Source organism: Panthera pardus, unplaced genomic scaffold, assembly GCF_024362965.1.
Source record: "Panthera pardus isolate Hobbes unplaced genomic scaffold, ASM2436296v1 HiC_scaffold_25, whole genome shotgun sequence".
NCBI lineage: Eukaryota > Metazoa > Chordata > Mammalia > Carnivora > Felidae > Panthera > Panthera pardus.
The window spans coordinates 38,477,767-38,766,124 of record NW_026526821.1 but is presented as its reverse complement, the minus strand read 5'-3'; the positions used below and the strand labels follow the sequence as shown (position 1 = coordinate 38,766,124).

Here is a 288,358-nt window from a genome sequence, read left to right as displayed (position 1 = left end):
GCCGAGGGGCAGTAAGGGCTCCCCACTGCTCTGTACAGCCCCGTATATCCCCTTCTTGGTTTCCATTCTACCCTGCTCACACCTTTGCAAACAGACCCTCATCAAATGCTCCTCAATTATCTGTTCAGTGTGCCATGTTTGTTCGTGCCCAGAACCTGACTGATGCCCAGTCCTACTTGTCTCTGTGAGTCCTCAGTCATACCTCAGGTGTGACTTTGTGCAACAGGACCCATCCTCCCAACAAAGCAAGCAGCTGCCTGTCTGTAGGGTGTGCAATATGGAGAGACCCGAGAAGCTCTCTGCCCCGCAAAGACAATCTTTGTTGCTCTACTATTTTATGTAAATGTCCCACATTTAGTCTTTAATTTTGGTGTCGGGGGAGTCAAATGCATAGTGTTTGCAGAAGGCTCCTGCGAAAGGTAGCTTGTGTGTGTGTGAAAGACTGAGGTGGAACCCCCGGGTGACACAGAATTTCCACACTGCCTCCAGTTTGGCTGAGGAGACAGGGCAAAAGTGAAGAGGCTAAGAAAGACTTTCTGGGTGACACGAAGAAGTGTGACAGAAGGAGTCTTATCTTTCTGCAATAAAGAATTGCACCCCAAAGCACGTGAAGCTATTTTTAAAAAGGAAGCTTTCACCTCACACCTGAGTAGTCACTTTTTTTAAAAAATTTTTTTAACATTTATTTATTTTTGAGACAGAGCATGAATGGGGGAGGGTCAGAGAGAGAGGGAGACACAGAATCTGAAACAGGCTCTAGGCTCTGAGCAGTCAGCACAGAGCCCGACGCGGGGCTCGAACTCACGGACCGCAAGATCATGACCTGAGCCGAAGTCAGCTGCTTAACCGACTGAGCCACCCAGGTGCCCCCTGAGTAGTCACTTTTAATTTTCTCTGGTTCGTGCTTATTGTGTTTGGTCTAGCACTTTCTGGCAGATGAGGAGCAGGGTATGCCGAAAGTTTACAAAAAAATTGATGAGGTAGAGACAGGCAGGTATAATGCCGAGGAAGTTCCCTTTTTCTCTCCGTCCCTCCTTTTGCTGCAGAACTGAGATCAGCATTTCCTGACTTCTTGGGGACACTCAGTGAGGCCTATGAGAAGAGACCCCATGCAGCCTGAGGCCCTACTGAGGCTGACTCTGTGCTTAGGGAGAGCAGTCCTGTCCCACTTCTTGCCACGGAAGCTGTGTAGCAAGCAAGGCAGACCCAGCTGGCTGCTCTGCTCAGGCTGGTCTGGGAGGCCCAGGACTGCTCTCTCCTGCTCGGACTGTATTCGGGTAGCAAGAAATATGCTGGGAGAATTGGACCCCATAAGAGGAAAACAAAACACTTAAATGGATCCCGGGATGGGACGGCACTGCAAAAGCAAAAGGAATCACCAAAACATTAAATCAATATTTGAATAAAAAAACAAAAGGGGCGGGGGAGAAAACTCTCCTTACCAACTTCAAACAGCTTGGTGGCGTTAAACTCCTCGCTTCCCGCAAGCAGACTCACTTCGGTGGCAGCTGTCCTGAAGGTGTCTTCGATTCCTAGACACAGACAGGAGCTCATTTTTCCCTAGTTTTATGGAAAAAGTTACCCTCCCCCCCCCCCCCAGCAAATACAGAAACAAATACACCTGAACAAAGCTTTTTTGTATTCATTACCACTCCTGGGTAGGAACTTGCCAGTGGAGGAAACAGTAAAAAGCAGGTAGTAGAGCATAAAATATATTAAAACCCCAGATACCATTTGCAGCATGAAATCAGATCCAAATGTGCCTGAATTAGCCTTTTTTTTTTTTTACCATATTTTTATTTTTTTAGAGAGAGTGCAGTGTAAGTGGGGGAGAGGGGCAGAGGGAGAGATAGAATCTTTTTTTTTTTTTTTTTTTTTTGAGAGAGAGAGAGAGAGAGAGAGAGCCAGGGGCAGAGAGAGAATTCCAGGAGAGGCAGAGGGAGATAGAGGCAGAGGGGGAGAGAGAGAGATAGAGAGAGAGAGAGAGAAGCGGGGCTTACCCCAAGCAGGATTTGTGTTTACCTAAAGCGAGGCTCGAGCTCACCTGATGTAGGACTTGAACTCACGAACCATGAGACCATGACCCAAGCCAAATTCATATGCTTAATGACTGAGCCACCCAGGTGCCCCTGAATGAGTCTTAAGGAACTCATTCACTAGGCCCAGGAATGGGGTTTGGGGCAGTGGGGGACACATGTCTGCAAGGCTGTCTGTCTGCTGGTGTCAGGGTGACAAACTGAACTAGAGGCAATGGTTAATATTTTGTCTAGTGGCCAATACCAGTTTTAAGGACTGACTGGGTTAAAATTATAACTAGTCTGGTGACGTTGGGGAAGACTCTTTACCTTTGTATGCCTCAGCTTTTGCATCTGTAAAATGGAGAGAAATAAGTGCCCCACCTCATAGAGCTGAATGCATTCAACAAACTATGTGTAAAGAAAGCACTGTAGTTAAGCGGTAACTGTTGGTTGAGAGTTTTCCCTGGTTGAGAAAACCAGTTTTCCCTGGTTGGTTGAGAGTAGCTCATTTTGAGGATGTCGCAGTCCACAACTAAAGACCAGATACCTCAAATTCTAAGACTTTCAGCATTGACAACGATGCTTCAGAGAGAATACACCGACCTTGTCATTACTTGCTCTGAGGGACTGAACTCAGCTTGCCTCATACTTCTTGGTTCCTCTTTCATCCCCAAACTACCATTCCCATCCAGGCTTCCCTTATGGACAGGAATCCTGTGCTAGCTGAGGCATCCAAGGAGGCTGGAATGGTGGAGAGCATTGGCTGCCTGCTAGGTGTGACTTGATTTCCTTTAAGGGGCTCTCTCTGACTTTATGTGAGGCCCCTTGAACTTATTTGTAGGGTTGACTTAGGGGACAAACTTTTACTGGGTAATCACTGCCAGGCTGGGGATATTGCCTGCCCCACGACTCCTTCCAGTAAGGCTGAGAATCAACAAACCAAATAAAGAAAAAGATCCTGTAAAAAAAAAAAAAATCCTTCATGAAGCCCTGAAAACCTGGAAGGCCGAGGAACAGAGAGGCAGAAAGGATGGAAGGAGGGCAAGATCAGATGAGAAGAAAATGTATGAACAGTGCTGCTTGGCATGCTGCTCTTGGTGGTGAGAGAAAATGAGAAGGAAACATTAAAAATGGTGGCAGAGAAACATTCACAATGGTGGTCACCAGGTGGTAGACTTGGATCCGGATGCCAGCCTGGGAAAAGAAATAACAGGCAAGCCCCCAAGCCCTGACAGTAAATGCCATCTGTATCCATTACTGGCTGAGCCCCATATCCTTCCTCCTGGTGGCAGTGGAATAGTTTAATGGTTAAGAACATGAACTCTGGAACCAGACTGCCTGGATTCACATTCAAGATTGATCACTTGCTGCTTGTATGACTCGTACAAGTTAATCCCACGCCTGTTTCCATAGCTGTCAAGTGGGTACAATAGTAAATACTTATTTCATGAGGCTATTGCAAGGATTAAATGAAATAATGCCCCCAAAGACCTGAGAAATTGGCTTGATACTTAAGTCCTCAAACAATCCTATTCTTCATGATCTTCATTACATTTTGTTTTCCTTCTTCACCATCTTCGCTTTCTTTATCTTCATCTTCGCCTTTGTTTTCTTGTTTTATCTCATCTCCATCATCATCATCTTCTTCATACCGTCCTTCTCTCCCTTCTTCCTTTTCTTCATGTATTTCTCCTCTTCCCCCTTCTCATGTTATTATTTATTGGTATATTTTGTACCCACCTAAATCCCATCACACCAGACTTCCAACTCAGCTTCATTACGGTGAGCATAGGAAAGATCGGGAAGAGCATCTTGATGGTTGCTCCATTTTCTGAAATCCACCTGCATGGCTGACATGGAGCCCAAGCTGCCGCTTGTTAAATGTCAGCCCCATTTTCTACACATGCCCCTTTGCTAACAGACACATGTCCAGTCTGATCCTTCCTCTCTCCCCTCAGAAACCCCTTTGCTCTTTCACTTCTTTTCTGTTTCAGATCTCAGCCTTATGGTCTGACAACCAAGTTTCTAGGAGTAGGAAAAGGAAGTCTGGGGGTGCAGGGATCTAGTTTTCTGCCTCTGATATTCATCTTTCAGATGAAGCCATTTGGAATGTACAGTTTCTTGGAAGAACCTGAGATATTATTTGAAGCTGGCATTCTACCTGGCAACGGGACACAAAAGTAAATGTAAAACTGCAGATCAGGAGCTGGTAAATTTTTTTTGTAAAGGGGCAGAGAGTAAATGTTTTAGGCTTTGTGAGTCCCATGTAGTCTTGGTTGCATATTTCTTCTCCCACCCCTACTCACCCTCCTCTCCCTCCATTTCCTCCTCCTCTTCCTTCTGCTCCTTCTCCCCTTCCTTCTTCTTGACCCTTTAAAAATGTGTAGGCCATATAAAAACAGGCCACATTTTGACACCCAACTGCCACAGACAGTCACAATTATTCTTTTACCCCCAATGGCCTCTCTCCAATTGCAATTAGTTTAGTTTTTAAAACACTGACAATGCAGTTTAAAGGGATAATTAACTGCCAGGTTTCCTCTGTCTCCTCCCTTGGAGGCTTCAGCAACTCTCACACATCACCGACAGGGCTACCTGCATGGTTCTCCTGTATGTGGCTGTCAATCCACTCATCCTGGCTTCCTTATCAGACCACAAATGTCTGTCTGCGTCTCTTCAAGGCACAACAAATCCCACATCAAAGTCTCAAGTTAAACAGAATCCCCCCTTTAAATTAAACAAGTACACTGTGGCATTGCATTCTAGGTCATGGCTATAGGGATTGTGCATAAGGCTCAGAAAACCCATCTTTTCATCCATTCAGCTCATTATGCTTGTGTTAGCTCTTGTTGTTTCAGCCTGGTCAGAATTCTTACTAGGGAAATGGTTGTCTTTTAGAAAGTCACTTTCTCTAAGGCTTAAAAATAAGTTAAAAACTTCCCCCCGAACTTGGAGCCACTCCCCTGTGTATACCAACCTGGGCAGTTTGGACGATCACATGTCCTAGATTCTGTCGCGGTACATGCGTAGCCACAAGACCTAGTCCGTTTCTGGTTGCCGTTCCCACAGGTGACACTGCAGACAGACCAGAGACTCCAGTCGCCCTCACCATCTGTGGAATCTGGAAGGGAGCCAGGGATACGGTCACCAGCCTCGCCCAAGGAGTCCCCAAATCCCTCTTGTCAAGCAGTCTGCCAGTTGTCTTCTTCCATCGTTCTCACTGTTGGAGAGGACTAGATGCCAGCTGGAGGCAAAAGGCTTATGGCTCCAGGGTTCATTCTAGGGATTAGCTTCATGAGACCAGGACTCTGTCTGAGGTTTTGAGCACTGTGATGGTCAGCACACAGCCAGGGCCTGACTCCTAGAAGGTGCCCGGTCAGTGCTTATTGAGAATGCCTGCATTTGTAGAGTATGGGCTCATGGAATACTATGGTAGGTAGTTTTCAAAGATGGCCACCATCAGTTCTTTCCCTCCTATTACATACGAGAGAGAGAGAGAGAGAGAGAGAGAGATTGAGAGAGAGTGTTTATTTCCCCTTCTTTAAAATCTGAGCTGACTTTGGCCTTAAGAGGGCCTGGCAGCTTCTGACTTTGCTCTAGGCAATCTGGTCACTGTGAAAGAAACTGAGGCTAAACTTGTGAATTGTGGGACACCGCATGGAGATGGAGGAGGCACATGAGGGGCTGCAAGGCACACGCACATGAGTGAAGCCTTGTTGAACCTTCCAGCCCTTCCCAGTGGACAGATGAACACAGTGGATGCTTAGGAGCACACCAACTGCCTAGTGGGGCCCTGCATGAACTCCTGAGCCACAGAATCATGATAAATAATAAACTGCTGTTTTTTTTGTTTGTGTTTTGTTTAAAATTTTTATTTTAGAGAGAGTGAGAGTGCAAGTTGGGGAGAGGGGCAGAGGGAGAGAGAGAGAGAAAGAGGGGGAAAATCTTAAGCAGGCTCCATGCTCAGCTCAGAGTCTGATACGGGGCTTGATCTCATTACCCTGGGATCATGACCTGAGTCAAAATCAAGAGTTGGATGATCAACTGACTGAGCCACCCAGGCACCCCTAAAACCATTGTTGTTTTGGGATGGTTTGTTATACAGCAGTAGATAACTGTTACATAAAGGTAGAGCTAGAAATGATCCTTTGAGGTCATCACTCAATATCTATCCAATGAATATTTATTGAGCCCCTATTATATGCCAGGCATAATTCTAGTTATGTGGGAAATATCATTAAATAAAACTTTCAAAGACTTTTTTCCTGGTGGAACTAATATTTTAGTAAGAAGAGTCAGACAATAATCAATAAAAAATGAGTAAGTTATACAGTGTATTAGAAGTCAATAAATGATAAGGAAAAAAGGAGTGGACCAAACTGGGGGGTGGGGGTGCTGAGAATGTGAGTGGTGTGAGGAAGGTTGGTATATTATCAAGATGAAGTTCCTCTTTTAAAAGTAAAGAAACCAAGTTCTGGAGGGACTGGGGAACTTACCCAACGTCATAAGGGTAACGGAGAGGAAAGCTTGGGCCCTAGTGCTAAGCCCTCGGTCTGCACAGCATGATCCCCTCTGAAGCATCTGCACTCTGTAATACTTTCTCCTGGTTTGTCCAGATCTTCCTACAGCCTTGGGGCTGCCGCCAATGCCAAACTTGGAGCTACAGGCATGTGCTTTGCAGGGAAGGGGCCCTCTCTGTTCATAACAGGTCGCGGTGATTGTTATGATGTAGGCCCATCAGGAATGTAGTCCACACATGTTTCTACCTGCAGGGTGGGCCCTGTGCCAGCCTCCCAGGCTGCTGTTTGCATGGCATCCACTCTGAACACTCCTCAGGCAAACACAGGGCCGCCGAGTCTCCTCAGCCCATTAAACGGAGTTGGGGAGGGGGGTGTCGTTCATGGTTGTGTCCTCTTCCCTAACCGAGAGCAGAGAGTTTGCCCACACCTTGCCTGCCCCAAGGGCCCCCATCCATTTCTTCTCTCTCCCCAAAAAGGAATCTTTTTGTATTTTGATTATCTTCTAAGAAATGGTTTTCCAGCAACACGGCCGAGCAGGTGTTTGAAACTACTGTCTCGTGTGAAGGAGTTGGGCCCATTTCCCCAGTGTCAGCCTCTCCATCTCTCTTATCTCTTACTAGGCATCAACAGTAGAATTAGAGAGACAAGTTGCTTCCAGAGGGCGAAACCACCTCAGTAAGGGTGGTTGCTGCTCCCTCCAAGACCTCTGTGGTCTGGTATCTCTTGGTAATCTCCCCCCGAGAACACCAGAGCAATCATGAGATCACACTCTGGTCAGTGGGAACATCCAGGTGCAGTGGGTTATAGGCACACACTAACACACTGAACCACATCCGACACGTACCACCAAGACCAGATTTGTTGAAGGGAACAACGACAACAAAAGTCACAAGTAAATGTCGTAATGTCATTAGACTCATAAAGGGGACGGTGGGCAAGTCAGAGAAAGCTTACTAAATCAGATAAGTAGAGTTTATGTCATGGATATGCTAGGTACATAATCCAGTGATGCCAAGTGGTGTAGCTGTTTTGCTCAGCCGAAGCAATGGGACCTCAACCATCTAGATCTCCTACAGCCTTTCCTTCCTGTTGCAGTAAAATGGAGAGACATTTTGGAAAATATCTTTGACCTTTAAGATTCTAACATTAAACCCGCCATGAGGCTTATATTGGAATCTTTGCACAAGGTAATTTCTGGTCTTGGTTTCTTGGATCTAAATTATTGAATGTTAATACTGTGTTGGATATGTGAAAAATGACTTCCATCATTCCTTTCCCCATATCTGCCCTTCGGTTACTCTCTTCTCCTGCCCACCCCAGCCTGGGCCATGTGACTTGCTTTGGCCAATGGGAAAATAGCAAACATGATGCAAACAGAGGCAGGAAAAGTGTTCGTGAATTAGGGTTTGCTCTCTTGACACAGAGAACTCTTCCATCACTATGTGAAGAGCCTGGGCTGGCAACCTGGGGGGTGAGGGACCAGTTAGAGAGAGGCCCCAGCCACCCCAGCATGCCCAGCTATTCAGCTGGGGCCCCACCATTGAGTAAAGCCATCCTAGACTATCCAGCCCCAGCCAAGCCAGCCCAGAGCTGAATGACAGTTCAGGCAAAGTTCAGACTCTTTTCTTTTTTTCTTTTTTTAAAATGTTTATTTTTGAGAGACACAGAGAGGCAGAGAGAGAGCATGAGCAGAGGAGGGGCAGAGAGAGAGGGAGATAGAGAATCCCAAGTAGGTCCCATGCTGTCAGCACTGAGCTGGATATGGGGCTTTGAACTCATGACCTGAACCCAAACCAAGAGTTGGACGCTTAACCGACTGAGCCACCCAGACACCCCAAAACTGTAGATTCTTAAGAAAGAACCCATTTGTTCTTTTAAGACACTAAACTTAGGGGGTGGTTTCTTAAGCAGCAAAAGTTACCTGTTACAAATACACCATAAAATTCTCCCTAAAATATGCTCTCTAGATGGCTAGCAGAGTCTGGAACAATGAAGGGTTTATTATCCCAATAAGTGGCTCTCTTCACGTTATTATTATTTTTTTTGTTTTTTTAAAAGCATAAAGAGAAAGAGAGAGAAAAAATGAGCAGGGGAGGGCCAGAGAGAAAGGGGGACAGAGGATCTGACACAGGCTCTGTGCTGACAGCAAAGAGCCTGAAGTGGGTCTCGAACTCAGGAGCTGAGTTCAGATCATGACCTGATCTGAAGTCAGACAACCAACTGAGCCACAAAAGCGCCTCTTCATGTTTTTATTTTAAATGCTCACAAAGCCACTGATTTTTCCAATTTTTCAAAACATGGTCCCCCAAATCAGAAACAGAAAAGCTCCATACCCATGTGGCTAATCATTTCTATTAGGTTAGCAATGAAATGAAGCCACCTCCTAGGACAAAGCGTGTATGTCCACTCACAACCCTGCAGGCTCCATAGCATACTGTCCCAGATAAATGTCCCAGCAAAGACCCTCCTCTTGGGTAATCTCTATTTGTTTAATGCATGCAAAGGACAGAAAGCTTTGAGGGCAGTATTCCTTTCTGTTATAGCAAAACAAGCCTGTTGTCATGTGCTCACCTGCCAGGGAGCATCGCTCAGAGCAGAAAATGAATATGAACAACAGTAACCACTAAGATGACAACAATGACAGTAAAAGACAGTCCCTGTGACATCAAAGAGCTCAATGAAGGAAGAAAACAATCCACAGGGTACTGGGCTGAGAGCTGGGTCTCAATCATGTCATTTGAAATTTTAAAGTAGTGATTAAGCAGTTTCAGGTCACTAGAGTTCTGTGGGACAGTTATAGTGTCTGGGCAACCGGAGTGATTTGGGTCTTGGTCACTGGCAAGCTTCCACCACTAATCCTAGATGAGAGTGGCTACCAATTATTGAGGGCCTGCTTTAACCAGCTTCTCTGTCTAAATACACTGATTAAACTCCTATAATAATCCTGTAAGGTAGGTAGAAACTTCCTCCTTTTATGGATAAGGAAACTGAGGCTCAGAGAGGTTAAGGGTCTTGCCTAAGGACACACAGCTCAAGCCTGGCAGATCTGGGATTAGATGTGAGGTCTCTGTGGCAGCATGCTGTTCTATATCCTGGTACTCCTGCAGCTTTAATTCTGGCCCATGTTGGCCTCTCTTTTTTAAGACACCCACTTATGTGGCCATAATTCAACATTACAAAGAAAAAGCCTCGACAAAAATCACTGTGAAATCTATTAAAATAGGACCATGACCAGTCAGAGAATTGCAAAGAACTGAGTCCCAACCCAGGTTTACAGTAAGCGATGCCTATCTGATTTCATTATATGGTTGATTCAGAACAATTTTGGCAATGGTATTCTACTATTTGACAGAAAAATATTTACTCGGATTCTTTCTTGGTCCTTGATGATACCTTAAGTGTCTACACAGAAGGTATTTAAAATGCAGCATCTCAAATTGAGTCCAAAATTGAGCCAACCCGTGGTCACATCATATGTTTCCACAATCGCAACTTAGGTGTAACTAACTCCCATTGTGTATTTTAGAATTTATTCTAAAGATGCCATTAAATTCTATTTTTTTTACACCAACATTTTTTTTTGAAGAACTCTTTGGCCACAAACATTTAAATTCTTACGAAAGATCCTCCCTTCAAAAATCCGAGATCAACTCCCACCACAAAGGCCAGTTCCTGTGGTGATTTTCACACATACTTAGGCACAGTGAGTCTCGCTGCTTTGCCACCGCAGGAACCTCGCCATCCTGGGCCATGTGTTCATTCCCTCTGTCCTCACCACACACATCATAGGGATAAATACTTAGACATTGTTTAGTAGTTTCTTATTGATTGAAATAAAGGGCATTCAGCTCATCCGATGCTGTGTGGAATTCTGGAAATCACACATTCCTTGTGAGCCCGTCAGGGAAGTAAGTAATCATTCATTCATTCTGCCTGCTACTGAGCATTTACAACATGCTCAGAGTCTTGCTAGTCAAAGTGTGGTCTGAGCACTGTCAGCTTCATCTATGGCATCAGATGCTGCATTTTAAAAGACCCCAGGTTAGGGGCGCCTGAGTGGCTCAGTCAGTTAAGTGTCCAACTTCAGCTGAGGTCATGATCTCATGGTTAGTGGGTTCAAGCCCCATATCGGGCTCTGTGTTGACAGCTCAGGGCCTGGAGCCTGCTTTGGATTCCGTTATCTCCCTCTCTCTCTGCCCCTCCCCTGCTTGTGTTCGTTCTCTCTCTCTCTCTTTCTCTCAAAAACAAACAAACAAACAAACATTAAAAAAAAAGACCTCCAGGCTATTTGTGTGCACACTGAAACCCAAGAAGCACTCCCTTAGGGATATTTTAAGGGACGAGATTTTCTTTATAAAGTAGCAATCCTGATATCTGCTCTAAGGATGAGGAAGTTACCAAGAGATAGTCCAAACCCATGAAAGATGGGGGTTTCCCATGGCCCAGGGATGCTGTGAGATCCAGATGTGGGATACTGCACAGGTATTCTAGGCCTAGAGAGCTGGGGTGAAGGTGACAGAGGCAACCACAGGAACTGTCCTAGTAGAAGCAAATTCTATACTCAAGATTGAAATGGACGATGTTCTTAATGTTCATGAATTTGGGAGAGTGTATTCTGTAAGAGCTTTAGATGCAAAAGTTGTTTCTAGTGGTGGTCTTCAACTTCGATGAGCATGAGAATCACCTGCTGACCTTGGCTGAGAAAAGAAAGAAACAAAAAAGCAAAGAAAGGCCAACTCCAGGTCTCACTCCTGGACACTCTACTTCAGCAGAAGGACAGCAGCATCTCTCAAACTAGGCTGCACACCGGAGTCACTCATGGAGCTTTGAAAAACTAATGCTTGGGCCTCAACCCGAGAGATCCCAATATAACTGGTCTGAAGACAAGTCTCGGCATTGACTTTAAAAAATTGCTGGGGTGAGTATAATGAGCAACCAAGGCTGAGAACCATTGCTCTGGGATAGTGGTGCTCAGTGTACCAGAACCTCCGGAAGGCCTGTTCAAACACAGATTTTGGGGACCCCACCCCAGAGTGTCTTATTCAATAGGCCTGGGGTTGGGGCCTGAAGATCTGCATTCCCATCACAGTCTCAGGTGATGTTGATGCAGCGGATTTGGGGTTTACACTTTGAGGAATGTTGGTATAGAGAGAGACGGGGCTGGGACCAGGATTGGCATTTTATTTTCATTTTTTTTTATGTGTATTTTTGAGAGAGACAGAGTGTGAGCAGGGAAGGGGCAGAGAGAGAGGGGAAGACACAGAATCTGAAACAGGTCCCAGGCTCCTAGCTGTCAGCACAGAGCCCAACATGGGGCTTGAACTCTGAAAGGCGAGATCATGACCTGAGACAAAGTCAGGCACCAAACTGACTGAGCCACCCAGGTGCCCCAAGGATTGGCATTTTCAAACATGCAACCAAGGGATTCTGATGTGGAGGGTCTGAGCTCCATTCTTTGAAACAATGTTCTGTATGTGCTGAGCAAACAGCTTAACCCAAAAACCAGTGGTGACATGTCAGACTGGCACACAGGGATCCTCTGTGTTTCTCTTGCTCAACACCATGGGACTTTTCCCCTCATTTCTATCTTCTAATCTAAGCATCCATTTCTATTGTCCTAAAGGATGTGCTATGTTTTATTCCCTAGAGAGGTAGAATAACACAATGGTTAAGAGAACAGATGCTGGACTCGGACCGCCTGAGATGAATCCTAGGTCTTGACCCTTCAAGTCAAATTATTTAACTTCTCTAGCCTTCAGTTTTTCCATCTGTAAAATGGGGTATCTGCCTCAAATTGCTGATTAAATAAGCTAATATATGTGAGATTCCATGAAGTGGGACTGGTGCATGGGGAGTGCTATATAAACGTTGATGATTATTCCCAGTCCTTTCTCTTAGAAACAGATAAATTGGACTTCTTCCAGAAAAGGGGAAAGGTTTGAGAAGCCTCCTGGCTGGAAAGAATATGGGAGTTCTCTTTCTGCTACCCTAGTATTTGATGTGTATCTTTGCCGTGGCACTGTTTTCCTCTCTCACTTAAGTTTTCTCCCTTATCCACAGACGGTGAGATCCTCATTAGGGAAGACCCATGTCTTTCTAACTTTTGGATTCCCGGAGCCTAGCATGGTGGCAGACACAATGCATGATCTTCAGAAAAGGTCTTCCTGCTTTGGAAGTTGCCTGCTATCATCTATTAGCAGCAGAAACGACTCTCCAATATACAACTGGTCTTACTACTGAGAAATGGAGGTAAGGGTGAGAAGGCAATGGTGTGAGACAAATCATCTCCATTGTATAGCATTTATTCCTAAGGCTGCAGATGGTGAAGCCACAAGAACACTGTCACGATGGGTGAATTTGTAAGATATCAGATATTCTCATAACATGAGGCAGATTGCCTGATTCCCCACAAAGCCTTGCCAGGTCTGTTTCATTTCCTCTTTTTGCACACATGAGATGTGTTTCCCAGCTTTCCTTGCATCTATGTGGGCCATATGACTACGTGTCACCAACAGAATGTGGTGTGGTGGTGTGCTAAGCAGATGTGATGTGTATCATCTCCAGGCTGAGGGGTTAAGATCATGAGTGCCTTTTCTAGGCTCCCCCTGTCCCCTTGGCTGCCAGCCAAGGAGCATAACTCAGGTCCTGATGGTTTGCCGAGCTCCAACATGGAAGAAGCCTGGATCCCTGAATGACTGAGCGGAGCTGAGTTTCCCCCACTGTCTCCCACTCCGACTCAAGTGAACCATGATTTTTATTATTTAAATCACTGAATTTGTAAGTTGTTACCTCACTTCTCCTACTCTAAAAACATGAGAAACTAGAAATCCCAACTTGGGGTCTTCACATTTATTCGTGGGGGAGACTTACTTTGACAACCTGTGAAGCACATGTTCATGTGGATTCCCAAGGGCTGCTCCACTGCCAATGTCAAACATAACATGGTTGCCTGGTCAACAGAGGCAACTGGACACATCTCTTTTTACTAAATTGATTTTTAGTATGAATTTTTCAGTAAAATATGCAAGGAAGTTAATTTGGTGCTATCTTCACTTTTAGAAATAAAACTTTTTTGGGAAAAAAAGCAGAATGTCAAAGATCCGTTTCTCTCCTAGGATAATTGGTATGATTTAAAAATTATAGGCTTTCCAGAAAAATGTGGCTGCTGGTGCCTCCTTGGGGCTTCTGTGGAACAAAGTCTTTATGAAGACCAAAAACCACATACTGTAAACTGGGTTTTGCTTGGCTCTGTGTCCATTAGGCCTCATCATCCTCATTTATTCTCCCCATCAATTTTAGATCGCTGGGTGGTAAACTCACCATATTCTGGCTGGTCTTTGGTTTCAAAAGCCCGGTGGCCTGGGGCTGGACGGTCCCACCCCCTGGGGGGGTTGAGGAAGTTGCTGTCGTCTGAGGTACTGTCGTACTTATAGTCTTGGTCCCCGCTGTTGGCCCTTGTCAGGGACAAGGACCTCTGCCACCAGGCCCTCCAGTCAGGGGACGGGACTGACCAGCTGGGCTTATTCTCTGGATGTTGATCTTTATCTGCTTCAGAGTCAGGACCATCCACCACCTCTATGGTGACCTGAAGAATTCAGAACAGGGCAGAGTCAATGAGGAGTTGACAGTCTCCAAACTAGGTACCCTCAGAAGAAAGTCTAAGAGAGTAGAGGGAAATGATGGCTGTGTCCCTCATGGAGGAAAGCTGAGACCACATGGCGATACGGAATGGAAAACACCCAGGAATGGCCCAAATGAACCACATGACCAGACAGAACTGATGTACATGGGCCTCAGGTTGTGAGGAGACAGTTCATCACTAGGGTTCCTGATTTTCTGATGACTACATTGCTGGGAAGTCTTTAATTCAAGAAGTAAACATGTACTATATGTGTTTTTAAGGTGACACAAGAATAATTATAATAAAACCAAACACTTCTTGAGTACTAAATCTGTAACCAGGCACTGTTTTACGTGTTCTACATATATTAATTTATTTAATCCTCATAATAACCGAATAAAGTTGGTACTACTGATTGGCCCCTATGGTTGACTATCTGAAAAGATGGCCTCAGCAATTCATCCCATCTTTGTATTAAGAAGTGGAGGTTATTTCCTCTCCCTTTTATTCTGGCCCAGTCTTGTGACTCACTTTGTTCAGTAGAATATGATAGGAGTGACGCTGTGACAAGCCTCATGAGGTCTTGCAGCTTCCATTTTCATTCTCTTGGAATGTTCCTACCACAAGGTAAGGAAGCCTTACACATAGTGAAGAGAGAGGCCACTTAGCAGAGAGCTGAGGTACTTCAGCCAATGGCCAGCTCCAGGGCCCCAGTCATGTGAGTAAGGCCATCTTGGATGCTCCAGCCCAGTTGGGTTACCACAGTCAATACCATGTGGACCAGAGACAAGCTCTTTTGGCTGAGCCCTGTTCAAATGCCTAACCCACAGGACTGTGGGCAATCCAGGATCATCGCTTCAAGCTGTTAAATTTTGGTTGCTAGACAGCAACAGGTTAGCTTTTTGCAGAGAAGTTAACAACTTGCCGAAGGTCACACAGAGAGTGAGTGGCAGATGCAAACTGTCTAGCCCTAAAGCCCATGCTCTCAACAACTTTGTGACACTGACTCTCAAAAGGTAATAGAAGTACTGTCCCCTCATGCAAATAGGGGGGCAAGAAGGCCACAGAGGCTGGTGGGGACTGGCCGCCACAGGTTGTGTAGAGGTGTGAGCACACAGTCCTCAAGAGCCGCAATTGTGACTTTCACCCATCCCACATCCAGACTCTGCGTGCACTCCTCAACTGACCCTGAGGGTCAGAGCAGATAATCCCAGAGCCAAGGTTAGAACTTGCTCTTGGATGTACAGAGCCTAGTTTTGAAGTCACGGGGCTGGAAGAATGGAGTTTCTTGGCTCTGAGAGACAATCAATGTAGAGAAACTTGTTTAAAAAAATATAATAAAAGACTCATTGGGTTCCTTTGGCCATCACATAGCCCTTGCAACACCCCCTGGATGAGTTGTGTGCAAATGAATCAGAAACATGTGCTCCGAGTAATCAGCGCAAGATGTACTGGGCAGATGCGTTTCCAGTTTTGCCCTAACTCGACATCTGAGAGAGTTGCTGGGATGCTCTGCCAAATTGCACCAGGGTGTGCCCATCTCTGAGACAAACAGCCCCTTCCTTGTGTACTAGGAATGGGGAGGTTTGAATTCTACTCACTTTGACATTCCAAGGAGGTTGCCCAGCCTATGGTAGGCCTGGGCTATGGCCTTGTGTGGTCCAGACACAAGGTCAAGGGTATGACCATCAGTCCCAGAGTATCCTCGGGCTACAGGAAGCCAAGTGAATCTTTTTCTGGTGTGGGATACCTAGAAGGGCATCATTGGCTTTATTCCATGCCACCATCATCTCCAGCCTGGTAAGCATCTCTTGCATATTAATAAATATGGAATGTTTAGTAGTCTTCCAGAAAGGAAAAAAGGGAAGAGAAGAACAGGAATACCTCATACATCTTATATCACTGCTGTTTGTTACAAAGGCTGGTTGCTGGAGAGTGACTGGGACCCACATGCAGCCCTGGGAGGACAGGTGCCCCTGGAATGCACAGCTGGGTGGTGCAGAACTGAGCCAGGTAGTGACAGGGCAATGCTGAGCCTTCAGAGACATAACCTTTCTCTTCTGCAGTCTCGTTCCCCTCTGCCTACAGACTGAACGACTGAGCCGCAACAATCATCTGTAAGGCTATTAAGGGTCTCAGAGGGGAGAAGCTGCCAAGAGCCAGGCAAGCCTGCAATTATGGTAATGAAATCAGTCTCTGGGTAGAAGATAAGGGGGAACGTGCCCAACGGTTTTGGTATTCCATTTGTATTCAGACTGGAGTCGAAGGGATTGCCTAAGCAGACGTGCCCTGCAATTTCTCCAAGCTGGGAATAAAAACAATTTCATGTTTTAAGCTATTACCGTCAATACGATTTTCCCCCGAAACTGTTGCTCAGGTCCAAACAAAATAGATTTGTTGCCTGGCCAGGCAATAAGTAGCAAAATGCGAATTTACTCCAAAAACCATATCGATGACTGAATCTTAACAGCTTAGAGGTTTCTTTTTCCCCTTTAGTTTCTGGCCACAGCCCCAACTGAATTAAAAACAAAACAAAACAAACAAAAAAACAAAAACACACATAAATCTTAAACCCACCCTTCCCTGCAGTTAATAATGTGGAAATCTCATACTGATATCAGAAGAAGAAATCTAATCTTGAACCTGAAATTTTATAGGCATCCAATTAAAGAAACTTAATGAGCATGATCAGTGGCTTCTTGGATGGCAGAGATTAGTTTTATATTTCCTGTTGCTCTCATTCTTATTTACATGTTCTTCAGCATCAAAGAATGTGTGGATAAAGATGCCTTAAACAATAATCAATGTGACAGGCTGAAGATGTGGGAGTATAGCAGATTTCCAAGCCAAAAAAGATGCTAGACCTTACTATCTTTTCTGTTCCTTAATATGCATAATTGATGTGCTTTAGTATATTTATTTTTTCTGGACTTTTCCACACCATGAATCAAGACAGTACAAGAAAGAGAACTCTTTTAAAAGACCCAAGTCCAACTTCTGGCAGGAACTTGTCAGCTCCAAAAAAAAAAAAAGTCCGAAATAAGTGTCGATTTGGGGAATTCTGACCAAAATTGGGAAGTGAGGATAAGATCCTATGAAGTGCTACCAGCTTCTTTCCTTCTCTTGATAGTTATTTGTTAGAAACAAACTCTTTACATTAACTTGCTCTGAAAAGCACTTTTCATAGAGAAACTAACACATTTCTCAGTCTATTGGTTAATAAACTAATGACTCTGCGAATACATAAGCTTTGACCTCTCAACTCGGGAGAATCTTCTAGAATCTTTTAACTCAGTCCTCTAGGCCTGGAGACCTCTGGTGATTAGGCAGGTGTGGGTTGGTATTTCCCAGACAGGAAAATGAACCCTGTATGGTGAAGTGATTTCCTCAAGAGCACAGAGCATCCAGACAAGGAAATAATCTCCAGTGAAGAGTTAGGTCCCAGATTACACTCTCCCTCCTTCCATGACAAATGCAGCAGAAAGAACACAAAATGGACTAAGGAAGTATATAATCTCTGCCTCTCAGACTCACCGATGCTCCAAAACACAACTACAGTAACCCAGCGGTTACCAGTAACTGTGGTTAGTACTTTGAGGTTTGCAGTGTGCTTGCCCAAACATTATTGCTTGTTCTTCACTAGTTAGATCTGAATTTCAGGCACAGAAACTGGATTGGAGAATTCAAGTTCCTGAGGGGAACAGCAACGTGCAGAGCTGGTCTCAAAACTAGTTCTTGTGATTCCCAGTTATTTTTTTTTAAGTTTATCTATTTATTTTCAGAGAGAGAGAGAGAGAGAGAGAGAAAGAAAGAGAGAAAATGCAAGTGGGGGAGGGGAAGAAAGAGAGGGAGAGAGAGAAACCCAAGCAGAATCTGTGATGTCAGTGCAGAGCCCTATGTGGGGCTCGATCTCACAAACTGTGAAATCATGACCTGGGCTGAAATCAAGAGCCAGACTTAACCAACAGAGCCACCCAGATGCCCCTGATTCCCAGTTATTTTATACATGTTTCCTCTGTCATCTTAATCCACTATCATCACCAACCTGAATCTACCCATTTGGGGACACTTACCATATACCTGTCTCTGTGTTAAGTGCTTCACGTGGATGATCTCATTTAATTCCCACAACAAACCTTCTTTTGTTCAGTATTGTACTACAGAGGTACTCATGGGTAATATTATCACGCTCATTTTATAGATAAGGACACTGAGGCATAGAGAGGTCAAGTCACCTGCAGGAAAACATAGAGACCAAGCCTGGTAGATTCAATGGTGATGCCTGATCCAATGCAGCTCAGTGTTCTGGACAACATGCTCCCATGAGAATCTTAACAATATAGGCTTGTCCACATAGCTGTGTGGGCCCATGTCTTGGGCACAGAATTTCTTGTTTCTTCCTCAGTCAGACCTGCCATTCCAAAAGTATTTTAGAGAAAAAGGAGGAGGGGAAATCAAAAGTAGTAGCCCTGCCCAACTCATCTGGTTGTATCTTAAGGCACTCAAGAGGCCTATGACCATGTAAATAAGTCTGCAAGTAAAAAAAAAAAAAAAGAATTGGGTGACTATTTTAAGTCTCCCTCAATTGGAAAAAAGAAATAAGTATATTGGTTGAAACGAATACTAATTTCGGCTTGATCCAGAAAAGAGAAGTATTTGTTTGTGAATAGCTACTATGGTAATGAAGTGATGCAGTAAGACTAGTAATGAGTTTATTTTAGAGACTTTTGTCTTTGCTATCTGACCATCAGCTGCAGACCAAAAAACCCAGCCAACAATACTAAAGTTCAAGTCTAACTTGTCCTGGGGGAATTTCCTTTCTTTCTGAATGATTTATTTATTTATTTTTAACAAAACCCAACTTCTAGAATTGTTTCAAATTTAATATGGACATTGTGTTCAGGAGTTTGAGGCTCTTTCTTTCTAATTTGTACATTGTTGTCTTTTCTTTTTCCCACTCACTTCCACAGCCCTAAACCAGTCCCACCTGGCTTGGAGGGGTGGGGTGGAGGTGGGGTGAAAAAAGCTCCAAAAATCCAGGCTTTTTAAAGGATTTCCCTTCCTAAAAGTTAAGAGGTCCAAGAGGGATGTGACAGGCTTGCACAGGCTCAGCAATATCACTTTGCAAAGGTGTGGGCTATTTGGCAAGAGGGACAGCAGACCCCAGTCCTGGAGCGTGGGAAACTCTTCCAGACACTGGATGGATTGGGTGGGGGGGCTGTTCAGAGAGAGGGTATCAAATTCCTGTTCAGCTCCCCGGCTTCAGAGCAGGACAACTAGGTGTGGGGGTGAAGGGCAGGTTGCCAGGGGAGGGGGGAAGACAAGGCCAGGGGCCCTAGCAGCGGAAGCTGACCCACTGATGCGCCCTTCACCTTCTTCACTCTCCTCCCCAGAGAGACAAAATGCTTTGACGGCCTGGGTGATCAGTGGGCCTGGATGTCTGCTTGGCTGAACCGCCTCGTGTCAAACCAGTGCATTTCAACAAAAGGGCAGTGCTCTTAAGGAAGGGGCAAGGGCTGCCAGCACAGAAACCATCACCCCCTTTTAGAAAGCACCTCATTTTTAAAGGACCACCAGGGCACTGGTTTACTCAAGTGCAGTGGTGCATGGGGCTGCAGGGGATGGCACTGTGTGTGTCTGTGTGTGTGAGAGTGTGTGTGAGCATGTGTGCTAGTGTACTCACACGCAGACCTAGGATGGGGCGCTCAGGGATGGCAGCTGCTTCGTTCTTTCTTTGAAATCTTTCTGAGTGACCCTTGTGGTCTTCCAGAAAGAAGAGGCCAGAAACACGGCTCAATTTTCTTTTCTGTCAGGCCAACATGTCATCAGATCAACAAAACATAGGCTGCTCACCCCTTTCTACTGCCTGAGGAAGGCTAACAGACACAGGGATTGCACAAAGCAGAAGTGGAGTGGCCCATTCAGGCAGTGGACAGAAAAGTGGTAGTAGCTTAATCTTCATGGGCTTTGGACTCTACAAGTATCTGGGCTAGAGTACCATTAAATTTTTAATTCATTCTGCCCTGATATTTGCAGCTTTGGGGAGACCTATGTTCTTGGGAGTTACGGTGATCTTTGCTGTCCAAAGGGCAACTCAGAAAGGTATGAGGTCCTGAAAGAGCAGCCCTGGCCTCTTTCCACCCTGTGCTCTAAAGCATTCCTTTCAGAAGCAGCACCTGAAGGAGAACTTTTTGTTCTTGAGTTGGGGTGGTGGTAAGACAGAGTGAAAACAAAGCACTGATTGTTTCTTTCCACCTGTTGTAAGTCTATGTAAACAGGTGGCTTGGGGTCTGAGAGGACACAAGAACAAATAATTTCCATCTCTGCTGTCATTCCTTTCTGACAGTACACAGGGAAGCTGCATTTTATGAAAGTGCCAGAAGCTTTGCCAGAATCTGGTGTTTGGCCTTTTCATAACTCACCTCCATTTATTCTTTGCTCCTTGGTTCATTCTAGTTCTCTCCACATCCACCAACTCCAGCAGCCCCTCACCTCAGGAAGCTAAGTGGAACTGTTCCAGAGCATTCTCTCCTTCCTATCCAGCCAAACAACACAGTTGAGGATGATTTAAAATGAATTGTAACCTTGGGTGTTCTATTGACCTCATGCACAGATCCATCATGCACTTCGCGGTTGCCCTGTCCTTCTTTTTGAAAAAGTAATCTGGGTTTCCCAGGTCTAAGGATCTCAACCACTATTCTTCCCTGACATTTAGGTTCATGTTTTAAAAAGGCCCAAGTGAGGTCTGGGGATTTCCAGACTGATGGATTTATCTGGGAGAGAAGGAGGGGGGAACTTGAAAGTGTTGCCCCAAATTTGGTTCTTAGGTAGAGCCCCATGCACTTAGTAACCTTCCAGTGAGAGGACGCTTTCCCTGTAGCCTTCAGTTCGCCTGCATCTGGGTCTTTTCTTGTAGGCTTACCTAAGAAACTCTTAAATCTATTACATTAATAGCTCAATCCTCAGCATTAAGCCCTATAGTACATTTCCCACTCTGGGGGAATAAAAAGGTGAGCCACAACAAACCTAAAATTGTTTGGAGCATGGCCTAACCTCCCCTGGAGTGAAGGTAGTCTGGTCCTGAAACCATAAATTCTATAAAAAAGGAAGAAATCACTTCCTGTAGAGAAAGGCCTGATGGGGAGCACTGTTGAGCAACAGTAAGGAGATGTCTGCACCTTTTTTGCCAATCTGCACCTCCCTCAAGAAGATCCTCTGTTCTTTAGCAGAGAGCCATGCAGCCACTTCCTGGAGAGAGAGGAGTGGAGCAAAAGGCCTGTTTTTCTAATTAATCAATTAGAACAATACAAGACTCATTGGAAATGTTAAGAGGTGCATGATGTGATTTCTGTGTATGAGTTGTCAAAGAATTACCTCCAAAGCACTGTTCACTTCTAGACCCTCAACATTATCCTGCCCTATTTCTTCCCATCTATGCAGACCTGTTCACAATGGAACATAGCATTTTTTTTTTCTCTCGCCTCTGTCTCCATGATCCCTTTGGCACTGTCTTAAGTGGTAGCTGCGACCTTCATATGCATGTCATTTCCTGGAGGGAGAAGGTCTTACATTTCTTAATTTCCCATAACCTAACACAGCACTTTATACACAGTAGGGGCTGGTCAACATTCTAATGGAGGTGTATTCTCCGTGACATTTCTTAGCCACTATGACACTGGTATGATGAGCAAAACAACTCTGACCAAGGAAATCTGATCTAAAGTGGTGTCATGCACAGAATGGTAGTTAATTAAGGATCAATAGCTATGAGGTCAAGTTCAGGAACTTGCTGCCATGTAAGCTAATTGGAATTTGAAGCAGATAGGAAGAATACAAGATTGCTGCCCTTCCCCCAAATGAAAAGAATTGAGAACAAAGCTTGAAAGTATGGAAGCAGGCAAATGAGGACAGGAGCTACAACAGGCATTAGGTTGCCAGGGGTGGGTGAGCCTTCCTTGGTTATCATGGCTACCATCTTTGGGAAGACACAGAAGGAATTACAAGCAAAATTCAAAATTAGGAGTTTGTCTATGAAACATGGATTTGTAGGGTGAGTACTTCTGGGAGCCCAAGAGTCTACATTTGAGCTGCAACCACTGTTTACTAGACATATGACCTTGGGCAAACCAAATAGGAACTTACTGAGTACCTGTTGCATTATTGATAATGGAAAATGATGTGTGCTTCAGCTCCTTCATGAGAGTGTTGGAAGAGTCAAATCATATCAACATTTGCTTTGTAAAGCATTCTATTTCAGTGTAGATGAGTTATTTTTAATCCCAGGTACCCTTTTCCCTAACCTGCCATTCTCTTCAGCTTCTTCCCATCCCATCTTAGTGGTACTGATTCATCTCTCTCCCAGGAACTTCTGTTCTCCCCTCCTTTTCTTTTATCCATTTTAAAAAATCAGTCATTTACATTTTAGAGCAACTGAAGTGTTGTCACCTCCTGAGGGGGTTGCTGGTGTCCAAGGCAAGCCAAGAGGCATTTGTGAGAGGGCCTTCCTGAGTACTTTTGAAATCCTACTATAATTTATCTAGTGCAACCACGTGTTAGATGGGCCCTTTTCTAGAGCTACCATATTTCATCAATTTCAGGGCATCTTATTTTGTTTTGTTTTTACAATTCAACAGCTCTGAAATCAGGATGTATTGTAGTCATTGGTGTTTTCTTTTTTTAGTGGTTCATGAAATAATGGTTCCTCTCACAATCAAGGGTGTTACGTAGATGAAATACAACACTGTTCTCATAGAGATAAAATGATCATAAATAGGATTCGTTAGGGGCTAAGGAGGAAAATGAGGTAAGGCAGTGGTTGCTTTGGAATCAGGTCAAGACACAAAGAGACAGATTGTTTCATTTTCTTCCACCTTTCAACCCTCTAGCATTACCTGGATATTTGGATTCTGCCCATTTATATCAGCTTTGGAAAGATCTGGAAAGTTTGGTAGATCAAGGAGAAAGGACCTGGGGCCATCTCTTTGTAGGGAAGGGTGCCCAGCGTCTTGCCGGAATCGCTGTCTGGGGAAGGGTTGGTGTGCAGCCTGGTGGTCCAGATGCTCCCCTGGTGCTTCTTTGGAGAGAGAAAAGCTGGTTTCTGATGCAGGGTCAGTTTCCACGTGGAGGTTATTCTAAAACAAACAGACAAGCAAATGAATAAATGAATATGAGGCACATGATTTAAAAATACCAGCCTTAACAGTCCATTAAGTTCCGGAGCAAAGACAATTCCAGTGGCTGGAATTAAACCAGGATGGCATTTCCAACTCATTTTCATTCCCCCTGGTTTATTTACTCCATCTTCAAAACGCCAAATCATCAAGAAACATTTCCCAGGCTGCTACCTGGGAATTTTCTGAGGGCTAATGAGGGCTATATATTCTGAGGGCTATATATTCCATTGAAGCACATCAACACAAAAGTGCTATTTTGAAGGAGAGGAGGTGTTCATTCAGAACTGCAATCAAATTATGGTTTCTTTCTCACAGCTTCAATTAATTAACCACTCTGGCATTAGTTATAGCCCCAGTGTCCAGAGCTCATTTCGTCTGTGCAGGCCATGGAACAAAAGATCTGACCAAACTGGATAAAATACTTGAGTCAAATCATTGAATATATCCATCCATTGATCCATCCATCGATCCATCTCTCCACCCATCCACCTATGCGTTTCCCCATCCTATCCATCCATGCAACCATGTATCCATCCATCCAGTCAACAAGTGTCAACCACATGCTAGGCACAGGAGATAGGGCCATGAACAAGACATAGGCCCTATTCTTTTAATATGTACAACTACTATGACAGATCAGATCAGAGGGTGGTGACTGGTAAGAAGGAAGGAGAACATGATAGTGGCCAGGGACAACATTCGATGGGTTTCTGGAGAAAACCTCCTTGGGAAGGTGAGACTTGAACACCTGCAACAATCTGGGGAAGGAACATTCTCAAAGAGGAAACAGTAAGTAAGACAGTCCTGAGCTGGGGATGAACTTGGCCCATGTGAGAGACAGAAAGAAGGCCAATGAGGCTGGTATGGAGTGAGGGAGGGAAGATGGCATGCGATGAGGAGGAAGAGACAGGGATAGAAAAAGAAAAGTGACAAGAAGGCACTTTGAAATTTAATGTCTTTATTCTGCAAAGAAAAGTGCAAGTCTGTTGTTTCTCTCAGCTAGTAAAAAAATGTCTCTATTTTGTTGTCTTTTGGGGGAAATTTTTCTAGTGATTGAAGGGTGTAGAAGTTGTTGGACTTCTTTCCTAAACCAGCCCTTCTTCTCCTCTCATTCTCCCTGGACTTCTCACCGGAGGTTTCCTCCATCCCGTCAGGGATGGCATTTTCATGTTTACTGGTGAAGGGAGATGTAGAGATAGAATTTCACCAGCGTTTGGGTCAGTGGTTAATGCTTTTGTTATTCTTGGGCATGTTCTGGGGTTTTGGAGTGTATATTCCAGCACACTGTCTCCACACGCACTCCCTGCCCCCACCGCAGTGCCTTTGACCCAGCCAAAGGGTTACATCTGGTATCAAAACACTCCTGACTCTGAGTACCAAAGGTCAAGAATGGCCAGGGGATGGAACACATGCAGCAGATAAATATCTTCTTAGAGAGCTAACCTGAGGGAATGGATTTTTCCTGTATCTCTTTAAACAGGAATGGGTATGAGGAATAAACTTGTTGGTGCAGGGACCACCTTTGTGAATGTTCCAAGAGGCCAAGCGCAATTCTGAGACAGCCTGTCTTCTGTCTCCTTAAAACCTGCAGTTATAGAGTTACAGAGCGGGGAAGCTGGCTGCTCCTCATCATGTTTTTGCTTGCCCTCCCTTTTTGCTCAAGAAATGTGGCCAAGGGCTGTGTCTTTGTTCACCTTTCCAGCCACCTCTCTGCCATGGTTTTTGTCTCCTGGCACATCCTTGCAAAGGGAGTTGCCCTGGCATACCCAAGCATTGCTCAGTGCAATGAGGGCCAAATGTATTATGCTGAGACTGAGCCCAGCACATGGAGAGGGGGGTGGGGGAGGGGAGGGGAAGGGAGGGAAGGGGGGGAGAGAGAGAGAGAGAGACAGAAAGAGAGAGAGAGAGAGAGAAGCATGCTAAGTCTTCCCTCAATATGAGTTCTTTATCATTGTTCCCTTGCTCTTCTTCCGGGATCCCCAACCCTAAAACTTCTGCAACAGTGTTAGGGAACACAGTTGGATTCTCATGGAGAATTTCTTGCAGCGGATTTGTGAGTATAAGTCTCAGAGGGGACCAAGATTTGCTTGCCAATTGCTTCCAGAATCACTTGCGAATCCAGCCCTAACTTCGTTGTAGTCACTGGGACATAACTGCTTAACTGGGTTAAAAATGGAGCTCTCTTTCCTTTACCCTGTGATGAAGTACACTTTATACTCCTAAAACTCACATTTTAGAGGAAGAGATAGGAAAGGCTGTTTGGCATTTTGCTTAGATGGCTGAAAAACCAAGGACTGAATCTGAATGGTTTCTTGCTCTGAGTCTGGAATTTTCTTGGTAGGAGATACACCACCACAGAGTGATCCTGATTTAGCCACGAACCAAGAAACCCATTAAACATTCCATGGCTCAATGATCCTCCATGTAAAACAGTCCCATGCTGTCCCAGCAGGATGGTTAAGACAACTCAGTTGGGTTGTTGTCTACACATGAGAAAAAAAGAGAAGTTTAGAGTTAGGGCAATCGGCTGGCCAGCTCAGGCCACAAGCTCCTCTGCCGGGAATAGATTGGGGCTAGAGTATGTTTTGGCTTGAGTTCTGCACACAATTGTGGCATTTCTCCATCTTTTCCCGATCCCCCTGCCCACCCCCCAAACAAGTTCAGTGTTTGTAAAGCATTTGGAAGATTGTAAGTAATAAAGAAACACCAATCACAATCTCTGAATATCTGAATTATCCTTGTGTCTTTATCAAAACATATTTAACTGGAAACCTTGGCTCCCTGCAATGGGCAAGCTCCCAAATTTCCAGAAACTGGAAGCCCTGGGGAAGGTTGTCTTACAACACCTCCTATAAAATGAAACTCCACTCTATTCAATCAATAACAAGATTTGGGAGTGGCCATTATTTTGGAAATCTAGATTTTTGCATCTGGGGTGGGAGGCAGCAGACAGGATCTGCCAGCAGTGCAGGAGAAAGCCTTTTCTTCCTCTTGTCTTAGGAGCACACTGCACATCTTCCTTGCAGAGGCTCCACCAGAGGTCTGGGTTGATGGCCATCACTCCAACTATAACAATGAGCTCACCCACTGAGTGTCCCCTTAAGTTATTCTAGCAAAGTGAAGATTCTCAGAAAGGGTGGATCTCAAAATAAAGATGTTAAATAGTTTGTTTTACTCAGAAAAGCAAACAACTTTTTGTGAAGGTATTAGCTTGGGAAAGTCCAGGAACTGAGAAAGGAAAATGTCACCATACTTTCCAAGGTGCTGCGGGATTCATTTTGCCTAAACTCACATGACATGAAGAGGTCTGCTTAGTTTGAGAAAATATTTCTTTACCCACAATGTGTCTTTGAGCTGATCTTCAATCAGTGTTGCTGCTCCAATAGCATTGTTCTCTCTGAAACTGTAATTTAAGAGCTGGGATTACCAATAAAAAGAGGAACAGAAGAACTAATGCTATTATATGGTTCATACACATTCACTGTTCAACAGCTGAGGCAGGTGATCTATAGCGGCCAAATTATATAGCTTCTGCTTGACATTCCTCATCTTTGTGCATAGCTCCTGTCCCTCTGTTATTTTATAACGATTCTTACCTAAAATAGAAAACAAAGTAATCATAAAATGTTAACACTGATAAAATAATAAAATGGGAGCCATATATTTTGCCTCAGAGAGCAGTATTGTGGCAAATATTGCAATTTGCCTAATTCTACCTACCTATATCTATATCATCTATATCTATATCTATATCTATATCTATATCTATATCTATATCTATATGTCTATATCTGTATCTATATCTATAAATATATGGGTTTTTTCAGTATTTGTTTCAGGCGGCAATGTTCCTGGATAAAACTACATTTCCCAGCATCCGCTAGAAGTAACTGTGTGATACAGTTCTACCCAATGAGGTGTAAGTGGAAGGTGCTGGATGAGACTGCTGAGTGGGAGGCAGTCAGTTTACCATTTGCTTTTCTGTCTTCTCCTTTCTCTTGCCTAGAATGTGGACACAAGTGCTTTGAGTAAAATGAGGCTGCTGGCAGGCATGAAGTCGAAGGCTAGTCTCTAAAGGTGGCTGAATGGGCTTTCAACAATAGCCAAGTTACGAAAAGAGCCTAAATGTCCATCAACTGATGAATGGATAAAGAAGATGTGGTTTATATATACAATGGAACACTACTTGGCAATGAGAAAGAATGAGATCATGCCATTTGCAGCAATGTGGATGGAACTGGAAGGTAGTATGCTAAGTGAAATAAGTCGGTCGGAGAAGACAGATATCATATGTTTTCACTCACATGTGGAACTTGAGAAACTTAACAGAAGACCATGGTGGAAGGGAAGGGGAAAAAATAGTTATGAACAGAGAAGGAGGAAGGCAAACCACAAGAGATTCTTGGATACAGAGAACAAACTGAGGGTTGATAGGAGGTGGGGGAGAGGGGAAAGTGGGTGATGGGCATTGATGAGGGCACTCGTTGGGATGAGCACTGGGTGTTATATGTGAGCGATGAACCATAGGAATCTACCCCCCAAAACCAAGACTACACTGTATACACTGTATGCTAGGCAATTTGACAATAAATTATATTAAAAAAAATAATAAAGGTGGCTGAATGGAAAGATAGGGGAGCCTGGGTCCCTGAAGTCATGGTAGAGCCATCATACCAGTCCTGGATTGGTGGCCTCTGAACTTCTTTTACCACTACCACAAGCATTAATGTTGACATTGACAATGCTGCAGCACCGGTAACAACGTTCCCTGTTGTGACTCTAATTTTAGAGCTGTGACTACCAATGAGAAGGGAACAGCCCAGTTCAGTTAAGTGACTCGAAGTTGGGCACTCTGTTCTGTGCAACTGAACACCATCCCCAGCTGATAGAGGTACCGACAGGGCATTTAGTGAGTCATCATGGTGAACTTCACAGTGGCAGCCAGGCTACTGATACCAGCTAACTTTCCTAATAGCCTATTCCAAATCTGCCATCTGTACCCTTCTCCACACATTTATAGAATCTGCTCATTGTCTCAGCATCTATATATTAAATTTCTCAAACGTATTACTCACTGTGTAATGTAATATTTCCTTCAATTTGTCCTAAAGTCCTATCATTAAATTTTAAGGAGTTTGTCCTCAATAAAAGAAACCAGAGCTCCTTGGGCAAATGGCTGATTCCAGAGTTTGGGCCAGGAAGTATAGGTGAGTTTGGGATACTTTGATGTGGCAGAAAATGAGGAAGCTTTTAGTGGTTAATAGTGTCCTCTGTGGGGCGCCTGGGTGGCTCAGTCGGTTGATCATCTGACTTCGGCTCAGGTCATGTTGTGACTTTTCCAACAGGCCACTGCTTCCCTGGTGGCATTTTCTGGGTCATTTGGAGGCTTCTAAAGCTATGTGGTTCTAGTATCTCCTCCCTCCTCCCTGCTCTTAGCAGATGATCCTCAGTGCCCCTGGGAAAGATGAACAGAGAAGAAAAAAGTCTCTCATTGGTAGATTGGGGACAGTTTCTAAGATGCTAAGCCCAGACACTTTCTCAATTGTGTCCTTTCTTCCCAGGACATCACTGGCCCAACCACTGTTTCCAGCCACTGCCTGGCCAGAGCTGCTCATTCTGGCCATCCTTGTGACCAAGGTGGGTTGCCACAGCCACATCAAGGTCAAAGTGGTCACAATGTTTAGAGTTTCCAGCTGGACATTTGGCACAGGTAGAGGGAGAGGTTCTTTGGAGAGGATAGGGTGGTAAGCTCAAGGGGAGGCAATCAAGGTGTGGAAATGAGTGGTGGGTCCACCTTTGGAAAAAGCATGCTAAGCATCATTGTCCCAATCTGCAAATAGCCACCTGCCCTATTCTGCAAACATCCACCAAAGGCTGGTATGTGAATAAAAGGGTTTATCTGACCATTTCCAGAACCTCCAGAAGAGGCACAAACTGGTGGCTGGCTAAAAGAGTTTTAGTGCCTTATTTATTTATTATTTATTTATTTATTTTTTAAAAGGCTGTGGTAACTATTCCCAGATTAACACAACCAGGCAGACTTCTTGGAGGCAGACGGGATGGCAAATTTCTGGAGGGCAATGAACAAGTATATCTGCAATCGCGAAGCCCACACCCTCCAATTCCACGAGCTCAGGGGCACCCAATAAGTACTAGTTGATGATAATGATGGCTACGGGCCTAGTTAGATTTCATTTTAATTAGGCTCAGGCTACAGGCCTCATTACCCCTAATGGGGCTTTTATGTGGGATTCTAAAGAAAAAAAAAACAATCTAGGAATCTTCTATTGAAGATATTAAAGAAGATATTATTAGCAATGCTTTTGGTCTCATAGACTTTGAACAACAAACAACAGAGATTATAATTAATGTCACTGCAGCCTCTCTCCTTAAAACATACTAACAATATAGCTAATTAGCAATATGTCCTCATTTGGGGCTGGACATCTGCATATTATTATCGACAATGCTTGTTTCCTTTTTCCAGATTAAAGGAAGCCATGCTGCACCCAGGCATATGGCCATTCTCCTTTCACATTAAAACACTCCGTTTTTCTTCTACCCACGATAAACACACTCAGAGCTTTATCTGTGCTAGGCATCGATTTTTGTCTGGAACACTTCCACGCATCTAAAAATAAGTTCAAGAATGCCATTGGTGGTATTTCAAAGGGAAGAGCAAAATTTCCCTGTTTGGGGAGATGAAAGAATGAAAGGGCACCCTGATTATCTTTACACATGATCGGAGAGCAGGCGCTTCTAGGAAGAGAAAACCAGAATAAACAAAATGAGTTTCAGGCAGTAAAATCGGCTATCTCAGGGGGGTGCACTTGCTCGTAGGGCTCAGGAAGATAAGCACAGAGACCACTATAGCCATGGAAGCAGGGGGTGATGGAGGCTTGTCCTGTGAACTACTGGAAAGAAGTAACCAGGACCCATGGGGAGAACCCTGCACTGGTGAATATATGGAGGACAGGGCTGGCCACCCTCTGTTCTCTCTTTGTTCAGTGTGTGATGGCAATCACGCACCTTCAGCCAGCAGGAACAGAGAGAATATCAACAGCTTTATTTTACAGCAAGCAGAAAATGCCAATTCCTGGCAGAGGGGAAATGGCTAGAGATATGCTTCCATCTTTGCTGTGGAAGCTTGAAGACAACCCTGGGAACTAGTGACATGGGCACATCATGTTTCAAGAACCCAGGAGTGTTGCATCTTGGTTGGGAATGGAGGCTTCTGTTGAAAGCCTGACTAATAGCTGAGGAATCTTTTGTTACAGTGGCAGAATGTATCACAAGAATGTTTATTTTAGGGCTTGGGAATGACCCTGCTTATGATCCCAGGCGAGGCTTTAGAAGACATGAAGAATGGTCAACTGGCTGCACTTGAGCAGGGAGCTGGCTCCATGGGGAAGGGGCCACTACTGTGGGCCACCCACCCCTGTGATTCTTTCTTAATTGAAGGCTCTGGGGGCTGGCTGACAAAATGGAAGTCAACACCCCACTGGCTTGTCTCAGATACTTCTGTAAACAGCTTTGATCTTGAAAATGTGCATGTTATTGGTGATTTTTCAAGTTGTGCTTTCTCCACTGCTGGCAAAGAAAACAGAGTGGGAACTATCCAGGGCCCATTTCCTTTATGTCCTGTTAAGCTAAAGAATGAACAGAAATGAAATACAAATTTTTCTTTCAAGTCTAAGAAAACATGTAAGAAGCAAGGGGAGGAAGCCAATTTGGCCAAAAAAACAAAACAAAACAAAAAACAAAACAAAACAAAACAAAACAAAAAAAAACCTTCACCCATCATCTAAAACATCTCTGCAAATGTAGGGGATGGAGAAATTGTATTTTCCAAAACCATTCTCAGGGGGAATGGTGGACCTGCCTAGAAGGCACACTTTGGTAAGTCCCTTTTGGTGTGAGACAAACCCTCCTCAAGAGTAAGCTCAGGGGAGGTTTTTGTCTGCTGAGAGGGCTGTCTGAATCTCAAGGCTGTAAAGAACAGGCCAGTGGTGGCCACCAGGGGGCCCTTGGGCCACTTGGAACTTAGCCTCCCCTCCATGTCAAATTTTGAGCAAAATACTTAATGAGTCTGGATTACTGAGGGTTTTTCAAGTTGTGCTTTCTCCATCTGTAGTAAAGAAAGAGTGGCAACTATCCAAGACCCATCTTCCAGGACCCAATTTGAAGAAGCACCAAATTGTTAATGTACCTAAATGGCCCAACTATCTAAGCCAGCCCTTGACAAGAGAGGGCTGGTGTCAAACAGGACAAGGAGTCCCAGGAAGCTAACATCGCTGCAGGGATTCAGTGTCTCCCCACATGAAATGGGGGGAGGCTCCCAAGGCCCAGGTCAAGGCTGGTGTTCTGCTGTTGACAGAACTAAAGAGCATTGGAGGACAGAGTTCAGCGGCTGACCTGGGGGTGGGGGTGACCCTGGAGACCCTTGCCCAGTTTATTATTTTAATCACGAAGATGGACTTCTGTCAACACTCAAAGTCAAGATCCTTCCTTGAAACCTACCACAAATCTCTGCTCCAAGTACCTCTAAAATAGATTTTATTAATTAAAAAAATTTTTTTAATGTTTATTTATTTTTGAGAGACAGAGAGAGATAGAGCATGAGTGGGGGAGGAGCAGAGAGAGAGGGAGACACAGAATCTGAAGCAGGCTCCAGGCTCTGAGCTGTCAGCAATGAGCCCGATGCAGGGCTCAAACCCACAGACCGTGAGATCATGACCTGAGCTGAAGTCAGATGCTTAACCGACTGAGCCACCCAGGCAACCCCTCTAAAATAGGTTTTAAAGGAATTTAAATTTATTTAATTTAATAAATTTATAAATAATATAAATAAAATATAAGAAGTATAAATAAAATATAAAAATATAAATAAATTTATATATAAATAAATTTAATATTTAATTTATTTAAAGGAATAGGTTTTAAAGGAATTGGACCTTGGCCTGGAAATCCTGGAAAAGGGCTCATGGTATCGTGGAAGGTGCCTGGGCCAGGAGGTATAAGGCCTGGTTTTATGTCCTACCATTGTCCCTACCTAGTTTTGTAAACTTAGGCAGGTTTCTGTACCTGTTTGTCTGTGGTTTGCAAAAATGTCTACAAATACTCTAAACATCCATGCCTTGGGTAGTGGCTTCCAACACTGTCATTCTGTTTGGCCACGTGATTTACTTTGGCCAATGAATGGCCAAAGCAGAGAAAAGTACTTATGTATTGGGGCTTGTCTATTTTTGTTGTGCTTTGTAATCCCAAGACCACTGTGTGGAAGAGGCCTGGGCTAATCTGTTGGATGATGAGAGGCATGTGGAACACAGATAATTCACCCCAGACAAGTAGCCAGCCAATGACTAGCCACTCAAATGGAGACCATCCTAAGACCATCCAGCCCTAGCTGAGTCAACCCAGAGTAGAAAAGCCACTAAGACGACCCATAGAATTGTGAAAAATAATCAGTGTTTGTCAGTTTAAGCTAATGAATTCAGAGTGATTTGTTATATAGCAAAAGCTAACAGATTCAGGGCCTCAGTGATTTCTTCTGTAAAATGGGCATGGTGAAGTGGGGTGGGAACTGCAAAGAACTTCTCCATCTATCCAGTTCTGACATCCTAGCAATGGAGTCCTTGAGAGACACTTGTCCTGGAGAAAATATTTTCCAACAATGCAAAAAGAATATTATATCAAATGCTTCAAATTAAAGGTGGGAAGATTGAACAAAAAATCCAATGGTTCTAAATACATAAAAATATAACTACGATTTCAATTATTAGAACACCTTCGCCTTCTCCACCTGCTAACTCAAAGCTGGGTAAAATCTGTCGGAAAACCACCCTCTGCCTACTGCTTCCGTCAATTACATGTGCTGCTTTGTTAACAGCTCTATTGCCAGTTTTTCAAAGATTCAACTTGAGATTTAACAATTCTCCCCTTGCACTTTCATGATGCACCTGTACAGCTCCGTAGGCTGCCAGAAACTAGCAATGCCCATTTACTAGGGAACCCCTACTGACACTATAAAACAATTATAGAGCTATCATAGACCAAATGCAGCCTGAGGTGAAGAGAAAGCTGTGCACCACCAGGAGTGGCTCCCTTGCCCACCTGCCTATACAGATTGTTCTTATTTGGACTGCTGTTCTGTTCTCCAGGGAAACTGTTTGATCCCTATTTGGAAAGCTGGCAGAACATGTGATTGTGATCCCTTGGCTTAGTCTGGCTAACCCTTCTCTATAAATGGTTGGGGTGTTTGTTCTTTTCGTGGATTCACTCAACAAACACCCTCCTGGGCACGCACTTTGTGCCAGGTGCTCTGCTGCGGGTGAGACAGGTCAATAGCACATCGCTTGTTAAAGACAAATTATCCCAAACTTGGAAATAAAGGAAGAGGATGTCTGCGAGTCAATCAGTTCATTCCAGGGCACAGTGTGACAGGCCTGTAAAGATTATTTAACTCTAGGAGAAGGTAACTTTGTTTCACTTATTATTGACTATTGATGAGAGCCCAGACTAAAAGTTACACAGTAACTTGTACATTTTGATCTTGTAGAAATCCAATTTGTTTTTTGGCCTGGTAGAATATTAACTCATTAAAAATTGTCATCATAAGAAAAAAAAATTGTAACTCTGTGAGGTGATGGCTATTAACCAAACACTGTGGTGATCATTTCATAATATATACATCCATCAAATGATTGTTGTATACTTTAAACTTATACAATGCTATATGTCAACTGTATATCAATAAAACTAGCAAAAAAAGAGAGAGAGAGACAATAACTGAAAGTTTACTGTTTTATTGCCTTATAGGACATTAACCAGTTTTATTTCTAACTTACAAGTTTACATCCTCATGATTTTCTTAAGAAATGTTTTGGGTTTTTTTAATGTTATTTATTTTTGAGAGAGAGAGAGAGAGAGAGAGAGAGAAAGCAGGGGAGGGGCAGAGAAAGAGGGAAACACAGAATCTGAAGCAGGCTCCAGGCTCTGAGCTGTCAGCACAGAGTCTGACGTGGGGCTTGAATCTACAAACCATGAGATCATGACCTGAGCCGAAGTCGTACGCTAAACCGACAGAGCCACCCAGGTGCCCCTTAAGTAATGTTTTAAATATGTGTTGCTCAAATCCTCTGTTCTGGCATTAACATCTTAGTTCTCTCATTAATTAGTTAATGTTAACAGTAGGTCATGTGCCAGATCGGGTGGGCACCCTCATTACTTTCAACCATTTTATTACCTCCCTGTACCCATACCGTTTCCTACTCTGACCCTAGAGAAACAAAGCAACCCCCAGCGTTGTTCTCCGCAAAGATAATTCTCCCGCTAGAAATCATTCAGTTCGTTAAGGTTCAAGAAAAGAGAACAACAGGTTTTCAGAGGCTGTCTTTCTGCGAGTGGTCATCAAGTGAGGGTTTGCAGCCAAGAACATGCTTATAGGTTTACTACTCTCCCCAGCATAAACACCATGGTATTAGGATGTATTGGTTTGATTCTGGGCAGGAAATGGATGGCACTGAGGTCCTAGATGAGCAAGGAAAGCTTAATAAAGGAACAATTAACACATGTCTGAGCAAAGAGGCTGGAAACCACTGAAGACACTGCAGTGCCCAGGGCCACTAAAGCCAGGGAAATCTTATTCCCCCAGGCCTGAAGAGACAAGGAAAGAGGGAGGTCTCCATTGCCAAAAGTGAGAGAGAGAGTTGTGTGTGGGGGGACATACGGGGCTTACTCAATATTGCAACTTCCCTCTCCTCTTCCTCTCACCTGCTGCCTGAGAGCAAGGGAGGCTGTCGAAGTAATACACACAGATCAAGCACCCAAGAGATAAGCTAGGATGGAGAAGGGCAAAGGTTGGGTCTAGACAGAGAAACAGAAGATATAGGGCACATAGCTCATGTCTGGGAAAACCACATGAGCACTCGTGCCAGGCACTGGATATTAAATCTAATCTTTACAACGTCCATTTGACGTAGCCATGAGTACCCCTATTCCATGGATGGGAAAGTGGAGTCAGAGAAGCCCCTAGCTAGTAAGTAGGCTCCACAGCCCTGTTCCTCCCGCTGTGCCCCATGGTCCTAACTTCTCCCCTGGACTAAGAGGGTACTTACTCTTTAGAGTAAGAGGGTCTGCAGCCCCTTGAAGCCCCGTCCTCCCCCAACTGCAGCTCCTGCCCAGGGGTAATGAGGGGTAGCTGTTCCAAGAGGACTGGCTTGCAAACACTGCCCTGAAGCACACTGTTGATTTATTCTTCCACTCTTTTCCCCCATTTTGTTTGGTGGGGAAGTCCTGGACCCATTTTCTTAGGAAGACTCATTCTAGTCCAATGAATGCTTCTTGACTTGTGCAGTCTGACTGTATACATTAATATACATATAATATATATTTATAAATATATTTATATTTATAATAGCATTTTATTATTTATTATATTATAATTATAATATATTATAAATTATAAAATTAGTATTATTAAATTATTATTATTTATTATAAATTATAAAATTATTAAAATTATAATATTTATTATTTATTATATTTTATATAATATAATATATATTTACCTACATATTATATATAATTTGTGTTTATAAATATATTTTACATATTATTTATATAGTGTATATTTATATGCGATATATATTTATAAACATATTTATAAATATATATCGCATATAAATATAGTCACACTGTACAAGTTGAGAAAGATTGGGCTAGTATGAGTTTTCCTAGGAAAATGAATCTAGGACTCCCCTCTGCTAAAAAAAAGTATATACTTAAATATATATATTTATAAATGTAAATTCTACCTATCTATTGAGAGAGGAGATGAAATAAGAATGAATGGCACATAGTACTTCATTCAAGCATTGTGACCGCTATTCAGGGGACCAGATGAGGCAAAGAACAGACAAAACAGGTCACAAAGAGCCAGTCCTCAAACATGTGTTGCTTTCGATATTAGCATTTGGTGCCATCACATTCATCCTCACGCCTGCTAAATTTGGGGTGAGCTTTGGAAGTGGCAGCGGCCCAAATGGCCAGACATCCACAGTAAAATGTTTAAGTAAGATGCCTGCATAAAATAGTCACAGAATGAAACCCTATAGAGCAATGAGCAAACTACAACCACACCCAAGAACATCGAAGAATCTCACAAACATGATAGTGAACAAAGCAAGCAGATACCAAAGAACATAAAGCATATGATTCTATTTATACAAAGTTTAAAAGCCAGCAAAACTAACAGTGCTGTTAGAAGTTAGGACAGTGGTGTCCGGGGCATGCTAGTGACCTGCAGGGAGTTCTTGACTGGGCTCTGGGGCACTGACCATGCTCTTTTCCTGGTCTGGGAGCTGGTCACACAGTGCATTCACTTTGTGAAAATTGATTGAGCTGTGTGTTTATGATCTGTGCTCCCTTTGGTATGCATGTTACTTAGATGAGAACTTACCCAACTACCAAAAACACAAGAGAAAACAGAAAAGGAATCCTAGAGAAATGGCAATTGGCAAGATCACAGATATTACTTAAAGATGCCAAGCTTCTCTACTACTGCTATTTTCTGAACAATAAAGGGCAGAGGGAAACACACCTTTGAAAAAAGAGGGGCTCCACCTGTAGAATGGGGAGCATCTCTGTGGTAAACACACATCTTTTTTATTATTCCCTTTTCTCATTAGTCTTTCTAGTACTCACGGGTATATTGTTAACCTTTGATATTGAACGTTTCCCTGCCCCCTCAGGCTCAGCTCCTATCTTCCCTAGTTGTAACCACACCTCCGTCTCCACCACCTTTTCAGAAATGCCTTCTCTGTACTAGCCTTGTCCCAACACTCATCGTGCATCAACTCAGTGCCTCCCCAAGTTCCCCACTGGGTGGGTACAATTACATCATCTCCACCATACAGATGACAATGCTGAATTGAGAATGTTATGAAAGTCACTCAGCTCATAAAGAGTCTAGCTGGGGCTGACTGTGACTGTGAATCCGGCTGATGGGCAGGGGCTGTAGGTGTTAATGCTGGACAGTGGAGACAAGAGATGGCAGCCTGTGTTGGCCAAAGCCACCGGGAAGAATGTTAACCACCCCAGTGTAAAGGGAAGGATCAGGACAGAGAGAGAGAACCAACCTAGATGACCAATGGGCAGCCCTTCCAAAGATGCCTACCCTTCAGGACAGAGGGAGTGGTCAGTGCTTTAGTCTTTTGAATTTTAAAGCCATTTTCATCTCCACGATCCCCTATTAAGACATAGCTAGTCCTGAGAATAGTCACAACAGACCTGTCTGGCAAGAGCAGGGCACAAAGTGGGGATCCGGCTCCTCATGTTGATGGAACATGATCCCGGAGATCTTTGGGAGGAGGTGGCACATGGAGAGAGTTTCTGGGCTGGGGCCCAGAATGCAGGATTCCCGACTCCCAGCCTGATGTTCTTCCTACCGAATTGTGTGCTTCACAACTGGGTGCTAAATACCCTCTAAATAAATAGATGGAAGGACAGATGGGTGAATGAATGAATAGGATTTCAAAGCTCCAGAGGCATAGGCACAGCTGAATCACCCTGCCTCCCTGATGTTAGGATCCTGGGATGTGGGGAGATGAACAGAGGCTCTGGCAGAGGTGGGGAAAGTCCTCCCTGCCTCAGTTTCTGGCCTGGTCTCCACTGGTGAGGTGACCCCAATTTCTGTCCAACAAGACATGGCACCCGCCTCCCAGTGATGTCATGAGTAGTGCCCGGCTTTACTCCACCCAGAGAGAGAATGTAGAGACAGCATTGGAGGCTCCAATGCAGACAGCCACCTGTGTGTGACTCATTCACCATTCAACACTGAGTAAGTGCACCAAGCAGAAGCCTTGGTGGGGCAACATGGGGCAGCAGGCACTTGGGAAGCAAGGACAGAAGGGAGACTCTGAAGGAGATGAGGGGTAGGAGCCCAGGTATTTTGTTCTCTTACATTCAGTTTAGATTCTAAACATTTTCTGAATCTACTTGCTTCTCTTCAGTGTCAAATAAGAATCCAAATATATTCTATATGTATGTCTACATACATATTTCTTTACATATACACATTTATAAGTGTGGATACATAAGTGTATACATGTGTTCACCAAGCTCATGGAAAGTGTTAATAAGCTGAAGTATCACCTGAACCTACTTGTTCTCAAAGTGTGGCCGCCAGTCCAGCAGCATCAGCATCACCTGTTAACTTGAAAAATCCTGACTCTCAGGCCCTGTCCTGCAGAATCAGTCTCTGGGGTGGGGCCTGGCAGCTTGTGTTTTAACCAGACCTTCCAGGAAGTCGGAGGCAGGCTAACATCTGAGATCCTTGGCTTTACCCAGGAGAATATGAGGAACAGGTGGCTGAGTAGTAGCTAAGGAGCTATTATTCTGAGGGTCACTTTAGCAAAGGGAAAGATTTTCAGGAAATGAAGGGCTCTCAAATGGTAAACTGAGGGAAATGTAACCAGGTAAATAGCAAATGAGCCCCAAGGCATCCAGTCCAGCACGGGGAGACCCTCTGAGCAGTCACCCACTCCTCAGGGACTCCCCCCTTCCCCGCAATGAGGACACCAAGGGCAGAGCTCCTCAACTCTTGGGTCCCTGGGTGAAGGAAGGTGCCGCTGAGTCAGGTGACATTAGGAACTAGGTGAAAAGGTAGAACCTCAAAGATGGAGGCTATACTATAAGACTTGGCTCGCTTCCCACTTATCCCCAGCATCAATGTCTTCTAGCCTCGTCCTGCTCATTTAGGTAGCTAGTGTCCCAAATGGAACAGCAACGGGTTTCTAACTGACATCCCCTTCACAGTGTATCTGTCTCCGAATAAGCCACTCTGGGCCATGGGGAGGGACAGGCTTGGGCCCTGACTGGCTACGGGATAAACTTTCCTAGCTCAGAGGGCTGGCAAATTAAACAAGGCCCATGAGGAGGGCCTCAGGAAGGCCAGAGAGAAATTATCCATCAGTATATGAGAGACAAGGGAAGAAAGAAGGCAGGAGACAGAGGAGACAATTGGACCAAGAGTTTCCTTCAGGCACCCCAAATGCCAAGTGCCTATTACCATGGTTTGGAGATGGCTCCTCTTCAAGCCTGAGAGCTCCCTACAAACCCATCACAAGGAAAAACCCCAAAGTGTCCGCCATCAAAGCTGCAGCTTTCCAGGAGATGAAAGAATGACACAGGTATGAAGTTGGAGAAGCAATATCAATCTGTTCCCAGCATATCTACAGACCTTACCATCAGAACCAAATGTGCCCCATTCCACAGGGAAACACCCCTGAGGAGGAGTCCTTCAACAGCTCCCCTTCACACTTGCTCCTTAACCTTCCAGGGAGGCCTTCTGGGAACAGAAGCCTGATGGATGAGTCCAACCTGAGACAACCCACACAGGCCCTGACTGGATAGGGCTCATGTAGCAACCAGAGCTCCACTCTCCTCCAGCAAATTTATACCTCATTCTGTGAAAATGACATTTATTTGCTTCAGCTCAAACTCCCCCATTCACTCCCCAAGTCTGCAGATGGAAAGACTGGCTTGGAGTTAAAGAAAAATCCATTTTTAACCAAATGCTGGGTAGTCAGCCACTGAGAGGTCCAAATGCTCACCTTCCCCAGTGGTCTAGAGAAAGGCACAGAGTTTGCAGAAACTTCTCCAACAAGGTACATGACACAAACTTACAAATGTCTTTCAACATACTGACTTTTGAAAGCAGGCTCTATAAGGTCAGAATGTAGTTTGTTACAAGTGGATCTGCTCATTCCCTGACCAAAGGAAGTAAGTTTCTTGCCTTTCCAAAGACAAAAAAAAAAGCATTTCATGATCCCTCCCTCCCACACACCACTTCTGGTTCTCTCCCCTCCCTCCCTGGCCAGGATCTCAGGCCTGGATCCCAACTAATAGAAGATCACGTTCCCCGGAATTCTGCCCTCCCCAAGGGAATTTCTCCCATCCCAGGTCTTTAACAAAGATTCCACGATGCATGTTTGATCTCTTCACGCTCCATTTTCATTAGTCCTTCACACTCGCCATCACTTGGAAAAATACAAACAGCATGGTTCAGTTTTAAGGTTAAGAACTGACAGTCTCCATAAACATTTTTACAATGGAAGCTGACTTATCTACTGCCAGGATTTGGTGTCTGTAGGAGGGGGTGAGGTGGGATGAAGGCAAGGAGTGAGTAGTAGAAGCCTTCAGCGTCAGAATGAGAGAACAAGTACTGGGCATTAAGTACAGGTGAAAGACGCCCCTGTGGCATTGCTGGCAAAGAACTGGATTGACCCATCTCTGGATAATTAAGGCATCGCAGGGAGAGACAGGGAAACCTGAGATGCAGCATACCCCAGGTATGCATTCCTGACTTATGGAAAATACAAAGTGATCAGTAGTCCTAAGCTGGAAGGTTGCATGTCATGAATATTAAAAGTGACCTAGGAAGAGGTTATAAAATCATCTCATTCTCAGGAAGAGACAGTGGGTAAATTGGATGCATAGTAGACCCAGAACTTAACCCACACTCCACCCTAAATCACCTCAAATATTTAAGAGCTGAACTTATCTGGGATTCATTTTGAATGGTGTGTGGGCAGATGAGCTTCAGGACCTTTATTCATTTACTCAACATGTAATTACTGAGAGGCAATTACTCTATTCCAAGGACTGGGAATGTGATGGTGAGAAGACATACCATTCTTGCCTTCATGGAGTTTCTAGTTTCTACTAGGGGTTCCCATGTTTTGCTGTGCCTCCTGATGCCCAGGTCACACCCCAAACCATTTAAATCAGGGTGTTTGGAATAGGACACGGATATTTTTCAAAGATCTCTAGGGGATTCCATTGTGCTGCTAAGTTTGGGAATCACTTAGGATTCTTTTTTTTTTTTTTTTTTTTTTCTCAAGTTAGTTAACATACAGTGTAGTCTTGGCTTTGGGAATAGAACCCAGTGATTCATCTCTTACATATGACACCCAGTGCTCATCCCCAAAAGTGCCCTTCTTAATGCCCACCACCCATTTAACCTCCCCCAACTCCCCCACACTTAGGTTCTTGACTGCGTTGCACTGATTTGTCCCATCAATGAGCACCAAAGCTTGCCAATCACTTACCCTAGCAGCTCTTGCTCTGCCTTCTGAAGCTCCATGTGTCCACAAGGACTTCATCCTAATGTCTTCAGGACAAATGCAAAATTCTATGTAGCTCCCAAAGGAGTTCCCTAACTACAAGTACTAGCCACATTCTTAAACGCTGGTAGGAGTACCTCCTTATTCCAAACCCTAAATCGCAACACATTAGCCAGCACCTAATCTGATAATGGTATAAAATATTTGAGACCCAAGCCATCCCAGAAACTCTAAGCCTCCTGCTGCCATAGCTACAAGGTTATTTCATGGCATAAATCCTGGAAGCAGACTCCCAGGGGGTTTAAATCACCCGAAGTCTTTGTTAAGATAGAAAAAGAGAACTTGCTTGATAAGCCCTCTCCCTCTGTTCTCTCTGAGCTTTTATATCCCGTGTTCCCCTTCAAGCAATCAATGGAAAGCCATTATAGATTTTCTTGGACCCACTCCTGGATTTTCATCAATTTAGAAAGGAAACATTACATTAAGTCTTTTTCTGGAAGGCCCCAGGAATTTTCAAAAAATGAGAATAAAAGAAAAGAGAGAGAAAAAGGAGTTTGCTTTGAAGTTGCAATGAACGTGCCAGAGGAAACAAAACAAAACAAACAAACAAAAAAACCCAAAACCAAAACGATGGATCCTGAGAAAAATGTTGCAGAAGAAGGACTTCCCCTGCTTCCCATTGTGCGTTCTTAAGGCTGAAGTGGTCCCCACTCAAACGGCCAGCGCCTGCCAGTTGGCCAGCCCAGCAACATTCCACTATAGAGATTAAAACCAACTTTATGATTGTGGTGCAAATAATAAAGAGCCTGGCAGGGTTTCCTTCCAAAATGAAAGCTCATTTATTTTCCGAGGTGTATAATTTGGTTGTAAATGTTTCCTTTGGGCCAAAACATCCCAGATTGGGTTCTTGCCTGGAACACATCACTGCTTTGCTGGAGAAGAATGGCCTCCGTGTGGTCCTGCCGCATCCATCCACTCAGCATGGAGGGGTTCAAGTTGGCCTGCTCTTCTTCCCATCTGGAGGCAGCAGCCAGTCTGCTGGGCAGAACCAGACATGAGGAGGCAGGAGGCGCTGGGCCTGGACTGGCTGCACCAGCTCCCAAGCCCTGGTCCACCTATGAAACGGGCAGGCTCAACACTCACCCTCACTCATACCTGTTATGGTAACTCTTGATGGTGGGGAGAGTGGAAGATCATTAGAAGCCCCGTCCCCTGTAAGACCTGGCTTTTCTTCTAGGTCTTTGTGTCCTTATTTTGTTTATCTTTTCAAAAATCATCCTAAAAAAATCCACCCAGCAATGACTAATATTTGGATAAAGGCAAAGTCAGATTCTTTCCAGGGCTCATGGGCTGACCACATGTACTTAGGGCCAGAATTTGGACCGTGGTGTGTAGTCAATCTCACCCAAGTATAAACAGCTCTCTCTCCTATATAAGCAGCTTCAGAAATAGCAGCCCTTTCTACCAATTTCATGTTTATAAACTCTCTTCCTTATATCATATACTTTCACCCTATCTTCCACTTGTACCTTCATGGTAAATTCAAAGCCAGAGCTATGCTTTGTGGATAAATATATATTTATTGCACTTTTTCCCCCTCCTAAACAGCTGGTAACACAGAACAGGGAAACATCTTGTGGGATCAGAGGAATGGCATCAAAGTCATCCCTTCAGGATATCTGAAGTTGTTACTCTAACACTGGGATCAGCGCACAGAAAGGGGAGAGAGGTGAGCTGAAAGGAGAAACAAAATTAGTGCAGTTCACTGTAGGGAACATGAGAGGAACACTGGTAGAAATTAGTGTTATGGGACCTGGCTCAAGGGGTGAAGTTCAATGGTCTCACGTACTATGAAGTCACCTGCTGGGAAATGATGAAGCGTGCTTTGGCTAAACCTAAGACCCTTCTGAGATTGACCTCAAAGCAGTATGTCAGGCACAATGTTACATAAAATAAAGTTGCTTTCTACAGAGTGTAGACACCTCACTGCTAAGATGAATGGCCCACCAGCTTGTCAAAATTATATCAAATTTTCCAGCTGATCATGGCTTCTCTGAGTCAGTTCCCCCACCAGCTATGGGCAGTTCCCCCTCAGCTTTTTGGATAATCACCTGCTGCTGGACGTTAGACTGCTAATTCAAGTGGAGAAACAAGAAATGTTCTTAAAGTAGAACCAAGGAATTAAATGCTAGAGAATAAAGGTTTCTGACAATTCACGCACAAAGAAATTACTAATATGAATAGGGCACCATAGCCTTAGTCTCAAGTAGCGAATTCCTTCAACACTTTTTGCTGCTGCCATCAACTACATGGCCCACCTGAAACTTGGAAATTCAGGTTCATACAGTATTTGGAAACCACAATACTGATGCAGGATGAAGAAGTCATAGAGGAAATTCTGACTTTCATCAGTATCAGACCCACCAAAGCAAAGGATTCAGACAATGCCTGTTGCATGAAAGTCATTTCTGCACTGTGGTTAGAGAGTTTTATTCTAGGACACACACATTATACTGAGATAAAAGAGAAACCAAGATCTGACTTTTTGAAAAACCATAATTCTTTCCTACTTCACTACCTTATGTCAATACATCTGAGCCTCTGGGGCTGTAAGTCACTTCCTGTCATGGTCAAGTTACATCTCCTTTATGAAGCTTTCAATATTTTTCACAGTTCCCAGGTGCAAACATGACTTGGCTGAAAGTCATTTTGAATTCAGAATATTGCCTACAGAGGTCTGGATAGTGGGTTTTGAGAAATAATTACCCTTCATGCCTGAGTCTCTCTTTTAAGTTGCTCCTCCTCCTCCTCCACACACACACACACACACACACACACACACACACACACACACACATCGCATATACCACTTTTCCCGACAGAAATGCCTGTGGTTCCAGCCAAGGCATCTGGCAAAAGTCTCTCGGGTCACTGGAACCCTCTTGACCTGTGCAAACTACAAGTTGCATGATAACTTACTTCATCACATAGTCAGAAGTGAATCAGGGGACAGCAACACACACACACACACACACACACACACACACACACACATCGCATATACCACTTTTCCCGACAGAAATGCCTGTGGTTCCAGCCAAGGCATCTGGCAAAAGTCTCTCGGGTCACTGGAACCCTCTTGACCTGTGCAAACTACAAGTTGCATGATAACTTACTTCATCACATAGTCAGAAGTGAATCAGGGGACAGCAACACACACACACACACACACACACACACACATACACAGTGACATTTAAAAGCACAGTGTTTCCTGATGCTGCTTTTTGGGGTAAGTTGGAAAGGTTAATTCATGGAGGAACAAGAAATTGCAGATTCAGGGCCCCCTCCTACTCCTGATGGTCTTTTATTTATTTATTTAAAAAATCTCTGTTCTACTTCCTCCTTTGCCCTGGGATGGTTAAAAAAACTCAAAAGAATAAAACATTTATTACAATCCAGGGGTTGTTGAGTGACTGTGAATCATCTCACTAAAAAAATCAGGTCAAGCTAAGTAGTTTTACATTTAAAAGAAAAAAATCAGATCTGAATGGAGAAGCCCGAATTAGTCATTTCCTTCTTATAGGTCAGGGCATTGGAACTTGGGAACTTAATTGGGGCTCTGCCATTGTCATCAAGTAGGTCAATTTTCTGGGTGTCAGTTTCCTCATCTATGAAATGAAAATAAAAACACCCACTTTGTCTTCCCAAATACAGTGAAGGAATTTCGGAAAGCACATACTAATGGACAGAGCAAATTTCATTGAACATGTGCTATATGCAGGGGCTACACCATGTGCCCTGGGGGTATAAAAGAGAAGCAAGCTACTATGTCTGCTCTTAAGACCCTTACCCTGTTTTGGCAGGCAGAGGTGGGGGAGTAGAGATGTTTCACACCCTCAGATAATTATATATAAGGAAGAATGCAATCGTCACTTAATGAATGTACAATGTTATAAGGTTACAATGTTATAAGGGTTCAGAAATGGCCTGTTTCCACCTTGACAGTTCATAGAAAAACTGTTGTGGCTTGTCCAGAATTTTCACAGCTGGAAAGAGGGAGGAAGGTAGTATTCGCCGTGGGAATGGTCTGAGCAGAGAGGCAAAAGAGCATGGGGAGGGCACAAGGACAAATAAGCATCCAATTTGGCTGCAAATACAGCCTATAAAGCAAAGAGTGAGAAAAGTTGATTAATTCCAGATATGCAGTTCCTCAATACCTGGTCTGAGGTGAGGAACAGGAGAAAGCATTGGAGGTTCTTAAGCTATGGAGCACAACAATTTTTAAGAAAATTAACGGGAGTATTACATTTTGAATAGGCAAGAGAAATCAGAATGAAAAATAAGGAGATCGTGAGAAGGATCCAGTTCGCCACACGAGACAGTGAAGGGGAATTATCCACTGGGACAAATGGGAATGGGCAGGGACCCAGATACATGTGGAGCGGAGTGTGGAAGGCAGCTTCTGAAGGGCCCTCAGTGGTCCCATCTACTGGAATTCACACTTCTGTGCAATCTTCCATTCCTTTGAGGGTAGGATGGAAGACGTAACTTAGCTTCTAACAAATAGGATATGACAAAAGTGATGGGACTTCACTGAGATTAGGTTACAAAAGACCATGGGTTTTGTCTTGCTCACAATGTCTTTCTGGCTTTACTCACTGTTTGCTCTGATTAAACGAGCTGCCGTATTTGAGATCCTCTGTGGGGAGGCCCCTGGCATGGAGCTTTGGGCGCCCTCTGCTCACAGCCCATGAGAAACTGAATCTTGCCAATAAGCAAGTCAGTAAACCTGGAAGCCAGTCCTCCTCCAGCCATGTCTTGAGATGACTGTTGTCCTGTCTGATAAACTTGATTGTGACCCTGCATCAGAGGTGCCCAGCTAAACTGTGCCTGAGTTTCCAACCCACTGAAAATCTGAGATAATAAATGTCTTTTTTAAGCTGCTAAATTTTGTAATAAGAGATAACTAATACAGGGAGGAAGATACTTAACTGGCGTGGAGATAGTGGGGGACAAATGCTCTTTGAGATTAAAATCCCAGCCTCATGGTCCAAAGTGGTACACAGTCTCTTTTCTAGGCTTTGTGGATTTTAGAAACTTTTCATAAAAAGAAACCTCTCCACCACCCCCTTTTTTTCACTGGTTCCTAGAGCTGATGAAGGAAACATGACTTGATTTTCAATTTCAAGCAACTCAGGGGGGCATTCCAATAGAAAAACCAGCAGGAAATTAATGCCATACATACTAGGCAAGGCAGATGCTTCTAAATCTGACATTTAGGTGAAACACACCTTTCCTTTTGCCCTCTTTTGCTTTTGCATTGGCAGTTTGGTTTTAGGAGCCTGGTAAGGGTAATGTATTCTCTCAATATAAAATGCATCACCCCACCAATGCATTTGTGGCACCAAAATACTTGAATGATAGTTAACAAAAAAACTTGGCCAAGGGATTTTTAAGAAATTATATTCTCTCTTCATTTGTGTTTGAATTACAGCAGTATGTAGCAAAGCTAATATCATGCCTGTGAACTATGGAATAAACTTTCATGTTAAACTTCTTATTTTTTTTTAATTTTTTTAATGTTTATTTTATTTTTGAGACAGAGAGAGACAGAGCATGAGTTGGGGAGGGGCAGAGAGAGAGGGAGACACAGAATCTGAAGCAGGCTCCAGGCTCTAAGCTGTCAGCACAGAGCCCGACGCGGGGCTCGAACTCACAGACCGTGAGATCATGACCTGAGCTGAAGTCAGAAGCTCAATTGACTGAGCCACCCAGGTGCCCCTGTTAAACCTTTTAAATATGTTTTTACATGGAATGCGATTACTTGTAATTAAATTCCTTTTGCTGGTCTTCTTGTAGTCAAGAAAACTGCCTTACCACATAGCTTGCAGGACATAAGGACATACAATGTCTAAGGAGGTAACCACATTCTGTTTTTATTAGCTAAGGCTTTTTCCCCCTCATAATGACATCCTCCATCTTCCACAGTAGTGGGAAACAGAGCCTCTGAACTTGAGCTTGACACCTAGGTGAGACCTGTAGTCATCACTGTGGTGAGAGACTGACACCTGCAAACCAGTCAGAGATGAGCTGTTCTGGATCAGCTCTCCTGCTCATATAGACTTCATTCTAAGAAAATGAGCTTGCATTTAGTACAAGGCTGAGGCATATTTTCTTTCTGCATGAGTTTACCACACTCGTCTGAGAATGAAGGGGAAGACAGCAAAGTACAGTTTGGGTTTGTCCATGAGTGTGACCTTTCTGAACTGCTAATGGGCTCTGTCTCTCACCTGCAGGTGGATCAACCCCTCCTCCATGGAAGCTGTGGTAAATAGATGAGTATTCCCTTCTGAAAATTCCATGAGCATTGAGACTTATCTCCATTCCACTAAAGCAAACACATAATCTGGATAATTGAGAAAATAAGTCCATCTTCCTTTCAAACATCTAACTATTTTGGGGAAACTGCACCTGCTACTCTAACTGCAGAAATACTGTGAATTCAATCCAACTGTATTCCCAATTAAATGGGTTATAGCAACTTCTACCTAAACTATCTTTTGCTGATTAGTATCTGGATAAATATTCACAACGCAATTAAATGCTTAGAGGTGATGGCTGTGGCTTGAAATTTGGGGCACGCTTAATTTCTTCCTTAGGTTTTGGTGCTGGGCAAGGACTAAGTTTTTTCTTGACTACATGTCTTCTATTCTGAGAAGTCATGGACTGCATGGTAATTAATGGTCAACTATTGGTCAGGCAATGAGACAAACCCAAAGGTGAGGCAGGAAGAAGACATGAAGCTGAGAGCACAGGCTCAAGTGTACACAGAAGTGCACACACAGAGTCCCAAAGCATAAGGCACATTGAGTAATAAGGCAGAGATGGCTAGCTGTCCACCAAAAATATGTACACTTGCTCCAAAGTGGAGGCAGCCAGGGAATGAATTTCCCAGCCACCTTGTATCAAGGTATGACTGATATGAACAGAAGTGATGTGTGTAATTTCTAAGCTGGGACTATTAAGGAGGCATAGTGCCTCCATCAGTCTGAGTCCCTGAATGACTGCATGGAACCGGCCACTAAGAAAGCTGAAGAGGATAGAAGTTGAATGTTGTGTCCAGGACCACAGCTGGTTGGTGGCAGAGTAGGGATTCAAACTCATGGTCTGATTTTCAAGGCAAGAGCTCTTTCTGACAATTAAAAAGGAAATTTTGCCTGAACCTACTGTGGGGCATAGTGGTCATAGAGACTGAAAGTATGGACTCTGGGATTCAGGCAGCCAGGGTTCAAATCCTGCCTCTACCTCTACTAATCGTGTGACTTGGACAAGTTATTTAACTGTATAGTGTAAAACAGAGTTAATAATAGTGCCTGTTCATGGTGTTGTTTTGAGGATTGAATAAATTAACATTCATCACATGCTTAGAAAAGTGCTTGGCTCATAGTAAATGCTATATAGGTGTTTGATAAAACCAAGTAGATAGAATCAGGTGAGTTCTGTATAACTACCAGCTTAACCAATACCACATTGAACACTAAAGGATCTCAAGCTATGGCTGCCAACCCCACCTTGTGAGACCTAAGTAACCCCATCTCTCATCTAATGCCTTTACATCAAACCAAATAATCACAGAAACAAGAACCCAGAGGCCACCATGCCATTAAGAAAAGGGTGTCAAGAGAAGCTCAAGACCATTCCCATTATGGTTTCTCTAGCTTCCACTGAGCGATCTCCCATGACCATATGCTCTCCATCCCATACAGCTTTAAACATTTCCTAATTGAAATCAACCTGTCCCCCTCCACCCTCTGAAACCCTTGTAAGACTTTCATTCCATGATAAACTATCTCCTCTCATTGTCAACTTCTTCTTTGACTTTTCCTTCAACCTCCTCCTATGTCTTCCTGGTCCCCATAGCTGCTTTCTGACCATTTCTGCCCCCTTCTTCCTGAAAAACAAAACCAAAAACACATAAACAAACTCTGCTCCTTTCAGGATGATGGCTGTTCTAGTTGCTATTGTGGTCATTCTTCCTCATTTATTGAAAATGTAAACTTCTGGCTCAGTCTTCTTCACCAATCTCATCTGTTGTCCTATTTAGTAACTTCAACATCCATACAGATGGCCCTCCTAGCCCCTTGATCTCTCACCACCAACAACCTTTTCCTCCACTGTATCTCAGCCACCCTCTGCCCAAGACCTTCCATCAGCAAATCTTCTACACAAAGGTACTTCCAGTCCTGTTAGCTCATTTCCCTAGTTTTAAACTCACTGAGATCCCTAGTCTTCTACCATTTTCTCACCGCCCTTCAGCTTTCTATTTTACTTTCCTTCTTATTTAGCACATGGTTGTGTGTATGTGTGTGTGTGTGTGTATATATATATATATATATATATATATATATATATATATATATATATATATAAAACCATTTCTTTGTAACTCCCCACGACTCTCCTGGCCTCCTCTCCCTCTGATCTATTTCATGGGCAAAACCTCAGTTCTGGTTGAATCCAATTATCCAACTTCCCTATCTATGTTAGTGATGGGAAAAATACAATAGCTCAACTTCATTTTTTTTAAATTTTATTAATGTTTATTTAGTTTTGAGAGAGAGACAGAGACAGAGACAGAGACAGAGCACAAGCAGGGGAGGGGCAGAGAGAGAGGGAGACACAGAATCCGAAGCAGGCTCCAGGCTCTGAGCTGTCAGCACAGAGCCAATGTAGGGCTTGAACCCGCGAGCTGTGAGATCATGACCTGAGCTGAAGTTAGACACTTAACTGACTGAGCCACCCAGGCACCCCACAATAGCTCAACTTTAAAACCTGGTCTGTTTCCCATGTTCTCAAACCTCAAACAAGTATTCAGCACTGTTCCAAAATTGACGGCCCTTCCCTCACAATTTTGCCTTCTCTGGTATCCAAGATGACTATTTCATATCTACTCTCTCCAAATCCCCTACTCTTCCTCACTGACCTCACTGCATATTCCATTGAAGGAACAGGAGCTTTCCTCATCCATGAGAGTTGTATGGTTAACTCTCATATACTCACACTATATCTACACTCCTAACTGCATAGTTCATCTTCTTCTTCTTTTCAACTATTGCATGGAACAATCATCCCTGCTTCTATCAAAGGTCAATTCCCATACATAGATTCTTGCTTTCTTGATCAATTTACCCCTCAGCCCTTCCTTCTCAATCTGTCACCATTCATTTTCCCCTTTTTACTGGCTCAGTCTCAGCATCAGTGATGCCCTGGTATCTCTGATCTTAAAACAAATGAACCAGAGCGTCCAACTTTGGCTCAGATCATGATCTCACAGTTCGTGAGTTCAAGCTCCATGTTGGGCTCTGTGCTGACAGCTCAGAGCCTGGAGCCTGCTTCTGATTCTGTGTCTCCCTCTCTCTCTTCCCCTCCCTTGCTTGTGATCGCTTACTCTCCCTCTCTCTTCTCTCTCTCTCTCTCAAAATAAATTAAAAATAAAATAAAATGTTAAAAAAAACCAAATGAACAAAATACCCTCCCTTAACCCCAAGTCTACATGGTTCCCCTTCATGGCAAAGCTTCCCTAAGACTTAATTATAGATGCTGTTTTTTTATTTTTATTTTTTATGTTACTTTAGAGAGAGAGAGAGTACATGAGTGGGGAAGAGTGATGGGAGAGAGAGAGAGAGAGAGAGAGAGAGAGAGAGAGAGAGAGAGAGAATGAATCTTAAGCAGGCTCCGCCCTCAGAGCTTGATCCCATGACCCTGGGGGATCATGACCTGAGCTGAAATCAAGAGTTGGACACTCAACTGACTGAGCCACCCAGGTGCCCCTAGATTCTGTTTCTTCTTCTTCACCCGCCTTTGCTACTTTACCCAGTAGAGGCTGGTATCTATTCCCATGCTTCTTAAACTGCTCTCATCAAGGCTTTCAACAATGGCCATGATGCCCAGTTGAATGGGCACTTCTCTGTCTTCATCTTTGCTCTCATAGCAGCATTCAAAATAACTCTTTACTTAAGGCATTCTCCTCCCTTGTTGTCCATGACACAACTCTTGGTTCTCCTCCTATCACTTGGTAGAACATCTCAGTCTTGGTTCCCAGTCTATTTGACCACTTCTCTGCTCATCATCTTCACTTGGATGTCCCACAGACATCTCAAATTCTATACATTCAATATAGATCCACTGATATGTATACCGCACCCCCCCCCCCATAAAACTGGAAGTTATCTTTGACTCCTCAGTTTTTCAACTCTGAAATATGACCCATTAGCACATCCTGTTGGCTCTGTGTCAGAACGGTGTCTTGTATCCATCCACTTCTTCACATGTTAGTCCACGTCCCTTCATCTCTTGCTGGGATTATTTTATTACAAAACCTCCTAACATGTCTGCACCCCTCCAACCCATTCTCCACAAACCAGACAGAGCCATCATCCAAAATCTCTTTAATGACTCCTTCCTTGCTGATCTCAGAAGCACAGCTATATCTTTTATCATGACCTACAAGGCTCCACCCTCTTCTACAAATTCTAAAATCACTTTTTCCCTTATACTTACTCTCTTTCTCCAGTCTTTTTTCTGTCCCTTAGTCAAGTCAAAGTTTCCCACCTCAAGGTTTTGGTGTGTGGGATTACATTGCCTGAACTGCTCTCCTCCTAGTTCTTTGCAAAGATAGCCCTGTCTTACTCTTTAGCTCCAGGCTTCAGTGTCACTCTTCCACCAAGTCCTTCCTTGGTCACACTCTTTTAGTAGGTACCCGCAGGTATTCCCTATCTTTGCTCCCTGTTCATGTCCTGCTGGCACTTATTACCATCTACTTTACCATCTATTACTTTACCATCTATTACTATTACTGCTAAGCACCTATTACCATCTACTTTACATCTATTACTTTACTTATGAATTAATTCTTCTCAATCTCCCCTTCCAGAGCATAAGCTTGTACTCTGTTGAATCTCCAGTGTCTAGCACAATGCCTGCATATAGGAGACACTCAATATGTAAGTGCTAAATGAATGAATGGAATAATGGGATGCTTACTGTATAGTCAGGCTATGCTCTATACTTCTATGTACATTATGTCTTTACCTGACTGCAACCCGGTATCTGAAATAAAGCTACAATTCATGTTCATTGAATTTCCTTTCGGCTCTCATAACAACCTAACAGTAACTATAATATCAGAGCCTGGGCATTTTAGATGTACATATGCTCCAGTTCTCTTAAAGATGTCCAGAAATGGGAGGTTGTGTGGCTTCCTGAAAGAGGACTGGCCTACGAGTTGGTCAACCTGGAATGAGTAGTATAGTCTTGAGGAAGTTCTTTCATTTCTCTGGGTTTTGGATTCCTCATGCAAGAAATGAGAGGTTGGGACTTAGTTTTCCAGGGGTCTTGCCGACAACAAAATTCTAGTGTTTGGTGAGTGCCTGCAACCTGCCTTTTAAGTAGAGCACCTCATCATGGTTGTGGGGGGTAGCACAGAGCTTGGATGAAGCCCTGGTTCAACCGAGTGAGCAGGGCAGTGACCATGCCTGCAACCACATGCTGTGACCCTGGCATACACCTGTCATATGCCCCTGTATCTTGATGGCACAAGAAGCGCTTCACTTAGATTGTTAGGACCAAGAACCTTCCAGGGCACAGCCATAGCAATTCTCCTGACAGCATCCACCTGTCCTTGAGTCTCAAGGGGGAGCCCACAGATGGCTCCCTGATGTTGCTTCAGGCTGAACATCTGGGATTTTGCGGGTGCTGAGTTTTTCTCTTAAAAAGAGTCTGTGTGGTCTACAGACAGCCCCTGCCACTTTGGCAAGCTCCATCTCACTGGCAAGTTTCCACAGCACTTCCATTTACACCGCATCCTAAATGGTGTGAAGAACTCTGACCCAAAGAATAGTAGAAACATACAGGGCCTTCTAAGTAAAGTAAATTGAGTAAATGATTTGAGCAATCTTGGAGCAACAAGCATTCAGGGGCCCAGAGAAAAGATGCAGCCTCTTTAATTAGAGGGTTGCTCTTTAAGGCTGTGATTGTATCTCTTAGTTTTCCCCTGTGCTCATATCCCTGTCCTTCACTCACATTAGGAAGGTGGAAATGGTGCTCTTCTTGGGTCCATGGCACAGAATTCTTCCCTTATTTTGGACCCTGCCTTTCTGTAACTGAGTTCTCTGGTTCTGGTCAGGCCCACTTGCCTTCACTTCTTCCTCCCCTTTCCCCATTTATGAACAAATTTAGGGCCAAGGACACTGACATTCATTTTTGGGTTATCTCATAGCTTAGCATCGGGCCAGGCCTTGGAGAAGAAGCAGTGAAGGAACCACCGTCAGGCATGGGGACCACACTGGACTGCACCTCAGGACAAGGAGGCCAGCAGTGAGAACTTGGAACAGAAAAGCTGTCTGCCGCAGGTGCCTTCAGAAGAGCCAGACTCATTATTTCCACCTGCTGCTCAGCAGTTAGAGTTACTCTCCTTGGGATTCCATGGCCTCTTCAAATATTTCCAGTTTCTTCCATTGGATACTTATTCCCATTTTAAGTGAGATTTATCTCATTTCATAGGTGTCTTATGAATTGCTTTGCTTCCATCAAACCCTCAACAGGAAAACTGTAGCTGTTTCACACGATACGTGTGCCTTCCTGAAGGTGCCAGTGAGGGGAACACAAAGGAAAGGATCTTCTCAGCAGTTAGCCTTTTTCCAGCAAAGTATGGTATGCTGAACCTGTTCAAGAGTAATGGATTAAACAGGAGGGGAAGCCTTGGGCCAGGATGACTTGGCAACTCTTGAAATGTTTTATCCCCTGTGGGCCAATGCACCACTGTAATACATGATTGCATATTGAAAGGATTGTTCTGGATTGTTTGGTTTTGAGCAGGCTGGTAAATTTTGACTGCAGAAGCCTCTTCCTCCACAAGCTGGGCCAGATCCCAAGTCACGCCAGGGACAGCCTATACGTTGTAAGGAATTTTACTTGCATGCTGCAGAACCTTATTCCCTCTTAGAAAGGTAACGAGGTTCTTACTTTTCTCACAGTCATAAAACAACTCCATTCTTTTGTCACTCAGTATCCATAAGTGCTAATAACTCCCTGAGACTTCCACACTTAGAGCTGTGTGAAGGAATGCTGTCCATGTTGGTATTAAGGGACTGCATAGAACTGATCCAGGCTTAGTTTCGGCTCAGTCCTTAAAAAAATGTGTACTCCACAAAGGGCAACTCCAAATAAGTTAATGAGTACTGGGATACAGACTTTGCCATTCTGCCTGACTTCAGTGAGGTGGCTTGAAGTAGATCACCCCTCATCAAGGACTTTCCCAAGAACTTGCAAAGCCTAGGGAAAGGGTGGGAGCATAAAAATAGAACTCAGTTGGTCCAAAAAAAGTCACCATGTTGAATAGAAGGCTGTCAGACCAACGGCTAGACTTTTAGGAGTGTTTGGGCACATGTAACCACAGTGATGGAATGCTCACCTCACAGCGCTCTCAAAGGTATTCTTTTTTTTTTTTTTTAAGTTTTAAATTATTGCTTCTCTTTATTGTACACGGTGTCCTATAAAGAAGATATATGTCTACAACTGAGCTTTGAAAGAGGACCACGGGGCCAGTTCCATTTAAAGGGAATGAAGTCAAGCAGTAAATTTGCTGGTCATTCTTTTCATATGGACTGTATCTTAGTCAGCAGTTGGTCTTTGATGTCATAACAATAGCACTGGGCCATGGAGGCAGAGGAGGATCCTCATAACACTGAAACTAGTCCACATTCATTACAATTTGAAGACCAGTCTGCAGGGTAGTACACATCAGGGAGCAAAGAGAGTGGGCTCCAGGGCTTGTGGGTTGCCTTTCCCAGTGAAAAATGGCCATCTCTTCTGTACCGTCCACCCTGCCCACTGCATTTTTTACAGTATTTTTAATTGAAGTCTGATACACATATGGAAAATGCACATATATAACTATACAGCCCAGTGAGATTTCATAAACTGCATCTGTGTAGTCCACACTCACATCAAGAAACAGAACATTACTACCAGTGCCCCAGACAGCCCCTTTATGCTCCCTTCTAGTCACTTCCTTGACAAGGGTGACCAGTGTTCTCTCTTCTAGTTCTTCCTGGTTATTTTATATAAACAGAATCATCCATGTACTCCTTTGTGCCTGGCTTCTTTCAGTCAACATTACATTTGTGAAGTTGTACATGTTGTGACTAGTTGTTCGCTATCTGTGTGTGTACTTACTGATTATCTGTTCTACTGTTGACAGGCATTTCACTGTTTCCAGTTTGGGGCTATTTAAATAGTGTTGCTCTGGAAACCAATTTGACAGTAAATTTCATATATTAAAAAATAAAAAAAAATAAAATTAAAAAAAAAAAATAAATAAATAAATAAATAAATAAAAAATAAATAAATAGTGTTGCTCTGAGCATTCTTTTTCAGGGCTTGGAGTGCATATTTCTGTTGGGTATATTTCCAGGATGGGATTGCTGGGTCAGAGGGTACATTTATATTATTTTAATAGCTTGGAAACCAATTTTCCAAAGTGTACATACCAGTTCACATTCCCTACAGGTGCTCCACCTTCTTGCCAACACTTGGATCTCTTCAGATTTGGGTTTTTTTTCTTTCTTTCTCATTTTTTCTTTTGGGCAGCATATTATAGTGATTTCATATTTTCAGTGGTCATATATTTTTTAAAATGATTTTTTCCTTTTTATCTAGCTATCTACCTAGTCAGTGCTCAATTCTGTGACAATTGGCAAATTAATAAGCTATTAAGATAGCTGAAATGAGACTGGTCCCAACTCAACATCTGGTGTGCAAAGGGAGAAGAAATAGGGCACTGCAGAACATACCTGAAGTATAAGACACAGCCTACCAAAACAAAAACAAAACAGAAGATAAAATACACTGGGGATTTAGGGCAGTCAGGAACTTGGCAAGAATAACTGAAAAAGATCTGGAACCAGAGTGGCTGACCAGATATTAGCAATGTAGTGCCATAAATAAAAACGGAAATATGATACTACTCTCACCTATGGGAAACATTTTAAAAAGCTGACTACTTGTTCCTCAGAAGACCTTGAGAAAATGGACTTTGTGACACATTGAAGAAAGGGAAAATTGGATTAGCCACAAGGAAGTTATCCTTCTGGCCAGCAACAGTCATTAAGAAAGCAGAATATACAGCTCAGAGAGTTCCTCAGGCTCCTGCCCCCAAGGCTTGTCCTGTTTCTCTTCTGTTATGTCTGGGAAAGGAAGGTAGGAAAGGGTGTCCCCCTTCATCAGGGAAGTGGTTTCAGGCTTAAATTGTTAAGGTTTGTGAGTGATGAATAACATATTTGCGGGCACAGTTCCATCCCTGCCATGGAGCACATGAATTTTAAGCAGTGAGACCACACAAGGGAGGGCATTCAGAACGAAGACACACAGAGATCGACGTGCATTTCTTGACTAACAAACAACCTTTGGTGGGTGGAATCCTGTGCTGGCAGAGAAATCCACAGCCTTTTCTACCTCTAGTTTCTCAGATGCAGGGTCCTTCCGGCCTCACGCTTCCCCTCAGCCTGATGCTGGTTCAGAGCCAGGCTGGTCTGCTCCACACCACAGCCCTAGGTGATGGCTGGGTCCCACCAGAAGTGCTCATCACATCCATCCAGCATCTGCTTCCGCATGGTGGGTAGCATGGGGAGGGGGCTGCTGTTTAACCAGGAGGACAGCTGCTTTCCCAGTCTCTTCTCTCAAGCTGCCCCTGCTCTTTCTTTTCTTTTTCCCACATGGGAGCAGAAGCCAAGAATAGCCTTTTTAGAAGCATCACTGATTGGCGTGAGGCAGAATGTGTCAGCCACATGGAGCCAAGCCTGGACTGCAGCAGTTCTGTGGTATCTTTCCCTCCACATGAGGTGCTCTGAACAATCAGATGTTAAACCTTGGTTTCCTCATATTGCTTTGCCTCAGTTTCTTCAGCTGCAAAATGGAGATAATCCCCATTGGGCTATTTTGAGTTAAAGGTGTAAATACATCTAACGTCTTTACAGCAGTGTCCGGCATAGAGTAAATGCACAGTGTTAGCTTTTGCATCATCGTTATCAGTTTTGAAGATGAAGTTCACAAATTAGAATTATCCCATTAGGATGTCTATTCTTAGGTGAAGAAAATGAAATGCAGAGAGTTGAAGTGACTTGTCCAAGGTCACACAGCTCTATCATACCCATGAGTTAAACCATTCCTATACATCAAGGGTGGTTGGTCCTTGCAACATTATAAGCTCCCAGTGATTTATCTATTACTCTTACCCCATTTTACTGAACAGGACACAGAAGCAGAGAGAAACGTGAGACTTTTGCCTAAGGGTACACATGTTAGTGAGAAGCACAAGTGAACTTGAAACAAATCCAAAGCCCATGCCTTTTGCCACTCTGTCGGGCCTGGTGACTAGTTTGTGCTGAAGGGATAGTGTGGCCCAAGCAAAGCCTTAAGAGTGCCCATTGCCTCTGCCTTTCTGTGCATTTGATCATCATGAGAGGAACATGTGGCAGGTAGCTCACTGGTTGCACAAGTATAGGAGACACATGGAAGAAACCCAGACCCAACCCACAGGTTGCAACTTAGCCTGCCTAGATCTACTGAACCCCAGATGATCTTCAGACCCATCAGCATGAGAATACATGCTTATTGTTACAGCCACTGAGTTTGAGGGTACTTGGTCGTGCAGCATAATTGGGCAATAGATGAATAATACCTGACCTGTATTGAGTGTTTTCTGGGACTTGCGACTTGTAAGATATGCATCTTGAATGGTGCTTCTTAAACTGTGACATGCATATATATGATGAGTCTGGGGCCCTTATAAAATCCAGATCCTGACTCAGTTGTTCTGGATGAGGCCTGAGATTCTAAGATCCCAGGAGATGCCGCTGCTGTTCCACAGAATGCACTCTGGGTGCAAAGGCAGAGAAGTCACCCCAAGCTTCTCACCTGTACCTCAGAGCCACAGCTGCACCTGGTGAACATCAAGGCAGCAGATGGGTAAGGGAAGGACAGTCCCTGCCCTCCAATGAGACTTCTGGGTGGGTTTATAATACTGTGCACTCATAATGTCTGGCGTAGCCAGGAGATCAGCTCATATTAACATTTCCTCAACCCATTTCATGGGCTAAGGATTAGAATCACCTAATGAGAGCTCCCCTTTTTTACTTTTTGCCCTTTCTACTTCCTGGAATTTGAAGGTTCATGGCAATAAAACTGGTGTCCAATTCATTTGGGGGTCATAACCAATACCAGATTTCTAAGTCACAGTGTAACTGGGTCCCCAGGCAAGAGATACCAAGTCTATTTCTGGTTTTCTTAAACTCTAGTCAGGGAAGGCCTGGGACAAGAAGATGAGGGGAGTGATGGACAGAAGCTTATGGAGGAAACTGAGTCTTCTGCTGGGACATCTTTCCAACCTGTTTTTCTGTCCAGCACCTAACTTTCCCTCTACCACCATCACCTGGAGAATTGAGCCCCATGAAATTTCCATACTTTGGGCATCCTGGAAAAACAGGAGAATTCTTTGCAAGAAGACAATCTCTTCTCTTCTTTCTTCCATTTTTCATAATACAATTGAGTCTTGAACAACAGGGGTCTGAATTGCATGAGTCCACTTATGTGGCTTCTTATTGGTTTTGTTGATAAATACAGTATAGTTCTGTAAATGTACTTTCTCTTCCTTATGATTTGCTTAATAACATTTTCTTTTCTCTAGCTTGATTATAAGAATACAGTATATAATATGTATAACATACAAAATATGCGTTAAGCAACTTTATGTTATCAGTAAGGCTTCTGGTCAACAGTAGCCTATTGGATGTTAAGTTTATGGGGAGTCAAAATTATACGTGGATTTTTGACTGCATTGTTCGAGAATCAGTTGTATATTGCAGAACATAGTCTACAAATGGTTTAACTGTAAGAGGATCTCTTCCTGAGACTCAACGTCCAAATTCTCTGAAGTTTTCCAGTGGCATCCGTGGATTGTTACAGATCCCAAACATGTTATGTGAGTGCCTTAAAAAGATTGCTACAATTTCCTAATTTAGCTAAACATACACCTATCGTATGACCCAACCATTCTGCTAAGTATTCACACAGGAGAAATGAAAGCATATGTCCATGCAAAGACTTATACCTGAATATTCATAGCATCTTTATTTTAATAGGCCCAAATTGGAAACAGCCTAAATGTGCTTCAATGGATGAGTGGATAAGCATGTTGTATGCATACAGTGCAATACTAATTGGCAATAAAAAGGATCAAACACTTTATACATAAAACATGGATGATTCTCAAAGTCATTATGGTGAGCAAAGAAGCTTGTTGTACTGTACATTCTGTATGATGTTAGTTACATAAAAATCTAGGAAATGCAAAAGCTATAGTGACAGAAGGCAGCTCAGTGGCCCGGAGATTGCTGGAGAATGAAGGAAGAATCACAAAGGAGCACAAAGAAACTTTCGGAGATGATAGATTTATTCATTATCTTGATAGCAGTGCCGGTTTGACAGGTGTCAAAGCCCACTGGATTGTTCACTTTAAATATGCATGGTTCCCTTTATGTCAATTACACCTCAATAAAGCTCTGTTTTTAAAAATAATAACACAACTGCCACTTTTCCCTCTATCTTCTTCCCACTGCTATCTCCAAGAGGCAGTTGGGAGCCAAGGCATGTTTTTCATTTGTTTCATTGGCATGGGCATGGATATTCTATCTAGATGCCTTTGGGAGTAAGTTAACACCTGGGGGGCTTATGGCATCGTTTCCAGCTTCCCTGGATCCTTCATATAGATTCTAACCACATCTCGTTATTTTTGAAAATAGAGATGTGGTGTCTGGCAGGAAGTGGCCTATTGCATTCACAGACTACCTTCCTTTTTCTAGGTCACTTATGTGAACATCTGGGGATTGGAGCGCCCCAAACTGTGAGTCTGGCAGCCCAGGGTCCCAAACTTGAAGACAGGCCCTGCAGCACTGTCTCTGCCAGCAGGTAAAGGGGTACTGCTCTGTTACAGAGGTATATGAGTCCCAGACAGTGCTCTATGCAAGATGACTTGGTTTACTAAAGTGTGCATGGGTCAGACCAAGAGGAAGAAGGAGTAATTAATCCACTGTTTTTATATCTACTCAGTTTACAGAAACAACTTTTCAGTGACACATGCCGGTCAGTGCTTGGGGAGTTGATGAAGCTACATTTAACAAGGCATCTGGGCCTCTGCCTTTTTAAGGCATTAGATGACAATCCCATATATCTTTGAGGACTTTCTATTGTCGCTCACTTTCCTACCTAAAATAGCACACAAGCACAGAATCAGGCTCTCAGGAGAGAAAAGACCAGTTATCTCTTTACACACCAGCAATTTGAGGGTTTGCCCAGGCCTGATCTTTCCCATTCCTACAATTTTGGAATTCCCTCTGTTCCCAGCTGCTCTGGGAGGGCATAGCATGGCCTGATTCTGTTGTTGCCCATAGCATGTACCTTTCTGAGACTAACAGGCCTCAACCTTGTTGATGGTAAGAAGCAGCAGGTGCCTCATGGAAACTCTGCCCCATAGCTTTCCTATACCATCAGTATCTAGAAAAGTGGTCACTATCCCCATGCCTAACGTGTGAGTAGTGCTTCATTTAGTTTGGGTTCTCCCACAAGGAAACTCTGAGACAAAGAGCAAGTAGTATATTTGGGAGATGATCCCAGAAAGCTTTGGTAGTGGAAAAGGAAAGAAGGCAGAGAAGGGAGAAGCCATAAAGTTATGTTATCAAGACAATGACCACAGTGGGCAGTGAGTGCTTAGTCCCAAGAGGAACACTGGCCACTAGCATATTGACTTTATTAGCATTGTATTTCATCTAAAATATGGACTCATCAGCCACAGAAAGAAGGAAATTAAATTTTATCTTTTATGTTCATGGCTTCTTATGAAGTTCTTACTGAAGTGGAGCACAGAAAAGATTTAAATAAAATGCAAAATGAGATCTGTTTCTTAATAGCATACTCTTCCATTACTTCATAAACTCACTGCATATAATATGGGCATTAAAATGACACCCCTAACTCATCCTCTGAAGAATCTTCTGTCCTTTAGGAAATGAATACAGAGGGATACCCTAGCTGTCACTGAACAGAAGCTTCATCACCATCTTTTTTTTTTATAGATTAAAAAATCCTGAGCCAAGGTTTGCAGAAGATGTTCTCAGAAGATGAAAGAGAAATGAGAGGACCACAGAAACCATTAAAATGCTATAAAATGAGACCAATGCAAACAAGTTGAAAAAAAGATTGAGATAATCAAATCTGGAGAAGACAGAGAAACTATTAAATAATAGACTTCAAATCCTACATGAGATGGTTTTTAAAAAGTGAATGAATAGTGGGGAAAAAAAAGGCAAACATGAAATAAAGATGTAGCATAAAAGATTCAAAGGACACATCAGAGGGAAAATATTATGACACTGAGGGCTTTTAAAAGACACAGAAGATGGTGGGATTCTTTCCTTTGGAAGCTTTAAAACCAAAATAGATTCTTCTTTACTGAATGGATAGTTCTCATGACTTCAAAGATCAATGATCAAGACTCAAAGATCAATGCCTTTTAGAATATGGCTGGCAAAGAAAGAACAAAGGGGCTACACAAACAATAAAACTTCCTTTTGGTTTGTATACAGGAAAATTAAATTAAGAAATAAAATTATAGTGTTTCAGTTCAAGGTGGCAGATCAGGCATTTTCATTTACTTCTTTTCCCTCTCCAAATTCTACTGAAAAGCCAGCTGAAATACAAATAAGTAAATAAATCCAGAACAGACGTGTAAAGCAGAGAAGTTTCGCATACAGAAGAAGGAATGATTTCTAGTTGACATGAAATAAATTGTAACCAACTGAAAGTGAAACACTAAAGGAGTTGAGAAAAAGTGAGTTTCTTTAGAGGAATTCTTATAATAATATCAAGAATAGAAGCTGTGTCAGTTGTACTACTAGGTATTTACTCACATGACATGAAAATATATGTTCACAGAAAGGCCTGTACAAGAATGTTACCATGGTCTTTTAAAAAAATATATCCAACGCATGGGAAATGATCAAAATGTTTACCAATGGGGGGATAGAGAAATAAATTATGATATGGTTATACAATGGAATACAACTCACCAATAAAAAAGAGAAATCTACTGATACACACACCAATACAAATAAATCCCAAAAACATGTTGAGCAAAAGAAGCCAGAGACACACACACAAAACTGCACACCTATGATGCCATCTACATGAAGATCTGGAACAGGCAAACTAATTGTGATGAGAGGAGTCAGACACTGGTTGCCTCTGGGAGGAATGAACTGCCAATAAAGATTCACAAGAAGGCTTTCTGGGATGATATAGACATTCTATATCCTAATTTTGATGGTGGCTACATGGGCATATACAATCATCAAAAATGGAACTGAACTTTTAAGATTATTTTATTGTATGTAAATTATTCATTACTTTTAAAAACTTAAAAAATTCTAAGAGAGAGAAAAAAGAGAGTAAAAAGGAAGAGGAAAAGGAGAGGAGGGGAGAAGGAGGAGGGAAGAGAAGAGAAGAGGCAAGGATATAGAAGTTAGAAAAAGGTGAGGACAGGAAACTGATTAAAGAGTGGATAAGCAAGGAGATTACTCAAGAAATGTTCTCACGATGAAGACAAAATTGGGGCTTCAGATTTAAAGGGTCCACTGAGTGCCAACCAGAACAAACTACTAAAGTCTTAAATCTAAACACAACATGATGACATTTCTGAACATTATGAATAAAGTGAAAAATCCTAAAAGCTTCTAGTTTAAAAAAATAGCCAGCTACAAAGACATAGCATCCGATTTTGAATGAAACATGAGCTGATGTAATAAAATTGGATTTTATCTTCAAAATTCTGAGGGGAAACAATATGGAACATGGCCAACTGCCAAATTAGCATGTAAGTGTGAGAACCAAATAAAGATATGTTAAAAAATTTAGGATCTCAGAGAGTTTAGCGTTTGATAAAACCTTAAAATAACTTTTTGAGAATGTTTTCCAACAAAATAAAAGATGAAAATATGAGATTCAAGTAGCAGCAACAGCCAGTAAAGAAATAAGTAAATTTTATAGTTATGTCTAGATAATTATTAGAAACATAAATGAAACTGCTAAGAAATTATTCCTAAGAGTTATAATGAAAAAGAAAGAAAGAAAGAAAGAAAGAAAGAAAGAAAGAAAGAAAGAAAGAAAGAAGAAAAAAGAAATAGAAAGAGGAATAATTTAGCCTAAATATTCAGATAATATGATTAAAAGCTGAGAGATACACAGGACACAGAGAGAAACAGAATGTCAGAATCTTGTTTTTGAAGACTTTAGGTTATAAATACGGATTGATTCTCAGCACTGATAAAAAGTGTAAGTTCAAATCTGTTAAAATGTTGAGAATAACAGCAATAGAACACTTTCAATACTTGAGGAAAAATGAACAAAGTAAATAGTATTTAAGTACTTATTGAATGTTTAAGTGCTAAGCTCTGATAAAGTACTTAGTATGCATTCAGTGTTTTAATTTTTACAACAGCACTAGGAAATAGCTATTATATATATAATTTATAGATGAGGAAATTAAGATAAAGGCTAAGTCTCTTGCCAAAGGTTACACAGATAAGTTGGAGAGTAAGAGGCAAAATGGAAAAAAATTGTGGAAATTTGAGAATACTATACAAAATGGGAAAAATATCTTCAAATCTATCAGTACTCACAACAAATATAAATGAGTTACATTCATTGATGTGTTGCATGGAAACAGAAAATTGAGCTATCAGTTATTAATAAGAGAGCTATTTAAATTTAAAAAAAGTTAGACAAAGTTTTAAAGTAAAGGTTGGAAAAGGACATTCGACAAATCTCAAAAGAAAAAGAAATAAAACAAGAGTTGCAACATTAATATCAGACAAAAAAGTATTCAAGACAAAAGTCAATAAAATGATAAATAAGGAATTTCATCTTGATAAAATATAACCACCAAAAAAGGATATTTTATGTCCTAACACCATGGATTCGAAACAAGTAAAGCAAAAATTAATGGGATAATGAGAGACAGAAAAATCAACAACAGTAGGATAAAAGTGAAATTAATTTTCTTGAGAAATCAGTAAAATAGTGGACCGTAAATACATCGAGTTGAGGGTTTTCAAAATATAATCAACAATCTTGATCTGATAGGTTTTATAAAGAGATCCAAGAGTGTACATCATAAAACATAAAGAATATAGTTATGAAATATTTGCAAAATATGCTTGTACTATGTATAAACTTTATAGTGATAAAGTGTAATTTATCAGTTTATAAAAATATATAATTTTCTGGGAAAACATAATTTATCAAAATTGACTCAAGAAAATTTATATTATCTGAATAGACTACTAACCATGATTAACATGGAATGATAATCAGTAATCTCAAGCAAAGAGGTACCAAGCCTAAAAGCACTTATGAATGAATTCTAACAATCTCATAAGAAAGAGATGATTATTATTTAAAGTGCTAAAGTGAAAAAAAATTAAAGATTTTCACCTCATCCCATGGATCTCTAATGATACACTATTGAAATGGATGCTGCTAGCTTTCATGCCCACACCAAGAAAACTGTAAGCATATATTTCTATAACTTTCCTATATTCTAGAACTAACAAATTGGAGAATATAACAACAAAAAATAAAACCCTATCCACAATAGGAAACAAACCTAGGTATGATAGGACAAGTGGCTATTCACTTGGACAAAAACCAAAGTTGTACCTTCATCTTAAACCTTAAACCCACAAATAACTTCAAAGCAGACTGTTGTTCTAAACAACAGCAGCCAACAACAATAAGGAACTATAAAACTGTTAGAACAAAATATATTTAAAGATTATGACAATCTTTATTTGAGGAACCTTTTTGTAAGTAAAGCAAGACAACCAAAAATCATAAAAGGATTCAGAGTTGATTACATTCAAAACAGAAAGTTTTTTGGGGCACCTGGGTGGCTCAGTGAGTTAAGCATCCGACTTTTGCTCAGGTCATGATCTCATGGTTTGTGAGTTTGACCCCTGCGCTGGGCTCTGTGCTGACAGCTCAGAGCCTGCTTCAGATTCTGTGTCTCCCTCTCTCTCTCCCTCTCCCCGATTCATGCTCTGTTTCTCTCTCTCTCAAAAATAAATAAGACATTACAAAAAATAAATAAAGTAGAAACTTTTTCTACTACTACTTTTTGTACTACTACTACAAAGGCAGCATAAACAATATTAAAAGGTGAGTGCAAGATTGGTCTAAACATTTACAAAGCATATGAGACAAAAAATGAATATGGTAGATATTTGCAAACATAGCCACAGTAATTCCTCCCATTGCTATACACATGCTCCTTTGCAATATTACTTTTCTGGTCCTCTAATCAAGAGGAGTCTATTCCCTGTGCCCTAGACTCTGAGCTGGCCCAGTGATTTATTTGGCTCATAGAATGTAGCTGAAGTTGTACAAGTTCTTCAAGAGGCTTTGCAACTTCTGCTTTTACTCTCTTGCTGCTCTAAGTCCACCACGTCAGGCTATGTGGGCTAGGTTCCTTGAAGATGAAAGACTCTGTGGAGACAGAGCCTAGGTGACAGCCAGCATCAACCATCAGACATATGAGTGAGGTCATCCTGGACTATCAAGCTCATGTCAAGCCAACACTAGGCTAGAGACACATGAGTAACTCCAGGTGAGATCAGCAGAAGAACCACCCCGCTGAGCCTGGAGCAAGTTTTCTTGATGAGCTAACGAAAGAATGGTTGTTTCTAGCCACTAAATATCGGGGTAGTTTGTTATGTAGTAATAGCTAAGTGGGACAGTCATCCATAATTTATAAAGAATTCCAGGGAGAAGAGCCACCAGCCTGTCTGGATAATGGGAAGGCAAGCCATGAAACAAGAAATACAATGGCTGTTGACTTGAATCAGAGCTGGGAGTCTTTCTGCTGAATAGGAACAAGAACTTGGGCTCCAGTATCAGCCTGCCTGGTTCTGAAGCTCGGCCCTGTCCCCATCACAGCTGTGTGGCCTTGGGCAAGTTACTCAAATCTCTCCAGGCCTCAGTTTCCTCATCTATAAAATGAGTATACAAAGACTCAAATTCTCTGTCAATCCCACAGAATCATTGTAGGAAATGTACTTGTATTAAATACAAATAAATGTTGCTTTTGCTTCTACTGCTATAAATGGCTCTGATGACCTCTTCAGTACCAGAAGCTAAGTTGTTTTACTGAAGGCAAGTAGAGCGATAAAGGGAGAAAGAGCTCATAAAGACAGTAGTTAAGAGATAGAGAACAAAGGCACTAAGTTACATTTCAGAGTTTGGGTTGCTTTAATGGCGTTGTAAAAATAATCAATTTGATGGTTTATAATATTTGCTTATATCTCACTGTCTTAATAAATTCTAACTTTCCTATTAAAATCTGTAGAAATTTATGGTTTTAAATCTGACTGAGATTCAGTAGAGAGGTAGTTATGTGAATTTCAAATAAAAGAAATATAATAATAGTTGTTATTATTGCCTGGGGATTCTATATTTCGGGATGTTCTATCTTCCAGACTGCTTTTATTATATATCATTGTTTTCTGACTATTATTAAAGACCTCAAAGAACTAGTCTGCGTCTCTGAACATGAGACACTTATTTCAATGAAGAGCTTAGATTTCATTCAAAAGTGAAAAAAGTTAATGTTTCGGGGCGCCTGGGTGGCTTGGTTGGTTGGGCGTCCGACTTCGGCTCAGGTCATGATCTCACCGTCCGTGAGTTCGAGCCCCGCGTCCGGCTCTGTGCTGACAACTCAGAGCCTGGAGCCTGTTTCGGATTCTGTGTCTCCCTCTCTCTCTGCCCCTCCCCTGTTCATGCTCTGTCTCTCTTTGTCTCAAAAATAAATAAACGTTAAAAAAAAAAATTAAAAAAAAAAAAAAAAGTTAATGTTTCTGTACATTTTTATGCAGCTGTTGCAGACAACCAGACAATTTCTTATCAGATATTTTTAAATATTCAAAACGGTGTGACGACTAACATCATTGGTTTCATGAGCCACTTGAAATATAGTGTTTCTAGGTGGGCAACCTTGGACAAGTTACCTAACCTCAGTTCTTTTAGTTGAATCAAGAATAATGATAGTGCCTGATTCACAAGACTTTTGTTGATATATGTAAACTGCTAAGGACAGTGCCTGACACGTAAAAGACACTTGAGAAATCTTAGTCATGATTGTTGTTATTCTTACTACTATTTTATTGGATGTCCTTAATAACGTCAAAACAACCAGATCTTAAATAAGGGAGTATCTCTTCTTAAATGACCCCAAAGATATTACAGTTTGGGTAAATAAACGAACTATGTTTATTTCTCACTCCAACCTCATATTTTAGAATATTTTAAGCAGAAATAACAAGAACAATCATGTAGTCTAGGGACTGATTAACTTCCTGGTTACAAAGAATGAATTTAGCAGCTTAAAATATCACAGAACCAACACATTTAAATGGATTTTGAGATGGGTTACACATGTCCACTAAACAGAAAGAATATAGTGTCTGCAGTTTTGTTTTTAAATACACCTGCTACTAGTGAATTCAGTGTCCTGGGCTGAAAACAATAACCTAAATGTTTTTTGCAGACCTCCTCACTTGGTGTGACATATTCTCTCTCTCCATTTGAATGGTAAGATCTTTGGAGAGCCAGAGAAATAACTTTAGTCAGGAAGAATATAAAACTTTTATAATAACAAATTACAAAAGAGAGTAAAATTATGAACCAAACTGTTAAACTCATCATTCTGCCTGGATAAGTGCATTGAGTGGACAGAATAATCAAACACTATTGCAAGATAAACTGAAGCTGGTGGATTAGCAGCTGCTTGGGACCCAAGATACTCCTAGGAGCATTACTCCTTCTAAATCCCCCATTTCTTTTGCCCTCTTGGGGAACTTCTTCAGCCAAAGGCCCCTTTGAGAATTTAATCCACTTCCCCTTTGCAGCTGCCACTTCCACCAGCTGCTTCTCTCATTACCTTACTGTTCAGGCAGAAAAGGCCAACCCCAGGTTATTCTAATGATAGCAAACACCTCATAAAGAAATCTGCCAAATTTACTTTTCCATAGAACATCATTTTTATAGCTTTTCATGAGTCCATGAGGAAAGAAAGCATCATGTACAAAATATGACTTCCAGAAATCTTGAAGATATTAAGAATTATGCCGGCAGTGGTAGACTGGTGGGTGTCGCACCATCTACAGAATGGGAGTGTCTTCAGTTTCCCCAAAGGAATCCGATACGTCTGTCATTGTACCTGTTTGCCCACAGAAGATGGGCAGGCCCCACAAATTTAGAACATCTTCAGAGATGCCCCAAATTAAAATTTCTTTTTAATGGGTATTGAGAGAGAGAGAGAGAGAGAGAGAGAGAGAGAGAGAGAGACAGAGAGAGAATGTAGGGGAGGGGCAGAGAGAGAGGGATACACAGAATCTGAAGCAGGCTCCAGGCTCCAAGCTGTCAGCACAGAGCCCTATGCTGGGCTTGAACTCACAAACTGAGAGATCATGATGTCAGCTGAAGTTGGTCGACCAACCCAGACTGAGCTACCCAGGCGCTCCAGAAATGTCCCAAATTTAAAAGAACTGTAGGCTCTGGGGTGTATTCTTTTCCATTCCTGGTTTTGTATTTGTGTGCAAGGATCACCTTGCTTTAGTCTATAACATCCTGGCAGAGAGAAAACTTGGTATAAGTAATCAAGAGTTTGGAATGCATGAAAATTGGCCAGTTTCCTAATCTCTCTGTGCCTCAGTTTTTGCATTTGTAAAGGGAGCATATTAACAGTATAGTACCTCATTAAATCAATGAAATTCTGTAAAGCACTTAATACAGTGGCACACAGGCACATAGTAAGCACTACAGAAATATTTAAGTGAATTCTCTCTTTAACAATTTTTTTTTTCACAAAAATTACATTAAAAAGTACATTAGCAGGGGCAATGGTTGTAAAGTTCTTTGGGAACAATGAATACTACTTATCTCCACACTGCAGAGCAAAGAGTTTAAAAGAGCTGGTTTGAGGAAGAGATTTTAGGAGGCAGAAAATTACCGAGGCTTCCTGGGAAAATCCTTGCTGACTTCTACCCATGCTCCAAGTTGACAGTTGTAACACTCAAGGAAAAACGCTTTCCAGGGCAGTGACAAGAAATCTATACCTGAGCAATCCTTTATTCGGAAAACATAATTAACCTTGTGTCTGGAGCCCCCTCACTTCCCCAAAGGCGACCCCCTCTCCAGCCTTGGAGCGCAACGGATGCTCAGAATCTCATTCCTAAAGCGACCCTCAAGAGGGGCAGAACGCTGAAAGTCTTTACTATATTTTTAAAAGCCCCAGGTGACTCGGGCCCCAAGCACGACAGGTGGCTTGACTCCGCGCCCTCCGCAAGGCTGGGGAGGGACGTGGGAGGCACGTGGACCGCGCGGGAAAACAGGGTGTCTGGCCATTTTCCTCTGGGACATTATTTCCTGACCCTTGGCGACGCTTTCTGAAGGGGCAGACTCCCTGGGGTTCTTTCTCCCAAACCCAGTTTGGGGGTATTGCCCTATAGTTAAGAGTCTCCTGCCGTTCCCCTCACCCCCCAGAGTAACATTACTCAGCCACAAAAGGGCAAAGACTGTCACCACCCCAAAACAAACACATACCAAGCCGCCCATCCCAAGCCTCGCACCCCCAGGTACCTGACCTGTGAAAAACCTGGAGGACAGCATCTGCCAGACCTCAATACGGGGTTCAGTCTCCGGCACGCAACCCCGCTCCGTCTCTGCCTAAGACAGGTTGTCCCCGCAAGACCGTTGCTCTTTGGTGGGGCGGGGGACCCGCCCCCTCGCATCCAGCCTGCGCTAGCTCAGCACCCTGCCACCCGGTCCCCGCTGCCACGCGCGCCCCTCTCTGGCGGCGCACTCACCTGCAGCTGCGTCCGGCTGGCGTTGCCCGCGGCCGCGTCCGGCCCGTCGGCGGCTCCCGAACCGCGCAGCACTGTGATGTGCAGCGTGAGCAGCAGCAGCCCCAGCAGCAGCAACAGCTCGGCCGCCAGACGCACCATCCTCTTGAGGCGCGCGGCTTTAGGACCCGGCGCGGCGGGCGGCGGCGGCGGCGGCGGCGCCGGGGGAGGCGGAGTTGGAGCCCGGGAGCCCGGCAGCGCGGCTCCCGCCTCGGCCCCCGCTGGGGCCCCGCTCCCCGGGCCCGCGGGGCTGGCGCTGGGCTCAGCGGGGCGCGCCGGGCCGGGGGAGCAGGAGCCGCCGCCGCCGCCGCCGCCGCCGCCGCCGCACCACGGCGGAGCCACGGCGGGGCCGGGGGCGTCCAAGCCGGCTGCGGAGCAAACCCCGGCGCTCCCCGGCGGCGGCGGCGGGGACGGGGGGCTGCCCGGGACCCGGGCCGGGCCGGGGACCACCCTGCGGGCAGGGGGTAGCGGGGGCGGCGGCGGGGCAGGCGCAGCCGAGCCCCCGAGCGCACATGGGCGCCCCAGATGTGGCCGCGGCGCCGCAGCTGGAGCGGGAGCGGCCGCCAGAGGAGCGCGGGGAGCAGGAGGAGGAGGAGAAGGAGGAGGAGGAGAATGAGGAGGAGGGCTTCAGTGGCGGCCCGGAGTTACCTCCACGCTTGGCTCCCCCGCCCTTGCCGCCCGGAGCCACTCACCCGACGAGCCACCTCCCCTCCTCCCCGCGCTCCTTCGGGCCGCGGGCCGCCGCCCCGCCGCCGAGTCCTAGGGTGAGCCGGATCCAGATGGGGACACCGGGTACACGGGGGCTGTCACAGTTTGGAGGTGACCCGGGCGCCCCTCCGGGGTCGGCGTCCGCCTGCCGGGCTGCGCCAAGTGCGCGCACTGCTGCCGAGGTCGCTGTGGCCGCCGAGGGCAGAGCCTTGTGCGTACTGAGGCTCGGGGCTGTGGGTGGGTGGGGTGCCTGGGCGAGTTTAGAAACCTTTATTGACAAAGTGGAGTTGGGAGTTGTGGTGGTGGAGAACGGAGGGGGCTCAGGGCAAGCCAGGTGTCTGTCTGCGACTGTGCGCCCCTTGCTGAAGCTGGCGTGCGTGTGTACCAGGGGAATGATAAAGTGTAGTTCCAGAAGGGTCTTGACACTTGCTCCTGGACGGTGGGCCTGCGCTCCCTGAGCAGCGCAGCTCACGCGCCGGTGGCGCCTGGTAGAGCCTGGAAAGGGAGGCGAGTCGGATTCGCTAGGTGTCGGTCCGGTGGAGCGCGCAGGTGGCGCGGTGGGAAGCTTCAGGGCTTGGCTCGGGCGCGCAGTACGTAGGTAGGGCACTGGGGGTCAATCTCAGCTCAGGCAGTCACGGGTCGAGGGGCTCATCCCGGAGGCGCTGCTCCCGGAGGGGACCTAGGGGCTGGCGTCGCACAGCCGCCGCTCCTGGGCCACCGCCTCATGACCGCGCTGCAGCCTCCGGCTCCCGCGCGCGGCTCATGCCGTGCTGGGGGCAGCCGGCGAGTGGAAAGGCTCCGGGGTCGAGCAGAGAGCGCGGAGCTTGGTCTCGAGCGCAAGAGCAAACTGGGTCCGATGGTAGGCTGGGATCACCGCAGTGGCACCGCGCGTTCCCCTCTCTTTTGATCTTGCTCAGGATCCCGCCTTCCCAAAGTAGCTCAGAGTGGTGAGCGCGCTGTAAGACTGGGGCCTTTTATACTGCACTTCCTCCGCCTCCTACCGGGTTTCCTCCCTCCCTCCTTTCTTGTGCCCGCCCAGCCAGTCCCTCCCCGCGTGCGGCGCCCTCAGCCTAGGCGTTCGCACAATTCATTTCGCAAATTTCCAAGCCTACCTAGCCTTTAGGATTCCAGTGCTCCGGGGATGAACCTTCCGTCGTTCCCTTGGTGGTTGAAATTAAATAAATAAGCAAAACTTTTTCGCCTGCCCGTCCCCCCGCCCACCCCCCCCCCACCCCGATTCTGCCCTCCTCCTCCCGGTCCTACAAACTGAAGATTCTTAAGTCAACTACCTTCGGAGTTCACATCTTTACGCAAGGCATCTCAGCTGAGTCTAACCCAAATTAAGACAAGAAACACTTCACCATTCCGAAAGTTTCTCAGGTCACCGTGGCATTTTGCAGAATTTAAATAGCAATAGTAGGGTAGGGTGTGATAGTTGCGTTTTAATTTGTGTCAGGGGAAGGAAAGGCTAGGCTAGTTGCTGCTTTAGAGACGCCTTGAGCATCTTTAAAATTCTAACCAGGCTTATCATTTTATTAATGGATTGGCAGCTGTTTATAAAGCACTCGATATCTTTCCCTTTTCAGTAATTTTTTTTTGGGGGGGTGGTAAGGGGGAGGAGTGCAGGGTCTGGGGAAGGGAGATATTTGGAGGGAGTGCTTGCTTTGGATTTTCAGGCGGTCGGTCCTGTCCAGCATCCATTGCAATCTCCAGGCTCTGAAATGCCAAATAATTGTCAACCCGAGGGCTGGGGGAGAATTTGAAACAATAGACCGTCCGCAGTTCATATTGGAGATCAAAGGAGATCCCAGCAGTTCAGATCCCACAAGGATCCTCCAGTGTGCTTTCTAATTAGAGTCACTTCCAAAGGGGAGCAGGGTGGGACAGTCGGCACGATGATGAAATACATAAATTAAGATGGCAAACTAGAATCTGAAGGCAGAGAGAGTTTAAGACTGGCTCTAAGCCCCAGTTGTGCCAGATTATGATGTGGGCGCACAGGGACAAATGACTTTTCCTATTGCCTGAGGCAGGCTGGTCTAAATTAGAATCCAGGCGCTGCTGTGTCCCGTATTTCCATCACACACAGTCCCCACATGTGAGCCTCAATTGCCTCTCCTCTCATCTAAAATTAACATTTTTGGATCCTAAGGAAAAATAACTTAAAAAAAAAAAAAAACTCTGGAAAGAAATCCTTGCAGTGAGTGTAAATTCTTGTAAATTTGTAAAGGGGGAGTTAGAGATCAAAGTCTTTGTAAAATGTTGTAAAAATTGTAAATTGAATTTTGGGGACAGAAGTCTTTATAAAATGTTGAACAAATGTATGAATGAATCCTATTAAAATCCTTTCACGCTGCGAGATCCAAATTCCAGGTGAGTTTATGTTCTAGTGAGTATACATAGCCGGTATCGATAAACACCCGTAATCTGTGACTGAACTTGCCAAACCAGGCTGCTTTTTAGGGGGTAGGGAAAACCGGACTATAATTTTTGTGGAAAGAGAATTACAAATTTAATAGCCCAAACAAATTAAGTTGCAAGCACATTTATGGAATTGTGAATTGCTGATCAGTTAAAAAAAAAATTCCTACCTCCTCTTTTACAGTTTTATACAACTTATTCATATCTTTATTATTGCTCTTATTTTGCCCTAATAGAATGTGCCTTCTCACCAGATCCAGATCACCATTTACGTAGAACATTCTAGAATACGTGTCCCCTCCCCTCCTCCAGCATATAGTTTTCTTCTTCCTGGGTTTATAGAGAATATTTTCCAGCAACACTAGATCTAGGTGAGGTGTGAAGAGCTCTGTTACATTCAGGTCTGGTTATGAAATATCACGAGTGAGTGGGGCACCCGGATGGCTCAGTCGGTTTAGTGTCCAATTTTGGCTCATTGGGCTCTGTGCTGACAGCTCAGAGCCTGGAGCCTGCTTCAGATTCTGTGTCTCCCTCTCTCTCTCTGTCCCCCACCCCGGCTCGTATTCTATGTCTCTCAAAAGTAAATAAACAAAAATAAATAAATAAAACTCATGAGTGATCACCTATACACACGCTATCTTTCCTTTCTACATAAAGAAGGACTCTGAGGTGAAAGGAGCCCAAATCTCTGAGTTACTGCTCAAAATAGAGCTATTGGACCACGGATATCTGCATTTAACCTTGCGCAGTGAGAAATAAAGCTTGATTGTTCAAAGCCACTGTGATTTAGGGATGTTTGCTATAGCAGCTTATTATTACCTGTCCTGACAAGTACATTCTTCAAGAGAGGAACACCTGTCTCATCATCATTGTATTTCTAGACCTGAGCACAGTGCCTTACATGGAGTAGTTGCTCAATCAGTGGTTGCCCAATGAATGTGGTCTTTATATAGACCTTACTTAATAAATTAAGTGTCCTTAAAGTGTTCCTACTATAGGTGGCTGACCTATAAATATTAACTCTTCTATGTCTGGAATGTACTATCCTCTCATAGATTTTTGTCTTGTGTTATTGGTCTGTTTCTTTTGCAGACAAGCTTGTGTAACTGGAATATTAGGAGAAAGCAAGCAAAATTAATAAATCAGAAAACCTTCTTGGAAAAATTACTAAAGAGAAACTTGCAAGTCTATTATGTCAGGATTTTACTGTTGTTCCTTTTTTAAAAAAACTAAAAATTGTTGCAAGACAGTAAAGAGTAGTTTTAGTACCTTTAAAACACACTTTTTTTTATCATGGAAAAATTTAAATATGTACAAAATTCAAGAGACTAATATAAGAAGTCCTTAGACACCCATCACCTAGCTTCAACAAAACTCATGTTTCATCTGTATTCTCATGTACTTTCTCCCTCTCGGATTGTTTTGAAGCAAAATCCATGACATCATATCATTTGATTTATTTATACGTATTTCAGTTTGTAGCTCAAGAAGGCAAGGGGTCAATTAAAAAAATTTTAAACATGCACACTGTATGTGAGGTATAAAACAGATTTGAAAAGCCAAAACCAGAGACTTACAGGGTGCACGAAAAATTAGCATTTAGGGATTGCAGTGGAGGCTGTTATGTGTTACCGTTTCTTTTTATCCCTAGACTACATTTCCCATTATCCTCTGAAATTCTGGCCAATAGAATGTGGGTGGAGGTAATGTGTGTCACTTCCATATCTAACCCATGAAAGTCTCCTGTGCATGATCCTTCTCTTTTTCCTTCCTTGCTGGCTAAATGTGTCTGCCCAGACCTTAGAACAATGATCAGCCTGGATCCCTGGAGCAGAGCCCTTACCCCACCCCTAACTGTGCCCAGAACACCCTGGCTGGGCTTTTGTTTCATCTATAAACTTAAAAGAAAAACAAACTTAAAAAAATGTGTTAAACCACTAAAATTTGAGGGTTTGTTATAGGAGTTTCACCACCTTCTCTAATAAAGGGAGTACTATTCTGAGAAGGACGGGTGGCAAATCTTCCTTTTCGAGGGACAGATAGCAATTTTTTTTTTCTTTTTTTTTGTCTGTGGGCTACAAGGTTTCTCTTGCAAATACTCAACCCTCCTGTTGCAGTGGTGCAGTGGGAGAGCAGTCAAAGATAATACATGAACAAATGGGTGTGGCTGTGTTTTCATAAAACTGTACATACACAACAGGCAGCTGGACCACATGACTTAGTTTGCGAATCCCTGTTTGGAGAGACTGGCACACCTCCCCACCTCCTCCCAGGTGCCAATATGAAGTGAAGTTAGATGGATTCCACTTGCTAGCCATATACCTCTTGGGCCAGTTATTGTACCTCTCTGAATCTGTTTCCTCCTCTGTAAATTGGATCTAAGAATGGCTGTTCTAGGGCTGTTGTGAAGTTCAACTATCACTTCCACATCAAGACAAGGTGAGTAGTCCCAGGTCTTTGGCTCTACTAGATGAAGGACACCATGTTGTGTCCATGAGGGCAGAGAGCTTCTTTGTGTCACTCACTTCCAAATTTGCATAGTAGATGCTCCATAAATATTTGTTCAATGGATGCAACTTTTAGAAAACTGCTGGAAATTGTTGCTGAAAGAATCTGAGATAAACTCTAAGCCCTCAAGGAAACAAACAAACAAAAAGCCCAAAGTGTTGTTTCATTAGAGTCCTTTGAACTATGAAGGGGTCACAGCACTCAAAAGTGAGAAAATCACCACCCTCAGAGGCTCAGAGGCTCAGAGGCACTCCCAGGGGCTCCAACCCCTGGAGTAACAGCCAGGCTTATGGGACACCTGGACCTCTGACATTCTGCTTCCTGGGGCTCCAACACACGCAGGCAAAACAAAATGTGTGAAGATTGCAGGGATGCCTGTAGCTCTTTCCACTCCACCCTAAGGGCCTCTAAATGTACAAAGAACCTGAATCCACTGAGTGCATGACCTTTTGAGGAGGCCCAGAAATGGCATTCCAGAGTGAGGGCTGTCCTTCCCAGACATGAGCTGGAGCAGTGGGGAGATTGGATTGGCTTTTTGAAAAGGTTTATGAAGGTTCTTCCTTATGCGGCAGGGTCCTTTACTGCATTTCTAGTGTGATATTAAAATATGAGATCCTGCCTGTCCACTGACATCTTCGGCAAATAGCTGGCCCTCATAGCTCTCCTCTGTATTTTATTTACTTATTTTTTTGACATTTTATTTATTTTTGAGAGACAGAGAGAGAGCACGCGTGCAAATGGGGCAGGGGCAGAGAGAGAGGGAGACACAGAATCCAAAGAAGGCTCCAGGCTTTGAGCTGTCAGTACAGACCCCAACATGGGGCTCAAACTCATGAACTGTGAGATCATGAGCTGAGCTGAAGTCAGACGCTTAACCAACTGAGCCACCCAGGTGCCCTTCTAATCTGTATTTTTAAAAAGACCCCTTTATTGCTTTTGCTTTGCTATAATTACTTCTGTGCAAATCCTGGGAAGCAAAATAAAATCTCAGGGGCATGTTATAGCTGGAAGAGAAAAGCAGTTCATAGTTATAAGGTTATATATTATACATGGTATAATTTTTCTTTTAACTTCTGACAATTTCTAGGCAGGAAGTGAGTGAACTATTCACTCAGAGTTGAATCTCAGAGTCTAGATGTTGGAAGGGGCCCACAGAATTCACTATCCAGCTACCTTCTCTAGATGAGGAAACTGAGGTCCAGAGAATTAAAGAGACATTTGCAATATTGCAAAGGCACCTGATGGCAGTATTAGGTTTCCCAGCTCCAAGACCAATATTCTGTTATTCAAAGTAAACTTTTAAAAAATGAAAATATGATCTACACATGGAAAAGAATACATATCCTAAGTGTACAGATCAGTGGAATTTTTACTACCCAGATCAAGAAACAATATATTACCAGCACCCCAGAGGCCAATTACCCAAATGTTACCAATGTCCTGACTTCTATCACCATACATTTGAGTTGCCTTTAAAAAATTAATATAAATTGAATTTTACAGTAGATTTTCTTTGGTATCTGGCTTCTTGTGCTATCATCTATCCCTTTACTCAACTTTTTATTCTGAAAAATTTCAAAGCTCGAGAAAAGTTACACGTATAATTGAATGAACACCCGTTCATCCTTGTGGTAGATTGCACAAATGACCAGTTTTTCCTTCATTGTACCCAAGCCCTTCACAACATGACTTTGTGGCTTCTCCCATCACAATGTGGAAGCATCTCCCCTTTGACTGTACTGGCCTTGTGATTAACTTTGACTAACAAAATGCAGCACAAGTGGGTTTGTGCCAGTTCTGTGGTTAGGCCTCAAGAAGCCTCACATGCTTCCTCTCTCTTTGTGTCTGACTTGGAGCTTTGTCACTGCCATGTGAATAAGCCAGGACTAGACTACTGGAAGAGAAGAGACAGGGTTCCAGTCACTCTAACCAACACCCACCCTGTCCCCAGAAGTAGAGCCACCTACAGATAGTACACACACATAAGGGGACCCAACGGAGATGACAAGAAGCACCCAGGTGTTGTGTGGGGGTTTGTCATACTGAAAAAGCTTCTCAGTATAACCCTTCACCCCAAATATGTCAGCATATACCTCCTGAAGAGGTTCTGCTATATCATCACAGTCTAATTTTGCTCAGGACACTTACTATGGATACAATAATCTTATCTAATTTAAATCCCTATTCAACATTTTCTTACTGTCCCTACAATATCATTTACAGTTATTTTTTTTCTATCCAGGATGCAGATGAGAATTACTCATTGCATTTAATTCCCATTGTCATGTCTCTTTATGTCTGTCTTGAACAGTCCCTATCTCCTCCCACCACCCTTTTCTTTTGGTCTTTCATGTCATTAACATGTTTAAAGAGCCCAGGCCAACTGATTTTGCAGTATGACCTTCAGTTTATTCTTGTATGATTGATTCTCCAATATTAGTTTTAGATTATGCACTTTGGGCAGGAATGCTACCTGCATGATGTTGTGTTCTTCTTAGTGCATTGCATCACAGGCGCCATGAAGCCCAATTGTCCAGTTGTTTGGGAATCTCTTTCAAGATGCAAAGATCTTGAATCATTTTGTAAGGTTAGGTGAGAATTCTTGACTGAGGATATGTTGGTACTTTTTTTATGTGGAAAGAGAAAAACACAAGTTCATCTAATTTCCCAGCAAACCACGCCACTTTGTTCTAAGTTGTCAACCTTGTCCAGTCCCCAGAGGGCAATGGGCTATGACCATATTAGAGGGTGACTTTTCTATGTGAGTCAGTTATTTTTTCATTTGGTCTAATCAGAAGTCATTATCAATTCATTATTTTTTTAATAATTATTATTTTTAAAGTTTATCTATTTTGAGAGAGAGTGAGAGCACACACAAGTAGGGGAGGGACAGAGAGAGGGAGAGAGAGAATCTTAAGCAGGCTCTGCACTGTCTGCATAGAGCCTGATGTGGGACTCAAACTCACATACCATGAGATCATGACCTGAGTCAAATTCAAGATTTGGGCATATAGCCAACTGAGCCACCCAGGCTCCCTTATCAATTAATTCTTAATCATCTAGCCTCAAACTTCTTCTTCTTCTTCTTCTTCTTCTTCTTCTTCTTCTTCTTCTTCTTCTTCTTCTTCTTCTTCTTCTTCTTCGGAAATAGCAAGCCAGACTTGGTGTAAGACAAAAGAGAAATACATTTGTTATTAATCACAATTGGCTTCAGTGATTTAAAAATAATAAATACACTAACTCTATGTTGCATTAAAAAAATACAAGGAAGCTAAATATACCTAGAGAAATTACAAAGAGCTCAGTCAGATGAGAAAACGAACAGACAAGAAACGGTCGCTCTTTTTTAACAACTAAGGAGTAGTGGAAATAATCTTTTCAAAAGCTCCTGGTGAGGTTATGTCTGAAAGAAAGCTAAAAGCAGTAACTTTGCATTTAGAAATGGACTTAATGACAGCAGTTCCTCAGCAGAGAAAGAGCAAATGGACACCTCTAAGATGCCACATCAGAGATACATCCACTCACAACAGTTTGCAACTGACTGTTTCTCACATCTTTACTAATAAACACAAGATCTCATCACCAATGCTTGTGGCAAGGATTTCACAATGACTGGGGGTGTTGGGCCTCATTTGTGAGCCAGATGTGTCTAAACTGAAATCTGAAGATTCTCATTTGGTAAACTCTAAACAGGATGATGAAAGTTAAATGAGAACTAGCCCTTTGGAGGAACAAGCATGAAAGAGCTGTTTACACATTTTTGGAGCTCAAATTTGGTATGGTTATTTCACAAAGGTCGAGATTTTCCTTTATTTACCTGGTGTCTTAGTTCTGAAATTGTAGTTGTTTTATCCCCATGTGATGAGTAGGAAGTAGTGTTTTGGAATAAAGATTTTCTTTGTTGGGGATATGAAAGCCAAATAATGCTTTTAAGGGATGTTCTGGTTACTCACACAGACTGAAGGCTAAACTGTTCTCACACTCTTTGTGTATGTGTATATGAGTAAACAATATGCGATGGTGATATCAGGCACAATATTGAAAGGCTTTTTATACATGTATTAGTCAGGGCAAGTAGCATCAGCTGCTATAACAAACAACCCCCCCCCCCCCCCCCCAAAGCTCAATGACTTAACGAAATAAAAGTTTACTGCTTGCGTATACCATAATACTTTGAACACTTTGGTATTAGAGAGCAGACTTCCTTTGAGTAATGGGGCCAGGCTCTTTTCATTTAGTGGCTATGCATTTTTTAGAACCTTTATCTGGCAGACAAGGGAAGAGAGGAAAAGATAGATGGAGGATTGCTCAGGAAGCCATTGGCCAGAACTCAGTCACATGGCCCTGCACAACAGCAAAACAGCTAAGAAATATAGATTTCCTCTGTGTTTAAAAGGAAAATAAAATGGATGTGTTAAATGTTTAGTGTTTTTTCCACATGGCACTATCTCTGCCAAAATACCACTTGTTTTCACCAGTATGTAAACAAAAGCTTTTAGTGTTGTGGACGGGCTAGGTAGAACAGGGGTCAACAAATTTTTCTACAAAGGGCTAGATAGTAAATATTTTCAGCCTCGTGGGACAAGAAGAAAAATTAAAGACATTACATATGTACTTTTATAATCATTTAAAGTATACCTGTTAAAGCTCTGGGACCATACAAAAAGAGACAGTGGACTGGCTGTGGCCTATGGGCCATAATTTGCTGACCCCCGGACTAGAGAAGAAATTCTAAACAGAAATACAAGGTGCTGAAGGATTTTATGTTTCTCAGATTCCTTTCTAAGCTGACTTTGACTTTGGTTGAGATTTTTCAGATGACTTCTTATGCCAAATTACATGAGAATGTAGACTAATTGAGGTCATGAAGATTTTGCTCAATAAAATATTTACATTCTTAGGAGACAGCATATAAAATAAAAATATCTACTATAAATTCAATAATAAATAGGAAATATTAGGTTATATTTCAAAACATAGTAAACATATATGTCATTATAGAAGGGTTCATTTCTGCAACATAATGCACAATTACCACATGCTAGTATTTTCTAGGTACTTTGTAAAGATGTATTTATTGAGATTAATCTGGTACTTTCATTATCTCAATATAGCAATGAAATGTTGCATTTCTCCTTATTTTTCCTTTTCTTGGTTATTGTACGACTGGATAATAGTATTAATGAGAAACCGGATTTATGGAATAGTCCAGGCAGACACACGAAGGAGGATGCCTGCTTGTCCTCACAATATCAATCCTGACTCATTAGCTGGTGTGTTAAGGGGTAAGATTTTATATATCATTTAGGTTAAGTAAATTTAACAAACTTTTAAAAAGCGAGGTACCTGGGCAGTTAAGTTAAGTGTCCAACTCTTGATTTTGGCTTAGGTCATGATCCCAGGGTCGTGGGATTGAGCTCTGTGTCAAGCTCCATCCTGAGTGTGGGGCCTGCTTGGGGTTCTCTCTCTCTCTCTCTCTGCCCCTCTCCCCTGCCCATGCTCTCTCTCTCAAATAAAAAAAATATATAAAATAAAATAAAAAGCATTGCAAAAATGTGGTTTGTAACATAAGATTTTCCTAATGAATAGAAGATTTGTTATTTTTTTTTAAGTTTATTTATTTATTTTGAGAGAGAGAAAGAGGTAGAGAGAGAGAGTAAGTGGGGGAGGGGTCAGAGAGGGAGAGAGAGAAAATCTCAAGCAGGCTCCACTCTGTCAATTCAGAGCCCCATGCGGGGCTTAAACTCACAAACGGAGAGATCTTGACCTCAGCCAAAACCAAGAGTCAGATCCTTAACTGACTGAGCCATCCAGGCACCCCTCTTTTAATTTTTTATTAACCATTTTTGTAATTATAAAAGCAATATGTTTTCACTGTTGAAAATATGGAAAATTATAAAAAAGGAAAATCGATTATACATATTTCTATCACCTTCAGATTATCACTATTTGCCTTCTGGTATAGTTCTTTCCTGTTGATATACATACATACACACACCAAACACATACATACATATGCACATGCAAATATACATAGTTTATATACCTATTTAGACATTTTACATAGTTTGGGGACATAACTGAAACAATAGTTCATATGACCATTAAAAATCTTCTAAAAGAAAACTTTTAATGATGGCAGCATAGTATCTTGTATGAATATATCATAATTTACTTAGCTAAGCTCTGTTTTTGGATACTTCTGTTAAAAAAATATCTTTAAATAAAATACCACTAAGAGAGATACATGCAACAAAATAGTTACATCAATAGAAAAACGTGTGAGAATATTCATAGCAGTTTATTTCTAATAGTCCACAGCTGGAAAAAATCTGAATGTGCATCAATTTTAGAATGGACAAGTAATTTTTGCTATATCTATACAATGGAACACCAATCATCAGTGGAAATGAACTGATGACTGGCTACTGCATGTAACAATAATGATGATTCTCACAGCCATAATATTTAATGGAAAAAATAGATACCAAAGAACACATTCCCCATAATTCCATTTATATGAAATTCAAGAATAGGGGCAAAGAATCTAAGATGCTGGGAGATCAGAATAGTCCCTTGGGAGGGATGCAGACAGGAATAGGGCATGAGGAAAAGTCCAGAGTGCTAAAGGTGCTGTATATTTTGGTCTGGTAATTACATGCTACATTAATAGATTAAAATTAATTGAGCTGTACACATCAGATTTGCGCAGTTTGTAAATTGTACCTCGATAAACAAAAATAAGAATAAAAATATTCTGTGATGCATATCTGAAGACAAGTTTTGACTACATTTCTTATAATAGTATAATCTCATATGTTCTAAAAAGTGCTGTTTTGAACTAAATAGCATACTATTTTGTAAAAATCTAGGATCTCCTTTTCTGTTACCCTTATAAACTAGATAAAGGACAGCATTTTTCAGATAATGCTAATAGTGTTTAGTTTTGTCAAAGAATAATAAATCAGTTGTCAGAATCAGGACTAGAACCCTTCTTTAGAATTCATAGAAATTTCCATTTAATCCAGTATTGAATATAAGATATCTGAATTCAAGAGCGTCTGGCTGGCTCAGTTGGCAGAGCATATGACTCTTGATCTCAAGGTGGTGAGTTCAAGCCCCATGTTGGGTTTAGAGATTAGAAATAAATAAATAAATAAATAAATAAATAAATAAATAAACAAACTAACTAACCAAAAAAAAAAGAAATCTGGGCACCTGGGTGGCTCAGTCGGTTTAAGCATCCAACTCTTGATTTCAGCTCAGGTCATGATCTCACAGTTCATGGGTTTGAGCCTCGCATCAGGCTCCATGCTGCAAGTGTGGAGCCTGCTTGAGATTCTCTCTCTTTCCCCCTCTCTTTTTGCCCCTCCCCTGCTCATGCTCTCTCTCTCTCTCAATAAATAAATACATTAATTAAAAAAAATCAGAAATCTAAATTCAAAAGTCAATATAATTAAAGATGTTATTCCACGAACTACACTTTACAAAAAGGATTCATAATAGGATTCTTTGTCTTGTAAAATTTCCTAGTACAATTCAAGTATGCTATAATTAATAACAATTGTTTTATATTTTCAAGATACTGCTAGTTTATAGAGTAAAATAATATGCGTCCTAGAGTATACTAGCTTTATATATCAATACTCTGCTATGAGTATTAGTATTAGTATTAGTCTAGTTTCTGCTGTGATAATGCTGCTTAACAAAAACACCAACATTTCAGTGGATGCAGTAACAAATATTTTAGTTTACACTTGCAAATCTGCAGGTCAGCTATGGCTTCACTGATCTTGGCTGGTCCAGGATGGAGTATGGGTTTTAAGTTAGTTTCAAGTCTGCTCCCCATGTCTGCATTTCAGAACTCAAGCCAAAGGAACAACAGAGAGTCCTGGCCCAGCCACATGAGCACATTTAAAGCCTCAGCTTTACGTCACATCCACTTAACATTCCATTAGTCGAAGAACCATAGCCAAGCTCAATATCAAGCATTAGGGAGGTGAAAGCATAGGGTTAGTACACTCTGTCTGTACCAGTAAATACTACTGCATTACAAACAGCACCCAAACTCAGTGTCTTGAAAGAAAAATTTACTATATCTCACAAGTCTGTGAATTAGTTGGGGTGGTTTTGCTAATCTGGGCTGGTCTCATACATCTGTGGTCAGATGCCAGGTGGGCTGGGGACTTGTCCATCCAAGGTCACCTTAGCAGGGGCAACACAGCTCTCTTCCATGTGCTATCTCATTCGCCAGCAGGCTAGCTTGGACTTGTCCTCATAATGACAGCAGGGTCCAAGAAAGAATGGAAGATCACAAGGCTCTTGAGCTAGGCTTTGGAACTTGTACAGCATCATCACTTCTGCTGCATTCTGCTATCTAAGGCAAGTCACAAGACTGGTCCAAATTCAGAGTATGAGCAAATAGACTCTAATGCCTGATGGGAAGACCTGCAAAGGCACATTGCAGAGTGTGCCTTTCTTACTAATAGAAATGCCACATAAGGAATAAAAACCTGTACTGGGTTGCTAATCTTAAGATCCTACTGTATACTGTCCAAAACCATTAAGACATTGCCAGGTGAAGGATTTTGTTCCCACTTAAGGCTTTAGTCAGGCTCATACTGAGACCCTGAGGAAGTTCTCTACTTGTACCTTATGAGAGGAGAGAAAGGGACACATTATACTATTCTAATTTGACTCTCCATGTTTTCAGTGTTCATCATTCAATTAACTGTAAAGAAACTACATGATCACAGAAACCAATGCCAGAATAAATTTAGGCAATGAATAAAATTGTGTAGATAGGGTGTGAATTTTATTCTCATTCCCTCATACTTTTCTCCCAAAGATCTTTCATTCTTCCTTTGAATGTCTGTACCGGGACCTGTGGTGGATTAGACTATTTTCCCCGTTTCTCCAGTGGAATGTATTTTCATACTCCATTGATACTAGGCTTAGCCCTGTGACTTGCTTTGGCTTATGTCCTGTGGATAGAAGCAATGGTGTGTTAGTTTCAAAACTAGGTCTTACGAGACCTTGTTTCTTCTCATGCTCTGAGCTTCTGTCCAGGGGCAGCTACGGTTCTAAGGAGGATGAGAGACATGTGGAGCAGACCTGCACCCAGCCCCCAGTTTGTGGTCAAGGCCAACTGGGCCAAACTTAGGTCATGCAACCTCACCTTCTCTGCAGACAGGTGAATAAATGATTATTGTTTTAAGCTACTAGTTTTAGGGTAATTGTTGTGCAGCATTATTTTGCAATTAGTTAACTGATTCCTAAAATTCCCAGGGAAATGAGCTGAATTATCTATGACTCAGGTTCACATTTAACCACACAAAACTTGAACAAATTCCCTGTAAAATTGTATAGTTGGGAGACATTCATATCCTACATTTGTAATTTGCCACATGTATATAACTCTTCTACTATTATTAACCTAATTTTGTGGACTTAATTTCAAACCAATCATCTATTTTTTTGTTTTTGTTTTTTAATGTTTGTTTATTTTTGAGAGAGAGAGAGAGAGAATGGAGGAGGGACAGAGAGAGAGGGGACAGAGGATCTGAAGCAGGCTTTGTGGTGACAGCAGAGAGCCTGATGCCAGGCTTGAATCCATGAACTGTGAGATCATGACCTGAGCTGATGTTGGAGCTTAACCGACTGAACCACCCAGGCGCCCCTCAAACCAATCATTTAGATCAACATTTCCACCTATCCATATACAGGCAATAATACCCATGAAATCAAATGTTTGGTGCGTTGTTATATTTTTCATATCTGTAACTTTATCTCTATATATCTGTATGTACATATATACAGTAGTAGTGATAATTCTATGTATGCATCATCAAACCCCATTTGCTACTTTCCTGGGCACATAGAAGATAACATTTCCAAGCTAGGTGGGACCATGTGACTGCATTCTGGCCAAGAATGGTTAGATTAAGAATGGTCAGAATCAGTGGTAATGATTTACTCATTTCTAGACCTGGTTCCTAAAGTCTCCTACACTATCTATCCCCCTCTCTTTCTTTCCTTGTCTACTGGCTAGATGAAAATAATATAATTTAGGACTCTAGGTTCCTTGAAAATAGCAGAGTCAGCTAAGGGAAGGAAGCTTAATTTTTAAACTATGTTATAGATCAGAGACCTACTCCACTCACCCCTTCACCCTCTCTTGCCATTCCACCAACCTGCACTACACTGTCCATGAGTGAGAAATTAATGCTTACTGTGTTAGGCTACTGAGAATTCGGAGTATATTTTTTTTAGTAATTAGAGTTACCTGTCTAATAAAAAATGCACAACCCTTAAAATTAGAACATATCCATCCATTTATTACTGAAGCTTAACCTCTGCACCGCCTACAATCCATATGCCATAGTTTGAAAACACTGCTGTGATTCAAATCCCCATTTTACAGTCAAAGAAATAGTCCCCCAGAGGGAAGGTGCCACCCAAGTGTGCATGGTGAGTTAGAGCAGGAGCTGGGGCTTGAATCCAAGATGCCCCAGTCCCAGACTGGCCATATTCCAGGAATGTCGTCTATATATTTAGTCCCCTCAGAATTATGAAATAGCTTGTAATCCACACTGCCAACATCCCATATTGCCTCGGCACCACGGCAGATGCCAAGGACTTTCCTCTTTGATCACCTGTGACTCTGCTTGAGGGTCTTCTCTGGCCACAGGGGTGCATCCTGCCTGCATGCGGTGATGTCCCAGGGCTGCCCTCCACCAGTATACACACACAAGAATTGGTGGGCCAGTACTCCTGTTCCCTTCCTTCAAAGCCTGTTCTACACAGTCTCTCAGCAGAGCTTCAGAGGGACCAAATCCTCCCTTACCCACCTACACTCCCCTCTCTTGGCTCCTTCCCTTTTCCTCTCACTTTCCCCACCCTACATGACATGGCAGATAGCTTGAGGGGAGTGGCCTCTGAACAGAGACCTGAATTTCAGGAAGGACATGCTAGTACAGAGTTTCAGGCAAAAGATTCACCACTTAAAACATCCCTGGAGGTGGGCATGGGCTAGATTCCTATGGAGAGGTTTGAATGTGTCCCAAGAAAGATGGATGGTCAGCAAACGGTCTTAAGCAGAGGAGCCATTTAACCAGATTTATTTTCGGAATTCAATAACAGACCTTCCCAGAAAATGTGAAGACCAAGGCATTGGTGCTTTTTGGTAAGAAGCAGCATAGGTGACCCAACAAGGTTCACCTGTGAGCTCCCTCTTGGAGGGGAGGCCAGGCCTGGGTCCAGTGTCCTGTGCATGGCGGCCAATGCCTGCCCTCTGCCTTCCATTTTCACCATGATCTGTCTGTTCCTCCCTCCAGTCGAAAAGAGCTGATGGAGGTGGCCCTGGAGGAGTGAAGGTACCCCCACTGCTTTCTAAACGGACACGTTAGTCTATCTTAAAACCCTTAAACTGCAGCTACCTCATGCTAAATCCAGAGTGGAGTTAATTCAACTGGGGAGAAAATATGAGCCATGATTAAACAGGCATTTCCCCCACACTTCGCCCTGCACGGAATAAACATCTTTTTGTACCACACCCCGTTAAAATTATTAAAGGAGGCTCCAGGAATATTTCCATGCCCAGGGGAGGAATTCTATTACAAAGGTGGGCAACATTGGCCCTTGAAAACTCTAACAAGGGATCCTGGAAATGGCGGGGAAAATTGGGAGCTGTCTATGGAAAATAATTGACTAAAAGTGGCCCAGACAGGCAGAACAACTCAGCCTTCTGAGGGGAGTCTCTGTCACCCCGTTTCCTTCAGAGGTGGGGAATTCTGTTGTGAAAGCAATTAGGTTGTTCAAGACTTGGAACTAAGACGTCTCAAAATTAAAATAAATCTATGGAAATCCAAAACCAATCAGTACTCAAAAGACTGATTAAGTCTGTCTTTAAACATATAGATGCTTGAATAATATTATTTGAGTTATTATATTCATGAGGATTCTGAGAAGTCTTACGGCGTTATTAAGTTTTATGCGAAATGATTTTACAAAGCTGTTTTTGGTGTGAGCCAATGTGACAGGCACTTGGATAAACAGGTTTTTTTTTTTTCCTCTGGGAGGCACATTTATTGTGGTTTCAAAATAGATTTAAAGAGTTGGGTCAGAAATTGTTTTAAAAGGTGAGCTTACATGCAGGTTTTGCATTTCTTAGTCTGAAGCCCTCACACCCCGGCCCCTAGCCCCACTCCGAAGTTTAAAAAGATGATTTGATAGTACAAATTATTTTCTTTGTTTTCCATTTAACTGAGCTCGTGTTTTTTTTATAGACATATCAACTATTTTTATAACTTAAATCTCTACAAGCTGTGGCATGAAGAGAAATAGCCAATGATTATAAAAAATGTATGCTAAATCACTGCTAATTAAAAATGCAAGTATTGACCATGTTAACAGAGTCAATTAATTGTTTTTTTTTTACATTATCATTTAACTTTATTCTCTTTTTTATATCCATGAAGACTCATTTTATTAAAAGAGGCCATGATTTTAAGTGCACCGAGGCGGTTAAAAATGCAAAAGACTTCCAGTATTTGAACAACATACTATGGATATTCAGATGAGTATTTTCAGTTGAAAGAAACACATATTCAAATATGTGAAACTTCATGAATGTACTAAAGGAGAGATTTTACTTCATTTTTTTCTTATTTATCTTTAACTTTAGAGAAGGGATTCAAATCATTACATTATCAATCTGCCCAGTCTCTGTGCTCCGATGTTTTTCATAAAACAGGGATAATAGTATGTTAGCTGACTGGAATTTAAATAAAAATTTGAAAAGAGAAAAAAAAAACAACTAGGGATAATAATAGTAGCTACTTGTAGGACTATCGAAGGTATCAATTCAGTTAATAAAGAATCTAGGACATTGACTGGCACATGGTAACTTTAAATACATGTTACTTGTATCCCCCAACCTCCAACCCCCAGTTATCGAGTGTGTAGCTAATACTTAACAACTGCTTACTAATGAATATTCTGGTCAGGTAGACCTTTTCTAGAATGTGAGTGATAAGACATGTATTTTCATTAGCTCAGGGAGGCCGTTAGCTCAATGACGCTCACATTCATTGGTGCTTATCCTGTGCTACAGCGAACCATTGGTGGCGGTGTGCTGCAGAAAGACCCATTTGTAAGACCGAATGTTAAATTTCCCGGAATTTTGTGCGCCGCTTTTAAAGCGTGACCATTATTAACAACTAAATTACATAAATGTGCAATTAAATAAATTCTATTAAAAGCAAGTTGATATTCAAAATTTAACATTTCCTCATTATTATACATTTTACGATGACCTCTGCTCTTGAATTTATTTATATCTGTTGTAGCTATGCGGTGGCAAAACTGTCTAATGGTGCGCTTTTACACATCTCCTCGAAACTTTGTGTTCAGTGATATTATTTAATGTTGGTAGGTTGAAATCAGCCGTGGAGTGAATATTTATACCATAGAACCCAGCAAAGGCTGCAAATCAGGGGTCACAAGCTACTAAATATTTGTCAGCATACCTGTGACTATGCTCAGCCTGGAGGTGGGGGTGGGGGTGAGGTTGGGGGTGGCAGAGATTAGGATCGATGAATATAGTCAAAAAGTGCATTAAGGGCACCTGGCTCAGTAGGTTGAGCGTCCAACTTCTGCTCCCAGCATGATCTCATAATCTCGGGGTTTCTTGAGAGTTCGAGCCCTACATCTGGCTGTCTGCTGTCAGTACAGAGCCTGCTTAGGATCCTCTGTTCCCCTCTCTCTGCCCCTACCCCACTTGTACTCTCTCAAAAATGAATAAACATTAAAAAAAGTTTATCATTTAACAAAACCTACAATTTTTACTGCTTCATCCCAAAGTTTTCTTCATGTTTAAGTTTTCACGGATCATTACACAGGGAACACTGAACCCCTATTTGTGATATTTCTGATCACTCAGTGTGAAAATCTATGTGTATTTCCTCTTCTCATTTTCTTTCTTTGCACACAAGCATTTAGATGGTTAACTTTCGGTAGCATAGGAGTAGCATTTTATGCTGCTCCTGGCTCTCTGCCCTCAAAATTTTTCTGAAATACACCAACTTCTTACCCCCAGAGCCAGCTGGCTCAGCAAGGCCTCCTTTAGGCCTCATCAAGGCCCTGCAACAGCCTTGACCTTCTCATTTTCATTCTTGTTCTTCGCAAATCGTTTTCTCCATATAACGGTAGGAATGGTGTTTTTTCAGAATACATCAACTTTACTTTTTTCCCACTTAAAATTTTTTTTTAATTTTTAATTATTTTTTTAAATGTTTATTTATTTTTGAGAGAGAGATAGACAGAGCTCAAGCAGGGGAGGAGCAGAGAGAGACGGAGACACAGAATCTGAAGCAGGCTCTAGGCTCCCAGCAGTCAGCACAGAGCCTGACGCAGGGCTCGAAATCACAAATGGTGAGATCATGACCTGAGCTGGAGTCAGAAGCTTAACTGACTGAGCCGCCCAGGGGCCTGGACCATTTTATTTTTTTTTAAATTGCATTACTGAGGTATGATTGACACACAAAAAGCTGTACATGTTTAATGTATACAACTTGATGAGTTTGGAGATAACTATACATTAGCACCATCTGTACGAGAAACACCCATCACCTCCAAAAGTTTCTTCCAGTTTTCTTTCTTTATTATCATTATTATTACTAATCATTTTTGTGGTAAGAACACTCTCGTGATCTACCCTTTTAGCAAATGTTTAACATCTATAATACAATATTAATAACTATAGGCACTATGCTATATAGTAGATCTCTAGGACTTAGTCATAGGAACATATCTTTGAAACATGCAAATCAGGTCATGTCACTTCCATCTTAAAACCTTTCCAGGGGGGTATGCATTGCACTTAGAGTAAGATGTAAATTGTGTGTCACAACCCCTAAGAATCCACAAGATCTGGTCTTTGCCTATTTGCCTTACTTCATCTTCTCATTGTTCCTCTTATAGTCCCTGGAACACATCCATTTTTTTCTGTGTCAGAGTCTTTTGCACAACAGCTCTGTTGTCTGGACCATCTCCACGCTTCCCATTCCTCAAAGCCTCGCTGCTTTTTGTCCTTCAGATTCGAGCTGATATGTCACCTCCTCAGAGAAGTCTTCTTTGATCATCCTATATAAAATGGGTCTCTCCTCTTATATTCATCTTAATATAGGTCTGTATCTCTTTCATTTATTGCATTTTGCATCATTTTAAAATACGTATTATTGATTTGCTCGTCTTTTGTCTGGTTCCCCAGCTAGACAGTAGGCTTCATGAATTCAGGGACTGGGTCTATCATGTTTCATCAGAGTATGCCCAAAGTCTGGAACAGTGACAGATACATAGCAGGCACTCAGTAACATTTCTTGAATGAAACATGCATGAAGATTTCTTTAAGCCCAGGGTTACATTTTGTTATAACTACCATTTTCAAATGAAAATAACATGAATTTTGCTTCTTTAGCTTTTGACAGAATAACAAAAATTTGTTTCCCTTTCATGTATTTCTTCCCACTTTTATGTCTTCACTGGTCTGTTTCTTTTTGCCTGGCCTACTTGCTGCCCCTCTACCACCTGCTGCCCATGAGGTCTCATCTCCAAGGTTACTCCCCCAGGAACTTTCCTCTGGTCTTCCCAGATCGATATGCCCTTTATTCAACCTCCCTCTTCCTCTATTGTGCCTTCCTACAGGCTCTTACCTTGCTGAATGTGATTGTAAAGTAGACTATAAACTTTTCCAGAGCCCATACAATTCTATATCCCCAAGGAACCTAACAACATGCTTTATAGATAACCCTGCCCTCAGTAAAAGTTGCTCAATTAGTTTATGATGAAAAACTGAAAAAAAAAAATGAGCTAATTACCCAAATGTTTCCAAATGTCCAGATGTTTATCTTCATGTAGGAAAAAAGAAAACTTTGAATGACTGATTAAATGTCTTCCTTTTCATCTTTGTGGTTTAGAGTTGTTTAAACACAATCCCATGGTTTGTTTCTTATCAGCTTAACCGTGTTCTCTCCCTTGCTCAAACAGTGCAAATTTGCCTTCGCCTTGTGCTTCCTCTTAAAAAAAAAAAAACTTAAGCAACTTAGTGTTTTCCTCTTTAAAGAAAGGCTGAGAAACACTAAAAGTACTAATATTGAAGAATAAATATCGTGAGGTGAAATTCTTTTTGTGGATTTTGTAGGAAGAGCCAAGGCAGACCTGCTCAAAGGACTGGCTGTCTCTCTAGGCTGGGATCAAAGGGCAGGTGACCTAGATTCCAGACTGATGTTTGCAGCATAATGTGTTTGCAACTCTGCCTCCAAATTCCAAAGAAGGTCACAGTAAAATGAGTGGGGTTGATGATGACTCCATTTTCTTAACTTAAAAGGCTTAGAAAAGTAATGTGCCACTCATTTTCAAAGTTAATGAAAATCTTGTTTTTATTTTGACTTCGTACAAATATATCTTATAACCCAGCTACACAAAATGGGAGCTATGAACTTTCTGGGATGATGGCGATGATCTCTATTTTGATAGGGTTGTGGATTACCCAGGCGCGTGCATTTCTTAGAATTCATAGAACCAAGCACTTAAGACCTGTGTGTTTCCCCTATAGATATTGGACCACAATTTTTTAAAAGTAAAAAATAAAAGATAACACATGGGTATTGGGGAAAAAAAAAAACAAGCAGTACTGAATCAGATAAGGGAAAAGATTCATAATTAAAAAATGACATAGACAATTATCAGGCAATGTGGTCCATGGCCAGCAGCATCCTTCGGCATGACCTGGGATCTTGTTTATAAGTGAAGACCCTCTGGCCTTACCAGAGAACTGCTGACTCAGGACCCATGGTTTAACAAGGTGCCTTGTGTAATGTGTCTGCACGTTAAAGCTTGAGAAGCCTTGCCTTAGAAAAACTGGGTGGGGCACAGGTATCTTCTCCACTCTGAGGTCCCTTTTACCAGCTGTGCTGCCTTGTTTACCTGTTACTTTGGTTTAAAGTTAGCCATTTCCTCACCTTCCCACACTTTGCAGAATCTCCCTTTCCTTTTCTCCCTCACAGCCTCCGGTGCCTGTGCCTGGCATTGGAGGCTGTCACTTGGGCCCAATTTTGTTCACAGCCATACAGTGACTGGCTGAAATGAACCTGGTGGAAACCACTTAACTTCCGTGCACTTCTGTTTACGCTTCTTTCCAAAAGACATAATGGCACTGGACTACCCAGAGCTTAAATTAATTAATGTTTATAGAACACTTCAAGCCTTGGGGATAAAAGCCTCTTGGAAAGTGTGTGTAATTATTATTATGGCTAATGAAGCTGGCCGCTAACCCCTCCCCCTCACTGGGGGGTGAGGAGCTGCCCTTAGTAACAAAATCCAGAGAAGGTAGAAATTTAACTCAAAGGTCATTTTCCTTCTTTGGTTACTCTATCGATATTTTCAGGATCTTTTTCTTTCTTTCTCTCTCTCTCTCTGTCTTTCAACTACCAACTGCATGGCACGTAGATAAATTAAGTCAAGTGCGTTTATGGTAAAATAAGCAAACCATGTTCTAAATGCAGTGCTCTTCCTCAGTCTCCTACACTGCACCCCTATTGTTCCCTTGTCTGGGAAGGGAGATCTGAAAAGCCTCAGAGAGAGAGAGAAGCTTTTACTAGAAAGTGACTTAGAGTTTATAGCGATGGTTCTCATGATGCTGAAGTTTATTATTTAGTCTTGGGGTTGACCAACTTCCAGGAACGTAAAAGTTAGTGCTAACTGCAGTACGAAGATATTCTCAATAGGTCTCTGCTCTAAGAACATTACATTCTAAAGGAACAGACGCCTCTCCAAGTGGCAAATGCACAATTGACAGCGTTCCAAGGGAGACTTATCTGCTGCACAAATGACACTCAGCATTGACAATCTTAAATTACTCTCTATTCATTTCTATGGTTTCAGTCTCAGGTTGTCTCTGTTAGCTTGATTTCAGGGATCCTGAGGGAAGTAAATGCAAAAAGTCAAGGAAGGTGTCCCAGTGCCTTTTGGGACCTTATATGAAAACAATCAATTATTTGAGTTCTGGGACATTAACTCACATTTATACGTACTAAGAGAAACTTGCTACTTTATCTGTTTGGAATCATTTTGAAGACAGAAACTTTAGATGGAAAAGATCTTTTGGGGACGAATTCACACTTTTGTTAACTGGATTTTATCATGCCTAGATAAATCTTCCCAAGGAAGAATTCCTGAATCAGGCCTCAGGACTGCTCTGTGCAGGAAGAGTGAAGTCAACACCTTTGGTTGAAGGAGTTCATCTACAGCACGGACCATGCTTGGAGGAGGAAGAATCCGTGAACTTGAAGTGTAAGCAATGTCTTTTGGCCACTATCTTGGCAGCTTCTTCAGGACAGACTCACACCTTCACTTCCTCTGTATTCCCTAGAAAGGTTGAAGGCCCTGATTGGGGTGAGGGGGCGGATAAGTGCCTGGGTGGCTCAGTCAGTTAAGTGCGGGACTCTAAGTTTCAGCGCGGGTCATGTTCTCATGGTTGGTGAGTTTAAGCCTCTCATCCGGCTCAGTGCTGACAGTGCGGAGCCTGCTTGGGATTCTCTTTCTCCCTGTCTCTCTGCCTCTCCCCTGCTCATGATCTCTCTCTCAAAATAAATAAATAAACTTAAAAAAAAAAAAAGACCCTGACTGGGGGATAGTGAACAACTGTTCACTGAAAACCTGAGTCAGAGTCCTACAGGCAAATACAGCAAGTTAGTTATGAACATAAATATCAAGTTCACTGAGAGGGCAAGGGTCAATTAAGAGGCATTCCTGAGAATCAACTTTGCCCTGCAACATGAAAAGTTGTTCCTGCCCTCAAGGGGCTTGTGAGATACCTACAGAGACAAGATAAACAGATGAATGTCTGTCTCTTCCCCTAGAAGAGTTTTATGAGGGCAGGAGCCAGGCCTGTTTTACTTACTCTTTGGGTCTTGGTGCTTAGCAGAAGCGCAGTATGTGTTCTTCAAATACGGGGAGGGAGAGGGGTGCCTGGGTGGCTCAGTTGGTTAAGCATCTGACTTTGGCTCAGGTCATGATCTCACAGTTCCTGAGTGTGCATCTGGTAGACGTGTGAGTTTGAATCTCATAGTTTGTGAGTTTGAGTCCCACATAGGGCTCTATGCTGAAAGCTCAGAGCCTGGAGCCTGCTTCAGATTCTGTGTCTCCCTCTCTCTCTGCCCCTCCCCTGCTCATGCTCTGTCTCTCTCTCTCTCTAAATAAATAAATAAATAAATAAACATTAAAAATATTTAAATGCAGGGAGGGAAAAGAAGGAAGGAAGGAAAGAAGGATGAAAGGAAGGAAAGGAGTGAAATAAACTATGCATGTTGTTGTTATTCAAATAGAAGTCAATTACTATGCTCAGTCTTCAGGAAGTAGGGAGGCAGTGAACCAGGATCCAATGGCAATAAGGGTTTGGAGAAACAAGTGGGAAAAGGAAGACATTCCAGTGGAGGGGAATAACAAGAACAAGGATGAAAATGAGCAAGTATGTTTGTGGGATGAGCTGGGAATTAAAGGTTAAAAAAAAAAAAAAAGATGAACAGAGAGAATGAGATCAACTTACAGGCATTTAGGTATGAGGTAGGAAGACAGTGTTGCCCTTTATCAGGTCTTGTCCTCAGAATAATGAAAATTTATTAAAACTGAAAAATTTACTTAATAACCCAGGCATTTCCAAATAACTGAACATTTGTGATATCCAGAAAAGAATGTCGAAATATTAATGAAACTGAAATTTTCTAGGCTTTTGACAAAGACCAGTAGAGAGCCCAGAAAGGCTTTGCTATTTATGTATTCATGCTGCATGATAAGTTTTTTAAAAAATTTTGTTTTAATGTTTCTTTACTTTTGAGAGACAGACAGAGCACGAGCAGGGTAGGGGCAGAGAGAGAGGAGACACAGAATCCAAAGCAGGCTCCAGGCTCCAAGCTGTCAGAGTCCCATGTGGGGCTCGAACCAGAACTGTGAAATCATGACCTGAGCCGCAATCAGATGGGACAGATGCTTAATCAACTGGGTCACCCAGGCGCCCCTACTGGATGATACGTTTTGAAATTTTTTGAAATAAGTTGTGTCTGAGGAAAGGCATAATTATAATAGTATATGCATAAAAATCAAAGTCTTTTTTTCATGGAAACTAAATTATTTTTGCAGTGGGCATATCTAAAATCAGGAAACAAGAACAGAAAGGGGTTAAAAATTTGTTTAAAACTTTTCTAAGTCATTGACCAGGATACACAACTTGAACCCTAGGTTCTCTGGAAGTGAGTTGAAATGTTCTTTGAACATAGAATTCTCTATTATAAAATAATAAGGGGGGGGTGGAGTACAACTTTTCACATAACTTAGAGAGCACTCTGATCGCTGAAGCCCAGTCTCCTGATGTTCTGTACAGGACTGAGCCAATTCAGTGAGCAAAGTGTAAGTAGGTTTTGACTTGGTCTAGACAAAGTTCTTTGAGTGTTCAGACAGGCAAATCTAAGAATAATAGTAGTGAGTGAAGTGTGATCTTTCCCATTCATCTTAATGGGGTTGTCAACTATGAAGTTTAATTATATCACTGTTAGCCATTTGACAGCAGTTATGAGACTCAGAGGCCAGCAATTAGTGGTGACTTCTAGCCCAACGAAGTACCTCCAGTTTCTTGATTGTTGTAATGATTGTTCGCTAAGCAGAAGGTCAGTTACAGTCTTTTTGATCCCAGTCAATCGCCTTAGTGACTGAGTCATTGGCTGCCTAATAATTGGCAAATCCTCTGGTCAGTTAGATCTGTCTTAGGTGTGATGGTCATTCTTCCCAGATGAACCAAATAGTCTTTCATTTCTGACTGTGATTTCATAAAGAAAACCACAAAATAGGATTAAGAAATGGCCAGTGAGCAAGTTCTGTTTCTTTTGTGTGACTGCCCCTTTTCTCCCTCTGGGGGGATCTAGTCCAGCTCACTAACCTGGTAAATACTCAGTGAGGTTGAGTTGCAATTGACAGGCAGAGCCCTCAGGGAAACAAAGCTCATGGACCAGTTTTTCCTTTATTCTTCCATTTATTCATTTCATAAAGTGTGTTTTCAGCTCTGCTATGTATCAGAAACTGGTTTCAAGTAAGTTTGGTTGACAAGTGAACTTACAGTATACAAGTGAGCAATTTAGAATTTACTTGTGTAATTCCAGTACTCTAGTAACTAGTTTAGAATTTACTTATGTAAGAGAGATAAAGTGCTATGATGACAAGAAAGCAGTTGCTGAGGGTGGTATGGGCATTGACTCAGATCATCACTGAACAGGAGAAATACCACGCAAGTCAAAATAGGAGCCACATACGTCATTATAAATTTTCCTGTAGTCACATTAAGAAAAGTTTTAAAAAAGGCATAATTAATTTTAGTAATATATATTTTAACTTGATATATCCAAAATAAAACTTCAACATGTAATGAGTACAAAAATTATTATTTTTAAATGTTTATTTATTTATTTTGAGAGAGAGAGTGTGCACAAGCAGGTGGGGAAGGGGCTGGAAGAGAGGGAGAGACAATCCCAAGCTCAGAGCCCCACTCGGGCTGGATCCCACCAAGCTATGAGATCATCACCTGAGCTGAAATCAAGAGTCAGATGCTTAACCAACTGAGCCCCGCAGGCACCTCATCAATATGAAAATTATTAACGAGATGTTTTACATTCTTTTTTCTTACTAAGTCTTTAAAATCTAGTGTATATTTTACATATATAGTACCTCTGAAGTGTTCAACATCCACATATGGCCAGTGGCTACTATATTGGACAGCGCAGTACAGTTTTGAACAGTGGATGAAGAAGGACTTTCCATCACCCAAATAGTGAAAAAGAGCAGCCATGTAGAGATATGTATTCTAGGCAGAGGGATCATGAAGTACAAAGGCACTGAGGCAGGGTTAATTTTTTTTTAATGTTTATTTATTTTTGAAAGAGAGAGAGAGCATGAGCGGGGGAGGAGCAGAGAGAGAGAGGGAGACACAGAATCTGAAGCAGGCTCTAGATTCCGAGCTGTCAGCACAGAGCTTGATGTGGGGCTTGAACTCATGAACCGTGAGATCATGACCTGAGCCGAGGTCAGACGCTCAACTGACTGAGCCACCCAGGTGCCCCAAGGCAGGGCTAAGTTTTTAACGAAGTTTGATTTCAATTATAAAATTAGAAAACAAATATAACTTGACATTCAATTTATAATACTTGTATGCAGCTCTGCTAAATGGCAAAACCAAATTATCTTCTCAAAATGCTCATGTAACACAACAGGCCATCATTCCCTAGGAGCTTAAATGAAATGACCTGTTCGGCTCAATTGAATAGCTTGATTATAATAGAAATGAACTCTGTGTAAAACAAAACTTTTTAAATAATGGCTAAGTGAATGCATCTTGAACATATTTTTTTTCTTTTGTCTTCAAACATGTAAATTCATCACAGTCTAGCTGTGTATTTTACTGATAAATATACTAATTGTAGATTCTAGGTTCTAATAGTATTATCTGTCTTCAGGACAGGACTTTGTGAAAAATACATCTGTGGACCATTGCTTGTGTTTTATCTTTCTCTGGAGGCAGGCTGTGTTTGACCCCTCCGTTAGCCTAGCCACATAATGAATTAATTGGAAACAAAGGTATGCTATACATAGAAATGAGAGCTCACAGAGAAATCCCCTAAAAAGAATCATTGAATACATTTTAAAATAAAACGTCTGGAACATGCTCTTCATATCAAGTAAACATTCTTATATTTGTATATGAGTTTGATGTATGTCTGCATTTGGATTCTTCCAAAGCTGACCTTAAGAGGAGAATGTGAGTATAAGAAGCTTATTCGAGAGGCAATTCCAAGACACAGGGGTAGGCAGGAGGAATGAGACAGGGAGAGAAGGAAGCCGGTACAAGGTGCATTAAGAAGCCAGTCATCCTGGAGGACAACTGGAGCCTATTCAAGCTATGCCACTCTGGGATTCGTGTAGAACATGCTCCAGAATGATCTCACTTCAAGGGTAATAAATTTATTCCCCAACTCCATCTGTCACAGGCGACACTGCTCCAGGGCTGGGGGAAAAATGTTGAATCCCTGAACACTTGTGACCTGACTCCCACAGGGCAGAGGGGGCTCCAGTGCCCAGAGAAGAACTTCAGCAAAGAGATGTGGGTGTCGGCAATTGGAAGGTGGGAAAGGCCAAGTGAATCAGGTGGTCACTGAGAGTAGCTGCTCCATGTGTATAATGGAAATTCATCCAGTTTACCTTTAGCACTTAACAAGTGTATCTTGCATCATCAAGCACTTTACAGTTTTCTAAGGGCCTTCATTTATGTTATTTTACTCAGTCCTCCCAGGGACCCTGAAGGTTGGATTGAGCAGGGTTTATTAGTCATATGTGATAGAGGACAAATTCATGGGGACATATGCTCCCAGATGGTAAGGGAGGAATGCAGGGATTTGGTTTTTGTGGAAATTATGGTTGCCTCCCCTGTCCCCTCAATCATTGTCTGTCCCCACTGCACAACTATGCACCTCGCACTTTGCATGGGATTGACCCCACCCCCACCTATAGGGATGGGCCTTGATTGGTCAATCGGATCATTGTATTCTTATTAACATAATGTGATTGGTTCAGTTCATTCAGAGCAGAGCGAAGGACCGTAGCAAACTAAATGACCGGGATAAGAGAAAGATATATTTTTACCTCTTTTTTGATTTTACACGTGGATGAGACATCTGTAGCCCTGTAGTTGTTGGCAGCCATCATGTGAGCGTGAGGCAATCCAGCCTTGCGAAGCCAATGTCACCGATGGCAGAAAAGAAATTGAAATGCACGCACACAAAGCAAAAAACAAAAACAGGACCCTTGGAGACATTATTGACCCACTGGATAAAACCCTGCTGAAGCTGAGAAACTCCTTATATGGTTTATGAAAACCATCTGGGGTAGGATTTTCAAACACTTGCAGTTGAGAACGTTTCACCTGATTCCAGACTTGGTGCTCTACACCAAATGCCCCATGTCCTCCTCAAATGAAATAACTTGAAGCTCCTATATTGAAAATCTAGAGGAATTTTACATATCATTTGCATGAGATGTTCACATAAATTCTCTCTTTTCATTTGAAATCTGTGTCATAATCCGTGGAAGCATAAATACAGTCCCCGTTATAGCCTGAAGACCAGCTCTATGTTAGCAATGGAAGAGCAGAAGTGTTAAATAGATGATGAAGAAGAAATTGTTTCAGTTTTAAGTGAATTTGTGGCTAACATAGAGAATATACTATAAATTCATTTTTTTTTTTTTTTTGAGAAATCATAAGTTCAGACAATAAAGGAAGAAAAAGTAAAACTAATGATACCTAGAAAACCAGATTTTCTCTTTTTGGGGGATATGTAACTGTAGCCACTATAAGGGGTTTGTCTACCTTTTTCTCCTTCACCCATCTCACTTATATAGATTAGAAAAGTGAAATACTCATGGTCTTAGCCTATCTTGTTGCAGCTACAGATGGTTACGTGATATAGTTCCAGCCAATAAGATGTAAGCAGGTTGTTTTCTGAGGGAATTTCAGGGAAAGCTTTTGTTTTTCTGATAAAGTGGGGCATGTAATACCTACCATGCCCCTTTCCACTTTTCCCTGTCCTAAATGATGCAAAGTCCAGAACTATTGTGGCCATTTGGAGATAACGAGGAGACAGACATAAAGCCGAGGGAGGTGGAGTGAAAAGATAGAAACAATCTAGCTACCTGGTGGCCCTACCAGTGGAACTCATGCCAAAAACAGTTGTCTCTGACTTTTCCTAACTGGTATATGCAACCACCTCAACAAGTTTTTGAATATCTAAGGTTATTTTAGACTTTTGCTTTATGTGTTTTTTTATGTTTCAATGGTTGTGACTTGACTCAGGAGATATTCGTATGTCAAACATGTCAGTGAGTGAGTCTTTTTTTAAACATGTATTTATTTACTTAATAAAAGAAATGCCCACCTGCTCTGGTAAAGCAGCAAGAGCCTCTATTGTGGATTCAGACAGTTTTAGGAGAATATCTGGGTTCTTCCCACTAACCACCTCTTTGATTTTTCATCCACTGGGCAATTTCTCTCCTAATTGGTATATTTAGACCATTCATATTTAAAGTGATTATTAATATAATTAGAATAATATCTCCCATGTTTGTAATTGATTTTTTTTTTCATTGCATTGTTCTTTGCCTCTCTTCCCCAGGCTTTCTTCTTTTTCTGGTTTTAATCAAGCATTATATACGGTTAATTCCATTTTACCTTTTCTCTTGACATATCAGGCATAATTAAGAAAAATTTTAGTGGTTTCCTTGCAGTGTAAAATATACCTTTTTTAAAAAGCTAATGTAAGTCCATCTTCAAATAACATTATAACATTTTACATGAAATCCAGGTTCCTTTTAGCAAAATATTCCTAATTTATCTGTCTTATTCTCTGTGACATCACTGTCTTTTTTCTTACTTATCCATATCTTATATTCACTGCAATATGTTACTCTATTACTTTTTAAGCTATTATTTAAACTAAGAATAATAAGAATATCTTATCTCTACTTATTCCTTCTCTGATACTTTTTTGTTCTTTATGTAGATGCGAGTTTCTGACCTAAATTATTTTTCTTTTGCCCGAAGAGCTTCTTTTAATATCTTTCTTGCAGAGCGGGTCTACTGGTGACGAATAGCCTTGGTTTTGTTTGTCAAAGAAAGTCTTCATTTCTCTTTCAGTTTTTTCTTTTTTTAAGATTTTACTTTTAAGTAATCTCTGCACCCAAAGTGGGGCTCAAACTCACAACCGTGAGATCAAGAGTCACATGGTCCACCTACTGAGCCAAACAGGCACCCCTTTCTTCCAATTTTGAAGGATTATTTCACTGGATATAGAATTCCAAGTTGATGGTTGTTTCTTCAACACTTCAAATATTTCACTTTGTTCTCCTTTGCTTGTGGTTTCTGACAGCAAGTGCACTGTCATCCTTATCCTCATTCTTCTCTAAGGAAGGTATTATTTCCCTGTGGCTTCTTTCAAGATTTTCTTTTTGTCTTTTTCTGCAGTTTGACTATGATAGGGTTTTTGGTTTTTGTTTGTTTGTTTGTTTTTGTGTTTATCTTTCTAGGGTTCCCTGAGCTTCCAGATCTGTGATGTCTTAGTACCCATCATTAGTTTTGGAAAGGTCTCAACCATTATTACTTCTAATATTTCTTCTACTCTATCATTTCTTTCTTCTTCTGATATTCCCATTACTTGTATGTTACACCTTTCAAAATGGACCTGCAGTTCTTGAATCTTCTGCTCTGGGAAATTTCTGTAGCTTGAGGATAGTTTAAACCTATCTTTAAGGTCACTAATTCTTAACTCAGTCATGTCAAATCTATTGATGAGCCCACCAAAGGCATGCTTCATTTGAATTACAGTATTTTTTTTTAATTTTTAACATCCCCTTTGCATACTTTCTTAGAGTTTTTTTTATCTCTCTGCTTATGTTAACCATCTGTTATTGCATGTTGTCTACTTTTTCCATTAGTGCCATTAATGTATTACTATAGTTATCTTAAATTCCTTGTCTTATAATTCAAATATTAGTGTCATATCAGAATCTGTTCTGAGGATTGCTTTTTTTTTTTTCAAACTATGATTTTTTTTCTTTTGTATTTTGTATGTTGTATTAGGTAATAAGAACTAAGGTAAATAGACCTTGAGTCTGAGGATTTATGTTTGTCCAATTAGGAGTGTGACTTTGGTTAAGGCTTACTGTAGCTATGCATGTGAGAACTTTAGAAATATTCTAGTGTCGCTGTTTTTGTCTTGACTTTGAACTTCCCTAAGCATTCCTTACCAGAGAAAGTCTGTCAGCATTTTTAGTGATGGTTCATTATTAATATACTGGAGTTCTATTAATATTATGATAAGATGTTGGGGAAAGGGCATACTTTATAGACTTTAAATTAAATCTCAACATTTTAGTCAGTCTTTGGGCTGTGACCTTCACAAGTATTTTGCAATTGATATAGCTATTTTCCCCTCTGCACCCTACTTCCTTCCCTGGCTGCACTATTCCCAATCTATTTCCTTGGAACCCTGTCGCATGTTGACTATGCTCCCCGATCCCTTCCTCATTAGATGAAACAAGAAAGCTAGAGGGGACTGGAGTGGGAGACATGACCCTTTCCCAGGTGAGAGAAGGCTCTGACAACGTTCGCCAACCCCCCCCCCCCCCAACCTCCTTGGAGAGTATGAGTTTGTTATGGAAATGTTCTGGACATATTTTTATAAGGATTACTTCCATCCTGGCCAGTGACCTCTTCACTGTGAGAACCTGGTGGATTTCCTGGAGATAAACCGCATAAGTTTGATCCCCCCCTTTCCAAGACCAAGGCCCTATGGATTTTCTTACTCTCATGCTAGTCCACACAGCCTCCAGAAATTCATCAGAATTACCTTTGAGTGTCTCTACTACTTTATGGCTCCAACAACTTCTGTTCCAGGTCAGCAGATCATAATGGTCACTTCTGGATGACTCTGCCTCTCCAGATTTCAGAGCGGCTGTTTACACACCTCAGCTCTCTGATGGGTCCACAAAAAGTCATGGATTTTCAGTTTGTTTAGCCATCATGCTGTAAGAATGGGGGTGACACTTTCAAGCTCCTTACATGTCAGAGCTGAACCCGAAGTCCCCTTCCCTCTCCTTTGGATGTCTCTTTCTTTACCTATTAAAATGAGTACATTTATAGCTACCTTCTGATGCTATTGCCATTATTTTATGAGGCAATAATCTGTGAAAAAAGTAATGCAATACCTGTAGCAGGTGGTCAATGCAATGTCATTCTATATTTAAATTTTAGATGGAATTCCGCTATAAAAAAGCTAAGTAGATTTGAATTCGATACATTTACCTTGCATGAAATCAAGTGGATGTGCTAAAAACAAAAATTAATAGAGAGAAAATAATTTAAACAATGTGAAGAGTTCTGTCAATCCATAGTAAACTTATGTCAACTAACAGAAAGGAGCAGTAAAAAGCTGGGGAGTGAGGGTGAGGAGGAGAAGGAATGAAAACTTCCAGGCAAGAGAAACAATGGATGGGAGATGCTTGGGGTGGGAAGAAGCTAAGAACATTTAAGAAATATGGGAGTGGAACTGAAGGGGGAGAGAGGTGGCGATAAAGCTGGAGAGGAGGTCTAGTGATCATTGCAGAGTGCTTGGACTCTTTTTTAAGATTAGTGGACTAGTTTCTCCAAAACTCAGTTTGTATCATTCACATATTTCATTGTTTCAATTTTTTTAGAGGTTTTATTGTTTTAATGTTTATTTATTTTCAGAGAGACAGAGAGAAATCATGTGCAAGCTGGGGAGGGGTATAGAGGGGGGTGGAGAAAATTCCAAGCAGGCTCTTCATTGCCAACACAAAGGGCGACATGGGGCTCAAACTCTCGAACTGTGAGACCAAGACCTAAGGCAAAGTCAAGAGTCAGAGGCTTAACCAACTGAGCCACCCAGGTGTTCCTCATTCACATATCCAATAAGTAGAAAATTGGCAATGGTGCCTTACTGTTGATTTATTTTGTATTTTTTTTATTGCTATCTGAAGTCAATATTTTATGTATTTATGTGAAATTATTATCTCATGTCTTTTATTTATTTTTAAATTTATTTTTAATTTATTGGTTCTTATTGGTTATTATTACTGTTGAAAAAACTTATTATGTATTATTTTTTAAATCTTTCATATTTGGGGGGAAGTGATCTTCTCCAATCTTTTGTTTTTCTTTCATTTTAGTTCCTACCATCTTAAAATGTATGGCTCTTCCCATCTGTTGGTGTAATAATTTGGTGGCTTATAATGATAAGCATTCATTTCTCACTCATGTGTCTTTGAGTTAGTTGATATTCACCTGATCTAGACTGGGCACGGTTTACAGAGCTGGTGTTTGTTTTTGTTTTTGCAATATGGTCCTTTAAATACATCCTTGTTTGGTTTCTTGGACTAGGTTATAACAATGCCATAGTTGACTGGGCAAGTTTTTGTGACTCTAATGACCACAGAACTCAAGGTCAGACATTTGTAGGTTAAAGAGAAAGAGGTGTCTTTTTGTTTGGGTTCACCCAACAGAAGACCCAGAGATAAGGATCTGGGTGCCAATAATTAGTTTGGGAGATGATTCGAGAAACATAGTGATAGAGTGGGAAAGGGAGATAAGAAAAAAAAACAGCCAATAAAGTGTTCATTGATGAGCAGTTTACCTCTGTGGGCAGCTGAAGCTTTAACCTGTTGAGGACATTGGGGGAAACTGTACAAGACATACCTTTAAATTATCCCCCAAGATGGCAAAGAGGTTGAAGTGCTTACCTCCCAACTCCCATCATTTACTGGGGAGGGTTGCTCCTGGGATATCAACTTCTGCTTTATGTGGACACGTGGCTACTAAGAATAGAAAAAACCCTTAGGAAGAGAGATGCCAGTGCTCTGGTAGGAAGTTGTCAGCAGGAAAATGTCCACCAAGCTGCAGGTAACCTCCAGGGTGGGCAGAGAGGACATAGGCAGAGCATCTGCCACAAGAAGGTACTACAATGCAGAGACTAAAATAAACCCAAGAATGTCATGACTCTTTTTATTAAATACTCTGTGAACTCAGCTGGTCTTCAGTAAACACTTGTTATATTTAATTAGACCTTTGGGTTCATTTAGCAGAACGTGAACACCTTGCAGGTAGGGACAGAATGGTTGTCTTCCTTTCCCAACACCTAGTTCAGAGCCTGACATACCATTACTCAATAAATGATGATGTAGGGAGGTAGTTTAGGAGAGTAGAGAGAGTTTGACTTTTGGGGCTGAACAGACTGCATAGACTCTTGTGGTTTGGTGACTTATGCCATTGTATTCCAATGGTCAAGTTACTTGCTTCTCTTATTCCATTTCCTCATCTTCAACACTGAAATAGTGATGCTGAACTCAAATATTATTGTAAGAAGAAAATGAATTAACAGATGTTTAGTGGCTGCTCTGGAATTTCTATATTGGGACAACTTAGAGGAGACAGCAATCTAGACAGAAGAGGAAACAGGGATAGGTATTTTGCAGAAGACTGAGAATATCATCAATCGGGGAAGAAATCCCTCCAAACACCCACTTGATGTTGCTACAATATTTGTTAGATTCTTAGACTAGGGCTTAGCAGGTTACAGACTTTTAACCAAATGTAGATGTTATTATCAGGCTATTCTGCAAGAGATTGTCCTGGTTTGGAAATGTTGTGTTTATATCTTGTGATACATAATTGGAAATGTTTGGAAATGTTGAGTGTTTATATCTTGTGATACATAATTGTTATTGCAGTATAGTGATGTGACTCCTGAAACAGAAGTTTATAGTCCAAGACAGAAGGTACTCTTGAAATCATTCCTTTCTCCTTTGCTTTTTCTTTCTTGTGAGTATCTGAGTCCTTGTGGGTGACTATCAATCCAGGAATCAAAATTCAGAATAGGGTGAGGAACCCAACCCAAAGCCTGGATGAGTGATGAGAAGGTCAGTGTCCCTACCCTCAACATTAAGAATGGCCAATCCTGTCCCCATAGGGTATGAACTCTGTAGCATAGGGAGACTTGATGGATGGTGGTATTGGGGAAATCAACAAATTCATCCTAGAAAACAGGATGGAGTCCAGCTCTGTCAGTATTCTCACCATGTTGGCTGCTAGGCAGGTTTGCAGGGTGTCTTGAAAAACTTGTAGCAGGCTCCTTAAAGTAGATGACCATGGGGAAAAGGTACTAGATGTTAACCCTCAGTGATGAACATTCCATGTCTGTGATCCGGGTTTCACTCTGAATGGAGCTTAAGGCCTCTCGAGAGGCATCTCCACTCTCCACTCTTTTGTCTCTGAATGCAGAGCCATAAACCTATAAACAGCCTTGACTAGTTATCTTTAGGGGCTGGCATCCAGCCAGCAGGGACTTCAAATCACGACAGGAAACAAAAAAGAATTGTTAACCCAAGAGAGTAATGTTCCGAGCTATTTACGTTGGTATTTTTCTTCCAAATTAAGTTTGTTTTATTTTCTAATTGTGGAAGATCACCCCCCCCCACCTCATAATCCTTACCCAGAGAAAATGGGGTGTAGTCTTCCAGATCTTTTCTTATGCACTATATAAATACATGTTTTAAATATGTAATTAGTCTTGTAAAAATATTTATACTTCCAATATCAATAGATACATTTTTTCCAGTATTGTTAAACTTTGAATTCATTAAACTTAAGTAAATCTTAAAATAAATAAAAAGTAGTTTAAAAATGAGGCATCAAAATTAAATAAATCTCCTATTTATGGACAGTTATGTTATTTCCAACATTTAGATTTTATAAACAATACTCTGATCCTTGTTGCTAAATCTTTGTGATACCTTTATTTGTTCTTAGCTTTCTTTCATATGTATATATTTTTAATCTCTTAATCTCCTTGGGCTGCATTCCAAAAAGTTTCTTTCTTTGTCTACTTAAACCTTCTTTTGTTTTTTAATGTTCATTTATTTTTGAGAGCAAGAAAGGCAGAATGCAAGGAAGGGAGGGGCAGAGAGAGAGAGAGAGAGAGAGGCACAGAATCTGAAGCAAGCTCCAGGCTCTGAGCTGTCAGCACAGAGCCCTACATGGGGCCAGAACTCACGCACCTGAACCATGAGATCATGATCTGAATGGAAGTTGGATGATTAACCGACTGAGCCACCCAGGCAACCCTTGTCTGTTCAACCCTTCTATTGAGATTTTATTTTTAATTATCATAATTTAATATTTCTAAAAATTCCATTTTTCAAGTCTGTCCTCTCTTTCTGATATTTTCTATTCATTTTTTTAAAAATTTCTTTAATCATTTAAACATGATTTTTTTGTGGTGTCTACTATCATGGTTTCTGATAACAACTGCTAGTGCTCTTGTTCACAGTGGATTCTTTCCTCATGAGTTTTGTAATTTTGGTTCATGAGCTCATCTTCTGTGGACCTCATTGGGAATCCTGGTGTAAAAATATGCCCCTTCAGAGACATTTTCTGATAGCTTCTGCCAGGCACACAATGGGTATTATCAGCTCAGAACATGTTTTATATTAACTGATAGACAGGAGAACTCTAGTGAAAATCGGAATGCCAAATCCATGTGGTCAGACCCATGATTATGAATTCTCAGACTAGACCAATTTTGTCTCCATCTAGATCCTAGACAGAAGAATGTCATTGTCATCTCTCTCTGCCTTTGGGTGGATTGTTCTAGTTCAACTTCTCATCTGTCAGTGGCCAGAGTCCTTATCTGTGTTCCCCTACATGTGCATTAAAACCCAAGCCTAAGTTGTGAGACCAGAAAAACATCCATAGAACATCCAGAGTTTCAGCTCAGTTGTTATAGCTTAAGATTCCAGGTTCCTCTTCATTTTTTATCCCAAGAGATTTCCCTAACTTTCTTGCAGGGCTCAGCTCTGCATCTAAAAGAGTCTTAACATTTTCTCTAGTGTTTCCACTTTGTAGTGAGACAGTTTTCAGTTATTTAGACTAAAATGTTGCCAAAACTTAAAAGGTCTTAAGTATATCTGCAGTGTAAATTCTCAAAGGAGGAATTTCACATTTAAGAGACATGTATATTTTTAATGTATCTCATACATTAACATTTCATAGATAATACACAATGTGGAAAGCAGTTTGTCCTCAGAATATCTTATAACTCAAGAGCACAATGATAACCCAGGACAGCTTTGAAATAAATTCTTAGCTCTTTGGTTAATGAAACCTGCCTTCTTATTTCTCTCTCACTTTAAGCATCTTTTTGTTAAAACTCTATTTTTTCAAAAAGTGAAAAAAGCAAATTGCAGAGAGTGAAGCTCACTCTTAGATTTTTATTTCTGGTACGTTTCTTCTTTAACAGAACATCTGCCTCATCATGAACTTTGGAAGTTTAGATCAAAAGGGCCTAAACAGGAATGCTCATGGAATTCTGATGAACAAGAGTTTTCTAAAAATATGTTCCCAAGTTCTTCCCTCTACAAGGTGAGGACCTACTATATGTACATTCAATGTTCACATCACTCGCATATGTACATGTCTAAGGCTGGGTGGTGAAAACAGAGGAAGACACTACCTGGGGATGAGGCAGGAATGAATTAGTGCACATGCTGTGATTTTTTAGTGGCTACCTCTCCTAGTCCTTAAACTGTCACTGAAGAGTAGCTTTGAACAAGTTGCAAAACCCTGAAAGGTCATAACCCAGGAAGGGAGAGACTCCAGGAACATGCACCAGCGAAGATGCATATGGATAAACAAGCCATAAAGTGCACCATATTTTCTCTTTTCCAGCATTCACTGAAGAGTTGACCTCATGCTATTACCCTGTGAAAGTGGAATTTTAAAACAGCCAACCCCAAACAAACCTGTACTAATCCCAGGGTGGCCAGCTTTACCCATCGCTAATGAAACCCAGGAGGGTCCCGAAGTGAAGTGTGACAATTTGAGAGGCAGAGTGAAGATCACAGAGGTGAGAAGCCTATCACCTCTCTTTTCCCATCCCAAGGAACATACGGGCCAGACGTAGCATGTCCGAAGTTCTTGTGGCCTGGACAGAGGTCCCCTGCCTGAGAGGTACAAGGAGATGAATGCCCACCTCTGTCACACCCTCTCCTCTAGCTGGCCCAGCTCAGCCCTTTCAAAGGTGCCTTAGCTGAGGGCATTCAGCTATGACAGCCATTTGCACATGTTATTTCTGAGGAACTAGGTGAATGCACTCACATGGAAGGAGGTGATGAGAATGAGAAATGGTATAAGTGACTGGTCTGATCTCCTGGCTGGCAGGCTGTAGGGTCATGACTCTGTGCTCCCTCACAGGGGTATGGTTAGAGCTTATAAGTTCTCTTCTGTCTGACTGGAGTAAATGGGGTGGTGTTGGAGCAGTGCTGGCAGAGGAGGGCTGGATCTCCAGGAACTAAGATATAAGGGTATTATCTGCCACAATGCTGCTTCTTATTGATCTCTAGATACTCCCTTGGATGGTAGAATCAGGCTCTGCCATACTCCTCAGAATGGATACAAAGAGTCAGAATTAAGTCAGTCATCAGACAGGGATCAGAGGTGGACCTCCTCCATGCCCACTTTTCCTTTCTGACTGGTTGAAATCAAGAGCCTCAACCACACATGAAATGATGATGTCTTGGAGCTTTGTGAAGCCACAGGTGGGAAAATAGCTTGGGTCCTTGAAACACTGTGTGGAGGAGTGTGCTTTACAACCCCAGATATTAATTTTGAATTCTATACAAGCAAAAAAAAAAAAAAGCCCATCACCTTATATTAGGAAAGTTTAATGTACTTTAACTAATAAATTATCATTCTGAGATTTCTTTTCATTGGATTCCTATATAAATTCTGCTTTTTTTTTTTCTGGATGGCATGTCTTCTTTTAGTTTGGATGTATTTATTTTTGAGGATTAATCAAATAATATTAAAAAAAATTTTTTTTTAACGTTTATTTATTTTTGAGACAGAGAGAGACAGAGCATGAATGGGGGAGGGTCAGAGAGAGGGAGACACAGAATCTGAAACAGGCTCCAGGCTCTGAGCTGTCAGCACAGAGCCCGACGCAGGGCTTGAACTCACGGACCGCGAGATCATGACCTGAGCCGAAGTCGGCGCCTTTAACCGACTGAGCCACCCAGGCGCCCCTAATCAAATAATATTTTAAAGAAAGGGTACTGAGGAAATACATTTCTGGACATTTTATGTCAAAACAAAAAGTCCCTATTTTGCCCTTTCTTGATTAGGTAGATTTTTATAGACAAAGGATTTTATATTTAAAACTATTTTTTCCCTCTGAATTCAAAGGCATTGCTTCACTGCCTTTATGCATCTATGCTAATGAGACATTTATGATAGAAAAAGTGTCAGGAGATAACAGCAACCATGCAAACAGCCAGTACATACACGAACAAGAATCATGTGTAAATGAGAATCAAACATTAATGAGAATCCATTTTCTTCTCTATCAGATTGACAAAGATTATAAAAATGGTAATACTCAGCATTGGTACATATTGGAAAATGAATATTTGTCTACACTGCTGATGAGTGTGAAATTGGAACAAAATTTCTGGAGGACACATTTATAATATCCAAAAATAAGATCTATTACTTTTACTTTGTAGGTGAGATTTTTTTTTCCTAACAGGAAACATTCTAGTTCTCTTTTATCTTTGGTGTAGCAAAGTTTCATTGAGCTACATTTGAGTGAAAAGCTATTTTTATTCATCAGCTCAGCACTTACTGGGCCATTTCTACCTTCTGTTTTGTTCTAGCCTCAAGGAAATAGTTCTATGATTTATTTTTTTCCTGCTTTTAATTGTCCTGATTTTTTTTTTCTTTCTCAAGCTGTCATTAGATGGATATTGGTCCTTCTGTATGGATCTGTTATACCTTTCAAAGTTTCTCTCATGTTTTTTATCCTTTTTTTTTTTTTTTTTTGGTCTTTTGCTTTATATTACTTTTTTTTAAAGTAACCTCTAGGCCCAGCCTGGGGCTCGAACTCATGACCCTGAGATCAATAGTTGCATGCTCTGCCAACTGAGTCAGATAGGTGCCTCTAACCTTTGCTTTATATTTTTTAGAGATTTTAAAAACTTCTCTTCTTTGCTTTCTATTGGTTTAGTTTCATCAAATATTTAAATATTTTAAATTTTCATGAACTCTAGTTCCTTTTCATATCAACCTGTTCTTATTTTGTCGATGTGATATCTTCATATAATTAGTTTGACCAACAAGGGTAATAATTAGAATATGTAAAAAATTCTCTTTTTCATGTTATCTGTTCCTGTCACTGAATGTTTTTCTCTTTTTTCAGGTTGGCTACTCATTTTGGTGTTGTTGATTTTCCTCAAATTATCTGGTAATCCCTGATCTTTCATCCTTCCTCACAATTGAGGTCTGTGCTGATTAATTTGAGTAGCTGGCATGTTTCTTCTTTACTTGGCTATTATAAATAACAAATGCACAATACAAAATGTAATTTTAAAGAGTGCTATCTTGTTAGAAATGGGCTCACTTTAATAAAATATTTTATTTTTCTATATAATATGCTGGTAATATTGACTATCGATAGGACTGCTAGATTTATCCATATAGGAAATCTATAACATTTGTTTGATCTCACCTAAAGCTATCTGATTAATAAAATATCTTACAAATATACAGTTTGAAATTTTGTCTAAGAATTTTTTGAGTTAAAAATCTCTTCATATTTAGTTGAAATGTTTTAGGGGAATCAAATTATATTTTTTTAATATCAACACATTATTTTATATGTAAAGGAAAATCCATTTTGTCATAGATGTCTATACTTTGTGTCCATGATGTATTGATGCCTTATGTGGGCATAGATGTATATGTAAAGTGTATGAAATTGGTATGAACACTATTAAAATAGTCACATGACTTAGCTACAATTATTTACAAAATAAACACATTATGGGGAAATCATGTATTGTTGGCAAAAGAGATTATTTTTCTTTTAAAAAAAAAAACCCTCATGGAATGATTGGCTGCATCAGCCTGGTGAAAAATTTTCATTCAGAAGATGCCAAGATCTTTTTCCATGATCTTACATTGCTACCCATTCATTTTTCACACATAAGGCCTTGTTCATACTGGCGCTCACAGTCAAGTTGTAGGCTAGATTGATCTCATCACAGTGAAGCCATTACACTTTTTTTGGTCTTCCTTACACATTTGTTCCATGCATGCTTAAAATCTGGAAAAAACATACTCATGGGCTGGAGAAACAAAGAAGCAGCAATTTCCTTGCCTTATTCCTTGGCCAGTGGTGACGTAGAGAGCATGATGTGGTGATTGGAGCCAGACCTAACTCTGGCCATGGGCATTGCTGCCGACCCCAACCTAATTAAGAAAGATCTTGAATAAACTTGGGTGAGAGCCAAAATCACTAGCCTCTTCAATCAGTATTTTTGATATAAAAATTAGCATCTGGGCTGAGTAAAAGGGAGCCCTGTTTCTTGCCAAAGCAAAAAACAAAACAAAACAAAACAAAAAACAAAAAAAACCTCTTTTGCTTCTACTCTGACTTCCTGATGTTGGGTATTTTATCAATTTGTATCTGTGATCATTTTCAGAGCAATTGACTTACAATTGTCAAGTTCTGTCTTAAACCCTGTCACAGGCATCAGCCTTTTCCAAATGGGTAAGCTGGACTGACTTGTTTTCTTATTCCTCCTTGAGTTACCCTTCTAATATATAAAGTTTAGCTGAAGTAACTGTAAGAAATTTGACTGGACAAGGAATACGACATTCAAAGGAAAATAACGCAATGCCCCGTTGGAGCTTTGGAAGTCCTCTTTACACATTGGTAACACCCTGAAAACTTCAACAAAATGGCCTTCCAAGATGAGTCCACTATTAATCTCTCCAAGAGTAGAGGATCATAGTAGAGAGTAGTGGTCTAGAGGATAATGTATGTTGAGGTCTTGGTACAGTATCTGGCACATAAGTGTCCAAAAAATGATTGATTTGCTATCTTTCAAGATATCACATGACTGCTTCAGAAATAATTCCTAGTCTTGAGGTGCCTGGGTGGTTTAGCTGGTTGAGCATCTGACTTTGGCTCTGGTCATGATCTCACAGTTCGTGAGTTTGAGACCCACATTGGGCTCTGTGCTGAGCTCAGTTCAGAGCCTGCAGCCTGTTTCAGACTCTGTGTCTCCCTCTCTCTCTGTTCCTCCCCCACTAGCACTCTGTTTCTCTTTTTCAAAAATAAGTAAACATTAACAAAAAAACTCTTTAAAAAGAAATAATTCCCAGTCTTGATCCAGGAAATGCACACGTAGGGTATGATATAGAGAAAGAAAAGATTAATATTTGATTCATGTTAATGCCTTTGTTATACTAAAGACTACTTTCAATGAAATTGAAACAAATTAAGGGACAAAGACATCGCTACCTTTTAGAGAAACTCAGTGAAATATTCTCTGATGAAATCATATGATTTTTGGGGCTTTCTTCAAAGTAATCTGTGAATGGGGGGAAATAGATGAAAGGCCATGAACTGATAATGTTTGAAGCTAGGTGATAGGTGCATGTGGGTTCTCTATACTATTCTCTATCTCTTATTGTATGTTGAAAATTTTGCATTTTAAAACCTTTTAAAGTAGATGGATTAGAAATAATTTTTAAAAAGTGGATGGACTTCTGTCAGTTCTAATCTGAGTCCCTCCCTAAGAATTCCCTTTGGCTGAATAGAATTGTCTTGCCCAAAGTAATGCCCTCTCCCACACCTGTACCTTGGTAACTTGTATCTCATGATTAGTTGATGGCAGAAAGAACATAGAGGCTTGTCTCCTTTGCTTCATTTTGAGATAACTCTAACAGACCATCTCTGTTGCATAGCCCTCCATGGGATTGACTGAGGCCTTTATTACGATGAAATCACAGGCTTCTCCTTTTTCCAATCCTGTTTCCTTGCTCCATCCTAGATATTGTCCCATTGTATGTGGTTTCAGTGGTGTGCTGGTAAAGGTTTAATAGATGGCTCTCCAGGTACCTGATTTGTAGTGTTTGCCAATTTCCATGGTGTAAATACTTTCAACATGGCCAAATTCAAGCTACCAAGGTGATGTCACAGAAGGAGGAGGTGGAAACAGATGGGCACAATTGGTTCTTTTGACACGGTTCAAGTCAGCACTACCACTCTTGCCCATTTTCCTTAATGGAATTCTTAAATGCAAATCTCTATCTGAGTCTTTATTTAGGGTAACCCAAACTAACACAAAACCATCAATTATTTTTTATATTGTCTATTTTGGTGATTTGTCTATTAAAGAAACTAACATTTCATAGGCAGAATGAAATGACATTGGTCACCTCAAGTGTTTCAGTGAAACACACACACACACACACACAGCCCACAATACTGTAAGACAGTGTCCCATAATAATTGCTTCAAAACATTTAAAATACAGACACCTTTTAATTAATTAAAATTACACAGCTACATAAGGTGTTCTGAGAAAACAGACTTCAAATAAGTTGATTATACTGAGACTAGGAAAAATGGCCAAGAGATCACCAGATAAGTTCAAAATATAATTGTTATTATTGCCGTAAATCAAAGTACATATTTAAGGAGTTAAAGTTTCCTTATCAAATATTTTAAGTAAGAGTAGGCCATTTATAAAATTTGCTATCTCTGTAGAAAATACAGAGGAGCATTGCATGTTTGAAGAACTATTAAGACTTTTACCCTATTCAAGAGCTGTTGTTGGAATAAATAAATAATCAGAGGCAAATATCCAATTTTGTAGAAAAAGAAAGTACCTGGAAAATGGGAACAAAATGTCCCATTGAGGAGAAAAGGTTGGAATAATTCACTTTACTTTAGTAGTATAAGCACCCTTAATTATCAACAGACAGGACAAAGTTTCTGTTATGTTTAATTAGAGACAACTGATCAGTCAAAACAAGAGCTCCAACAATGGTTCTCAAACTATGACATGGATTAGAATCCCCTGAGGAGACTTGCTAAAATGTAAATTCCTGAGCACCAACAGCTATTCTAATTCAGTTAAGTCTGGCGTGGGGCCCAGGGATCTGCATTTTAACAAGCTTCCTAGTAAATTCTGAAGCCCATGGTGTCTGTCAAACCAAAGCTTGCTGAAAGGCAATGTAGCCAAACATCCACAATACAGTTCCATAATAAGATTAGGAATGTGTCTATGCCATTTCCGTTACACAAATTTATTTCCCTTACAAAATCAGTCTGCATCCTTTATCTACTGTTTCACTAAAGGCCATTTTTAGAACATCTTCCATCTATCTATCAGCCAGCCAGATTCTCGTCTCTGTACCTTTATACTCTTGCTTGCTCTGTAAAGGAAGGGGAAAGTATGTGTGTGTGTGTGTGTGTGTGTGTATGCATTTGGGAAGGTTGGGGTGCATAACAGAGTTTTGTTAGAAAATTCTCTTTCTCAACAGAACCGGCCAAAGGGACATTTTGGCTGTGGTATAGTTACTGAGATTCAATAATTCCTATTGATTTGAAATTATGCGTTTATTAACCTAGCAGATATTTTCTTATAAAAATTAAAAATTCTCACAATCACCCTCTTAACCAACTTCACTCTATATGACATGTGCTCTTATATTACCAGCCCTATGGGATCTGGGCCCCTCCTAATGTGCATTGCATTTAGTTGTCCTCATAAGTGTATTCAGTGTAGACCCTCTGACAGAGAGTGTTTTTTTTAATCTTGCACTTGAGAATGTAATAAATTGCCCTAGGATCTTGATGAAACAGGAGTAGGAGTAATGTCAGCCTTGCTCCCCAGGCCGGGTGGGTAAGTAATTATTTTCCTATCATGACTTAGACTCCGGATCTTCCATAAAAGGCACACTGGTCACAAAGATATCCCTTTATAAGCTTAAAACTCAAAGCGTGGGTGTGAAGATGTGTATGAAGGTCATGGACATCCAGAATGGAAGGGGATGTTTACTGCTTACTGTACCTCAGGTGAAGCCCAGATGTTTCACTGGCCTCTTTGTCTATTGTTCCCTCTATAGGACTGAACACACTTATGCATTTTGGGTAATTAACTAGAATCAATTTTGTTTCAATGAACATTTTCTTTCTTTCTTTCTTTCTTTCTTTCTTTCTTTCTTTCTTTCTTTCTTTCTAGTTTTACTTATTTATTTTGAGAGAGAGAGAAGGCATGAGTAGGGGAGGAGAAGAGAGAGAGGAGAGAGTGAGAATACCAAGCAGGCTCCACACCGGCAGTGCAGAGCCTGACTCGGGACTCAAACTCATGAACCATAAGGTCATTACCTGAGTCGAAGTCGGCGCTTCACTGAGTGAGCCACCCAGGCACACTTAAGTGCACATTCTAGAGTGAGAAGACCTACATGTCTTCCTTTTTTGGGGACATTTATACTACATATATTTTCTTTGCATAAGTAATCCTATGCCAATTCATTGGGAAGAGTTGGAATTTAGTTATCAATATTAGTCCTGGGATGGGGCAACTGCATTTTCAGAACCACTCCCTCTCCTCTTTTGCTAAGAGTGATCCTAACAAATGTTTATGAGAAACTTTACCATTGTGATCCACTTTTAAACTGATGTACCTAGTAGGGGTTATACTTTCCCCATAAAAAGCTCTCTACACGGATCACCTTTATCCTTTAATAAGTTGTGAGCATCAGGGCATATTGCTGTATCCAACACTGGTGCTTCAGGCTGGGTTTCTTTCTCGGTGCACAGCATGAAAGCTTGGGTCCATCTGTGTCACAAGTCAAACCTCTCTTGAAGTGATTTGTTTATACTGTCATTTGATGGAGTGGAATGTTCTGTAACTCATTCAAACTATTACAGAAGCTTTGCTAAAAGGTCACCATTGCTCTTTGGAGTTTCCAAATCTGGGAGCCATCTGGGAGCTTGTTAAAGATAAGGTTTTCCACTGGCTTTTTCCATACCAACTAGATCCAATTAGCAAAAGGGTACTATTCCAGATAAGTTTGTGTTCACATTTAGAAAGAGAGAAAGACAGACATAACAGAGACAGAGAGAAAGAGACAGAGAGAGAACAGAGGTAAATTACAATTAGTCGCTCAATAGTGTATAAGCCTACTTTACACCAGAATTGGAGTTCGTGTGCCAGCAGACAGTAAGAACTCTTTAATAGGTCTGAATGGGGGTGTCAGTGTTAAAAAAGTTGAAAAGAAGTTGCTTTTAAATGTTGTTTTTGAATCAATACATTCAAGTATAGTCTTGAGAGTCAACTCTAAAGGAAATTGAATCTCACCATTTACTCAAAATTTAATAGGAAAATGACAACTCATTCCTTAAAGTAATAAGGGCTATGTTCGCAAGCTAAACATTCATTCCACATGGCACAGACAACCTTCCAGTTGCTATAACATTACAGTTTTAGTCTAGGCCTAAAATTGGCTTGTGTTTGCTTTCTGCCCCCTTCCTTACGAAACAAAAGTCTTGGATTTTCCAAACCTCAAAAGCTCAGCTGTAAAACTGTAGGAGACCAGCGAGAGGAAAAGAAAAGTTTCCTTCAAAGACGTCTTTAGTCACTGCTGGCCGATTCTGCTCTCTCCCTCCAAACGTTAACTATGGCTTTTGACACTTGTCCTTGGAAAAAGTCCAAATGTGGCAAATGGTAGAAGCAATATTTCTTTACCCTCCTGCCTGGAGCTCCCCATGACACAGATGAGTTCTAGCTGGGGCATTCATGGGTGAAACAAGGAGGTCAGCTACTGCCCACCACCTCTGCTCATGTCTGCAGATGAAATAAGTAAACACGGAGTGAGAATCTACTGAATTAAAAATCAAAACCCTCTCATTTGGTTGGAATGCCTGAAAGAGTCTGGACCAAAGAGGCTGCACAGTAGCAGCTAAAACACAGGCTCATTGCCATTAAAAATGTTCTAGGAAGTGTGTGTGTGTGTGTGTGTGTACGTGTGTGTGTATGTGCATGTGTGCGCATGTGTGCGTGTGCATGTGTTTGTAGCAGGATACTTGGATGAGGAGAAAAGTTAAAATCTGGAACCATATTTTTGTCTTTGCAGTTCCGGATTGGAGACATTAAAAACATGACATTTCCTTCAGTTCAATTCAGCTGGTTCAGAAACCAAAATTGTCCTTAGAAAGGGGGAGAAATCCATTTATGTTCCTTTTGAGTCAGGGAGGGAGGTCTTTCTGGCAAAGTCTTTAGGTGCAATTCAGGACCAGGAGACTTAATCGTCCAGTTCAAAGCTTGTCTCATCATAGAGTTCAGGGCGCGCTGACTTCTTGTGCCGGGAATACTTCAGTTGCAAGAGATCACCCATTTCATCCAGGTTTTCCAAAACCTGCAAAGAGATTGCCTTCCATCAGTTATTCTTTAAACTCCTAAATGGCTCTGCAATCCAGAGCCTCAGAGATACAATCTTCTTTTGCCATCTTCTTTGATTTTAAAGAAAAGGAGAAAGATCCAAATCATTAAGGTGTGGTTTACAAACCAGCTGTAGAGGAATCTTAGATGCTAATTCATTTTATTTCATATTCTTTAACAGCCTACCCCATATTATGAATATTTAACTTATTTTGGGGGTGTGAAGAGAGGAATAAAAGTATCTGATGCATGCTTACCCTTTCAGGCCTTATTTTAAAATTTAATGAATTATATATAAGCTTGTGGAAGAAAAAGGTAAGGTTGCAGGTTACAACTGGGTTATGTCTTCATGACATAAATGGCCAAGAGCAAAATGGAACACTGCGGGAGCTGATTAGTGTCTTCTTCTCTCTCCCAAATTTCCCTACCCCCAGCTATTAAACACTCATCTCTGTGTTCCATGGAATCATCAAACTTAAAACCTTAAGGGACCGAGAACTCATCCATTTCAGTTCTCTCCATTCAGGCAGGAAAATGTATCCCCAGTTTTCCCGAGAAACAACCAAGATCCAGGACAGACAAAATCTAATATATCACTAATCTTATGGTACTGGGGATATGCCCTTTTAACATTTTTAGGCCTATCTTTCTTACCCTGTCCATTGAGACAGACAATATTAGGATCTAATGCTTTGAAAAAGGGAAGATGTTTGTTAACACTGGAACGAATGATTAGTGGAGCATAAGGATTTTCCTCTTTGGGAAGTCTTTCAAACTGGCATCAAGTTAGGTACCCACCAATATGTGAAGACTCATCTATTTCTGGGTGGTAGCATTACGGGTGGTTAAAATGTTCTTTTTACTTCAATGTACTTTCTAAATTTTTCCAGCAAATCTAAGCACTAAGACAAAGTAACAAAAGTTGGATTTAAAAGGACATCAACTAGGATAGTGTCTGTTGCTCTTTGCTGAAGGCGGGGATGGAGTAATACAGGGCATGCATCTGCATACCTGGGGGGGGGGGGTAGGAAAGACAATTCCTGGAAGGTATGGGAGGAAAACATAGGCTTTTCTATTCAGGTTAATTTCAACCTTTTTAGCTTCCATTTTTGTGTCTGCTACAAAATGTACGTAATATATTGAAAATGCATATATAACTTATAAATGGATTTGTGTTGAAGCCCATTGATCAGACTACCCAGAGCACACCTGTACTCAAATGAAGGTAGGTTTATTCCACTTGCTGCAGCTGGGAGTGTGTATTTCAGAAGAACCATCTTAGGAAGAGGGAGTTGGGAAGGTCTCCTTATCACATTTGGACTTGTGCTCCAGATGACTCTAAGGAAGCAGGGACCAGTTCTGGGTTGGATGTTGTCTGGAGCGGGAGAAATTCAGTGATTGGCTATGTGCCAAATTCTTAGGTGGAGGGCAGGATGCCTAAGGTGGGGTGATTGGTAAAGGAGCAGCAATCATGTTAGAAGAAGGAAATTCTGAGGCATTTTGTGTTTGTAAAGTGGCTTCGTCTCTGTCTTGTTCCAAACATGGTCATGGAGGAGACTTGTCTAATATGTTATTTTCTGTGAGTGTTAATGTTCAGTTGTTACCTTAATGCCCTGGCTGTTCATGGGTCATTTTTCACTTTCCCTTATGTGTATATTGAGGAATATGCTCACAATTTTTTATTGATGTAGGTGCCTGATTTCAAAAGTTTAGAGGCATCTGTCTAGATGATGTCTCAGTGCTCCTTCCAAACCAGGTAGTCCAAAGGAATTAAGAACTTGCAAAGAGAATCACAAGGTCTGATGTCTACAGAGTTGGACATTCATGAATGTTTCAATGCTGTTGAGATCACAAAAAATACAAATCCACCCCTGCTGCCCATCTCCTTCTGTCATCTCTGGGTGCTTCTCCCCAGCCATCTCCTTTGCTCTACCATGCCTAATGCCGCTCTCTTTACTCTTTTCCTCCCTTAATGTGTAAACATGCTCAAGTATTTCCCAATTTTCAAGCGCTTTTTCTAAACCTTTTTTTGGTTTTACTGTCAAACTCCTTGAAATATTTGACTACTTTTTGAAAAAAATAAATAATTTATTAAAGTTAATTACTAGAAATAACTCATTTTAGAGAACCTGGGCAATATGGAAAGATACAAAGAACAACAACAAAGTTCACCTATCATCTCAAAGACCTAGAATTTGCTCAGTTATTAGTGTGCCATGCAGAAAGTTGTTATTATGTATGTACTCTGGAGTATACATTGGTTTAAGTCCTAAGAATGTAATGGTGAAGCAGAGAGACATGGAGACTCTGTGTGTATGTGTGTGTGTAATTTATTATTGGAGCTCAAAGTATTCACTTTTTTATTTGTTGTATTCTTATTTCCGTTCCCTATATTCTCCTAAACCTGTCTGCTTGGAGGAACATCGAGCTCCTGCTAATTGCTAATCCAATAGCTTCTTCCCATCTCTTGGGGACACTTTGATCCTCCCCCTCCCTGAAACTTTTTCCTTCTTACTATGTTTAACACTACACTAGTTCGTGTCTTTTCAGACTGCTCTAGCCCCACTGAAGTCTCGTTCCTCACCTGTGGTTCCCGTGTCTACGCTGGGAGACGGGCACTCTGCCGGAGCCTGTCCTTGGCCTGTTCACTTGTGTTTGGACAATTATATCCTCTACCTTTGCTTTCATGATCCCTCAGCTGCCCAAACTACAGAAGCTCCAGCATTGCGTATGCTCCTAAGCTTAGAATCTGATTTTCTTTTTCACAGGTGACCCATAGACATATAATCCCAACCTGTCTAAAACTGAACTTGTTTTGTTCCTCCAGTCTCATTGATGATTTGCTGTTCTTTTTTTTTTTTTAATTTTTTTTTAACATTTATTTATTTTTAAGACAGAGAGAGACAGAGCATGAACAGGGGAGGGGCAGAGAGAGAGGGAGACACAGAATCTGAAACAGGCTCCAGGCTCTGAGCTGTCAGCACAGAGCCCGACGCGGGGCTAGAACTCACAGACCACGAGATCATGACCTGAGCCGAAGTTGGACGCTTAACCGACTGAGCCACCCAGGCGCCCCGATGATTTGCTGTTCTTTATTGCATACCTTATCTCATATAAATGGTTTAGCTTTACCATCCTTCCATTCACCAGGTCTGGAGACCTTGAATTATCTTTGATTCCCTCTTCCCAAATGTTCCCTGCATGTGATCATTTGCCAAGTCTTGGCAGCTCCGTGCACTTACGATGTCTGTTCATATATACATTTCTTTTGTTTCTACTGCCATTGATCTTGTCATCTCTCTCTTTTTTTTTTTTTCTTCAAACAGCTCCATTTTAGGTCCCTTCTTCTTGCCTTTTCCCTCTCCAATCAATTTGTTACATTTATTTTGTAGTAACATGATTATGTCACTCCTTTGGTCAGAAACCTTGGATGATGTTCCATAACTTTTATTAAAAAAGCCTTAGCTCAGTGGTTCCTGGGTGGCTCAGTCAGTTAAGCGTCTGACTTTCACTCAGGTCATGATCTCACAGTTTATGAGTTCCAGCCCCACATCAGGTTCTGTGTTGACAGCGCAGAGCCTGGAGCCTGCTTTGGATTCTGTGTCTCCCTCTCACTCTGCCTCTCCCCTGCTCGTGCTCTGTCTCTCTCCCTCAAAAATAAATAAACATTAAAAAAAAAAAAAAGGCCTAGCTCAAAAGTCACCTCTCCTGTGAAATATATATATAATATCCATATCCATATATATCTTTATATATTATGAGTCATTATATGTGTATGTATATTACACATATACACATAATTAATTCACATCTTTGCACATAACTTATTCATATGTAATGAACGAATTCATATAATCTCATATATCATTTCTACCTTCATGCTTCCACAGTTGTCCATATTTCTTTTCCAAGATGAATTTATTTTGTCCAATATTATCACTAGTTGCTTATTTATTAGTACCACCTCTTAGAGTTTTTGCCCTAGGGTTTTGCACATACTAGACAGTCAGTGTGTTTGCTAAACTGCATTGACATTATGAGACAGTTCCATCAACCCCACACTGATTGAGATGGCTTAGTTTTCTGATATCACTCATTCACATAAAGATCAAAACCAAAGGACAATGAAATGTGGTTTTTAAATCGTTTACACCTCGTGTAGGTCTGGATGATATGATAGATCTGTCTTTGTTATTGTTTTTCCAACATGTTGCTTCATTGGATCATATTTTATTATGATGGGCTTGGTGGCTACGAAAAATGTCATGTTGTGGGAAGTTAATGCTGAAATAACACGTCAGGTTAGCTTTTGCATTTAAGAACAAGTAAATAGCATAACATGTGGCTACTCAGTCTGTTTTATGAAGCCAAATACTGACTTGAGTTAAGTCTTCACAAACTCATTTTCTTTTCTATCCCCTGAGTTGATCACATTGTTGGACATTGTTGGCATACCCTAGCTTTTTTAGCAGTGAGTTTATGAGTGTTGTTTTTCTACACCACCAAGAGAAACCCAGGGACACCGAAGCTAGCTCAGTAAATGAATGTGCTCAGAATGCAAGGCACCAGTGCTGGAGATTCTGTTGGCCTGTCATGTACTTACCGTGTCTAGCATCTCCCGGGTATGTGCTGCTGAAACACAAAACCGAGCCCGAGCTTCTGCGAGGGGAGTAGCTGGAAATCCAACGACCACCACCCCGATTTTTCTATTTAATAGATGCCTTGCAAAAGCCCTATGGGAAAGGTAAAAGAGGAGGTTAACTGAGAGATGACAAAGTTACATGGCAGGAGAAAGAATATGGCTAGTTGACATTTCCTATTTTATATCAATAAGTAAAAATGATTAAAGTTACTAAGCTTCTGTCACATATAATTGACAAGGAAATGGGGCAGTTCTTCCATGGCACCCATGGCTGAGTGTGTATATTATCGGGTCCAGCACATTCATTAGAGCATTGTGAGTACTGAGTCTCTGACATAGAGCAGAAAAAGCTGATGTATGTAACCCTGGTTTAACAAGTTGGCATCCTTTGTCTGAAGGGTTTCTAGGAATAAAAACCCCAAAGCTAACACAATGCAATTGCATAAAGAAAGAACATACATGAAGTGCAAAGTTGTATGTTTTAAAAATGTAATACCAATAGCAGAATATGGAAATTTCAAGAAGCCTGTACTTAGTGACAAGAATTTGAGAACCAGGATCTGAGGGTCTGCAGGAGCCAATCCTGAGCTGTATGTATTCTCACTCCAGAGCCAAAGATATATATTTTTTGCCCTCATTAAACCAGACATGGAAAACAGCAAGGGTCTCTTCATTTTTTATTGTATGAATGAATACATCCAGGTATGGTCAGGGATAATAAACCCATTGACTGAGTTCAAGGGGAAATGGGGAGGGAGACAGGGAAAATGTGCATACACAGAGTGGCTGGTCCATAGATGCAGCCTGTAGGATATAAGTCCTATAACTGCAATGCTTTTTGACACAGGGTAAAACCTTTCTAAGCTCTGATTCCTTTCTCTTATCTTCTTCTAGCCTCCTTCTTTCACAGAGCTAATCTCAGTGACAATTCTAGAATATCAAGCTCTCAAAGTCTACAATTTTTTTGTGCTAAGAGCCAACATCAGACAAAAAGGCATGTGCCCCCAAGTGAATCTTTGCCCACTTTGTGCTCTGTTGCTCTCTGTGGGAAACCTTAATTATGAAATGTCTCTGCCCACAATCAAGGTAAATGCCTCAGATCTGTTCTTGGCATTAAGAGGTTTCTGGTGTCCTATTTTAGGCTGGAAGCTGACAGCACCACACAAACCTTCCAGTCATAACTCAGGAAGGATTCTTGAACCAGACGTGGAGAATGTGCCTGTTCATTTATTCATTCCTCTTGCCATGGAGCTGTCTGCCTTTTTGGTTACCTGATGCAGAATGCATGTTATCAGACAAAGTGATGGAGATTGCATGACCTACTGAGAACACTGCCTCTCTGGCCCTGTGGCCTATGCAAGGCAAGATACGCCTTCTATTTGGACTGGGAAGATTAACAAGGAGACGAAGCTTTCTGAGAAAGCTTGAAAACAGAGGCTGTTCTTTCTCTTTCTTGTTCACCCTATGGAAGGCTGCCCATGGAACTACACAGGATGAGAGCTCATAATTATCTGGGAAACAAGGCAAGGGCTTTTATTGCTAGAATACAAACTACCTGACCCATGATCTCAGGCTACTTTTCGGGACTCCCAAAAGACCATTTTCACTGTCTGCATGTTTCTCTTTGTACCAGAGGAAGCGAGTTTTGCCAAAGAATGCAGAGCAAAATATATGACTGTTGATTCATTAGGCTAATCTGAGGCCTCCCTGGAGCACTTTTGGGCTTAAAATTTACACTACTAAACCTGGCCTTCTCCAGTTAATGTGTCTGATTGCCCTGAACATTTTATATAATGAGCCTCTGGATTTGTACTCCCCAAAGCAAATTAAAGCCAGTGTGGGCTGCAAGAAACCAAACTATGTGGATAATAATAAGAATAATAATAATAAAAACATTAGCACTGTGTTATGTATAGCATCTCCGCCTCTTGTATCCTCTCATCCTCCAAGTGTATCACAAGGCCCACGTTTATTTGGTAAACTCTGTACCAAATAATAAATACATTCTTGATTATCTGAGTGAATGTTTCATAGGTGAAATCACATTGTACTGAACGTCATAGATGATTCCAGTGGTAAGAGCTGCAACAAAACTTTGCCCAAAAGGATATGTGGCTAGAGACTTTATTTTCATTCTGCAGTCGGTGGAAATGTGGAGAAATCACAATTCTTTAGTAAAATCAAAGGGTTTAAAATGAGCAAATGAAAGATCAAGTGCTCATACACTGGCTTCTACAATTAACTCCTTGTCTCAACAGCTTTTCTATGTATAAACTTTCCACTGAAGAAGTATTTGAGAAGGAAACAAGGCCAGGCAGCAGGGAGGCCCTTGCCAGCAACTCCCGCCAACAATACACGATATTACCTTTTGTAACTAACCTGTTCTAAGTTTCCATAGACAACCCAAGCAATTAGATTTTTCTTTCCATTGCAGTGATTGATGCCTTTTGATTCACCAAAGATGACATTAAAGAGAGTTAAACTTATAGTCTGTGTTGCTTTAATGAGACGTGCATGTTTTCCTCCGTGGACTGAAGCTTCAGAGGCTGTGCTATACACTGAAAAGAGCTCTGGTGTAGGAGGCCAATGGAACTGGCTTTAAATTCTGGGCTCGGGGCGCCTGGGTGGCTCAGTCGGTTAAGCGGCCGACTTCGGCTCAGGTCATGATCTAGCGGTCCGTGAGTTCGAGCCCTGCGTCGGGCTCTGTGCTGACAGCTCAGAGCCTGGAGCCTGTTTCAGATTCTGTGTCTCCCTCTCTCTGACCCTCCCCTGTTCATGCTCTGTCTCTCTCTGTCTCAAAAATAAATCAACGTTAACAAAAAAAATTTAAAAAAAATTCTGGGCTCTACTATCTACAATCTGAGTGACTCTTAGCAGTTTAACTTTTGTGGGTCTCTGTCCTCATTTGTAAACTAGGACTAAGCATCCCAGCCTTGGTGAGTGATTGTTGATGTAAGAGTCTTACTCAGCATATAATCAGTGTTCAGCCACATCATCTCCTCCATAATACCATGTGAAACTGGAAGGCATTAGATAGACACATCATCTGGTGTCTAACATAGCATATTTGACACGGACAATAGCAGGATATCTACCTACTATTTTCCTGGAAAGTCTATTTTTTATTAATGCAGCCAAAGATTGCAATAATTATTTTGGAGAGCCATGCAACCATGGTGATTCATTTTTGCACTCAGTTGAAACTAATAACAATAATAATAATAATTGTAGCAGTAGAAGTAGCAGTAATAATAATAACTACCATTGATTAAGTTATTATAGTATACCAAGTACTATATTAAATGCTTTATGTACATCGATAGTTAATACTACTACTAATAACAGTTCCCACCTAGACCATCGTGCACATGGCCAGCTCCTGTATAAGAAACAACATGTTCTGATAGGCCTCATCTTGCTTAATCTTCACAATGGCCTTATGAAATAGGCACAATTACATCCCATTTTAAAAATGAGAAAACTGGGGCTTCAGAAGTTTGCACAACTTGTCCAAGATCCCCCAGGTAGGAAGAGGTAGAGTCAAATCCTTTCTCATTCCAGACTCCTCAATACACCAAGGAGCATACTTTTACAAGTAACACCCTGTTTTTATTTTTCATATTAGCTGTTGTCCAGTTAGGATTCCTGACATATAAAAGAGCAGAGGTACTCCCTCTCTCTTTGTTATCGCAAAGTTGAATTATTGAATTTAAATGCATTTTTTTTTACTATTTGTGAACTCTTCTCATTAGATGGATTCATTTTTCCAGCATGTTGAGATTCTATTTCCAACCTCCACCATCAAAGTCAGAACTATCCGTTACACTCCCTACTGCCTCCCTCCGGTGTTGTGCACTTGAGGCTCTCAAAAATAAAACAAATTTATTTATGGTGTCTTCATTTGAGCTAGTGATAAAATATTAGATAGACATGGGCTAAGTGTGGAATCTTACTTCCAGAACACACCATTTTGCCAACCACTCTGATTAAACATAGGCTTTCTTTTGTGCCTTCTGAAATCAGATGGTAAAGGGTTTGGGATTATCTGCTATTTTGAATCACAGTTACACCTCCTCCCTGCCATAAGTACAGAGCAGTATCCTGTGTGATGTTTCTGTAGCACACCGTCTTCTTGCCCACTACATGCATAGCCTGACCCAGATCTGTGAACAAAGGACCCACTGATGGTAATGGTGTGGCACACTAAAGAACTCATATGTGTGTTTTGTTATTTTGCTGTGGTGAAATAATACAAAAGCATACGCTGAAGAATCAATCTTTCAGAAACTAATAATTCATTCCTACCCATCATGAGTTCTCAACTGATAGCCCCAGAGCCCCTTATCTATACTTAAAATACTCTGCCAACCTATTCAGACTGTTAGAGAGTCAAAAATAAAAAATTCCAACAATAGGGTTATGTTGCAGGAGAGTCAGGACCAGTAGAATCTCATAAATATATGTTGACTATTACTTTCCATCGTGCACATGGCCAGACACCCAAATAAATATTTTAAATTTAGAAAGGATTTTAATTAAGTTCCTTTTAATAACAGAGGTAGTGTGTGGCAGGTTGGAGAATGGCTCATGTATAAAATTGTCTATGCCGTATTGAGAAATAGTCATTTTTTTCTCTTTATGCAGCTATTCTCATGCTCAATTTCAGAGCTGTAATCAATGGGAAACAACTCCGCACAGGTTTATAGGGGAGGCTTAAAGTTTGGTGTTCAGAGCATGAGCCCAAGTTTGGGTTTGTCTCTTGGTAGTCTCTTGATTTTATTACTGCTTAACTTGTAGGAGTTTGGGCAAACTACTTAATTGTTATCAGCCTCAGTTTCTCCCACACTTGAAATAAGGGTGCCTTCTTCTGAGGATGGCCATGAAAAATCAGTGGAGAAAGCACAGAGCCTGGTAATGTTGTTTTCACATGTTGGGAGAGATGGTCTTCAGATGTTCTCCTTGAAAAAGATCATGGGGCAGAAGGAGGCACAGGTTCATCCTTAATTTACAGTTGAGACCCAGCGGGTGACACCCAAATTCACAGAGCTCAAATGTGGTGAGCCTTAGCACATGGTTCCTTTCTTTTCTTTTTTTAAATTTGTTTTTTACTTGAGAGAAAGAGAGAGTGAGAGGGAGAGAGACAGAGTCCTGAGCAGGCTCTATGCTCAGTGTGGAGCCTGATGTGGGGCTCAATTACATGACCCTGGGATCATGAGCTGAGCTGAAATCAAGAGAAGAGTTGGATGCTCAACCAGCTGAGCCACCCAAGTGCCCCTTGATTCCCTTCTTAGAAGACATGTGAAAAGGCCCTGCTGATGGGTTGGCCGGGGGCTTCCGAGAAGCTATACAAATGAATTCTGAACTCAGCACCCCATTCAAAGTGCATAAGCAATGCCAATGCTGAAGGAGCCTCATAGGGTCAGAAGCACTGTCTTTGTCAGATCACCCTGAGGCTCCACTGTTATTCTGAGAGTCTACTGAATACTCACGCTACTTTAGCAGGCATGTAAAGGAGCAGGGGAACGACGGGAGATTCCTCATTGCCATAGATAATGAATCCCATTTCGTTCAGTCTCTGTCTGAAGTATCTTGTATTTTTTGCAAGTTGCCGTACTCTCTGAAGCCCTGAAAGGAGACAGGCATGAAATCCATCAATACCACCAGGAAGAGAGAAGCAAAGGTCAGATTGACTTGGCAAGCATTCCTAAGTCTTTCTGCAGACCTGCATCGTTAGCTGGGAGGGGCTCAAAATAGGGTGGGTAATATCTCTTGGTGAGCAAGTGTGGGCACTGATATCTGAGAACTGTCCTAAGTCTGGAAGACAGGATCCAATGGGCAGGGCGGGGGGGGGGGGGGGGGGGGGATGGTGTTATTAGGTACTGCTAGCAACTAAAAGTAGGCTAGTCTGTGGGGTGAAGTAGGCTAGTCTGTGGGGTGATGAGGGGACAAAAAGGGTGTCTAGTAAGAAGGAAGGAAATGAACCATCATTTACTAGGTACCTACTATGTATGGATTCTGTTCTAAGTGCTTTAAAGACATTAACTCAGGGAAAGGGAATGTGACAAGAAATCACACACACACACACACACACACACACACACACACACACACACCAGTTGTTTTAGCCAACTTGAGCTGACCCATTAAGTTGTTTCTCATCTAAGTCTCCAATCAAAGAGCATTTCACCTAACCTGAACTTGAAGGGTTAGCACATCCCTGAACAAAAATAGGTCCAGCTGAGACCACAACTGTTTTCTGAGGCATTTGATAGTAGTAGAGTAATAGAGGGAAGGGAATAGAGGGAAGGGAAGAAGGGGACCTCTGTTTTCCCCAACCACAAAAAATGATGGTGTGGGCTCCAAACAGAAGGTCAAGGAAGGTACCTGTGTCCATTTCCAGGTTATTGGTGCTTCAGCTCAAAAGCCTCTGGCCTCCATGTGTGTCCCAGTGAGGACATCACACATATGAGAGGACAAAGGGAATTAAAGAGTGGAAAGAGTTCTGAAGAAACATGTCTACTCTATGAAGTAAATGAGCAAAACAGCCAAAACCAGAGTGTGTGTGCTCAATACAGAAGATTGAACAGAACTGGATGTTTAAGTCCCCTGTAAATCACTCCAGTGTTTGCATCTGATGCAAGGTGGCTATTGAGCAGGAACAGCTGCTATAGCTGACCTCCATTATGATTGGTCAGGTGTCCATTAAAACTGATCAGAGCCCTTGTTCTACTAATTTTTCAATATTCTGGACATCGATCCTTGGTATCTTTAACTCTCCTGGTGGAAAATGGGTAAAAATGTCAATAAATATGTTAATCAGGTTTCTCCAGTTCCTTCTTGGAGAGTTGGCCCCAGACTGTGTCTTGACAAAAGGATTCACAGTGGGCATTTCCAGCTCAGCATCCTTCCTCCAAAGGTCCATGATGTTCAGTTAGAGTTGGCCCTGACTTTTCTCTTTGCTACAAGGGTAGCCCATGATCAAGACGTGGCCAATTGGGATATTCCATCCCCTTGAATATTGGCTATGGAATACAACCTGGGCTCATCAGTCTTTCAGATCTGCTGAAGAAGAAGTATAAGAATGAGGTCATCCTCAAGCTACATGTTTGTCATCATATGGAGGAACAGAGGAGAGCTTATAGTCTAGTGGGAAGACTGATATTACACCTAAAAATGGATGTAAAATTGCAAATCTAATAAGTGCTGTAGAGAATGCTATATGGTGTTATGAGAACCCATATTAGAAAGATTGGAGCAAATTTGAGAAAGTCAATAAATGATGAGTGAGCTGAGATCAGAAAGGTGGACAAATGTTAACAGGCAAAATATCAGAGGACAGCATTTCAGGTATAGGAAACAGGTGCAATGGTCTAGTGTTTTGTAGAAGAAAAGAGTAGTTGAGAACCAGGTAAGATGTGGTTAAATGTGGGGCAAGATAAGGCTGGAGTGATGGGTAGATTGAGAAAAAAAGGACGGGAATTGAAGAATCCAACATTTCATGGTTGGGAAGAGAATGAACTTAAAAGGATAACAAAAACAGCAATCATAGAGGAAGAAGACAACTCAGGAGATAAATTAGTGTTCACCGAATTTATTAACATGGCAATCATTGGTAACCTTCATTTTGGGGTCCCTGGTTTGGCCTTTGGTTTTAAAGGAACAGGTAGCTTCAAGTATGGTTTACTTTAACTCATATGTTAAATTTTTGCTGCATAGAAAAATCCTCCTTGGTGCTTAAAGATGAATTGCTTTGTAACATGCTGAAGGGTTTCTTGGAAACTTGTATGTTCACAGTTTATTTATTTAAATTTATTTAAATTTGTCTTTATTTTAAAAATTCATCTATACATCAAGACTGCATGTTTAGGGAGGTGATAGCATAACAAGTAGGGAGATATTGTAGAAGAAGAATGAAAAGAAAAAGAGGGGCTGGAGTAAGACTTGTTTTAATGAAGGTGATTCAAATGAAGGCAGAGATATACATCAGCCACCAAAATGTATTCCATATGGCCTGTCGCCTTGTACGTTTAGCTCTTTTGTTGATTGTTAGCTGCACAATGAATAGATGACTTCATCAGGCTGGGTCTGATGATTCCTAAATGATCCCCCTCAAAGACCAGAAGGATTTCCTGGCCTGGAAGTGCATGAATGACTTAAATTGCTTTTCCCAATGGCATTATCTTTGCGCTTGCCCATAATGACTCATCTATCATTGGGCTGCCCAGCTACTTAATTGGCCCCGTCTGTCCCCTTTGCCTTGATTAACCCAAGTAACTGGATCATCAGCTAATGTCATCACTTTACTGCTTCTAGATTGTTTGGAGAGTTGACTGAATAGATCAGAATATTGATCCCAGGGGTAGCTGACTCTTAAGAATTCAATGTTTTCTTCTTGCCCTGTCTTTTCTATCTTTGAATCATTTAGCACAGCATGGCTGACAAGCCATTATGATACACTTCGTGGTCACCATGTTTTCTCATATAGATCACTTAATGCCTTTGAGGTCCTTTGCATCGGCCAAGATACAGCTCCTTTCAATTACTCTGTTGCTCACTCTTTAAAATTGGAAACATTCTACTCTTGTAGGGCCTGGGGGCAGAAAGGAATTTGTATATATAAAATGCTACTCATCTAGACAGGATGTGGGTGATTTTATTAATTATGCTGTGCTTTGAGATCCTTGCTTTAAGAGTTTGTAAGAGAAGGAGGAAATTTTAGCACTTGTCTTTTTGTACAGAGATGGCCATGCCAGGGTGGCACAGAGATTGGGCATTGCAGCCACATTCCTTTCCTAACACTCAAAGTCTCTAATTCTAGAATTTCTGGTTCTTCTTTCACATATCACACAGAAGACAGGGAAGGTCTCTGCTCAGATAAATAAGTAAATGAGCTGATCTCTTATGTAGGGTTCTGGAGAGTTTATACGAGTGTTTATTTTGCTATATTCTGGGTTCTGAAAAAGGAATAGGCTTTGGAGTGAAATGGACTAAAAAACTAAACTCCACCTGGATAATTTAAGGCCTTAAAACCTTGGTTTTACCTGTAAAATACAGATAAATAAGCTTATCACACAAAAAGATAGGTGGAAATAAAGGGGTTAATGTAGAAACATGCTTAGTACTGTGCCTGGCATGCAGCAGGTGTTTGAAAGGTTAATTACCTTTTTCCATAGGGAAGTAGTTCCAAGTAACCTCAATGGCACCTCAGAATCATCTGGACAGGTTGGCAAAAATCCCATGCCCGGACTGCACTCCAGACCAATTAAATAAGTATCTATGGAAATGCGACCCAGGCATGAATTTTGTTTTTTGACAAGGTATAGCCACGGAGACTCAGACATCTCAGAAATAGCCACCATTGCCAGTCCAAGCCCAAAGCCATGCATTCTGTGGTAAGAGCCGTGCCCTATGTCTTATTTCTCAGTTAGATGTGGAAAATAAAAAATGGGTACATGTCGTGGCCTCTTGTTTGGCACGATTACATCTCAGCAGTTAATCAGTGCTTGGGTGCTTGGGTAGTGCATTTTGTGGCGGGTGACCTGCTCCCCTGACAGCTGTCTGCTCCAAAGTGCTCATTCAACTTGAGATCAACCCAAGTGTCCCCCTCACCCCTCTCATGAGGCTGGATAAAATATGGATGAACCCATCCAGGCAGCTGACCTGTACATTGCCGTTCTACCCATTCAGATTTCTAGCTCTGCCAACTTGAGAGATGGGCTAGGTTAACGGAGGCCACAAATACTTTAACCTTCTCTCCAGTGCTGTTAAAACAAAAACAGCTGGGGCAGGGGAAGGAAAACAAATAAAACACAAAGCATCCCACTACAAAGCTTTGCAGTCCCCTAATAAAAACAATCGTCTGTGGCGTTTCCAAAAATATGTTTGGGACAAGTCAATCTCCAGAGGGCCAGAAGGCATCACAGACAGTGGAGACTCCCCGAATGACCCGTCAAAAGCTAAAGAAGGAAAATTTGTTGTCTGCTGAACCACTGGCATGCAAAAAGAGAGAGAGAGAGAGAGAGAGAGAGACTGAGAGAGAGAGAGGCATTTCCCTCTGAAACACTAGGAGGAAGAGGTGGATTTTACAAGCTTGTGAGCCAGCTCCAGTGCCACTCTCGATTTTCTGCAGATTTTGCAAGCTCCCTGGCTACCAGACAAGACATGAATATGCCCAGATGCCACATAGTGACTTGTTATTTCTCAGGCTTTAAAAATGCACACAAAGAAATGAATGCTGCTCTGCCTCCTTAAATTATTTAGCACACCACCATGACAGTCGCAATAGTCAACGGACTGTCTATGGACAACCTCAAACATGCCCTTAGGCAGCATTGCTTGGAAAATGTTGTCCCTGTTTTTAGAGATGGGAGGAGTGTTTCCATAGAATATTTCTCACAATTTAAGAAGTTGACCTTTCTGAAAAATCAAACTGATGTTAAAGAATGCTTGAATGGCCTGAGAATGACTAATCTCCTTGTCTCTTGCCCCTTCTTTGTCCATTCACCCATGGCTTCTCCCCCCTGGCATGGGGGGTTGGTACTGGGGAGAGACCTTGGAGTCAAGTGTCAGTGTGACAGCAGGAACCCAGCAGTCTGTTATTTTAAGCTCTGGACACCAGACAGGACATTTTGTTTCCAACACACTTAGGGGCAGAGTGATCTCAGGAAAGATCAAGAGGCTACAGAGCAGCAAGAATCATAAGAATCACATTAGCAGTGACAAGCTTCCCAGTGGGATGGGGAAAACTGTTTGGAGTGGTTTGCTAAGAGGAACACACATTTTTATCAGGCACTGAAGCTCTCCCTTTTGATGTCCAGATTCCAAGGTTACAGCGTGTTTTATAGTCACATACTCATGTTCCAATGACTCTTCGGGCCCCTCAGTCATACCCCCGGGAATGCATGCAGGAGCAGGGAGGACAGACATTAAGGGTGGACAGCGGTCTGCACGGCCTGATTTCAAGGGCCCCAAGAGGACACCCCTACCCGCTGCTCAAATATACCATCAGGCATTTAACTCATAAGGAGACGTGAGAATGGACATGTCCTGCACACCTATTATGAGCCAGAAATTGTGTTTTGGGGCCCTCTTTGCAGATACAGAAACTGAGGCTGGCAGATCATTAACGCATTACCCAGCTGGCCCAGAAACTAGCCATACTTCCTGGTCTATCAAAGTCTGCTGTATGGGGAAAAGCTGGTAAATTCATGTCCGGTGAGGTGTGAATTCTATGGTTCATGGATTCACACATTTCAGAAATGAAAAGCACTCACTAGGTAAAGGAATCAGGCCAGCTGCTAAGGTGAAGCAGAAGATAAGAATATTGTGAGGCTGTTGGGAAAGAAGTGGTCTAATGGTAGGGCAAATATCAAGTAATAGATAATTGAGAGGAAGAGCCTTAAGACAGATCTAGGCAGAGTTAACAGAGTTTTCACACAACAATGCTTCAGAATAAATGATAAGATTTCATGCTAATTTGCATTTAAATAGAGAGCAGTATCTTAGCAAGTCACAAATTACGGAATTCTACACATTAAAGAGGGTAGTTTGGGAGACTGGGGCCTTCTGGAAACTTTGTAAATCAGTGATTCTTAAGCACAGGAACACACCAGAGTCTTCTGGGAATATTTCTTTCTCTAGAATATGTACAGTAAAGCCCCCCCTGTAGGTATTCTGTTCCAGAAACATTCCCAGGGTAACTGTGTTGTGCATCAGTTAAGAACCATTGTTGAAGTCATAACTTACAGTGTGGGTATTGATTCTGTTGATCTTGTGTGTCTGTTTGGAGGTGGGGGGCACCTGGGAAATGGGTAACTCACTTGCCATAATGCTTACACCACAGTCATGAGAAAGACCCGTGGAGTCAGACCACTGATAGTGGTGAATGCCACCCTAGGATTTGGAAGGTTTTGGTGGGAAATGGGGAGCCATGGCAGCATCATGAGCAGGGCGTGCCATGGTCTGAGGGGGTTGAGCAAGAGGAAGCTCATGGTGTGTGGCATGTGGATTAGGATGAGGGGGAAAACTGGAAGTGGCAGGACAAGTAGGAAGCCAGAGTGGCAGCAAACATCTGAAGTGGGTGAGGAGGTGTGTGTCAGCAACTGTTCTGATCTGTGGCGGGAAGGCAAAGGAGGTGGCAAAGGACAGGTCCTGAGCAACTGGGTTCATGGGATTTCCTGGAAGGGCTCTGAGAAACATTGCAAGTCAAAGTGGCCATCGGGGAGCCCCATCGAGGCAGCTGCCTACATAATCCAAGCCTCTGGCTTTCCAAGTATCTGCTGGGGAAGCCTCAGAGAGCGGGTGTGGGGATCAGGGACATTAACCAGTGTTTAAGACTTAATTAGGTTAGGGGCACCTGGGTGGCTCTGTGGGTTAAGCGACCGGCTTCAGCTCAGATCATTACCAATCACACCGTTTGTGAGTTTGAGCCCTGCATCAGGCTGGCTGCTGTCAGTGCAGAGCCTGCTTCAGATCTTCTGTCTCCCTCTCTCTCTGCACCCTGCCCCTCCCGTCCCCCAACTATTGCATGCTCTCTATCTCTCTCAAGAAAAAAATAAAACATTAAAAAAAAAAAAAGACCGGGGCGCCTGGGTGGCGCAGTCGGTTAAGCGTCCGACTTCAGCCAGGTCACGATCTCGCGGTCCGCGAGTTGGAGCCCCGCGTCAGGCTCTGGGCTGATGGCTCGGAGCCTGGAGCCTGTTTCCGATTCTGTGTCTCCCTCTCTCTCTGCCCCTCCCCCGTTCATGCTCTGTCTCTCTCTGTCCCAAAAATAAATAAAAAACGTTGAAAAAAAAATTAAAAAAAAAAAAAAAAAGACCTAATTAAGTGAGCCCATAGGAGGGACTGGGCTCTCCCCGAAGAAAGATATTCGAGGAGAAGGGCATCTGATGTGAAGGAGATTCTCCACTGGTGGTTTTGAGATGGAGAGGGCTGCATGGCAAGGAGTTCAAGCAGTCTCTAGGAGTGGAGAGGGTCTGGCTCACAGCTGGCAAGGAAATGGGGACCTCCCTCTCGCAACCCCCCAAACTAGAGTCTGCCACAAACATGTGAGCTTGGGAGAGGAACCTGAGCTCCAGAAAAGAGGCCAGCTGCAGACACCTTGATTTGGCCTTGTGAGAACCTTGAGCAGAGAACAAACTGTGCCCCGACTCCTGACCCAAGGAGACTGAGATAATAAATGATGTTGTTTTAAGCCGCTAAATTTGTGGTCATTTGTTATGCAGAAATAGAAAACTAATACATTCATTCTTTCTAGCCCCGAGCACACGCTGGGCTTCTCCAGGCACAAATCCACCTGCTTAATCCTCCCCAGCTGTGGCTGGTAGCATAGCTGGTTTTCTCTGCAACTTGTCCTGACAAGAGAGGGGCTGGGGCATGGCATTGGCTGCATTTGGGAGTTTTTGCTGCTTGGCTGAAAATGACCCAGTGGAAAAACAAAGATCAATGTGGAACAGCAGCTCCCCTTCACCCTCTAAGATGCTACAGCTGGAATCATGTTCTTTCCTTCTCCTGTTGTGCTGAGCTAACATGGAATTTCATGTGTGCTCCATCACAAACTCCCCCATCTCAGAGTCCAGCCACACAGAGGAGACAAAAGCGAAGAGGAAGCTTCTGTAGGGCTCACGGTGTAAAAGGATATCTTGTTTGTGGGGAGGGTGGAAGGAAGTGGCCACACTAACCTTTTGCCCCAGCGCCATCTAAAAGACACACAGATTCTCTTTACACTCTTGCTAGGGAAATGTTTTAAGGCCTCCAAGAAAGTGCAGAATTTACTGAGCTGCCCTAAGCCTCTACCCTTGCCTAATTCCTAAGGTGAAGTAACGACGGGCGGGTTTTGCGAGCCACTCCTGCACAACCAGACCAGCTTCCTCTGCTCGCTCAAGTTCAGTTTGCTGGCTCATTCTGTGTTTATTGGATAAATGCACGTTGTCCTACGTACACATAAGCAGCACCAGGGCAGAGAGGCGATGCCTATCACTTCGCTCACTCACCCCAACCTGAGGTCCATGCATACAAAAAGGCCAGGTAGGACTTTTTACCCCCCAGCACAGGTGATTAATCACGATGGAGGCAGCCCCTCAGTTGAAAGCCAGCGGAGCGTAGCGCCTGGCCATCTGTTTTGTATTAGCTGTTGCTGAAATGCCAGTGGCCTGAAACCTTTAGAAAACACAGAAAGCCCCGAGTCTCTTTCTCTGCCCCTGTCTGGTCCCCAGCGGGTAACCAAGCACATATCTTCAGGAAGCAGCAGCTAATTCCTCCCTCAACAATGCCGGGGCCCTCTGATGGCCCCGTTCCAGGTGGGTTCTCTGTGCACTCCTCTGGCATTCACTGAGGGACTTCCAAGAGACAGAGCTAACAGCATGTTGCCAGGTTTGAGGGGGGAAAAGAAATTGTAGGAAAGCTGACTTTTCTGTCTGCTCTCTGCCCCCGGTAGGTGCTAAGAAGTGAGAGACCTTTTAAAACCCCATATCTAATTATTAGAATTTCTTTGCCCCAACCAGAGTTCTTTTTTGGTTTTCCCTGCCTCTTCCTCCTTTGAGGAAGAAACAGAATTCCTGCTGAAGAGTATATTAGTAAGAACAACCCCAGATGAGCTTGATGATGTGGATGGATTAGGGTAGTTTTCAGCTCCCACACAGCACTGAAGAAAAGCAACAGCATATAAGGGGAGTTTGTGAATGGATCTCATGTCAAATACAAGCAGTAAGAAAGTGAGAAAGTTTGACTGGAGAGCAAACTGCTGTCACCCAGTATAGTCCTCCCGCTCCCCCTCCCCAACGCTAAATCTTCCCAGTTTAGTCACTCCCATTTTTAAACCTATCAAACTCAAGTGTAAAAATATGTGTGCCCTGTTCCAGGACCCAGAGCAAAGGTCCAAGGTCACAGCTGGAAGGCACGGGTACCACTTTCTCCAAGTCCATGTGGGGTTAGAAGCAAGGTCAACACCTCACCTGCCAATCTCATGATAGAAGTTCACAAATGACCAGGATGAAGGAATTAATCCATACAAAATGATTTAAAGATGAGGCATGCTTGTATTTTCCAGTTCAAATGCATGATGTGATAAGCCTCACTTTTTTTCCCTTTATCTTTAGATCCCTTTATCTCTTCAGAGGGTTAAAAAAAAAAAAAAAAAGGAAATTAATGAATTTCCTTTTAAGACCTTGCCATTTTATTCCTCTTTTTCCTAATAGTTGAATAAAAAATAGAGTTTAAGCCTTCAGATTTTTTTTTTTTTTTTCAAATTTCAGATATGGGCCAGTATGAATGATCTGGTGTGAACTTACCCATGTAGAGATAATATACGTGAACTAGTGCTTCTCAAAGTAGATGAAATGCCTCAAGAGAAGTTGGGCAGGACCGTATATTCATATGAACTCAATGTTGATATGAATGCTCTAGTTTTATTTCTCTGCCTGCACAGAATTCAGTCACCTCTTGTGATGAGTCACATTGACCAGCCAACTGCTGGGTGCTGGTATGATGAGCATCAGAGGTTCAGTGCTTGTTCAGAACTACTTAGCCCCCTTTGAGTTCATGGTCCCCAAAGAACCCAAGGGTGGCTGTGTGACAGGGTTGGGGTGACTCAAAATGAACACATCCATTTTAGATAACTAGCCTAAATCGGTTCATGTGTATAAACTTCATGTTTTAAATTGCAACTTACAATATTCTGTCTCATCACATTTCCCATTCCAAAAAAAAAAAAAAAAAAGTCCTACTTGTCTGGGAATATGTTACTATTTCCAAAATATACATTCTTCTCTGTTCTGGCCTGACGTCCAGAGCTGTCCCAATTTCATGCCATTTTAATTTCTCCTGGAGAAGCATTATGCCCAGGGTCCATTTTCTGTCTCCAAAAAGTGCACAGTATTGAGGAATTTAGCAACATAATAATGATAATGATCTTGATAACTGCCATGGCCTGGGACTAGGTTCTGTGCAAAAGAAGCAGAAATGGTTGTACTAAAATCCAGACTCAGAGCTCTGAGAGTCCCTATAAAAGGGAAAGAGGTTCATCTTCGGTTCTTTGGACTTTGTTTTTCTTCTTTTCTTAGCTACTTTTATTCCATTCCTGGTCAAGAGTTTATTTACTAAGTCAATAGAGAAAGACTGGGAAACTGTCTAAAGTATACAGTGTCTTCCTACAGTATACATCCATCAAAAGTCTGGGGAAAGAATGTCCTGGACTGAGGTTAAGTACTGTGGCAAAGACTGGCTAGCTATTCACTGAACCCATTTCCTTCTAGGCAGACAGTTACTTCATTTCCGTGGCTCCTTTGTGGTCAGGCAAGGTCATGTGGCCAATAGAGTTATGGCCAATAGAATGTGGGCAGAAATGAAATGTGCCTTTCCAGTCATGGCCCATAAAAACGTTATATACACCATGCTCTATTCTCCTTCCTCTTCAGTGGCAAGCTTGGAAGCCATATGTTGAAGCTGGAGAAGCGACAAGATGGAAGGAGGCTGGATTCCTGGAAGAGAACTACCTGTCCAACAGGAACACCCATTTTGGACTTTATATGGCCAAAAAATAAATTTCTATTGTGTTAAGTCACTAATATATTGGGACTTGTCTGTTACAAGAAATGAATTACTTTAACTAACACTAGCCTTATAAGACTGTATATACCATGAAAACTTTCAAGGATTTAAAATCCTAATGCTCTTCTACTTTTCATTGACTCTATGGTGTAAAGGGAAACTGTAATTTTTCTGCGGGAATTTTAGTTTCTCAACCTCTCATTACTAGTCACCAAGTAATGTCATGAAAACATGAAGTTTCTTGATTGAAAAAGATCCTAAGTACAAATCATCATTAAGATGGAGGAGGGGAGAGATGGGGGTCCCTCCAGCATATTCAGTGGAAAATGCCATTTTGGATGCCTAAGAATCAACCTACTCTTCTCTATTTTAGATATGTACTTTGCCTTGGATGGAGAGGATTAGCTGGTGGCCAGGTCTTGCTGATTACTGTGTATAAAAAAGTCACATGCACTTTTGAGCTTTGGATGTCTCCATAGGAAATGTTAAGTAAGGGATTCAGCTAACTGCTTGTATAATTAAAGGAAAAACTCCATTTTTTATTTCTGCTTTTTGGGTATCATTGGCTTGAATTACCCAGCTTACTCACCTCTGTATTCAATGGTGTCTAGACAAAGTCTTAGTATATGTAATAATATAAAAACATTCATTTATCAAAAGAATAGAAAAGGAACTCTAGATTTGGTCCACACATGTACTTGTCAAGGAAGTGATTCTAACTCCAGTATTTGAACCAAAGTAATTCTATAGGTAACCTATAAAGAAACGATATCATAATTGTTGATAGGTGGTGATTAGATTCTAAGCCTTGTCCAGGAAATCTCCATGGCCCCAAATCTATTCATTCACTTACATATTTGATACTTAAGGCACAATTAATAACCAATCACTAACTACTTGGAGGGCTGGGTTGGGAGTGTGTGACTAACATTGGAGGAGGGTAAAATTGCAGGAGATGGAGGAGGGAAGGAATATTTTCTGACTGCAGTCATTGAGATAGGGCTTAGAAGGCTGAATAGGGGTTAGGAGATAAAGAATGGGTATAAGTGGGTTGTGGGGAGAGATGAACACCTTCCAGAGAGAGGAAACATCATGAACACACATAAAGAAGCTACCAATTCCTGGTGAATAGTTGATGGGATATGGCCAAAGCTTACACTGAATGCAGTCATTCATTCAGTCAACATGTACTGCTTGGGGCCAGGGACAGTGTCCTTGCCCTCACAGCATTTGTGTTCTCCTTAGGGAGATAGATGATAACCAGGGAAGCAAGTATACAATTCCAGGTGGTACAAGTGCTATGAAGAAACATGGTGCAGAACAGGTGAGTAACGAGAGTAACCCACAAAGAAGAGGGTGATATTTTAGAAAGGGTGGTTAGGGGAGATCCCTCTGGGTTGGTGGCAGGAGTTAGAAAGGTCACTCCAGCATGAACCCCCATTTCAAGACCCTGAGTTTGGTTCTGAGACTGTTCTGAGAGATGAGCTGGAATGGCAGAAAGCATAAGGGCATTTGTGTCTGGGGTCCGGAGCAAGGAAGGTCTTATATGGTGGTCGAGGAATCAACATGAGGAAATGTGGCAAGCCTCCGGGGAATCAGAGAAAGTCCCAATTGTTTTCTTTCATTTTGAAGATAGATTTGTTTGCCAGGCTAAGAAAAATTTTATCAGTGACAATTTTTGACTTATCTGTGATTTTGAACATAATCTAAACTTGTTCAACTAACAGAATGTATGCTCCTTTTCCATTAGCTGTTGCTTTTTGCATAGAAACCAGTCATCTTTAGCCCCTCAGATATTCTCAGTGAATAGAACTGGGGGTTTTGCAATGAAGGGACAGACTACCCAATTTTAATTTTAGAATAAACAATGTTACCGTAAAATAGTGACACCATGGTATAATCAAATGTAGTGGTGTCTGGGTGGCTCAATCATTTAAGCATCCAAATTCAGCTCAGGTCATGATCTCACGGATCATGAGTTTGAACCGTGCATTGGGCTGGGCTCTCTGATGTCAGCACAGAGACCACTTAGGATCCTCTGTCCCCCCCTCTCTCTGTTCCCCCCACCCCACTCTCTCTCTTTCAAAAATAAATAAACATTAAAAAAATATAACCAGGGGCGCCTGGGTGGCTCAGTCGGTTAAGCGTCTGACTTCAGCTCAGGTCACGATCTCACGGTCCGTGAGTTCGAGCCCCGAGTCGGGCTCTGGGCTGATGGCTCAGAGCCTGAAGCCTGCTTCTGATTCTGTGTCTCCCTCTCTCTCTGCCTCTCCCCCGTTCATGCTCTGTCTCTCTCTGTCTCAAAAATAAATAAACGTTAAAAAAAAAATTAAAAAAAAATATAACCAAATGTAGATTTAAAAGACATACCCTCCTCATTTCAGGCACGGAGAGCCTCTCCATCCCAGAGGCTGATACTCAGAGGGAAAAAGGAGAGGGACCCCATTAGCTGAGAGCCTTCATTCCCCAACCCTGCCAAAGGCAGCATGGGATGTGCAGACAGAGTTCTGAGGCCCAGGTAAGGACTTCTTCACAGATGGAACGTTATTTGAATACTTCCCAAGTCATGCAGGAAATAAAAATCTCAGAAAGATTTAGTGTCAGGAGGCCCTCTGTTGGGGAGCGTGTCTATTTAATACTTCCTCCTCAAATCCTGGGCCCATCACTGTTTTGATTTGCCGACGGGCAAAGGAGGCCAGCTTGAGGAAGAATTTCCTGTATTGGCACAATGGCTGGAGGTACTTAGCTTCCATTTGCAGATTCAGTGTCCCCATACTTCCTTAGCCTTATTGCTCAAATTCACCAAAACCTAGGTTTCCATGCTCTGTTAGGCTTGTTAAGCTTTTTATTCATATTGAAAGTGGAGAATTGAGGTAATGATTTTGATAATATCTAAGTTTGATTGGTAGTATCTAATATGATCAAGGAAGGATATGAGTAATATTGTGGCTGTGTTATCTTTTGTAGTAATAATCTCTGTGTACTATATTCAGAAAATATATTAAATTAGGGGTGCTTGGGTGGCTCAGTTGGTTGAGCGTCTAAATCTTGATCTCAGCTCAGGTCACAAACTCATCGTTCATGAGTTTGAGCCCCACAGTGGGATCTGCCTGACAGCGTGGAGCCTACTTGGGATTCTGTCTCTTCCTCTCTCTGCCCCTCCCCCACACATGAGTGTGTGTGTGTGTGTGTGTGTGTGTGTGTGTGTGTGTGTTCACTCTCTCTCTCTCTCTCAAAATAAACTTTAAAAAATTTAGAAAACATATTAAATTAAAAAGGTAAAACACCCTATTGTTGAGGGGTACTTTGGTGGCTCAGTTTGTTAAGCATCTGACTTCAGCTGAAGTCATGATCTAATAATGGTTCATGGGTTTGAGCCCCATGTCAGACTCTGTGCTGACATCTCAGAGCCTGGAGCCTGCTTGGGATTCTGTGTCTCCCTTTATCTCTACCCCTCCCCTGCTCATGCTCTGTCTCTCTCTGTCTCTCAAAAATAAAAATGTTAAAAAAATTAATAAAAAATAAGAAAAAACAACCAAACAAAAAAAACCCCATCCTGTGAAATTCCCATCTTTTTGAGGACCGGTATGATGAATTGCCTTATTTCCAAGAAGAACGTAAATCATTGTTTCATCTTTTTTTTTTTTTTTTAATATTTATTTTTGAGAGAGAGAGAGACTGAGCACGAGCAGGGGAGGGGCAGAGAGAGGGAGACACACAGAATCTGAAGCAGGCTCCAGGCTCTAAGCTGTCAGCACAGAGCCCGACTTGGGGCTAAACTCACAACCCACGAGATCATCACCTGAGTCAAAGTGGGACACTTAATCGACTGAGCCATCCAGGCACCCCTTATTATTTCATTTTAATTTTACTTTTAGTTTTTCCTCTACCTACACAGTATCCAGACACATCTCTGCTGTTACCCCGAAACTCCCTGTTTAAGGGTAAAAAGGGACAAGTATGACTTTGAAGAAAAAAAGAGAATTTCATTTTTCTTAACTTTATTGTATAAGCATAGGATATTTTATTAACAATAATAAAGGTGTAGTCTACTGAAATTGGGTATTATACATTAGGAATTGGTATTCCGTATTTATTTTTTCTTGTAAGTAAATTTTCACTATTGTTTTCATTTCTAGGGATACTACTGGCCACTCAATTATAAACATCAAATATTTCCACACATATGATAGGAAAAAGACATTTTGTGATTCAAAAAGTTGGTGACCATCTCAACAGCCTAGCCCTGAAGAACCAGAAAGGAGAAGGATGGTTACATCATGGATATTATGATTTTACCACAAGTCATTTTGGTGAAATAAGAACTGAGTTAGCCAATGGAATGATTCAAATTTAAGTACTGACTTGTTAATTATAGCTAGAATTGTTCCAAAACTATTCCTATCTCTGGTTCAGTTTTATATCAAAAAAATTGATTTCCATAAAAAGTAAAAATATTACATGTCTGGATTAAACTTAGATATTTGGATAAATTGGTCTATAGGCTGCGGGTTGGCAAGGAGGCAAGTAAGTGCTTGATAAGAATATAGTTGCTATTTCATCCTGACCTGAAATTGAAAGTATTCCAAAATCTTAGTCTGATATTCAATAGATATATCAGGTTGAGTAGATCATGTTTATTTAGAAGAGTGTCAATATCATTTCCACACCATGTCATTAAAATTGTAACAATCACAGCAGGGAAATGAGTAGCCAATAGGAGGCTGACAATTATAGTGCAAAGTCAAGCAGACCCCATGTATTTACAGGAAAAGCCATTCTTCCCAAGTTATGAATATGAAATACTTTGTCATAATTTATTTTAACTTATTAAACTTCATTTGTCATAATTTAACTTAAACTTAGCAGTTGCCCATTGGGGATCTCCTTTCTCACCAAATGGATTCCACCTATTGAAGATGCACTAAGACTTGAAGTAATTATTGTACCTTGTCCAACCCAAGAGACACGAATTATTAGAGAAATGGCAGTCTCTCTGTCAGATGTCTACTATCAAATCAAACAACATAATCAGTATTGTGATCATGAACTCTTAATGACTTTATGTACTTCAAAAAGTTATATGGAAGCACAAGTTTAAAGGAGAGGCTATTGTGAGCACAAGTATCTCATGAGGGCACAAAGCCCTTGGCTATCAGGCACTAATGGGTTGTGGATTTCTTATGAATAGAAACCATCATCTTCATATCACTGGTGGTAAGCACAGAGCCTGATACATAGTAGGCTTCCAAAACATATTCTCCAAGTTGAATTAAAAAGAAATGTGCTAAGCCCTAATTGTGCATTGGCCATAATACAGATGATGATAAAATATCTGTTCTGGGCCATCTTTTCATCAAAAGAGTCAAGCAGAAATCTTTGAATATTTAATATCAGCCATCTCAGCATTGAACTTGCCCACCATGGTCAAGCCCTCTTTCTTGGGATTCTTGCCCTATGTCTACATCTAGCTTTGCTCATTACGTTTATATTCTAATTATAATGTCACCAATGTCTGAAAAGGTTGTCTACGTGTCACCTATCATCACTTCATGTTTCATGGAGTGATGGGAGAATCCGATGGGAGGGAGAAAATGACTACAGATCATCATACAGCTGTGATCCTCAAAGTGTGGTCCCTGGGGCCACAGTATCAGCATTGCTTGGAAGCTTGTGAGACGTGCAACAAGCATTTCTGAGTCAGAAACTGTTGGCAATCCATTTCCACTATCTCTCCAGGTGATTATGATACAGGCTCAGATCTGAGACCCATGTTTCTGCATAAGGGAAAGGATAGGGTGTGGTGGGGGTGTGCTTATGCAGAGAGAAATGTAAAGAAAACAGAGGATGAAATCCTGGCAAATGAAGACAGGGAACATGTCTAACAGAGAAGGGAAGTGGGGGGTGCCTGGGCGGCTCAGTCTGTTAAGCATCTGACTCTTGGTTTCGGCTCAGGTCATGATCTTTCAGTTCATGGGATCCAGCCCCAAATTGGGCTCTGGGCTGACACCTCAGAGCCTGCTTCAGATTCTCTCTCCCCCTCTCTTTCTGCACCTGTCCTGCTTGTTCTCTCCCTCTCTCTTAAAAATAAATAAAAAAGTACTAAAAGAGAGAGAGAGAAAAGGGGGGGGGGAACAGACAGAAAAATAAAAAAGGAACCAGAAAAGAAGAGTGTCTGCACAACTAAGGGTAGACTGCAAAGAGAAGAAGAGGTAGAGAGGTCAGACCAGTCTGGCTGGGGAAGGGCCAGTGGAGTAGGTGAGCAGGGGTGACCTTGGAGGGAGCAGAGTCCATGGAAATGGGCAGAGGATGAGATGAAGTTGCTGAAAACTGAGTGGGGAGGAGGAGGGGAAGCAGGCAGAACCAATCAGTGTTTCAGGAAGGTCTGTAGCAATGGAAGACAGGCAACTTGCTTGCTGTTGGAAGAGGAAGAAGGGATAAGGGAAAACTTTTTAGGATGAAGGAAATGAACATGCCTGAGAAAAGAGGCAGTGCCTATAGAAGGTGGGGAGGGAGAGAATCAAGCACAGAGATGTGGAGACTAGTCATTTATTTGCTGGGCTAAAAGGGAAAGAGAGGATTCTGTATTTGAACAAGTATTTGTTGAGAAACTGTAACTGCCAGGCACTATTCTCAGTGTAATGAATAAAATGGACAAAATGCTTGTTCACCTGGAGTTTACATTCTAATGAGGGAAAACGAAAAATGAGGAGATGCATATGTAATTTTTCAGGTGCTCATAAATGCCATGGACACTAAAGCAAGGTAAGGAGAGAGTGTAGTTTAGGATAGGGTCGCTCCCCTCACAGCTGATGTTTGGCAAAGATGCCAGAAATGTGAGGGAGTGGGCCACACAGATATTGGTCAGAAATGCTGGTTTGGAGAGACCAACAAGGGCAAAGACCCGCTGCAGGAGCCGTTCCCTGAAGAATGAGGATGCCAGCTGCTTGGAGTGGACTGATGGTGGAAAGATGGTGGGAAAATGGAAGACCTTATCAGGAGAAGCCTTGAAGACCACATTCTGAACTCCACACTCCAGTAAGATGGGAAGCAATGAAAAGTTTTGCACTAGGGGTATTCTGAGTTACATTTCTTTAAAAGATTGCTTTCGTTTCTGTATGGAAAACAAGTCATCAAAAGGCAAGAGCAGAATGGAAAGAATATTCAGGAGGATACTCCAGTAATCCAGGTGGGAGCTGATAGGTAGAGTTGGGGCTGGCAAGAAGGGACCAGATTCTGGACATACATCAAAGGATGTGCTGTGGGATTTGCTGATGGAGTAGGTGGAGGTCTAAGAGAAAGGCAGAATCCTAGAATGAGTAAAAACTATTGAAAATTTGGAGGACAGAAAGCAGATGAGTTAAAATAATAGTAACTGTTAGCTTTAATTGAGTATTTACTATGTGTCAAGCATCGTGCTAAGTCCCTCACATTATTTATGCCTATGTATGACCCCAATTAAAGATAAGGGACCAAGGCTAAGCAAGACTAAGTAGCTTGCCAGTCACAGAACAAGGGTGGCAGGGAGACTGGGCTATATGCAGTCTGGCCGCAGATTGCACACACCCATTTTTTTTTTTTAACTTTTTTTGTTTTTGAGAGACAGCACAAGCAGGGGAGGGACAGAGAGAGAGAGGGAGCACACAATCCGAAGCAGGCTCCAGGCTCTGAGAGGTCAGCACAGAGCCTGACACAGGGCTTGAACTTGTGAACCTCGAGATCATAACCTGAGCTGAAGTCAGAAGCTTAACCGACTGAGCCACCAGCTGCTCCAGAGTGCACACCCTTAATCTTCCATGAGATACACCCTCTATATTCTCTGAGGAGGCAAAGATTACCCAGGGTGGGGAAAGGGAGAGTGCAGAAGGAGGCCAAGATTGGAAGTACAAAAAGAATATTACTGATTAATTAAAAAAATATGAATCAAAGATTTAAATAAATAATAAGACAGTTGTTGCCAGTGCTTTCTTAGGGGGGTTGCTATGGTTTGGGGCTTAGCCTCCCGTGGTGGCTTATGCCACAGCTAGGTGAAGAGAATGATCAAGCTGCAATCTTTCCGGACCCCTTCAAAAGTGGTGTCAGGTACAGAGGGTCCCAAATACTGAGTGATCCCTCCAGCTGCCGCATGGGCGTGGAATGGATTCCAGGCTTCCAGTCCTGTGAGATAAACATCCTCTAGATCTCGTTTAGCATAAACACTGACCTGAAATCGAGGAGCCCAGTGAGATGGAAGGTGAACCATGACGTATTTATTAAGCCGAGCACCGGGTCTGACACTCACAGGAACACCAGATTAATTCAAGACACATTTCTTGCCTTTAAGGGGCTTACAGCATCGACTTGGTTTATGGACCACCCAACCACCATTAGGATGGAGAAACCAAATCTCCACTTTGGGCTTATTGTGCAGCACGATGTGACAGGCCAGGAGATTAAAAGGGCCTTGGTGCATGTGGAATGCATGCATGGCCTGCAGCCCCTCGGCCTGTGTGCATTAACTCCAGGAGCAGCCTGGCTGCAGAGTGAAGGTGGCTGTGCATAAACATTGTCATTTCACTGAGACTGCTATTTCATCTTTGAACTTTGGCTTCAAAGGAACACTGACCTTATTCCTGTAGCTTGCCTCTCTTTGAAGCCTATGGCTTTGCATTGCAGATTAAAGTGAAGATATTCATCAAGGGACAGATCTGGCCAACTGCTCCCCAAACTCAACCTGAAACAAAGCCTTGAAAGGCTCCAATCACAGTTGCAGTGGAGTGGGCCAAAGATGAAGGCTCGGAGCCTGGCTCTCTTTCTCAGATCCTGTAAGGCAGCTCTGGCATGACATAGTGCATCCCTTTGAGCTCCGGGCAACTTTACCCCGAGTGTCCGTATATCTCAGCAGAAAGGGGTGAGTTAATGCAATATTCCCAACCTGTCCTATTCATTTCATTTAAAGCAGGCATTGTTGTAAATGAGGCCAGCATGAATATTCACTGGTGCCTTTGAATTCTTCAAAAGATGTGTCAGGCAGAACCATCTGAAACTTGGCTGATGATTCTGTCAATTTTCTTTTCTACTACTTTCCTTTGTTCATCCCTTTGAAAAGAAATTGTCCTGTCTTTCCCCTTGGGTCCTCCCATCTTGGCTCTTAGAAAACAGACACCACACATTGCCTTCTCTGTTCTTTTTTCTTTCTTTTCCCTATTAAGATGGCAGAAGGAGTAAAGTGAGAAAGTTTAACTGGGAGGTAAAAAGAATAATAACCAACTAATTAATTAGAAGGCTAAGAGAGAGAACCAAGGGAAATATCTCCCACCTCAGAGGAAGAAAAATTGATGCTAGAAGACTATCAAAGAACAAATGATCAAATCTTTCAATGTGGTTTTTCTGCAGATCTTCATCTGTGATCAGATAAACAGAGTGAGTTCTGTCTGTGATGAAGAGGTAAACGAATCCAGAGGAGGCAAGGAAATGATTATCAGGTTGGGTACATGTAAATTAACTGACTCTGAGAGCATATACACTAAAAGGTTTAAGAAATTAGTGCTCCTAATTTTTGGATAACTTCCTTCCTTCCTTCCTTCTTTCCTTCCTTCCTTCCTTCCTTCCTTCCTTCCTTCCTTCCTTTCTTTTTCTTTCTTTCTTTCTTTCTTTCAAGTTTATTCATTACATGAGAGAGAGAACACAAGGAGGGGAGGGGCAGAGAGAGAAGGAGAGAGAGAGAGAATCCCAAGCAGGCTCTGCACTGTCAGTGTGGAGCCTGATGTGGGGCTTGAACTCATGAACCACCAGATCATGACCTGAGCCAAAACCAACACTCAGACACTTAACTGAGGTATCCCCAGGCACCCCTCCTAGTTACTCACCTTTAAAATAATACCATTTTGGTCACTGTAGGACAATTCATTTAACTCGTATTTTAGCTTAAATTTCAAACAACTCTTTTCCATTAAGAAATGCATGAAGTTCAGGAAGATCATCAATATAGCTTCCTGAGAAGCCAGAGGTTCCAGACCAGTTTTTTCATGCAACTAGGACAGCTCACATGGGAGCAACTCTATTTCTAGCTTTGGTTTTAAAAGGTTGAAAGATTATCTGCTTATCTATGCCATATCCTTTAATTTACTAACTCCCTATCCCACAAATTTGGGTGTGGTCATATGCCTAGTTTTGGCCAAAGGACTATAAACAAGGTGGTAAGTGTCTCTTCCAGGCAGATGCTCCTCTGTTCTCTGCCAGGAGACTGCCAAGCCTTAGGCTACAAGTAGCCTGAGTCACTGCCCCCATGGAGGACAGCTGTGCAGAGAGTTGTCTATTTGTATTAGACTTGACATGAGCAAGAACTAAACTTTGGTTCCAGGAAGCCATAGAGATTTTCAGGGTTTATTTGTTATGGTGGCATAACTTTTCTTATCCTGACTAATCCAGGGCCTTGGAGGACATCTAGTCTTACCTCTCTTCCATCATAAGAATCTTTCCTACAGCATCCCTGGATGTGGTCCAAATACTTATCACCTGAGATTTGAACACCTCAATAATAATAGCAAATAACAGTAGTGAGCAATTATAAGATGGTCACTAAATAATTGTTTTCAGACATAATTTTAAGACTTTTATATATCTTAATTTACCTAATTTTCACAGAAACATGAGCTCAATCAATATCATTTTCCTAATTTTACAGTGGGAGGAATGACACGTTGGGAGGTAAACTTGCTCAGAAGTGAACAGATAAGTTAAATCACTTGTTAAAGCATGAGTAAATAGCATCCCAGGAGTCACATCCAGATAGCAGCTTTCAGTTTATGCCTTTAACCATTGCACCACATGGACTCCCTAGATTGGATTTTTATTTCCTTTGCACGCAGACGATTCAACAAGAGACAGAATCATAAAACCCCAAAGACAAGGTTGGAAGAGACTTTGGAGAACAATCAATCACTGCATTTTACATGGAAGAAGAAAATCTTTCTGCAAGCCATTTTCCTGTTTTAGTGAAAAGGAAAGGTCTATCTCGGGGGTTTTCAAACCTGGTCCTAGGACCTCGGGGGCTGCCAGCATGAAGGTAGGTAGAGACACAACTTCAACCAGCTCAGCCCTGTTCTGATCTGTTGTATATAGGAGACTTCTGGGTAAAGTTTGTATGTGAATAAAGTACTCTGCTGTTTTAATAAAATTGGGAAATGGATCTCCCCACGCTTGTACTGAAGCAGGAGGCTTGGAAGGTTGCACTCAACAATGGAGGGCTTCCCACCAGCTGGGAGGTGGGGGGGTGGGAGCACGTGGATTTTATGGCTCAGGGACCAGTCCTGGGGCCACGATAATCTGCTACTTCCATAAATGCACTCACTCAATTGCCTGGCAGCAAGACTGCCTTATTCATCATTGTATCCCCACTGTGATATGTAGTAGAAGCTCTGCAAGCTGTATCTAAGAGATAGAAGGAGAGTTCCAAAAGGCTTTGATGAAACAATTTTTCAAAGAGACGATTAAGCTCCTTTGGCTTGAGCAAAGAAACACACTTTGGCTGTGGTGACCCAAATGTCTGCAAAATGACTGGGAAGTTGTCGTGTGTGTTCTGTCCACATATCCTCAAATGGGCAGTGGTAACCAACCCCTGCCCAACCTCTGGCTTGTTTCCAGGGAAACACAAGTGACAGCCCCAAGCAGGCACAGGCAAACACATACCGCTGTTTGCTTCATTTTAATGGAACTGATCACACAAAATTATCCAACGTTGCAGATCATGTTAAGAGGTGAATTAGAAAGTTTTCTTTGCTTAAAAAAAAGCATTTGTTTCTTTTTGTGTGTGTGCTAGTGTATTTTTGTACTATGGGGTATTATAGATCATGTACAAATTGGGTTTGTACAAATTGATTTTACAAATTGGGTGAAGACAAAGGTATATATCTGAGAAGGGGGCAGATTGATAAGGCAGAAGGGAGACAGAGAGAAGTTTAAGGAAGGATTTATGGGAGTTGTGCTCCCCTCATACCCTCTTACCTTGTGTGGTTCCATCCAGTCCCATGATAAATTTCATTGATCTGATGATTTGTTCTGCTATCGGTGGGCTCATGGATGTAGCATAAGCAGCACTATGTGAGTGAACTCGTAAATAATCCACAAGGTCCTTTAATAAAAGAGTAAGCCCCAAAAGAAGCCAAATAAGTCTCAGTGTTTGTGGTGAGAATTATATCTCTTCCCCTCCCCACCTACCATAGGACAAGACATTTGATTCTCGAATGTGGTCTGATTTTCAAGGGGGAATCACCAAAGCGTTTATTTTGTGTTATCTCTTCTTCTTAGCCTCTCCCTCAAAAACCTACATGGCATACAAAAGTGGGATGCTGAGAATTCGGAGTTAAAGTCTGTAAGGCAAAACCACATGTGTAAAGGAAAAACGATTTCCCAAATGTTTGTTGAATACCTTGCACGTAGGAGCACTGGCTTTGTATGCAGGAATCTCCAAAGAATACAGGATGCGCTTCTTGCCCTTGAGCCTACAACATTAGATTATGCCCAGGGAAAAGTAATGGGAGGAAAAGTAACAGGACATGCAAACCTGTATATGCAATAGGGTGATAAGACTTTGGAAGACAGAGATGGGTATTGTTAGTGGGAGCAGAGTGGGAAGGAGGGCTTCAGTGAAGAGGAGGAATGGTCTTAAAGAATCAAGACAGATAAAGAAAAAGGAGTGGCAGAAGGGAGAGGTGGGAAATTAAACCAGATTATACATGAGGACCAGATAGACTCTGGTTATGCCTTGGTCAGCAGACAGCTATTGCAATTTTTGTGCAACGTTATTTGGAGTGCTGACTCACTGCAGATGCTGGTCTTTAGTGATAGGAATGACTCTTTGCTTGCATGCCTGACTCCTGAGGCCAAATAGAAGGTCGTAGGTAAGCTTGCTGAAAGCCTTAAGAAGCTCTTATAACACAATGCCACAGTGGGGAGGGCCACAAGCTTGCATCTGGCGGTGCTCAGTATTGACTGACCGGACCATCCACTGGTCCACCTGTGCTGGCTCATGGCTTAGGACCCTCAGGATGCTCTGTAGAAGAGCTAGTGGGCTGATGATAGTTCTCAAGTTAGCAATGAGTCAGAAAAGGATCAGCCACCTTCTCTTCAAAGATGAGGAGACAGTTTAGAATCCCACTGAGGGGTCTTTTCTGATCTATTCCCTCATAAGGTGAACTGGGTAAAGCCCTGCTTTGGGCAGACCCATCTTCTCCTAAACACCCATTTCCACCCCTAAGCCTGGGACTGTGCCCACCCTTCACTTTTCCATCTTGCTTAGAGAATGGGTACTATGGTTGTTCACAAGCATTTTAAACATTCTTTTTTTCTAAATTTTTTAATGTTTTATTTAGTTTTGAGAGGAAGAGTGCCAGTGGGGGAGGGACAGAGAGAGAGGGGGGGAACAGAAGATCGGAAGCTGGCTCCGCCCTGACAGCAGCAAGGCTAATGTGGGCTCGAACCCACAAGCTGTGAGATCATGACCCGAGCCAATGTCGAACGCCCAACCAACTGAGCCACTCAGGGGTCCCACCGTTTTAAGCATTCTTAGCTCATCTTCCTCAGTAAAGTGAATGGCCCATCTCACAGGTGGTTGATGATGTGATGCACCTACCTGGCCCATGGGGGGGACTAGCAGCTCCATTCTGTCCCTTCCTGCCTCCTTCAATGTGTCCTTCATTCTAAATCTCCTCTTCCATCATCCTTCTTCCCCAACTTTCTATTGTCCTTCATTTCATACTCATTTCTTTCTTTTGTTTCTTCCTTCTACTCTGATTCCCTTTTTTGTTTCAAATTCTCCATTTAAATCTTTTTCTCCTCTCCATTCCTAAGTATTTCCTTCTTCCCTTCCCTTCCCTATCCTTTCTTATCCTTTCCTGTCCCTTTTCTTTCTTCTCCCTACCCCCGGGGCCTTCTTCTCTGCTTTCATTTTTCCTTCAGCAAATTTGCACAAGGACTTGCTCCAGGCTCTGTTCTAGATATGGGAGCCTAAGAAGAGAAGGAAGATATAAAGACTAGTCCCTGGTAGCCATTATCCACTTACATTAAAATTAAAATTAAGTTTCCATCTATGCTTTTGTTTAGTGAATCTCATACAGGCAGTTGGGTGGGTTTTCACCATAGTCAAAGAGTATGTGCATCATGATGGCCTGACTTAAAGCATTGGCCACGTGGTATTTGGAAAGTTCACTCTGGAGGATTGGGGGGCAGGGGTGGGGATGGAGAGTGTGCAGCTCAGAGGGAGAGAGAGAGAGAGAGAGAGAGAGAGGTGGTCATTTTCCAGGGTAGCTGAAGCCAGGCTGTTCTTCACAGCATTATGCTCAGTGCTGCTCCATGAGCAACATCAAAGGTTTTCTTTCTCTGTTGAGAGTTGGTGCCTCCTGACAATGCTGGGGAAGCCAAGTAGGAGAGAGTGGGTAGGGCACAGGTGACAGGATGATGGGGGCTCATGTGGACTAAGGCTGGAAAGGGCTGCTTCAAGGAGGTGATCTGGCCTTGAAGGATGGATGGATTTGGACACATGCAGAGGAAGGGAAAGGCATGGGCATGTGCTAAAATTAGGAATGAGGCCGGCATCTTATCAGCAAAGCATAAAGAGTCAGTCGGGAGTAGAGGGAAAATTTCCCACGACAAAGTTATTCCCTTGAAGGGAAGCATGACCAAGGAGTTACAGGACAAGCTCTGGAACCTGACTGCTTGGGTTCAAATCCTGGCTCTGCCACTTACTGATGTGTGACCATCGGCAAGTTACTAAATCTCTCTGGGTTTTACTTTTCTTCTCTGAAAAATGAGATAATAGTAATGCTAACTTCAGGGTCATTATGAAAATTAAATGAGTTAATATATATGTAGTACCTAGGGGGCACCTGGGTAGCTCAGTCAGTTTAAGTGTCTAACTCTTGATTTCGGCTCAGGTCATGATCTCACGGTCTGTGAGACCGCATAGGGCTCTGGGCTGACAGCACAGAGCCTGTTGGGGTTCTCTCTCTCTCTCTTTCTGCACCCCCCCAAAAACAAATGAAAAAAATTTAAAAAATCCTTAAAGATGTGCTTGGGTGGCTCATTAACCAACCAAAACATGGTTGAATAACAAGGATTTGGACCCAAACGGCCTGGCTCTGGAATCCCCACCCTTAGCACCACACTACAATACTTCTCCAGACCAGAGGGGCTGGCCTGGCATGCAGTGAGGCGGGCAGGGGAGCACAGAGACTACCACCTTCACTTGTACTTCACTGTGGTACTTTCCCTGATCCACAGATTGCTCCTTTTTGGGGGGAGGTGGGAAGAATCCCTAATATACTCAAGTGTCAACAGCACTAAACTACAGACCGAATCACATCAGTCTCAAAATTCTTTGGGGCTATTGCTCTTGTTTCTCCAAGGGGAGTGAGACCCCCTTGAGAGCAGGGATGGATTAAACACTCTTCTAAAGTCCAGAATGGTGGGTACCTAGCAGGGGCCTGGTAAATACTGATGATCTAATGAAAAGAAGAGGGGTTTTAGGGACTGAGGAAGGATGAGGAGGGTCCCTGAAGTATATAGGGTATATAGAGGGTAACTAAGCTGTATGCTTAGGAATAAGAATAGAAACATTCTCTTCGTTTTGGGGCATCACTGACAAAGATCAGACAAAGAAACAAAACAAAGCTTTCTCGCGTCCCTAAAGGGCTCTTCTCAATGTCCTCAGCCCCTAATTTTCCTTTCCAAATTGGGAAATTTCATAAAGCCAAGGTCATGTGCATTCTTAGTTTGAATAAATGCCTCATCAAAGCAGTTATCATTCCCTTTTAACATTAAGACTGTCTTGCCCACCATCTTATTTCTTTTAGACTGGGTCCCCTTCCTCTGAAGGTCTTAGTTTGTGGACAGCGCTAGTTTTCTTGTGTGGTTCAGAAAGTGGGGCTCTTTAAGTAACTTCTGCTGAGCATCAAGGAAGGTCTTGATGCCTGGTTTCTGGTTCCCTCTTCTCATTCCCCCACTGGGCACCAGGAGCCATGAATTAAGAGTTTGCTTTGGTCTTTTCAAGGAAAGTCTGGGTTATGTCTTCCTTCAGGGTGGGTTAGAGGTCTCCTCCTACCAAGGTTTCCAAGTCTTTTTTGTAAGTTCAAAACCCTGATTATTTTCTCTACCCATAGGCCTGGAGTTCAAGGGCAAGGGTAGTTTGCTGAGGAAGTCAGACAGGAGGCTCTTAGAATAAACATCTCGGTGTTCATACCATGACCCCCATTTACTTCAAAGGGCTGTTAAATATAGCCGGGGCTGAGCAGACAGGGCAGAGCTAGCTTCTGCAAGAGGCCTGCCTTTGTCTGGCACACAGGCTTCTGGGGCTAACGCTCACCCCAAACTTGGCTGCCCTGTCAGACTTCCCTCCTCCAGAATTCTAGTCCTGCCGTCGATCAATCATTAAGGCTACCTTTTCTTCACTTGCTTGCAATCTTCTCAGCCTATGGAGACTATGAAAGCCAGTGGTTAGCAGCAGGCATGCAAGGGGACTCGGGATCCATGCCTGAGACATATTTGGACCCCTCAAAATCAGGGTCTTCAGTGTTGACCACACCTCCTTAGCAACTGGATCGACACACACATTAAAAAACAAAAATAAGAAACCTAGCCCCATCAGCTCAGGCTCTAACAGGTGGAGAGAAGTCATTATCTGATACTTCACCTCAAAGGTCTTGAAAGGACAGAATGTTCCAAGTTGTGTTGCTCATAGATCATCTACAGCAGTTCTAAACTCAAAGTGAACAAAATAGCAAAATCTTGCTGGCTCTGGAGAGACCATTTGGGCGGTCTCCCTAAAGTGGGGAGAGAAGGTCGAGGCCAGGGCAGTAAATTACAACAAGCAGAGATGAATTTGTCGGACGTTCTGTGACAGCAAGCCTGAGGCCAAGACAGAATCTTTACTCTCAGTGATACTATCTTAGCACCAAATCATTTTTTTCTCCCCTTGTTTCCAAACACTTTTCTTTCTGTGACATGTCTGGTGGCTAACAAAGACTGTAGTCCTGACTTTGATCAACTCCACAAAGACTTCTAGAGCCTCCTAGAAACTGCTATTAGGAATGTAGTCTCTCTACTTTTAACCCTAACACTGACATTTAAAAAGAGAGCCAGACAGTTGTACCTTTTTCTAGATATTTTGACCCAAGTAATTATTTTCAAATCTCAAGATTCACTAAGAACCCCATGAACATAGTGAAATTGAAATTATTAGGGTTTCAGAAAAATGTAAAGTTCTAGTGTGTGCATTTTAACATTTTTAGGGGTAAATTTTGTTGCTTTTGTACTCAAAGGTTAGAATCCTGGATATTTTGCAGTACACCCCCAAACTGAAGTACACACTGCAAAATATCTGGGAGAAAATATGATTAAACTCTGAAAACTCTTCTAATTATTTAAATAGGTAAGTGGAAAGATTTCTTTCAAATTAAAACTGTTAGCATTTGTCCAATCCTATGACCTATCAATTAAAAATCCTAATTCAAAACCAAAGTGAAAATTTTTTTTTGCAAAAATAATCCAAAATCCAGAGGATTGAAAACCATGAGTTAAATGGAAACCACACGTAATTTAAAATTAATATGACTTGGGGCACCTGGGTGGCTCAGTTGATTAAGCACCGGATTATTATTTTTTTAAATTTTTTTAACGTTTTATTTTATTTTTTTTTTAAACACAGAGAGACAGAGCATGAACGGGGGAGGGTCAGAGAGAGGGAGACACAGAATCTGAAACAGGCTCCAGGCTCTGAGCTGTCAGTACAGAGCCCGACACGGGGCTCGAACTCACGGACCGTGAGATCATGACCTCACGGACTGTGAGATCATGACCCGAGCTAAGGTCGGCCACTTAACCAACTGAGCCACCCAGGCGCCCCAAGCATCGGATTATTGATTTCAGTATAGGTTGTGGTCTCACAGTTCCTGGGATCGGTTGGTGGGATCCAGCCCCACATCCTGTCTGAATCCCCTGGTTGAGATTCTCTCTGCCCCTCCCCTGCTCATGCATGTATGCTCTCTCTCAAAAATAAATAAATAAATAAACAAACATTAAAAAAAATAAAATTAACATAACTAAAAAAAAACAAAAACTAAAGGTACAGACAAGCAGATACCAAAATTCCATGAACTCTTAGGCATATCAGGTTGGAAGGAAACCAGTTTATCTGAGTTTATCACAGACTCACCAAAACCATTCCAGACAGGTGTGTATTTGACTGATTTTGAACTCATCAGGAAATGGCATATATAAACACTTTCTCAAGTGGCCTCCACGTCTTGGAAACTGCCCTATGTTTTCTAGGTTTTGCATCTTGCTCATTTAGGGCAGTAAGTCTCTGTAGGGACTAATGGACCTCTGCCAAACACGCTCTAATTCTTGCTGCCATCTAGTGGTAAATTCAGAGACTACAGTGTATAGTGTGGAGCGGGAGAAGACCTGGAGAAGACCTTTCCTCTGGAAAGGAAATGGGTGGGGGAAGGATGATGCCGTTCTCTGGATCCACGCGCGCAGAGAATGAGTATTTTAAAGAGCAAGGAAATGAACATTTTTCTGCATTGCAATTAATACAAATGATAATTTTCCACAATTGCCCAGTGTCTGTCCCAAATGAATACGAGTTACATAGATAAGAACAAATACACTTTTAAAACAGTCCTCCTGACTTTAGGATGGAGAGTAAGAGAGAACCGAGTGAGCTGGACCTGACTTCAGGCCAGTCAGGGGTCTTTGTTTAAAGCAGTTATCAGATGAAGGAACTCCAGGGGGAAAATGTGACATCTACCAAATTTGACAACATTTCAAGGATATGCTTGCTTCAGTTTATTCAGGTGCCCTTGGTTCAGGAAACATAGTTACGCTTGGTTAAAAATTTTGTAGCTCGGAACTGCTGCTAAAGTAATCACAAAACCACAAGCTCACAAAGCAATGTAACCCGGATAAGGGACCTCCTAAATTTGAGACCCTCTGATCCCCTTGCTTCGACAGTTGAGAAGGGAACGTTTAACCTTTCACCAGATTTAGCTAAATTTTGTAGATCCTAGGCATTCCCTATGTTTTTAGCATTACCAAACTAATTCCCAAAGGCCAGTGGAGGGAGGATGGAAAACGATGCTTTGAGCTTAGAAGAAAGTAATGCTTATTGAAGGGTCAAGACCACTGAATACTCTGAACATTTGAAGCATTTGTGCATCTCATGGCAAGGTAAGGGACCACAGTGAAATCTGTTGTTTTAAATCATGGGCTTTCAGTGAATAGACTGTATTCTGCTACAATCCCTAATTTGTCTAACTGGTTTACCAGGAGTCTGAACTCTTGTGTGTAAGTAATGAGTAAGGAATTGGGAATTTTGGAGAAACTGTTGATGCCACCTGCATGCACTGGTTTTGGGCCCAGTGTGCCTCCTCAGTGAAGCCAACATCACTGTCATAAGTCACTTTGGGACAGGTGTAGGCCTGAATGAGACAGCTATCAGGACTTGGATAAAGGGCAGGCAACAGGCTTCTTTATTAATCAAATCCTCTCTTTAATTTCTTTTATTTTTTATTATTTTTTAAAAGTTTATTTATTTTGAGAAAGAGAGAGCAAGTGAACATGAGTTGGGGAGAGGGGCAGATTGTGGGGGACAGGGAGAGAGAGGGAATCTTCAGTAGGCTCCATGCGCAGCACAGAGACTACATGGGGCTCCATCCTACAAACAATGAGATCATGACCTGAGCCCAAACCAAGAATCGGATGCTTAACCTACTGAGCCACGCTGGCACCCCTCTGTTTAATTTCTTTTAAACATTTATTGGTTTATATTGGCAATCCCCTTGATGATATTGGCCCTAAAACAACAGGGATAACACTCAGTAGTCCGATTCCATCAGGTGAGAATTTTAAATCATGTAGATAAGATATTAGAGGGGCATCTGGCTGGCTCAGTAGGCATAGCATGTGACTCTTGATCTTAGGGTCATGATTTCGAGCCCAACATTGGGGATAGAGATTACTTAAAATAAATAAATAAATAAATAAATAAATAAATAAATAAATAAATAAAAAAATAAATAAAATCTTAAAGAAGATATTAGAGGGTGACACAATTTGATGTATGGCTTATCCAAAATGTGGGATAGAATTATTTTGCAGAGAAAATCTCTTGAAAAGGCATTTCTGATCTTACTATGGCTTTGGTTAAAACTCTTAAAACCCAGAACTTGTAGCACAGGGTCAACCTCATTAATAATCTGACCTTTGCCCACTGTTGCTATTACCTGTTTTATGTTTTTCATGCTACAAAAACCAAACTACTTCTTATTCTGTAACATTCCCTTATCAATTTCTGTGGTTTGCTATACATTATTCCCTCTTTTTGAAAGATACCTTCCCCTATCATTTGTCTACAAGACTGGTATTTATTCTAAGACTCCTTAGATACTACCTTGCAGAGTGAACCATCCCTCTCCTTGTAGTAAGTCTCTGTCTGTGTATACTTCTGGTGTTGTCATTTTATTACAATGTGATTACTATTCACTATTAGACAGTGAATTCTTTGACATTCTGGGTCTACTTGGCTGTGAAGCCACTGTATCTGGGTTGCCATGATCTATTGAGGTGTGGTGAAGTGAACTGAAGTCCTCACAGAATCCAGAGAAGCCCTGCAGACTGTGTCCCCAGAGTGTTCAGGTTTTAAATAGACACAGGGAGTCCCTCTCTTACCTTCCTTCCAGCTATGTAACCTCCTGAGGCTCCAAAGCTTTTGGTGAATGTGCCCATAAACACATCAACATCTCGAGGGTCCAGTCCAAAGAATTCTACAACACCCCGGCCAGTTGGGCCCACGGACCCAATACTGTGAGCTTCGTCTATGTAGAGGTAAGCCTTGTATTTCTTCTTTAGAGCCACGATCTGGGGCAGATTCACGATGGAACCTTCCATGCTAGGGCATAAGGAGAAATGCTTGTCACTTGTGTACACTTTCTTGGGAAGCTCTGTGATGGTCTCCCTTCCAGTACTTCTCAGACAGCCTGCCCTGAGACCAGTCAGCCATGACAGGGATATGCAATTCCTTTCTTCTTAAGGCATATTCTATTTTGCTAAGATAACTCTGTTAATCTTGTAAAGCTAACCTGGTATTATTTTATTGGTATAATTCACATTCCGTAGATTTAAGTGCTTTGAGTTGTTATAGCTAATTCCCAAGTAAACAACTAGCTCGCTGCATTGTTGATCAATTTATTTGTAAAGTCAACTAGTGTAACTAGACTGACCATTTTGGATTCTAGGTATTTTGCTAGTTTTAATTAAATTGCTCTATGGTAATCCATCTTTATCAGGTTGCTGCTCTCTGTTTGACCAGTTCTGTCTGACCTAAACTCAGTGCTTGAATTGCCAAAGATTAAAGGAAAGAATTAAAAACACACAGAAGAACTCTGCTTAAGACACATAGTATTAATAAAAGCACCATAGAAAGTTCTTAGGATCTCTTCTTCAGTGCTTATTGGAAATCAAGGGCTTATTTGAGGTATCTGGTAGTGTCCCATCTTTTTATTCCTTTAGGCCAATGGTTCTCATTCTTGAGTGAGCATCAGAATCCCCTGAATTATTTGTTAAAACACAGATTACTGCCTCCCTCCAACTCCCCACAGAGATCCTGATTTAGCAGATTTGGGGTGGGCTGAGAATTTGTATTTCTACCAAGCTCCCAGGAGATATCCTACCGCTGGTTGGGAACAACACTTTGAGAACCACTGCCATAGATGAACCCTTTTGTTTTAGTCCTAAGTGCTTAATTTTTCATGGTATCATAAATTGCAAAATCACTTCAAGTCCTCCAGCAAAGGGAAAAGTATGAAGTAAATAAATAAGTAAAATTCATATTTACATGGCACCTTTGGAACTCAGTGGATTGAAAAGAACTTTTGGCTTTAATCAGTTGTCAGAACACTTGGTGAGCTGTGTCTATACCACACACAGTTTTGACTGCACTGACAGGCGAGTTCTATGAAAACACACAGACTCTCACCCTCACCACACAAAGGAGCTTGTCAAACAACTCAAGCAACCCTTCAATTTAGTTCAAGAACTAATCGATTGATGCAAACAGAAAGTTGAGCTTCTCCCTTCTTCCTAATTAGTTTATTTATTAAATTTAATGCATTACAAAAATAAACTTAAGTGTCAGATCGATTCAGTCAAAACAGTCCAGCTGGTTGTGCAGTTGCCCAGGCCAAGTAGTGTTGGTCTGGAGGGAGTATAATGATCTTCAAGTGCAGGATTTGTACTTTTGGTTTCTTTAAAGGCCTTTCTTATTTAGAGCAGTTTTAAGGTCACATCAAAATCGAGCAGAAAGTACAGAGATTTCCCATGCACTCCCTGCCCCACATCTGCATAACTTTCCCCATTATCAACATCCCTCACCAGAGCAATGCCTTTGTTACAAATGAAACCTGTGTTGACACATCATCACCACCCAAAGTCCAGAGTCAACATGAGGGTTGTCTCTTGGTGTTGTGCATTCTGTAAATTTGGACAAACGTATGAGGACATGTACCCATTCTTAGGATATCTTACAGACTATCTTCACTGCCCCCCAAATCCACTGTGTTCTGCTTATTTGTTCCTCTCCCCACCCAACCCCTGGCAACTACTGATCTTTTCACTCTCTCCAGAGTTTTGCCTTATTCAGAATGCCATATAGTTGAAATCATGCACTGGGTAGACTTTTTAGATTGGCTTCTTTCACTTATTAATATGCATTTAGGTCTCTTCCATATCTTTTTATGGCTTGAGAGCTCATTTCATTTTTAGTGCCAAATAGCATTCCATTGTCTGGATGTAGCACAGTTAACTTATTCATCCTCTGACTTGAAGGACATTTTGGTTGCTTCCCAGTTTTGGCAATTATGAATAAAGATGCTATAAACATCCACTTCCAGGATTTTGTATGGACACATTTTCAACTCCTTTGGGTAAATACCAAGGAGCATGATTGCTGGATTGTATGGTAAGAATATGTTTCATTTTGTAAGAAACCACCAAACTGTCCTCCAAAGTGGCTGTACATATTGCATTCCCAGCACCAGTGTATAATAAGCCTTTCTGTTGTGGCACATACATCCTCGCCAGCATTTTACTGTTGTCATTTTTCCAGATTCTGGCCTCCTACCAGATGTGTAGCGGTATCTTGTTGCTTTAATTTACATTTCCCTGATGACATATGATGTGAAGCATCTTTTCATATGTGAATTTCCATGTATGTATCTTATTTGGTGAGGTGTCAGTTAAGGTCTTTTTAATCAGGTTGTTTGCTTTTTACTGGTGAGTGTTAAGAGTTCTTTGTGTATTTTAGATAACAGTCCTTTATCAGATCTATCTTTTGCAAATATTTTCTCCCAGTCTCTGGCTTGTCTTCCTGTTCTCGTGGCATGGTCTTCTGCAGAGCAGAAGTTGGTAATTTTAATGAAGCCAGTTTACTGCATTTGTATTTTTCACAAGGCCAGTCTGAATGGCTGTTTTCAGATTTTCATGAAATGGAAAACAAATACAGTCATTTTCTCTTATATAAGTTTGTAAGTTAATTCCAGTATTTTCTTAGATTAATTGCTTGTTCACATGGTTTGCATTGAGAGTAGAAGGTAAGGCCATCTGACTAAGCTTAGATTGTAGCCACACCACTTCCCAGCTGAGGACTTGGGCAACATACGTGATGTTCTTTGCTTCACGTAGAACAAGCATGATGATGGAACCCTGCTCATAAGGTCTTTTTAAGGAAGCCTAGAAATAATGCTTGTGAAGTGTCTGACACATAATGAGCGCTCGTTGAGTCATTCTTTTTCTTAGGAGGAGCTTAGGAGAAAATGGTTGCAGTGAGGCCCAACTCGAGAAATTGGGAGCCCTTGACAATACTCTGTGTCGAATCTTCTAGGAGAGAGGCATATGGGTGTCATACATAATAAATGGCTATATGCCCTCAAAATTCTAGAATCTACTTCTCATCTTTAACATGTTATAAGTTGGTAACACAACTATGCTAAAAACCTGCCATGTCACAAAGAGCCATTCTTTGTTCTGGAACCGAATTTGGCAGGAGCCAGAGTTAATGCTGAACAGTTTGCAGACACTCAAGGCAGCTAATTAGCTATCCTTCGCTGGGGCTGGTCTAGCTGATGTTAGGAGTCTGCCCACCTGGTTTATATTTCTTCCTCTAAGATTAATGACTCTACAATACTGCTGATTTCTGGAGTTAATGCAGGGCACACATGGGTCCTAGGGAGAACTCGGCTTTTATAAAGAGTTATATTCACCCTCACTAAGTTTTCATTTTCTCAGTGTGACCAAATTTGAATCGAACCTTTTCCTATAGTGGGATATTGAGATTGTGCATGCATAAAAAGGGCTATCTGTGTGATTCCTATAAATTGCCGTCAAAAAACACTGCCAAAAATGAAGTGTTTTATTTTTTCTTCCTGAATGGAAGGTTGTGTTTCAGAGACTTCAAAAAAAGAAAAACAACTAAAATACAACTGTAGGTAGAGATAATTCTACCCGTTCATTTGAAGCTCTGTGAAAGGACCTGAATTATTCTTAAACTAGCAAGCTAGTGAATAATTTCTTTATATCTTTTCTGTTACATAATGTATTAGCTAAGTGACAAGACTCTTTTTTGAAATCTCCCTCTCACCACCTTCTCCTCCACATATAAAGCATATTATCCATTGGCAGGATTGGGCATTAAACCACTGATTTGCCAACTTACATGGTGGAAAAATCTCCTTGGCGGGCCCAAAGCATAATCCAAGGAAGAAAAGAAGGTAAGGAGAGGAAAAGAAAGGAGCTAAGACTAATTAAAAATAAAGTACTTTCTTTTTCTTTTTTCTTTATTTGTTTAAACCATAGGTTAAAGTTCTCAATCCTTAAACTTACATTAATTTGGGCAGGAGAATGGCTTACGTCCTTAGAGGAAATGATATTCTGAGACTTAAACATTTGTTTACATATGTATTTTCTGGAAGGGCTAGTTATTATTTCTTAATACTTTTTATTTTGGAAGTTTGGGCTCTAGTTATACTAGATTATATCCCAGGTTATTTGGGACCCGCTGCCCTTCTCTAGTGTGTGTGTGTGTGTGTGTGTGTGTGTGTGTGTGTATACACACACACACATAAATATGTGTGTGTGTGTGTGTGTGTATATATATATATATATATATATATATATATTCTTTATTTTCTCCTTTTTTTTTAATCTAAAGTAAGCCTCATGCCCAGCATGAAACCCAATGCGGGGCTTGAACTCACGACCCTGAGATCAAGACCTGAGCTAAGATCAAGAGTTGGACACTTAACTGACTGAGCCACTCAGGTGCCCCTTTAGTAGATTTTTTAATAGTTTTGAGATTTCTCAACCACAATGACTTTTCAGAGACACAAAACTAGAAGAGTCTGACTTTCGAACAATACTTAAAAGAAAGCAGATGAGAACACTAAAATACGATTGTACTTTTAAGCCCCAAATCATGAACTCATGGAACTTTATATTTCAAGTTTCAATCTCCCTATTTTACAGATGAAGAAACTGAACCCTAGGTAGGTAAATGGCGAAGGCCACATGGATGACTTCACATTTTCTGTGTTTACTTCGTTGGATGGGGACACGTGAATGGACTCCCTTGTTGATATGGGGCCTCTGTCCCAGCAGGGCTGCCTGGTTTGAACCCTGGCTCTTTCTCATCTCAGCCATCTGCCTTGAGTCGAGTGTCTTCATCTTCACAGTGATATCAAAATACTGGGGGGACACCTGGGTGGCTCAGTCAGTTGAGTGTTTGACTTTGGCTCAGGTCATGTTCTCATGGTTCAGTTCATGAGTTCAAGCCCCACCTTGGGCTCTGTGCTGTCAGCACACAGCCCACTTCAGATCCTCTGTCCCCCTCTCTCTGACCCTTCCCCACTCGCGCTCTTTTAAAAATAAATAAACCTTTAAAAATAGATATAAAATGCTTTATAAAAAATGTACAGGGGAGGCTTACTCAAAATCACACATGGGGAGCAAGGAGTAAGCCCACGTGTTTAGTAAGTAGCAGACACATAATAAATGTGAGCTGCTTCCCCTGACATCCATTCTCCAGCTGGGTGAAGAGCAAACAGCTTCACTCTGCAGACACCTTACCGTTTTCCACGTTGCAACTTCCTCGACTGAAAATAAATTTAATGATGGAGACAGCTGCCCTTGTTGTGGGCTTACTGTGGGCTGGGCTTCTGCCAGGAACTGGTCCTATGATCTTATTTAATATTTACAAAAGAACCCTATGAAGGACACAGCGCTGTAGGTGACAACACTAGGATTTGAACCCAGGGCCTGGGCCTTCCTCCAAACCCTGGCTCCTCCATATTCTCTATATAGATAATGAGACTTAGATGGTTTATGGATGGTGGCATTATTATTGTCATTACTGTTAATTACTATAATTATCATTCTCATAACTGCTTTTGTGGAGTTTATGGACTTCTTAGACTTGGTATCTAGCTTTTCCTACCTTGATACCTGCCTGAAACTGTCTGATTTGGCTGAATGCTCTTTTTAGGAATTATGAAAAAAAATGGACTCATGGGAGGCTTTTGTGGTGGGGGGACTTTCCCCATGGTGGCAAACCATAGCAATAGATAAAAAAATATATATCTGGGAGTAAAACTTCAAAGGAAGCTTTGTGTTGATATCAACAAGGTATGTGTCTATAACACAACTCTAAAAAGTAGAAGTGTATTTGTGAACTGTTGATTCCTAACCCTGGCCCTTTGGAAAATCTTGTGGGAAATAATTTCATTTTTTGGTGATAGAAGCAAATGAGAATGCCCACTATGTGCCAGAACTCCAGTCTAGGCTAGCCTTGTTTTAAAAATGAGGAAACTGAGGCCCCAGGAAATATCGAGGCCTAAGAAGTGCCCTGCTTCCTAGCATTGAATGGGCCCTTTTAGCTCACAGCTTCATTTAAAGACAAGATTCTGTCCGGGTGAGATAAAAGAAAGCTCCTGTGAAGGGAGGTCCATGGAAAGTGGAGGTTTCATTGTATAAATAAATGTCAGGATGACTGAGCCACTATGGTAGATTGTCTCCAAAGACTGCCTGCAAGTCTCCCCATCCCTCCACACACAAGCCAATCCTCCCATTAAGAGGTGGGCTCTGGGGCATGTGGGTGGCTCAGTTGGTTAAGCGTCTGACTTCAGCTCAGGTCAGGACCTCGCAGTCTGTGAGTTTGAGCCCTGCGCTGAGCTCCGTGCTGACAGCTTAGAGCCTGGAGCCTGCTTCAGATTCTGTGTCTCCCTCTCTCTCTGCCCCTCCCCTATATACACTCTGTCTGTTTGTCTCTCTCTCTCTCTCAGAAATAAATAAACAAAAATAAATTAAAAAAAAAAAAGAGGTGCTCTCTCTCTTCCCCTTGAATCTGAGCTGGCCTTTTGCCATACTTTGACCAACAGAGCATGGCAGATTTGCTGTACTGGCTCTAGGCCTAGCCATTAAAAGGCAGCAGCTTCTGCTCTCATCCTCTTGGAAGACAGATGTTCCTTCCATGTTGTAAGGAAGTTCCACCTTGATTGCTCAGTGAGAAGAGCCTACATATGGAGAAGGCACTCCAGAGAAGAGAAGGGAACAAGGTACTTCAGTCAACCGCCAGTGCTGAGTGAGGTCATTTTCACATTCCAGATCCCAGTTGAACTCCCAGCTGAATGCAACCCCATGAATGACCCCAACCAGCACCACGTGGAGCAGAAAAACTGCCCAGTTGGTCCAGACAACCCACAGCGATGTGGGGAATACTAATTCATTGCTGTGTGTAAGCCGTTATGCTTCAAATGGCTTGTTACACAGTATGAGATAACAGAGCAGGCACCATTGCTAGTGAATCCCAGGTTGTGGTTTGGTGCCATGCCGGCGTGGAGCCAAAAGTCCACACCTGGCCCTCCTGCCCTCCTGAGACCATGGTGTGACATGGGCCCAGCCATTAACAAGCCTTGCTGCTGGAGTGGTTTCTCTATGTAACTGATGGGAATAGTTGACAGTGAAACGCTGGTGGTCCACTTAATTTCAGCCACGATCAAAGTACTTAAAACACAACTTTCCTTTAGTGGAGCTAAGCTTTGTTTATTTGCAGTTGGATTCGGTTAACTCTGGTTAAAGGAGACGCCTAATCTGCTCTCCCTCAGCTGGATCCATGCTCCTGCAAGCCCAGGCCTGAATGACAGGTGTTTAGATAAGGGCTCCCCTCCTAAGCTGGCAGCTGGCACAGATCACACAAGGGAGCAAGACCTGTGCCTGAGGTTATGACAGCCCAGAGTCCATAGGAGATGACTTCCCAAAAGTAGCAAGTTCAAGGCCATTGAGTAAATTATTAATTAAATTGAATTTTTTTTTAATTTTTTTAAATGTTTATTTTGGTTTTTTTTTTGAGAGAGAGAGAGAGAGAGAGAGAGCAAGCAGGGGAGGGGCAGAGAGAGAAGGAGACACAGAATCTGAAGCAGGCTCCAGACTCTGAGCTCTCAGCACAGAGCCTGACATGGGGCTCAAACTCACAAACCGTGAGATGATGACCTGAGCCAAAGTCGGATGCTTAACTGACTGAGCCACCCAGGAGCCCCTAAATTGAATTATTAATTGAATTAATCCATAGCAGGGTATCTCAGCCTCAGCACTGTTGATATTTTGAGCAGGGTAATCCTCTGTTGTAAGGGCCTACCTTGCGCACTGTAGGATGTCTAGCAACATCCCTCGCCTCTGCCCACCAGATGCCAGTAGTACTAAAGTTGCGACAACTGACAATTGCCAAGTGTGTCCAGAGTAGAGGTGGGTTGCGGGGAAGAAGTCACCTTGGTTGAGAATGCTGCTCTAGGGTGATTGCAAAGACTTCACAAAGAAGACACAGTCTGGGGGCTGACCTGAGGAGGTACTGCATACATTGGGTTACTGAAAATGTGAAATACCAGCTTTGCAACCCCACAGATGCACTGGGAACACCCAGAACACCAACCCCTGGGGCAGTAAGGACTAGAGAAAAAACAAAATGATATCTGGCTTTTTATTGTTGCTGTTGTTATTATTATTATTATTATTATTATTATTATTATTTTACATTTAGTAGAAAGTACTTCTTTTTTTCCAAAAGGGATGAAGACACATTTCTTCTGCTGCTGGTTTATCTATTCATGGAACAGAAATGATGTGCACTCTGGCTGAGTGAAAAGCTCTATCAGATCTCAAGTTTCCTTTGCAAACACACTTCTCCTTGCAGGGAAGTTAAGCTCTCATTCCCTTCTGTTTAATATTGTTCACTTTTCTGTAATTACAAGAAACGTCTCCCTTGATTCTTTCAACATTACGATTGTTTGAGAGCTGATTTAGGAGTGAGCACTCTGAGATAATGTTTCTTTGACTCAGGGACTTGGGCATTCAACAGAAGGGTTGGGAGGCACCCTTCATTTTAGTGTCAGTAACCAGTTTGGACAGAGAATGAAGCAAATCCCACCACCATGTTCCTCATAAAAGTGCAGCTCTCAGTGGCTTAGTGGGTGTTTTGTCCACTTAGCTTCAAAGTGGTGGGAAATGGAGCATACCTTCAGATGCTGAGTCCAGCCGCTCCCAGCTTTGGATCAGGAATTGCCCTTGAGGTTAGTCTTACCTTGTGGAAGATGTGCAGGGTTTTTGTATTCTAATGCCAACAACTGGCCAAGTTCAGCAAGCCACTGGAGTTTGTGTGTACTGTCTAGTTAGAAGCATCTGGGTACGTAGCAGCCATATCTACTATAGCCATAGAAGGCAAGAAGCATTCTGATGTTGAATAACCCAGCCAGAAAAAGCCTTTGAAGTTGTGGGCCAGTGAAAGGTAGTGGAAAGAATTATTGCAATACCCTCTAAGGGCATTTCTGAGGACACCTTCACAAGCATCCAGCCTCCAAGGTATTCTGCCATATGTACAGACATTGAAAAGATAGGTGACCCAAGGCTGACAGCTCACATTGGTAGCTCTGGCTCAGGTCTCTCCATAATACCTAATACCTAACTCATTTTTCCATTTAGCTAGGAGAGGTCAGCCTTTCCTCATTTGTTAGCTTGCTACAGGCCCCACTGTGTGCAAACATCTCAGGTGATTTACATACCTGTAGATGCCCTCAACTAGGATGAGAATCTTCTTCCAAGCTCTGCGGATTCGAGGCTGGCCATAGATTACAGCATCTCTCAGGAGCTTCTCTAGGCTTTGCATGTCTTTAAATAATACCAAAAAAGAAAGTGAGTCATGACAGGGTTTGATTTTTCCTCCCCCATTTTCTTTTTTGAGAAGGCATCAGGTTTCGTTCTTCTTTTTTTTGCTTATTATTTTTGAGATAGAGAGAGATATAGAGCATGCTGGGAAGGGGCAGAGAGAGAGGGAGTCACAGAATCGGAAGCAGGCTCCCGGCTCTGAGCTGTCAGCACAGAGCCTGATGCGGGGCTCGAACTCATAGACCACAAGTTGGACGCTCAACCGACTGAGCCACCCAGGCACCCCAAGAGAAGGCATCAGGCTTCTTAGGCTCAGGCTTAGACCTGAACTTTTTCAGAGAGCCAGATCAGAATCAGAGAACACCTGGGGTGGAGGGAGGGAGAGGCTTATACTTTAGTACAATTTAACTCTGACAAGATGAGTAGTCAGGTTTATATAGTAGGCAGAATCACCCCACCCCCACCCCCTGCTGGAGGCACATGGTTTTATAGGCTCTTTTTCTTTTGAGAGAGAGAGAGAGAGAGAGAGAGAGAGAGCACACGAGCAGGGGAGGGGCAGAGGGAGAAGGAGAGAGAAAGAATCCCAAGCAAGCTCTGCACTGCCAGTGCAGAACCCACTGTGGGTCTCGAACCCACGAACTGTGAGATCATGACCCGAGCCAAAGTCAAAAGCCAGACGCTTAACCAGCTAAGCCATCCAGGCACCCTGGTTTCATAAACTCTTAAAGGGCTCTCCTCTTCTGCTTCGGCAGAGATTGGAGATTCTCCATTAAGTGCATCCTGTGGGCTTCAGCTTTGATACCAGGTTAAAATGAACTTGGAGGTATATCATTAACTGATACTCACCAGTTGTGTAGCCATGAGCATATGAGAGTTTAGCTGAGTTAGTACAGAGTGGTGGCATTGCTGGCAGGTGTCTCACTTCCTACACTTTGAGACCTGACTTTCGACATCCCCCACTCCAAACTTTAAGGCACGGGAAAAATTAGCACTCCTTTGAAAATTATTTGGAAGCATCTGGATACATTAATAAGTGCTCACAATTATTAAGCCCTATCTGGATTCCAGCCTTCCTTCTAAGCATATTCTTTGTAATGACTTGTCTAATCCTAAACATGACCCTAAGGGGAGGTACCTTCATTTTATGTTTCAGGAAACCAGGGCACATATAGGTCTGGTAAATTGCCTGAAGTTTATGATCACAACCAGCATAGCCAGGATCTGAACCTATGCAGTCTGGTACCATGACACGCATTCGGAACCACTACCTTAGTTGAGAGCTCTTGTTCCTTCTTCTCAAACTACTCCATGGTCATGTTGAACAAAGAAGGATGGATGTCTGGTGGATTATTCTTGTTAACTTGTGATGTCAAATATAATTCACAGTGACTTTTCATTTATCTGCAACCAGATGTAGATGATTGGACTTAGGCTGAGTGATTATTGGGGAAGATTGGTCTACCATTCCAGCTGTAGGGGTGTGTGTGTGTGTGGGTGTGTGTGTGTGTGTGTGTGTGTGTGTGTGTGTTTAACTTGCAAAGCCCAGAGAGAGAGAAAAAAGGCAGAGGCTTATGTGCAAGTTTTTTAGATTCATTATATTTTTACCACATTTCTTTGTACCTTCAGAACTCTCCCTTTTTGAGAATCTGAAACCAAAATACGTTAGGTCTATAATCTGATTTCAGTTTGAAAAGTTGGAGATGCTACTGAACAGCTGACCTAACTGTTATGTAATGTTCATCAGGCATTAGAGATTCCACTAAAAAATGCTCACAGGAGGGCTTCCTGGGTGGCTCAGTTGGTTAAGCAACTGATTTTGGCTCAGGTCATGACCTCAATGTTCATGAGTTCGGGCCCCGTGTCGGGCTCTATGCTGACGGCTCAGAGCCTGGAGCCTGCTTCAGATTCTGTGTCTCTGTCTGTCTCTGCCCCTCCCCTGCTCTCTGTCGCTCTCTCAAAAAATAAATAATAAACATTAATTTTTTAAAAAATGCTCACAGGAAAAACCTAGCAGATCTAAATCTAAGACGGTACAGTCAATATTGGTTTTAGCCACTGCATCAAGAAGCAATATACCAAAGAAGCGACATTCAGTGGATTGTCACTGGTCTAGGCTTAAGTTGGCTGAGGTTCTTCCTTTCAGTGGAGATCCCTGAAACTTTATTTTTAGTCCCAATCTGTGGTGGAATCTGTTTTAGGATTTCCTTACAGCTCTAGTACCAGCACACAATATTAGCACAAAATCAATGTTTGATTATGGAAAGGAATGTAGACCAGGAAAAAGGAAGTAGAATACCACTTTAAGATCTAAATAGAAATTATGAAAAAGGATAATTGCCTCATTTCTGCAATAATATTTCTTTAAAAATTTTTAAAAAATATTTATTTATTTTTGACAGACAGAGTGCAAGCGGGGGAGGGGCAGAGAGAGAGGGAGACACAGAATCCAAAGCAGGCTCCCGGCTCTGAGCTGTCAGCACAGAGCCTGACGCGGGGCTTGAACCCATGAACCATGAGATCATGACCTGAGCTGAAGTCACTTAACCAACTGAGCCACCCAGGCGCCCCTCTGCAGTATTTCTTACATTAACTGTGTTTTTGGTTTTGAAGACAGGCAGACATCTTGTGTCTTCACAGATGTAGTGTTTTACTGACACTACATCATTACCCACTAGATGGCAGCCAAGGAAACAGAAAGCAGCTTTCTTATTTTGAGAATTTCTGGGACAGTAAACCTTTGCCTGTATGGACATTTTGCTTTAGGCTGAGTTCCTAAGATGTTGAAGGAACCCGCGTGATTGAGATATACAGCTCCTTTTTCTATAATCTACTGCAGGCCTGTTAGTCTCTGAATGAAATAAAGAAATGACGAATGTAAGATTTCTGTAGAGTGTTTTCCTTCTGGGAAGTGGAATTTATAATTTTTTGGTACAGAAATAACACATGATGAGGGTGGTTCCAATGCCATAACAATAAAAACAAACCCAGTGAACCAAATTAGCAGTCACTTAAAAAGTGAATATTCTAAGATGTTGAAAAACCTGTATATGCAGACATTATTCTACTTTTTATGCAATCAACTAGGTCACATACATATTATAGGTTTAGTCTGGGATTAGGTTTAAAATGGACACCACTAAAGAACATAGAAGATTCTCTCCATTCTTGTATTAACAAGCTGGACAGAGAACAAGCCTTTAAATGGCCACGATGTGTTTCATGCATTTTGCAGATGGAAACAAGAGGAATCCCAGTCCCTTCCATGGCAGGGAACTCATCCTGTCCCACTTGAACAGAGAGTTACCTGGGGATTGTCTTTGGTGAAGCTTCAGAAAACCCGTGGGGTCCACACACTGGGATTCTTGAGCAGAGGGGGAATCAATCAGTCTTATTTCCCCTTGTGAAGCAGAAACTCATTGACCTCTTAGAATCACAGAAGCTGCACAGAGAAAGGGATAACTTCACTCAGTGCGGGATTCTGGACTTACATTAGTGTCTGGTAGCTTCTCTTTGGTTCTTAGGGTCTGGCTGTATAATGCTACAGCATGTGGGGTACAGCTCTGTAGGATTCAGGGGTTTGTGGTTTATGTTCTGCAGGCCTTGTGAGAGTCTACTGTTTCAACAAGCCACATGCTAACATTTTTAAATAATGTTGCTTATTAAAGCACTTATATTTGCATGATGTTAATCCTCATGACACCTCTAAGAAGTAGGAAAGAATAGTTAGGTTTTTGTTTTTTGTTTCTTTTTTTTTTTTAAGTTTATTTATTTATTTTGAGAGAGAGAGCAGGGGAGGGACAGAGAGAGGGGGAGAGAGAGAATCCCAAGCAGGCTCTGGACTGTCAGCACGGAACCTGATGTGGGGCTTGAACTGTGAGATCATGACCTGAGCTGAAATTAAGAGTCAGATGCTTTACTGACTGAACCACCAGGTTTATAAAACCAACAACAACCAAAAACCAAATGCAAATAAATCAGTTTGATATGTAAAGAAAATACTGAGATATAGATATTAAAATAAAAGAATAAATTTGATGCTATCAAGGGGCACATACATAGCACTATTGTATAATATCTTTCTAATCTTATGACATGCTTTCTAATCTTATCACGCTATTTGTGATTGCCACAAATTTCGGTATCAGCAATGCCTTAGACATCATTCACTACCATCTGGCTCAATAAAGTGATTTTCTTTGGTTTGTGAAGGGCTGAGAGGAGCAAGTTGGCATGATGGGTGCTGAACATTTAGCCATTAAAAATGAAAACAGAGGCCTCATCTAGGTGAGTGACGCAAAGGAAGTCCTGGTCTGTCACAGGCATGACTAATCGGTTTACTGAATTACTGAATACCTGGAATAATCCAACAGTGTGCCAAAAACGAATCAGGCTTAGGTGACAAATATACTTTGAGAGCCTGTTCTTGAGCCTGTCCTTAAATTCAAAGCCCTGATAGGATCAACAAGCCTCTGAGGTCTGGGGAAGCTGCAGTTAATGTACTGTGAAAAGTGGGCACGGGGAAACAAGGAAGCCATATTCTTCTCAGAAGAGAGGTTGTGTATAGTTCAAAAAGTGTCTTCCTGATGATAAGAAGTCGATATTGGGCTTTGTTCTGACTTTTGCATACAGTGACAACACTGTTTCTTCTGCCACGGTTTCCTCGTTCCTCTTCTCTTGTGCCACTGACCTTTTGTTGAGACACAAGACCGTTCTTACTGCTCATCCGTCAGTGGCTTTCCCTTCCTCTGGATCCAGGGCCAGCTGTCATGGTCAGGCTGAATACGGCCTGTACCTTCCATATGCTGCTCAGTGTGGTTGATGGTTCACACCTTCTTCCTTCAAAAGTCCACAAAACCCACCTCCAGCTACAGCTACATTTAGATGCGTTCTCTGCTTCCCTGTTCCATGGGCTGCTCACCAAAGATATTTTCATGTCTGCACATGATAGACATCCATCAGATATCTCTTAAGTGAAAAGATGGTTGGATGATGAAGGAATGCTACCTGTTACTCTAAGCCCTTGCTTCCCATCTGTTCCCCCATTCTTCTTGTTCCTTTGGAGATGCCCAATTTCATCCTTCAAATGCTGAGCCCAAATGTGGAATATTAAGCAATGGGTACTTCAGTAACTGTGAATGATGACAAATAAATCATTCTTACTTTTAAGATGGTGATGGGGGAAATGCCTCCTTTTTTAGCCTATGGGGGAAATGCCTCCTTTTTTACCCTATGGGGAAAAGCATAATCATGATGGCTAACTTTGGTAAGCAAAGTAAATGTCTTTCTCAAGTCACATTTATAGTCTCTTCCTCATGAGATCAGTGAGGGAATTTCTGATGCATTGAAAATTTGGTATGTTAAGTTTTACAGTTTGGGTAAATACTTAGGCTCAGATTTTCTTGGTAGCTCTGTCAGTATGTGGGCAGGTGTTGCATGGCCTTTGGACAGGTTTGTAAGAAGCATGGTGATCTTGCAAGAGTGTGAAAGGCAACAGAGAGCAGGGGACTGAGCTGATTTGAGGGTGAGGCAGGTGCTAGGGGCAGGGCCTGGGTACCTGGGGAGGGAAACCAGTAATTCTGACCTCAGGGACATGAGACAAAGGACAGGGAGAGCCTAAAGCATGGGGACAGAGTGTCCTCAGAGTTCTGGGCCGATGCAGCACGTAGGGCTCTGATTCTCCGGGAGGAATTAAACATAGTACTCAACTGGGATCCCTAAGTGCTTGAGGTCAATGCAGGAAGGTAAGATGCGATTCAGGGAACAACTTGGGGGCTCAAGAGGTCAGTTCTGGGATCCTGCATCTCAGATCAAGGGCAACCAGTGTGAACCCTGGCTGCATCTGCCTAACCCAACTGCCTTGCTCTGGGAGGGCTGCATGGAAGAGCAAGTCTCCTGCATTCCACTAGCCAGGGGGAGACAGCCTTGGAAAAGGCTGGGAAAGGAGGTAAAGGCGAATTGTGCTTAAAAGTAGGAACTGGAAGGGCACCGAGGTGGCTCAGTTAGTTGGGCGTCGACTTATGCTTGAGTCATAATCTCACAGTTAGTGGGTTGGAGCACCACATCGGGTTCTGTGCTGACAGCTCAGAGCCCTGAGCATGCTTCAGATTCTGTGTCTCCTTCTCTCTGCTCTTTCCCTGCCTGTTCTGTTCTCTCTCTCTCTCTCTCTCTCAAATAAATAAATAAACTTAAAAACAAGGGAACTAGAATCAGATCTCCTTGGTGTAAATGCCACTTCTGCCTCTGTGTCTAGCTAGCTCTGTGTCTCCTCACCACTCTGTCCCTCTGTTTCTTCCCCTGTAAAAAGGAGATGATCCTAGCAGGTGTCTCATTGTGTAGTTATGAGGCTCAAATGACTTAGTGCATGTAAAAGGCTCATTGCAGCAAGGGTTCAATACTATTAGTTGTTGTAAAACATATAGAAACAATCACTGTCTTTATTAAAGTGAACAGCTCAGTTCAGGAGTCCAAGGAGGACCTTAAGATCTAAAAAGTTGTGGCTTATAAAAAAAAAATAGTCTCAGTGCTGTTTATAGGTTTGATCTTCCACTCAAACAGCACTCCTGAGCCCTCAGAAGCAAAACTCAGAGTTTTCCCACAAACATTGCACTCATTGTTCTGTCTCCCCTTGCCCTTTAAATGCCTCTAGGTAGAACCTTGGTTCTTCCTCTCCACTTTTTTTTTTCCAACTGCTCTAAATTCTTGGTCTGCCCAGCCCTCTGACCTCATTGAAACTCTCCTAGCTGAGGGCGCCTGGGTGGCTCAGTCGGTTAAGCAGCTGACTTCAGCTCAGGTCACGATCTCACGGTCCGTGAGTTCGAGCCCCGCGTCGGGCTCTGGGCTGATGGCTCAGAGCCTGGAGCCTGCTTCCGATTCTGTGTCTCCCTCTCTCTCTGCCCCTCCCCCGTTCATGCTCTGTCTCTCTCTGTCTCAAAAAAAATAAATAAAACGTTAAAAAAATACTTTAAAAAAAAAAAAAAAAAAAAAAGAAACTCTCCTAGCTGAGAAAAAAATTGCTTCTCCTCTCCAAGACTAGTTCCAGAAGCCCTTTGTGACGCCCTTTAGGTCGGAGATTGCCTGCCTACCCTACAGCCTTGTAAGTGTGGTCCTGCACCAGCAGTACTGGTGACACTTGGGAGATGGGCAGAAATGCTGAGGCTCAGGCCCCGCCCCAGGTCTACTGAATCAGAGTCTGCATTTAAACAACCACCCCCTAGTGAATTCAGTGTATGTTAAAGTCTGAGAAACACTGTTCCAGAATCTAGATCCTAAGTAATTATCAGCAAAGTGAGCAGGTTCTGAGAAAAAAAAATAACTCAGTCCTGATTTTCCCATATCTCTGCAACAAGATGTCACCCTTTCCAGAGACTTAAAATTTACCCAGGGTTTGAGGTCCTGAAATGCCAGGGTGTTAATACTCAGCCCAGAGAATGTGTCTACCAAAGGCATCCGCATGCCCCAAGGAGCTGCGGCCTACTTTCTCAAAATGCACCAGAATCGCAGTGGAGAACAGATTTACTGGTCACTGGTCAGAGCTGACTCCATAGCTTAGACTGTCAAATGTGCTCAAGAGTCTTTTTTGTGGCACTTAATGAGTCACAAAGGCAACCCAAGGACTGGCTATTTCACTCAAGCTGCCCAAAGGAGAAAATGCAGATATTCTTAGCATTTAGCCAGAGGAATTCAGAGGCTAAATTTTAGCATTCTGGGTTAAAATTTAGGCCACTAACAGGACAAGCAATCATATAGATTGATTTTTACACAATAATACACTGATATGGCCTGGAAGTAGCTGGACTTAGCTAGTGGGTAAGAGTGTTAGCTAGCACATGCTGTACAGGCCCTGCCTATATCCCTCAGCCTGGCTCCTTATTGAAAACACAGGCCATTCTTGGTCCAAGAGCTTTCTTCCTGGCTGTGGGGGCATACTGAGCCTAAGCAGGAACAGCCTCCAACCTCCCACACATGGGAATTGGTGTATAAATAATCCAGTTCCCGCACCCCACTGAAGTATGTCTACACTGAGTTCCCAGGTAGGATTAAGCTCTGGCTGTCTATTGTGGTAACCCGCTTGACAACATGCCTTTTGTTGGCTGCCTTTCCTTCTCTGTCTCCATTCTCTGCTCATCTGCTGGTGCTTCCTTGGATCATGTCCTAAATAAATGAGTTACACTCAAACCCTTGTCTCTGGGTCGCTCCTGGGAGAAATGAACCATGATAAGAGCAACACACGTGGGTTTGAATTTGGACTCTGGCCGTTTATCATGTGTGATGTTGGACAGGCCATTTAATCATTTTGAGAATCAGTTTTCTCTTAATAAGTAGAGATAATGGATAGAACTATAAATATGGGGTTTTGTTAAAATTAAATGAACTGATTATGCAAAGGGCTTAACATAGTGCCTAGCGATAAATATGGTCTCAGTAATTGTCCGTATTCACTATCCAGGAAGAGTTAATCTATGGTGATAAAGAATTCTAGTACCTGACTTTGAATTTGGTATGGCTAAAAATGCACTCTGAGTCCTTGGAGATTTTCCCCTGGAGGGTAGCCTTTGTGTGTTCTGATTCTGTTCCCTTTCACAATTTTCCTTCTGTTTGGTCCCTTTGTTGCTTGTTCTGATCTTGTGGGAAATAGAGAAATGAGGAATAGCTTGAAGTTATTTAAGCTGTTCAAATAGGATTGAACATCAAGCTTGTCCAAATAGAATTCAAAGCTTACACTGGTCTGAATAGGTGTAACTGCACCTTAGGTATATTTTAGCCATACACAGTTAAAAAATTCAAGGATCCACAATTCTGACTGATATACAGTTGCTCTAAATAACAAAGAGTATCCTTTAGTACTGATTTACATAAAACAGGACCTCTTCTCCTCCAAAAGTCAGGGGAGTATCTCAAGGTGTAAGCAGAGGTCACAGGCAGAGGAAAGCCCAGGAGGGCAGAACAAGTAGACGGTTGTGTGAAATCCCATCATCCCGATGTTTAAGTACATTCTGGTTTAGGCGGCCATTCTTAAGAACCCATCTCACACGTTATTAGCTTCGGTCTCTGTTGTGTTGTATGCTTATCCCCACACAGGAAGGCAACTTAATATCCTCTACATCTTATTTACATTATTATTCCAATCTGCATGGATGCACGTTGAGGATTAAAGCATCATTGTCTATTGAGGAATTTAGTAGTATCCTAGGAACAGCAAAGTGGGAAAGACAGTCAGCAGCTACTGATGCCTTACATACCGTGATCCTACTTAATTCTTTCTCCTCTGTACACCGTCTCATCTCTCTCACGTCTCGAGGAAGAAGTCATTCAAAGGCCCCTGGAGGAACCCCTCTCAGACGTGACTGTTTTCGCGATGTAAACACAATAGCTGGGAAATTGTGCCCATTCCTAAAGGTAGTAAGCACGCTAGTGAGTGGGCACAAAGGCTTTGTGTGTGAGAATGAAAGTGTATTCATTTCCTACCAGGCTGTAAGAAATTAGCACAGACTGAATGGCTCAAAACAACATGTTCTCTTACAGTTCCGGAGACCAGAAATCTGAAATGGGTCTCACGTGATTTTAATCAACGTGTGGGCACGGCTGCCTTCCTTTCTGGAAGCTGTACGTGGAGAATCTATTTCCTTGCCTTTTCTAGCTTTCAGAGGCTTCTGGCATTCCATGGTGTGTGACCTTCTTCCCTCTTCAAAGCCAGCAGTGACCATCAGAGTCTTGCTCACATGGCATCACTCTGACACTCCCTCCTCTGCTTCCCTTTTCTGCGTTTAAAGACTCTGTGAATACACTGGACCCATGCAGACAATCTCTTTAAGGTTAGCTGTTTAGCAACTTGAATTCCATCTGCAACTTTAATTCCTCTTTATCACATAATATATTTATAGGTTTTGGGATTAGGACATGGACATTTTTAAAGGCCATTATTCTACCAACCACAGAAAGTTGAAGAGCAACAGCAGTTTAATAATAGAATTTTCACTAGATGATGGAATCGGGACCCGCATTGCACACACTCTCAGCTAGTTGGAAGGGGCAGCATTTATACAGACAGCTCCGGGCTTCACCACTGAGCAGTTGTATGATCTTGGACAAGTTGTTTAATACCTCAAAGCCTGGATCTCCTCATTTGTAAACTAGCACCTACCTCATGGGGTTGTCCATGAGATTAAATAAGTACATCAGAGAAGGCCACTAGCTCAGCATCTGGCACAAAGTAAATTTGCAGTAAGTGCTGTTTACCGGTATAAAATGACCACAGCTAACATTTATTAGAAAGATGTAAATGAGAAATGTTTTCTGTTTTCTGGGAGCACAAAGGGAAGGCGTGAAGAATAAGTTACTGAATGTTTTAAGAGCTTTGTAAAATTGGTAGATAAAATGAAATTCTTGAATTAAAGTTCCAGCAAAAAAAATTTTACAAGCAAAATTTTATTTGAAGATAATATCAAACTCAACAAAAAATTATAAGAATAAGAGTACTACAAAGAACGCCCACATACTCTTTTTTCCAGATTCATCTATTAACACTATTCCATTTACTTTATCATTCTATCTATCTATCTAATTTTATCTATCTAACTAATTTTTTTTATCTATGTAACTAATTTTACCTAGTATTATCTAACCTACTGGCCATATTCCAATTTTGTGAATTAGTCAGGAATGTCCTTTATAGCATCTCCCTATCTCTTTCAGAATCCAGTCCAGGGTCTGGTACTGTACTTAGTTATCACAGCTCTTTGGTATCCTTTTATCTGGATCATCTCCTCAGCCTTTCTTTGTTTTTTATGATATTAGCATATTTACAGCATACATTCCCTTTTTTTTTGTTTTCTTTCCAACAAAGTGTTTCTACTTTGGGGTTGTCTAACAATAAAACTCAGTGTTCTGATCTGTATACTATGTTAGTTATGTTGAATCTTTCTCAGTGTATCACATCTGGAGACACACAATGTTCACCTGTCCCTCACCAATGATATCAGTTTTTACCAGTTATCCAGATGTTGTCGGATTTCTTCCTGATATAGTTACTGTGCTTTCTGTTGGATGTATTTTCACTGGAATTGCTATCCTGAGATTAGAATCTGAAGTAAGAGATATGGAATAACTGCATAGGGTGGCATGGGCAGGACCAGGAGAAGCTGGCTGAACTTTTCTCTGTCCCTGGAATAATTTCTGAGCAGTTGGAACTAATGGAAAGATTCAATCTGTGGGTGAACTGCATACTTTATTTGAGTATTTAAAATAAAGTTGTTTTGTAGGGGTCTGCTTAGAAGTTTTCCCACTGTATGGTTTCTGTTCAATCGTCTGTATATATTTGTGTTTGAACAAAAATGTGGAAATAATCTTCATTGATGTGTTCATGTTGTTGGCATCTACTCTATATACCCATGAATAACAGCAGAATTTTTGATAACTGTGGGATTGGAATGCAGGGGATGATTATCTCTTCTATTCATATTTTAGCCTCAGCCAGCAGGAAAAGAATCAATTCAAGCCATCCCTTGCCCCACTCCCCTCAAAAGGAAGGGTTGCTAACATAGCGGGTCAGGGCCTGACGTTCCTTTGCCATATTGGCCATGGGAAATTGTCTCAAGAAGCATTAGCCGAAACCAGTTTCACTTCCTGGCTTATGTGCTACAAGCTCTCAAGTTTCTTGTCTCTATGTAGACCAAGAATGGCTTGTCCTGCAAGTCATTTTGGCTGCTTTTCCAGTGACCGGGTGTGTAAGTGGCATAAAAGGACTCCTTGTCTGCTGAGTCATTCATTTTAGATTCAAAGGAGGAAGAAGTAGGAAATGACACTTGGGTGTCCAGCTTCTGCCCCAGCAATGGCGGCTAGAGAAGCTGTATTAGTTATCTATTGCTACGTAACAAATTACCCCAACACAATTAACACTTATTATCCACAGATTCTGCAGGTTAGGAGTTTGGGAACCTTAGGTGGGTGTTCTGGCTCAAGAAAGTTGTGAGCTGCAGTCAGGATGTTGGAACTACAGTCATCTGAAAGCCTGAGTGAAGTCAGAAGATCAGTAAAGATATCCTGTTCACATGGTTGTTGGCAAGAGGCCTCAGTTCTTCTGTATAGGCTGCTTAAGTGCCCTCACTAGTGATGCCAGAGAGAAGAACAGGCAGAAGCCATAAGCCTTTAACACCTAGCCTTAAGAATGACATATCATCACTTCTACTGTATTCTTTCGATCACGTAAACCAATCCTGAGACAATCCAGGAAGGGACTATTCAAGGCATAAATACCGGGAGGTGGGTGGGGGGGAATCATTGGAGAATCACTACCATAAAGTCTTAAGCTGGAGAGTAGGAAATTCTTGGTTAGTGTTTAAGAAAACGTTTAGTCTCCCAGTTGAGTATATACACGTCTGTCTGCTTATCTATCTATCTATCTATCTATCCATCTATCATCTATCTTTCTATCATCATCTCTATAGACCGCCAAGGGAAATCTGGAGAATGGTAGAATTTGGGTTAAATTCCAAATAGTAACAAACGCAGGATAGTGAAGGTGTATGAGAACTGTTATGGGGACAGTTGATCTTTACAATCCATAAGCAGATGGGTCTTTTCCTTCTGAGGCTGTTCAAAGCCTATCTCAAATCAAAGCTTATACCTTTGTTTTCACTGCCACTAGACACGAGGGAGGGCTACTAAAGCCATTGAACAAAGCCAATTCATCCAGAGATCAGCATGGAATGAAGCAGAACTGTCCAAACACACCTTTTGTTGCTTCCTGAAGTACATATATCTTAGTTTGTGTATGTGTGTATATATATATATATACATATATATATATACACACATACATATATACCTATACATATATATACACACATATGTATGTATGTGTGTATATATATATATGTGTGTGTGTATATATATACATATACATACATATGTATATATATACACACACACATATATATCATATAACATATTGGTTCTTCATTAACTGGCCAAGACCTTATTTTTCAGCTCTTCTCCAGTAGTTCAGCCTCACACTAGAGGTCTTGCTGCTTTTTACACACTCCAGGTTATTCTGTTTAGAAATTTCCTTTCCCATATCCCTGATCAGAATTCTCTTAATCCTTCAAAGTCTATGGCAAATACTATCCATTTCATGCAATCCCCAAAGTGAAATGATCTTTGCATTCCTCTGGGTCATCATAATGTTTTCTACTATCCTTTGGTGGCACTGGCAATGAAAATGATGAGGATAATAATAATCACAATAATACAGCAGGTACAAGTGACTCAGAAGTTTTCACTGCTAGGCATTGTGCTAAGCACTTTATATGCCTTCACTTACATATCAGTGAGTCAGGCATTGTAATTATCATTTTTGGAATAAGTAAATTGAGATCCAAGAAGGTTAAATAATTTGACTAGCACCACATGCTAATAAGCTATAGGACAAGGACACAAATGCTTGGGGCAGGGGGGAAGCCTATACTTTTTTCTTTAACACCAAAGATATTGTATGATAACAATTATATTTTTAGGAAAATTTATTTATGAGGAAGTTGGCATATTTTAAATGTAAAATTCAATGATTTTAATAAGAATGTAAATATCACCCCAATCAAAATATCAAATATTTCTATGACCCCAGAAAGTTCCTTTATGCCTCTTCTCACCAATTCCCTCCCCTACAATCAGAGTCAAGCATCTTTGTGATTTCTATGACCATAGATTAGTTTTGTCTGTTTTTTATTTGCTATAAACAAACTCATACACTATATACTATTTTGTGTCTGGTTTATTTCATTAAAAATAATTTTTCTGAAGAGTCATCCATGGTGTGGGTGTCAGTAGTTTATTCCGTTGTTTTTTTTTTTTTTTTTAAATCAGAGAGTCATATTCCATTATATGAATGTAACAGATCTTTTCCATTCTCCTATTATAGATATTTGGGTTGTTTCCAGTCTTGGCTATTATGACTAAATCTGCTGTGGACATTCTTGTACAAGCCTTTTTGTGGACATGTGCTGGAAATTCCAAGGTGAAGAATTTATGGATCATGGTATAGGGATATGTTTATAAGACTGCCAAGCTGTTTTTCAAAGAAGTTGTATAATTGTACCCTCCAGCAATTGGTGAGAGTTGCTTCATATCTTTGTTAATATTTGGTGTTGTCATCTTTTTTATTTTAGCCATTTTGGTGAGCATGAAGAGGTCCACTGGCCAAAGCCTGTACTCTTAATCACTGCCTGATATTGCTGTGGCCCTTTTTCTACTTAACCCACAATACAGCTACTTTGATACATATCTGCCTCTCCTAGTAGATTGTAAGCATGCGCTGGGTGGGAATAGTGAAAGGAGTTCTTCTAAGGAAGAACACCACTTTTTACCTGACAATAACATAAAACTTAAGTCTTAAAACTTTCCTAAGGCAGCGTTATAGAAAAGGGAGAGTTATAACACTTCTGATGATTAAATGTCAGTCCTAAGAGATCAGTCATGTTTTCAGAGGCTGCACTGTAAGACCACAAATAACAGTGACACTAATGTGTTTGGGTTACAGTTAGCAATCTAGGTGTTTAAGACACTTCAACATTTAAGGTCAGCAGAGGTTAACAAGCCAGTAGTGAAAATAAACATAATTGTGTTTCATGAGGCTAAGTTCCCCCATTCAAATGGGGCAAGGACAAAGCCGCATGTTCTAGAAGAAAGCAGTATATGTCAGGAGAGATGCATTGATACTCACTATTGTGTTTGAAGATCCTTATGGTTGCACCTGAGAGTCGGGCCCCGAGTACGAGAGATGCATGGTTTAACTCATCACTTAAAATGAGGCATCCCTGTTCAGAAAGCAAACACACAAAGCACAGGCCAATAAATAAAATTAAAGAAAAATAGCATGTGGAAATAGAACAACACTTCAAGACCTTTAACAGACATCCCTCAAACCCATTTTCATTTTAAAAGGCCAAGAGTTTTACCTGGTGTCTATATGGGTAAAATCCTGTAGACAATTAGCTGATGAACATGGGGATTATTTTAAGGGATTATATCTTTAATCATTTGCATTTGATTTTCATCAGAGAAGATCATTCAAGATCTTGGTTAAATGCCAGCTAGCATTTTCTAAAGAATTGATGTTTGGCAGGAAAATGGATATACTTTGGGTGGGTTGTGGATTTGCTGGGGTTCCTCAATCATGTGTTGGATTATTTGGGATATGGTGTTCTTGTTCTGGAGGGGAGGGGTCTTTTCTGCAGGGTCTTTCAAGCTCTTGTTTTCCTATTCTCATTCTCCTCTGTATTGACATCATTGTAGACCAAAGTATCAATGCTTTCCAGTTAAAAACTTTGCATTTGGAAAAGTATGGATGGCAATTCAGTCTGAGGCAAGTGAAAAAGATCAATCAAATTTACTTCTTATAAATTACAGTTGTAAATTTATTTTCCTTTTTTAATTTAAAACTTTCAAAACTATAAAATTGTTCCAGCATACAAAAAATGAAGAGACAAACTATGGTGGCCATTTGTTTTTGTGGCCACCCAGAAGCTTTGAGTTCTTGCTCATACTTTAGAAAGTTCACACATGAAGTGTTGTAAGTTTTTTGGGGAAGAGCCAACAATGCTCTAGATGAGTATGTGTGTATTTATAATTTTTTGGTGGACATTTGAGAGTTACTTATAAACCTGATGATACCTCACCCCTAAATTCTTCAGCATGTACTTACTAAGAACAAGGATGTTCTCTGGCTAAATCACAATGCAATGATCACGCCCAAGAAAGCCAACATTTATGTAGTACTATCATCTAAGAGACAGCCCAAGTTCATGTTTCCCCAACTGTCCTAATGATGTCAATGTCTTTTACAGATGTTTTCTTTCCTTCTATTTTTTTCAGTGCAGAATCCAATCAAAGATAATATGTTGCATTCAGTTGTCATGAGTCAGATTTTTTAAGCCTAAATCTGATTATGGCACTTACTTAAACGCAGCCAATCAATGTCCCCATTTTCCTCAGAAAGAATTTCCAACACTCAAGGAGAACTACAAGGCTCTGTGCAATTTGGCACCTGCCTTCATCTCCAGTCTCCTTATCATCCACTACCCTATATTCTAGTTCTTCTAAAGCTCAGTGCTTTATGCATGCTGCTATCTTTTCCTTACCTTAAAGAAAAAAAACTTAACAGACAAGTAACAGATTCAGTTCTCACGTCACACACTTTGCACAAGCATCTCAGCCTTTCTTAAGAAGAGCTTGGAAGCAACTCTTTTGCTTTTCTCCATGTATGTGCATGCCTTTTCTGTGGCATTCATCCTATTTTATTTGGTGTATCGTTTCCCCCACCAGACTGTAAACTACATAAACTTACAAGGCACAGATCTTGTTCATCTTTGTCCTGTATCTTGCCTTATATGAGGGCAAACTAGTTTCTCAACAAGTGATTTGTTAATGAATAAATGAGTGGCATGAGCAAAATGTTTTGTTCAAATAAATGCCCAATAAGTGTTTTCTGCATTGCACCTGGGGACTTGGGAACCTAAAAATTTAACTGTTTTTGCTAAACTATCATCAAAGATGAGATGTGACCCACATCCAGGGCTTTAATTCTATAACTGAAATATCATTATGAACAGATTTGCTGGACTAAGCTGTTATATTTATTTAAAAAGCTGGACATCCAGGGGCAATTGGATGACTCAGTTAGTTAAATGTTTGACTCTTAATTTCAACTCAGGTCATGATCTTGCCGTTTGTGAGATCAAACCCCATATCTGTGCCATCAGCACAGAGAATGCTTGGGATTCTCTCTCTTTCTCTCTCTCTCTCTCTGCCCCTACTGCACTCATTCTCTCACTCTCTCTCTCTCTCAAAATAAACATTAAAAAAAATAAAAAAAATAGAAAGCTGGACATCCAATCAGCTTTTCCTAAAAAAAAGGACCTTCTCAGCCATACTTCTAATAGTACCTGCCCAGAGTTGTAATTCTTAGGCACACGGAAGAAGACAATTATGTTAACAAATTCTCACCTTTCCAACTAGTGCTGGGATATTCATTGAGTTAGTTGCAAATCCCATCCCAAAGACCATAGCTGCTTCTACATTCAGGAACTCAGCCACAAGGTTCTCCAACTCTTTGTGTTTATCCAAACTTCCTGCACAGGAAATGATAGGATGAGTCAGTTTTCCCTTCTCTCAACAAGATCGAAAACTCGAAACCCAGTGCATCACCAAAAGACATGTGTGAGAATGTATGTATATTTGTCACAGCCCCAATCAAGAAACAACCCAAATGTTCATATACTGCAGAATGAAGGAATTAAATGCCTTGTGGAGATATTTACAGAGCAGAATTAAACACAGGAAGGAACAATAGTGCCCCACACAACAAAATGAAAAGAATCTCACAAATATATTGTTGCGTGAAAGAAGTCTGACACTTACACATGCATACAGGCTGAATCCATTTACCTAAAGTTTACAAACTGGGGTGCCTGGGGCACTCAGTCGGTTAAGTGTTCGACTTCGGCCTAGGTCAAGATCTTGCCGTTGCCGAGTTCAAGCCCTGCGTCAGGCTCTGTGCTGACAGACTGTGTTCAGAGATTGGAGCCTGTTTCAGATTCTGGGTCTCCCTCTGTCTCTCTGCCCCTCCCCCACTCACCCTCTCTCATTAGAAGTCAGGATAGTGGTTAATTTTGTTGGGAGCACGAGGAGACCTTTGAGATTCTCTAAATGTTGTGTTTCTAGATTTCGATGCTGGTTACACGGGTATGTTTGCTTTGTGAAAATCTAATACTTAACAACTGGAGTGCTTTTATATATAAATATTGATAATGCAATAAAACCTACAAAAAAAATACCACAATTTTTCTCTTCCCTCACCCTACATCCCTCAAGTGATTAATTAAATTGTAACGCTCCCAGGGGGTGCCCCACACTTAAATGCAAACAGATCCCATGACATCTATAGACAGTAGTAAATCTAGTTATAAATTATTGAACCTTTGGAGTGTGCTAGATTTCAAAGGTTACCATTCAAGTTATCTCATTTAATCTTAAAAGCCCAATAATGCAGTTATCATTACTTTATAGATTAGAAAACCAAGGTGTAAAGAGGTCACAGATAAAAACCAGCAGAGACAATCCAGTCTAACTCCAAAGTTCATGTTTTACCATCCTGCTATCTTTTATATGCTTATGCTCTGACTCCTTCTTATCCTGAATCGCTCATGCCTTGCTAAGAGGCATGTTAATGATCCTCATATTTTTCTGTTTGCCGTCACTGTCCTAGATCTGCAGTGTCCAATATAGTAGTCACGAGCTACATGTGGTTAGTGCAATAGAGTTTTAAATTGTAGTTAATTTTAGTTAACTTTATTTAAACTTAAAAACTGAAGCATTGTAAAGTATTTTCCACTGAACACAACTTTATTATCTGGGTAGGATTATATTCTACTTATTTCACTTTAACCAATGAAAATTTAGTGTCTGAACTGAGATGTCCTGTAAGAGTAAAATACACACTATTTTTTGAATGTTTAGTACAACAAAACAAAAACAATAACAAAAATAATGTAAAATGGTTCATAAATATTTTTATATTGATTACATGTTCAAATGATAATATTTTGGATATATTGGGTCAAACAAAACCCATAATGAAATTAAATTTACTTGTTTTTTTTAACTTTTTTTTAATGTGGCCACTAGAAGTTTTATTTCATTTTATTTCATTTATTTTTTAATTTTTAAAAATTAAAAAAATTTAATGTTTATTTATATTTCTGAGATAGAGAGACAGAGTGCAAGCAGAGTGAGGGAATGCAAGAGAGAGAGAGGGAGACACAGAATCCGAAGCAGGCTCCAGGCTCTGAGCTATTAGCACAGAGCCCAACACCGGGCTTGAACTCATGGACCATGAGATCATGACCTGAGCTGAAGTCGGACACTTAACTGATGGAGCCACCCAGGTGCTCCTGGAAATTTTAAATTACATATATGTCTTGCATTATATTTTTATTGGACACTGCTGCTGGAGATGATTCATTGGACAAAACACAAAAATGTACAAGTGGAGGTACGTAATTTGCAACCACAGAACACAGAAGCAGATTTAACTCAGCTTTAAGTTAGAGGAATATTGTTAGCACATTCAGGATTACTTATAAACATGCTTTTTTCAACCTAAAGGTCAACATGTTTTACTATACAGAGTGTGATATCAGAATTTTATTTAAATTGGTAAATTAGCTTGCTTCTTGTGCTAAAATGGTGAAGGGTTGAACTTGAGAAGGCATTGACTAGTGAGTTCAAAATTTTATTTTGCATTTAATATGAAAGAGCACATTTCATGTATCATCTTTGCCCTTCCTGAGAGGTCACACTGTCATACAACAGATGGCTGCTGGCCTTTCTTCTCAGTTCAGAATTCATTTATCCTCCCAAATGTCAGAAACCATAGTAAAACAAGTATTCTAGCAGAATTAATTTTACTCAAGCTTGGGGGGAGGGGAGTTAAAACTTAAATTGTTATTTAAAACTTTATTATCAAAGATACAGAGAAAAAAGAAATACTAAAATTTAAAGATGTGACATGGGCACATAATCACTCATTGTATTTGTTTTTACCTAACAGAGACTACATCCAAAGGGAATGACCCCATGATAGATAGTGACCAGGCCATTGGCCTGGGCATGACATCCTTGGGTTCTGGCCCAGCTCTTCTGCTAAATAACGGAACGGACTCTGGCTAACTCTTCTGGAAGTTTCCAGAGAGGTTGGGAGAAGTACTGTTTTAGGCTTCCCTGATGTTGGGACTGTTTTTTTCCTCCACATAGAATGGTCTTCTTGCAGCTCCCACTCACTTTTTGACGTCCACCTAACATGATGTCTTTCCTCAGGTGCTGTTTTCTTTTCTTTTTTTTTTTACATTTGTTTATTTATTTTTGAGACAGAGAGAGACAGAGCATGAGCAGGGGAGGAGCAGAGAGAGAGGGAGACACAGAATCCGAGGCAGGCTCCAGGCTCTGAGCTGTCAGCACAGAGATCAACGCGGGGCTCAAACTCACAGACTGTGAGATCATGATCTGAGCCCAAGTCAGACGCTCAACCGACTGAGCTACCCAGGCGCCCCCTCAGGCGCTGTTTTCAACTTCTCCAGGCACACTTGGTCATTTTCTTCTGAGATCACAAAAGCTTCATTATGTAATGATTATAACACTTATGAAGTTGAACTAAGAACATTCATGGGGCCATCTTCTCTACTACAGAAAGAGCCCTCAGCGTGCCAATACTATGTGCAGGATGTTCATCTTGGCAACCATAGAGACTAGTGCAGAACTAACACACACTAGGTGCTTGTTGAGTAGCATGCAGACTTTTGATGGAGTATAAGGACAGAACTGAGCCCAGAGTAGGGGACTGCACATGGAAGAAGGTCAAGAAGCCACGTGATGCCAGGGCAACAAGGTATCTAAGTAGTGAGCTCCACTTTGAAAGTACCCATACCTGAAGAAGTCCCTGGCAAGGGTGAAAGGTGCCCAAACATTGCCAACTTGGTAAATTTCCCCATGAGCCTTTCCTTCCCAGAGACTTGGGTGACAACTGTGTCCTGGCCCAGTCACCCAGAAGTGATGAGTAGAAGTTCATGGTGACTCTCTGTGATGTCTTTCTCCACCTTCATCTTACCCAAATCTGCCATCCCAGGGCTTTATCTGTAACAGTTGCATCACCAAAAGTCCTTAGGGTTATGTGGAATGTATTGTAAGCAATCAAACAGCCATCCAACTAATAAGAAGTGGGTGTGTCCAAGAACAACCTAAGAAATTGCCCTCTATGAGGTCTTTATCATTAGCCCTGGCTTAAGGAGAGGGAGAAGAGAGGAAATGCAGGTATCCATATTAGGTCTACAGATCCAGCCTTCTTCTGGATTTCCAGTGGTCAAGTGGATAGTAAACTAATTTTCAAATATACCAATTTCTATGACCAGACGTCTCACAGCTGAGGTATGAATTATGAGTGGTTTTGCACGTAGGAGCTTATCTTCATTTATAGAAAACAACAGTTCCCACCCCCAACCCACCTTATCATAGAATTTCTCTGTTTGGTGCTCCTGGCTCAAATTTCATAAACAGGTATGAGAGAGTCTCAGGATTGCTAGACATTTTCTACTTCAGGAAGCCATGCTTCTCAAAGTTAGCAAAGCTGTCTGGGTGGGATGTGGTTCATTAAGGAATATTGAGAATTATGGCTTATTTGTATTAATAGAGTGCTACTTTACTCCTCCTGCTCTTCACACTGAAGAACTAAAAATGTAGGAAGACTTGAGGAAACAAAGCAGTCACAAAAACGTAACAAGCTTGCTTTTTGTAAATATTCAGGCTATACCCCAATTTGGGTGGAGGTGCCTGAGTCATGTCAAGCTGCAGTTGGTGGTCTGAGTGCTTGAGTGGTTCTAGAAATTATAGTCAACATTTTGTCTTCATTATGTAAATATGGGCTTTTTTTTAAACCCCAAGAAAGCATAGCTGTAGTCCTAACCAAAGGTACAAATAAATCCACAGTAATTTTTACTTTTTTTTCTCTCTGACTTTGGTTTCGTTTCTGTTTTTCAGTCTCTGAAGGTCAACAACAGCCGCAAATTGGCTAGTGACAATGGATCTCCAAATTGCTACGTTGTGCATATATTGACATTTATTCTCATCCTGAAGGTTTATTTATTCAATGGGATACTGCAAACCTGCTTTGTGAATAAAAGAACAAATACAAGCAGGATGTATCCTCTTCCCAGCTCTCTCCATGGTATTTTCATGTGCCAAACACTGGGCTTAGCACCATCAGTCAAATCAATAAAAATTAGATGCAGGAGAAAGTATGGATATTATGTTTATAGACTGGATACTTCTGCTGGATTTTTATTGATACTGACTGGTTCATACTCTTTAGTCAGAACATAAAGACTGCTGGCCTTCAAACTGACACTGACTAATAGTAAAGGGTGTGGGTGTTATTAACAAGCCTGTTTCACCACCCCATGTCTTCTGTGTGGCACACGTGAAGACTAGTTTTCAAATTGTGACTGTAGTCACTTTTTGTCCAGAATATCCTGTTTGTAGATTGTTCTTTAGACTTGATCTAGGAGCAGACTGGCATTTGTCATGACAACCTGCCAGTGGGCTCATCTGGCTGTTCCAGTTGTGCCATGGCTATCAGCCCACATCTGAGCCACTTTGCTTGAACTGGGGACCTGAATGTGGGAAGTTAAGAGTAGACATTGACAAGGTCCTTGGTCTTCCCCAAGTTGATATCAGTGACTATAAAGGATACACATAGGTCCTGGTGTCAATGAAAGTTAATCTGTATCCTTAGTGTGTTTAGATGTAACAGGATTTTTTTTTGTGTGTCTAAATGAAATAAAAGAGACAAAACTTTGATATACATTGATGTGCACTAGATTTGGAAATCTGAGCAATTGCTAATAAATCTAGAGGACTCCTCTTCCCTACTGCTATGACGGCGAGTGCTCATCTACACAGCAAACATTTTATAGAGGGCCAGAGAGAAAATATTTTGACTTTGTGGGCCAGACGGTCTCTGTTACAACTATTCAGCTCTGCCATTATAAAGTGAAAGTGGTCATAGACAGTACACAAAAGAATGGCTGTGGCTGTGTGCCAATAAAACTTTGATGGATACCGAAATTTGAATTCCATATAATTTCACATGTTGCAAAATATTATTCTTATTTTTATTTTTTTTGACCGCTTAAAATTGTACGAAGTGTTTGTGACCTGCAGGCAGTACGAAAACAGGGGGCAGCTGGAATAGTTGGGTGACCTTTGAGGTAGATGGTCTCTGATGTCAGCTATGAATAGTATGGGGTAGTGCCAAGAGCTCTTCAGTGGAACCCAGGAGAACCGGTGTCCAGTCTTGACTCCTCAGCCCACTGACTGCAGACACATTGATTGGCAGGTTATTAAAAAGCTCTAGGCTTCATGCATCGCATCGTATCCTATTTGTGTGGGTGGAGAGAGGGTGGAGGAACATGCATATATTCTGAAATTCCGAGTTTCAACTTTGTTCACTCATCCCAGGCATCGCCTTGCTGGAAAGTATTATACTTACATACAATTATTGGGATATCTTGTTGAATTGTTATGCTCACTTGGCTCTGTTGAACCTACAAGGCGAAATCTGCACTTGCAGAAATATCTCTGCTCGTTGCAATTTGGCTGTGCTGTAATTTCTGTCATTGTCAACAGAGGGGCAATTACCTTGTCAGAACTATAACAGGTATCTGGAAATTACCAAAAGGCTTTCAGAAACTGAGATACCCTTTCATTTTCCTACTCCCAAACAATTCCCCTGAGATTCTGTCTCCCGTTAAAAATACTCTTAAAGAAAAATAAAGAGGCTTAAGAGAAACACAATGAAATCTCATTAATCAGAATTTACAATAATTTGGTCGGAGAGGAGCTGGCACTGTTTATGAAGAAGGGTTTTGCTGTGTAAATTAAGAAGGTACAGCTAATTGATGTGGGGATGTTTATAGCTTATTTAATCAAATCCACTGCTTTAAAGCATGTTTATAGCATTGATTTGCATAAAATGATATTAATTAAAATTGCTTTTTTTAAAAAAGAAAACAAGATCTCTACTTAGTAGCAATTTCTTAGAAACTGCTCAATCTCATAGGAACTTTAAGGCCATAAGATGATATTTATTTGAAATTGCTTTAATTCAGACATTTTGCAGATTCAGGCTGGCCCCTATTTCAATAGTTCAGGCTGGTGAGACTATATGTTTCCTGGATCTAGACACAAATATTTGAGAAAGAAACACAGAAAGAGCCATGATAATTTGAATGAAATGATAGCAAACAATTTTCCAGGAAGATAAAGAGGGAGAAAAATTATCGAATGATTTAGGATCATGTTCTCAAACTGAGAAATAGAAATTTCAGCAAATTGGTACATTACAACTAACATAAATATCACATCCGAAGCTTGAACATGGAAAATAATTTCCTGTTCTATCCAGTCGCATCGTTTCCTAACTTAATATGTCCCTTCTGATGTTTTTAAGATGAAGCTGTTTGAAGGCTACTTCTTAAAATTCCAATTATGACTTGAGTGAATAGTCTGCACTAGGCAGTTTTGAGGTACGTTTACTATTCAGGTTTCCCTGATGAGCTGAATCAAGCACAAGGCTTTCCTTTTCAAAGGAAGAGAAGTCTCTAAGTAGAGATGAGCTTTGCTTGAAGCAGAGTTAGTCTTGCCACAATTCCATGAGTGTGTTTTCTTAGAAGTGAACTTCTGACCAACAGTTGCCAGCAGCACAAAGGGCTTATAGAGGGTATGTATTCAAATCATATACTGTTACTACACATTTGCTCTTACCCAGGAAAAGAAAGAGAGAGAAACGAAATACCCTTATAGGATAAAAGTGGGGGAGGGGGGAAGAAAGGAAACAAAAGTTTCTCTTTCCTTTGCCTGAATTTAACGTTTCCTGGATTTGGACATTTAGACCAGCAATGTGTGGCAGGATGCACTCAGACATCAACTTGCTTCTCTGATTTTCTGGCTTGCCTCTTACCTACTTTACAGTTTTTATTTATACTCCTCCACTCCCAGGCATATGCGGTATTCACTCCACATAAAGTAAAACACCATTGCCTTTTTGGAAAATGTTTGACTAATTTGGTCAAGAAAGGTGGCCATGCAACATAGTTTCCAGTGGTTCCCAAAGTTTAGTCACTAGAGCAGTAGCATCAACATCACCTGGGAAGTCATTAGAAATGTGAGATCTTGGGTTCTATTCCAGCCCAGCTGAACCAGAAACTGTAGGTGGGGCCAACAACCTGTGTTTTTCCAAGCCCTGAAGGTAATTCTGATGTGAGCTGAAGTTTGAGAGCCAGCGGTTTAAGCTCAAGAATCCACATAGCCTGTGGCGGGGTCCTTTCAGTAGACCGGAAAATTTGGTCTGATTTAGTGGGCATGTCTTGGAAGTGTCAGAATTATTTTCATAAGTCTGTGCCTTCATTTTAGACTCTTGTTGACTTTTAAGGAAATAACTGACCTGAGAAATATGAGATCATTGTGGAAGAATCAGAAATTAAATACAAAATACAGTATAACCATCTGTATCATGCAAATATTCAAGTAAAATATATTTTTAAAAATGTACTCATGATATACATACTGTTATAAAACTTGTTTAATTCTCTTAACAATCTATTTTCCATTTTACAGAGGAGAAAACTGAAGGCCAGGAAGGCACAGAGTTTATCTCAAGCCCTAGCAAGTCAAAGGGGAAAACTAGAATTTGAACCGAAGCAAACTAAACCCAGAGCCTCTGCTCTCAATCATGGTGCTAAGAAATTACATTTATAATATTTACATGCTTAAATAACATTATGTTAACCAGACCTACCAAGTATATTTAATCAATTTTCTATTGTTGGAAATTCACTTATTTTTCCCAGTTTTTACTATTATTCAACATATTGCACTGATTATTCTTGATCATACATCTTTGAGCACTCATTCAAAAATTTTAAGGCAAAATTTCTCAAAATGAAATTGCTGAGTTACATGGCTTTCTATTGATACATTTTCAAATTGCCTTCCAATATACTCTGTCAACAGTTTATAAGAGTGCCCTTTACTCCTTTGAAACTATGGGATTTTTTTTTTAACTTTTGCCAATCAGGCAAAAAATGGGAACTCCATGTCTTAAACATTCTTTGATTATTGGGGCAGAGTATTTCCACAGGTTCATTGGCCATTTACCTTTCTTTCTTTCTCTTTCTTGCTTGCTTGCTTGCTTTTAATGGCCTATTTGTGTACTGGATCTACTTCTTAAAGTAAGATTTTCATTACACTGTACAAACACTAAACATATACATTATACATACACTATAACATACATATAGAAAAGGAAACAAATTGGGGCGCCTGGGTGGTGCAGCCTGTTAAGCAACCAACTCTAGATTTCAGCTCAGGTGATGATCTCATGGTTTGTGAGTTCGAGCCCCACATTGGGCTGGGTGCTGACAGCATGGAGCCTGCTTGGGATTCTCTTTCCCTCTCTCTCTGCCCCTCCCCTGTTCACGCATACACTGTCTCTCTCTCACTCTCAAAAGAAATAAACTTAAAAAAAAGAAAAGGAAACAAATTGTAATTATAGAACCCTATGAAGTTTCAAAAAGTGAACACACGTATTAACTGCATCAAGATAAAAAAAAAAAAAACAATACAGACAGCACCTAAGAAGTCCCTTTGTGCCCCCTTCTAGTCACCATCTATTTCTCTTGAAAGGTAATTACTACCCTATGCATTCTCAGCAGGGATGTTGTTACTCCCGACAGTGACCACCTGTTCTTGGAGGGAGGGCAGATAACTTACTCTGTGTATAAGGTACAGATATCCATGACCTCATTAAACAGGTGGTTATTATATATGCAATGTTAAAATACCACGGGAAGCAGTGATAAAGAACAAAAGATGGAGAAACATCACGCTATCCTGACTGTAAAGTTTTGCTCTTTTGCACGTTGTCAAAATCTTGGCCCACTTCTTCTAATTTTGTTGTTTGACTTTTAACTTCGTGGACATGACTTTTACATACAGGAGTTTAAATGCTTCATTTCGTTGGCTCTTCTCTCTTATGATTTCTGGGAGTGCCTTCTCCGGTTCTCCTGAGCATGAGAACACAGTAGACAACTATCTGAATCAGGCTTGACAAATCTGAAGGGCAAGTAGTTGTGCCTAGAGGTTGGGCTGGGAACAAGCTTCCTTTCCTCTAACAGGGAAAAGTACCTGTTTTCCATGGACATGGGTGGCCTGTGTTGCATGGTGTCAGTCTGGGAGTCATTTAAAGTGGATCCCTCCCTCTAAGAGGACATTCTTCTGGGTAAGGTGAATTAGGTGAGATGAATTCTGCTGGAGGTTATTATGGGTAGAACTGAAATATGATCAAGTGACAAGCTATGGAAGAGGCTGCTATGGTCTGAATGTTTGTGTCTCCCCCAAATTTATATTGGAAACCTAATGCCCAAAGTGATGGTGATAATAGGTGAGGCCTTTGGGAAGTGATTAGGTCAGAAAGATGAAGCCCTCATAAATAGGATCGGTGTTCTTATAAAAGAGGTCCCAGACAATTGGCTCATCCCTTCCACTACGTGAGGATATAACCAAAAGTTTGCAACATGGAAGAGTGCCCTCACTTGACCATGCTGGCAGTCTCTAGAATGGTGAGCAATGAACTTTATTGTTTATGAGTCACATAGTCTGTGATATTTTGTTATAGCAGCTTGATTGGACTAACACAGAGGCATTGCACATATCAGAGGAGCTACAGCCTGATAGTCCTAGCAGGGCCCTTACCAAGGAAAGCAGAAAAGTACATTTTGTATTTGAATTGTTGGAGTCCTTTTCCTGTGTTCATTTGTTCATTTATTCATCACCTCACTTACTCATTCAGTTTTGATTTTATTTATGTAGTTATTTCTGGTGGTGGTGGTCATTCTTATTTTTTATATTTCAATCTCAAATGCATTTGCAATTTACACAAGTGTAATTTACTTAGATATAATACATGAAGTAGGAATCTAACTTATTTCCTTATATGATCAGCCATTTATCATGACACTAATTATGACATAATTGGTCCTTTTCCAACTGATATGAAAAATCATTCTTTTAAATTTTTTTTTTTTTTTTGAGATAGAGTATGGGAGCAGGGGAGAGGGGCAAAGGGAGAGAAAAAGAGAGAATTTTTTTTTTTTTAACATTTATTTATTTTGGAGATAGAGAGACAGACTGGGGGAGGGGCAGAGAGAGATAGGGAGACACAGAATCCAAAGCAGACTCTAGGCTCTGAGCCTGTCAGCACAGAGCCCGACGTGGGACTCAAACCCACAAAGTGCAGGATCATGACCTGGGCTGAAGTCAGACATTCAACCGACTGAGCCACCCAGGTGCCCCAAAAAAGAGAGAATCTTAAGCAGGCTCCATGCTCAGCACGGAGCCCAATCGATACAGGGCTTGATCCCATGACCCTAGGATCATGACCTGAGCCAAAATCAAGAGTTGGATGCTCAAAGGACTGAGCCACCCATGTGTCCCAAAGTTGTTTTTATTGTCTACAAATAAGTGTGCCAAGTGTGCCTGTCTCTAGACTTCCACTTCCACTTCCCGACCTCTTCACCCTGTCCATTAATGTCATTAGGAATGTGTTCAGTTTACATACTCATTTGGTGAAGAACTGATATAGAAGTATAACACTGAGGGGTTCCTGGGTGGCTCAGTCGGTTGAGCGTCTGACTCTTGGTTTCAGCTCAGGCCATGATCTCACACTTTGTGAGATCAAGGCCCGGGTGGGTCTCTGCGCTGACCGCGTGGAGCATACTTGGGATTCTCTTCCTCTCTCTCTGCCCCTCCCCTGCTCATGTGCTCACACGGACATGCCCTCTCTCTTTCTAAATAAGCAAACAAACAAACAAACAAACATTTAAAAACAAATATAACACTGAGTCATTACCTTCTAGGATATGTTATCTCTAATTTTTTCAAGTCTTCTTTTAAGTTTTTTACAAAATTTTTACAGTTTTCTTCAAAGTTTCTAGACATTTTGAACATAAGTTCATTCCCTAGGTGTTTGCTAGTTTTGTTCATACTTATGAATAGTATAATTTCTCTAATATATCTTCTTACTGATTATTGATTATTGGCTTTATGAATTTTATTTTGTTATTAAAATTTTTTTAATTGTTTATTTATTTTTCAGAGAGAGACAGCATGAGCAGGGTAGGGACAGAGAGAGAGGGAGACACAGAATCTGAAGTAGGCTAAAGGCTCTGAGCTGTCAGCACAGAGCCCGACATGGGGCTCGAACTCACAAAGCGCATGATCATGACCTGAGACAAAGTTGGATGCTTAACCAACTGTGTCACCCAGCCGTCCCAGATACTTATTATTTCTAATAAATTTTTTGCTATTTAAATACGTAAAATGGAAGAAAGTAGACCAAAACTCTGTCCCTCCTTCTCAGCTCCCTCTTATCTCTGTGGTGGCCCCAAGACAGAGCCCCTCCAGAGGTCCCCTTTGCTCCTCACAGATCACAGCTTGAAAACCAGAGAGGTGAACAATCAAATCATCTAGCAATAATGGTTAATTTACCTCTTATTATACCTATACTTCTTATTCTCTCACATGATGGTCATTCAATAAATATTTATTGACTTAAAGAATGAAAAGTGAATGAATATTATGTTGTCTAGTACTTCCAAATATTAAAGATGGTAAAACACATCTTCATCTTTTTTCTGACTTTAAAGTGAAAGCTTCTAGTGTCTCATCATGAAATGTAGTACAGTTTCTTTGTTTGAAGTATTTTTTTATTGCATTCTAGAATCTCCTATTTTTATTCTATTAAAATTTGTGTAAGGAATATTATAAATGCTTAGTGATATCTATCAAGATAATCGTGTTTTCTTCTTGGATCTTCCTTTTTTAAAACAAATGTTTATTTTATTTATCTTGAGAGAGAGAGAGCAGGAGATAGGAAAAGAGAGGGAGAGAGAGAATCCCAAGCGGGTTCCACGTTGTCAGTGCAGAGTCCAACACAGGGCTCAAACTCACAAACCATAAGATCATGACTTGAGCTGAAATCAAGAGGGACGCTTAACCAACTGAGCCATCCAGGGGCCCCTTTGGATCTTTCAATATCATGAATTGCTTTATTATTGGGCTAATGATCCTCATAGTCCCTGAAGGGGACTTGATCCTAGCATCTTGATCCTAGCATCTTGATCCTAGCATCTTGTTATTTGAATACACTGTTGGATTTGCAATGTCAGTTGCTTACATTTTTTTTTTTTTTTTACTAAGTAATACTGCCTTCAATTTTCCTTTTATTAAATGCTTGTTTGTCAGATTTTGTTCAGTGGTCATCAACTCTGGTTGCTGCTCATGAAAATCACTTCTAGTGACTTATTAAAATACAGATGCCTTAGTCCAATAGAAACTGTCCTTCTCTAATTTGTAAGTTTCTGTTTTTATTTTTAATAATTCAATACTTCTGTTTTCCTTTTATTCCTTACTGCATGAATAGCTTATTTTACTAGCTTCAATCTTTCTTCTTAAAGAAAAAGCTGGACCCTATGGTGTTCTCATAGTTGTTAGTTGCATGTTTAAAGCAATGTAAATGTAAGTTCATTTCCCTTTTGATTCAAGAACCTTTTAGGAAAGGGCTTTAAAGTCTTCCAGAGGTTTTAAAACAAGGAATTGTTTCTAATTTTGTTATTTACTTTTAGCTTTATTTCACTGTGATCCAAGAATGTGACCCCTGTAGATTCTATGTTTTGGAATTTAAAGAGGTTTTCTTTGTTGCATAAAATATGGTAAATTTTTTTGTGAAAATTCAGTAACTATTTAGAAAGATGAATTATGCTGGTAATATGTTTTAGGGCTCATAATTCAATATATAAATATTAAATGAAGCTCAATAGTTAAATTGTTAGTGCCCTTTATGTTTTATATCTTCCTTCCTTTCCCCTGCCTTCCTTTCTTCTCCCTCCCTCCCTCCCTCCCTCCCTCCCTCCTTCTCTCTCTCCCTCCCTCCCTTCCTTCCTCCTTTACTTTTCAAGGACTGGGAGGTACTTTGTGGTCTCCTATCACTATTTTATTTTTCTTTCTTTTGTTTCTAATAAGCCTGTGGAATGTTAAATTGACCCACATGACTTTCAAAGCCTCCCATAGTTCATTATTTTAATTTCCAGGTGTACAGAAAAATAGTGTTACTTGATTCATAGAGGACTTAGGAGTTGTATCTATCTTCATTATGGGCTCTCCACATCATTTTTATAAGGTGAGTCTCTTATTGTGTTTAATGGCTAATAACTTTAAGCTAATCTTCTGCTTTCCTTTTTGTTTCCATTTGCGCCACACGTTACGTTGTTTGTCTATTTTTTAAAGTTTAGCTTCTTCTTTACTCTTCAGCTTAATTCATATGAAAGAAGAATGAGCAATTATATAATTACTTTCCCCCAGTACACAGTACAGTCCACACATGACATAGTGTGACATGACACTAAACAGCAGCACGTCATTTCACCTCTTAAAAACAGCATTTGCAATTGTGTACATATGAGTCTGGAAATGTTTCATTACTTATCGTTACTTGCAGCTCGGTGTATTTTGGGCTCAGTTCTAATATTTGCAGGTGCAGATCAGGCAAACAACCTTACTCCTGGGCTCTCTCTTTGTTGCCCTTTTTACTGACTGGACCTCCCTCTTGGGCTCTGAGTGCATTGGTGGTGGGTGCAGCAGGCAGGTGAGAGGCAAGTGTCTGGCTGAGATCTATCTACTTTTCATCCTTTGGAAGAACTTTTTTATTATTATTTTTTTAACATTTATTTATTATTGAGAACAGAGAGACAGAGCATGAGCATGGGAGGGGCAGAGAGAGGAGGAGACACAGAATCCAAAGCAGGCTCCAGGCTCTGAGCTATCAGCACAGAGCCCGACGTGGGGCCTGAACTCACAAGCCGCAAGATCATGACCTGAGCCGAAGTCAGATGCTTAACCAACTGAGCCACCCAGGTGACCCTGGAAGAACTTTAACTTACGTGTGTTTGTTTTTATTACAGCACATAGTTGAGTTTGGGTTTTTGGCCAAATCTCAGTCGTTTGCTTTCATTGGGCAAATACGGTCTTCTTAACATATTTTTGGCCAAAATACCATGTGTGGTCTTCTATCCTTCCACAATGCTTCAAATACTTCCTCTTGATTTCGTTTTTGTTTAGTTTTCTATTTTGTAATATGATTCTGTGTGCTTTCCCACTTGAACACTGGAAACTATTTTTAAAAGCTCTGGGGAAGTACTCTTAAGTGATTAAATGTTCCTAAACTTTTACTTTGGGTTCCTTAAGAAGTATTTTTGGTTACTAAATTGGTAAGCCTCTTTGGTCCCAAATTTTCATTGATAATCCACTGGTACTGTTGACCATTCTCTTAAGACTAGATAGCCTATGTTGTTCAAAAGTTATTTGCATTTCTTGAAATAAATGGTATTCAACATTACACTACTACATTCTTGTGTGTTATGCTAAGGTTACTGTTTATGTTGCAGAATACTTTCAAAGGTACCCTGTTTATTTATTTATTTTTTGACTGCTCATATCCACCCTCGTTATCAGTTCTTCCTTTTGCCTAAAATTAGTGTGGGTCGCTTCTATTTTGCTCTCTCACTGTTTCCTTGAAAATTGTTAAAATCTTCTTTCCAGAGCTCAAGCTGGAGACTAAGTGAAGCAAGTAAAAGCCCAGTGATTCCGAAGGCTGAGCAAAGAGAGAAAAAACTTAGGCTGCAGGCAGTCCAAACTGGGATCTTCATCTCTGACTGGCTTCTCTGGGCTCGGTGACTCTGCAGAAGCAGGGACTCCTATTCCGTATCTGGCCCCCTACAGGACACAAACCATTGCCCTTGTCAGGCTGCCTCCTGTTAGCTTCTGCTGGCTGTGATTGGAAAGTGTTCTGTCTCAAATGTGTTTTCTGTCTGGTTCTTTAACAGTCCCAGTGCTGGGTGTCACTAGCACCAGAGGAAACATCCCCAAAGCTTACTGACTCCATGTCTCTTAGGATTGGGGGTATTCTTCCAGTCTCTGCCTACCCCCGCCAGATGGGCGACCCAGTTCTGCTAAGTGATTGACGTAGAAACTTCCTCTATACTCTGCTTATGCCTCTTGCCTCAAATGAAGATAAATAAGATGCCTTTCTTTTTTTTTTTTCTTTTTTAATATATGAAATTTACTGTCAAATTGGTTTCCATACAACACCCAGTGCTCATCCCAAAAGGTGCCCTCCTCAATACCCATCACCCACCCTGCCCTCCCTTCCACCCCCCATCAACCCTCAGTTTGTTCTCAGTTTTTAACAGTCTCTTATGCTTTGGCTCTCTCCCACTCTAACCTCTTTTTTTTTTTTTTTCTTCCCCTCCCCCATGGGTTTCTGTTACGTTTCTCAGGATCCACATAAGAGTGAAACCATATGGTATCTGTCTTTCTCTGTATGGCTTATTTCACTTAGCATCACACTCTCCAGTTCCATCCACGTTGCTACAAAAGGCCATATTTCATTTTTTCTCATTGCCACGTAGTATTCCATTGTGTATATAAACCACAATTTCTTTATCCATTCATCAGTTGATGGACATTTAGGCTCTTTCCATAGTTTGGCTATTGTTGAGAGTGCTGCTATAAACATTGGGGTACAAGTGCCCCTATGCATCAGTACTCCTGTATCCCTTGGATAAATTCCTAGCAGTGCTATTGCTGGGTCATAGGGTAGGTCTATTTTTAATTTTCTGAGGAACCTCCACACTGCTTTCCAGAGCGGCTGCACCAATTTGCATTCCCACCAACAGTGCAAGAGGGTTCCTGTTTCTCCACATCCTCTCCAGCATCTGTAGTCTCCTGATTTCTTCATTTTGGCCACTCTGACTGGCGTGAGGTGGTATCTGAGTGTGGTTTTGATTTGTATTTCCCTGATAAGGAGCGACGTTGAACATCTTTTCATGTGCCTGTTGGCCATCCGGATGTCTTCTTTAGAGAAGTGTCTATTCATGTTTTCTGCCCATTTCTTCACTGGGTTATTTGTTTTTCGGGTGTGGAGTTTGATGAACTCTTTATAGATTTTGGATACTAGCCCTTTGTCCGATGTGTCATTTGCAAATATCTTTTCCCATTCCATTGGTTGCCTTTTAGTTTTGTTGGTTGTTTCCTTTGCTGTGCAGAAGCTTTTTATCTTCATAAGGTCCCAGTAATTCACTTTTGCTTTTAATTCCCTTGCCTTTGGGGATGTGCCGAGTAAGAGATTGCTACGGCTGAGGTCAGAGAGGTCTTTTCCTGCTTTCTCCTCTAAGGTTTTGATGGTTTCCTGTCTCACATTCAGGTCCTTTATCCATTTTGAGTTTATTTTTGTGAATGGTGTGAGAAAGTTGTCTAGTTTCAACCTTCTGCATGTTGCTGTCCAGTTCTCCCAGCACCATTTGTTAAAGAGACTGTCTTTTTTCCATTGGATGTTCTTTCCTGCTTTGTCAAAGATGAGTTGGCCATACGTTTGTGGGTCTAGTTCTGGGGTTTCTATTCTATTCCATTGGTCTATGTGTCTGTTTTTATGCCAATACCATGCTGTCTTGATGATGACAGCTTTGTAGTAGAGGCTAAAGTCTGGGATTGTGATGCCTCCTGCTTTGGTCTTCTTCTTCAAAATTACTTTGGCTATTCGGGGCCTTTTGTGGTTCCATATGAATTTTAGGATTGCTTGTTCTAGTTTCGAGAAGAATGCTGGTGCAATTTTGATTGGGATTGCATTGAATGTGTAGATAGCTTTGGGTAGTATTGACATTTTGACAATATTTATTCTTCCAATCCATGAGCAGGGAATGTCTTTCCATTTCTTTATATCTTCTTCAATTACCTGCATAAGCTTTCTATAGTTTTCAGCATACAGATCTTTTACATCTTTGGTTAGATTTATTCCTAGATATTTTATGCTTCTTGGTGCAATTGTGAATGGGATCAGTTTCTTCATTTGTCTTTCTGTTGCTTCATTGTTAGTGTATAAGAATGCAACTGATTTCTGCACATTGATTTTGTATCCTGCAACTTTGCTGAATTCATGTATCAGTTCTAGCAGACTTTTGGTGGAGTCTATCGGATTTTCCATGTATAATATCATGTCATCTGCAAAAAGCGAAAGCTTGACTTCATCTTTGCCAATTTTGATGCCTTTGATTTCCTTTTGTTGTCTGATTGCTGATGCTAGAACTTCCAACACTATGGTAAACAACAGCGGTGAGAGTGGGCATCCCTGTCGTGTTCCTGATCTCAGGGAAAAAGCTCTCAGTTTTTCCCCGTTGAGGATGATGTTAGCTGTGGGCTTTTCATAAATGGCCTTTATGATCTTTAAGTATGTTCCTTCTATCCCGACTTTCTCAAGGGTTTTTATTAAGAAAGGGTGCTGGATTTTGTCAAAGGCCTTTTCTGCATCGATTGACAGGATCATATGGTTCTTCTCTTTTTTTTTGTTAATGTGATGTATCACGTTGATCAATTTGCGAATGTTGAACCAGCCCTGCATCCCAGGAATGAATCCCACTTGATCATGGTGAATAATTCTTTTTATATGTTGTTGAATTCGATTTGCTAGTATCTTATTGAGAATTTTTGAAGATGCCTTTCTTAAAAAATCTGGGCAAACACTTATAAACTCTGGATCTTTAGCTAAATGTTTATTGAATGGATGGATTAAAAGGTTACTTTGTTCAACTTGAATTGTTCTTTGTTGCATGGGTCTGAATAATTACATGTTTTTAATGCCCTTCTGTCAACTGGTTATCTAAGAGGGGCACATGGCTCATTTTCCATTAATGGTAAATCCCTTTTTAGTAGATTTACCTTGGATTCTTAGGCTGGCCTGAAACTGACCTGGGGAACCTTGCATACATTATTCTGGATGGGAAACTGCTGCTATAGAAGCTGAGCTGGACTGGGAGGTAGTATAGTCAATAAGCCACTAGGGGCACATTATTCAGTCACTATGATCCTGTTTCCTCCTCTAGAAGATGAAATAACATCACCCGTGCCACCTCCTAGAGCAAAGAACTTTTGTGAAGAATAAATGAGATGATATAGAAGAAAACAATGTGTCAGAAATATGGCAAGACACTCTAGAGGGGCAAGCCTGCATCGCTTTTTCCCCCTGAGGTGGAAAGGGCCACAAGTTTCCTTCTCACAGATTTCACTCCTTTGAATAAGAGAAAAAATGTTTCAGCTAAGAGAGAAACAAATAGGCAGACAACTTGGCCAATTCAATCCCTCCCTTTATAAAGCTTATGTTTTAGCAGCAGCGATGGGCAATATCCAAATACAAAAGCAAGATCAGTGATGGTCATCATTAAGAAAAGTGGAAGGAAGAGCAAAATCTAAATGAAAAGTTGTTCAACGGATATACAACTTTAGTCATGAAAGAAGAATAAGTTCTAGAGATCTGCTGTACAACATAGTGCCTGTAATTAACAATACTGCATAGTGCTCTGTAGAAATTTATTGAAAGTGTGGATCTCATGCTAAATGTTCTTACCATAAGAAGTGGGGACACAAAAAACTTTCTGAGGTGATGGATATGTTTATTACCTTGGTTGTGGTGATGGTTTCAGGGTATCTATGTATCCAAACCCATCAAATTGTATACATTAAATAAGTATAGTTTTAAAAAGTATCAATTATACTTCACTAAAGCTGTTTAAAAAAAAAATAAAAGTGGGAGAAAAGACCCAGAAAAGGACCAGATGGAAGGGGCACCATAGTGTTATTTTAGATAATGTGGTCAGGAAAGATCCATTTTTATTTATTCTGGAGAATTAAAACCTATAATTAATAAATTGTCTGGCAAGAGCATAATGCTTGAAATTTCCAAAAAGACCTTCAGATACTTTTTTCTTTTTGCATTTTATAACAGCTTTTTGAGGTACACAATCTAGGTATGATTCAAGTTCAAGAAGTTACCACAAGGAATCTGAGACCCAACTGGACAAACTTTCAAAACAGTGAACATACATACCCATTTCATGTCTGGTGCTGGCCACACCTAAGCCATATTGCTCTAAAACATCCTTTACTGTCTTCATAGATTCATCATAACTGGCAGCCAGGCCAAGGAAGTTATATGAGCCCATGTTGATCACATCTTTAATGATTCTTCCAGTAAACCTGCAGAGAGAAGAGCACAAAGGGCATTCTCATTTAACATCATCTAGTGTTCCATAAAAGACTTTTACAAGGAGATCTTGGGTCTGGGCCAAATCATATATTTTCTTTTTCCTTTCTGACATGCACTGCTGTCGACACAAAGGGGTCCACCCTTCGAGGACAGTAACCCCATATTGAAGCTGGGCAAAGCATTGGAAAAAGGTATCCCAAGTCATGGAATATTACTAGGCCCTGATTTTCCTTGAGCACTTGCTTCTGTGACACCTGTGCTCTTGTTTACATTCCGGCAAGAACTTTCTAAGTGAGAAAGAGCCGTGGTCATCACTGTCTCCTTCAGCAAGAAGTAGGGGTGGGGTATAATCTGTCAATAAAGCTGAAGAGGCTCTTCCTGGCTGGTTCTGTGTGTCCTGCACCTTCTGACACAGGCTTTACTTTAATTGTAATATAAAACAGCAACCTTGGCAACTGAATTACCATGACTGCCCCAATGGCATTATGAGGGCTTGCAAAGGGCTCCATGATGGAAGACCAGTGGCTTCCATGATTTGGCTTTTATCAGATCTGTAATCTGGGGCCCCCGCCAGGATTTCCTGGAAAGTAATTCCTTCAACTAAGCCCCTCCAGAAGGCTGTCTCACCGAAATGTCCAGTTGTAGTCATCTGACACCCTCTCCATCACGTCGAACAGAGCCGATGGGGCGCTGCAGATGGGCCGGTTCCAGTTGTCTCTGATTCTCATGTACAGGTTCCGTGTGTAAAAGTTCTCAAAGTTTTGATAAAGCGGCACAAAATCCTGTTGTAACAGAGGCAGAAGTTTACCTTTGGTCTTCTGCTTTTTGTACTTTATTTGCATTAGAAGGCTGGCAGAGCCATGCAAATCCTCCATCTGCAAATAGTTTTTGAGCAACGGCCTATCAGTAAGGGGACAGACAGGTGGGTCCACAAATAACTCTGTGAGGCCTCTATTCCCAAAGAGCTTACATTTGAGTGGGAAGAAGTAAAAAAAAATGGGACACATAAAGGTAGCAAGGGTGACAGTGCAATACAAGTCCCAAAATGAGTGGTGGAGACAACGAACCCTGCAGGATTCCATCTGAAAAGTAACAATAGATGTTTCTGTCAAAGGAGTTTAGCTGGAAAAAAGCAGTCAGAGGATAATTCAGTCTTAACTTTTTTGAACATGAATATCCCACTCATGTTTTCAGAAATGTGGATGAACTTGATCTTGGACCTATCGGCACAACTCTTGGCAGTTGGCTGGCTGTCATATAGCCGAGGGCCTAGAAACCTAGTTGACGAGCGTGTGAGGGCACCTGGCTTCTCCCACAGTCGAAGTAATAGCACTGTTTTATTGTACAAAAGGTTATCCATGCATGAGGAGTTCGCAATCTGGCTGAGGCTTAAAGCAAGACATATCTAACTTTTGGTCATCTAACTCCTAATAGTACAAAGCAGAAAATACAAACTTTGGTCTAAGCCAAGTACTTCGGGCATTTGTAAGATTAGATCAAGACAGAGTCACATCTTGCTGGAGGAATGAAGGTAGCTTTATGTAGGAGAGGTCTTGGAGCTGGGCACTGAAGGTGGAGTGAGATTGCTTGGGCAGGGATGCTAGGAAAGGGCACTCAGGATGAATGGATCTGTGCTGGAAATGTAGTGTGTATTTGAGAAAAATGAGGAAAAATAAAACGAGACAGAACTTGTCATGCTGATCAGAACCTATAATGGCTCCCACCTCATTCAGAGTCAAAGCCAAGGTCCTGAGGGGTCTGCTCCCCGTTGCCTTCCCAATCCCATCTGCTTACTCTTCCCTGTGCTATGTTAAGGCTGCAATATCCCATTGGGCACAGAAAGTGGGAACTCAAGTGTCTAGATGAAGAACTCACACATTATCCTGGAGGCAATGGGGAAGCGCTGAATAACTGGGAGGAGTTTTCTTATTCTCCCATTCTCTTTGAGTTCTTCACTCTCCTTCCCTTAATGGAATAGAGCTGATATCCTGAGGGAACAAGGGGGACCAGGGGTAAGGCTTTGTGGAAGACCTTCTTGTGCTACTGGTTTGGTCTACTCATCTCCTGATCTGGTCCATTCCAGAGGAAAATATATAGAATCTGCAGGTTTTGATGGCTGATGGTTGCATCCAAGCCACAGTCTTTTTTGTGACATCATTAGGTTTTCAGTGGCAATGGCATCATTGCTGGGGGGAAATTGTGATTATCTATAAGAAAGAATGTTTATAACCACATACTGGGGGACTATCTGTTGCATGTAAATTTGGAGGATGAAAAGGCAACTCTACTGGTTACATTTGTAAGTTGAAAATCTCATACCAAATGCATTTGTCCTCAAGTAGCTAAGTATCCTGATAGAGGTTATAATAATTATACCCTTTTATGGTCTAACAGGGAAATTAACATATTTTTGAGAGAAAAGGAGATTATGCAATTTCAGGAAAACCTTTTCCAAATGATTTCCTCTTTTTTTTTTTTCCAAACTGTTTACTGATTTATGGATATGGATTACTCCATATCCCTAAATGGATTACTCCATATCCCACAAATGTTATTTGTGTCCTCCTCTTTGTAGCTTTTATTTCTTATTTGAAATGACATCATATAAATTCATACTATCATGAGAAAAGAGAGATGTAGGTCTGTAAGTACTATTTTTGGACTCTGGATGGAATTATAGTTTTAGATTTTTTTTGAGAAATCTTAGTCAAAATACAATAAACAGCTGGTTCAGGAAAACACTTGGTTTTAGGTAGGAAAAAACCCAAATATTATGTCTACAATATTTTTTTAATATATATATATATATTTTTTTTTTTGAGAGAGAAAGAGTGCAAGTGGGGGAGAGGGGCAAAAGGAGAGAGAGGAAAATCCAAGCAGGCTCCATGCTCAGTGCAGAGTCTGATATAGGGCTCAATTCCATGACCCTGGGGTCATGACCTGAGCTGAAATCTAGAGTCAGACTCTCAACCAACTGAGCCACCCACATACCCCTATGTCTACAATATTAAAACACAATTTCAATGTAGAACCACAAGATGATAGAACCACATGTAGAACCACATGATACCAGGGCAGAGGGGACACGGAAATCATAGAGTTCAAATACCCATTAGACATGGGAGGAAAACAGACCCAGCAAGGTGAGTGACTTGAATTCTGGCCAGCCTCTGGCTTCAGTCACTTTCTCAGGAGTCACTTCAGAGTGACTTCAGGCTGGCATCTGCCCCACTTGGCCAAGCTTCCCTCCAAAACATCAGTGGTAACAAAAACCATAACACACAAAATGGAAAGCTAGAGCCAACAGATTGCCAGACCATGGAGGAATGTCCACTCATCATAAGCAACTTGGCATTAACTTGAGGAAACAACCTAGGGCTTTTCATCATTGATGCCTCATAGATGTATGCCATCATAGCCCCTTGAGGGAAGGTGGGAAAACACTCCATGTTGTCCAAACTTTCTGACTCCTGGCTCGGAGATCCAGATTTTCCACCTATGAGGAAACAGGCAGGCAGCTTTCTATTCAGATAAATGCTCTGAGGGCAACATACAGGGATTCTAACTTATTCTGTGGGATCAGAGAAGACTTTTTATCTAGTAGGAATCATCTTCACATTCAGTAGGATTTTTTTATAAATTAAGTACTTGAAACTTTTCTGCCAAAGGGATGGGCCAGTTTTTTAACCATGTAGAGCCATTTCGTTGTGAGTAGTGTGAGTGCTAACCCAGATCTGAAACACAAGCTCGGCAGTCTATGTGTCCCTGAGAGGGAACTACTTAGAATTCAAGGTCTGGTTCAGGGAAGAATTGCCTTCTTTTGCAGCTTTGTCCTGTTCTTTCTCTGTACCTGTGAGGCTTCCTGCCTCTGCATGGGTGTATTTTCACCCCACCCCATTCCTTTGAGTACCAGTGAGGTTTCTTCAGGAGCAGTCAACACCTTCCTAAGGTCAATGTCCTCTAATCTCAGGTAAGCCTCCCACAGCATTTTCGCTCTACCAGAAAATGAAACTGGACTAGATATTGCAAAAACAGGAGCATTGCAAGATATCTTTATCCATCTGTAGATTCAACTTGTCACTTGGCCTACTCACTACCTTTATTTTTCCTCCTGACACAAATGGGTAGATGTGAGAGTGAAATTTGGGCCACAATTGTTTTGGGGGTGTGGAGTGTAGGAGGGTTGAGCAAAATCCAAAAATGCAGGCACAAAAATGTCTTTTGTTTCTACTGCAATATGGCAATCTTTCTTTTTCCACCTTTAAGCTAGTAGGATACTTTATAATTTTCCAAGTGTTATACATATTTCTATCCAACTTTTATAGACGAATCAATGGAAAGTCAGAAAATATGCAAGGAGTCATGAGTTTAATTCCCCAAAACATTTTCTGTAATAATTGAGCATGTACCTCAACAAAACAAACAATGAAATAACTAAGAAGGAAGCCAAATGATGCCAGGAAAAGTAGTAAGAAAGTGATGGAATATAGTTTAGCCCAAGTAGTTTTGTATATGCAGTATAGAGAAACAGAACCTAAAAATTAACAAATAAATGATAACTTGGAAAATGGGTATGTGGGAGAAAGAAACATTATTAAATTCTTCACCTGGTAGGCGGAAGACTCTAGTTAGTGAATAACTATCTAAATTCTAAATATATGTGTTAAAAATTCAAAGAGAACCATTAAAAACTGGTAGGGAGAAATACTATGTACAACTCCCTAACAGTGATGAGAAGAAAAAAATGTACAACAAAGAAAATTCAGTCAAATGTATCAAAGGTATGAAAGGAAAAGTATTTAAAATAAAAAAACCCCAGAAAATGTAAATGTTAAATATAGAGATGGCAGGAATAAGTTTAAACACATGAGTAATTAAAGTATTAGGTTTAACCACAAGGAGTTGCCAATGTCTTTTTCACCTACAAAAACAGCAATTTCCTATGGTTCAAGAAAGTAATTGCTCATAGCTTATATTATTATTTTTTTAAACACAGAAGTTTTCACATGTGTTTTAAAATAAAACTATATGCTGCTTATAAGTGACCTACATTTTCTGAAAACGATGAAGACTGAAATAATGAGATGGCTACTGAAGAAAAGGCAGATGTATAAATACTAATATTGGACAGAGCAGAGTACAAGGAAAAGCAAATCTAGGGAACAAATACACCAAGAACTGTGAGAGCCAGGATTATATATCTGACAGTTACACTGAAATACATAAGAAAAAGAAAAACTGACAAATCCATACGCACAGTGGAAAACATTAATAGTCATTTCTCAGAAATTATAAGCTTGAGTATACAAAAAAAGAAGTAAGTCTAGAGGATTCAAATAACATAATTAGCCCATTTGTTCTAATAGACTTGAAAGACAGTATACAGTTTTTCATGGCGCATATGTAAAGTTACTAGAAATTCCAATACAACTAACTGAGAAGCTGTGGAGCTAAGGAGAGATATTCATTAAGGTGGTAGCAGTTGAAATTAAAATATTAAAATATCAACAGCTTTCCCATATGCCATCAATAACTAATTAGAATATGGGATTCAGAAGGGATCCTGGGTGGCTTCAGTCAGTTAAGCATCTGACTCTTGATATCAGCTCATGTCACGATCTCGCCATAATCTTGCAGGATCAAGCCCTAGGTCAGGCTCCACACTAAGTGTGGAAACTGCTTGGGATTCTCTCTCTCTCTCTCTCTCTCTCTCTCCCTCTCTCTCTTTATCCCTTCCCTGCTCATGCTCTCTCCCAAAATAAATAAATAAACATTTAAAAAATATGGGATAGAGAAAAAAGATAGTATTCAAATAATACCACCATCGAAAACTTGTACCCAAATAATGATCATAAGAGGAAATCTAAGACCTTAGAATAAAGAACATTATAAAATTTTATTAAAGAACATAATAAATATCTAAATAAATAGAGAGTCGTATCATGTTTATTAATGGGAAGACTACTATTCAGGTGTCAAATTTTCCAAAGTTCACCTATACCTATAGATTTAATATTACCAATCAAAATGGCAAGTTATTTTTTTTTAATTCGATGCCTGAAAAGCTAATTCTAAAGTATACACAGAGAAAAAATCTGTAAGAATTACCTAAAAACTTACAAATTTACATGAAAAAATAGACAAATGGATCAATAATTCAAATCAGTGGGTAAAAAAATGCAATTAATTATATTGAGACAATTTAAAAATCTTTAAAAAGAATGTTCTACCTCACACAATACATAGAAATCAATTCCAAGTGAATTTATGGGTTAATGAATAAAAACCACAAATCATAAAAGTACTAAATGACATTGTAGGAAAATTTGTTTTAACTTTAAGAGTAAAAAAATGTCTTCCTAAACATGATTAACTCTCCTTTCCCAAAGAACAAAACTAACAACAAAGAAAAGGAAATGTTAGATACATAGGACTTAAAACAATAAAATGGCTGCATATAACATAGAAAACATTAGAAGCCAAGAAACAGAATTAGAAAAATACCTAAAATCATTTAATAGGCAAATTATTGATATAAGGATATATAGAAAGAGAGATCAGTGAGAAAAAACAATTTAATGAAATTAAGAGCAAGGGATATGAATAGGCAATTCTAGAGGAATACGTCTAAAGCACTAATAATCATGTGAAAACAAGCTTAGTCTCACTGTTAATCAGGAAAATGCAAATCAAGACAAGAACAAAAAATGTTAACCTATGAGAATGGCAAAAGAAAAAATATGTTGATAACATCAACGTGTCAAGCTCTGGTGAAGAGACAAGCACTCCTAGGTACTGCTGACTGGAGTCTAGCTAGGCAAGCTTGTTGAAAGGCAATTTGCCAATCTCTCAGAAGTTAAAGTGTACATTCCTTGAACCCAGAAAGCCACCTCTAGGAATTATCCTTGAATAAATACATATGCTATTCATCGAAGAATTGTTTGAAATAATAAAATAATAAAAAAGGAATATAATCATATATCCACATTATGCAATACCATCATACAAGTATTAAAAGGAATGAGGTAACCTTGTACTGGCATGTAAAGATCTCCAGATAAGAGTTAGGTGAGAAAAAGTAAGTCACACAACAATGTGTATGATATGATCCCATTTATCCCATTTACGAAAGGACAGAGTAAGTGCAAATGAACCTTTGTGTGTAATTACATGCATGAAAAAGACAGGAAGAATGCAAAAAGAGATTGCTTTTGCTCATTATTTCCATAGTAAAAAGGCAAGGAAAAAAAGATACAAGTTTGAGAGGAGACTCTTCATTAGGGCTTGTCATAATTCACCCATGTGACACATTGGCTTAGTATTAATTGGTATAGATAGCAAAGCTCTACCTTATCAAAATCAATTAACTCTGCCTGCCTACTATTTGTAGATTCCTTCTTGCAAAGGGAAGCAGAGAGGCCTATATTGTAAAAGAACTAAACAAATGATTTAACTAACATTTAAATGATATTACGTTGTGTGTGTAATGTGTGTGTGTGTGTGTGTGTGTGTGTGTGTGTGTGTGTACACATAAGTATATATATATGTATTTGTTTGGATAAATGTTGACCTGAGTATTCACTGTATGGGGGCTGTGATCTGATTTTATTGATGGTCTTATTTCACAAAATATTTCTAGAACTATCATTTTGGAGCTGTTACAACCTATGGTACATGCTTCCCTGCTAGGAGAAATTGTGGAAAATATTCATCCCTTGCAGGGCGCATTTGCTTTTTAGAAGCAGTCAGAAGGTATTTGGAACCAAGCCTATTTGGGGATATTGGGGGTTTCACTGGCCAGCAATTTCTGCTGCATTTAAAGCTATTGATTTCTTAGCAATATTTAAATCAAGGAAGTGAGGGAGTGACCATTTGTATGCCCAGGAAAGTCTGAGAAGCATTGTTCTAAAACACTGGTTTCTAACTTTGGCTATACCTGGGAATCATGTGGGAAGCTTTTATGAACCCCACTAAGGGTGCACCACAGGTCAATTCAATCAGAATATTTGCAGGCAAAGCCCAGGTATTAGAGGCTTTTAAAACTTCTCAGGTGATTCCAATGTGCATCCTAGGCCAAGAACCACTGGTCTAATATTACCATCTCACAAGCTGCTGGTTAATATGTTATGTTCCCAGGGAAACCCCAATGAAAGCTCTCTGAGTTTGGACTCACCCAGGTCCAAACAGGAAGACCAGAGCTTGGGCCATCTGTGTGTGTGCTTTGGACAAAACTCATACTCAGTGACCTTAATGGAACCCATCCTTCAAATTATTCAGAAGGAAGTCTCTCTGGGGGAATCCTGCTATCCTATCAGGACGCAAAAGGGAAATTTTTAATTTATGCGAACATTTGGAGATTCGTCTTAAAATTCTTTACAGTTACAACTTGCTGAACACTCTGTTTCATGTGGGAGTAAAAATCTCTGGGGATGGGCCAGAAATGTCTGGGATTTACTTGTAGGGGCACTGGGGACTCTCTGGATCCAGTGTGAACATGAAATTGCACTGAAATGTTTTACAACAGGCTAGTGCCATATGGAGTGGGTCTTACTGAACCAGTTATCGAAACATAAGGATTGATAAATGGGGCTGTGCTTGAGGTTTTTCAAGTCTCTGATGTTGCTTGACATTCATTTGGGTTTATTTGCTGACATCCTCTTCTAGATTTTGCAAAGTTAAGTTGTTGTATCATTGAGAAAGTGATTTATCCAGAGGTCTTTAATAAATTATAATTCACTGCTGAAGTGGTCTTTGGTTTAAAAAAGTCAATGTGTCCCCAAAATTAAGAGTTAAAAGGAGAACTTATGCAAGAATATTTAAACCTTGTACCTGTCTGTATGGTCCTTTTCCTTGCCACTGTATTCTGATCGTTAGTGGAGTCTGTCAGAAGTGCAGGTGCCTTGGGCCTATGATCTTTTTTACTGCTCTTCTGGAGGAAGATTTTTATTTTTGTATTCTTTTCACTTATTTTGTATTAAGTGAATCAGTAATGAAGTGATCTAGATAAGTGAATTATCAGAGCCTCATGTTTTGGAGTGTTAGAGCTAGAAATCAAAAAGAAGAAGAACACAAAAAGATTCTAATTTGGGACATCACTTTAGTTGAAAGGATGGTTTGGTCTGAGAGGAGTCATCCCAGTGAGAGAGAAGATAGGAAAATTGAATTAATGAATTCTTGTATTTGATTAAAAAAAGAAAGAAATGAGGGGATGAACATGTCAATTAGCTTGACTGTGGCAATCATTTTGTTATGTATATTTTAATCAAAATATCATGTTGTACACCTTAAATTTTTACAACTTTTATTAAAGATAAAACAAATAAAAAGAATGCACATAGAGGGGCACCTGGGTGGCTCAGTCCCCTTAAGTGTCTGACTCTCGATTTTAGCTCAGGTCATGATCTCACAATTCATGGTGATCGAGCCTCACATCGGGCTCTGTGCTCACAGTGTGGAGCCTGCTTGGGACTCTCTCTCTCCCTCTCTCTCTCTCTCTGCCCCTCTCTGCTCTCTCTCTCAAAATAAATAAACATTTAAAAAAAAGAACTCACATGGAGTAAAAGAGTGTAATCAGTAATCAGACAGCTGCTTATGATCTTTCTGGAAAACATAATTACTATTCTCTACCACCACCTCACGGATACACTTTTCCTTAGTGTCATTTTGTTCTTGGTTGGTTGTTCTTATGGGACAACTTATTCTGCACTCTCACTGGCCAGAATGGAATATATTGCTCATGTCTGCTAGAAGAACCAGGAGTCACTGGAAAACAGCCTGTTTCCAGCAAGAGACTTTAAGATGTGCCTCAGGTAGCTTATTAACATAAAGCAAGAGTACTGTCAGAAGTACAGGGCTGGGGGAAATATTAAAAGGATAAAGGTCAGCCTGAAGTTAGGGTTTCTAGTGACCAAGTCCCATCAAAAAGAATATAGCTACTGCAGCCATTGTTACTCTGGAAGGCTATAAATGTCTAAACACATAATAAAACACATAATAAAACAACACATAATAAAAAGTGTGCCATGTGAAAGGTATATCCACCAAGATGAGTCAATTGGCTGATGCTCTCTACCTCACAGAGGTCAAACAGGTGGGAAATCATTTATTTTGTAAAGAAATGCAAGGCACTGATTTATGTGATGCACTGTCTCCCTCCTGGGAGGAGGTTGGAGCAGTTCTTGCAGCCATAGTGACTGGTGCTGCAATACAGGCTGCTTGTTCTCAGTGTATCCCATTGTTCAGGACCAGGCACCCCTTCCCCCAATGCCAGAAGTGTTGGAGGCTGGCAGCTTGCTGAAGGAAGCTGCCTGGCTCAGGATCACATCCTTCTATGGTGGTTAGCTCCCATCTATCTTCCTTGGAGACTCCACACCCTTCCCTCAGTGAGGAAGCACCCTCTCATCTCCAGGGCTCCCTGTGGGATCCACTGAGGCCTTGTCTGGGACTGCATCACAATTCACCTGCCTTATCTTGCTCCTGTATCTTGCTCCCTTGCAGGTGTACAGGTGTTACTTCCAAGATCACTCCATAAAAACCATTCTGCCCTCAACTCTCCATCTCAGAGTCTGCTTCCCCAAGAACCAGTTTGCATATATATAAAAATATGTTCTGCTTGAAATGTAAGAAATTCTTTAGAAAAACCAAACTGACTAGCCCTGATGGGTTGATAGAGCAAAAATATTGGCACAGGTCAGAAAATAGATGGCAGAGCTGAAGCCTAAGCCTGCCAAGGGATGCCACACCTGAGAAATTTACATTTGACTCACTCTCTGTCCTAGTAAATATTCTGAAATGTGCTAATTTATTGTGCACCAGTTACCTACACCTAGGGAGCAGGCAGATTGGTGATAAGAGCTTCTAGAACAGACAGCTGGTGTCAGGGAGGGGCTGTGGGGATCCTTGGGAGAATGGCCAAGTGGAATCTGCTTTCTCATTTCAGTCTCCCATTTCATCATCAGCTCCTACTAGATTTTACTGTTTCTATATTCTTTGCCACTTAAGAACCTGTACATCCTCAAAACCGTATCTGTGGACATCTTTTTGCCAACATAAAACCTTTCCATTGTGATGGGTGTGCCACTACTATTCTCGTTTCTGACCAAAGTAGAAATTTGAGATTACCCTAGTTTCTTCCCTTTATCTTATTTTCTATACTTGCAGCCGCTAAGACTTGTTGATTCTACTTCCTAAATATCTCTATAATTCCCTTTTCTTCATTCCATCTACCTCTTCCCCAGTTTAAGCATAAATATCTCTTTCCTAAAATATTATAAGGTTTTTGAAATTGTCACTTTGCTTCTAGTCTTGAATTGGAATTTTATCTCTTACATCTACTAAATTCTCTAAAGTTCTTCATTCTCTTCTCTTCCTTCCTCTTTTTTCTCCATAGACCTTCCTTGGGAGATTTCATCTACTTCTATGGCTTTGATGTTGATATGCTCAAGATATTCTAAAGATCCCACAGTATCCACAATATCCATATGAGACTTTTCTCTGAGGGTCTAGACTTTTATATCTATCTGCCAGTTCTCAACCTCTCAAAAAAAAATTGGCCCCTTTCCCCTCCAATTGGATCTTTCTTCTCTATTCCCCATTTCAATGAATTCCACAGCCTTCTTTCTGCCCAGCTGTCTAAGGCATAAACCTTTCTTTGATTTGTCCATTTCCCTAATTCCCCAGGTCAAGCCAATCATCCCTGACTCCATCTTCTTTAACATCTCTTGGTCTTATCTCTTACTACCACTCCTATTATAACTACTACCCTGGTCTTACCCCAAAGTCTCATCTAGCTTTTTTGTTTGTTTTTTTGTTTGTTTGTTTGTTTTTAAGCTGGATTTCTGCATCAGCCTCTTAACTGGTTTTTTTGGTCTGTGCTGTCCTCCTGCAATCCCTTCTTCTTAGGCCAGTGAGCATGGTCTTTCTAATCTGCAAATCTGCATTCCTCTGCCTGAATTCTTTCAATGCCTACCCATTGTTCTTATAATAAATATCTTTGGCTTATAGAAACCCATTATAGTGTGGTCTCTACTTGCCTCTCAAACAATCTTTCTCCCCACATACTCCCACTGTCACTTACAATAGTCCAGTCATTGGAATTCCTCAGTTTCTTGAATGTACAATGCTTTCTCTTACCTCTTTCACACCATGGTTTCTTTCCCTATGTTCTTTACTTGGCTGTGTTTAAGTCTCCATCATGTGGAATGATCTATGCCCATAATCATCATAGTATTTCAAAGCAATTTTTAGAAAAAAGGAATTCAGGGCATCATAAATCACTTGAATCGATTTAGAAAACATGTTAGGAAGATTCAGGCTGCAGATAACTGAATATTTTCCATGTTGTCCTGATAGCTCTGTAGACTTTTGTGGGCTAACTATCAAAAGTATCTAGATTGGGTTCTAAATTGGGGTGTTTTTGCACTTCACGATGCATTTGGCAATGTTTGCATGCATGTTGGATTGTCAAAGTGTGTGGTTGGAGCACTGGGTGTTGTATGGAAACCATTTTGACAATAAATTTCATATTAAAAAAAAAGTGTGTGGTAGAATGCTAATTCACTGATATGAATAGAGGCCAGGGATGCTTTTAAAAATCCTACGATGCAAAGGCAGCCTCTCCCACCAAAGAATTATCCAATCCAAAATGTCAAATGGTATTAAAGTTGACAAACTTTGACTATAATGAAATTACAGTTTCATATTTCACTCAGGCACACTTTTCTATTCTAGAACAAAACATAAATAATACTCATCTTGCAACAAGAAGACCAGCATACAGTCCTATCCAAATGCCTTTGCTCTTATATTTTGATTTTTTCATTTCTTTAAAATGGTATTTTAGGAGCACCTGTGTGGCTCAGTCGGTTAAGCATCTGACTTCAGCTCAGGTCATGATCTCCCAGTCTGTGAGTTCAAGCCCTGTGTGGGGCTCTGTGCTGACAGCTCAGAACCTGGACCCTGCTTCGGATTCTGTGTCTCCCTCTCTCTCTGCCCCTCCCCCACTCACACTCTGCTTCTCTCTCCTTCAAAAATAAATAAACTTAAAAAAATTGTCTTATAATACCTATCTCATGGGATTGTTATAAAAATTAAATGCAATAATGTCTGAGAAAACCCTTAGTTCAGTATCTGGTGAATAGTAGTTAGTTGCTCAATAAAATACTTAAAAAAAAAAAAAATCCAACACATAGGGTATGGGGTTTATGGGGTGGAGATGAATAGAATTTACCCAAATGGTTTCTGAGAGCATCACTCTTTTTAAGATCTATACACGTATCACCACTTCTGAGAACATTTAATAGAAGAATATGCATTGACAAAGATCCAAGCACATACACATACATACTTTTTGTTCTTCTCGTTCTACAGCTGCATTGCACTTTTCTATTCCGCAGTTCCTCAGAAAGTCTCTGAAATAGCCAAATAGGGTTCCAAGTCCATATCCCAAGTAAGTGAAAACCATAACATGAAGAGGTGCTTCCTCAAAGGATTCAACAATTGGCTTATCGTAAAAATGTGGTTTCCCATTTTGCTAAAACACAAAAGAAAATAGAAGGTTAGTTCTCTTCTATTGCAATAAAATATAATACTTAAAATTTTGGACTTTCAAACTTTTAAATTTCAAAGGACATGTTTAAGATCATAAAAAGTGCTTAGAGAAAAGTGGAATTGATCATTAAAGAGGGTAATCAGAAAGTTACATTTTATTTTACAACCCCCTAATAAAATAATTGATTCAGGGAAAAATTCTCAACAGATGCTAAATCCATTAGGTGAAAAGTTAATGAGGAATATGGTTTTTGCAAGATGCCAAAGTATCACCCCGTAGGTTACCCCCTAATCACAAATCTGAGGTTACTACCTTGACCAGGTGATCAAATTACATCACCAATGTTGGAACAAGAGCATCTGTGCTCTTATCATAATGTAATACTCAATACTCTAATGATACATTTAACCTGAGTTTAGTCAAATGTTTATATCTAATATTAATTTCACAAGAAATATCAGGATCAGGATAAGGGAATGTGGTAAATGACTTCATGAGGAAACAATAAGATAATCCACAATGTGCACAGCAAAGGAAATTATCAACAAAATGAAAAGGCAACCGATGGAATGGGAGAAAAAAATTTGCAAACCATATATATGATAAGGGGTTATATCCAAAATAGATAAGGAACTCATACAACTAAAAAATTCTTATAAATCATGTTTAAAAATGGGGTGCCAAAGGAGGGGTGCCCAGGTGGCTCAGTCGGTTAAGCATCCGACTCTTGATTTCAGCTCAGGTCATGATCTCGCGGTTCATGAGATCGAGGTCTGTGTGGGGCTCCGTGTGCTGACAGCATGGAGACTGCTTAGGATTCTCTTTCTCCCTCTCTCTCTGCCATTCCCCCACTCATGCTGCTCTCTGTCTTTCCAAATAAATAAACTTAAAAGAAATGAGCAAAGGACCTGAATAGACATTTTCCCAAAGAAGATATACAAATGGCCAACAAGTATATGAAAAGTGCTTAACATCACTAATCAGGGGGACGCAAATGAAGACTACAGTGAGACACCTCACACCTATTAGGGTCTGGGTACTCTCAAAAAGATAAAAGATAACAATCGTTTGTGAGGATGTGGAGAAAAGGCAACACTTGTACACTGTTGGTGGGAATGTAAATTGGTACAACCAATATGAAAACATGCAACCCATATGGAGGTTCCTCAAAAAAATTTTAAAAATAGAACTATCACATGATCCAGCAATCCCACTTCTGGGTATATATCCATAGGAAATGAAATCAGTGTCTTGAAGAGGTATCTGCACCTCCAAGTCCATTCCATCATTATTCATGAGAACCAAGACACAGAAACAATCTAAGTGTCTGTAGATAGATGAATGGATAAAGAATATAGAGTACTGTGGAATACTATTTAGCCACAGAAAGGAGGAAACCCTGCCATTTGCAACAATATAGATAAACCTGGATGACATCATGCTAAATGAAATAAGCCAGACATAGAAAGACAAATACCGCACAATCTCATTTATATGTGGAATCTAAAAGAACTGAACTCACAGAGGCAGAGAGTAGAATGGTGGTTGCAAGGGGCAGGAAGTAGGGGAAAGGGTGAGATGTTGGCCAAAGTACACAAATCTTCAGTTACGAGGTGGATAAGTTCTGGGATCTAATGTGAAGCATGGTTACCACAGTTAATACTGTATAGTATATTTGAAATTTGATCAGTGTATCTAAAGTGTTTCACCACATACAAAAAATGGTAACTAGGTGAGGTGATGGATATATTAATTAGCTTGACTGTGGTAATAATTTCACAGTGTCTACATGTATCAAATAACATTGTATATACAGTTTTTATTTGTCAATTATACCTCAAAAAGCTGGAGAAAAGAAGAAAAAAGGGGAAAAAAAGGGTCTGTGGTGGAGGGGACTTTAAGAGACACAACCCAATGCTGTGTGTGTTCTTTCATTGGATCCTATTTTCTTGTTGTTGTAAAAGCCTGGTTAAAAATACATAATTTGAACAACTGTGTAAGTCCAAATGTGGCCTGGGTATGTATCTTATTAAGGAGTTATTGTTAATTTTGTTAGGAGTGACAGTAGTGTTATAGTTATGTGGGGAAATGTTTTAAACTTTATAGTGTATGCTGAAGTATTAGGGGAATGAAATGTTATGACACCTGTAATTTCTTTCCAAATTAAATACATATGAAGCAATTTGGGGAAAATGTTAATAACTATTGAGTTAGGTAGAGGTTATATGAATGTTTGTTATTTTTTAACTTGTGTGTGTGTTTGAAATTTTTTATAACAGAAAGTTATAGGAAGTATTTCTTTATATTAGGTGTCAACATTCCAGTGGAAAGTCACTTTTAGTACCAAACCATTCTCATTCCTGCTTAGTTGATTTGCATATAGTAGCATAATCAATATTGGCTCATTGGATTAGTGAGTAAATTATTCCTAAGGATAATGTTTAATTAAATTTTAGTCTTTAATAAATATTTATACATTCATTCATTCTTTCATTCAACAAATATAATGCAATGCACAGATTCTGCATTTCTCAATGAGGACTGATTTAACTACTTGGAATATATAACTTTTAGTGACTTACAGGAAATTGTCTAATGCCTACTAATATTTAATGCATTAATTTAATTTACACATATATATTTAAATGATGCATTATATGACATCATGTTAATTGGAAACATTCTTTTTGCTACTCTCATAATCTCTGTTGTTACTACCAGCACTGTTTGATTCCATCAACACAGTTTTCTAGAACATGTCACCTTCCTTTCCTCTATGTTGCTTGAGCTGCAATGTTATAGGATCTCTATGTGACTTAGTCACTGGAAGTTTTATCCCAAGCCACAAAATATATGACAATCAAAAAAATCTACCTGTAGGGGCCCCTGGGTAGCTCAGTTGGTTGAGCATTCGACTCTTGATTTCGGCTCAGGTTGTGGGGCTGGGCCCCATGTCAGGCTCTGTGCTGAGCATGGAACCTGCTTGAGATTCTCTCTCTCTCTCTGTCTGCTCCTCTCCCCCACTCGTGTGTGCTCTCTCTCTCTCTCTCTCTCCCTCTCTCTCTCTCTCTCTCAAATAGTAATAATAATAATAATCATAATAATAAATGTATCTGTAGATGAATATTTATCTCCACATAACTTGTTTTTAAAGCAATTTAAAAAATCTTTTTATAATGACATTGAACACTTAAATTGTTACATCAAAACTCCATGAGATATTATTCCTTGCCTCCTTATTTATACATTATATCAGGTTACTTTTCTAGACACCCAAAACTAACATGGATGGATGTTGCTCTTGTCTCACATGTCTTCCCTAAACATTACCTGGTGGTCTCAAATAATGACAGTGAGATAGCATTGCTTAATATGAGGTCTTGAATGAGAGGTTATAATCAATGTCCTATATTTGGGATTATAGAGTATTCAGTGGGTGCCAACTGTGAGCTGACTATATGCTACATTCTGGGGATACAAAGATGAACAAAACAGACCAGGTCCCTGGCTCCTGATTTCTTGACCTCCTTCTCACTATGTCCTCACAGCAGTCCTGTAGGTCTGGTGGATAGCTGATCTTACTACTGTAGTGCCAGTCTTTAGCTCCTTTCCCTGGCTCTATTCTGTGTTTGACCTTTGGACTGCATCTGTCTCCTGCGTTTCAAATGACCTCCTGACTCAGTTAGGAACCATCTCCTCGTTCCTTCCACATCATTGGGACACACAATTAGCTTCCTTTCTTCCTGGATTTGTCAGAGTCCAGAAAAAGGGACTGAGATCCTCATGAGGAGGAGTTGATAAACTTTTGTGACTTGTTGGTACAAGGTCGAGGAAGAGGAAAATGAAAAGTATCTGCAAGGAGCATTATGGTATTGTTGATAAGAAGACAGAGGGAATTAGAAAGGGGTGCTGCTTATGGGGGAAGACAATGCTGAGTTGGAGGTGGTTATGGTTCTCAGAAGTGGGACTGTTTGACAGGCAGTTAGAGATGCAGGGAAAGAGAGAGGCCCTGGCTGAGACAGAGTCAACTACTATGAGGTACAATTTAAGCCATGATTGAAGGTGAATGTGATAAAGGACTAATTATAAAGAGAGAAGAACAGTAGGTCTGAGACAAAATTGGGGACCATAGGGAAAGAAGGGTGAGTAAAAGGGGCCAAATACAGGTGACTTCCAGAAAACTGATTTAGTCTGCTCACAAATTAACCACTTTGGTTGATTTCAAAGATGGCTAAATTATGTAACCCCATGTAAAGAGATAAACTTCCAGGCCATCCTGTGAAGATCAGCAGAAGATTCTCCCTTTTTACTTTCCTGGCCCTATATCCATTTATGAGCTCCACATGTGGCCAAATCAAGCAACACATTTTCCCTGAAATCCATGGGAACTTTCTGCTTACATTGGCTCTGATGCAAACCTGCAGTGCACACAACGGTCTACCTAGATGCAAATAACACTCTCAGTTGGGTGCACAGCCTGAGCTTGTGTAACTATTATTTTGCCCCTGTGACTTGTTCTGGAAGAAAGTTATAACATAAAGAAGAAATTTTCAACAATGCCCATCAGCTCCAACCAATATCAACTTTATTTTCTCTCATATAACTTGATTTATTTATTTTAATTTAATTTAATGTAATTTTATTTGGCAGGGAGAAAATGAGATATCTTGATGGAGAACAAAGTTACATGGAAATATATAGGTCTAAACAGATGGAAAGCAACTCATTTACTATATCCCTTTATTTAAAATTGAAGTCCATCATAGCTCTTGGGAAAGATTTCTCAATCTGGGGTTGGATAGTTATTCTGAAATATGAGATTTTGTCTTTTCAAAGTAAATGAAGCATTAAAATATTGCTTAATAAATTTGCTGGCCAAATACTGACACAGCATGGTAATCTGTAATGTGCTTTACTTCTCTGTTCTAACTTTTCCTTCATAGCCTTGAAAAGAAATAGATCCTGAGCCACCTGGCCCAGAGCACCTGCTCATTTGGGACATTGTGACACCCTGAGGTTTGTTCACCCTGAATTCTTGTCACATCTGGAAATAAACAGGGTGTTGGGGCATGCTGGGAGGATCCACTTTTACAGATGACTAGTCTTCCATTCAAAGTAGCAGGTCTTTTGTTGGCTGCCTATTGTAGACAGTTCTAGGTTAACATCAGAGGGAATATGAACTCAATAAATACAGTCACTTTCTCCCAGAATTGTTAATGTTATGGTGTATGTGGGAGGTGAGGTGAGGACGGGAAGGAGAGTGAACAAAAACGACCACAACATAAAACAAAAAGTAAATGTCATAAAGATGCCACAAATGGAGGGACCATATCATACAGGGGGAATCAGGGATGGCTTCCTGAAAGAGGTGGAATTTGAGCCCAGTCTTGAAGAGCTTAATGGTGGACAGCCCTTGGACAGCCATGAGACTGCCAGGGTTCAAATCCTGGTACTTTCATTTGCTGAGTGGATGACCTTGTTCAAGTTCCTTAATTTCTCTTGTCCTCAAATTCCCCAAGTGTACAATGGAGCTAATGAAGTTGTTTTGAAAATTAAATGAGATAATATATGCAAAGTACCTGCCGCAGAGTAAGTACTCATGAAATGTTAACGATTTTCATGAAATCTGAATAGAGAAGAGAGATGAAACTGTTAGACTAAAACATTTAGGAAAAAAGGGAAAGAATATGCATAGAGCCCTGGCCAGTACTTCTACACAGGGAGAACTGGGCGGAGGAGAATCTTCCAGGAGACAGCAAATGTGGGAGGTTCAAGGGGAGGAGAAGAGGGGAGTTGGGACACTGGAGCTGAGGAAGACCATTGCATATGTGGTGTGCTGGTGAAGGGGTGGGACAGACAGGAAGTGGTGGCATTGGGTACTAATAGTAAGGGGAGCTACTTCTTTGGGAATAAAGAAACAGAATATTTAGGAATTTAAGAAATTACCCAATAGATTAAGGATAACTGGAGATAAAGGGAAGAGATAGTATAATTCTCAGAACAGGGCCCCTGAGGGGGATGGGCAGAAGAGCACATGTGACTATCTTGACCAGAATGACACTGAGGGTCTCAGTAAGGTAGCATCCCTTATGCAACCTCCTCAGAATTTTGGAAAGAAAGAAAAAAAAACACGCTGCAGGCTTTTGTTTTGCTCTAGGTCCTTAGAGTGGGATAAAAAGGGATGAGCAAATCTGGAATCAAGTTAATTCTGTAGATTAAGCACCTACTCAGAAGCGAGCTTTTGTTTTCAGACTGAGGCAGTCCATGGAATTTGGCACATTCCATTATACTGCTGTGTTGGTCCATGGAAAGAAAAACCAAGATGAGAATGAAGGAGCTGTCAGGTTTTGGTCACTAGGAGGGTAGGAAGTTTGGGAATAAGACAGTCTGGGATGGCAAAATGCTGAAGGGAACTTCTAGCACCGGAGATAAAGAAGAGGGCCATCTTCTTTTTTGAAACAGGATGTATGCAGAATTTCCCACATTATGAGAGTTGGGTAGATAGTCCTGCGAGGTCTCCTGGGTAGAACACAAACTTCCAAGGATACTGCATTTTTAGGAATGAGTGTCTACCTACATTGTAATAGCTAAGTTTTGAGCAGAGAAACAGAACCGCTGTGAATGATATGGAATAAGAGATAATTCTAGAGATGATGTTGTACTCAAATGTGGGAAATGGTTAAAAATTTATGGAAGGCGAGACTATTTCCACAGTGGTGCTGTGAAGAGCTTCCATAATCTGTTTTAGCAGTAAAACAAGCATAACTCATAAAAATTATAAAAATGCAACCATTTAAAGTACCTGGAAATGGTCTTAAGGACATACAGCAGATGAAGAAATATTTGCTTACTGCTAGTGTGTGTGTGTGTGTGTGTGTGTGTGTGTGTATATGTATGTGTGTGTGTGTGTGTATATATATATATATATATACAGATATATATATATATATATTCTTTTTTAAAAAAAATTCTCATCCCTAAGGTAGTAAAATTTAAAGCAGTTCCTTCTTCAGTAGAATCCTTTTACTTTTACTCTAAAATATTTGAGTGTCTTATTAATTCCAAAGTTGCCATTTATTTCTCCAAATACTCCAAGTATTTATTTCCAAAATACTTTGGAATGTCAATTATATGAATGATATAGCCCCAAAGCTCATGAAAGCAGAATGATACAGAAATGATGAGAGTACACAATTCTACCTTGTTTGGAAAGTGCTTTATACCTGAAAGTTGTTTGGGTATATCAAGAAATGAGTACATTAACCACAGCCTTATATTATGTGTTTGGTAGATTAAATGTTTAGAGATGCTTTATAAAACTCATATGTCCCAGTTTAGTCTATGTCCTAACATCTCATTACAAATAAGTGAGACACTTCTGCTTAGAGTATGCCATTTGATTCTATATGTAGATAGTCATGTTCAATTTGGGAGTAAGCACCTTACTAATAATTTTATTTCTGATTTTTAAGACACCAGGTATAATTAATCATTAACTACTGGCAACCCCTAGATTAAGATGTTCTACATGATAGAGCCAAGTGGAAACCTCTTATCTAGGGTATTCCAGGAGGGTGGCTAGAGTTAAAGAAACTGAGTTGCTCAATCAACAAAAATTATTCAGACCACTGAGATACACTAACATATGACAACTTAGGTTAAAATTATTTTTATACAGTCTTAAAACTCATCAAGCATCCAGTCTACCTAAAAGATTTTGTTATTGTTGTTTTCTCCTATTTCAACACTAAACCAAGCCTTATTAAGTGCCCGTGTTACCAAATACTCTGCCAGGAGACCGGATGTGCCCACAGATAGACTACAGGCTGACAGATGTTAACACAGGGAGATTTTCAGGGTACTGTGGGAACTGAGAGAAAGATGTATCTAACCCTGGCTGGAAGAGGTAGGAGAGGCTTCATGAATGAGAACACAGTTGGCCAAGGGCTTGAAAGATGAATGCAGAAAGGATAAGGGCAGTAAGAATGGATAGAGAGAAAGATCCCCAATATAGAACTGAAAGCATCAGGGGAGATGCTCATCAACCTTTCTCCTGGACCACTGCAATCACCCCCTGGATGGTCTCCTTATTCCATCCTGACTCTTCAAATTTTCACCGGCTTAGGTAACTTAGCTATAAAGTCCATTTATAGCAGTATTTCCAAAGTGCTCCCTAGAGATGGCCATTAACAAAAAGGGTTTTGGAAAGGCTACATACCTCTGTGTCTCTTAGGTATTGATAGGCTATAAAAGTTAGAATATAAGAGCCATCTTTCTCATCCTTCAATGTTCTTCCCTATTGCTAGCACACAGCTTCCCATGGTAGGTGCTGACTAAAACTCGCTGATTGAATCAGCTTATTGAATGATATCAAAATAATGAAGTGAAAAACCATTTAACTTTAGGAAATGCAGCACATATATCAAATGTAATTTTTTGCCTTTCATGCAAATCTACCTAAGCCATGACAAAAACTCTCTCTGGGAAGTGGTGGTTTCTAGCATGAAGCTAAGTGTCTTAGCAGAGAAATGACCTGCCTCAAGTTCTCTGATTTGCTTCAGCAACATTAAACTTTCATTCACAGCTTGATTTTTATCCCCTCCAAATCTTTTCTCATGAGGCCACTTTCCTGTGATTTCTTCAGTTCTTACTCTTTTCCCTACTTGCTCTCTGCTGCCACTCTCCCTTATCTCCACTCCACATACATATATACCCTTTGTCCAAAGTTTGAGTCCCAGCTCTGGCTGCTTCACTTTGTAAAAAGATCCAGCATCGATGTACTCACTGCATAACACTGTCATTATACTCACTCCATCATATTACAATAATATTTTTAAAAGAGAAGTCATTTAATAAAAGGACAGAAAATAAAGGATCACTTGCAAAAACAATAGCTTTCATTATCTTGCACTCAGGCCTTTCAAATATTTCAAATATTTTAACCCCGTTGTTTGTCCAGTGTGGCAAAGGCTGGCTGTTCACCAAACCCATTTCTCTTTCCTCTTCCTCCCAGCTGGGCTACATTTCTCATATCCCACCCCCATGTGACTGAGTGATGGCCAATGTGAAATGGCCACTTCCATGCTTGGCCCATAAAAAAGTCTATCTCATGGTCCATGGTCTTTCTCTTTCCCCTACTGCCCTCTGAATGGTGATAGCCAAAGTGACCCTGAAGCCACATATTGAAGATTGCAGAACTTTTGTTAGCCTGGTTCTCTGAATAACTACGTGGGCAGAGTCCTCACAACCTCCTCCTCCTCCAGTTTCATATCACTATCAATTAGACTTACTACAAATGAGAAATAAACTTCTATTAGGTTATGTCATTGAGAATTGGTGGCTCATTTATTATGACATCTAGTCTTATACTATAGGAATTCTTTTAAATTTTGTTGTTGTTGTTGTTGTTGTTGTTTCCAACCCTTGCTTAGATGTATTTGAAAGAAGTCTAAGAACTGAGTCACCCCCTGAGGAAACGTGTGTATCAGGACCCATCTGGACTGACTAAAATTCAAATTTAAATCTGGGGAAGCTTATGCCAGAAAATTCACTGAGTCAAAGATTCAATTCTTGATTTATTGAGCATCTCTGTATGTTAGGCAGTACATGATGGGAAAAAGGATGTTACCTGATTTAGGCTTCAGTGACCACAGAAGTCAGAGAGACAAGATTATAAACATGGAACTTTTTCAGGGGATAAGATTTTTATATATTAACTACTCCAATCCTTTTTTCTAGCAATGAACAAGTTCCATTCTTGTGAGGTTAAGTTTGTTTTCCATTGTCTTGGCTTTTCTCTTTCACCACCTGAGAAGGTAGCCTGTCAGTCAGGGCAGCTCATGAAGACAGCCATAGGCTTCCAGAAGGTACACCCAGATTGGGAAATGAAGGGCTCAAAGAAAAGGGAGGATTGTTTGGAGGGGTGTAAAGAGTCCCTAGCAGAGTGCCCAGTGAATATCTGCTGTAGAGATGAGTGAAATGAGAGAGAGAGCAAAAGAAAGAGAGACCGAGAGCACTAAGACCGAGAGCACTAAGCTGGGAGAGGAGAGGAAGGCCTTCTGGGATAGGAGGACTAGCATGGGCATTTGCTGGTGGGTGGAAATGAGAGGAATAGAATCTTGCACAGACCTCTGGCTGGACCTCATGTGTTACCTACTTAGAGATGAGATATATGGCACCCACTGGAATTGAATGATCCTTCTATGGCAAGGTAACCTAGACTTTCTGTTTCAGATAGCAGTGAAAGAAAGGTGTGCCTTCACTGGGATGCCTGTTTATCAGAACTGCAGGGGGAACACAACGCAGAAAAACTTGGAGGATCCCCATATCTAACCTGGGATGACAGCTGGAGAGGAGGCTCTAAAGTCAATTTGACATAATTTAACTAGGAACAAAATGGCTATTCTTCACCAAACTGCAGTGATTGCATTCTTCTGATACTATTTACAACCAGCTGGCTTACTTGAAGAACACAGAGCTTTTATTAAGTTATCCTGATAAACCAAAAAAACAATGTACCAGTGATTTAATATCACTGAGAATCACTACCATCTATTATCTTCTTGATCAGTTATGTGTCATGTAAGAAGAGTGCCTCTTTCTGAGGTGCTCAAAGATTTTGTGGCCATGATCTTATTTATTTACATGATATTCTTAAGAGGGAGGTGGTGGTTAACTGTAGTAGAATTAAAATTATCTTTACTTAATAATAGAGACATACAGCAATTATGGGGAAATTAAGCAATTTCCCCAAGGTTATAAGGCAGGACAGGTCAGGGCAAAGTTGAATTTTTCAACTTTACAATAGCAAGATTGAAGAAGAAAAGCTTGAAGTTAGACCTTTGATACAGGATCTTTGGAACATATTTCAGAAATAAAATAGCTATAGGACTGAATCCTTTATCTTTCCAGGTAAGTACCAGTAGCTGCAAACACTCTGTGGGAAGGCTGCTACCATGTGCATGTACCTGTACTTGGAGTACCATTCAGGGAGTCTCTCTTATAGCCCATCTTCATAGAGTTCACAGGCTAATGGGGAAATAAAATATGCATAGAAAAACATAATATTTCAGGACTAGAAAGAAAGAAGTATTCAGTAGCAGCATCTAATCAAGTGTGTAGCAGTGGGAAAAAGCAAAAAGGGAGTCTGATAAGTCATCCCATACTTATACATTTGTTCATTCATTCATTCAACAAATGCTGCTGTGCTAGGTTCAGGTGACATCGTGGTGACCAAGAGGGTCACAGCCCCCCTGACCTCATGGTCTATATGTGTGCTGTCCAATACAATAATCTCTAGCCACACGTGGCTATTTACATTTAAAATTAAATAATTACAATTAAATAAATTTAGAGATTTAGATCCTCAGTTGCACTAGTCACATTTCAAATGTTCCATGTGGCTAATGGCTACCTTATGGAAGGGAGCAGATATACAACATTTCCATCACCAAAAGAAATTCGGTTGTTCAGAGATTGGCCAGTTGTGGCCTATAGGTCATATCGGGCCCACCAACTACTTTTATAAATAAAGTTTTATTGGAACACAGCTATACCCATTTGTTTATATATTGTCTATGGCTGCTTTCATACCATAACGGCAGACTTAAGTAGTTGTGACAGAGACTGCATGGCCCACAGAGCTGAAAAATATTTACTATCTGGCCCTTTATAGAAAACTTTGGGAACCCCTGGTCTAGATGGAAATATCAATACAGAACAAATACTTACCAAAAGGGAAATGCTGAATAAATGAGTGCTGTGGCATGGACAGACTAGGGATCTGACCTAGTTCAGGGAAAAAAGAAAGGCCTTCCTAAAGAATACAGTGTTTAAAATGAGATCTGAATAATCAGTAGGAGTTTACCAGGCACCATTTTCCCAGCAGAAGAAAGGGCCTGAAGAACTGGGGGGTGGGGTGTGTTTGGCAGGCATAGACAGCACAGTGAGGGGACAGGCATGGGTAACCATCATTTCTGGGAGTGGAACTCTATCCATTGTGTCTGCTGCTAGCACACCAGTGCCTAGAATGACATCTGATATGTAGTAGATATCCAATAAATATTTGATGAATGAATGAATGAATGAACGAATGAATGAATTGCCCAGGGAGGTTATGTAGAGCTCAAAAACAGAGTTTAGCACTGCAGCCTTGATCCTAACAAGGTAGCCACTGAGGAGTTGAAGAAAACCCATGGCTTAAGAACCTGATCAGGGGCACCTGGGTGGCTCAGTCAGTTAAGCATCCGACTTTGGCTCAGGTCATGATCTCATGGTTCGTGGGTTTGAGCCCTGTGTCAGGCTCTGTGCTGACAGCTCAGAGCCTGGAGCCTGCTTCAGATTCTGTGTCTCCCTCTCTGCCTCTCCTCCACTCATGCTCTGTCTGTCTGTCTGTCTCTCTCAAAACTAAAATAAAACATTAAAAAAAAAAAAAGAACCTGATCAGATATGTGTTTTCCAAAGGGCCCTTGGAAGCTGGGTGAAGAATGGATCTTTAGGAGCACCCACATTCAGTGATTCACAGGGATTTGTGGTCATGTGGTTGGTAATTTTAAAGTCTTTCCCACATCCAGCGTGGAAGATTTAATGAAGCAAACTTACTCAGTTGATTTTGAAATTTTGAATTTATCAAAAACCAAAAAGGAAAGAGTCACTTCAACTGCATGGGAATGAACCAACAACACAGGTGTGCTTTGACACCAGGTGAGGTGTACACTGTGGTATTTCTTTACCATGCCAGGCACTCAGTGACTCATAGGTGAGTTATAACAAGGGTGGGGCTTTTGGAAGGGCACAAAGTGTGGTTCTGGGAGTCATTTGGCTGAGCTCAGTGGACTGAACTTGGATTACAAACAATGGTTTTTCTCTTTGAAGCAAACTGAATCTATTTTTTTCTTTTGTACCTCAGTGATGCTGAACTACATATTTGAACTGCACCCAAAACTTCCTGTCCTGTGAAGCTAGACCAAACTGTGCCTGACATTCAGCACCATGAAGAAGCAGAAGGCCCTGTCATCTAGAAAGAAAAAAACTTGCTAAGGATTCAGTTGCTGTTCCTTCTCTATGTGTTTATTAGTATTTGGTTCGTGGTTACACATACCTATTCTCCTTGCTTTTCTCCTCCCTTTCTTTGCCTGTCACCCTATAAAACCACACATTTTATGCATGTCAAGAGCAGTCTGGAACCTATAACACGGTTTACCTTTTGCTTGTCTTTGAAGACAGAATGTGTCCTTAAAGAGATAATGGTTAGTTGAAAGTATATGGATTTCCTGGCTGAAATCTTTTGTTTCCATTGAAGATAGCACATACCATTTTAGTTTCCATGAAAACCTTTTGCTCTGTGGAAAAGTAAGTATCCTGTATCCAAACAATAAATTCACCAAGAATATGGTGTCATAAACAATTTATTTCATTGTTTTAAAAAAATCTGATAATAGCCATGGTCATAGCTATAATTACCTGATTAATTTTTCTTACCATATGACATATAATGTAGAAAAAAGTAACTTCCCCAAGAGCAAGGCTAATCTTGGCTAGTTTTTATCTGTACTCTTGAATCAACTAATTAAGTAAATTCAGGCATTTTTAGCCATATCATAGTTTCTGAGCCCTAAGTAGTGAATTGGTGTGAGGCCTGAGTCCTTTGGTTGGTATAAAGATCGTTTACACTTAACAACAATAACAACAACAACAACAACAACAACAATAAAAACCCACTGTGTTCATGACCTGATTTTTTTCAGACTTTAAGTCATTTTCTCAGACCACCATGTGGAGTAGTTCTGTTTTCAGTCTGTAGGCTACTGATTCAGTGATCTTGCTAAGGACTGATCAGTGGTGGGGCACCTGGCTGGCTCAGTCTGGAGAGCATGCAATTAATCTTGGGGTCATGAGTTTGAACCCCATGTTGGGCATAGAGTTTACTTTTTAAAAAAAGAAAGGAAAAGAATTGACCAATGGCAAGCATGGCCCCTTAAAGAAAATGCCAGAACCTCTTGCATAAACTAACAAACCAAATCCTGAGCTACATCAGTTGTGGGATTTTCCCTGGTGCCCCAAATTATTTGCAAGAGTTGGCAAAAGGTGTTAGTGCCAAGAGCTTCTATGGAGTTTGTTTTTGGTTCTATGATGTGAAACGCAGTGTTGTGTAGAGGTGCTAGAAACTGGAAGTGGACAGAGGTGTGTCTTGCTCTGGATTGGCCATTTTGAGGTCTTGGTCAAGTGATGACACTTATTTGAGTGTCAGTAGCCTATTGAGAAATGTGTCAATAAGATCTAGAAAATGAGATAACATGCTTCTCTAAGATCTGAGATCAGTTCTTCTATTATTATTCAAGTGTTTGAGACGATCTGGAGCCTAGTTTCTTTAAGAATAATTATCAAGTAGGTAACTGAGAAACATGCCATGTAAAGAGCCCAAGAGCTCCTACTGTGTCAGTGTCATTGCCTTGGACAAACTCAGAAAAGGAACTAAGACACGACTAGACTAGAAGAAAGTGCTCATGGTATGAAATGCTTGAAAATGAAGTTGAGGTTGATAAAGGGCTCAGAAGGAGGTACTTTTGAAGAATACACATGCTATATAACATAAAGATGTGAAGACAAAGGAAATGATTTTAAAAGAAAGATTTATAGGAAGTTGTGCTGATGTACCATGTAAAATCACTTTGCTGCCCAACTATGGATATCTAAGGTAGAAATTAACATTTTTTCAAGGATTTTAGAATTTCATGGACTTCTTAAAAAAATGTATTAAAAGTGGCTCCCAAAGTTTACAGCACTTTTTTTCTTGTGAATTAAACTACTGAAGGACATATGCCCTGATTTTTTTCATTTCCCACGTGTTCTTGCAAGGAGCAGTTGATGGAGTTGTATGCACTATATTAGGGCTGGATCAGTCCTTTGAGACATTCTTGAACTTTCAGGTCAGAATGTCTGGGACTGTTGTTCAGCTCTGTCCTCATCATCCATGTGGCTTTGGTCTCATTATTTTTCTGAGCCCTTGTGTTTTCATCCCTATAGTGGGCCAGTAACAGTCATTCTGTCTACTTCACAGCATTGATGTGAGGGTCCAATAAGATCTTGGATACAGATGATTGTACAGTGATAAGGATCTGGGTAGCTGAAGGTTAAAAATACAAAGAATTGGCTAAGGTTTTAAGAAATCATTGTCTTAATTTCAGGTTCCCCTGAAGCAGACCCTGAGTAAAGGATTCAAATGTAAGTTGCTTATTTAGAAGGTGACCTCAGGAAGCACTGGTAGAGAGGGGGATGGGACAGTGAAGGGAAGGAAACCAGTGAAGAGTGTGCTGTCAAGCCATTTACTACTGTGGGCAATTGGACCTCATTTCCAGATGGGGAAACTGAGGCACAGAGGGATCATGCCACTTGTCCAAGGTCACAGATCTATGAACATGAAGCTGGAATTCAAGCCTACACAGTGCCAATGGGAAGCCCTACTCCCAATCTCTATGTGATGATTCAGCTTATTAGGGCAGCCAGGCTGTGGGGTGTGGCAACAGGTTATGTGATGTTAGGAATCAGACGATCCTGGTTCCACTACTTACTAGACAAGTGAGTGATTGTCTGATCTCTTCAAACCTTGAATCCTTATATGTGAAATTTGAAAGCCTATTGTGAGGACTCACAATACTATTTCAAAAGTATAAACACATGTAGGGCCGAAAAGCATAAACCTTATGTGTGGTAGCAGTCATTCACTCTAGTTAATATTGATTTCTCTGACATGGTGTTCTCAGATATCTGCAAAAAAAAGAAGCTTTCTAAGTGTGCTTTTATTTTGGAAAACAGGAAAGGAGACACCTTTACTTCCTACATGAGACAAACGCAATTTTGTAATATCGATTTTAAGATGGAGGCTAGAGAATTTGAAATAGCAGATACCACTCAGAGTCATCAAATACTGTGGTCTGTATTTGTTTAACAGTGTGTGGTGGGCAGGGTCCTCACGTTGGTGTGACTTTGGAGGTAATCACTTAGCTTTGTTGACCTTCATTCCTCCATCTATAAGAAGACAAGGGATGGAGTGGAATTGTAGGAATTTCTAAACTAAATTCTCTTTCTGCCAGACGGATTATACTAAGGTCAAAAACAGAAAATTGCTCTTGATACCTTTGGAATTCTCTGTGTATGTACAACAGGGGAGTTTCTCTAGACAGCCTTCTGTTAGCCTTTCCTTTAATTAATGAGATGCCAATTTACACATTACTCACTTCTTTTTTAAGCCAGCATCCATCTTGGTAGTTCAACTGGAGGAATGAACATAGGGGTGATATTGTGCCCACACATGAATGGACTGGTTAGGGAACATGTAGACCCAGACCCAAGAGACAGGAATGCTTCTTTATCATTCAAAGGAACATATAGAAATACAACCCCACAATAGCTTATGCATGTTCAAGTAGTTAGTTTGAGCACATACAGGCAGCACTATCCTGAACAAAGAGGCATAAGATATACCTAATGGAATATCCAACACAAAGAAGAAAGTTGGTTTTTTGTTTGTTTTTTTGTTTGTTTCAGATTCCACGTCTTTTAAGAGGGAACAGACCTCCATGTGACCAGACAGAGGGGCATCAGAAACAACTAGGTAACATCTGTTACCATGACTTCATGGGCCTTGGGTCAAAGACATCCACCTTCTCAGAAGACCCCTGCCCCAAATTTTGCCCTTAAGAACCCTGACTTGTAAGCCAGCGAGGAGTTTGGGGTTTTTGAGCATTAGCTCCTTGTTATACTGGGTGACACCACACCAATAAATCACCCATCTTCCTTCATGGCCAAAGCACCCTTGCAATTTTCCTTTGTGTGCTGCATACCAGGTGGATGGATTCTCATCTACTTTGGTTATATTTTATCCAGAGATTAAACTCACCAATGTTAAAGGGACAGTTTTATAACATCTTTCCACAGTCAAAACTATATTATGAAACGTTTTCTAATAAAAACAATCAAAAGGCAGTGTAGGTCAAAATTCACTAAGTGGTGTAATTTAGATTTGTGCATTTCATAGTATATAGATTTTATCTCAAAGAAGAGGGGGAAATAGCTATAGACAAATATTGAAGCCACATGGTATGCATGCAAAAGGGTTTGGGATGAAGTGTACTGATTTTACATCTTTCTTTGAAATGCATAAAACTTAAGAATTTATAGATGGATGGATTGATGGATAGTCATGTAATAAACAAATATAGTAAAATGTTAATTATAGAATCTAGGTGGTAGGTATGTGAGTATTTATAGTAGAACTCTTTTAATTTTTATGTGATTTTATAAATATTCACAATAAGACATTTGAGAAAAAGGCAATTATTTTTCTAGTGAAAAAAGCACCTGGGGCCAGTCTGCACTACTAACTAAAAGTTTAATCTTAGGCAAGTTCACTTAATTTTTGTATGATCAGTTGACTCATCTAAAAAAATGGGATAGACTAAGAGTATTAGACTCATAAGGTATTTGTAAGGTTCTTAGCATGCAGTGTGATGGAAAAGTTTGTTAAATGAAATTTAAAAAGTCATCTCATATACAGGGACATTAGTGGGAGAACAGATTATACTGATTGTTTTTGACATTCAACTCTAAGAATGCAGAGTTTTATTAAAACCAGATGACAGGGTTATACACCCTGAGGTATTTGTCATTTTCTCTCTAACCCAGGTAAATTTCATCTCCTCCTAAGAGGTAGCAAGAATCATCAGGATGGGTCAATAATACTTAGTTTCTGTTTTCATTTCCTTCAAAAAATTCCACTTGCTTAAAGCATGCTCCCTGACCCAAGGCTCAGTGTATATGTAATATCCGGAAATCAGTATAAAAGCATGTAGCTACCTGGTCATATAAAATAATCTAGTGATTCGGTGATTTTCAAAAAGAGAACAGTAAATGGTAGTCATGTTCTCCATCAAAGGTTAGGAAACCTGTAAATTAACTAGTAAGAGGTTTACACTTTGAAATTTACTAAGAAGCCTGTGTGTCACATAAGTGGGGCTTTCCCCATCTTTTAAAGAACTAGGCATATGAACAGCAAAGGCAATTTAAATAACAAACAAAATAAGCTGAAATGAGAGTTCTTACTAACAGTAGATTAGCACAAATAGGTGGTCTTTACTCATTCCACAAATATCTTTGAGCACCTACAGGCTCTGATCTAGGTGCTGGGGGTTTAGTTACGAATAAGACAGAAATCTCTGCCCACATGGTGTTTACATTCTAGATGTTGAGGCAGACAAGAGACAGGAAATCAGTTAGTATGTACGTCTGTGCGCAGGCCATGCATGCATGTATGTGTGCGTGTGTGTGTGTGTGTGTGGACAGTGTTAAGGACTAAAGAAAACAATCAGGAAGGGAAGGGAGGAGGTGAGAAGGTTTGCAATTTTATTTATTTTTTATTTTTTTTAAAGTTTATTTTTATTTTTGAGACAGAGAGAGACAGAGCATGAATGGGGGAGGGGCAGAGAGAGAGGGAGACACAGAATCTGAAACAGGCTCCAGGCTCTGAGCCATCAGCCCAGAGCCCGACGCAGGGCTCGAACCCACGGACCGCGAGATCGTGACCTGAGCTGAAGTCAGACGCTTAACCGACTGAGCCACCCAGGCGCCCCAAGGTTTGCAATTTTTTAGATAGAGTTGTGAGCTTACATCTCACAAAGAAGGTAACATTTGAGTGAGGACTTGAGGGTAGGGAAGGTGCAGGCATGTGGACATCTGGGAAGTGCATATGGGAGAGGAGGTGTGAATGTTCCACATGGGAAGATGCATGGCCTGTTTGCTCCAGTGTGGCTGGAAAAGATTAAGTACAGGGAAAAGAAGCATGAGGTGAGTCAGAGACAACCAAGCCATAGGCTCTTATGGTCATCTTAAGGATTTTGGCTTTTATTTTAGAGTAAAATTTGAGCCATGGAAAGGATTGGGCAGAAGAGTGATATCTCTGGATTTCATTTCAACAAGACCCCTCTGGCTGCTCTATTGAGAACAGTCTTGCTGGTGGTAGTAGAAGAGAAGGGAGAGGCAGAAGCAGACTATGGTAGTTTTAAAATATGTCCATGAATTCTTTGATATTCTTCCCATTGAGAATTGGTTGGGGAGGGGGGTCCCTTGGACCAGGTGGGCTTGCTTGTGACTATTTCAACCTATCGAGTAGGGTGGTAGTGAAACCGAACTCTGAGGCTAGGTTATAAAAGGTCATGAGATTTCTACTCCATTTACTACAAAACACTCTTAAAGCCCTCCCTGCCAGTGAGACCACATTGGCAATTCCTTCTTGTCCTTTTTTTCAGCCATTCCAGCCCAAATGACAGACATGGGAGTGAAGAAGCCATGTTGGAGACAAATCCTTCTGGCCCAGCTATTCCAGATCCAGTCAGTAGAGTCATCCCAACTGAGGGCCCAGACATCATGGAACAGGAAAGAGATGTCCCATTGTATAATTTCTGAATTCTTGACCAGTAGAATCCATGAGTATAATAAAATGACTATTGTTTAATGTCACTATGTGTTGGGATGGATGATTATGCAACAATAGATAACTGGGGCACAGAGAGAAGAGATGAGCCTCCTACAACAATCTGGGTAAGAAATAATGGTGGCTGAACTAGGGTAGTTGCTGTGGAGAGGTAAGAAGTAGATTCTGGATATATTGTAGAAGTCGGATCATGTATTTGCTGACTGATTGAATGGCAAGTAAAAGAGAAAAGTCATGAGTGATGCTAGGGTTTTGGGTTTTAACCACTGGAAGGGCAGAGTTACCATTTACTGGGATGGGAAAGACTATAAGGGAACAGGTTTGAAGGTGGAGGGTGGAAGTCTCAGGAACTCAGTTTTGGACATGGTAAGTTGGAGATGCCTTTTGATGATCCAAGTGGAAAGTCAGTGGTTGGAAATGACATAGATACACACACACATACACAATCATAAGACAAGATCAGATCATTGTGAAAGAAATGTAGTCAGAAAAGAGAAGGGGTGGAAGAACTGAGCCTTGGGTCACTCCATTGCTTAAAGGTCAAGGAGATAAAGAGAATCCAGGAATGGAAACTAGAAAGGAATAATTAGTGATATAGGAGTATTGTATTGTAGAAGCCAAGAAGAATGTGCTTTAAGGAGGAGGGGCTGATTACTTGGGTCAAATGCTGCTGACAGGCCAAGTAAAATGGGTCCTGAGAAGCCACCATTGGATGATGGAATTTGAGGGTTTAAGACTATCATTTATTGAGCACCTATAATATGCCAGGCATTGTATTGAACATTCTTATAATAGCAGTAGAGGAGAAAGAGGTGGCTGCAGGCTAACTTCAATAGATGATAGCTATCATTTATTGAGTATCTATTGTATATCTGATAGTTAAGGGGAGACTTACATATGCTATCTCATTTAATCCTCACCATTGCCTTGTGGGGTATGGATCAGGGACGTGAAGCCGCCCAATGTGGTACAGCTAGTAAGGGTCAGAGCTGGGACTCAAACCCAATTCTATCTGATGTTGAAGCTCTCGGTCTTTCTGCTATCATTCTTCCTGAAGTGGTTTCCTGGGAAATCCTGGTGAAAAGCCACCAGAAAAGAAAGATCTTTCTAACTTCAAGTTAAGTTTTGCTCAAGGTTTTTAGGGAGGATTTAAAAATCCTAGTAAAAAAGTATGAATGCGCTGTAGAGTAACTTGCAAAATTCTAATATAAATTTTCTAAGTAAATAAATAACACATGTGGGGGCTTGTCACCTGAGTGGCTTTGGATTACATGTGTTTTTCTCTCTTTGGTGAATCAACTTGTGAATTCATTACCCTGTCTTCCTGGAGAGGTTGATTTGCTGGTTATTCTGGTTGGGTTGTGAGGGCAGATATAGCCTAATTAACAAAGGCACTCCAGGCTGAGGTTCTTAACCTGGAGATTTGAGAAAGTCAGGGAAGGCATGAATTCTCTACCTGGAAAACTTTGGGACTATGGACATATTTGTTTCTCCACAGGAAGTATCTATCAGCTTCTCAAAAGGATCCTTGACTTCCAAAAGGCTAAGCCCCACATGGCAGAGAAAGACCATCAGGTATAACTTGTATTTATGAGGATAATCATGATTTTCACTCAATCCTTTTCTTGGGCAACTTTTGAAGGCCCAGTTATGTCATATCTAGAGAACACTAATGGTGACCAGGCCTTATGATTGCATTGTCTAACAAAAGGTTTGTGGGTCACTTCCTACGAAGCCTGAGGAATGAGATTTGACCAGTAAAATATTGTCAGTTCTCTGACATTTTGACGGACACCTTGGTACATAATATTTGGTCAGGAAAATCAAGTATATGTGGTTGGTCATAATTGTTCCTCAAACTTGCACATCGCAGGACCAAGTGTTAACAACTCAGGAAAATGAAGATGTGAGATTCCTCTATTGCTTTTTAAAAATATATAGTCTAAGTTAAGAAAAGCCAAATTCCCTGAGCCATTTTCCTGAATATATATGAGAAAATATCACTCAATTAATGACCTCTTATTTTTATCGTCCTATTTGCTTATAGTTCCGAGGTTATAGATTTGTGGCTGGTAGCAATGTTTCCTTTAAATCCATGCTATTTGAATTTTTAGATTAGATGCCAGTATTTAAAAATCAGCAGATCCCACCAGCCCCCCCACCCCGCCAGGCACCTCTCCCCAGCCCATTTGGATTTCCAGCTTCTTTTGAAACTCTTGAGGCAGCAGGATTCAGATTGGCTATGTGATGTAGATTGGGAACAATTCTGAATACTTCTCAGAGCTATGCTTATAGTGTTGTTTTTTAAATGGTTAATCTAAATTTCGAATTTGTTTCTAATTTAGTGGCAACAGCTCCTTCTCACATGAATTTTTAGGTTGGTATACTTTAGAATTCCAAAAAAACTACATTAGTTCAGGCCTACTGAGACAAATGTGACAATACTTAGTGAAAAGATTAAGTGTATTTAAAAATAAATGTAGTTGATTCTTTGCAAGTAATTAGGTTAATATCAATCTATTGCTAGTAGTATTTCCAAAGGGAGAGTTTTTCTAGGACACCTTAACAAATAGACAAAATTAATTTTATATGGCCGATATTAAATATACTTAATTAAAAACATGTATTATTTTAATTAATAAAAATATCTGCACCTGAGCACACATGCTCCTCTGAGTCAGCTCTTTCTTTGTAGATAATGCAGTAAATTACAGGCCTCCTCAGGTTAAATAATTACACTCCAGATTTGGCAGCATTCAAATGATTGCGCTTTTGCATTGGTGATATTTGAGTTTATTGTATTTGGTATTTGGCTATGCCAGCGAGACACTGATCTTAAAGCATACAGCTATTATTTCAAAACACAAGCCAAACAAAAGTGTACAGTTTAGGGAAAGTCATCTTTGCCACAGATTAAATGCAATGGATGGCCCAGACAAGCTCTTCCCTCAAAAGGCAATATGCCAGTACTTTTGCAAATGGTTACTAAGTGAGATTGCAGAGTGATTTTTCTGGGCATTTTAAGAAATAGAATATTCACGTGTTCATTTATCTACTGCTGCTTAACAAACCACAGTTAAAACCTTGTATATTTGCTCAGGAATCTATAATTTGGGCAGGGCTCAGCTCAACACATCACTACTGCATGAGGTATCAATAGGAGTAGATAGACACCAGGGCTAGAGGACCCACTTCCAACATAGGTTACTCACTAGACAAGCCTGTGCCACATCTTAGCCAGGGGCACGGCAAGGATACTTGGTTTCTCTCTACTTGGGCTTCTCTTTGGGGCTGCTTGGGCTTCCTCCAAGCATGGTGGCTGGGTTCCAAGAGCAAGTATTCCAAGAAGACTGAGATCAAGCCAGAGGCTTCTTGTAACTTAGTCTCAGAAGTTCCAGATTATCCCCTCTGTCTCATGCTATTGGCCAAGTAAGTCATTAGGTGTAGCCCAGACTCAAACCTCTCAATGAGAAATATCCCAAAGAATTTGTAACTATCCTCCATCTATCACATCACATGTCCAATATGTCACTATTAGCACCTATTCAAGGTGGCCATGTGTCCTGGAAGAAAGCTTCTGAATATCAAATTATTCCAAGGCTCCATCTGGGGTTCAGTCTGAGTCCATATTACTCAGAGTCACATGGATTGATTTTCTTTAAAATCAGAGTTGTTTAAAGTGAAGTATGGGGGTGGGGTGGGTCATTGATGTAGTGTATCCATGAGTGGATTATGTTGCATATTGAAAGCTCTGGTATATGACAGTTTGGTGCCATTTGGTGATAAGCTCATATATTCATTAAGAACAATAAAAGCAAACAAGCAAAACAATCCATAATACCTTTAACTCACATTGATCTTGCCTGTCAAGACTGAGGTAAATTAGCTTTTGCTGTAGAAGGAGGTATGAATCCCATTTCTATTAATGTCTTGCGGTTAGAGAGGCAGTGTGGACTAAGGACTTGGATTCTAAAATTAGACAAACCTAGAGTTTCCAAAGCTAGAGCTGATACTTGTGAGCTGATGACCATGCCATGACATACATCTTTTGTTTTCTCTACTGCCAGCCACAGTAGGAGGTTCTGTTTATGTTGCTTAAGAGCATAATCTAGTCTTTTATGATTAGGCTGAAGATAATCCATAAGCCCTGTTCTAGAAGTCACCAGATATAAAACCTACACAGCTTGAGAAAACCACATCTGATCAAGCCAATTTTCTTCTCAAAACTGCCTCATTACAAATATATATGGCTATACACTTTTGTTGCTCTATCTCTTGCATTCTGATGATTTCTTCCTGCAAGCACCTATACCTCAGTTTGAGGGCTTTCTCTGGTCATATGTACTCAGGCTAGAAGTGCTCTGTGGTTAACGTTCCTCCGAGCATCCCTCAACTGATGATGGACAGGACTTCACTGATATATACCTCTTTTTCTTGTGACTTAGTTGGGGCAACTTCAAGGCATATTCTACATCATCACTGAGTTGTCCCCCCAAATCTGAGCCCTAGTTGCCCACAGTGGTAACCTGTTCATGAATGTATTTTCTTCCTTGTCTTCTGTGTCTCACTTAACCATTCCCCTAATTCCTGGGTTCACCTCTCAAATAAAATAAATTACTTGCACTCAAATCCTTATGCCTGGGTCTGTTTCTTAGAGCATGTAAATTAAGACAAAGATATTTTATGATCTTATTCTGCCTACTTTTACAGGCTTAGTACTGCTTATCTCCATTAAACATCCTAAACTTAGTCCCATTAACCCAGCCTCCCAAGACCAAACACATCTTGATGTTTGTCTTGATGTTTTGTATCTTTTTAAGACCATTTCCCTTTGTTAGAATGCCTTTTCATGACTGTGTTCCTGGCTACTCTGCCTTTAGGAGTCAGTCCAAGAGTGGCTTCTTTGACTTCCTATCCTGGGTCAGATGCCCCCTCCTCTGTACTCCCAAATATGGATCATATACCTCTGCTCTGACACACTGTTTCCAAAGATGGTCACAAAAATTCCTCCAGTATCCACAACCTTTTGCAAGCTCACCCCATTAAGAAGCAGACCCCATTTCCCTTCCCCTTTCATCTGGACTGGCCTTGTGACTAACTTTGACAACAGAATGTGGCAAAAATGAGCCTAAGCCTTACAAGGACTTGCCGTTTCCATTTTCATTCTCTTGGAAGCCAGCCTTCATGTAAAGAAGCTTGAGCCACTCTGTAGATACTGAGAGATCACATGGAGAGATTATCCTTGTGAAGGAGACACAAGATGTCCCAGACAACAGTCAGTATCATGGTCTCAGTGGGTCCATATTGAATGCTCATTAAACACCATATGGAGCCCAGACAGCCATTCCTACCAAGCCTTGCCTGAATTCCTAGCCCACAGAAATCAACATCAGTTGTTTAAAATGATTGAATTTTGGGGTAATTGTTAGACAGCAATGGAAAAACTACAATATCTATTATAGAACTTGTTATTAAATACCATAATTACTTATTTACTTGTCTGTCACATTTGTGAGCTACTATAAATGGAGATAGTTTTCATCTTAATAGCTGTGACACCTGACCTATGGGAATGCTTTACAATGGCGAGCCTAGGAAAAAATGAGGCTTCTTAAGGAGACCACAGAGAAACCTTGTCACACTGGAGATTTTTTAAAGGAAATGAGTACCAAAAAAACAAAAGGTTCTAGAGAATGATTGTGGAAGACAAGAGTGGATGAAAATTCAGAGCAATTGCAAGGGACCTCCAAAATGTGTATTAGAATTCTTCTAATAATTGGTGAAATTATTGACCTCTGTTTCAATCCATATGCAGCCTAGATGGGCCCCACAGTCACAAGTATTTATGAGGGCCTGTCAGGCAGTTATCACTCTGTGCAATTAAACTGTACATCATGGTTCTCACTCTCCGGAAGAAGTTTACTGTAACAGAAAAGCAGATGTACCAACACATTGTGGGCTGCAGGAGGATATGAAAAGGTGGGGAGGACAGAAGGCTCAGATTCAATGGTTTTAGACCTAGGCAGGATTTCCATGAATCCGCTTCATCTTTTCCCTTCACATAGTGTTTACTGAGTACCGCCTGGGCATGGCACTCCCTCTCCCTCTTATGCTGAAGCCTCGCCAAATTGAGAGGAGTTTCTCACATGTTCCACACTCTGTCATGCCTCATAGCCTTTGCTCTTTCCCCCTTCCTTCCTGGAATGATTTATGACCCATGCTTCCATGCCCTTCACCTAGCAATGCTTGTATTCGTCTCTGGAGCTCCTCCCCCTTCTTTTCCTCATCCTGTCCCCAGGAAGAAACCCCCCATTTGCTCTGCCATTTCAAATGTCTCCAGATTCAGTGTGAGTCCTCCCTGCTCTGCAAAGCCATCACTGACCACCCCAACCTGGGGTTTCCTAGAATGTGGCGGAAAGGGAACTGGCTTTGGAGCAACATGAATTTGGGTTCAAATCCTGGCTGTGCCGCTTGTGATTCTGCACAAGCTCTTTAATCTCTCACGTTTCCTCATCTGTAAACTGGGCATGATACTCCCACTTCATAAGGCTGTAATGAGGGTATGGGAGATCGCTACATAAAGTGTTTAGCTGAGTCCTGGTATGTAACACACCAGTGATACATGTTATTTTCTTCCTCCTCTCTGAACTTCTGGCATTTAATATCTGCACCACTCATTTGTCCTCAAATCATAGTTATTTTGTGACAGCTCCTGTTCTGTACCATCATTTAACTTAATGTTATTCCTTGCTCAATTTTAATATATGCTTCCTCCTAATATCTAAAATATAACTTTGTATATCTTTATATGTCCCAAGAACAACAGATTCTTAATAAATATCAGTGCATGAATGAATAGACAGTGGAGTGGTGGCTGCCTCTTAGGGCTTTCTATAGTACACTTTGTTAAGTACAGCATTCCAGGTTAAGAGCTCACTCAATTAGAATAACTCTAATCTCAGGGTTTTTTTTTTTTCCAGGAAAGGAATGATTAGGGAAAAGTTCAACACTTTTCCTTATCCTACTGGATCAGTGTAACAGAGGAAAATGAAGACCCCATCCCATGAAAAGATAACTCAGAGGCAATGCAGTATTGAGAACAATGAAGACACCAAGACTACCCCTCCAGCTCAAGGCTTTTTTTTTTTTTTTTTAATATGCATGTATGACCAGATCAGGGATAATGAGTGAGAATGAAAGAGCAATTATGTGAAGAGTAATCCCCAATTGATTACATGGGAATTAAGTAAGCTGATAGGAAATATCAAGTTTGGATTAAGATATTAAGGGCCCTCCCGTCATTTAGATGGAAACAGTCATGAGGAAGGAGAACAAATCCTCTGTGACTGACTGAGGATCCATCTGTCAGAAGTAAGGGGTAGGATGACATATTATAAGTGAACGAATAAATGGACTTAATCAGGGATGAAAACCAAGGATCAGTGCACCCTCAGGACATACGAGATTTAAAGAGAAGACAACACAAAATAGGGCCAAGCTCCAAAAAACCTCCAGAAAGGAACTCTAGAAGTTTTCTAGACAGGTGTCTGCTCCCTTGCTAGTCTTGAGGTTGCGGTAGTGAGCTGCACTCCATTTTGAGGCTGGCAAAGCCATGCTACACTGGAGCAAAGAGCAGGAGGGTTCTTGAGAGAGTGCCTCACAGTGATTTCAATATGCTTTTTTATGCCAAAGGACCCTTTGTTCAGAGTCTTATAGAGTCCCACGATACATAAAAGAAACAGAGGTATTGCTGTATGATTGCAAAGAAGCAAGAAGAGAAAGGGTGAGGGGATCTTGGAAGATGATAATATCTTGGATCCCACTTCCTAGGACCTTATGCTTGGCAGAACATGTTGGGAAAACCACTGGCCCAGGATATCTATAAGCCTTTATGAATTACTCTTGTCAACTGGCAAGGTTTTTGGCTAAGACCCAGTTGGTTAAAGCCTTCCAAAGCAAAATGTACTAAAACTAGAGACTAAAGATCATGTAGTAAAGATGACTTCATCCCCCTCGAGGGGAAAACAGGCCTTTGTCTGCTTTACTACACCAAAATCTCAGCAGGGTTTATTCTTTCTGGAAAATATTCTTCAAGTCATAACTGAGACTCTCAGTGGAAGCCAATTTCAATTTAGTAACACCTAAATATATCTGAACCAACAGGTTCTGGATGGCTCTTCAGAATGAGCTGTTAGAAGAGACAAGAGCAGCCCTCATATTTCCTAAGAGAGGCCTTGATGTCCGAGGATATTTTCAGTCTTACAGGACAGTTTAATAATGAATCCTTGGGATCTTGAGTTTCATCCTAACTTAAGAGTGAATGTAACCATTGAGTTAAGTGTCTAACCTCAGACACTAGAAGGGTAGTTACAAAACCAAGAGAAAGTAAAGAGACAGAAGAATGGCTTTGAAGGCCTTTCTGCCAAATGAGAGCCCTCAGGGTCATACTGGCTGAGAGTGTAAGTAGGTTTGTGGCCAGTGTTCCCGGCATGTCAGGAGTGTAGAGCGTCTTGGGTGGTTAGTAGTCTGAATCAACACTTACTGACAAATAAATGGCAGACACTATCATGACTGTCCTCATGGGAAAGATAGGAGTTGAATGTTTTCTCTTCACATTGCAGTAGGTTTCAGATACTCAGCTGAGAGAGACCAGACCTGAGGTTTTTGGTGGACACTTCAAAGCCGAGGGTAATGCCTATTGTTAAGAGGGGGACACATTTTGGGACCACTGCCTTTTCACACATGCTCCAGGCTCCAGAGTGCCCCTCCCCATCCATTCTTTCAACTGGAAGCATGAATTTAATTCACTGAGAGGTGGACTGGCCCCCAGCCTGCTTTTCCTGTCCTGTGATCTTAGAACAATCTGACCTTTTCCCTGGGTGGATGCTGGTTCCTAGGGGATGGATGTGTAATGCAGGACAGCAGGGGTTCCCCGCCCAGCTCCACATTTCCTAAGAGTGAAGGCACCTGTTTGGCTATGCTAATTTGCTCCTGATGCAGGTGAGCTCACCCCTAGCTGCTTTAGCAGAGAAGGAAGGAAAGATGCCTTTTCACAGGTACCTTATATACCTAGGCTCCCTCTTTGAATGTGCTGACAACATTTTCTTAAGTTCGTCTTCCTCCTCAGTAACATCCCCATCAAACATTCTGTCAGAGCAAGAGCCAAAAACAGAAAAAAAAAAAAAAGTATCAAATGGGAAAACAATGAAATGCCTGTTTGGTTCCTGTGTGCAGTGAGCAACAATAAGCCACACTTTCTGAAGTGTCTCAGAAAGGAATGCCTGTGATGTTCTTTCAAAGAAGGACTCTGGCCCCAAACCAAGCTGTAAGCCATGACAATGCTCCACTAAACACCAAAAAGAATTCGCCTTTCAGCCAGAGAGGCATTTCTCATGTACTGGGGGAAAATGCCACCCACACCACGTCACCTCAGCACATTTACTGTCACTCCCCTCTTCCTGCTGAAGCCAGAGGAACGTAGCACGCTGTGACTGTTGGGTGGACTGAAACTCAGCTGAGGAGTCTGAGCTCTGGGAACTCTGCCCCCTAAGATGTGCTCCCGGAAAGCAGGAGTCTAGGAGGTGTGTTTGTATTTTAGGGAGTTTACGGCTCTTGGGTCCTCTCTCCTACAGAAAGAGCTTCTCCCCTTCGTCCCCACCTAAACTTTCCCCGTAGCCAGGCATTTGAAGTTAGCTGAAGTGTCAAAACACTTTGTAAAAAGGCCATTGAGTCAGGAGGGCTTCACCGCGCCTGGGCAAGTTCAAGTCCTTCAGAGGAAAAGGGGAGGGATCGCCTCTTACCTGGGCTTCTTTCACTATTCCATTTTTCGTGCAGTTTCCACTTTGCAGGCTGTCGCTCTGTTTCCTGTGATTGTGCAGATTCCCATTGCAGACAGCACCACCTCCAGGATTAGCCATTTGTGTGAAATGATGGAATCCAGCCGGTTTTTGTCCAGAGGTTCTAGGCAAGCTTTAGTTTTGAAGTTGGTGAGGGAATGAGAGAGGAAGCACTTTGGGCTGAGTCCCTGAAGGAATCCTCCCGATCAGGCTTTCCAGAAGAAGAGCAACAGCCTATCTTTGGGGCAGATCTTTGAAACAAAAAACAAGTGGTTACCTTTACACTCCTCCTCCGCTCAGAATGTGACCTTCAGAACAACAAACCTGCTTTTGAAACTAGAAAGGAGATTGTCCATGCTGGCTCCTTGGGGGGGGGAGCTGAGGAAATCTGGAAACTGCAAAACCCAGAGGCAACTGCGAGGAGGCCGGCTGAGGGGGTGGAGCATCTTTTAAAGACACACACACACACACACACACACAGCACAGTCAAGGTCTCCTATGTGCAGTCAGTTTCGAATTTATGTCTACCCCCACCCCTCCCTCCTGCATCTAATTACAACTTTTGGTTGTAGACCAAGCTCAAGGTCAACATTCCCCCCCCCCCCCCAAAACAACACTCAGCAGTGGTTGCCTGGGCTAGCAAGAAGGAGAGGAGAATGGGAAGTTACTGTTTCACTAGCACTGAGGTTTTTAGCTGGTTCCATGGATGGCGGTGATGGTTGCACAACAGTGTGAATGTACTTAATGCCACTGAACTTTACACTTCAAAACGGTTAAGATGGTAAGTTTTGTGTGATGTGGCACACAATAATACATGATACAAAATGGCAAAAATAATAATAATGTTCAGAACCCGTCTGATGTTAAAGCCAGTGATGACACGAGGGGTATTGGCTCATCCAGAATTCCAGTGACACGAATCTGGGAGACAGAATATTTGGTTTCTGGTTAAGGCTCTGTTACTTTACCATGTGACTTCAGGAGAGCCATTTGCCTTCTTTTTGCCTCATTTCTTCACGTGTACAAAGAGACAAAACATTTTCAGTGGGCCAGTGGCTGAGGGGGCAGCAGGAAAATAAAAGTGTGGCCTGGGTTTGTTACTGACACAGGTGTTGTGGGGCAGATGGTGAATGCAGTGCCACAGTCCTGCTACACCTCTGGTTTACTCATTAACTCTTATTGTCTCGATGCTTTAGTTATTAGAGGGCTGTTTTCTCCTACCATCAAATGGCATTGTAGTTTGGTGGACAGTGTCAATCATTTACAGCCTGTTCAGTCCTCAAGCCCACTGTCATGGTTGCCCTGAATGGAGACTTCTTTAACATCAGGCACTTAGGAAAAAACAAAAAACAAAAATGAGCCATTTATTGGATCAATGGACAAAAACAAAGACACACACAAGCAAAAAACAAAAAACAGAAATGGTCCCTGTTGTTAGAGCCTCATTTCTTGGTTCTCAGCTCTCTAGGACTGGGTTCGTTTCCCAGTCCATTGGCTTATGGAGGAGGTGATGATAATGCTTCCTCTAACCATGGTTTGCATGTGAGGGTTGCCAATTTTCCACCTCAGGGAGAGCTAAAGGAATAAGGTGAGGTCTTAGGCCAAATAATGAGATGGGGCTAATGCCAAGTGTGCCCACCCCTTTGTTTCTCAAACTCAGACTTTCTATTGCATCTCTCCCAACCTTTGTTATCAGAGCAGAGCTAGCTTTTCCCTGGCTAACTGTAACTCCCTGTTACACTGGGAGTTGGGAGTTATTTGTATTGGCTTATTTCCTTCTAGACGTATGCAAAAAGGAGATGAAAAGGTAGGATGGGACACTGATAACTGCTGGCCTGACTGCCCCAGCTTACCTAGGGAGACAGGTTGAAGGGGTGCCTGGATGGCTCAGTTGGTTGGGCATCTGACTCTTGATTTTGGCTCAGGTTCACGGGATCCAGGCCAACATCGGGCTCTGGGTTGACAGCGTGGAGACTGCTTGGGATACTCTCTCTCTCCCTCTCTCTGCCCCTCCCCTGATCTCATGCATGCTCGCTCTCTCTCTCAAACTAAATAAACATTTTTTTTAAAGGAAGACAGGTTGAAGACATGGTGTTATTTTGACTCAGTTCTAATTATCCATACAAAGTTTTTTTTGTTTTTTTTTAATAAAGATTTTGAGATAAAACTAACTAAATTCTGTACATTAGATGTTTCTATCCCTCTTCCTTTTCTTTTCTTCTTCCTTCTCCTTCCCTTTCATCTTTTGAATTTCCTTTTCCTTTCTTCCTACTCTTCCTCCTTTTCCTCTTTTATTTTTTGTTTTTATTTTCTTTTTACAAGGGGACAAAAACCATATATAAAGAATACATCTCAAAACAGAACTGAAATCTGTATCACTTTGCTTTCCCCCTACTGTCAATTGCCAACTTTAGATAATCACACATCAACCTTCTAGAAGTATCTATTACATGTCCTCATTCTTGAAACTTTTCCACTTTGCTTGCCATGTTGGAATATGTGAGTTGCAATGTGCACAAAATCATATAAAGACAGCAACCATTTGTCATCAGGCACCATGGATATGCATAATCATGATGGCTCATTGTGTCTCCAGGAAAAATAAGTGGGGAGGTCTGTTTGCATTGTGTTGTAGCTTTGAGTTTAAAGACATTTATTGCTATGGTCTGAATCTTTGTGTTCTCCTAAGCTCATATGTTGAAATCATGACCCAAGGTTATGTGGTATTAGGGAGTGGGGCAGTTGGGAGGTGATTAGATCATGTTGGGAGAGTCTCCATAAATGAGATTTGTGTCCATACAAAAGAGGTCCCAGAGAGCTCCCTTCCCTCTTTAGCCATGCGAGGTTACAGTGAAAAGACAGCCGTTTAAGAAGCAGATTCTCACCAGACACCACATTTTCCAGTGCCTTGACTTTGGACTTCTAGCCTCCAGAACTGTGAGAAATAAGCTTGTGTTGTTTCTAAGCTACTCAGTTTAGGGTATCTTGGTATAGCAGCCGAAACATACTAAGACCTCAATCAACACTAAATGCCAACTGAATGTTGGGTATGATTTGCTGTCTCTGAATAACTAAGTGAACTTCAGATCAACCAGGAAACTTAGTAAGTATTTCAATAACTGTCAAGTATCAGTTTTCTACGCCTCTCCATACAATAACGAACAAGACAAACATAGTCTCCACCGTCACAGAACCAAGAGTTAGCAGCACTTACATATCCTTTCAAGAAATCTCATTAGTGAAAGTAAAAGAAACCTGTCCATTAATGTATTAAAGGCAAAGATGAAATTAGTTTACTGTGGACTTGTGGTGTTTCCTGAAGGGGATTCTTGGCCTAGATGCCCACTTCTAGAAGTAGGGAAGAAAGAGATGTTCAGAGGTCTGATAATATGTTCTGAAAATGTTGGCAGAAAAGGGAATAAATGACAAAAGTAAATGGTCAGAATTTCACGGTGTCTAGAGATCTGTTCTTTCTCTGTGACTCCGTCTTTGCTTCTGTAGTGGAGGGTGACACTAATGCCAAAACTAAAGTCCCACACGCCATGATATCTCTCCTTTAACTGCTGTCTGGAGAACCATCAACTACAACAAAGAGAAGTAACAAAAATTGTTATAGGTTGAGACATTTTATTCAGTTAGCCAAATAATAAATACATTTTTTATTTTGCCTTCCTGATCCATGAAAATCCTATTAAATAGATGCAAAGATCGAATGATATCTCTGTACCTCCTGGGATTTGATAGTCTGGGATTCCTCCTCAGAGAAATATTTAAATGTCCTGAAGGATTCAGACTAGAAAAATTTTAGTGCAAGGATAATTCAGCTCCAAAGCTTTTCTTACCAATAAGTTGTAAACACCATGACACCAGAAGGCCAGATATCAGTGTTACAGATGTCAGGTGTCTGGTTTTTATTTCTTTTGAAACATTGACTAACAGAATGGCAAAGCTATATTAAGTTAGAAAAAAAAATCTTTTTATTGATGACTACTACCCCATGGTCAGCAACAGTGGAGTAATTCTGCTTTTCTCCTTGACATAATCCTCTGGGAGTAGTGTCTACTTGAGTTCTTGTGGCGGCAGTTACCTTCAGAATGCCTGTAGCAAATAACAGGCAGTGTCTCCCCTCCCTATGGATGCCCCTATGGATGTCTGGACTCTTTGGCTATGAAACAACATCTGTTAAAGAAAACCCTGAGAAAGAGGAACATAAATGCCATATAATTTCACTTGTATGAGGAACCTAAAAAATAAAACAAATGAATAAACAAATAAAAAGCAGAAACAGACCCATAAATACAGAGAACAAACTCTTGGTTGCCAGGGGGGATGGGGAGGTGGGTTGGGAGAAGGGCAACATGTGTGAAGGGGAGTGGGAGGTATAGTCTTCCAGTTATGGAATTAATAAGTCATGGGGATGAAATGTACAGCATAGGGAATATAGTCAATGATATTAGAGCAGCATTGTATGGTGACAGGTGGTAGCTATGCTTGTGGTGAGCAGAGCATAACTTATAAAGTTATTGAATCACTATTTTATACATCTGAAACTAATGCAGCATTGTGTATCTACACTTCAATAACCCTCCCCCCCCCAAAAAAACCTTTCAGAATTGAAATTTTCAAAACAAAGCTAGGTACGTCTCAGAAGTACTCCAGAGCCTCTGCTATAACCCAGCTATTCCAGATGTTTGGAAATGAGCTTCTCACAGGTACTGAATTTGGGTGAAATTTACCTAATTTTATTAATCAAATTTTTTTTTTATTTCTGTCACTAGAGAATTCTTAGTTCCTTTAGAGAATTCTTTGCACAAAGCAATGATGATTTACTTAAATGGGTTTTAAATTAATACTTGGCATATTAAATTAGAAATTGAAAACCTAGTTAAGTTAAATCTTTGTATCTTATTAGGACTTTTGTATAAAATAAGAAAATACTTTTGTGATTATGAATTCATTAATATTTGACTGATATATGTTGAGTAGGCTAAATTCTCCTGAAGCAAAAAGTGCCATTTATAAACTTAGTTAATGCACTGCCTTAAAATATTTAAAACTTAGTTAATTAAATGCCTTTAAAATTTAAAACATAAAAACACTTGACTGTATTTTATTTTTTTTAAGCATCTCAAATGACTACTGGGGAAACTTCTAGCCTTAATAGGCAAAACCCTGCCAAACAAAAAAATGACTTATATAAATTTAATAAATGTAAATAAATTTACATGGCAAATCAAGTTCTCAATATCCAATGGTGTCTGAACTGGTTAGTATGCTGTTACACATCTTAACTTAGAATTACAAGACTTCTATGTTGAAAGCGTCTTAAATATTATAATTTTTAAGCTCATTCACACACATACATTATTCCTAAATTTAACAGGCAAGCATTAACACTGTGAATTTGATTTTCTTTATCACCTCCATACTAATGTCAGTATTCCCAGGATTCAAAATACGATCACCCAACTTTAGGGAACAGATGTACCCTCTTGGTAAGGTTGAGGTTCCTGGCAGTGGTCCTAAGGATAAAGAGAATTGACAGAGGTGTGGAGGCCCCAAAGGCCATGGAATCCAGGAGAGCTGAACCAGAGCCCCAGTGATGGGCTAGTCCTATGTTTTTCCATCTTGTCAACAGAGAGCCCCGAGTCCACATTGCTGGACTTCTGGGGGCTTATTTGAGAAGAATGAATTGTGTAACTCTCTTCACTGTCACATTGTTTCCTGCAGTGTTTTCACATTCTCTTTTTAAAAAAATCAGAAGTCAGGGGTGCCTGGGTGGCACAGTTAGTTAAGTGTTGGGTGGCTCAGTTGGTTAAGTGTCTGACTCTTGGTTTTGGTTCAGGTCATATCTTGCAGTTCGTGGGTTCAAGTCCCTCACTGGGCTCTGTGCTGACGCACGGAGTCTGTTTGGGATTCTCTCCCTCCCTCTCTTTCTGTCCCTCCCCTGCTCTCTCTCTCTCTCTCTCTCTCTCTCTCTCTCTCTCTCAAAATAAATAATAAAACTTAAAACAAATCAGAACTAATTTTACAACGTCTTGATTGAACTTGCTTCTTTTCATAATATATGTTATGATTTGGAAAGTTTATTAAACTGACCAAATAATAAGTTTTTATTTTGCCTTCCTAATCTATCTTGGGCATTCAGGCCCAGATCTTTGGTTATTCTAGTGATGATTTCAACCCTCCTGGTTTCACATATTGCTGTGCTACAGAAATCAAACTCCTTCTTTAGCTCATACAGTGTAAATTCAGAGTATGGAACAAAGTAGAACTATAATAATCAAATCATCTATATGTTCTTAAGGTCATGGACAGCTTCTATTCTCATCGTCAAGTTTCTGTGGACGGAAGTAAATAGACTGAATAGAAACCAAATTTGGGTATAATCTGGATTTAAAAAATTATGTATCTGAGATGTTTATTTTAATTACATTTGCTTTTTTTATTTTAAAAGTAGAATGTTACAAGTTAGTGGAGAGTTCTGTTGACTTGGATTCTTGATTAATCTTTACTTTGTTATGCCTTTAATGGTTGAAATAAGAAGGATGATATAAAGGGTGTTCACCCGTTCATCCCATATTAAAGCAGGTTTCTAGTAATAAACTCTTGAGATGTATCTATTAGATGCAGTTCAATCAAATTTCTCTTAAATTATTCATGACTGCCTAAAATGAGCCAGTCACTGTGCTTAGCTGTCAAGAAACAAGCTCTCAAGAAACAAAGATGAATCGGATACAGTCCCTGCCCTCAAAGAACTGTGGGCAAGGGAAACACGCAGGGAGGTGTAGTCCAATGTGAGGGGAGAATCAAGAGCTAGGGAGCACACGTGAGGGAACAACTAATTTTGCCCAGTGTGGAAAACCACACATCAGAGGCAGGATTTGATCGAGGACTTGGTACATGAATAAGTGAGTATCAGGAGACAAGATGGGGAAAGACTGTTTCAGGCAGAGGGAGTGGCATGAAAGCATGAATTTGAGGCTTGTGTGGGAAAATATATGACAAAAGAGTCACATAACAATGAGGAGAGACAGATCAACTTTTTCTAAATGAGGAAGTGAAATCGGGGGTCCTTTCCAAATTGCAGGTGGGATACAAAGAGCTTGAAGTGCATGTGGAGAGGGTGTAGGCAGGTCACTGCAGGAAACTTCCCAGACCTCTTGATTGACCCTGGCCCCCAAGTGGATGGGAAGGAATGCAGACATTTTAAGTGAGTGCCAAGTAAGGCTGGGAAGCTACTGTGAGGGTGAGACTTTGCAAGGCTGCCAGGACATCACTGAGGCTGTCAGTGGGTGCATGGAGGTGTAGGGAGGGACCCCTGCAATGTTTTGGCGAGACCACTCAGCACCAAGCAGCCTAGGAGTGTGCTGAATTGTGCCACAGAACACCTAGCACACCATTTGGGGAGGCGCCGTGCCTCACTGTTGCAGGGAGCAAGACTGGATGCATTACAGTTTGCTGGACAAACCTGGGAGAGTGGAGATATGGCCGCTCACTTTCTACTCCCTCCATAGTGGCCTTCGGTGTGAGCAACCCCAGAATGAGAAAGAGATGGGCCGAGGGAAAACATACTACATGTGATCGAACATTAAATCTGAATTGACCAAGAAGTGACTGCAATTCTCTGAGAAAACCCAGAAAGTGACCATACCAGTTTGTCTGCTATGGGGTAGAAATTGTGACTCTTAATGAAGTTTAGTGTTCACATCTCTGGGGTTTGTGCACCATTGTGATTGGGAAAGTCGTGAATAATTCATTATTTATCATATTTATCACCACAGGCCTTTGCCTGGAAGTAGATCAAATCCACTGAGGCAGAGGCAGTCCGTGTCTCTTTCATATCCTCTTGGTGTCCCCTGGGAGCCCTGCCAAACAGTTCCCCGTGTGCCAGCTGCCTTCTGTATCTCTCCTCTATGCTGCGCTGCACAGGTTCTCTGACCATGGGGTGTGATGCACTTATGTGGCACGGCTAGCTACCTGTGTTAGGAACTCACATCCCTGGGAGCAATCCCCAACAAATGAAGGACAAGAGCTTGTGCATAGATGCCCATATTCTTTTCTTCTCTATGGGATGATTCTGAGGTGTGTTGATTGTCTCTCAAGACTCTCCAATGAGATTGAGTGCCCCCCTGCCACCTCCCGCGGTAAGCATCTTGTGAAAACACTTGTTACTAGTTTTCCTCCCTTCTTTGTTCTATTTATCTAGTCTTCCCGGAAATGCCCTCCAGATGAAGGCTTGTACCCAAATCCTTGTCTCAGAGTCTGTTTGGGAGAACCTAAACAAAGACAAATGAGTCCCAGTTAGTCCACCAGATCTGTTGATCAGAGATCCAATTGTACCTTTTGAATGATCAATATTGGATTGCCCTGAAGATTGAGAGACAACATATGGAAAGACTCAATGTGGTTCTTGAGTAAAAAACCTCAGTAAACCTGGGAGAGAGACAAGAAACCTGCACTCTTGTGTCTCCCATAGGAAAGGTTTGTGGGGCATATAATAAGAGAGTCTCTACAATCCTAGTTGGGGAAGGAAAGTCATGAAGTTGAGTTATAGTATCAATAAAGCACTAAGCATTTGAATGAGGAATGGGCTCAGAAAAGTCTCTGAGAATGTGTTTTTTAATGTTTTATTTATTATTTTTGAGACAGAGAGAGAGAGAGACAGAGACAGACAGAGTATAAGCAGGGAAGGGGCAAAGAGAAAAGGAGACACAGAATCTGTAGCAGGCTCTAGGCTCTGAGCTGTCAGCACAGAGCCTGACGCGGGGCTCCAAATCACAAACTGAGATCATGACCTGAGCGGAAGTAGGTCGCTTGGCCAACTGAGCCACCCAGGCACCCAAGAGAATGTGTTTTACCTGCATAAAAAGTAAAACTAGCCTAGCTTTTCTTTAAAGCCCTGGTGGAAAAAAAAAAAATCCTTTTGTTTCTAGCTAGCCAGGGAAGATAAATGGAAATTGTAGGCTCATTATCTTTCCTAGTTTTCTACTGTTGTAGTAACAAATTTTCATAAACTGTCTGTAACCACACAAATTCATCATCTTACAGTTCTGTAAGTCAAGGGCCTGACGTGGGCCTTACTGGGCTAAAATCAATGCATGAGCAGGATTTCATTCTTTCCTGGAGGCTTTAGGAGAAGCTGTTTCCTTGACTTTTCTACCTTCTCGAGGTCCCCGCCCCACGCCCTTCCATGGTTTAGAGCTTCCTTCCTCTATCTGCAAAGCCAGCAATTTTGTATCTCTCTCTGCTTTCTTCAGTTGTCCATCTCTGACTGAGCACAGCTGGGAAAGTTTGTCTGCTTTCCAAAAAACACATGATTAGATTGGAACCATCTGGATAATCCAAAATAATCTCAGAATAACCTCAATTACATCTGCAAAATCCCTTTTGCTACATAAGGTACCATATTCACAGTTTCCTGGGATTAGTGTGTGGACATCTTTGGAAAGCCATGATTTTGCCTACTAGAGTACCTATTACAAATAATTTAAAATATATGAAGAGTCACAGAGGGTCCCTTTATTTAGTTTATTCCGCTTTTTTGTTTTCAGCTGAAGTCTTTTTTTTTTTTTAATTTAAATTCTAGTTAGTTAACATACAGTGCAATATGGGTTTCAGGAGTAGAATTCAGTAATCCATCACTCACATGCAAAACCCAGTGCTCATCACAACAAGTGCCCTCAATACCCATCACCCATGTAGCCCATCTCCCACCCACCTCCTTCCATCAACCCTCAGTTTGTTCTCTATCATTAAAAATCTCTTATGGTTTGGTTTGTTTCCCTGTCTTCTCTTCCCTCATCCCCTGTCCTGGCTTCCCATATGTTCATCTGTTTTGTTTCTTAAATTCTTAAGTTTGTTTCTTAAATTTGTTTCTTAAATGATATCATATGGTATTTGTCTTTCTTTGACTGACTTATTTCACTTAGCATAATACACTCTAGTTCCATATACATGGAATATTACTCAGCCATCAAATAGTTTATTCCTTTTTTTTTAAAAAAAGAATATAGTAAATGTGTATTTGTAAAGGCTTTCGTGGGTTTATTCCTCAAGTTAAATATCCCAAACCTTTTCATAGCAATTTTTATTGCAGTCTTATTTATTTAGACAAAAGAATACTACGTGTGCAACTCAATGAATTTTCAAAAAATGAACACATCTAGGAATCACCACCCAGATCAAGAAATACAATGGTCTAGCCTGAAGAGTCTCCTCATGCCCTGTCCCACTCATTACTGTCTTCTCTCCAAAATAACACACTAGGTTGATTTTTGTCACCATAGATCAGTTTTGCCTCTTAATCTTAAACAGAACTATACAGTGCAAATTCTTTTTTATGTGGTTTCTTTCACTCAATTATTGTGTTTGAGAGAGTTTTCCATGTTGGAGTATGCAGCAGCAACTTGTTCATCCTGACTGGTATGTAGTATTCCACCTTAAAAACCTACCATAATTTATTTATCCATTCTATTGTAGACATTGGATTGTTTCTAGTTTTTAGCTATTAATGTTATTGCTACTGTAAATTTTCTAGTATATATATCTTTTGTTAGCCATATATATATGCATTAATGTTGAGTATGTACCTAGGAATGGAATCATTGGGACATAAGGTATACATGTTTTCAACTTTGGAAGATACTGACAAACAGTTTTCCAAGTGTTTGTACCATGATCATTCTAGCTGGTCTACATCTTCAACAACACTCGGTACAGTTAGTCTTAAAAATTTTAAACATTCTAGTGTGTAGTTGTATCTCATGGTGGTTTGTTTTTTTTTTTAATTTTGTTTAAAGACAGAATTTACACAGTGAAATGTACAAATGCAAAGGGTACAACTGAACAAATTTTATCAAACCTTAAGCTTGTTTGAGCTTTTAGATTCCAAGTTGTTGCACTGTGAATTTTCCTACCCAGACAATTTTGGAAAAACTAAATCTCTTGTGACTGAAGAGGAAAAATTGTATTTATTTCATGTTCCTAACCCATTCCTTCTTGTGTCAGACATAATACTCAGGCAAAAGCAGGCACTCAACTGGGTCTGTGGACTGTTGGATTGACTGAGTATGTGTTAGTCACCTGAGAAGCCATTACCTACTTCCCCAAGGGACACTTGTCCAGGAAAGGGAAAGGCAGAACCTTAGCCTATGAGTCTCAATAACATTACATAGTAGCCTAGCAGCAAGAGAGTTTGCCTGCTTGGCTCCAGGCTCTTGTTGTGGCCGCCAAACCACAAGTATGTGATAAGAATGAAGCCAAGAGCATTCTGACTTCAAAACAGTCTCTTTTCTTCTTCTTCTTCTTCTTCTTCTTCTTCTTCTTCTTCTTCTTCTTCTTCTTCTTCCTCTCCTTCTCCTCCTCCTCCTCCTCCTCCTCCTCCTCCTCCTCCTCCTCTTTCTTCTTCCTCTCTCTCTCTCTTTTGGCTCTTATCACATTCCTGTATGAGCCATGTACAACTAGATATTTATGTCATGGTTAAAGCAGATTCTTCTCCATGCCTCTGGCACACACAAGTCCTGATGCTTCATACTTAGCTTGCTACAGGAGATGTACCGTGTAGTTTTAACTCATCTGCAAGTAAACAAGGTGGAAAAAAGCTGTTGGCTTGTATAAAGATGTTGACCTGGATATTCTCTGTTTAATTAAACAGTCTCAATTTTCATTTCAATAATATATGTCTTATGAAGGCTGGATGGTGTGGATAACTGGCTCTGCTGGGATTAGGCAAATTAATTTCTCTGAAGCTTCTTTATTTCCATCTATAAAAGATAATAACAGCCTTCTAGGGCTGTCATAAGGATTATATGAAAGAACATTGGAAAGCACATTGTACAAAAGTTTAGAGTCTCTCTTCCACCTTTATCCATGAACATGGTTAGTGATGATGTAATGACTTTTATGGAGCTAAGAAGAAATGTTCCAAAACCACAAGCTGTAAGTTTGATTGATGTAAGATCACCCATCAAGAAAGTTTAGTAGGAGGGACTGCAACTTCAAATCATCCGGATCCTCTTAGAATTTCTACCCAAGAAACAAGGAAGGAGGGCAGATATTGGCAGGGATTACATTACCCAGTTCAAGTGTGATGTCCACACTGAAGTGACTCCAGGCTCTATCATCTCAGACCATGTTTTCCAACATGGTCATCACATTTCCTTGGTCAAAGGAGAAAGGTCATTGAGCAGTGCCTGAGGGAGGGTTTTATGGGATATGTGTGGAAGTGGAACATATTGCTTCTTCCTATTTCCATTGTTGCAACTCAGCGACCTGGCCACGCTTACCTGCAAGGGAGGTTAGGAAAGGCCATCTAGCTGTATGTCTGGGAGGAAAAGAAGAATGCAGATTTTGACAATCATTAGCCACTTCAGGCATATATGGCTGATAGCTTGATGCAAGGTAATCTTTCCCACATTCATGAGAATTTAATTGTAGCCACATCACTGTGGCAGCAATGTAGGTAAAAATCAGAGGCTATCAAAAAATATTCATAAATTGCTTTCAGTCCTGTTGTTTAAATAAAACTTATTTCTAGGTTTCTTTTTATGTTTATTTTTTTATTTTGAGAAAGAAATACAGAGAGAGTGGGGGTTGGGTCAGAGAAAGAGAGAATCCCCACAGAATCCACGCTGTCAGTGCAGAGCCCAATATGGGGCTTGAATTCATGAACTGTGAGATCATGACCTGAGCCAAAACCCAGAGTCAGACGCCCACCCAACTGAGCCATCCCAGTGCCCCATATTTCTAGTTTTCTTAAATTCAGAGACTCAGTGGGAGGCATTTATGTAGCCTGTCTCTCAATTTTCTAGGCAGTTTATTTGGATTCCTAAGTGTGACTGGATCATTTTATATCCCTGCTGTGCATGGTCTAGTTAAAACCCACCTCATTCTAGACAGTTGAAGGGTAAACCCATCCTGGGGTGGTCTGACGCTGGACGTAAAACCTGAGGTGATTCTAAGCTTCCAAGCTTAATTCTCTAGGCTTCCAAGAGGCTTATGGCTGATATTTCTGATATACTGACAAGAGGTTCAGCGCTATGGATACTAGCTGATGATGAGCTCTGGAGCTGCTGGAGGGCCGAATCTTTCTAAGCACAGCAATTGTAAATATAGCACACATAAAATCACAGCCCACAACTCAACTGTGCAAAAAAATGTAACTTTTCTTGGAAATTAATCTCGAGGACCCATTCCCCTCCTATCAGATGGTTGAGATAATATCAGTCCATTAGTCTAGTTATGGGGGCATTCATGAACTCAGCTTGTTCCAGAAACAGCAGGCTTGAAGCATGATACTCACTACCTTTGGTCATTGACATGTGCTACAGAGCATCTTCTCATTCTGCCCTTCCGCCCCTTTCAGCTCCAGGGGATTTCTCTGTCCCTTCTCTGTGCCATGTGGGAAGGCAAAGATCCAATCTGCTGTTTCTCTGCCAGGCTGTGTCCCCCAGGACATCCCTCCCTTCTCAGACTTGCTGCTGTCACTCATGTGAGTCTTTTGTGTTCCCCAAGGTCTTCCCTTTTGGAATACAAAAGTCCAGAGCAATTTTAGTCCTCTCCATGCTGTTCTGTAACTTCTTCCTCTTGGCTCAATGAGAATAGAGTAGCTGAACAGCTAGGGTGAGAGGTAAGGAAGAGAGTGAATGTCCGTCAATAACTATATTAGAATAATATTCTACAACAATAATTCACCCGCACACTTACATTCCTTAGGACATATAGACGCATACATACAAAGGAAGAAAGCAAACATACCGTCTCCCTATGGACTTTGAAATGGATGTGTGTGAGCTTAGGCATTTCAAATTGTTTCCTTTCAGCTACGTATACATACATACATATATACAGACACATACATATATACACAAACATTGTAGATAATTTTGTAAGAAAAATTGTCCACAATTCAGAGATGGCTAAGGGAAATAACAAAATGTCCTTTCAGGTGGAGTGCAGGACAAAGTCCAGTGAATTCTCAGGGGGTCATCTGATTCTGTAAGAGTGTGCACCTTTTGATTGATTTTCTGTTAACTATTTTACAGTTCTGTGGAGTTAAAGGTTAATGTGTAGAAAATTGATAGCAATGCTAATGATTCTTGTGGATAGCAATGCAAGTGAATTTCGACTAGTAAAGATACAATTGATTTCTGCCAATTTGAAAAGATATCCCCACACATTAAATTGCCTTGTCTTATAGAATACTATCCAGTTTCATGTTTATTAGAATATTAATGTCTGCATTCTTGTCTTTCTCTATATATTTATCAACATATAAATATATTCATATGTTTTTTCAAATTCTCCTTTGGCCCAGTCTTAATATATTACTGTTGATTAATATATATCCATTTATTATTATCTTTTAATTTTTTTCTAACGTTTATTTTTGAGGAAGCGAGTGAGTAGGGGAGGGGCAGAGAGAGAGGAGAACAGAGGATCTGAAGCAGGCTCTGTGCTGACGGCAGAGAGTCTGATGTGGGGCTCAAACTCACAAGCTGTGAGATCATGACCTGAGCCGAAATCAGATGCTTAACTGCCTGAGCTACCCAGGTGTCCTGCATTACTTTGATCCATTTTAAGGTCAAAATATTTCAGGACTATATCCTCCTGTAAAATTAAAAGTATTAGAAGATGTTATGGTCCTCATTTTCGCCCTTTTCAAGAAAAACAAAATGCTAGCTTTGGAGGTTTAAATTCAAAGCAACATTTGGTGAGATATAAAAGTTGACCACATAATAACTTTTGCATCCATACTTTATAGAGGGTGGCCTGTAGGACGTTGGATGATGGACATAAGTTACATCAAGGGATGTATGATTTGAGTATCATATGGCTAACAATCTCCAATCCAGTTGTGAAGTTAAGGCATGGATAGGTAAAATGAGAAGTGCCCATAAGATTAAAATATCTAATCAAAATCAAAATTAATTACTAATTTGAGATAAAATAAATTATACTTCCCCAGCAGTGAAAAGTATGGTCATCATGTTGTACTTTGGGGGAAAGAGAAGAGCATAGGTGATAATGTTTTACAAGGATATGTTGCCATTTGCAACAATACGGATGAACCTGGAAGACACTGTGCTAAGTGAAATAAATCAGACAAAGACAAATATTGTATCATCTTACTTATATGTGGAATCTAAGCAAACAAAAACATTTTTGGAAAAAGAGATCAGATTTGTGGTTATCAGAGATGGTGGGGGAATGGAGTATTAGAGGAAGGTGATTAAAAGGTACAAACTTCCACTATATGCTAACTAACTTAGATGTAAATTAAAAAATAAATCAGCTACTTAATAAAAAAAGGGACAAACTTTATGTTACAAGACAAATAAGTAGTAAGAATGTAATGTACATGATGACCATGGTTTTCACTGCTGTATGATATACAGGAAGGCTGTTAATAGAGTAGATCCTATGACTACTTACCAAAGGAATTTTTTTTTTCCTTTTTCTGCTTTTTCTTTTTTATCATATCTATATGAGACAATATATGCTAACTACACTTATTGTGGTGATCATTTCACAATATATGTAATTCAAACCATTCTGCTGTACATCCTAAGCTTATATTGTAATGTATATCAATTATATGTTAATAAAACTGGGGGAAAAGATATTGTTTTATATCAGTTTGGTATATGGGTACAGAATTGATCAATCAGCTCAGCTGTTATTATTTTCCTTTTTGTATCTTCTTCAAACCAAAAGGTGTGATTCAAAGTTGAAGGGTACCATTCCTGGGGTCCTTTTTTATAATGCTTATAAGAATTCTTGCTTTCTTCAGACTGGCTTCTCTTGATTTTTATTTCTGGCCTGAACTCATGATTCACGATATTTTGCAAAGCTGCCATAAACATTTTTTCTTGAATTTCCATACAGAGAAAATATGAGTAGACCTAAGAGCAGGACTAACTACCTACTTTGCAGGCCCAATACAAAATGAAAGTATGGACCCTTTGTTTAAACAAGAAACAGAATATTGCCACCACCCCAGAATCTCCCTCATGCTCCCCCAACTATTACTTTCCAAGGGTAACCATTACCCCCACTTCTAATGGCAGATTAATTTGGCCTCTTTTTGACTTTATATTAGTGGAATTATGAAGAATATATTCCTTTGTGTCTGAATTCTTTTGCTCAACATTGTGATGGTAAGATTTTTCCATATCCTTGCATGTAATTGTAATTTCTTTGCTTTTTTTCCTAGATAACATTCATTTTATAGAATCTTAAAATCGTTACCACTAGTATCATAGTAGGTTTGCTTTTGTCCCAGATCTTTTCTTCACATGGGCACACACGCACACACACATTTTGATGAATTCAGTCTATTGTGAATGGAGGTGGGGAAGATGGGGTTGTATATTAACTGGGTTTTGACCTCTGCATAGAGTGTTGGTTGCTCAGTAACTGCAATGTGTTAAATATCCTGAAGATATTGGTGGACACATTTAATCACATCATCTTCTTTTCTAAATGGCTACTTTTTTTTCTTCCTGTGAACGAGATAGTGCATGAAACTTTAGCTGGTGGCATACCAAATCTGTATTCAACCTGTTTTTCCAGTTCTGGGAACCTGACAACTTTCCCTCATTCCATTTCCAACTAGTTGGCTTCTAGTTCTTGCCATATTGGTATAATGATAAGCATGAAGAAATCACGCATACCGAATGACAGACGGAAAAATTCACAGAAACGAACCACAACTAAGATGTGCATCAATTACATCTTAACTTGTTTTGAATGCAGGGATAGGTCATCAAATATTTTCTGCCAATGTTTTTGAAGTCTCCAAGACTGAACTTTATTCTTTTTATTTCTTTACTTAGCAATGTTATTAATGTGTAATTCACATACCCTATAGTTCACTCATGTAAAAGATACAACTAAATGGTTTTTACTACACTTCTAGAGTCATGCAATTCCCACCACAGTCTCAGAACACTTTCATTACCCTAAAAGGAAACCCTATACCATTAGCAGTCACTCCTCATTTTCCTCCAGTCTCCTCCTCCCCTCTGTTTGTCTCCAGGTAGACAACCACTAATCTAGGTTTTGTCCCTATTGTTTTACCTTTACCTGTTATGGACATTTGATATAAATGGAATCACATGATGTATGTTCTTTTTTCAATGGCTTCTTTCACTACATCACTGCTTTTTATGGCTGAATAACATTCCTATATATATATATATATATATATATATATATATATATAACATTTTGTTTAACCATTCATCAGCTGATGGATATCTGGATTATTTCTGCTTTTTGATTATTATGAATAATATTGCTATGATCACTTGCGTACAAATTTTATGTAAAAACATGTTTTCATTTCACTTGGGTGTATATGTGGTTGTAGAATTACTGGGCCATAGATTAACTCTGTTTAACCATTTTTAACAACTAGCAGACTGTTTTCTAAAAACTATCTTACTTTCAACCAGCGATGGAGAAGTGTTCCAATTTCTGCACATCCTCACCAACACTTGTTATTATCGGTCTTTTTGGTTATATAGCTATTCTAGAATGTATGAGGTGGTATCTCATTATGGATTTGATTTGCATTTCCATGATGGCTGATGATGTTTAACATCTTTTCATGTGTTTATTGACCATGTGTATGTTTTCTTTGGAGAAATACCTATTCATGTCATTTGCCATTTTTAATTGGGTTATTTGTCTTTTTTTATTATTAAGTTGTAGGAGTTCTTTATATATTCTAGATACAAGTCCCTTTTCATATATATGATTTCCAAATATTTTATCCCATTTGTAGATTGTCTTTTTGTATTTTCTTTATGGTATTCTTTGAAGCACAAAAGTTTCTTTTTTAATTGAAGTATATTTGACACACAGTGTCATATTATTTCAGGTATACCACATAATGATTTGACAATTCTGTATATCAGTCAGTGCTCACTACAATAAGTGTAGTCACTATCTGTCATCAAAGTTTTTAATTTTAATGAAGTCTAATTTATCTGTTTTTCTTTCTCATTTATTTTTTTGTGCCATTGAATTTGATTCTTTAATGAGATTTCAAAGCATTATTGGAATTGTTAATGTTTAAAGATTCTTTTTTTTTTCCTGGAACATAGTTCCAGGAAACATAGTAAACTATGTTTATTATCATTTTAGGGAAGAATTTGTAATGTTAAACCACTCAGTAATTTGATTTTATTTTTTTAACTTTATTATTTATTTATTTTGAGAAAGAGTGAGCAGGGAAGGGGCAGAGGGAGAGGGAGAGAGAGAATCCCAAGCAGGCTCCACGCAGTTGGTGCAGAGCCCTATGAGAGGCCCAATCTCACCAACTGTGAGATCATGACCTGAGCCAAAATCCAGAGTCAGATGCTTAACTGACTGAGCCAGCCAGGTGCTCCAAGTCATTCACTGATTTTCTATATGTTTTGGGGAGGTTGGGATTCCCTCTTATTGCCTATAGCTGGTTTGAAAGAAAATCTTTTCTTAAAATAAAATGGGATTTTTTTTTTCCTAACAAGAGAAAACAGGGTGACCAGGAGATGAATGACCTTGGAGTCAGCCACAGGATAAGAATGTTTGGTGGCTGTTTGGCATCTGGTTATCCTGGCAGCCAAGATGCAAAGATCCTAAGGGAATCAGTCTAGTAATATGTACTTAGTGATTCTGGGCCCAGGCCGGGTTAAGAATTATGGAAGGCTGACACACAGGCTGAGTTCTGTTCTGTTTAGGATCTCATAAAGTAGACAGAAGAGACATATCTAACATACAGGAAGCAATTATGAACAATCTCTCTAATTCCCAAGGTATCCAATTTAATGCTTAATTGGTAAGTCTTCAGTAAATATTTATATAATTACCTGAAAGATAATGTAGAATCAGGGATTAAATTGTCTGGTATGGAGTATAATTATGGTGTGACTTTGGGCAAGCCATCTCACCTTTCTGAGCTTTTATTTATTCATCTGTAAATGGGCACGAAAATACCACTTAGTTCAGAAGGTTGTCAGGAAGGGTAAATGAGACACTGCCTATGTAAACATGCATGTAACTATCAAAACTCGAAATTGTTATGAATGCAGGAACAGAGGTAGCAGGGAAGAGTGGTTTAGACATGGGGTTTGGAGTTAGAACCTGGTGAAAGTTCTATATCTGTGTTCTCTTGGACAAGCCCTTGTTTGTAAGACCTACATTGTGAGATTTCTGTGGGGAATATTTTAAATGAGGTCATATATACAAAGGTCTGAAAACTGGAGGATCTTTTAGGTGAAGAAGGCAATAGGTACAAAGCATTAAAGTGCATAGTTTTCCCAGTATGTAAGAAAAAAGTTCTAAACAAGCAGAGTTGGGAACACCTGGGCCGGGGGGGAAGGACTAAATATAGAATCAGAGAACTTATAGCAAGCTCCATGGAAAATCAGAGAAAGACTATTTAATCAGCAACTATTTTGTTTGATACTTGTCTCAGGCTGGAGAAAAGGCGATCTGCTATATTGGGAAAACTCCTGTTATGGGTAAACTGGAAGCCTGGGTTTGGTTCTAGCTCAACCACTAGTTAACTGTGTGTCTCGGACCAGTCACTTAACCTCCCTGGGCCCTGTCACCAGCTGAGTTCCTCAAAATTTAATGTGAGTGACAGTAAGCTCCAGGCTGACCTAGTTTCCCCCACAGTGCCACTGTCAGACTGCTGCCGAGGTTTAGAAAACAAAGAATGTTGGATCATCTGGGACTTGGAGCGATTTTCTAATGCCCCAGACTTGGTGCTTGGACCATCATTGATGGTTTATAGCAAAATATGTGAACACATTTAGATACCCAATTTCAGTCCAAAGTGGTACTTGGCAAGATGTTCCAGATTGTTCATATGTCTTTCTGCATCACAACAGACACTCCCATGAAATTGCCGCAACACATTTCTTGAACATTTACTATAACATACATAAAGAAATTCCTCAAATCCCAGGTGTACTTGCACTTCTAGTTTTCACAAAACTTAACACAACTGACTAATTAGTTCCCAAATCAAGAAACAGACTATAACCAGGGCCCCAGAACCTTACTTACTTTCTGTTCCAGTCATTACCTCCCCTGAAGATAACCATTATTTCTAGCAGCATAGAGTGGTTCAAAATGTCAAAAAGCTCAATAAAAATAAGAATTACTGGGTCTTTATTTAGAGATCTTAAATGTGCATAAGTGTAATGTGCCTAGATAAATAGGTCCACACTCTTGGAAAATAACTTGGCACTATGTCTCAAAATGTGTTAACATGTTTGTTCTATTCCATTCTCAGAAATTTATCCGAGGAAAATCTGTTTAAAAGGGATTATTTTATATTCATGAATATTCTCACTTAGTTATTGATAATTATTAGACCAGAAATAGCTTTGTGGATGTCAGACACTCAATACCAAATGAATCATTAATTAGTGTAATGAAGCAGTAAGCAGCTGTTAAAAGGGAAGATTCTGTAATAACAGGGAAAGCATTCACCTTGTAATGTCTAGGAAAAGTTGCAAGTGTAAAATTGCAGTATACTAGAATCTTTTCTTCATAAAACGCAAATGCACATGAACTAAAGCTGGAAAATAGTTATGAAGGGATGCTGGTTGCTTTCTATATCTGTTATATTGTAAAACTGTTACTGTGATAAAAATCCAATGGGCAAAATAAGAACATATAAGCTTCTATGTTTAAAATGAACATTTTATAACAGTACAGTCAGGACTTTTAGAGTACAAAAGGAAATCATAAGCCTATTTTTTTAAAATCTAAAAGTCACCCAACAGCTATGAGAATAATAAAAACGTTAAAGTACGGCAGCCTCCAATGTTGGCAATGCTTCAAGGCAATGAGCACTCTCTCCCCTAATTGATGGTGGATATAAAATTGCTACAATCTCTGGAAAACAAGCAAGCATTAACTGGTAAAATAAAAATGCATGTGCCCTTGACCAACATTCTTGCTTATAGGAATCTACCCATGTAAATAAAAGTACCAGGACTAAAAGATACGTGTATCAAATGTATCTGGTGGCCACAGCCTTGTTTGAAGTAGAAAAACAAGCAAGCAAGCAAACAAACACATCTGGGAACAACCTGAATGTTTAATAATTGGGCAAATTTTGCTACATCCATAAATGAAAGGTTTTGCAGCTATGGTAAGGAATAACTTAGATCTCTAAGATTGACTTGGAGGCACACTCATGAATGGTTGCCAAGTGAGATAAAAAGAAGACATATGTGAAGAATACAAATTTGCTTTGTAAAAATATTATAAAATGTCATACACACTTGTGGGGCATGGAGAAATATGTGAAATTATTCTAGTTACCCGGGCAAAGAATGAACGGATATTGGCTTTTTCTTTTTTCTTTTCTTTTCTTCTCTTCTTTCTTTTCTTCTCTTTTCTTTTTTAATGTTTATGTATTTTAAAAAAAAAATTTAATGTTTTTATGTATTTTTGAGACACAGAGAGACAGAGCATGAGCAGGGGAGCGGCAGAAAGAGAGGGAGACACAGAATCTGAAGCAGGCTCCAGGCTCTGAGCTGTCAGCACAGAGACCGACGCGGGGCTTGAACTCATGGAGTGTGAGATCATGACCTGAGCTGAAGTCGGACGCTTAACCAACTGAGCCACCCAGGCGCCCCAAATGTTTATGTATTTTTGAGAAAGAGAGAGTCAGAGCATGAGCGAGGAGGGGCAGAGAGAGAGGGAGACACAGAATCTGAATCAGGCTCCAAGCTCTGAGCTGTCAGCACAGAGCCCTACACAGGGCTCGCTGACTGTGAGATCATGACCTGAGCCAAAGTTGGACACTTAACCAACTGAGCCCCCCAGGCGCCCCTGGCTTTTTCTAAATGTATCTTTACATCCATGAATTTGAGTACATGTTATTGCATAATCTCTGAAAAGGAATTTAATTTAAGAAGATGTATTTTTTAAGTCAACGATTTTTCCAAAGCACTTATACTTGAATACTGATCAATAAGTCCTCTGACATAACATACTGTTAGGTATAGAATTGTTACTAATGAGGCTATTTCATCTAATACCGAATGGCATATAAGACCCTACATATGATACCTCTTGTGCAGTTCCATGAATACAAAAACCTCTAAAATAAAGGAAAACTGATTATGAATACTCATTTTACAGAATGTTCATTTTTTGTGCTTATGAGGACTATTTTTAGTGTTTCTTTTTTTTAAGTAGAATTATATAGCATCCTTAATGTTTTCACTGAATATGACATTTTCCTAAATGCTGTCCAAGAATAATGGCGTGGGATAAAGTGAGTGAGAAGCATCTCTTGATTTCCTACATCCACAAATATTTGAGCCTCACTTTCAGCCGGTAAAATGCTGCAGTTCTTCCTTTCTTCACTTAAAATGGGGTGGAGCAGAAACTTGGGCCAGTATCCAGATGTGACTTCTGGCATTCCCCAATTCTCCAACCCTGTTCACATTGTTCAAACTTGCTTCATTTGAAGGGCAGGGCTCCCATCAGCCTTGTCTCCAGAAACCACCTGCTTAGTGGTGAAAGGTGCCATAAGAGCTCTTAGTCTTCCAGCAATTACAGTATAGGAACCAGTAAGAGCACAGAGAAAACACTTTGGTCCCCAGGGTGTATTGCAAGCAACGGTCCTAAGATTCACACGTTCCTCTTGCCAAAGGATCATCTGACCAAGGATCTTATATAGTCAGCCAAGAGGATTGTTGATACACCAATCAAATTGTTACCTATGGGCACAAATTTGGTTAATTTTTTCTTAACCTACATTTCTTTTTTATTGTTTATCACTCAGGTGACAAAAATTCTGACATGATTTCTGCCTCTCATTTTCCAAACCGTAAGGCATGGACTCATGTTATATATGGCACTGAGTTACAAAGTGCCCAAATCACAGAAAAAGAGGAGTTACTGCCTTGAATCTCAGGGAATATCTGACCTAAACTTCCTCTTCCTGTCCATCCCCCAAGTATCCCTCACAGATTGTTCTTAACTAATGATAAAGCTTAGTTCTCAAAGTTTAGTAAACTACTTTGGAATTCAGCATTATAATATTTTAGGTTGTGAGAGGGAATTGTCCTACAAGAGCCCATGCTTAATATATTTTCTATTGTGGTGAGAACAGATAGCATGAGATCTACTCTCTTAATAAAAATTTAGATAACAATAGTTAACTATAAGCACAATGTTGTACAGTACATCTCTAGAACTTTCTCATCTTGCTTCACTGAAACTTTTTACCCGTTGAATAGTAACTCTACCCTTCCTACCTCCCTCTAGCCCCTGGCAACCACCATTATACTTTTTTTGTGTTTGACAATCCTAGATTTCTCATATAAGTGGAATCACACAGTATTTGTTCTTCCGCAACCGGCTTATTTCCCTTAACATAGTGTTTTCAAGGTTTATCCAAATTGTTGCCCATAGCAAGAGTTCCATCTTTTTTATGGATGAATGATATTCCATTTATGGATATTTTGCACTTCCTGTATCCATTCATCCATTAATGGGTATTTAGGTTGTTTCCACATCTTGGCTCTTATGAATAATGCTACAATGAACTTAGAGATGCATAAACTTCTTTGAGATCCTGATATTCTTTTGAATAAATATGCAGGAGTGAGATGGGTGGATCATATAATAATTCTATTTTTAATTTTCTGAGGAAGCCGCTTACTGTTTTCTATCACAGTTTCATCACTTTGTGTTCCCACCAATATTGTACAAGGATTCCAATTTCTCCATATCCTTGTCAACACTGGCTATCTTCTTTATTTTTATTTATTATTATTTTTTAAGATAGCCATTCTACAAGGTGTGCTCATCTTGAGTACTCTAACATTTTAATGTAATCTAGACCTCTCAAAAAGGTACTTTGGCTCATATAGTATTCTTTTTTTAAAAATAAAATTTAGTTTATTTATGTATTTTTTGAGAGAGAGAGAGTGAGCAGAGGAGGAGCAGAGAGAGAGGAAGAGAGAGAATCCCCATTGTCAGCGCAGAGCCTGATGCAGGGCTCGAACACACAAACTGCGAGATCATGACCTAAGCCAAAATCAAGAGTCAGATGCTTAAGTGACTGAGCCACCCAGGTGCCCCTCATCTAAGATTGTTATGTCTGTTTCTGTGGGGGATCAAGGACTGGAACTTCTCACTCTGCCATCTTACTTATATGACTCACCAAGATGTTTCCTGGAACCATTTTACTTTTTATTTATTTATTTTTTTAAGACTTTCTTTCTTTCTTTCTTTCTTTCTTTCTTTCTTCTTTCTTTCTTTCTTCTTTCTTTTATTTTTTTTAAGATTCCTGGGGACCTACTTCCTGAGATTCAGATTTAATTGATATCAGTAGGTGTCTTTTTAATGTTTTATTTACTTTTTGAGAGACAGCAAGTATAAGTGGGGGAGGGGCAGAGAGAGAGTGGGGGACAGAGGATCCAAAGCAGGCTCTGTGTTGACAGCTGACAGCAGCAATCCTGACGTGGGGCTTGAACTCACAAACCGCAAGATCATGACCAGACACTAAGTGAGCCGCTCAACCGACTGAACCACTCAGGTACCCTGGGACCATTTTACTTTTAAGTGATCCTTTCTTTTTTTTTTTTTAATGAGGCTAATTGAAATAAAACAGAAATATATCTATATTATAATTTTCTATTTTATGTGATATTTTATAACAATCCTATGAGGGAAAGACAGGCAGATATTTTATTTTTATTTTATGAATCAGAAAATTGCATCCAAAGAGGTTACACTCATTGTCCACCATCTTACTCTGTGAATGAAGGTATGCACACAGTTTTGTCTGGGAGTGTGAAAAGCAGTTTCCCCCATTCAGTAGCATATGGGGAAAGGGATGATAGTTCTGAACACTGTGAGTTGTTAATTGTAGCTATCTAAAGCCCAGAACCTCCCTAGTTTGGTGACTTTATTGCTGTCCTGAATTGGAGCAAAAAGGTGGGGCATTCCACACCTAAACTCTTCTGTTTTTATCCATATGCATGGGTGCTTGTGGTGTGGTTTGTGTTGGAAACTGCCTGCATAAACACGCTCACCAAAGGAAGAAAATAAGGGAAATATATGTGGCAATATGTACCATATACATATATACCCAAACATATATACATTTATCATCACATAAGGGGCACATGGGTGGCTCAGCTGGTTGAGTGTCTTGACTCGATTTTGGCTCAAGTCATGATCCCAGAGTTGTAGGTTCAAACCTCTCATTGGGCTCTCTCTGTGTTGAGTGTGGAGGCTGCTTAAGATTCTCTCTCTCTCCCTTTGCCCCTCTCCTTCACTCACATGCTCTGTCTCAAATAAACAAAATACATATTGTCACAAAAAAGCTAATCCAGGTTGTTGTAAAGGCAATAGTCATAGATATAATTTTTAAGTAGAATGCTGAAGGGCAGCAGAAAGGTTTTGACAGTAACAGAATAAATTCTGTGGCTTCTTTGGTGATGGATCAATGCAGTAGAAATGTGGCACCTTCTCGTCAGAATCCACTGACATTGCACTACTCAAAGACATTATTGTTCCCATCTCGACTGGCTCTTTTTGTGGGGAGATTCACATGCCTCAGAGAAGAGGCAGGAGGAACCACAATGAGAATAAAAGGATGGAAATAACATTTTATAATTTATCAAGCTAGAGAATTCCACGGTTACACATTTCATTAAAGAAAAAAAAGCACAGATTTTTTTTTCTTTCTTAACCTGTATTTTAGATGCTGCAGCAGTGTAGGAATAAATGACGCTCATGCCAGTAGTCATTAAACAGTCCTTTTCTGGCTGAACTTCCCATGTTTCTACAAGAATGACAACTTCTTTCAAATTTCTCCCGAGTCTTTTTGGCGTGATTCTGAAGGTTTCTCAAGTGCATTCTGCAGAAACCCTCTTATCTTGAGGAAGAAGATGAGTGAGGACACACACTCCCCATCTCCTCCTGTTATGCCCGGAATTTGTGATCCCCAAATACCGCCAGGGAGCCGAGTCCGATGTAAAAGCAAAAGAGCCTTTATTCGAGCTAGCTCGAGCTCAATCCCCTACCTGCACCAACACAGCGGTGAGATACCAGGGAGAGAGAGCGAGTTTCAAAAGGACAAAGGTTTTATTGGGGCCTAGGGGCAGTTGGTGAGGTAATGGCTATGGCCTCAGCCGATTGGCTGGGGAAGGGTCCGAGTCCTGTTAGGCAGGTGGGGGGGGGGGGGTTACTCAAGGGGAGGAGGTGTGGTCAAGGTGAAGGACACAGAACAAGATGGAGTCGGCCGGCTAGGCCCGCCCTTTCACTCCCAATGCTTTGAGTCTTTGTGCTAATCTATCCCCATCTGCGCTGGGGCATTACCACTGATCCAGTTCTTGCCAGTGTCCTCACAGAGGCAGCAGATCCATGATGCAAGGGTGCCAACATTGACACTGAGGGTGCCAATTCCTGGTCCTGCTGGCCCTGGTGCTGTTGGCTAATTGTTCTCTCAGTCTTGTGGAGAATATACTTGAAGTGATTTTACTTTTCCACTTTTACGGGAGTCTCTATCTACTATTGGGCCTCCTGTATACTCAGGGGCTACGCTGAAGTGCCTCCACCACCCTGCTACTGTCCTATATTCCTGCTCCATCACTTTTGAGCCAAAGTTACGGCTTGGACCTTGGAAGATGTCCATTAAAATCTATATTAGTGGCCCTACCTTAAAAGCCCTTCAAATATGTCCAGAGACATACATAGTTTAGATTCAAACTGAGCCCCTTCTACACGGACTGGATTCTCAGTCATTTAGAAGCATTCCAGTTCCAAAGGCAAGCTTTTTGAAGCCATGAATAAACCAAAGGAAAAGTTGCCCAGTTAGAGAACTCTCACCTCCTGAGAGTTCATAGTGAGCACACTTTGGAGGGACAAGCAATGGCAGTTTAGTCTCCTTATGATCTCATTCTTCTAGAAGGGTAAATTGGATCTGCCCAGAGGCCAAGCATCCCCTGGAAGAATCAGTGATGTCTTGGGATGTCGGTGACCTGGGGTGCCTCTCCTAGCCATTTCTAGAACAAGTGTGGAAGGTTTCCATTCTAACCATTAGCACTCTATGTTCTTATTGTGGGTTTACTGCCTTGTCAGAGGTGACAGAGAAGAGGGTTTGCTTTTATTTTTTTTCCATTTAACCTACTGGTTTTCCCAAAGAGGCTGGATTTCATTTGTAATTCCATAACTGTTTAGGCAAGAATGCTCTTAGATTTCACTTGGGGACTAGAGGGGAAAGAGAAAGATGTGAGTCTGGAGCAACTATTTCCACCCAGAAGTTACTTTTTGATGTTTGGAAGCTGGAGAGCCACATGTATTCTATCTTGTACCTCTTGGACACCATACATCCCAAAGCCAGCCTTTTTCTGACAACTACTCTGTCAAATGCTGAACCTTTGCATCAGAGCACATCCCTCCAACTTAAGTGGCATTGCTTTGAAATATTTCTTTGCAGTCCTCAGATATAAATATCTAAAAATTTTCCCCAGATTTCCTTCCCTTGATACTCACTGAGTTTGTGCTAATCCTGCCTCTTACCTTTAGCACCTTTATAAATAACGTGGAATGTGTGCTATCTCATTTAAATCTTAAGTGTTCTGATCACCATTGTTCTAATTATCATTGTCCCAGTTGTGCATGGAGCTGTGAGTGTCCTTGGGCAATTATTTGACTTGTCTGAGCTGATTCATCCTTTTCTCACTCATTGTTCTGAAACCTTTGAAAGGCATAAGATGGGGTTTGACAAAGGTGTGCTGAATAAATGGGCCTCAGTCTATTCATCTGTGAAGTGAGGAGGTTGAAGCAGCCTGTTAGTTCTCATTCAGCCCAAACATTTGAAGACTTCTAAGTGCAGTTCAGCCTAGCTGTTTAGGGTACTGTGCCATGTGTTGTATAGAACTTAGATGAGACACCACCTGCAATTACTTTTCTACTTTAAGCAGAGGACATTGGTATGCACATTTATTTAATGTCATAGAATGAAGACATGTTCATTATACACAGAATGAGGTTCAGGATAAAAAGTTTGTAAAATATACAGATATTTTGAGAAAATTCTTTAAGAAAAATACTGAAAAGATGATGAAATTTTTCCGTGTTAAAGTGACCAAGGCTCAGTTAGACTCTTCCATCATGCATTAATAGTGTCTAGACCATTTTACCCAACCTCCTTCAAGGCAGGTTGTTTGGTATCTTGGACTGTTATTTGTAAGCTTTCAATGAGAAAAAATATATACAAATATGTTAGGGAGCTGGTTCTGATTTGAGATGCTTGGGGGACGAGTTGCACACCTTTGGAGACAGACCAATATGGGCTTGACTTTTGCATTTGATCTGGTCCTTACAAACTCTGAGCTCTCTGCAATTCTGAGACTCAGTTTTCCTGTCTATATAATTTATAACAAATATACTATTTCTCCTCTGTTTCCAGACTCTCTGGCCTATTTACTACACTTTTTGCCAACTAACAAACCCATTGTTTTAAATTTAATGCCTATGATTTGAAAATAAAACTGACATACTGTTTTAAAGTAAGGTTATCCTATGGTTTCCACCTTTTCAAATACCCTATAAATACAAAAGGTTTCCATTTATGGATGTGAAATGCATGATAATGGGGTGTAAAATAGTGTACTTAAAGAGAGGACACAAACTCTACAAACTGACCCAGAAACGCTTTCAGGAACTATGAGTGCTTAATCTTCCCTAATTTAGAAAACATCATTGAGGAAAAAGTGCAAAAAAGGTTGGTTTTCTTTCTACTGGGTTGACCTATTCTGAGGATCCAGCAGCATGGAAACAGAGCCCTCAATCTGTCCCATCTTCTACGCGTTTACATGGGTCAGTTCTGGGTAACTCAGCCTTCCTAATTTTACTGTGTATGGGATCTTACTGATGTAGCAGAACCCTCATTTTTTGCAGTTGAATAAACCACGGTTCAGAAAAGTGTGTAACTTGTGCAGGAAAAGTACACGTGGCTAATGGCAGAAAGAGGGTAAGAAGCTCTTTCTCCTGATCAGAAGTCCAGGACTCAGGACCATGCCTATTCTATGCAGAATATAACTCTGTAAAGAGGGATGATTTAAATTCTCATCCATATTCTTAAAAGGAAATAAAAATTCCTTGTGTGCGGTAGCAATAACTTTGGGAAAAGTCCCTTTATGAATGGGTCTAGAGCCGAATGGCTGATTCCCTAAAGTTCCAGGGAGAGGTCTAGTGCCATAAATAACAAAAACAAGAGGCTTCCTGATGAGAGCCCAGCTGTGAGTATGTTCTGGTTTTGATATTAATTCAAGAAGCTAGTCTGAGTCAGAGCAATTGCAGCTGAGATAAGATTTAGCCTAATGAAACCCTTTGGGGAGTGCTTCATGCCATTTCCTGTGCTGTTTATGTTTTTGACTTGTGCAATCCCACAAACTATGTTAAATACTTCTTTTGTGACATAGCCATGTTGATGCCACACATCCAGAAGTCCTTACAGAGAAAAAAAAAAAAGTCTAGAAGCTTCGTACTTTCAGGAGGAAGACCGGCCCTTTTAAAATTATTATTATTATTTAAAGAATCATTTACTACCATTTACTCATTTTTTAAAAATGTTTATTTATTTATTTATTTATTTATTTATTTATTTATTTAGAGAGCACCAGAAAGCATGAGTGGGGGAGAGGCAGAAAGAGAGGGAGCAAAAATCCCAAACAGGTTTGGCATTGTCAGCACAAAGCCTAATGCGGCGCTTGACCCCAAGAACCACAAGATCTTGACCTAAGCTGAAATCAAGAGTTGGATGCTTAGCCAACTGAGCCACCTAGGTGCCCCTACCATTTACTCTTGTTATCAAAAATGGTTCAATTCTTTTTGCAAAACAAAAACAAAATGGCACGTACTGGACATGTACATCACATTTTTCTTCCTGTGACTCTAGCTTACCCCCACCCCACTAAAAGAAACAAAAATTAAAAGCCCAACAACAACAAAACAACTCTATCTGACCACATTTACAGAAAATGACACCAGGATACACTTTTACAAAAACAGAGGGAGGTGTCATCTGCTCTGTGTCCAAAGATTTCTTCTCCATGTCTTGTACCAAGTAACAATCATTGAACAAGCTGTGTGCCAAATCAAAGCGTAACTTCCGCATATGTCAGATCTCATGAGAGACAGTGAATGTAGGAATTTTTCCAGCAGTATGAAAAACTTCAGAAAAAAAAAAACAAAAGGAAAGGTGTTAATGTGGGTGTGCTCCTCAAAATCCAAGTGTTCCTAACATGCCATGGCCAATGCTGCCCTTGCTACTCAAACTGCAAAGCCTGCTTAGATTATATATGTCATGATGCTAAAACTCCTATATGACCAATGGAGAGAAGAAGCTAGAGGCATTTGCTGTGCCAGAAAAGACCTTGCAGCACACCAAACTCACTTTGGGCATTAATGTGACTAACACTGCTGTGCCCAAAGCTAGTACCAGCACCATGTAATTAATGTGACACGGTCCCCAGTAACAACATTTTTAGTTGCCAATACATGATGATAAGAGTTTGGACGAAGCTATAGACATGAGATTTAACTGTTCAGAGGTCTTTAAATTTATCTCTGGTAGGGAAATAGCTACAGTTTTACTGTAGCTATGTTTTGTTGGTTTAACTTGCCAGCACTGCTGAATATAGACCACTTGTATCAAGTGTTTTCATTGCTGAGTCATATGCACTAGTGTTACGGAAATAGTTTTCAGATAATGGAGGAGTAACTCTACAACTCTGTGTCCTTAGTTTGAAGACTGGCTGTCTTTTAAACTTGATTTTATACTATTTTTCCTTTGGCTATGGCATTCTCGGTCATGCAACCAATAATCCCATCTCCTGGTCTATGTATAATTCTAATAGTTATACCTTGTAAGAGCAGTTACATATGGGTGAATAAAAGTCTGTTTCTCTGCTGTTTGATGGCAGCCACTAGCCACAGGTGGCTACTTAAATCTAAATTTAATACAATTAAAATTAAATGAAAATTCAAATTCACTTCTTTAATCACAAGAATCACATTTCACATGCTCAATAGCCACATGTGGCTAGTGGTTCCGTATTGGCTAGTGAAGACCTGGAACATTCCCATCATCACAGAATGTTCTATTGGGCAGTGCTGGTCTATTTGGTAAAGACTAAGGAAGCAGGGTTATGTAATTGACCAGATTACATTAGATATGCTAATTGACACTTTCTGATTGAAATAATGAAAGTGATGGATGGAATTTTTCTTTTAAAATTTTTTTAATGTTTATTTTATTTTTGAGAGAAAGAGAGAGAGAGAGAGAGAGAGAGAGAAAGCAGGGAAGGGGCAGAGACAGAGGGAGACACAGAATCTGAAGCTGGCTCCAGGTTCCGAGCTGTCAGAATGGAGCCCGATGCAGGGCTCGAACTCACAAACCGTCAGATCATGATCTAAGCTGAAGTAGGATGCTGAAATGACTGAGCCACCCAGGTGCCCCAAGAATTTTTCTTTTTTAAATTTAAGTGCCTTACTGAGCTGGTATTTAAAAAAAGGCATTTGCAGTTTTCAAACTGAAGTGAAAGCAGAAACGGTATGAGTTAGATTAAATGCCACAGCAGGAACTTCTCCAGGAGTTTCTAAGAAACTTGAGAAACTGAGTTTCTGATTTGGCTTTATGGAACAGAGGGCACAGGAGGCCGATCTTCGGGCCCACCCAAAGTAGAAGTCTATTGGGACATCTCACAAAGCTGGGATTCTTAAGGGCTATTCCTTTGGAGGGAAGGTGAACTAAAAAGAAATTTCACCCTGAAGGAAGGAACATAGATAAAACTTGTTTTTTTTGTTTTTTGTTTTTACCTTGGTATAGGATAGAAAAGAAATCTCTAAAAATATGTGAGCCAAGGTTTTAGTCCATATTCATACTCCCTTTGTGATCTGGAAAATTTCAATCAGATCATTTAATTGAAGTGACCCCATTCTAATAATACTCTTAGGCACCTGGTGATGAAAATGCATATCCTTTCTGTAAAACCTCAAATTCAAACTCACATTAAATAACTCCCACACAAAAATTAGATGAAAATGAGCAGCCCATGGTCAAAACATCACAATGCACAAGAAAGTGAAGTTCACATTCATTTGTGATAATAGAAATACAAATTAAAACCAAAATGAGACAAAGTTGCGCACTACCAGCTTGATAAGATTTAAAACTTGATGATAGTAAGTGATCACAAAGATGTAGAAAGATCAGGACTTTCATCCACTGTTGGTTTGGATGTAACGGTACCGCTTTGGAAACCAGTTTAGTATCAAATACGGTATTGAACCTATGCACTTCTGTAATATAATAATCCACTTCAAGAGAAAATTGTGCACATGTGTAACAGAATAGGTATATAAGAATGTTCATAGCTCCATGATTCATGATAGCCAAACATCAAAGACCACCTAACTTACATGATAGCAGACTGAATCAATAAATTCCAATATAATCATGCAATGAAATGAAATTCAGCAGTGAAAATGACTAAATGAAGCTACACGCCTCAGTGTGGATGAACTTTGAAACCAATGTTGAGGTGCGCCTGGGTGGCTCAGTGGGTTAAGCAGACGACTTCGGCTCAGGTCATGATCTCGCGGTCCATGGGTTCAAGCCCCGCGTCAGGCTCTGTGCTGACAGCTCAGAGCCTGGAGCCTGTTTCAGATTCTGTGTCTCCCTCTCTCTGACCCTCCCCCGTTCATGCTCTGTCTCTGTCTCAAAAATAAATAAACGTTAAAGAAAAATTAAAAAAAAAAGAAACCAATGTTGAATGCAAGAAGCAATGTTAGAACAAAATTTATCACGTAATTTTATTTATGTAAGTTCAAAACCAAGCAGAACAAAATTATAACCATACATAACTTAAACATAAATATAAAGGATATGTACTATTTGTACATTAAAGATACAAACACAGATGGGGAAAAAAAAGCTGAAAGAAAAGAATGGTTAACACACCGTTCAGAGGTGAGAGAGGAATATCATATGGAAGAGCTACTCAGAGGATCTTCTAAAAGACTCTGTCTTCAGTGTCTTAAACTGGGTGATGGAAACATAGCTATGCCTTAAAGTACATATGGATTGCATATCTTGCCTATTTGGTCTATTAAATAACAGTGAACATTCTGAATGAAGTACAATACAAAGGATCATCTGAGTAGTAAGAGGCAGTGCTGGAATTGTCACCCATATCCGCCAGGTGAATTGGCTGCTCCTTTCACATACATTCCCCAGCGCATATTCAAAGCAGTGACTTTCCTTCTTCACCTCTTTCTCTGCCATCAACATTTCTTAACATATTTTCTTTCTTTTTTTAAAATTATTTTTACAATTTTTTTAATGTTTATTTAGTTTTGAGAGAGAGAGACAAAGAGTGCGAGTCGGGGAGGGGCAGAGAGAGGGGGAGACACAGAATCCGAAGCAGGCTCCAGGCTCTGAGCTGTCAGCACAGAGCCCAGTGGGGCCTTCAGACTCACGAACCAGTGAGATCATGACCTGAGCCGAAGTCAGTGCTTAACTGACTGAGCAACCCAGGTGCCCCAACATTTCTTAACATATTTTCTATCTTCCAGAAATCTGTACACATCTCTTGTCCTGTAACTACAGTCTCACTCCCTATTCTCTTCAGTGTTTTAGGATAATACAATCACACACGTACATACAAACTGACCCAATTAGATAGAGATAATTCAGGCCACAGAAGAGAACTTAAAGAAACATACCAATTTAAGAAGATATTGTATCCATAAATCAAGAACGTAATGCTATGAAAAGGAACAAAGTGTAGTAAATGATCCTTTTAAATAAAAAAAGGAGAAAATAAAAAATTCTCAAAATGTAGAACATGAAAAGGATATGGAATGTTTTAGAGAAATCGAAACAGAGATCTATCCAGGAGGTCTAACAGCCAGCAAGTGGTAGCGCCCCAAAGATAGAACAGAGCAGATAAAGGAGTCTAAATTATCTGAAGAGCAATGAGTATTTTTCAGAGCTGAAGGGGGACAGAGTTATTTGAATAGAAAAGCCCCTCATCCACATTCTGATTATGAAATGTCAGAACGCTAAGGATAAAGAGAACAAAAGGAACTTTTGACAACAGAATTATCATTGGAAATATCAGATACCAGAAAAATAATGGAAAATAATCTGCCTTCAGATTTCTCCATCCACTCATCCATCCATCCATGTGTCCATCCACACATGTCAACTCATCTTTCCTGAATTTTCTTTCATGATATCTACATTTCCTAAGCTATTTCCTTACAGTAGTTATCATATACACTTTAAAGAGATCAGTGATGTGTTTTCTTTTAAATATGAACAATATTATTAACTCTTCTAGTATGGCATTTGCTTTTGTCTTATAGTAGGAGCTGTTTTACCCCAAATTCCTTGCAATTTGTTTTAGCCAAAATGAATACTTACAATACATGTGATTCTGAAACTTACTTTTTTCATTTAACATCTAAATAATATACAATGTCAATACAGATCTAATTAACTCCACCTATTAGCTATCTAATATTTCCTTATAGACATTTACCATAATTTATTCAACTGCTTGCTCATTAAGAGTCATTCCACTTATTCCCAGTAACCCTGTGTTAGTACCTTAGAGTATCAGAATCCAAGAGAATTGACAAGTATCCAGAGTGGGTGGGGAGCTGGTGAGATCCAAATTATCATAGTGTATTTCAAGAGTTTGTACTGTGTGTGTCACCTTCTATCTGTACAGAATTCTGGTATCTCTACACAGAACTATCATCTGCTTATCACTGGAAAATATATCTCCAGGTGACAGCTTAGCTTTTCTTCTAGGGAAAAGGTACATGATGTATACATGATGCGAGGCTGTATTTTTCTTCTCAAATGGGATTTCAATTACTCTTAACTCACTTCTGCTTCCCAAGCAAGTCACAAGAATGACAAATTCTACAGATTTCTATCTTGCTTTAGAATAGGAAACATAATTTCTGACTCCCCAAACTGGTAACCTTAAGTATATACCTCTTAGAGCTTATCTGGGTGAGAGATGGTGAATAGTAATTAATTTTGTTTCCTAAGCTAATTACAGAAAGTTATGTGCTGCTTTTTTTTACATGAGCTCTACCTCCCAAACAGATAGAAGGACATGCTTCAGCAAGCACTATATTACCTCTCAGTGTGAGAAGTAACTGTAGCCAAATTGGTTTTATTTCCAAAGCAAATTTTATGAACCATGAACTTAACTGAAAAAAAAAATTCTTTAAATAGTTTACCGTGAATTCTTTTAAATGTATAAATATGTAAAAATGTATACATATTTGAGCATAATACTGGCTTTTTCTGCATCAGGACTTTAGTCCTTTTCATTATAGATTTTTTGAACACATCACTGCTTTATCTTTTTCTTTTGACTTTTCAGAATTTTTGGCCATAATTTAGTCTTTGAGATACAGGCTATTATTAAAGTATTAACCGTCTAATATTCATTATCTCTTACAAAAGTAATTAATTTTTTAATCTAAGCTTATTATTTTATCTTTATGATAGGTTTTTATTGGCATTATTGCTCACCCTTAGACCCTTTGCAACCATTATTTCCGCTATTTTATTTTGATTGATTTCTCAGGTAATGTATTGGTTTTTGACAATTGTGTGAGATGTGTAACCACCACCAAAAATAATATGAAGAACATCTGAACCCCTCAGAAAGTTCACCCACGCACTTTTCCAGTCCATTTCCCATGTCTCCTTTTATTTCCTTCCCCTCAAACCCACTACTTGATTCCTATTTCCACATATTAGCTTTCCCTGAATTTGGATTTCAAATAAATGCGATCACCATGGCACATACTCTTAGCTAGCCTCCTTAACATTATATTTTGGAGATTCAACCATGCCATTGTGTCTATCAGTAGCTTATTTTTAATTGTAAAATAATATTCCATTATGTATATACTACAAATTGTGTATCTAGTTCTTTGCCAGTGGGCATTTGGATTGTTTCAAGCTTTTCAATATATTGAAGAAGGCTTCTGGCAATATTCTTATATAAGCCTTTTTATGGACATATGTTGTCATTTCTCTTGGGTAAGTACCTGGGAGTGAAATTACTGGGTCATAAGGTAAACTTTATAAGAAATTGCCAAACAACTTTGAAAAATGAATGTTCTACTTTTTACTCCAATGAATAATATGCAAAGGTTTCATTTGCTTCACATCTTTGCAAGTATTTACTCTTCCAGTGTATCCCATGATGACTGGTTATTCTATCTTTCATTTTGATTTTTTCAGTTTCTCCCGCTCTAATTGATCCTACACAGTACTCCAAGGTTCACTGTCCTCAGGCTCAATTCTAGTGAAATAATACTCAACTCAAGTTCTTTCAATGACAAAAACATGGAATGTTAGGTTAGTCTGACACGGAAGGTTCTCTGTGATCTGACCCTTGTTTAAATTTTTAATTTTATCTCCTAATCTCTAATACACAAATTCCACACACCTCACATTCCAGCCAAACTAGCTGTAGCTGGCAGTTCCCCAAACCTGCTAGGTGATTTCTTCCTCTGATTTTCTTCACACTGTTCCCCACCCTCAAACCCTTCCCTGACATTCCTCATCCCCCACGCCTGCCCATTCCCCAGCACTCAGCTCACATTGTAACCTTTCATGACATCCACTACCCCAACCATGAAATTGAACTTGAGAACCCTTTTAGAATTTGATTTTTTTTTTTTTTTGCGTTTGTTTTAGGATGTTTCACTTTCACCTTTTATTAATAGTTCATTTACTATATATCTTTGGGTTCCTTTCTGGTTGCAAGCTAGTTTGAAGCCAAGGATACATATCCTATTTCTTTTCTGTTTGCCATGGCCCTGAATCACTCTTCACGGAAAGACTGACTAAGCTGAATGAGCTCTAAGTGGAAATATGAGTGCTGTTTATGATCAGTGGTGGCCACTCCTTTTTAACTGAATTTTGTCTTGTCTGCTTATTTAAAACTAGTTATTTGGAGATGCTATCAGACCTACTTACCAGATGCTGTTTGTATAAAAAGTGGCAGAAGTGACAAAAATGTGGGCTTTGGAGTCAGACAGACCTGTGTTTCTGCCTATCAACTGTGAGACTTTGACAAGTCACCAAATACTTTTGGAGTTTAAATTTTCTTTTTCTTTCTTTCTTTCTTTTCTTTTTTTTTTTTTTTTTTTTGATGAGAATGATTGTACTTCATTGTCTTGTTGTGACAATTAGATAAAGTAAGTTCTCCAAGCATGTTAGAGTTTTCTTCTTTTCTTTAATACAGAATGTTGATCCACAGATAAAACTTTAAAATTCTCCTTAATGATTGTTCTTTATGTAAAATTTAAAAGAATTAGGAGGACATTCATTATGGCCCCATATTGGCAACAATGAACCAAACCTAAGGATCATGTAAGTTACATACCCACTTTCTAAAAAACCACTGGGACTGAGGTACCTGGCTGGCTCAATCGGTTAACTGTCAGATTCTTGATTTCAAGTCTCACAAAGGGTTCCGTACTGACAGTGTGAAATCTGCTTGGAATTCTCTCTCTCCCTATCTCTCCATCCCTACCCACCGCCCACCCCCACTCTCTCTCTCTCTCAAAATAATTAAATAAACTTAAAAAAAGTTAAAAACAAAACAAAAAACACTGGACCAGGCCCTGCCTCAGGTTGAGCAAGAGGAGACACATAATCCCTACTATCCAAGAGAGTCAGCCAATGCTCCTTCCCATCCTATTAAAGAATTGAGAAAAAAAAAGAGAATTGAGAGAAGTGTGGATTCATAAGTGTGGGCATCAGCCTGGTGTAGCAAGTGTTCATGATAAAGATGCTTTCTCATGTCTAAAGACAAGTGATGGGATTTCTAAGAGAATCACACATAAAGACCAGGGATGCCTGCAAAAGGGAATGCTGGATCTCTTTCCCAGATAGGCAACTCCCAAGGCAAGTATACTTGCAATCTGGCCCATAGCCTAACTGAAGAGGGAGAGGGAAGACAAAGGGGCAGGATAGACAGCAAGGACGAATGGTGGAGATGCTCACACTTTCACAGTTAGGATGCAGAGTTTCCTATGGCATTACAGAAAAAAAGCCAGTTTTGCATCATCTAGTCAATTATCTACTAAAGACAGTTGCTCAAAGG

The 288,358-nt window shown here is 40.8% G+C and overlaps 2 protein-coding genes and 1 long non-coding RNA gene across 6 annotated transcripts in view; 1 reads left to right on the top strand and 2 right to left on the bottom strand.

The window, feature by feature from the left end:
- The window catches only part of ISM1 (isthmin 1), a 74,848-nt gene extending 4,132 nt beyond the window's left edge, over positions 1-70,716 (bottom strand). The window contains exons 1-6 of one of the 3 annotated variants that reach the window (XM_053890439.1): positions 70,266-70,349; positions 42,369-42,492; positions 23,051-23,290; positions 13,859-14,123; positions 4,996-5,139; positions 1,443-1,532 (exon numbers count right to left, since the gene is read on the bottom strand). In XM_053890439.1, coding sequence (XP_053746414.1) covers positions 1,443-1,532; positions 4,996-5,139; positions 13,859-14,123; positions 23,051-23,290; positions 42,369-42,440 — 811 coding nt within the window. In that variant the 5' untranslated portion in view covers positions 42,441-42,492; positions 70,266-70,349. Of the gene's footprint in view, positions 1-1,442; positions 1,533-4,995; positions 5,140-13,858; positions 14,124-23,050; positions 23,291-42,368; positions 42,493-70,265; positions 70,452-70,487 lie in introns of those variants that run through there. The other 2 variants (XM_019462505.2, XM_019462504.2) reach the window with 2 other exon arrangements.
- A 23,209-nt stretch (positions 70,717-93,925) lies between these two features.
- LOC109274827 (uncharacterized) lies at positions 93,926-112,422 on the top strand. Of its 2 annotated transcripts, none has more exons than XR_008417791.1 (4): positions 93,926-94,511; positions 109,121-109,242; positions 109,549-109,726; positions 112,076-112,422. It is a non-coding gene; the product is annotated as an uncharacterized LOC109274827 (long non-coding RNA). The 2 variants fall into 2 exon arrangements; XR_002083848.2 differs by lacking the exon at positions 112,076-112,422 and adding an exon at positions 110,223-110,506 and having other exon boundaries at positions 93,927-94,511.
- Positions 112,423-115,655: 3,233 nt separating this feature from the next.
- Positions 115,656-250,567, bottom strand: SPTLC3 (serine palmitoyltransferase long chain base subunit 3). The gene is made up of 12 exons (XM_019462506.2): positions 250,125-250,567; positions 220,635-220,820; positions 207,917-208,071; positions 207,131-207,279; positions 187,537-187,661; positions 185,255-185,348; positions 170,436-170,541; positions 161,008-161,227; positions 152,290-152,416; positions 129,249-129,384; positions 123,721-123,850; positions 115,656-119,094 (listed from the first exon to the last, which is right to left on the bottom strand). Exons 1-12 carry the CDS (start codon positions 250,239-250,241, stop codon positions 118,981-118,983), a joined length of 1,659 nt encoding a protein of 552 aa, XP_019318051.1. The 5' UTR covers positions 250,242-250,567; the 3' UTR covers positions 115,656-118,980.
- Between the last annotated feature and the right edge of the window lie 37,791 nt (positions 250,568-288,358).

Excerpts from the sequence above, each read along its gene's own strand:
- SPTLC3 (XM_019462506.2), bottom strand. The coding sequence starts at position 250,241 with ATGGCTAATCCTGGAGGTGGTGCTGTCTGCAATGGGAATCTGCACAAT. Across the intron at positions 170,542-185,254 it reads AAGGATCTTCAAACACAATA|ACATGCAAAGCCTAGAGAAG; the intron begins GTGAGTATCAAT and ends TATTATTTAAAG. Across the intron at positions 119,095-123,720 it reads CCCGGGAGATGCTAGACACG|GTTTTGGAAAACCTGGATGA; the intron begins GTAAGTACATGA and ends ATCTCTTTGCAG.